This window comes from Squalius cephalus, assembly GCF_949319135.1.
Source record: "Squalius cephalus genome assembly, chromosome: 13".
Taxonomy (NCBI): domain Eukaryota; kingdom Metazoa; phylum Chordata; class Actinopteri; order Cypriniformes; family Leuciscidae; genus Squalius; species Squalius cephalus.
The window spans coordinates 9,103,479-9,391,836 of record NC_137134.1 but is presented as its reverse complement, the minus strand read 5'-3'; the positions used below and the strand labels follow the sequence as shown (position 1 = coordinate 9,391,836).

The window sequence follows — 288,358 nt, the reverse complement described above, 5'->3', positions numbered from 1 at the left end:
AAACTCACAGGACATGAATTACAAGAGTAATAAATCAAAGTAACAAACAAATAAGAAAATACTTTCACTTCCATTTGCAATAAATTTGCTTTCAACAAATCAACCAATTCCTGAAGTCAGAAAAAAGACGAACACTGGTTTTAAGTTAGTTCGCCCCAAAATGAGAATTATGTCAGAATTTACTTACCCACAGTTAATCCCAAACCTGTACTATTCATTTTCCTTGGAACACTAAAGGAGACATTTAGCAGAATGTTTACGCTGCTCTTTTCACTGAAATGGACGTGAATGAGAACTGAGGCTGTCGAGCTCTAAAAATGATGACAAGCACCATAAAAGTATGATAAAAGTAGTCCACATAAGTTGTGATGTTACGTTTTTCAAGATTCCAAGTCTTCTGAAACCATCCGATAGCTTACTATGAAAAAAGACCCTAATTTAAGTCATTATTTACAGAAAAGCTCTTAAATCTTCTTCAAGTTTGTGCACACTCAAACCTGTGGCTTGAAAACTTGTTGCCCCAGCCTTGATGTCTATGACAATAAGTCACAAGACATTCAGGAACCAATGACATTTGCAATCTAGGCTCATTGGGAAAACGTGCAGGTGACGACATTTCTGCAAAATTATATTTTGTCTCTTCTTTTACATTTTGCACCATTTTCAAAGTGCCTAAAATGCATACAAATTTTAAACAGATGAACGTGAATCTGGCATTGTTGTATTATGTTGATTGTTGTACGTGTTGTAGCAGTTCGGAAATTAAAGCTTATTGCTTTATCGTGTTTAAAAATGTTGTTTCCTTGGACTTGTACCTGAGCTGCATTGCAAATGCAATACTGTACCAGGTGAACTATCAAGCAAGTTTACTATGTCAGAAAAGCCATATATGGAGCTGGTTTTGTGATGCAAACATCAAAAATGTGTTAGTTTACAAATCATGCACTATGGTAAAAGTGTGTAACATAGTATTGTGCAAAGAACAGCACATAAATAAGTCTTAAGTAATTGATAATCTGCCCCTGTATTCATAATTTGTATTTAAAAGAATAAAAGAATAAATAAAATAAAACAGAAGTTGGTGTATTACTGCCACTAGTGATTATTTCAGCTGGAAACTGCAGGGAATAGGAATGTTTTTGCAAAATATAGGCAGAGGCATGTTTTTCCAATGAGCCTATGTTGGAAATTTGACGTTCATTGACGCCAAGCATAGCATGATGTGAATGTGAGCAAGTGCACATTAGATTTAAAAGCTACAGTAGAGGGAAACTCCCACATCTATATCTCTGGAAATTGAAATGGATCTTCATCGAGTTAAAAGTGATTCTTCCAGTTGCTCACTAACAGCATGGAAGCAATGCACTGCACACTCCTTTAAACCAAGGCATCAAGAATTCAATCAATCAGCCTATATGACAATTTATAGGCACAAAGTTTAAAATGACATTTTTCGTGATAAAAAAAAACGGTCTCATAGGGAATTCTCTGTGTCTTTGAGGTGAATGAGGATAAGTTTCAACAATTGACATTCTGGACATTTTTAGTTCAAATTGTTGTTGAATCCTTTGCTGATCACATGTTCTATTGTGTCAAGTAATATCCATCTTCATAGAGGGAAATGGTGAGACCACACTTAGTGGGCAAGATTTACTAACAGCTTGAGTCAGCACAAACCCTCTTTTGCCGTTAAAATACTACTGTCAGGATTTACTACAGACATGCAGTGAAAAATTAGCACTGAAAAGGCGTGGACAGTTATTTTTGAGACTGACTTTATTGCATATGCATTCCTAGGAATTTCCCTTTTAGATGCAAAATTTATAAGAGGAGAGTATTAAAATGAATCATGCAAGGTGGTTTACGCTCATCAATTTACTGGTATTTGCGCCATTATCATGTCTTAAAGGTGCACTGTGTAAATTTTTAGCAGCATCTAGTGGTGAGGTTGCGAATTGCAACCAGTAGAAGTTACGGTGGCCGACAGGAAAAGTTGTCGTCGTCTGAGACAGCAGTCTGAGAGTAGCCAGTTAAGCAATGGTTTCTTTACAAAGATAAGAGGAAATTAGGTTAACTTAATTATTTAGTAAAACGATATGTTATTGCAAATATTATTGTTACTTGTTCATCATTGTGTCAGTGTTTTATTCGCTAACTTTAGCTAGCTTCTTTGCATGAAGAACAACTTATTCACGAGTTCACACTTACAAATAAGTCAGATAGAATAAATGCGTATTTGGCGTGCTGTCCGAGGAGAGGGCTCCGGACTCGGTATTCGGCCCGAACCCAGAGTACTCCCCCCGTATTCCTGGCTGTAAAAGAACAAGCCAAGAGTGAGGAGTCGGGGTGGTGGAGGGATGCTGAAAACTGTCAAGGAAGTTAGGCGAGTTGACAGAGTGAATATATATGCTTCCTCTCATGCTGATAGGGTAATTGTTTGATGAGTTGATTGATTGATTATTTGAACGTGCTCCTCCCGAACTTTGTTAATGAAACATCATGTGTCAAAACACGTTTTTCTATTTAGGGCCACTGTAGAAACATGTCGGGACATTTCAATATAAGGGGACCCGCGGCATATGTAGACAGAAATGGCTCATTCTAAGGTAATACAAACATAACGGTACATTAAGTAAGGTCTTTATACAGCACTGAAAACATAGTTATGTATATGATATTGCATTTCTGTCAACAGATCCTCCTAAATATTACACAATGCACCTTTAAACCAGACACAAATTTGCATTGCTCTTGGTAGACTGTGTTGGTCATTATGGAAATCATCTAGCTATGTCTGGGCTCTTTAATTTACGTGTTGTCAGTAAATCACAAGCAGAACTTTACACTCCCATCGCCACTTTTCAGGCTAATTTGCCCTGTTTAGAAAAGGCAGCCAGGTCAGAGAAGGCTGTGCAGGTGGCCAGGGCGGAGACGACAGAGGGAGGAGCCATGGAGGAGGCAGGGCTGACAACTCCAGGGGGCCGACTGATGGGGGTAGAGCAGGTGGGAGAGGAGACCAGGGTGGAGCCGGAGAGCCGATGAGTCCAGACAACGCCGATGATCCAGCAGGACATGGCTGGGCCGCCAGATCTGGCAACTGAGGTGCAGGCGGGGACACAGAAGGGCACGGTGGAGACAGAGACAGACTCACGGACAGAAGACTCAGGTTCAGGGACAGAAGATTCGGGTTCGGCCTTCTTGGCTGGTGAGGCGGCGGCCAACTTGGCTGAAGACGAGGGCTCAGGCATGGCGGGCATGACATTAAGAACAGGCTGGTCCGGCAGTGTTCTGGATCGGGGCACAACGCTCTCCAGACACCTATTGACGGTCTCTTTCCAGTCCAGTCCTGTGGTGTCTGGGAGGTCAAAATGGTGGTGAAAAGTTGCCCTGATAAAAAAGGTTAGCGCTCTCCTGAGCCAGGACGATTATTCTTGCCCTATCGTCCATTTTGGGCAGTCCGTTCTTCTGTCAGGGTGCGGTGCAGGCAGAAGAAGATGAGGAGTCAAAAGTTCCAATGCAAAACGTTTACTTACAATAATAAAACTTAAACTGGTACAGAACGGATAGAAGGTTCTCACACACACAAAATACAATGAAGAACTGACCAAGACTGACTGAAGGAACTTAAATACTAACACAGATGAACACTGATTAACAGAACACAGATGATGATGATGACGATGATTAACTAAACCCAGGTGAAACAGATGAACTGATAATGACACGTGACATGAAGATAGGCAGACAAGACCAATGAAAACAAACTAAACAGGACACAACTGTGACAATAGTTCACCCACAAAATAAAATGTTATTATTTTCTCACCGTCATGCTGTTCCAAACCTGTATGTTTCTTATTTGTATTATTTTTGCTCATACAACTGAAAATCCTATTGACTTGCATTGTGAACCAAAAAAAAAAAACAAAAAAAAAACACAAGTGAGTAAATGATGTGAAACAGTGAAACAGAATTTTCATTTTTCTGTGAACTCTCCCTTTAAGTGACTTTCAGGTCACTGTATGGCTCCACACTTGAAGGAAGGCAGGAAATGACTCGTGAAAGCTGTCACATTAGCACTGAACTCCAGTGCTGAATCTTTCTGATCACTGGAACAAAATACTCCTTTGGCCCTATCCCGGAACTACCTGACAGTGATGTATAATGACCGTCAAAAACCCAGCGCTTCACTGGCTTCCTACAGGGAGTGGAGAAGGCAGCCAACCACAGACACATTGCAAACAAAACAGATCTGAGCCCAGCAGAGAGCCTTGGAAGGGCTGTGAGCAATGAACTCCAGCTAATGTGAATCCACACAAATGCCTGTTCTAACAAAAGGTGTGATGACGAACAAATAGTTTCCCTTTCAATTGCAAACATGGATAATTGGGCATGAAACAGGATGAAGATAATGTTGCTTCGCATTTGCATTGGCAGATCTCAGCTGTTTAGTTTGGTGGAATTCTTTGGAGAGACAAATAACATTATATTTCAGCAGATGGCTTCAAACCAAATAATAAAAGAAAATCAATGGACAGTAAAATTATGTCTTAGACATAACCTTGTTTTAGTTTTGCCTCCATCTGTTGTAGTTAAAGATCAAAATTTTCTTATGTGAAAAATATGTGCTAGTTGAGCAATTGTCTTTGAGATGAGAATAGTGCTACAGGAGTCCTAAACCCCGAAAATGAGTTAGCATTTTTGAACTTCCAGCTCCATCATCCCAAATTCAATGGATTTTTTAATGGATTTTTGGTTAAATGCCTAAAATAAGGTCTGTGGTTAAAACAAGCTCGAGATATTTTCATGGTTCCCTTTCTGTCAGTCACTTTCAAAGTTGTGTCGAAATACAGACACCTCTGACACATTCAGAAAAGGCCATTGGATTTGGCAGGTGAAATTTGCATGTCTGGCCACTCATTATGAAAGCAGGGTTCCCAAACCTTGGTTAACTTCAAATTCAAGGACCTTTCAAGGACTTTCCAGCAAGGACCTTTCACGGACTTTCCAGGTCCAATACCCTAAAATTCAAGGACTTAATGTGGGGACACATTTCAAGTGAGAGCAAGGCTACATCGTGTTACCTTGTAAGACACATTGTTACAGTTTTCTTGTGTCAAACACAACTATGCTTTTCTTTTTTTTCTTTCTTTTTTTTTTTTTTTGCCATATGACAGAGATCTAATATTCTATTAGTCATATTTCTGTTTTGCATAAAACTAATATGCATAGGCCTCGAAGTGTTGGCGAAATAACACATTAGTGGACCGGAGGGAATAATAAGGATTTTTTTTCCAGAAAACTTCTTGCACAAAATAAATGCAAGCACTTTCAAGGACCTGTATCTATGACTGTTTATTTTCAGAAACTTATCGGGGCCTTGATTTAAATTTTTTCAGATTCACAAACTTTCAAGGATTTCAAGGACCCGTGGGAACCCTGTAAAAGACACCCAGGTATAAAAGAGAGTCAGCGTGTTTCACTCATTCAGCTTTGTTCTACAGAGCCGAATGCAGTGTCTCTACTACAGTGAAGTCTCTACTACATTCACATCTATTGACCATCCAGCTCACGTCAGCGGTCTCTCTCCTTCATCAGCACAGATAACTGCAAAGAGTTCCCCGGGGTCCTTCAACGGTGATCTCAAAAAAGGAAATTTCCTTTAAAAAAGCAAATTCCTCTAAAATAGCATTACATGGCGGATTATGCATATTTCTAACATGCCTCCCATTCCTCCACTCACACGTGTCTTCCAGTTGAGTTCCTGGATGAGTTTGGTGGCTCACCCCAGGGTGAGCTTAATTTCTCGTTCGAGCGATTGCAGTCCATTCCACCTCGTGGAATTTCTCAGAGAATCCTGTCCAGGCTGTGTAAGTTTACCTCATTCTTGGTGGTCCACCAGGCCAAGGCGCTGAGAGATCTGCTGAGGGTGGTCCCGACCCAGAGAAGATGCACGAACTGCGCATGGCGACTTACTATGCCCGCCGGGCTACGAAGTTCATGCCGCAGGCTCTGGTTAAATCCTTTGAGACCGCACCTCATCCCCTCATGGGATATCTCGGTGGTCTTACAGGCCCTTCAGAGAGATCTATTCGAGCCTTTACAGTCAGTTGATCTTAGTGCTCTCTCTGAAGATGGCCCTCCTGACTCCGCTCACCTCTGTCAAGAGGGTGGGAGACCTACCCTTTTTAAGGATCAAGCTTTAGAAGATCAGACCAGCTCTTTGTCTGCTTTGGAGGTCAGCAGAAGGATCCAAGCCAAGAGTGGCCCACTGGATTGTGGGAGCCATTCTCCTACCAGGCTCAGGGTTTACTGTGCCCTTTGGGAGTGAGGGCTCACTCAGCTTTAGCGAACGGTGCTTCATTAGTAGACATTTCTGGGCTACACCAAACACCTTTGCAAGATTTTACAATCTCCATATGGAACCAGGTCACCGTGATTTTGCCAAGTAAGACATGTTCCTGGATCAGCATATTTTGTTGATCCTGGAATAACATTCCTGTCCCAACATTTAGTCCTTACCCTATCCCTACCCCTAAACCTAACCCTACCCATAACTTTTCCCTAAAATCAGAGGGAAATGATAGGTGAATAACACTGATGCTGAAGCACCTCACCCTGGTTGTAAGCCTAAACTTGACTTAAACTGTAAACTTGTCCCTCAAATCTGATTGGTTGATTGGAAAGTTGTTCCAGGATCAACAAAGATGTTGATCCAGGAACATGTGGTACTTGGTGAAATCACGTTCACCATGGAACCAGTTTCGTTCCAAGTTCTAGATACCAACAACTGAACTTAGACGACTGGTAGGGTGTAGTGCTTGCATGTCAGCTCCTTTCCCCTCTCTGAGGTGACAATGTGCACTTTTTAGGCCCAATTAAAGTTTCCCATGATTGGTGAACCTTGGACCACCTTTTCTCCATCATTAAGCACATATGCGGTAGTTGAGTTCGGCCGAGGAACTCATTACCAGATTCATTACCTGTGGTTTTGCCCCTTTTCATGTGAGCCCTGAAGGGTTACAAATTTTAAATCTATTTCAAATATGCTTCCATACATAACATCACAGTAAAGAATATTGTACTTAACGTTTAAAGTTAAGATAATGATTCTGCTCAGAAAAGTTGCAATTCCTGTTTTCTCCTTATTGTCTTTAATGGCTCTTGGAGTCCCAGTTTCACTCAGAGCCACAGCCCAGACGTTGAATCGTTGGGCTGATTGGATTAGCACATATGCGTTTGAATGGTTATGCTGATTGGATTGAGACTGGTAACACGCTGGAGTCTGGGGCGGGTTCCTTAACCTGTATACTTAATTTGCATGCATTGTTCAACCTCAATGTAAATCCCTCCCCCTAAATGTCTATAAATTTGCAAGGCCACTGTCTTGAGTTAGTCTTGATGATGATGAACTACAGACTACAGACTTGGAAGAATAAATCTCTTCTGCTCTTAAGATCCATCTCAAGTCTCCTGGTTTTGCTTCGATGAAGGAATAATAAGTTCCCAACAAGTTATTCCTAAAAGACAGGACATAATAATACTACTAATAATAACAGTTCTACTACTATCACTGATAATCTGTTCAAAAGAAAAAAAATAATTTGTGCCACTGTATTGAAATAGCACTTGACGAAAACAGTTTAATTAGTTTGGTTTCATGAATATTCATGACAGAATAAATATCCGACGATAAATGTATAAATTAATGAGATCTTCAGCATGGAGAGCTCTTAGTAAAAACTCAAGGATCAATTTCCATGTTGAATTGAATGAGAACACCTGTTGCCTCTTTTACCAACAGCTGATTCTGGGAGGATTTTTGATTTTCCTGAGTTTCACTCCTAGAGAAACGATAAAGTCCCTGAACATTATCAAGCCTGGGACAGATCTGTAATATTAATGCAGACAGCGAGTTAATATGAGGATGTGAAAACCTCTAGTGTTACACTTATACCATCATGTTGACAGAGCCTGTGTATACACAGATCTTTTGTATGCAAATGTAATCATGTTTCTAATGAGATGAAGCTAATTATTATAGCTTGCAGATGTTGAGCAGCAGCTACAGAAAGAAAAACATGTGTACCTCATGTTTGTGGGTTCCACAAGTGTTGACAAAGATGAACAACAAAACCCTCATCAAAATGTCTTCCTTTTGTTTTCCACCAAAGTAAAGCTATACCAGGTTCAAATGATCACCTTTAATGGATGGTCTGAAATGTTGCATGAAGGTATGTGAATTATGACAGAAATATAATGGTAAAATCTAAAATCAAAAATGTAATGTAATTAATTAATAATTCAGTATTATATTACAGTAATATGATATTGTGATATTATAAAGTTGAAGAAATTCCAAAAAGCAGCAAAATTAAAAAATGACACTTCATCTCACCCTAAATGTAATTAATTTTAATCTCCAAAAATCTCAAGTATGCTGAAAAATAACCACTTCGGATGCTTTCTTTTCATTTTCAAGAGTAAATATCACAACTGAGACCAGAAGTGTAAGATATTTTTACACTAATTAAACTAAGACATGATTTTATTAAGCAGGGGGAAAAAAATTCTTCCGAGAAAAAGCAAGTGGAGTGGATAAAACAAAGTTTGCAACAATTGAAGGCAAAGCAGCTGCTCTGTTTAACAGCTTTTTTAGATGATTTAGTAGCTAGGCCAAGTTCACTTAATTAAGGGGCTTATCTTCCTTACAGAGGCCGTCATGTGTTGCCGTACCTAATTAGTTTTGCAGCATAGGTGGCTGTATCTTGACACTGACACAGGAAGCTCACCAGCACATAAAATGCACATTTAGAATGACAGTACAGCCACATGAAGGACGCTAGTTAACTGTGCAACTAGTCCCTCTACAAAGTAATGCCTTAATGATATTCTATCAATTGACATTTGACTTTGCAGACTTTTCTGCAGTTAAGGAATTAATGGGACTGTTTTGTAATTAATGAACAGTTATTTATAGTGTGTGTGTGTGTGTGTGTGTGTGTGTGTGTGTGTGTGTGTGTGTGTGTGTGTGCCTGTGGCAATTATCATTCCTAATTTACATGTAAGAACTGTTAATCATATAATCACAAAAAAAAAAAAATTTAAATAAACTTTTGACATAGACAAAAGACAACTCCGTTGTTTTTTTACTTTAAATTTGACATTTTAAACTTATTTTGTAGCAGTTTAAACATTTCTGCATAAATTAATTGTGCAACTTAATTAAAGATACAAATAATTAGTAGTAATAGTTATAAATAATAATAATAATTATAGTGTTGTTGTTTTTATTACTGTTGCTGTTGTTGTTGTTATCATTACTGATAAATTGAGTAAATAGTTAAAATTATGATATAATAATAATAAAAAATATTTATAATTAAATATTTGTTTTAAATTATTACTGTAATAATTAACTGTTTTTATAATAGAGTAGTCATTTTACCATTTATTAATAATTGTGCAACAGATAATTAATAGTAATAGGTTATATCATAAATAATCATAAATTATAAACTATTACTAAAAACTCATCTATAAATATTATTATTATTATTGTCATTTTTACTGACTAATATATTTAATAGTGAAAATTCTAATATGATAATTATAATGATACAAAATTTTTTTTTAGAATTAAATGTTTAAAAAATTCTTTAAAATCAATTATAAAGCCCAGTTTGCTTGATGATTTTTTTTTTTTTTTTTTTTTTTTTTTTTTTTTGGGAGTGGCCATTTATTTCTGTTGGTTTCTGTGTATGTCAATATTTAAAACCATAAATCAGCTTATACTGAATATTTATTGACGAATGTCTTTCCCTCAACAAGTGGCCTTGAGCGAGACTAATTAACACTCAGTTACTGACTGATCCCAGTTACGGCTCTTGAATTCAAACAGCGCTGAAATGCAGCATTGCATTCTCACCGTTACCCAGCACATTTCACATGAGCTTAAAAACATTTTAATGATGCCCGTCAAGGACGAGACTATAAGATCTTAGCAGAATATCCTACTGGTTAGACACATTCAGTGTATGGAATGAACTTTTTTTAAGAGAGGGGCATTAAAATGCATTTAAATAACTAAATTAAGAAATAAATAAGCATTTAGTATCCCTGGTTAATTACTGTATCTGTTAGCACAAAACATTTGACACTAATATATATATATATATATATATATATATATATATATATATATATATATATATATATATATATATATATACACTCACCTAAAGGATTATTAGGAACACCTGTTCAATTTCTCATTAATGCAATTATCTAATCAACCAATCACATGGCAGTTGCTTCAATGCATTTAGGGGTGTGGTCCTGGTCAAGACAATCTCCTGAACTCCAAACTGAATGTCAGAATGGGAAAGAAAGGTGATTTAAGCAATTTTGAGCGTGGCATGGTTGTTGGTGCCAGACGGGCCGGTCTGAGTATTTCACAATCTGCTCAGTTACTGGGATTTTCACGCACAACCATTTCTAGGGTTTACAAAGAATGGTGTGAAAAGGGAAAAACATCCAGTATGCGGCAGTCCTGTGGGCGAAAATGCCTTGTTGATGCTAGAGGTCAGAGGAGAATGGGCCGACTGATTCAAGCTGATAGAAGAGCAACTTTGACTGAAATAACCACTCGTTACAACCGAGGTATGCAGCAAAGCATTTGTGAAGCCACAACACGCACAACCTTGAGGCGGATGGGCTACAACAGCAGAAGACCCCACCAGGTACCACTCATCTCCACTACAAATAGGAAAAAGAGGCTACAATTTGCACGAGCTCACCGAAACTGGACAGTTGAAGACTGGAAAAATGTTGCCTGGTCTGATGAGTCTCGATTTCTGTTGAGACATTCAGATGGTAGAGTCAGAATTTGGCGTAAACAGAATGAGAACATGGATCCATCATGCCTTGTAACCACTGTGCAGGCTGGTGGTGGTGGTGTAATGGTGTGGGGGATGTTTTCTTGGCACACTTTAGGCCCCTTAGTGCCAATTGGGCATCGTTTAAATGCCACGGCCTACCTGAGCATTGTTTCTGACCATGTCCATCCCTTTATGACCACCATGTACCCATCCTCTGATGGCTACTTCCAGCAGGATAATGCACCATGTCACAAAGCTCGAATCATTTCAAATTGGTTTCTTGAACATGACAATGAGTTCACTGTACTAAAATGGCCCCCACAGTCACCAGATCTCAACCCAATAGAGCATCTTTGGGATGTGGTGGAACGGGAGCTTCGTGCCCTGGATGTGCATCCCACAAATCTCCATCAACTGCAAGATGCTATCCTATCAATATGGGCCAACATTTCTAAAGAATGCTTTCAGCACCTTGTTGAATCAATGCCACGTAGAATTAAGGCTGTTCTGAAGGCGAAAGGGGGTCAAACACAGTATTAGTATGGTGTTCCTAATAATCCTTTAGGTGAGTGTATATATATATATATATATATATATATATATATATATATATATATATATATATATATATATATACAGTAGTCAACATTTGAAGTGGATCAAAACTTTTTGATCCACTTCAAATGTTGACTACTTTGATTCAGATCAGCTAACCTGTAATTTACCTACAAATTTAATCGTAAGCCTTATTTTCACAGAACATATCTTGAATGCAATCACCACATTTTTGTTGTTTTTTTAAAGCATAAACCTCTTTTTATTAGATTAATGCTTAACACAAATTTCCTAACGAGAAAGAAAACCCAAATTAGTATGTATTCTCTGAAATCAAGTCTCAATAGCAAGAAAATATCTTGTGTTAAGGATGTTCGGATACTTTTACAGGAAAACAGACACAAATACTGATTAAGGAAAGGATATTTTGAGATGACATCCTCTACGTCCTGATTCATTTGGGTCCTTTATAAATGGGCAATCAAAGGTTGCTAGGAGACTGCTTGAGTAATGAACTGTTGTCTGGGCCGAAGGCAACTTGAGTGTTAGATTAAATTAATCCTATTAGTGCTACTGAGTGATATAATGATCAACTTCCCAGGTACAGTCTCCCCCTTCATTTCCCTCACACACACACGTATTATATTAATGCGTCTGCTGATCGACTGTAAGATTGTCAGTCAATGCAATTACAATGACTCTTCCAGTTGGTAATTGACAATAAATTGATGTTCTGTTTTTTAGTGACAATTAACGTCAACTCTAAAAGGTATTGATTTATGAACTGATCGACACTTAATAAAACAGTTTATTATTGTCTGTCAACCTCATGTTTGTGGCACCCAGAGGGAATAGGTTGCTATTTCAGAGCACAGGCAATTTAATTTGTTTCTGTTTACTTTAATATAAACTTTGTCTAAGATATTTCTCTTAAAATTTCTTTAGAATATTAAAAACAATGAGAGAATTGAGGAGTTCTCAAAAACAGTATGTTTTATTTACAGCAAGTACCAATTTATTTATTTATTTTTATTCTTTTGGAGAAATAAAAACAGACGCTATAAAATAACTTTGCCTAAGATAATTCTCGCAAAATTCCTTTGGAGAAAAAAACAAACAAAGATGAGATGATTCTCCATTAATAGTAAGTTTATAGAATTATAAAAGTAATTTTGAGTTCTTGGTTATCATTTAAGTACCAATTTTGTCTCAAACATCTCTCTTAAAACTCCTTTGGATAAATAAAAAGCGACAGTAAAAGTATGGATAATTTTGATAGCATAGCTCAGATAATGGATGTCTCGGTTATGTCTCAATTAAGTATCAACTTGTCTCAGACGGTTCTCTTCAAATGAATTTGAAGGAATTAAAACACACAAATGACTCTATTATAATAACTCAGATACTATAATAGCTCATGCATCTGACGGTTATGTCTCATTTACATATCAACTTGGTCTCGGGTGTTTTTCTGCAAATCTTTAAAAGTAATAATAACAGACATAAGATAATAATATTCTGAAATACAGTAAGAGTACAGAGCTATAAAACAATGTGGATATCACAGAATTTGAGGAGAAACGTTTGAGCTCATATTGAAATGGCTTTTGATTGCAGACTTGGCAAATTTGAGCACTGACATGGTTGCGATCCCTTCAGAAACTCTAGAGATGTTTGAGATCCTGGGTCTTTTCCCTCAGTCGAAAGATCTGAGAACCAAGAGACCCTCGGTTTAATCTAATTGCTATGAGGAAGAAACAATTGAGATATTAAAAAGTCCTCATTTGTGATAGTTCTGGTGGTGATATGTTCATTTTAGACTCAACTTCTTACAGTTTTTACCAAGCAACCATGAGCAAGATTTAGCATAATAGTTTTCCTGTACACTCAAAAAAATTACAAGGAAGGTTGTGCACTTTACATAATATATTTATATTTAGTTTACTTATAATAATTGTGTTTGTTGACTTGAAATGTTTTTTTTTTCCTAATAAGGTCCATGTAATTATGTCTCAACTTAACAGTACAAAATCCTAACCCCTTGTCTAAACACAAACCATTTATGTTAAGTAAAAGATTTGTACATCCAGAGGGTGGCAGTACAGTGCGACACCAACAGCCATTTTGCCCTAACTTAATTTGATTGTGTTCAGTCTGCTTAAATATATGTAAAATTTAAGTTTACTTAATCCGTTTGTGTTGGATTACATGAATGATTTGTGTTGCATTAACTGAAACTGGGCGGTGCTTGTTAGTTCCCACCATGCTTTGCATATGGTTGAATTAAGAGAGAATAAATGCTAAAATTAAGTGTTATTTTATGTTTGTTTCTTTTGAGAAAATGAGAAAAGAGGAAGACTTGATATGTGTAATTGTGTTTAATGTTCAATTACATTGGAATTGTACCATTTAAATTACAGTGGGTTACCATTGTGGAGAAGAGTGGAGCATTTTGTTAGTCTGTGGACTGATTCAACTGCTTTGGTTGAAGGAGCATGTACATATTAACATTTAAGATGCTAATATGTGCTACTGCTAGCAAATAGCTATCTCTAGTCTATCAATTTAATTATATGTTACTAAAATAAATGAAATCTTAATGGAGGAATGAATGTAATAAATATGAATACCTGAATCATGTCAGGGAGCCTTTAAAAATTCACTTTGAGACTACTTAAATGGTTCGCTTAAAATGACTTAATTCCATGGTGTTGAAGTTGAAGTTACATGAACAAATTATGTTTGTTTAACGTAACCCAGTTATGTGGAACCTGTTGACATAAAAAAGGTAATTAAAGCCAACATATCATTTTTTTTTTTTTTTGAGTGTAGCGTTATGTCTTGTTTTGGCCGGGCCAGCACGGAGCGGTGATTTAATTTTAGCGCTGTAGGTGTTTATGCCATGTTCTGCTTTGTCACATTGCTGTCCCATCACTGCACTTTCACGCATAATCTGACTGGCATTACAGTTCCACATGATAAATGGAGCACTTGCTAAGAAAGAAAATAGCTGATGGCAACATCCAGAGAACCAGTTAAAATGAAGAAATTTCGATGCTCTTCATTTGCCTCACGCCACAGTACGCCGCTATAGAGAGGGATTTGTAATGCACTCTGGAATCGTGCTCCCATTGAACTCCATGATTTTGCCATAAGGGCTCAAAATAACAAGGAACAGACAGAGGACTACAAGTGGCGAAGCTACTAACTTAAATACGTTGTCATTAACATGAAGGCTGGGTCATTCCTGTTGCGCAGTGCCTCTGTAAGTTTTCAAAAAACAAATATTCTGACATAATTTATGCTCCATGTGAAATGATCACACAGACTTTCAGAAATATGCTCTGGTCAAGATGAAGACATTTAAAGGTGCAATATGTAAGATTTTTGTAATAAAATATACAAAAATCACTTGCACAGTGTGATATATTTCCTGCAGTTTGTGTACTTACATTATCCGAAAAGTTCCCAAAGATTTTTAATTTCAGAGAAATTCCCATTTTAAATAATGTCGCCTGTCAATGATGAAATATCCACGTTATCCCTAGTCCAAGCAGACTTTGGGACAAAAGGAGAAATAAAAACGAGGATCAATATCAGCGTGTTGTTTTCGAGATGCCGAGAGCTAGCGTCCGCGACTAACTTCGACTTGACAGAGATGCCGCTCTTGCATTTATTAGACAGGTGAGCAAATGTATATAAAACTAATCAATGTTATATAGCTCAACATGATGAAATGTTAGAATATGATCAGTATGTTATTTTAAAGTTGATCTGCTAGTCTCATACAGACAAACTAACACATAGAATAACATTATAACTTTCAACACACTCAAATGCAGTTTAGTGTGATAGTGTAGACCAAGTGAAACAGCGCTGCGTTACCTCACAAGTTTCATTCGTCTAATAAACTGACCTGTGTGAGTATTATTCTGCACTTGCGGGTAAATTAGTTCGGTAGAATCAAGTGTCCTTATTCCTTTATATCCGCGGGACTTGCGTGTGGCGCTGATATCTGTCTCTCATTAGCAATCGCGCCCTGCTTCATACCACCGTCATGTTAAAAACATCAATGTATTCACTCATCCATAAACATTATTAGATCCTTCAGCATGACGACAAGTTCCATAATTCCGCTTATGCATCATCAACTTACGCCTTTGTTATTGTAAGAGGTTAGCGATCCCTAGCGGGCGAAAAAATTACATATTGTAGCTTTAATCTTCTGGTGCTCTTCACGTGTCGGTCAAAAATGACCGAAATTATATATTTTTTTATTTCAATGAAATGAATGTACTATATTTTAGTTCGATAACATTTTTTTATTTAATATTTTGTACTTTAAGGGGATTTTATGGTACTAAAATATATTTACGCTTTATTTAAAATCCATTTATTCACTTTTTGTGCATAAACCTGAAAATGTAATTGTAAATCTTGAGTGTTTTAGAGCACAGACTTAAGTTTGATCTATTTTCAAAGACGACACTTGGCCTATTATTGCTGAAAAATTTGAAAAATACTATTTTAAATTTGTATATGAAATATATATTTTCCAAAACATTGTGAGAAAATCAAAGCCATAAATCTAAACAAGTTGTGTTCAAAATTTGAGGTTGATATCTCAAAAAATTTGCTTTCAGTAAGATTTTGTTTGGCCACAATACCAAAAGTTTTCACTAGGTGAAATTCGTCATTCATTTTTGACTATGAGGAGTACAAGTGTGACTATATTCTTCAGGACCATTTAACCTGTTCGAATTATGTCCATAGTTTGTGTGTGTGTGTGTGTGTGTGTGTGTGTGTGTGTGTGTGTGTGTGTGTGTGTGTTCACATAGCAAGTGCCAAAACCTTTTGAAAAAGAAAAAAAGAAACAAATTCTAAAAAAAACAAAAACAAATATAATATTTTTCAGTCAAAAATGACTGAAGAGCACCAGAGGGTGAAATGTGTACCTAGAACATTTTTGTTCACATTCGATCTTATTGGTTTTGGACTTTATACTGACACCTGCTGGCCTGGATGTATGAAGTTTGTTTACTAAACTGTTAAAAAAACAAGAAAATACTACTTTAAGTCTTTCTACTTCAAACTTTTACGTTTAATTCCCTGTTACTTGCCGTTTGTGAAATTTACTTGCCAATTTTGAGAGAAAATTGTTTCAAAGCCTTTTTTTTTTTTTTTTTACCGGTTACACCATATTGTAAACTACATTAAATTTAAAGTCACCATGAAATCAAAACTGACAATTCTTGTTTTTTTATGGAATATTGATGTCGTGTTTTTTTTTTTTTTTTTGACGTGTTACATTTATAAGATCTCCAAGTTTTTAAGATAACGTTTTCTTTTTCCACAGTATTCTACATCTGGTGCAATTTATACAACAGATGAAGGTGAATTATTTCAAATCGAGGTTAAATATTCTCAGCACGCAATTTTGGTATGACCTCCAATCCATACCGGAGACGCTTAAAAATTGACGAGTAAAATACCTCAGGCGAGAGGAGCTTTTGATGGACAGCCTCTTATGGAATTCATCTCCGTTGAGCAATGACTGCTGTACTTACAAAGTTGGTGCTCTCAACCAGAGAGGGAAGTGAATCAACATTTTACTCTCCTTATCATATACCAGGATAAACTGCAACTGACATTAATGGACCCAAGGAGGAATACGGGAATACTGTGGGCACCGGCAAAGTTTATCTGTACACAAGGCTTGCTGCATGAATAATAGTGTACCATGGAGAATCTCTGGAGATGTTTGCCCATATTGTTTGTTTGCAACTTGATTAAAATTGGATCATGACTGAAACCAGACCTTCATGCATTCACAATGGCAAAGTCTGTTGTTCAGTGAAAGAAACAGCAAAGACATGAGGATAGTGTGTAAACATGACTGAGGGGATGAGGAATTTGATTAAAATATCTATTTTAATTTAATACTTACTGTTTTAGCAAATGAATTTCCCTATCTTGAAGCATGTTGGGAATAATAATAAAAACAGAGGGTCAATGATTCTATTCATTTAAACTCATTAATTTATTTTAAAATACAATGAAAATTAAATTCATATTTACAATGCTGTAATGAATATGCCTCTTCTATCATGCTCATGTTTTTAGATATACATGAGATACACGATATACATGAGATAACACATTATCGTTGAAACAACTATGAATATAAAAACCTATGTTTCTGACTTATCTTCTCTACGGTTTCTGTTGTTCTCAGGATGTTTTCTCTGCCGGTCATGTATTGGATCATGAATATTAATTACATTATGTGACAATCGCCAGCCATGTGGAATAACCGTTCATCGCTTGCACATTCGTTCAACAACTGCTTGACAGAGGCTTCCTCTTGAACTTATCTCTTTATGTATATAAATGGGAGTGAAATAAATACATATTTATTGAGTACGATTTTAACACATGATGATTTGAAGACAGGACTGTTGGTAAGGTAAGAGATTATGTAGCTATTTTAACCCTTAACCTAAGTATTAATCTTCAGTGTGTCTTGGGCTGCATGAATGATATAGCTAGCTTTTTGAGGATTGTTACTTTTCTAACAGACATGACTCACAATTTTGGCTAGTAGATGATATGCGCTAGCAATCACTCAGAAAATCCTCACAATCCCCTCAAAAAATAACTAAAATCAGACAAAACTTCTCATCAACCTCCGAGGATTATGGTATTCAGTTTTCATAGCAAACACTATTCATAATTTCTTCACAACTGTAAGTCTAGTTATTTTACTATTTTAATTACTTTAATTTTGGTTTGGTCAAAATATTCTTATATGCACAGATGATTCAAAACATTATCATCAAAGCACTTATCATTGATCATCTCCTAACAACGCCACATATCCTCTATATACGGCCTTGTTAGGAGATGATAAATGATAATTGCATTTAGGTTACTTTCCCACTGGACTGAGTGGCAGAAGAGCTGCTGCATGACTGGATTTAACAGGGGAAACTGCAAAAACGCGAGTAAAACAAATCATTATTAGTTTTAACTAAAGGTTGGACTCTATATAGTGTTCCTTACAACTTACCAAAGATCATGATCCATGGATATTGACATGAAGCCAGGAATCATGTTTCCTGACATTTATATATGTCCCTGACTTTGACGCCGGGGAAATACATAAAGCAAATTTGCCTGTGAATGCTCTATATAAATACAATATAGGTAGGTCTAAATCTGGGTGATCACTTATATCAGTGTTATATATATCATCATATCGTCCAGCCCTAAAACTTATATATATATATATATATATTTTTTTTTTTTTTTTTTTTTTTTTGTCTGTTTATGTAAAAACATCCAATTAGGCAGAATATAAGATGGATGGAGTTGTCAATACAATATGTAACAATACAATATATAGGTATGATTTTACCCCTAAATTCACCATATTGACACAAAATGATAACTGCAAATCCACCTTTCGCTGGCTGGAGTCCAGTTGTTTCTGTGAATTACAGCGATCCATTTGCTTCTCTGTTCTGTAGCTTTCAGCAGTCTGTAAAAATATACCTCAGATTTCTTGTCAAATCTGGTTGTAGTCAATCGCAAAGCTCTTTCCCATTTTAGATGTGTTTTGTATGTTTTTCGCGGCATTCACGCCGAACCCTGCCACACTGCACAAATTCTTCAGGAATGGTTTGACGAACATGATGAAGAGTTCAAGGTGTTGCCCTGGCCCCAAAATTCCCCAAATATCAATCCAATTGAGCATCTGTGGGATGTGCTGGACCAACAAGGGGTGCGTTTCCCGAACAACGACGTAACTCGCTGCTTAAAGGGATACTTCAGGATTTAGCATTAAGCTTTGTATTAGTAGAAAACCTGTAGTATTTTCGAATTACCATGCTTTCCACCCTCATATCCCCCTGAGACAAGAGATTTATGTATTTTTTGTCTGGAAAAAATCCTCCGATGACGCAAAAATCGTCATTTTGCGTCATCGGAGGATTTTCTGTCCAGAGGCTAAAGACTACAGCCAGTAGATGGCGTTGTTCCGCATGTTTTCAACCCGCCCATACAGGGTGGGATCTCACTCACAGAATGCACACAGTGTCAGCCGTCTTTCTTTGGAAGCTAAGCTAGCAGGCTTTTGTTCTGTGGAGAAAGCTGAGTAAGTAGGGGTTACCATCCTCCTTTTCCCTGACTTGTCCGGCGGGTGAGATAGTTCAAAATGTCCGCGATTCGGCTTTTGCTTTCTGCGGTCGCCATTCATTGTTTACATGCACACCTTTTGTTTCAATCTAACTGAATTCATTCCGATCAGTGAATCTGAATGTAGTGTTTACATGAACGCTAAACAAGTGATCGGTTGATGTGCGTTTTACCATTGCTAAGAAAATTCCCGCACCTCCGTTGCGAGACCGGCGCGTCTCAGTAATGACGCCACCGGCCTCGCGCCGTTCTCCCGCGGCCGTCAGCCTCGTCCTGCTCGCCACAGTAAACATGATGAATGGCGACTGTAGAACGCAAAAGCCGAATCCCGGACATTTTGGGCGATCCCGAAATCCCAGGCAGACTCGTCACGGAGACTCACTGGTAGCCTAACCTTGTTTTAAACTGCGCTCTCTTACCAGTAGGCGTGGCCTCCTAGGGCAGCGAAGCAAGTGCATTCTGGGAGTTGTTGTCTTTCATCCACATGAGCCAAAAATACATTTTCTGGCTTTTCTCAGTCTAGAAAGCTCCAAATTAAAAAAATTCTTCACATTTCTTCTACATAAATGACCTATTTTAAATATACATTCATCTTTCCAGAGGTGAAGTATCCCTTTAACTACCATAGTACGATGCATCGTTGAAGAAATCAACTAGCTAGTCGCGACTGTTTCCTGAAACTATTATAAATTGGTCTTTCAACCACGTTGGTTTATGACGTCACACACGTGGTGGAGTAATAACTACTCTTAATGAATGTTTGAGATCGAATTAACGCTAGATGTTTTACTGTAAATTACAGACATGACATCTGAGGACTATTTCTCATTTTTCTCAGTTATTTTGCTTTATTTACAGATTTGATCATAGGCTCGTTCTTACATAGTCGAGCACGTTCACACATGCGCACTCTTCAAAAACGGTGCTTTAAATCTCTTGACAAACTAAAATACGTAAATTACATTTGTATGTATTCTAAATAAAATATATAGATTGTCTTGTATGTCATCTTGCTTATTTTGCTCAAGATAAGGATTTATTAGGTCCACATGTCATGCAAACAAGAAACTCTTCTAACCACAGCTCGAGAGCTGTCGTTCCAACAACTTTGTGATGCTGTTTGCGAATGTTCGTTAGAACGATGGTTTCGGGAAACACTAGCCGTGTTTCCATTACCCTTCAAATTGCACAATTTGAAATTTACGAATTGAAAATTTCACAAAAACTCCCATTTATAGCTGGGTGGTTTTTCAGGCAATTCGAAAAAGAAATATTCCACAAAACTGCAATGGAAACAGTTTTTGCGCATTTATGGGTCACCTGACGTGGATGACGTGGTGTGTTTGGACAGAATATGAGACAGAGTTCTTTATTAAATTCTTATAAGACAAAAGAATTACAGAAATAATGGATTCTAAACCTCAAATAAATGCCACAATCAAGACCTCGAATCAGAAATGAGGGAGAAACACCCAGAAACTCCTCATATGTGCCGCTCACAAGTATACTAGCCTAAGGGTCGTTCCTTACCATTAATGCTTGGAAAACACACATACATCTCCTTCGATTAATAATAATGGCTAGTGCAGTGGCTGGGATATAGTACAGAAACCTACGTCCGTTGTCATGTTTTTTGGAATGATTTTACTTATCGCGAGAGGAAAAAAAGTTTTAGTCGCATAACATCGGTTAATGGAAACACCGTCATTTCGCAATAGTTTTTTGTCGACATTTAGAAAAAATCACAAAAGTTTAGCGCAAATCTGTAATGGAAACGCGCCTAATGACTCGTTGAACTATACTGATAACTGAGAACATAGTTGGCTAACGATGCTTTTGGGAAACACACCCAACTTCGATCCACGGCGGCTCCACCTCGCACCTACAAGACATGAAGGATCTGCTGCTGATTTCTTAGTGCCAGAAACCAAAACTTACAAGCTCCAAAAGGACATAAAGGTGGCGTAAAAGTAATCTATTAGTTTAATCCAAGCTGGATAAACATTCTGAATGTTCTGACTTCTGACCTGTAATGCTGCCTGAATCATACACTGTTCGTTCGTTGGCCAGAGGAGAACTGAGCCTGGGTTCTCCCAAGGTTTTCTCTCCATTCTGTCTCCTGATGGAGTTTTGGTTCCTTGCCACTGTCGCCTTTGGCTTTTGGCTTGCTTAGCTGGGGACACTTAATATTCAACAATATTATTGATCTGCCTGCATTGACACCATTATATGAGAAATGAACTGAGCTGGACGATGACATCACTGTTTTCTCCAGAGCGGCTATATATATATATATATAAATAAAGTAAATTAATAACTTTTTTACAACAAACATGAACCATCACTGAACTTACATACTTTTCTGCTGTACAGCAGAAACAAACTTTGTTGCATTATTTTCCTGTTGTCGCTGTAAAGCTGCTTTGACTCTTAAATCAAATCATTGATCAATTCATTCAAATATACTGACATACAAAACGTAAAAAAAAACTAATTGGTTCTTGCATGTCACATGACTTAACATCATGACAAGCACCAGTGAGGTTTGATGTTATTAATAATGCACCAACGTATTTGATTTGGGCTGATAAAAGTTTTGTTGATAACTGGAATTTATCATATTATTATATAAAATTATAAGTCCACGGGTTTGTAGTGCAGTTTTACGTTTATTGCACTTTGTTATTCTTCTGGTTATTTACCGAAGGAAGCCTGGCAAATTCACAGGAAAAAGCTTACTTCTGCATCTAAAAAAAAATAATTTTGCACCAAACCAAAATAGTTTTTGAAGCAAATTCATCCGATTGGCAAGTCGTCACTTGAAGTTGAGAGGCCATGCTGTAGAATACCTATCCCTGATGTCTTTAAATCGAACATCCAGCTGTGTGAGACACCAACAATCCATCAATCAGTGATTTCCTGGAGCTCCAGTCCACCCCCAAATGGCCTTTTCTCCGGGCCCTCTCCAGCGATGAAGACCGCACCTGCTAAAGCCTCATTAACGACCATGAGCTTCATCATGGGTTGACAGAAAATCTCTACACATCTCCTTTCATTGCCCGAGTCCACCATCACTCCTTCTCCTCCTTCGCAATAACAGAAATGTCCATCTCCACTAACGAAGGCAACCGCAGATCAAGTTAAATAATTCTCACCAAGCAAAACTGCTCCCATTTTCCCTCTCCTTACCATTCATCACATTCATTCCCAATTATTTCCCTTGCTTCTGTATTTTTAATAAGCCATTACTTGTGGATGTATTCTTAATTTTACTCAAATGGCACTTAGAAGAGGCTTTTAATTCCCATCATTTGAATCTGCTCACATATTAATAACAGTGATTTCAGTCATGTGCGCCCTGCTCCCTTATTTTTTTTTTTTTCATTTCTGTTTTTTCACGTAATTACACAGCACTTTAATTCACCCCGTGGCCCTCATATCTTGAATACAAACCGGCACTTAAGACTGCTGCTGTTAAGTTCTCAAAAGAAATAAACAGGCTTGTTTCACCAATGCGTCCTCACTGACGGCACTACCATTACAGAAGAATGAACAGCCTTGTGTTAACTGTCATTTGACTATAGATATCCTCCATCTGATTCCTGAGATGGTTTACAAAGGAGACATAAAACTCAAAGAAAAAATTGAATGGGAGAAGTGAGTATTGTAGATAAGTGTGTGATTTCAGCAAGTCACACACTGCTTTGTGGTTTTGTCCTGACCAGCCACGGCGAGCGAAATTGGGATTGTTTTTAACTCTCTATTTCTGCGACGTTGTTGCTGACAGATCAGGTACTTATTGTGTTTTGTATAATATTAAAAGTGCTGTCAAATCGATTAATTGCATATACATATATGTATATATGTACAGTATATATATATATATATATATATATATATATATACTGTATGTGTGTGTGTGTGTATATACACAGTAAAAAATTATATGATCAATAAGCTATGACAACATATGTTTTATATAAGTTATAAAAGTTATACAAGATTCAATTTTTTTTAAGTAAGGTTAATGCAATTTAATTTGAAATGACTTAAAAATGTTAGGCATATACACGGATATATTATATATTTACAAACTTTTATGTTAGATGTGATTAATCATGATTAATCGATTGACAGCACTACTAGGTTAACTTGAGTTCATACATAAGTGTGCATGACTTTAATAGCCATAATGAAAATGTTTGGGAAACCAAGGAAAAAACTAAAATTCCATGACAGATGGTTTTGAATAATGTTAAATTTATGTTATTTATTCATTTTTTTAATGCACTTACCATTTTGTTACAAGTGCGAGACATTGGCTGCATCCGAAATCGCATACTTCTCTACTATATAGTAGGCGAAAAACACCATGTGACAATGTCAGAAATCACAGTTCTCATAAAAAAGTAGGCAAAAAGTACCCAGATGACCAACTAGGGCCTACTTGTGGTGAGATTCTGAAGTGCGCATTCAATGGACACTTAACTATCCCATGAGTCCATGGGAGAGGATTTGTGAACGGCAGTGAAGTGACGTAACTGATGCTGGTAGGTCACATTGAAAGCATTGCTTTTGGTGCCATCTGCCATTCAGCATTTTCATGATGTATTTTGGCTCCAGTGAGACTTATCATGTGACATCTACAGCCGCTGTGATTGGCTCCACTGAGATGCATGAAAATGCTAATTTTTTCCAGATATTTCAGACCTCTTAAGGCTTAAGATTCTTGGGGTTCGGGTTCAGAAGAATCCGATCCTATTTCTCATTAGATTTTCCTTGTAAGTTTGAAAACAAAAGCTTTGAAAGCCTTGAGAGAATAGACACGTTGACTAGCACCTGTGTTATGAGTCACAGCACTGTGATGCATCTCTAACAAACCTGACTATCACCTCCAATTATTTCCCACAAGTTCAGCAGATACTTTTACTTGGCAACAGCCCAGGATTCCATTGCTGATAAAAAGCCAGTTATAAAGCTGGTTCCCCTGATTAACAAACATGTTTGCCATTGGCTACTCTGCCTTTATTTGCTAATGATGTATTATTCATATCTTTAATAGCCTTGAAAAACAAATGTATTTTCTTAACTGCCAAGCTATTGCAATTTAAGTTCTTACTCAATGGCATTTTTATTGAGTCTGTTCTCATTTATATTCTAATTTTATTGAAATGAATTACTGCTGTGAAAGACAATATTGTGAAACAATCTTGTTAATGAGAATACCGAAAGTGTTGGTTTGTTGTTTACAAAAAAAAAAAAAACACTTTATTTTCTTTCATATGTGGTTAATTCAACATAGGCTCATTGGAAAAACCTGACGTTACCTAAATTTTTGTCCAAAAAAGTACCTAAACATACAATTCACAGCAGGTTTCAAATGACAACGCTATCTCACGACTAATTTGTACGAATTCGTACGAAGTGGCTAATTCATACGATTTGTCTCAACCCCAGTGATGGGTAGGTTTAGGGGCGGGGTCAGGGGTAGATCATTCGAACTAATTCGTTTGAATTGGGCAACTCGTAAAATATGTACGATTTAGTAAAAATCTTACGAATTCGTACGAGTGAGGTCGTATGAATACGTACAAATTATCCACTTCCTAAAATATGTACGAATTGCCGTGAGATGAACACTAGAGGTGGTAAAACACCACCAACTTTTGTTTTCCTTTTCACACAATTTATGATTGCGGGAGCAGATAATCGATTAATAAATACTTATTTTCATGTGGTTCCTTACACAATACTATGTCATGACCTCAAATCAAAACACTTTTAGCATATATATTTTGACGTTTGCATCACATATCCAGCTCCATATGGGTTCGACTGGAACAGATGTGGAGCAATCAGGTAAAAGTCATGTGATTTCATTTGCGAACTGCTGCAATACATTCAACAAATTACGTAAATGTTGCCACATCCGTTTTTATCTGTTTCTGAGAAAAATAAATGAACTATTAACACTGCTTACTGGACAAGCAACGTGATATAATTTTACATAAATGTTGCCACAGGCACGTTTTTTCCAACCGGCCAAGATTGAATTAAATTTGAGTAATCCATGTAATTATGCATGTAATGCATTGAATAGTAGGCCTAATTTTATTAATGAAATGAAAACAATAAAATGCTATTTTTTAGCGATACATTCACATCATGATCTGTGCCTCGATAATAAGTTTGCCAATAAGTTTACCATCATAAACTGTTAGGCTGCGTCTTTTTCCTTTTATGTTCTGCTTTTATTGCTTTGTCTCATTGACAAACCATTATAGCCCCCTCATACCATTATTTCCCATAATGCATTACTGCAGACCTTGCACAAACTAATCGGTGCTCCACCACAGGCTCTCTCTCTCTTCTCTCCCGCTGTTTTCTGCGCCATCCTCTACATTATCACCCTAGGAAGCGGGCTGGGCCGGCAGTCATCTCACTTCCTTTCCGTTGCTCCTTTCTCCTGTTCTTAGGCTTTGTGATATTCTAATTAAACCTGACGCACCTTCATGTTTATGCATGTGCACATCCTCCATTGACTTCCCACGTGCATCTGAGTAGGATTACATGCTAGCATGCCAAGTAGCATTTACATCTGTTTGTTTCTGTCGCTTTTCCCCTCTCTCTCTCTCTCTCTATATATATATATATATTCCTTCCCCACCCGCTCCTTTCTCATTCTACTTTTCCAGACATGACAAAAGAAAACGCCTTCTGAAAGCATCTGTGCCTGCGAAAAAATCCCTGAAAAGAGGTGCAATGTGTTGCCAAGTCCTCCCCACGGATATCGAAGAGCACCTCCCATTTGAGAGATTGTTCTCGGAAGATCATTTCACACAGAAACGGCTGCTGCCAAGTGGATGAGACGTGTTTATCGCTGGATGAAGGAAACCTTATATCACGTTGTAGGGGTGTAGATTTTCGCCCATCTTGAGAGCAATGGATGGACCATTATTGTAATATTAGTGATTATGAAAGACATCATAGCAGTAAATCTTTCAATTTAGTGGAGCCGGGGTATGCTAACAGACTATCAGTCAGAACGTTCACTGCATTAGGACGTAAGTGGATGGATTCAGTTGCAGTCAATGAACTATAAAATAGCAGTCCACCTTCAATCTCGGACACATTTAAGCACTTAAAACCAAATCAAGCTGCGTTAAGAAGCAAGTCTGGCCATCTTAAAGGGGACCTATTATGCAAAATTCACTTTAACGTGGTGTTTGAACATAAATGTGTGTGGGCAGTGTGTGTTCACAACCGCCCTATAATGGTAAAAATCCACCCACTTCTCTTTTTTAATCCCCATAAATCATAATCAGTGTCATTGATTAGCCGTTTGCAGATTCTACCTTTTGTGACGTCACAAATGCTTAGGCCACACCTACGACTGCTGACAGACTCCGCCCTATTAGCTTAGCTCCTCCCCTCAGTGATCTGAACACAGTCCGCCATGTTTATCTCCTCGCCAGAGCATTAACAGCAGCATTCAAGCAAGAAATATATTCTTATTGGTAACACTTTACAATAAGGGTACATGAATAATCATGTACTAATGCCTAAATTAATAGTTACTTTAACATGAACTCATGAACAAATGAAGAGCTAATCTTAACTAAGACAGGAGTCATTAGGATTCATGCCTGTATAACAGCAGCCAGCCTTAACTAAATGTTAGTACATGTTTGATAGTTAATGCATTAATTAACATTTAGGGGTAAACAAAATCAATTCAGCTTCATAAGAATAAATAAGTAATCTGAATTTGAATTAAACAAATATTTTAATACTGCCATAGTTTAAACTAATATCATAATCTGCCATCTGCAGCTTTGTGACAAATAATTGGTATGGTATGTGATAATTTAGCCATTAATTACACACATCCATCAAACCAAACGTTGAAAATAGAGTAAAATAACTACCACTAATACATTTGATTTGATTTGATTTGATATTTTTTATACTTCATTTATGACTATGTTTAGTAATAGATACATTTCCCGGAACTACAGTATGTGGGATTTGTTTCTGGTGGGACACTCAATAGCGGCCCACTCAGTGCTTTCTCGGCATGTTAGTTGTGTTTGCTATGGTAATGCTGGCATTTTAATCTAATAAATGTTGACTGCTTTGGTAATAATTAAAGACATGTTTGCATGTATGTTGCATTAGGAGTTTTCAAGAAGTTATGTACAGTAATTAACTGCATTATTTGTCGTTGAATGTATATGCTTCGATTAGCATTATCTTATGGACGTGCCATATTTTACATGTAAATGTGCCTTATGTGTGTCTTTACAGGTATGTTTGGGCTTTCTTTTAAGTCCATATATGTTTAATTATATAAATACAAATAAAATAACCACAAATAATTTTTATCTTTTTTTTTTTTTTTTTTTGTACCATGGGTGTAAAGGAATAAGGATGGCACTCTTATTGTAAATGTTTATTCATATTTTAGTTAATGATTTGTAAATGCATCATTGTGTCATGACTTTACTTGAGGGGGCACATCATTACTAACTCATGATTAACTAACCATACACTAACATCAACTCATGGCTTGCTAATGCATGACTGTGTCATGACTTTACTTGAAGGGGCACATTATAATTAACTAATTATTAACTAACCATACACTAACATCAACTAATGGCTTGTTAATGCATCATAATGTCATGACTTTACATGAGGGGGCACATCATAATTAATTAATTGTTAACTAGTTACCAAATTCAGCTCATAATTTATCATAAACTTACTATCCAATACACATGTACTACAACTAGTATTCAGCCCAGATAAGTGATGTTGTGTGGCTTTTCAAAAAGTCAGAGAACGGAGGTACAGTATCATCACAGCTTCTATCTGGATGGAGAGTGAACTACTGATCCCAGCAAACGTTCCCCTGACCGTGTTCATGTTTCCGGTTTGGTTATTTTTTTGGGAACCGGTTCCTCAGGAACTGTTGTAACTCACAGTAGGTTTAGTTTGATGGGAAAAAGAATTTCACAAAACAGATTAAGGCCTTTTAAGATGAATTATTAGTGTATTTCTTTTATGTTTGATAAGGAGGATCAGTGAAATTAATGACAAACTAATCCCGTGCCTCTCAGTAATGTTTATGATGAAGCTGCTGATGTCAATAGTTTACATTATGACAGTAATAAATTGTTTAAATGTATTTCAAAGTCAAAATATTTCTTATTCTATCTTACGGAGCCTGATTGATTTTGTTTACCCCTAAGTGTTAATTAATGCATTAACTATCAAACATGTACTAACCTGTAGTTAAGGCTGCTGTTATTCATGTATGAATTCTTATGAGGTTAGCTCTTCATTTGTTCATGATTAGTTCATATCTTCACTAATTATGAGTTCATGTTGAAGTAACTATTAATTCAGGCATTAGTACATGATTACCCTTATTGTAAAGTGTTACCCTTATTAAAGCTACTAATGTTATTCAGTCAAGAGCAGTGAGGGATTTTCTGTTTTTCTTTTGTTGTTTGATTCATATTAACAGCATATAGCATTAAATACTGTATATTACGCTGCTAATACACAGATCTAATATACACATGCGATTTCTTTCCCTGCTGTTTATGTTCACAGACATAACCGACTGTGTTTTTGACAATTTAAGCGCAAAAAGACGTGAAAGAGATCTTAGTTTAATACGGGACGCGCCGTCTGACATCCGGCTTTCTGTGCGCGTGCTTCGGATGTGTTCGCTCAGAAAACCATACATCAGAAGTTTAGATTGATATGGCTTTAAAATATACACAGATAATAAACTTTCATGACAATGAAGAACTGCAATGTCATCTGAGTGTGACCTCGATAGAGATGATAATCAAAACCAAAAAGATGTTTTAGAGTATCTGAGGCACGAGCTGTAAAGGCTCCGCCCTCTTCTGGAAAGTGGGCGGGGAGCAGCAGCTAATTTGCATTTAAAGATACATGCACAAAAAACAGCATGTTTTTGCTTTCACTCAAAAATGGCCATTTGCAACATGTTAATAATAATAAATGTTTTGTGAGGTATTTTGAGCTGAAACTTCAGAGACACATTCTGGGGACACATGAGACTTATATTACATCATGTTAAAAGGGGCATAAAAGGACCCATTTCAATGTCATTTACATCTTGCATCTGTAAAAATGCATTTGTAAGCTAATCAGGATATTCAATTAAAAAAGGGGTTGACATTTTAGAGGACTTGGTGATTTCATCCGAATAGGAAAGTTGTTTCAGAATCATTTTGATGGAACGATTATAAACACCAACATAAGAATTGAGAAAAGTAAAACACGTAACAGAAAAACATAAAACGTTCACTCTGCCAAACAAATGGATTTATAGTTAAAATATAAAATTAACAAAATTAAACTATAAGTAATAATAAAAATGAATTAAATAAAAAATATAATCCCATGGTATGCTAATTTATTAATTGCTTATTTTAATTGAAATATTAATTCATTATTTTCACAATTAATACAATTCTATATTAAAAAAGTAAATGGAATTAATTCTGAGTAGGGCTGTCAAATACATTAATTTGCATTAAAATTAAAAATAAGTTAATTAGTTTAATTGTTTAAATGTAATATTCATATTCATTATTATAGCAATTAATAAGATTATAATAGTATTCAAAGCTGTGAAAAGCAACAAATCAAAAACATTATTGCTTTACACAATAATATAGTCCACAGAAATCCAAAGTAGTTTTGATGTCTTTCCAATCAACCATGATGCAAGTTAAGGGTGGGGCTTCTTTTTTATCTGGCCAATAGCAGATGGGGGCGGGGCTCAAGGTGCAGTGGGAGTGTCTGGGAATCCAATGTGAAAAACCAGTTCCATTTGATGCCAAAATCTCAGACTGTATCTTTAATCGTGAAAAGAACTCTTGTTGTTTCATGTTTTTCCTGATAGTTAAAGCAAACAGAGAGCAGCAGTACAGAGAGCAGCCCACATCTCTGCACTGTGCTTGAATGCCATCAAGTGGCAGCTGGGCCTTTTTTCCTCCGTCGTGACGTCATCCATCCTAAGCTTGTGTGCAAACGTTGCATCCTCGCCATAAGCCATTCTGTTTGCTAACAACCACACGCAAATCTGAAAAATTAGATAAACAAGACGCTTTCTCACGCTTCTGTCAGAAAGGGCTGGGGTAATTTTAGAAAGATAATCTCTCTAAATATGATTAAAGATTAGACCGCAAAGAACCATATCAACTCTGTGGAACGTGGATCTGAGAGCTTCCGTTTGGAGCAAAGAACAGAACGAATGCTTTCGATTGACTGCGAACAGGATCCGGAAACTTTATAGAGCCAGAATGCTGAGGTGCTTCTCTACACCTTTTTTTTTTACCGTACATCGCCCCGAGGATCCAATGGGAAATCCACAGCCAAATGCAACCTCTAGAGTAAATATAAAAACCAGCGGGAAGTAACAGATTGTCAAGGTGAATTAACACGAGTTTACACTATGTTTCCCTATGAATACAAAATGGCAGAACTGTGTAACGACTCTCTTTTCATTAACTAGACGGTCTTCTCCCTTTCATCAAGCTTCACGTCTGATAGATGTGTGTTTTGGGTCGTAACAATGAGCAGGGATAATCGGAAGGCTGTGCTTTTATTCACCTGCTGTGGTTGGAAGGCTGTGGAGTTTAATTCCACATGAGAATCACCTGCGAAGATGGAAAGCGTAATTAAGTCGGTGGGATTGATTAGCGCCTCGTTCCGGCATTCCCTCTGTTTTCTTGCGCATTCCTCAGGAGCGGACTGATTTATTCTGGGAGTGGGGAACCGTTGGACTTGAAGTATGGGCGTAATTAACCGCTTACACCGTGCTTGACTTTCCCAACTGCCAAAATAACCGCCTTTCCTCCTGGTCTGAGGACCCGACGTCTTTCTCATCATGCTGTTCATGCAGCCAGCCATAAAAAGACCTGAGAAGAGTGGAGGAGGCCTGGTGTTTTCATGGGATCTTATAGCTAGGCTTACAGCAGACTTTAAAGTCGACATGAAAGGGAAGTTGCGATAGTCTTTTCTTCCCTAAAGTTATTTTGATTAAAGATTACAAATTTCCATAAAAAAAAAAAAGAATTGTCCATTTTGATGTCATGGTGACGTCAACCTGTTAACTTGTTAGACGTGGACTAGCATTTCCTTCAGTCTGAGGCTTATTCATTTGACTTTTGGTGTGAAAGAGCCTTTACATCTGCCAAAAACATAGCCAAGGTAGGTAGGAAAAAGGTTTCTTAATCTGGGTTTGGAAATCGAAATGCAAAAGTTGTTATCCACAATCTTTTGGCTACAAAAATACATTTGGTGAGTAGCTGAAAATGACTAAATGTAGAAATATGCATGTCACAAGTAAGTAAGCCTTTTGTAGCATTTGAAGCAGAAAGCGGGAACTGCTTCAGAGATTTTTGGACTCGAAGAAATGTATTTTCAAGACTCTCTAATACCCAATATGGTTTCCTTGATGTGTAGAACTATATGGTCAGCGCAGTCATGCAGAAATATGAAACAAAACCAGATTAAACCAGCCAACCTTTGAATTTCTGAAAGGCAAGCACTTGGCCTCTCTTAAATGGAGTTTCAGACTGCTTTGATAATACTACGTTTCAGAAACTGTTATAAATGGGAAAGATGGATGATTCTGAGAAAGTCCTTGGATCTAAATGCTTCAAGGATTCTCCCCATTTTTACATTTTGAAATGAAAATAAACGCTTACCTTTTTGCATACATTACCATGCATTTTTTGGGTTATGAATGGGGCAAAAATCCCATATTCGGCTAGGTAGACTTTTTTTGTTCCTTACACCCTTGCTGTTAATCAGCAAAACCATAGAAAAGCATGAATATGTATTTATGCTAATTAATGCATTCCTGAATCAAACTCAAATAGCACAGCACTGAAAGTGTAGTGCTCCATTAATTTGCATTATTCAAATGCATGCACAACATTTACATTGTTGTAATTTTCCAAGAAAACAGAAGTCAGGTCATATATTCCAGGACGACAAATACAGTAAACAAAATTAGCCTATTTAGTACACGCTGTTGATTGTCACATGACCTGACAGTAAAGTTAAATGCTGACAGTAGCTAAATCCTTTTGTATCAGTGCTGTCTTACAATTCCCTGTTTCTCTTTCATTGCTTTTTATTTTTTTTATTTGTTCTGAGTTAACCAATTACTCTCTAAACCCATTGTAGCCGTTTCAAAATTGTTTTGAAACTTTCCCTGCACGTTTATTCACTTTCTGGCTAACAGTCAATGGAATTAATTACATACTTTTAGGAGTCAGTAACAAGATCTAGGCAGGTGGAGCTGGGGAGGTGGAGGGGTTGCTGCAGGACCAGCTTACATCAAACAATGAACCAGACTATTACAATGTTGAATGAGCAATCTCATTGGCTGCAGGATCAGCAGAGGCCAATCAGCTTGTGCCAAGCGGTAATGATGTGATTGTTTGAAGAATGCATGTAAAGGACCATCAGCCTGCGCCCTCTAGAGTTTCATGACTGAACTAGAAATGTAGCCTTATGTTGGTTTCATATGGTTTTGAAAAAAAAAAAAAGTTTCAATTTAATGACTGTAAATATGTCAAGTGGTGACAGGTAACATCAAGTAAAATGTAACAACATATTTTCTTTACATTTTGTAAACATGCGGGAGTACAAATTTTAATGGAAGCATGCAACTCTGACATTTTGTTCCTCACAATTGGTAGTTTATATCTTAATAAGTCGCAGTTACCATTTTATTTGACCATTTTTAAGCTTTAAACAAGCTTCCATACATCTTTCACATCATGTAAAACAAAATAAAATAAATTTTTATAAATCTCATGAATTAATTTATTAATGATAATTTTCAATCTTTTATTGGCCTTGAAAAAAAAAACAGTCATGAGTGTCCTCTCTATGATATAATTTTCTGTTTTATTTGGTAATACCACATGACTTACATGACAAACATTTAACAAGAAGTGAAACAGTTAATATATTTTTTTTAAATATTTTTTCTCAAAATATTATGCCAAGCTACTTATGGGTTTTCTTTTCAAGAATTTATTTATTTATTATTAAACAAATCTTTATTATCATGATTTTTTTTTAGTTTATGCCTCAAAATATTACCCTAAATTTGAATTCAGAAATTAAAAACATGATCATCTTAAAAGTTTAGAGCATTGTATACAGGTATGAAATGCATTTGTGAAATATTTTAAATAAATGTAAAAAAAAAAAAAAAAAGACGTGAGCTATGTCACTTACTCACATACTCTTGCCTTTTGACGTTTAGGCGGAAGGTATTGAAAGAAAAGGTATAAAAGAAGCCATGTGACACATCAGATAAATTGCACTAATAAAAAGGGTTATTGCCCAGGCTGTTTCTACCTCCCCAAGCAGTGTTTTTCATCTCCCAACCTCTAAATAACACACAGCACACATTCCACGACACAGCACGTCTATTACTTGCAAATGTATCATGACCCAGTTTGATCAACGGTTAAATGTAGCCCTTTATGGCATACATATTTCATAGGGCTCTTTATTAGCAATATGGTGCAAAACTGGTTCCATTTCTCCTGTAATTCTTGCGAATAGGGTCTCAGCCAGAGGTGGAAGGGTCATCGTTTCCTGATTCGTACCTCCTTCATATCTCTGATGCAACAGGAACGGCTAAAGCTTCGGTGAGCATGATTGATGGAGATTCATTTGTTGCCTTCAGGATTGCTATGAAGGGCCAGCATTAGACTGAAGCTGAAAACCCAGCTGACAGATGAGGCCATGACTGTTGTGACCTTCCCGGACGTTGATATTTCATGCCGAAATCGGCACTGTCTCCACCGCCGCCTCCTCGCAATCCCATTCCCGGCGCCGCATTCCAATTTGAGAGCTGAATCTGAAGGGGAGTGACGTGGCAAAGTGTGACAGTAGGCAATTACAGGACTGAGTTTACGCAGGTGAGATTGGACCATGTACAGCTTCAGATCTATGACTGACAAAAACAACGAAAGTTGAGTTGAAAGACAGGATGACCTTTTACCTCGAAAGGTCATCCTGTCTTTCAAATCAACTTCGGCATGGAAAATATCACTATACACCGAGCCTTAAATGTTGAAGAAGCTTGTTGTATTTCCATGAAAAAAAAAAGAGTAAAGTTTAGTTCGAGTACAGATCTCACATTTAGCCAGACAAAGAGCTAACTAGCTAATAATGCTAATGCGAGCCCAATGCTAATGCGAGCCGCCGCTACTCTGAGGGTCCGTTTACATATACACTGCATCGTTTTCAAATTAAAATGGAAAACTTTTTGTACGTTTTGTCCGTTCATTTACATAACAATGGCGTTTTGGGAGCCTGAAAACATCAACTTTTGAAAACAAAAGCATGAATAATAGTGTTTTTAGTTGTTTTGTGTGCGAATTCGTGTGCTAATTATGCTATTGTTTAAATAGCCTACATATAAATGTAACACAAATTACTTGATCGAAAAAATTACTTTGTCAGAATGGTGAAAAGTATAATTTTATATATTAAGGTGCTGTCACATTTACAGTTGTTTTGGACATTTTCATGGCTGAAATAGTCATATAAATAGGAATCCACATGATCTGCAATTTCGCATTAGAGCAAAATATTTCCAATCGTGGATTTCGCAACCGGTTCAAGTTGGTCACATGGATTCTCAGTGTTGACCAATAGAAAGCTACTTATGTAGACCATGTTAGCATCACCCTGATTCCCTCGACAAAAACCCAATAGGACTTTTTCCATTGGCTTTTGGATTATTGCAGAAAATAAGCTCTGTGACCAACCAAAGTTTATGATTCTTACACGTTTTGTTCATCATGACAAATGGACACAACTTTTATGAACTTAGAAGGAAAACAAATTAGCAGAAGTAAAAACCTAAACATGGTCTATAATCAAACCACATCAAGGTCACATGACCAACATCACCACCATTAAGCTACCAACAACTCATTTAGTCTTTATTGAAAAAATATGTTCCCTGAAAGTGTGTGGATTGAATTGCGGATCCAAGAGTGTGGTTATAAACACAATGACGCTATGAAAGTGGACTAGTGAGTAGTTTATTTGTTCGGCGTGATGATGTTTAATGCCCCCTCTGTAGTCCACAAAAAAAACGCCTTTTTCAAGAAAAGTATAAACATTAGTAATACCCTTTTTTAAATGATTTTTTTAATGTATTTTATGTTGTAGAGCAAAATGTTAAAAAATACCTTGAGCTTGTGTTCACCACTGACCTCATTTCAGGCATTTAACCAAAAACCCATTCAAAAAGGCATTGCCTTTAGGACGATGGAAACTGAAGTGCAAAAAATGCGAACTCGTCTTCGGGTTTTGACCGACAAAAATACGTCATCCCCATTCTTATTTCCCGTCTCTCTGATACCAGAACCAGTGGTTCTGCTCTTTTCTGATTCATTTCTTATCTCACTGATAGAAAGTATCACCATGCAAGGGTATAAGTCCACCACAATTACACTGACACAGGGTGTTCCACAGGGCTCAGTTCTTGGTCCATTACTTTTTATCATCTACATGCAGCCATTTGGTGATATCTTACGCAAGTATGGACTTCGTTTTCATTGTTATGCTGATGACGTCCAAATCTATTTTACCACATCCTCTGACATTTAATCTCTGCCTGACTCACTCTGCATGTATTAGAGAACACTGGATGTCCCCGATCTTTCTTAAATTAAATAACAGCAAAACCAAAATAATGTTGATCGGCTCCACCATACCTGTAAATAGAATGGACATAGATGGGGTTCTTGTTAAACCCTCCTCCCCTTTACGTAATCTTGGTATTTTATTTGATTCCTCTCTTTCCTTTGCTTCTCATAATGCTTTTGTTGTTAAAAACTCTTTTTATCACCCGAGTAATATTGCGCGTCTCCGCTCCTCCCTCAATCTGGCTGATGCAAAAGCCCTCGGTCATGCACTAATAACTTCTCGTTTGGACTACTGCAATGCCTTGTTAATTGACTCACCAAAAAACAAACAAAAAAACATTAAAAGGCTTCACTGGTCTTCATACACCTGTACAAACAACATTTCTAATTCTTTTTCTCTTAGTGAAGGTTGTAAACAAATTCAAAAGTTAGCATCCTTGCTAACCTCATCATTGTGAAAATCTGTAGACAGAAAAACAGCTGGCGGCAGTGAGGGATGGAGCTGGAGCGATGTATTTCTGGAACATAAAAGATGGCCATTTTTCATTTCCCCTCAAGCAATTAGTAGCCTGTTTCCTCTAACCTGTAGAAAGTTGCTGACCTGAAACACAAGTCTGATTAATCAGTACAGCTGCACACATACGTCATTAGGAAGAAAAGAATGTGTGAAACAAGACCAGATGAAATCAACCATCTGTTGATCATGTTTGACGCTTATAAATAAGTAGTTTCAGCTACACTGCGAGAATAAGGAATCTTCTGTTACCAGGCAACCTGGTCATTGAGCATTCTGTGGACAGACCAACATGAAAAACGTAACAGTAGCCTGCAGATGTGTTCCCGAATGCCGCCGGCCGGGTTTCCCATTGGTTCATCTGTAATGGTGAATCAAATGTGCAGCTGCCGCCAGGTACAAAGCTCTCCTTGTTTGTTTATCCAAGAAAAGGGTCATTTTTCAGCCCTGCGGATATGATAAGGCCATAATTATAAGTCAAGATGTGGGTTGTCAGATTTTCCTCTTGTCCGAAAGATGAATAGCCTTCCAGATCACTGCTATGCTAAGAGCCCTTGTTTAATCTTCAGTCTACAGTCATGGTCCAATTAAAATGGTATTTACAGTTTCCTATATCTAGGAATTGTCATATAACCATCCTAAAGATCTGAAGAATTCTTATTTTCAAGCCAGACAAGTAAGAGAAATGTAAGAGGATGTTATTAAGGGAACAAACAAACAAAAATCTATCTATCTATCTATCTATCTATCTATCTGACGATATGTGTCTGGCTGTCTGTCTATAGATAGATAGATAATTAGTTTGCATTTTGGTTTCCATGCTCTTCTGCTGATATTTAAGAATCACCTGGTTTTTATGTATTGTTTGCTTTGTTGTCAGTGATATGTATATGGTCTCAGACGCCCGTTACTCACTCACCAGCTTCAGTGCTTTCTGTACCTAAAGTGAGACTCCCGAAGCTTTAATGTCATTTCTCACTGCTAGCATTTTAACCGAGATGTTCAGAGGATGATTGTGTTAAAGGTTCATTGACCTAATATATTACAATGCCGCTTATGATACAGTGAGCCATGGTTTGTTTATTATTATTATTATTATTTTAAAATGAAATCAGTCTGAATCTTCTGTAGGCCACTTAATATTGCCTTGTGTCAGAATACAAGTGTATTATATTTCCTTCGAATCATCATAGTTCCTCAGCCGCCTCTGTGATCAATGCAACGTTATCGTAACATGACATCTCACGAGTTGTGCTTAGTCAAAGCGCATCTCGCCTTCCTCTAAGTTTTCGTGGGGTCTAATCTTTGACAGCCAGAGCAAACAAAAGCCAGTCGATCAAAATTTCCCAGCAATATTTTATCCCTCCCACCAGATTTAAACACAAGGGGTCATTTTTCACGAATGTCTGCCGCGCAATCTTAATTTCTCTCCTTGTTGCTCGTGTTTACCCTCTTGGCTGTATCCAGGGCTTTCCATACATCTCTCTAACAGATAATACCTGCCAAAATCCAATTTACTGGTTTTCTCCTTCAATGTCAAAGCTTGTAGGCAGATGGCTTTAGTCTTAAGATAATAATGATCACATCTCTCTTGCTGCCGGGCCGGATTATGATGTTCGGGAGACTCAAGAGCAAAGATGTTTTAATGACAGCTCTTGATGCTTCCTGAGAGGAAATAACTTCATGCTGATGGCACTTTAACGCTTAAGTAATGTAATATGGATTCATCTTATATATACTGTAGTATACGTTTTCCAACTGTTTTTGAGAGTCTTGATTGTTTGCAAACTTTGAGGCGGTAATAATTCGTCCAGGCTCGTCGTGTGCGTGGGTTCTGTCTGCCGTGAACATGTTGTTTCTTCTTGCTGGAGATCAGAGGAACTCAATGAAAGGTTGCTCCTCTCTCCTCGCTTGCCCCTGCTGTGTTTCAGACCATACGCTCAATAATTAAATAGCACTCTATTTGCGGTGTGAAAGCAAGCAGACAGTCAAACAGAAGAGAGTTGCAGATGTCTGTAAGCGCACACCACCTCTTTATCAGCTCAGGTTTCATTAACTGTGGTCAATGCCATCACATAATGAGGCATTTTTGTGTGTGCAAAAGGATAGTCAGTGAAAAAAAGTCTATCTATCTATCCGTCTGTCTAATTATCTATCTGTCCGTCCATCCATCCGTCTGTCTGTCGGTCAGTCTCTCTGTCTGTCCATCCGTTCTATTCTGAGAACATTTATTTCCAGACTCATATCCACACAAGAGACAGCCAAGGTTTTATTGATCTTTTCCTGACACGATCTCAACTAAAGCTAAAAACCTGGACTTCTAACGGCATATGTTGCTGCAGGGCCTTTGACTGGACAAAAGCCTGCAGGTGCATTTGTGTACAGGAAACCTTACACAACAAAACACTGGAATACAGCACTGTGATCGGAGAACCACTGCACACTTTGAATGTGTCTCTTCTGAGAGGCGAAGCCAAGAGTTACATATCAACGTGAACGATTAATATTTCAGTAGCCATTAAAGACATCATTATTGGAAGCCACAAGACTCCAATTGCAGATTAAACTCACTGTACTTTTGCTAGTCATTTTAGAAAGTCTGATATTTATGAAGGCATAATGAACCGGTAGGGTTTCATCCATCATAACTCAGCCTGCTCTAGGAAAAGTACTGAGATGTAACCAATGATTTAAGCTCCAAAATTGCATACTTTACAATAAAATAGCACTATAATTCCATAATGTATTACTGTAATAAATTTCTTGTTAAAAATACTGATAGTTAACTATCCTGTCAAGAGCAATCCTCTCGTTCTTGACCAATAAATCCTCCATCAGAAGAGAAAACCATATTAAATTTGGTGTTACACAAAACGGGTGGTGAACATATTACTTCAGGTACTCCAACCATCGAAGCGTCGCACCAAAGCGGCTTAAGCTAACAAAAGAGAACAAGTGTCTGACGTAAAAACAAAAGCCTTTGCAAATGAATATTTGTTCCCCATCGTGTGGGAGAAAAACATGTTCTATTCATAAGACGGATGGTATTAAATCTACAAATACTTCAGACACAGCATGCCAAGGCCACCGGAGTGCCTAATCAATTGAGATGTTTGGTTTCAGGTACAGATTGTGACTGCGCATAATTTAACAAGCTTCTTGATTGCGAGTTGAGTCGGTGGTGGCATTTTGCTGTGTTTTTTGGTACCATTACTATCAATGCTGGAGGACCTTTAGATCTTCATTATTTTGGCTGTAGTCATGCCCTTCTTGATTGAAGAGTTCGTGAATGGCTTCCGCTATTAGTGAGTAATGTCACTTGATACTAAAGGAGGCGGGGGTAAATAAAGTGTGAGAGACGTAAAGAGGTCTTTTTTACCTGCCCTTGATTGTCAAGTTCTACCATAAAATACAACATAAAATGCCAACTGCACTGCCCTTCTGTTTAGAAGATAAAAATAATCCTTACATTAGTAGATTTAAATTATAAGTTGTTCCAAATCCATAAAACATTCTGTCTGTGGAACAAAAGACTGTAAAAGATTGTATACAGACCCATTTATGAAAATAAGCATAATTTTTAAAGATAATAATTGGCTTTTATATGGTCGCATTACTGAAAATATTATCAGGGAGAGAGGACCAAACATTTAACATAAAACATAAAACATTTATATTTATTATATATATATATATATATATATATATATATACCTCATATTTACTTTAGAACTTTGACAGCCCTAAAAAATATCATTTGTAAATATTCTCTAAAATTTCTAATGTTTAAAAAGTCTAAAGTATAAAAAGTCTCAGGGGCCGATTACACGACACTGTTTTCAATTAAAAAGACAAAACTTTTTATGCATTTTGGCCGTTAATTTACACAACAACGGCGTTTTGGGAGCCTGAAAACACAAACTTTTGAAAACGGGTTTCAAATTGCACGTTTTCGTGAATTTGTGAAAATGGTGACATCATACGCATGTGTATTACGTTTTCAGTCCATAGGCGCATAGTGTTTCTTTACAAAGTGACATCGCCATCTACTGGCCTGGCATGAATAATACAGTGTTTTAGTCGTTTTAACAGATCCGTGAGAACGTTGTCGTTTGCACACGAAAAACACAAAGGAAACATTTTTCAGTTTTTAGTAGATCGTTTGACTATTCTCATGTTCTGTGGCAGATGGGTTTGGCTAAACTGTGTTGAGATTGGTGCTGTGATAAGTGATTTAAAATCAATCAAGACATTTTTTTTCTCATTGACAGTTACACAATTTGCCTTTCTGGGGACAGAATGATGCCTGATTCGTGAAGTGATTGCTTTTGAGTTATTTGTTTTTTTCAGTAAGACAAAGCTCGCAGAACTGAACTGAATCTAATGGTCTCAATCCAATCTCAATCATTTAATGGTTGCACCCCTGAATAACAATTTAAACTGAGTTAATTTTCATTTTAAATTAGGGGTCTAAAAAACAAATGACCTGGGGTCCACTAATCGAGTGGTGTTCCCATTTGGGGGCCTTGATAAGGGGTTTGAACAGTAACAACAAATGCAAGTGTTTTACAACCATGTATTTTAACTATACACAGTTATTGGTGCAGTTACACAGTTCACCTCATCTTCATACCTGCTCTGCTTGTTTAGTGGAGTAATGATGCCTGAGATTATACTCACTGGAGGAAGCAGTACCATTAAGAGACCAGAAACATAATGAGCCGACTTAAAAATGTAAGGACTAAACACCATTTTCAACTAAAAGACGGAAAAATTGTATGAGTTTTGGCCGTTCAGTTACACGACAATGGCGTTTTGGGTGCCTGAAAACGCGGATGGGTTTCAAAGTGCAAGTTTTTTAAAACAATACCGTTATTGTCTCCATGTAAATGACAAAAACATGAATTTGAAAAGTGACGTCATGCACATGCGTATTACGTGTTAAGTCTATAGGCTTGAACTTTTTCTTTACGAAGTGACATCGCCATCTACTGGCCTGGCATGAATAACACAGTGTTTTTAGACATTTTCACGGTTCCCTGTGAACGGGGTTCATTTGAATTATTTATAATGGAATTTTTTTTTTTTTTCATTTTTAGAACATCATTGTGTGTAAACACCCTGAAAAGCATAATATATTCACCCATGATAGTGCTTCACTTAAAAAAACAAAAAACACTTGAGGGCCATATTGAAAACAGATTAAATGTGGCCATAGTTCGAGACCAACATATTTGTCAAAAGTACTAATTCTTTAAAGGGGTGGTATAATGTCCGTTTCACAAGATGTAAAATAAATCTCTGATGTCCCCAGAGTGTGTATGTGAAGTTTTAGCTCAAAATACCCCACAGATATTTTTATATAGCATGTTAAAATTGTCACTTTGTGAGAGTGAGCAAAAACGCACCGTTTTTGTGTGTCCCTTTAAATGCAAATGAGCTCCTGCTCCCGGCACAGGGGGCGGAGCTTCAACAGCTCGTGTTCTTTTACCTCACACAGACATGCACTGAAAATTTAAAAAACTTTTAGCCTTTTATGTTCAAACCAGAGTCAGACAATGATGGAGAGACTCAAGAAGAAGTGACAACATGTAGAAGCAACAGGACATTTCTGAATGGTTAGTTGATGAATTTATGTAGCTTATGTGTAGTTATCTTCTAGTCATTGATTAGCATATTCTGTCATGATAATCTATAAATCGCCTTCCCGGGAGCGGGGTTTATGTACATTTTAGGGTTGGTGATGTCACTAACCCTGGAGGAATGTCATGTAGTCCCAACCAGCCGTTTGTTGTAGTCCTTAAAAAATGATTTCTTTAAAAGCAAATATCTCCCTTTGCTTTGAACTTTGAGCATTGTAACCAGGGGCGGACTGGGACCAAAAAGTGGCCCTGGACTTTCTGGCCCACAGCAGCCCACCACATCCCACATCATCACACATTGGCACATTAATGTGCAGAATAATTTTTAACACAAAAATATAACACAATACAAAAATAAATGCTATTTAAACATTTATTTTAAGTAACAACATATATGTGACCCCGGATCACAAAACCAGTCTTAAGTCGCACAGGTATATTTGTGGCAATAGCCAACAAAACATTGTACGGGTCAAAATTATCGATTTTTCTTTTATGCCAAAAATCATTAGGATATTAAGTAAAGATCATTTTCCATGAAGATATTTTGTAAATTTCCCACCTTAAATATATAAAACATTTATTTTTGTGAGTGGATGCAGCACTATCGCCAATAGAAATGGACAACTTTAAAGGCAATTTTCTCAATATTTCGATTTTTTTGCACCCTCAGATTCCAGATTTTCAGATAGTTGTATCTCGTCCTATGTCCTATCCTTACAAACCATACATCAATGGAAAGATTATGTATTCAGCTTTCAGATGATGTATAAATCTCGATTTAAAAAAAATTACCCATAAGATAAGATAAGGTTTTGTGGTCCAGGGTCACATATGAGGTCATATTTGTAAAACAATGGGAAACAAACAGAAGAACATTAAGACACACAACATTATTAATATCAAGACAGAATATCAGCTAGTCAGGGGGGGCTAGAGCCATCAGAGCCTGCTGAACTGCTACTACTCTTCGCGCCAAATGTATAATATGTTCATTTAAAACATTTCACAGCATCTACCTCTAATGCTTTTTTTAACGCGTAACTTTTCAGCTCCACCTTTTCTTTTCTTACCCTTTTCATCCATGAACAATTATTATAATTATATAAATGATTATAAAATAATTATCTGCTCAGAGAAATTCGATGTAACGGATCAATCTCTCTCTCTCAGTTTAAGCCTGGAACACACCAAGCCGACGGTCGGCAGTCCGGCAGTTTTTGTGCATCGGCCGACTAAGTTTTCTCAGTGTGTTCTGCACCGTCGGCTGAAATTGGTCCTCGGCGGCTTTTTTACGGCCGATTCGACATGTTGAATCGGCGTCGCGCCTTCGGTGAAAGAGGGAACTCTGATTGGCTGTTCAGCTTAGTGAACGAGTCAGTGCACGATAATAATAGCAAAACAGCGAGCAAAGAAGTCAAAACGGTACAGATAGAAGGCTGTTATAATGTCATGTCATCTTACCCGAGTGTTCCTTGGGGAATATTTCAATATTAACATGAGCGGAGTGGAATAAAGTGTTTAGCAGGATTGATATTCAAAACAGTAAGCACACACTGCTTTGTTTACGGTTTGTGTATCTGCAGCGTCGGTTTCTCTTTTTGAATGATGAATATAGATGAATAAATCTGCAGAAATAGACAGTTGTCTCATTTACACGCAGGTGCAGAACGCACATTCTAGCTGACAGTCGGGAGTAGTTCTCTCGGTGTGTTCAAGTGCAGCTTTTTAGGCGACGCGAGGCGACAACACAGTCGGCTTTCATCAGCGCTAGTTCGTCGGCGTCGGCTTGGTGTGTGTTCCAGGATGTGAAAGGGGGCGTGTTTCAAGATCCGCAATGGAGTAGACTAAATTAATTAACAGGGAGGGAGGGCAATACACTCACAAAACACTTGTAGGCCGCGCCCGCGCAATCAACTCATTTACCGATTTGCGTAAAAAAGAAATGTGATGATTTCCGTCATTTAAAAAAAAAAAAAAAATTTGTGTACCGGGTGGGCCGGACCACATTGGCCACATTAGCCATTGCTCCAGATGGCCAGTCCGCCCCTGATTGTAACTTTGCAGATGTTGTTTATGCTCAAACAGCAACATTACACACTAACTAAAGTTAAAAAAGTGAAATCATAATCAACCACCCCTTTAAAGAAAAAACCTTTTTTAAAGTGGGAAAAACTGAGTGCATCTTTAAAGAGGAGTTGATGGATGTAGTCCTCAAGTGGTAACCTTTGTCTTATTACTTGTTTCCCATAAAATCACTTCCCATCACTTCCAGAAGAACTTTCTAAAGATTAAGGGCAAAGCATTTCGATTCACTTATACATCAAACACAAGAATCAATGCTTGGTTCAAAGCACAAGATAGCATCTTTATCTTGCACACCAATCTGTTCGAGACTCTTGACCTTTACTTTATTCTTTTGTGGTTTCAAAGAAGAGCATGCATGCTTTTCAATACTCTTTTTATTGTGTATCCACTGTTATCTTTACCAAAACAACATGACTTTTGAAAAAGCACCCAGTCCACGAGATTGCTCCTGTTTATTGATTTACTTATCGCTGATCAGCCCCAATTTTACAAGTATTCAGATGATTTTTGCTTGGATGACGATAAAAAAATAAAAAAATAAAAATCGAGGGACCAGAATATCATACACCTTGCCTCTTTTGATTTAAGCCAGTAAGAAACTACTCGGAACACCATAACAACTACATAGTGATGTGCTGAAAACCAGCAACCACATAGCAAAGTCATAACAACCATCTAAACACCATAGAAACCACTTAGCAACGTGCTAAAAATGAGAACACCTTAGCAAACCATCTAGAACACCCTAGAAACCACTTAGCAACATACTAAATATGAAAACACCTCAACAACCACATAGCAAAGTCATAGCAACCATATAGAACACCCTAGAAACCACTTAGCCATGTGCCAAATATGAAAACACCTTAGCAACCACATAGCAAAGTCATAACAACCATCTAGAACACGCTAGAAACCACTTAGCAACGTGCTAAAAATCAGAACACCTCAGCAACTACATAGCAAGGTAATAGCAAACATCTAGAACACCCAAGAAACCACTTAGCAACATGTGCCAAATATGAAAACACCTTAGCAACCACATAGCAAAGTCATAACAACCATTTAGAACACGCTAGAAACCACTTAGCAACATGCTAAAAATGAGAACACCTCAGCAACCACATAGCAAAGTCAAAGATCACCCAGATCACACTATCAATCAATAGCAAGACACTGAAAACCAATCAGAACACTTTAGCAACAGCTTTGTAAAGCCCTTTCAAACACAGCCTAGAAACCACACAACAATGAACACTTTGCAATTATAAACTGCAAATTCTGCTGTTTATTGATCACTAAGCTGTCAAGGCCCAAATCACCTCCTCATCAGCACAACACATACTGATGGTAACAGCTGATGGCAACAGCTTTAAATGAGAAAGAGACACTGATTAAGAGGAAGTCACTGGGTTGCTAAGTGAAGTATGGCCACAACTAAATTGTTCTCACCATTAACAGAGAAATAAGAAAAGATCGTTCATGGTCTCCAGGGAATAAAGAGAGGTGAAGAAGGACATGAAGCAGGTGAATTGGTTTCTCAGCTGTAGGGAGGTGATTTCTCTGAAACGGAGACCTTTTATAACGGGTCAGTGCATAGATAAAGCCCAGGATCTCTTTATATAAAGAGCAGAAGTTTGAATGAATAGTTGTGCTCAACTTACAGATAACAAAAGGTGTGTTTTGTCGCAGAGATATGGAATGATCATTCAGTATAAGTAAAAGTTTCCCTGGGAGATCAGAAAAAAACAGACCCACAAAGACAGGTAGATTCAGCAAAATGTCAACAACTACATTAAAAGATGTTTCACTCATACAGAACCTTAAATCCAAAGCCTTAAAGGTAAAAAAAAAAGCTGCTTAGTATCACTTTTGCAGTTTTTCCATGTATAGATTGTGTATATTATCAGTTCTTTCTCTAAGTTATATCTTCAATTCTATGTCTTGAACAAAAGAGACATTTTACGGTACAAATTAGCAATAAAGCAATAAAAGTGCTAATCTTCTGTGCTGTAAATTTGAAAATAAAATTGTGTTGACTGCATTTATCCATCACATGGTGTGTTTACATGACGTACTAAGATGTACTAAAAACGGAAAAGTTTTTCCTTTGCGTTTTTCACGTACAGACGACAATGTAGTCAAAACGATCTCGTTCAAATGTATCGGTGAAAACGACTAAAAACGCTGCATCATTCATGCCAGGCCAGTAGATGGTGATGTCTCTTTGTTAAGAAACACTACGCGTCAAAAATATGAGATGGAAGGGAAAATTATATTTCAATGATTTTTGTGTTCCTCGCAAAGGTTTTTTACAAGTCAACGCAAAGTTCCACAGGGAAAGATATGAGATTGTCAAGAACTTAGTCCTAAAATTAAGAAGAGTGATGGGTTAATTTAAGATAAATCTGTAAACCTATTACTTTGTTGTAAATGTATTTTAAAAAAATTCAAATAAATAAATGTAATTGGTTTCTTTAATGTTAATTTTATTCTACAAAACAACTAAAATCACACAAACCAGGGTTTTAAGCTATATTCAGAAATTGCTTAAGTTGTAGTGACAGAGTTGGAAAAAAATCGCAATCCTTGTATAAAATAAATGCAAAATAAAACCAATAGTTTTCAGGATCAATAGAAACTTCCAAGCAAGCGTGCTTGGTAAAGGTTGGAGCTAAATTTTGTAGGACATTTTGTCCTTAAGGAGCAGGATTGGACACCTAGTCCATTCCCACAAAGCTCATTTCAGGCAGATCAATATTAATTTCATATTCCACTATTAAACGTTTAAAGAGGTGCAGTTTTTATTTGTACTGGTAATTATTTCCTGTTCAGAAAATGTCCCTGCATTATTTGTAAGGAAATTTCCTAATTACTAAGGTGTGTCGACACAAACGAAAACTAGGCTTACTTTTTCCTCAACTTGGCTTGAAGTACATACTGTATTCACAGACTTATATGACTCAGGCTCTGCTTTGAACTGCCTAAAAGTTGATAGGGTCTTTGATGAGGAAAGTCTATAATTCAGCAGACAGTAAACTCTGAAAGATTTAGTTTCAAAGCCACAAATTATTTATTGTCTGCTAATCTTGACCCAAATGCTATATCTGAAAGATGGCTTTTTTTTCCACAGGTACCCTGGGATATTTCCCTCTATCCTGCTTTCATCACACCCCCTGCCCTCTTTGTTTCTTGACAACCAATGGTTGTCTAACTCTTGAGTGTTGCTAGATAAACCCACAGCCCAAGTTGAGATTTAGTTTCTTTCAAAGCACCTTTAAGATTCATCCCACTTAAAAGTGACACTATTGATCGACTTCTGTAAAGTCGGTCCCCCTTGGGGTGAATCATCCAGTGGGCGGCTCGGCGGTAGGCGCTAGAAGACAGAGGCAAGAATGTCTGGCTGACTTGACCTCTTTGGCTTCAGACCACACCACGCTTCTCCTCCTCCTCCACATTTGTTCTCCTGTAAGGAGGAGACATGGAAAAGCATGGGAAAAAAGACGCCTCATCTCGGTTCGGTCTCAGAACTCTCGCCCTTTTTGAAAGCCAATGGCTCACAGCGGGCCTCTGGCCTTTCTTAAACACGTAGATATAGAAGACCCAAACAAATATACCAGCTAAATGTCAAACATTTCTCTGAGCGGAGGTGCTAAGGCACTATGTCTCTTTCAGGGACTAGCAAATAAATTCCCCATGACAGAACACCAAAAGATTCTCAAACCAACACAAAAAGGAAATATATAGTGCTTATCTGTATTTTCTAGGATTTGTTGTGCAGAATCTTGCCTCTTAGGTACATCTACTGTTATGTAAATGTCGATAGTCTCCAGCCTCGGGCTTTGAGAAGCGTAGAGGTGGAAAGTCATGTTTACACAAGGTGTTTAGATGCAAATGTAAAGAAAAGGATTTCAGCTTGCCGTACAGTGATTTCCTCACCTCTGTCTCGAAATAGATCCCATTTCAGACTGGCATTATAACCAACATTTGGATGTTATGTTTATGTGGGAACTACGAACTCCCTGAGCAGGCTTGACGGAGGCCAACAGTCAACACCCTCTGCTAGTAATTGAGTAATAACTCAAAGCAACAGAGCCGGTTGCAATTAAAGTAGCCGACCCCTTGCACCAAATTGACGGGTGAAGCCATCACTCCGATCGCTAGTCAGGGCTTTATGATTTGCTTGGGGATTTGAGCAATAATGGAAATGTTTACAGATTGTCATTGCAGCCCGTTTTGGCAGTATATTCCAACTGACATTCTCTCTTTCTTCCCTTTCTCTCCCTCATCCTTTCACCCGCCTCTGCAAATTGCCAGCTCCTCTTTCATTGAAAACCTGATCATGTAATTTCCCCCCCCCCACCTCCACCTCCTCTTTCGACGGCCATAATAGCACCCGTCTGCAGGCCGCAATCATTGCACTGTCTCCTGCTTGCTGCTCTCTGCTGGAGAATGAAACAGTGGTGCACCTGGGGCCAGCTAGGCTATCTCGTTTTGGGAACTTTCATCTGCTTTATTTTTCTCTCTCGGTCTCAGACTCTTTTGTCCCTCTGAGCAAATTCACTAAACACATGAGTCAGAACAAATGCTTCCCAGCCAAAACCTGAAGTGTGATGCACAGTTGATTTATTTCATCCTTTTGGAGATGCCACATTCTTCCTTGACCTGTCATATCTCTGGTAACACGTTGAGGAAAGCAGATGATGATGCAATTCTCTGGTTTTCCATCCTGGCAGAACAGCTGAAGTGTTGGATTGGATTCATTTACTCCAGTGGTTCTCAACTAGTTGGTCACGATCCAAAAGGTGTTTTCTGATAGGGTTTCTTGACGACATCAAAGGATGTGCATTCCATCAGATTTTTGGTGCAAATTCTCTCACTATTACTATCCACCTATAAGAAAGAATAATATACACAGACTTAGAGTTGTCAAGAAGTACCAACTTCGGTACCAAGTCGGTACTGAAGTTTAAAAATGTGACGATACCAGAATTTCCCTCTTGCATTTTGAGCGCTGTTGAACGGATTCTTGCACACCTTTGATTGGCCATTGTGTTCACGCGCTCAACATATATGTCTGTGATTGGCCATTGTGTTCACACGCTCAACATATATGTCTGTGATTGGCTACAATGATCAACAATGACATCTTTGACGCTCTTCACCGAGCCCTTACACAGATACACATGGGAGTATTTAAAAGCAGGCGTCTATCAGCGGATCCCTAATATATCCGCTGATAGACGCTGCTTTCAATCGCTCCTGTGTGTATCTGTGTAAGCGCTCGGGGAAAACAACATGTTTTTCAAGCCTTGATCATTGTAGCCAAAAACATACATGTTGAGCGCGTCCACACAATGGCCATTCAGTGGTGTTTAAGAATCCATTCAACAGCGCTTAAAAGAGGGAAATGCTGGTATCGTCAATTGTATTTAATTTTATTCAGTACTGACTTGGTACCAAAGTCTGTCATTTTGACAACTCTACACAGACTACATTGGATACTGGTTTCAGGATTGGTATTACTTTAGGATGCCATTTGTTCTGGGTTCTGAAGCAAATCCATTTAAATACCCCTCATTTACAAATATTAGCAATAGCACAAAATCGCAATGTGCACAAAGTTCTGCAGTTCAGGATGCCAAAACTGGGTTGGGATTTTATTAACCTCCCAGAAAAAGCCCCAGAACTGGGTAGAGGCCAAACGGTGACACATGTTGTGGTTTCTCTCTTTTGTGAAAGATCACTTCTCAGAGATCTTTGATGCCAGAAATATTAGACTTTATTTTACAACAAAGCCGAGCATCTCTTGCAGAAGATGACTCCAGACCTTTGCTCGGCTCACACATATATACCATACATCCTTTTCCAAAAACGGTAACACACCCTATAGATATTTTTGGGTAAAGGTCTTGTACCATGTGACATACTAAAATATAATTTTCTGCCGCAAGCAACATTCCGGCCTTTCCTCAAGCTTCCAAAAGTCAAACCAAAGTCACACACAGAGGAAATAATAGTGTACAAATATATAGCTAAATTACTTATTTTCTAAATAATAACATTTTCAACACAAACAACTTTGCCCCAAATGGTGATAATCAGTCCATTTAGGTCTCATTATCTTTTTTCATTATTTACATTTTCGAACAATATGGTCTTCGAGTCTTGGGAGTCGGCATTGAAAAAAGGTCATGTTTAATTACATTTCAAGACTTATCTCTCCTCTGGCCTCTGAACAATTACGGGGTGAATGAGAGAAGCTATCAATTGCCTGTGACAATAAGGTATTAAGCCGAAGTGGAGGGAGGGGGCCTCGCAGGACTACAAGCTGTCCCTAAACTGCCTGATGGTAATAACCTCTAATCTGGTGAGGCAAAGCCCTCTTGTTTCCCCTGTACAATCCCGGCTAATTGCCCAATTAAACCAAATCAGGTTCATAACAAATCAACAGCATTAGCACCCAAATAAGCCTCTGCAAAGAAACAGGGTCTCTGAAATTGTCACTTGGGACACTAATCTAGTTGGTAAGTGCTAAATATATAGAGAAAGTATGAGTGTGTGGGGGCTCCAACTTTACATCCCTACAGGATGGGATATTAAAGGTGATGAGTGGCTATATTCATTTTTATGGCAACCATTTAGGGAAACACTTCTTCCTGCTTCTCAATTCTCAAGGCAGCTTTACTGAAAGGGTCTAGAGAGTATATTGTATGTTCCACAAACAGGGTACAAAGTAGCACTCAATAGTATTCAAAAGTGTTGTAACTGAAACCAGCTCATTCGAGTCAGAGTCCAGGCCAATACCTGAGTAGGTTGATTTTGAGTCAAGACGGAGACTTGAAGAGTATCTGAATGATTCAGAGGATGTAAATAAGCTTTCCTGGGGTGAATGAAGCACAGAGCATAAGAACATATGCACAAGTCGGCACAGACCACAAAACCAAAGAGCAAACCAAAGACCTCTACTCTAGTAGGAATCAGACTTCAGACCAAACTCTAGTTTTACAACACTGGTCCAAAATTAAAACAATACAATGTTGTAATTTTGATATTGTCTGCTGAATTGATATTCAGTTAAATGTAGAATAAATTAAATGTCCCGCATTTTGCATGCAACCCATTTACCACATGATGTGTCCGCATAAAAATGAAATATTGTGAAAACATTTTGGAAGTGACATTATTTGGACTAAGTAAATAAGTAAATCCATTTTTTATTGAAAATACTGTTGCGTATATCTTACATGTGTGATGCTAATCCATTCAACCATCTTATCAACGTTGTTTTAATAATTATTTTGCTATTACTTTTAATAGTGGTTTAAAGTGGACAAAAGAGATGGATTAAAACACCAGATGTAAACGGGAATGTGTCTCCCTCGTCCACTTGAGATCCGATCGACCAAAACGCATCTTAATACCAGGTGTAAACAGGGCCTTTGGTGGATGAACAAGATTAAGCACTTCCCATTCACCTACCATTTGTCTTGACCTCAGTGTTCAAGTCCTAATTTGTGACCTTTTCATGAAAAGAGGATTATCACTATTTGGCCTTGAAAAGTACACAGATAAAGAAACCTTTGTCTTCTAGAAGATACTATAGTGTGTCTTCTATTTTATGTTCAGAAACCCTTTTTTTCTTCTTCTTGTTCCTCCCAAAGGCAACTAGTGCTCAATATAGCATATAATGTACAGGCGGTTTGATGTCATCCTCTTATCTGAAAAGGGCCCCGGCTGAAGATGAAATCAGAAGCCTGAGGTAGCCGGGTGAGTGAGAAAGCTCTAAAAACAGCTCTGAGCTCTGACTGAAAGGTTTCGCTTCATTTCTGTGTGGATTCGGAAGGACGACAAGCAGAGATGAAGGAGACCCGTGCAGTGGAATAAGAAACCGAGAGGGGGGGATTCACTCAAAATGAATTGTGCTCACTGATAATTTCATTTTGTGCTGTCTGCTTTGCTTTAGCACCTGATTCACCACAAGTATTATGCAAATCAGGTGTCTGCACAAATGCACCTATATAAAATTTGTACTTAATGCAATTTTGCATGACGCAATACCACATCTTACAGGCCAGTTTGGAATGCTAGTTCATGGAGCATCTCCAGAACTGGATTTTTTCATCTTGTCTTTTTTTTAATCATCATTTGATAAACTAATGCTATGGGCCCTATCATACATCTGGCGCAATGCGGCACCAGGCGTGACACAAGTGTTTTTTGCTAGTTTCAGCCTGACGCAGTTATTATTTTCACGTCCTGCACCAAGTTTTTTAAATAGCAAATGCTGTTTAAAACGAGGTGTGTCCAGGCGCATTTTTGGTGCATTGTTATTTTGAGGAAACTGAAATAGACTGCGCTATTGACCATCTGAAACCTGGTCTAAAGTCAATGCCGCAGTATTTTTATTGTTATTTAAAGGGTGCATTAGTAATATGCACCTATGGGCGGGTCCACAACACGCGTACACTTTGCTTATTACACACACACACAGGTACGCACAGCAGCACACAAACATGCCAAATATTAAAAATAAAAGGATTACAATGTAAAAGATTATTATTGTGTACATAAAGATATGGTGGAATTCGGCTTGTCCCGTAGATGATCTGCTTGCACGCTTTAACCTCACGCACGAGCAGATCCGTTTCCTCGCTAGAGAAGCGTTCAGTTTTTCCACTTGGAAATTCCGTCATGTAAATAGCGAATCCGCGAAAGCGCAACTGGCTTTTAAAGGGAATGGGAGATGAGACTGGCCTGATTGGTTTATTGCAACTTACTCCCAAAACACACCCGTTACTCATTAAGAGAATCGGGACAACCCTTTTAGACCATGCGCCGGGAGCGCCGACCATTTTTCCAGTCGTTAAACTAGCAAAAGTGGATGATGGCGCCCTAAGTGCAATTGCGCCGTGCGCTTTAGACCATGCACTTAGATCGTTAAAATAGGGCCCGTATATAATTAGAAATTGTAGTTTGTTTCCCGCAGGAGTTAAAAGTTCCACTTTGATTGCAGCAGAATAAGTTGTTGGATATAAAAAAAAGTGTATAAATGAGACCCAGTGAACTAGTGTGAATTTGCCAGAGTCACAGTGGACATAAGGATAGGAAAGTCTTGGATAGAAAAGGTGGGCAGTCAGGAAGAAAAACACTCTGAGAGATGCAGTCTGGGTGGGCAGGACCAGTACAAGGTAAGAAAAATCAATAGCATGGCGTACATGTGTGGAATGGAGCTGAGGCTTGAACAGTTAGATAGGGATTATCTGAGACTGGATGCTCAACGCGTCATTGCTGAGAAAAAAAAAAAAAAGTCTATTGATTACGCCTTACACAAAGCCTAAAACGAATTGATTTTGTCAGGAATTGTTTGTTTGATGCCACAGAAGAGATGCCACAGCACCTTGGCTCTACAAGCCAGAACATGTTTTCTAATAGTCACTGCTGTCGTTTTAAGCGTTCGCCCATGAATCATCTATAACCCTCTTCACATCACTTTTACACGTCATGACCTTCTTCGCACTTCTCTCGGTCTGAGTTCTGCACATTTCAGAAGCCAACCCACCAAGTAAGGACTTTCAAACAACCCATTGAACTGAACACCATTAATATCATGTGATATTGGTAACACTTTATTTCGATAGTCCACTTTATACATTCTACTAACTATAAGTAACTATGCAACTTAATGTCAACTAACTCACATTAGAGTATTATTAGACATGTAGTTGACATGCAGAATAGTTAGTAGAATGTCCAAAGGACCATCGAAATAAAGTGTTACAGTGATATGTAGTTAATTTTGGTCAAATTTTTTCTGACTGGTTGGTTTGAATCTCTGGATACCTGAATGATAATGAGAGAGAGAGATCACAATCTGCTGTTTAACAATCTATACTGTATATTGATTCTTAAAATCTCATCACATGATGGTTCTTTTTAGTGAAGTTACCCTTTAAAACAGTCTCATGAATCACTGAATCCATCAGACGGGTCATTGAATTAACATGCTATTCTCATTACTTCCATTGACGGAAATTATATATGAGTTTAATCCTTTGTTTTAGGACATTTCTTACAGAATTATTGATATTAAACAAAGTGTGTCTGGATTGCACCAACTTTTTTTTTTTTTTTACACTGAACATGTGGTCCTGAGGGACTTTGTTATGGATTTGCTTGTTAAAAACATTACAATATAAAGTAAAAGTGGCAATTTTCCATTCTGCGGGGATTGCTATCAATTTGAGAGCACTCACAACCACTTTTCAAGGTGAAATTGAATGGAAGGTCTTCTCTCACAGAACCTTAACTATCCAAGGGGCCATTAGAAGGTGAAAGCAGGCACCTCTGACAATACGCTACTCCTTCCGGATCTCAGGTGACTGCCACTTCTGCTCTCCATTCACTGAACTGTGAAAAGCACTGGAGTGCATGCCGTCCACAGGAGACTGGGAACGAAATTGAGCTGCCTGTTGAGTTACATTTTCATTTGCCGGAGAAGTCCACTGAAGATCTTGATAGGACAGGTGATAGTTTGTTACTGCCAGAGTCTGAGCTCTTCAAGTAAGGTGAAGCGAAGTGTGAATGGAAGGCTTCAAAAAATAAAATACTTCACTGAGGCTTGTTTTAACACCCGTGATGGGTTGCAGAACTTGGAAATGTTGAAAAACTTTTTTTTGGTTTGTTTTAAACTTAATTTTCCAGTAACTCAATAAGTGTTGTTTTCTATGGGAGCTTGTTCATTTCCACCATGGGCTAAAAAACAACAAAGGTAATGGAGAATTTTATTAAATGGAGAATGTAAATGGAGAGTTTACATCTGGAAATTTGGATATTATAATTTGTAATTGCGAGTTTATATCTCTCAATTGCAAGAAAAACGTCAGAATTGCGAGTCAGCATCTAGAATTGTACGATTTAAAGTTTAAATCCCTTAATTCTGACTTTATTCCTAGCAATTCCGAGTTTATAAGTCTCAATTCTGACTGTGAACTTGGAATATAAACTCGGAATTGCGAGAAAAATAATTAGAATTATGAGATAAAAAGTCGCAATTATCTTTTTTTAATTGCGAGTTTATATGCTGAGTTTATATTTTTTTTCTTGCAATTCCGAGTATAAATATAAACAATAATAAACATAAAATATATTAAAAAAACTCACAATAAAAAAAGATAATTGTGACTTTTTATATCACAATCTTTAATCACAACTTTTTATCTCATAATTCTGACAAGTTTATATCTCATAATTTAGAGAGAAAGTCAGAATTGTGAGTTTATGTCTCGCAATTCTGACCTTTTCTCTAAATTATGAGATATAAACTCAGAATTGTGAGAAAAATTGTCAGAATTATGAGACATAAACTCACAATTCTGACTTTCTCTCTAAATTATGAGATATAAACTTGTCAGAATTATGAGATAAAAAGTTTAAATATCTCACAATTCAAAATTTGTAACTCACAATTGTGGATTTTATAACTAAAGTTTGACTTTTTTCTCAGAATTGTGAGAAATAAACTCGCAATTTGCGAGTTATGAAGTCCAAATTGTGAGAAATAAACTTAAAAAACAAAGATTAAAAAACAAATCACAGTTAACTTTTATACGTTTTTACCTTTTTCTTGTTCTGGAGGTAACCTAACTTTTCTACATGCAACAGTTGATCAGATGGTTTTATTTTTCTTTGTGAGAAAATTACATAAAGATCACAAAGAAAATAAAGCGAAAATTACATTGTTCTCACAATAATTTTTTTGTATGCGACACCAAAAGAAAATTGAGACAAAAACAATGTGGCCTATTATGGCTTCCATACAAACTGACAACATTGCAGACATTTTAGAAAAATGTATTTTTGCCTAGATATTCTCTTTTGAAAAACAAAAGTAATCTCACTTTGAACAATAATGGAGACAAACAACATCTGTCCCACATGAATCACAGTTTATAACGGCTTGCTTGGCTAAGTGCTTTTTAAAATCATAGCATTTCACAGCATTCATCAGCTCAGAGTCAAATTTCACTGAACAGATAAAGGATTCACTTTGAAAACGCTGGTCCATTTCCAGTACAGCTGTTCTTGTGTTTTGTTCAGAATTATTATGTGTGTCCCGGAGGTTGCTCGGTCAGTAATGATTTTGTCAAGTGTAAATGTTTCTCCAGCAAACAGAACAGTGTCACTGAGTGTGATGTTGGTCAAAATGTCACTGAAGTCGATTCTTGTTGCCTTTATTACAGCACAGGAGTCATTTTCTGTGAGTGATGGGAAGCGCTCCCTTGGTTTTCTAAGAGGTGTTCTCAACATTCTTTTCAAATCTTAAACCTTTAAAGAGACTAAAAGCTGCATAGTTTGTATATGTGAGAGAGTACAATAAGTGCTCTTGTAAAGAAGATAATTATGTATTCCGAGGTTACTTTGATAAATCTGCATGGAATTGTTGAATATAGCTCTGATTGTTCAATAGGAGGCCATTATTCCTACATCACGCAGGATGTCAACTCACATCCGCCATTCGACAGTTTTAAAGACAGACACTAATAGCAATGGTTATTGCTCACTATATTTCATTGCCACTAAAAGTTACTCTTGAATAATAAATGAATCTATCCACCATGTCAAGGAAAATGCATTTTTCAGATGACAGACAGACAGACAGACAGACAGACAGACAGATAGATAGATAGATAGATAGATAGATAGATAGATAGATAGATAGATAATGGATAGATAGATAGACAGACAGACAGACAGACAGATAGATAGATAGATAGATAGATAGATAGATAGATAGATAGATAGATAGATAGATAGATAGATAATGGATAGATAGACAGACAGACAGACAGACAGACAGACAGACAGATAGATAGATAGATAGATAGATAGATAGATAGATAGATAGATAATGGATAGATAGATAGACAGACAGACAGACAGACAGACAGATAGATAGATAGATAGATAGATAGATAGATAGATAGATAGATAGATAGATAGATAGACAGATAGATAGACAGATAGATAATGGATAGATAGATAGACAGACAGACAGACAGACAGATAGATAGATAGATAGATAGATAGATAGATAGATAGATAGATAGATAGATAGATAATGGATAGATAGATAGACAGACAGACAGACAGACAGATAGATAGATAGATAGATAGATAGATAGATAGATAGATAGATAGATAGACAGATAGATAGATAGATAGATAATGGATAGATAGATAGACAGACAGACAGACAGACAGACAGATAGATAGATAGATAGATAGATAGATAGATAGATAGATAGATAGATAATGGATAGATAGATAGACAGACAGACAGACAGATAGATAGATAGATAGATAGATAGATAGATAGATAGATAGATAGATAGATAGATAGATAGATAGATAGTCATGAATTTATGGGTATACTTACATATGTGTCTCTTTGTTTCTCTCTTTCTGTCTGTCGTTCTGACTCAGTGGTGAGGTAATAATTCCTCTGGTTCCTCCATCTGGCTCATGAGTAAAACATTAAAGTCAAGGAGTTGATTTTACTTCCATTATGATTATGATTCCTGTGCCGCAGGAGATGGAGGGATTCATACGCAGGTGCTCAGGGCTCATCGGCTTCGTTTGGTCTCATACTTCTTCTAATACGTTTTAAATAAATGTAACTAAGAACCGAAACATTACATGAAAAGCCTCTTATCATTAGTCTTGAGGTTTACACTCTCTAATATTTCAGTTACTGCATATATTCAAAGATCTCGTTTATGTAGCCGCTCAGTATACAGTGCTATGCATAAGTTTAGACACCCATGCTAAAGTTGACTAAAAAGAGGAATAAAAAATCATCTTTTGGAAATTGAACTCTCAATGCAAATCAAACTAGCAATTAGGCTAACTGAAATAAAACCATGCCAATCTCTAGGTATGGTGAAGGGTGTGTGATGATGTGGGGCTATTTTAATTCCAAAGGCCAAGGGAACTTTATCAGGATGCATAGTATCCTGGATCCATGAAGTAACTGGCCTTTAAAAATAAAAATCTGCCTGGCTCTATGGGAATTTAACATAGGGGTGTCCAAACTTATGCACCCTGTATTTTAAGGAAGAACATTTATTTATTTACGATACATTATTCATTCACAAACAAAATTGGTGTCCTTAAAGGTTGGATTTTTCCTCATTTTTTAAATTAAGGCATTAAGTTCAATTTCCAAAAGATGATTTTTTATTCCTCTTTTTAGTCAATTTTAGCATGGGTGTCTAAACTTATGCATAGCACTGTATCTATAAACACTAAAAGTTTCTGGAAAACTCTGAAATCAGAGTCATTTGACTTTCTTCTGTGGAACACAAGAGGAGAAATTCTGAAATTCTGTCATTTTTCTTCCGTGTAATTTAATTTAATTAAATTTGTTTATTTATATTTATAAATCAAACGATTGGGTTAGGGACCTAGTGGCCGAGACTGGTATTGCAAAAACAAGAAAGAGATTTATATACTGAAAAATGTATATTATAAATTTAAAATGAGTTGCTATGAAGAGTTAGATGAGTTGCTATGAAGAGTTAGATGAGTTGCTATGAAGTTACATTATATATATATATATATATATATATATATATATATATATATATATATAGTAAAGGATATATATAGACCATATATACTACAGTAATGTACTGTTACATGTATTTTTGTTGATTTAATTTTAATAAGAAAAAAATATATAAACTGCATTTATTTTAATTATTTATATTATTTTAATTATTTTTATTTAATTATTTTAATTCAAATTTAATTCATTTAATTTAGTCTATTAGATATTTTCAAAACTATGTATATATTTATTAATCACATTTATTGTCAATGTATTTTAATCAGTTTTTATTGATTTTAAATATTATTTAATCATATATTTACATATATTTTAATCACATTTTATTATTATTCATTCATATTATGAATATATTTATTCTAATCTAATTTATTTATTTACTTGTTTTTTATCTTATGTATATTTATTTATTTTTTATATTGTTAATCACGTTTTATTCATTTATCTATTTTAATCTAACTTATTTATTTACTTGTTTTTTAATCTTATTATGTGTATTTATTTATTTTTGATATTGTTAATCCCATTTTTTATTCATTTATTTATTTTAATCTAATTTATTACTTTTTACAGCTTTTTTGTACTAAGACACTTACTGTACTTCACCTTCTTCACCTCACGCTTCAGGGTTTCCATTCGAATCAGCCATGAAAGACTGAAAATACAAATATGCCATAACTGCAAAATCAGTACTGGTGATTGGACGACGCAGTTTGATTCAAGGATTTGATTGGATGAATAAAGATAAATGCTCTCTAGCAGAACCTGATTCACATCGTGTGTTTCAGGATGGGTGGAACTCCATCGTTTTGAAGAGATCGGCTTCCTGCTGTTTGTCCTCTTGTTGGGTGACATGAACCATTGCGTTCGCCACCTCGTGATTTTGGCACAAATGCCTTTCCAGGCATTGTAGCACCTCTCCCCCTCTCCAGAACACACTTGGTTGGATCAGGTCCCATAATCCTGTTATCATTGCAGTCAGGCCATTGATTAGAGAAAGTCAGGCTTTTACAGCCCTGACAAGAGAACCCCACGAGAGGAGCCAGTTCTCAATTATTCCTCTTTAGATCTATTTGCAGTGTTTGCTGGGATGCGTCCAGCTCAAGGGAGATGCTCCGGCTTCCCGAGCGAGTCTGGAAATGCCGAGGGATTAGAGCTCATGGCAGTAGGAGGCCGATAGTATCTCAGCGCTGTTTAGGCCCTGATTTGCAGGTGGAGTCAGCCAGACATTGATTGCAGAGTCAGCAGACAGTTAGGGTTGAGCGCCAGCTTTGATTGTGGCTAATCAGGCTTTATCATCTTCCCTCTGATTGGTGGAGAAGGGTCTGGGAATAGAGCCACTATCAGCTTTATCTTGCCCGTTGACTCTAGTATTTTTATGAGATCTGTTTCTAGCTCTGCTCAGCTGTTCATTTTTTGCCTCCTAGAAAACTGTTATATCTGGGTCAATGACGTGACGTGATATATATATATATATACACACACACACTGTCGTTCAAAAGTTTTGGATCAGATTGGATTTTTTATGTTTTTAAAAACACCTGTTTTCTATGTGAATATATAGTAAAGTGTAATTTATTCCTGTTCATTCATTACTCCAGTCTTCAGTGTCACATGATTTGATGCTCAATAAACATTTCTCATCATTATCAATGTTGAAAACAGTTATTTACATTTTTTATTTTCTGGATTATTTGAGGAATAGGAAGTTCAAAAGAACAGCATTTATCTGAAATAGAAAGCATTTGTAACATTAAACACTACCATTCAAAAGTTTGGGGTCAGTAAGAATTTTTATTCAATTTTTATGTGGAAATAAATAAAAGAAATCAATACTTTTAATTTATTAATTTATTTACTTTTTAATTTTATCAAAGATTAATTAAATTGATCAAAAGTTACAGTAAAGACATTTATAAGCTTTCTATTTCAAATAAATGCTGTTCTTTTGAACTTTCTATTCATCAAAGAATCCTGAAAAAACGTATACTACTGTTTTCAACATTGATAATAATAATAATAATAATAATGTTTATTGAGCATCAAATCCGCATATTAGAATGATTTCTGAAGGATCATGTGACACTGAAGACTGGAGTAATGATGCTGAAAATCAGCTTTGATCACAGGAATAAATTACATTTTAAAATATATTAAAATAGAAAACAGTTATTTTAAATTGTCATGATATTTAACATTATTACGTTTTTTTTATTAAATAAATGCAGCCTTGGTGAGCAGAAGAGGCTTCTTTTAAAAACATAAAAAATCTTACAGATCCAAAACTTTTATATTCATTTATTATTAATTAATTTAACAAAGCTCCTTTTACTCCACATGATATTGTGAGTCGCACCACATGACTTTAATTTGGCGGTCAAAGGTTTTGCAAATATTTATCTGCTTATTAAAAAACAAAAAAACTTTTGTTAGCCAATTCAAATTGTACGTTTTAGTACGAATCACATCGTAGAAATTCATATTGCCTCCTCGTAAAATAGTTTTCTCGCGAGGTCGCTGGAATTTTATGACAAGGCAAGGTTAGTTCAGGATGTAAAATGTCAAGTGGTGCAACTCCCCAAAAACAATGTTATTCATGAACTAATAAATCATAATATTTGCAAAAATGATTTTTGTAAGGAAAAAAATAGTACCACTTTTTACTAAATGATTACACCACATGACATTAAATATAAACCTTGCTTAAAAATGCCATAAAAGTTTTTTAAAAGCTTAAGAAAACCAACATAATTACAAATACTTGGCACATGTGTTTTAAACTAGATTTGAAGAGATTGGATTGTGAATCCTGGGATGGAAATATTTCTCCAGGTATTATAAACCTCATCTGTTCCGACCACACAAGCAAACCCTTTTTGACCCTGACGCCACATAAGCCACATTCCCTCGACATGTTTGACGTTCGTCATCTCAGCCGAAACTGAATGGGGACTGAGATTGTCTGGACAATGAGAGTAATGTATTCTCACAGCTTTGTGGCGGACAGGCGGTCTTTGTCTTTTTAATTGGGTTCACAAAGCTGTGAGTGAAAGTGAGATATGACTCCATGCATATTACAGACATATAATACCTATTTACTTTCTTTTTTTCTGTTGCTGTAATTCATTATCTTACTCTATTGTTGTTCTATGTATTTTGCCAATCATAATTTCAAACAACAGGAGTTTATTAGACTAATCTGCCTCACTCTCCTTGATTATGGGACTATTATGGGGTTTCATAAGACGAATGTCACACACACACATATACATATATATATATATATATGTATAATTTTTTTATTGTAATTGTTTTTTCAATATATATCAATAACCCTGAATATGAAATAATTATATTATAAACCTAGTGTGTTGCATCCTTTATTAATACATTTTCTATATATGAAATAATTGACAGATCCTCTGAACCCCTCCACCTCCCCCAGCTCCACCTGTCTAGATCTGCTACCGGACTGATGTATGTCTATGCAGCATCAGCGTATCTTACATGCTCACAGCAGTGTATATGTTTCTATATTGGCAGTAGCAACTCCATACTTGCTCTAGAGCAGCTGCATAATACAATAACATTGCCATATTCATTAATATGCCAAAACTTTGCATTCAGCAAAACTAGCTTGCTAATAATACATACTAAAAGTATGTTCAATGCAGATAAAGTGGGACTCTGACTATACCACTAAACTTTGGTGTTCCAGTATCCAGTCTGTGACCAACAGATAACTATATTTTTGCCTGAGAAATTTCAGAGCCACTTAAACGTCTGAAATACCTCTTTTGCCCGCAAGACAAATATTGTATTTCCCTGCTTGCCGTAAAAAAAAAACCCTTGAACGTGAAATCAATGCGCGGGGACTCAATAACAATCCATCTCTGTTTCTCCAGGCATATCACCGAGCCTCTGTGCCCCAGAACTTTATTATCAAGGGATCTATGAGAGAAATTTGCACTTCGATGTAACCGAACAGAACAGATCTGTTTGCCATGCATCCACTGTGCCAGAGCGATTTTACACCAACACTCGAGCGCCGAGAAAACACTTTTCCTTTGCGAGCTTTGATTAGGACATCACTGATGATGGTTCCAACTACATGCTTTGGGAGTTGAGAACATGGATTAAAGTAAATCAAAACATCAGACTACTCCTACCTTACTTTTTTATGCCGTTCTGTAAGGGAAAACGCACGTTTCTCCCGAGCTGAAATGCACGGGCCCTGTGCTGAAGGATTCAATGTGTCACTTTGACCTGAGAGGTGTCTTTTTTATTTGGTTCCACTCCTATGGCTGGCAGCCCATGGGAATTCTTTGAGCAGCTCATGAGCAGCCATGCCTGCAAGAAGGAGGACCGTGGAAAGTAATGCCAGAGGACAACTGGCCCCATCATAAATAAATAACAGATTTCTATTTTCTTAAAGTTGCACATTAAACTTTAAAACGCCGCCCCTCAGTGAGAGAACAAATGACCTTTAAAGGTTTCGGAGGTAAATTCTCAGATGAGAGATACTTCTTTGATGAATATTTGTGAGACTCGACTTGAGAATATTATAGTTAACTAAACCAAAAAATGAAAACAAAAGCTGAAAGTAGAAAAAACGGAGGAGGAGGAGGAGGAGGAGGAGGGGGAGGAGGAGGAGGGGGGGGGGGGGGATGGGGGGACCTGCACCTTTTCATGGCTTCAAAACTAAAACAAAATCAAAATAGCTATTTTATAAACTATTAATATATTTTAGTTCCTTTTCTTTATGTAGTATATAAGAAGTGAAAATTTCAAACAAATTTTATTTTTTATAAATGTATTAATTACTAATTTATGATTTATGTAATTTCATTCATCGCGTTTTTATCCAGCATTTTAGTTTGTTTGCAATATCCCCAGAAGGTAGTTAAATATGATTGAATTTTTTTTTTTTAAAAACTGTGTTTGAGAACATCTAATTTTTATTTTATTTTATTTTATGTAAACTAAAATAAAACACCTAAATATACTGGAAATAAAACATAAAAAATGTAATAACCTGGGTAAAGATTACCCAGGTATAAAGATATAAACATTTTGAAAAGAATGGTAAAAGCCTGACTAGAGGTTTCCCAGCCCGAGCAGATGTCAAGTGTCAATCCCCCTCTAATACTAGCAAAACAGACCAGCTATCCACCTTTTTTTTTTTCCTGCTTTCGTTGTCTGGGAAGAAAAAAAAGTGCGGGCTAGCAAAATGGCATCTGGCATCGTTCGTTCTGTTTACGTAGACAAACACAGCGGGTCTGGAGAACAGTGGCGTTTGGGTAAATTGTGCTCGAATTGTGATCAAGGCCGTGAAGACCTTTGCCATCTGTATTGTGACATGCAAATGCACCTGTTCAAATAGCACCTGGACCGCCCAACTCGCCAGCTCATTGTACGCAATTACAAAGGCTTGCAGTTTCTGCAGTTTGATCCCTGGAAGCATGAGGCCTGCTGAGAGTCTGAGCACCTGTTAAGTGCACGAGTCATCTGTTCCTCAGCTGGGGTGCCTTCTACGTGAGACTGAGCGCCAGAGAAATTAATCCGTAGAGCCATGGAAATTAATCCAGACCTCAAAGGAACGTCTGGACACTGGTGTTCACAGCTCGGATGTGGACTCCGTTATCACTCTTATCATGTTGCAAACAGATTCAAAAATTATGTAGCATTTCGCATGGTTTGCTCAAAGTGAACTTGGCTGCCTCTACAGTAGAAATGTGGAAAAAAAAATACCCATAATGCACTAGGCATGTTGCCATCCAAGGCCACTCCCACCAGTCTGTTATTGATACGCTTACCAGAGTCAAATACCACCTTGCTTTAGTTGGAAATACTTCTTAGCGAACTTTTAGTCATAATGGAGTCGACTTGTATCGTTCTCGTTTGTTTTTACCATAATGCTGTTTAAAGTATTAAGGGCCCTACACACCGGGACGAATATCGGCGCGCGTTATTCGCCAGCGTTTTTCACCGCGTTTTTTTGTGTTCACACCCAAGCGATTTTCGCTGACGATGAGCCGAGTGAACATGCAAATTCATTCCCTGACATTAGATGGCGCTTAATGTAAAACAGAAACCACTCCATAACAGTTCTCTTTTATCAAGATTTTTGGGTAACACTTTAGAATACTGTATCTTACTTACTGCATAACTAATAAGGAATTATTGAGGAACTAATAGATAATTATTTATTAACACTTAAGTCACTACTGTTAACTACTAAGGAAGATGTGTTAACTAATTAGTATGTAATAGAATTGTATGATTGTGTTAAGTAACAGTTAGTTAATCAATAACTAATGAATTATGTCATAACTCTTGAAGAACTATTATTAATTATCTATTAATTAATGTGCAAGAAAAATAACTAAGAAGTAACTACTAATGAACAGTCATACACAGTGGTTACTACAATAAACTGTTTTATTTTAGCAGTGGAGTGGTGGATGAAGTACACAAATCAAGTACTTGAGTAAAAGTACAGATAACCCAATAAAATATTACTCCAGTAAAATGATAAACTATTGGCCTATTCATTTTCAATATTACCTTAGTAAAAGTACAAAGGTAATTACTTGAAAAGTAAAAAGCACTGATCAATGTTTTTTATTTTATTTTCTAGCCAGTTTTAGTCATTCTTCAGCACTAATAAGAAAGATAAGTGCAGACATTTACTAGGCTATATATTGATCTGCAAATAAGCAAACTTTTTATTTAATTAGCAAAATGTATCATAATGTATGATAATCTATTTTACAAAGGTTTAGATAATACCGTTAATAATGTGTTTTTTACAGTAAGTTTGATTTGAGTCAGAAGTATGTGGTAATTCTGTATTAATTACTAATGAGTTCCCTATATTCTCACTTTAGAATACTGTTCCAGGTTCCAAGTAATACCTGAAGAATTATCTAATAATTATTTGTTAATTACCAATTAATTTCCTTATATGTTAAATTTAGAATACTGTTTCAGGTCAAAAGTAGCCTAATTCCTGGATAATTATTTGATAATTATTTATTAATTACTAATGAGTTCCCTATATTCTCACTTTAGAATACTGTTCCAGGTTCCAAGTAATTCCTGAAGAATTATCTAATAATTATTTGTTAATTACCAATTAATTTCCTTATATGTTCACTTTAGAATACTGTTTCAGGTCATAAGTAGCCTAATTCCTGGATAATTATTTGATAATTATTTATTAATTACTAATGAGTTCCCTATATTCTCACTTTAGAATACTGTTCCAGGTTCTAAGTAATTCCTGAAGAATTATCTAATAATTATTTGTTAATTACCAATTAATTTCCTTATATGTTCACTTTAGAATACTGTTCCAGGTTCTAAGTAATTCCTGCAGAATTATTTGATAATTATTTATGAATTACTAATAAGTTCCCTATATTTTCAGTTTCCCTCAGTCATTGCCTCAAACATGAATTTACTCAATGGCATTCTATGCTGAGGAAAACAGACACATACAGTACTGTATATAAAATATAAAAACTAATCTGAGGTTAGTTTTGTATGACTGTTCATTAGTAGTTACTTCTTAGTTATTTTTCTTGAACCTTAATTAGTAGATAATTAGTAGTAGTTCTTCAAGAGTTATGACAGAATTCATTATTTATTGATTAACTAACTGTTACTTAACACAATCATAAAAATATATTACATACTGATTAGTTAACACATCTTCCTTAGTAGTTAACAGTAGTGAAGAAGTAGTTAATGAATAATTACCTATTAGTTCTTTAATAATTACTTATTAGTTATGCAGTAAGTAAGATACAGTATTCTAAAGTGTTACCGATTTTTGTAGTCGCTGTCGCGTTTGTCATATAGTTCTTTATGTTCCGACACCAACGAGACCAGCAGCTCTACAATCATCTTGCCTTGCATCTTCCTCGTCTTATTTCTTCCCGGCAGTGTAGACGCTACTTGGCGTATATCTTCTTCGCCGTTACGTATGTGTGCTCGGCAAGACCGTTTTGTGTTTGAGCGCCCCCAAGTTGTGTTTTACTGGAACTTCAGAAGCTCCAGACACGTGAACAAAAGCGCCAATCTCATTGGTCGGATAGTTTTTGACGCGCCGCGTCAAACCAAAAAAACGAACCCGAGGCGTTTTTTTAAAAATTACGCTTTTTTTGCGCGCCGGTGTGCACACTCACATTGGCGCCCTTTGTTTAGTCACGAGGCGTTAAACGTCGGCGAATATCGCGCGCGAAATTCGTCCCGGTGTGAACAGGCCTTTAGGGGTGGTACAATATATCGTTTCAAAATATATCGCAATACAAAAATGCAACAATATGTATCGTGGATAGTGACAATATATTGAGTATATTTAAAAAAATTCTAACTTTCAGAGTTTTGGTGTCAGTACTACATTAAACTATTACATTTAATGTTGAAAATAATGAATAATAACACAATGGGGGAATATTTGTGTGTCCTGATAATGCCAAATGTCTTGTTACCAGTAAAAAGTGGCCAATATTATTTTAAATATACCTAGTCAGTGACAGAGTGCAAGCATATTAGTCTGAAGTAATTCTGTATTTTCAGCTTCAGAATCATGAATATTGTTATTCTGGTGTCTCTATTGTCCTGTGCTTTGGGTTATCAGCACCAAGTCCAAGATATTCATTTACACACACAATGCAACACCATATTCAGCATTTTAATCAACAGTACATTTTTTGTTAACCTTTTACCATCTGTCTCGGAGTATCGCAATAATATCGTATCAGTATCGCGATATGTATCGAATCGTGACATGAGGGTATATCGTTACAACCCTACAAAGTATGATACGATTTTCTTTCTGACTTCATTTGTAAGTTTATATGTCGTAATTCTGACCTTTTCTTGCTATTGCGAGTTTATATCTCTTTTTTTTTTTTACTATTTCTCACACAATTGCACAATCTCGCAATTCAGACTTTTTTCTCGCATTGCTATAGTTTTGAGAAAAAGAATCAGAATTGAGAGATGTAAACTTGAAATTGTGAGAAATAAAGTCAGAACAGAGCAATTATGAGAGAAAAAAGTCAGAACAGAGCAATTATGAGAGAAAAAAGTCAGAATTTTGAGATAAATTCACAATTATTATTATTCCCCCCCATTATTCCCATTATTATATGGTGGAAACAAGCTTCCATAGAGAGTAGAGCAACCAGAGCTTTGTGGAGATAGTCTGCAGTCATTAGCCTCTGAGAGATGGAAATATGCCTGAAAATAAGACATTTGATTTAATGCTGTGAATGACAAGAGGCTTAAATTACTCAAGCTTGCACTCTCCATAAATTCTCTGTCTCGTATAAGCTAGAATTTATTGTGTTTGGCTGTGTAATGCATCTTAGTATGTAAGTGTGGCTGCTCATGTGTTGATATTGATTTAGCATTAAGGGGAAATTGGAAATATCGCAACGGTGTGGTGATCTATTGCGGAGATGCCACTGCAACACTCTCAACAGAAGCGCTATTGTTATTATTCTTAATTGATTGCCATAAACCTGCTTCAGAAATTACGGAAAATATAATTTGATACTAATATACAAGCTGTAATAATTATATGAGATCCAATAGCAGTCCATCTCAGCAGTTTCTGAGGCTAAACAAATTCGATTTTCTTCAGAAATTGCACTGCAAACCATCATAATGACACGGATGAAAGAAAACTCTACATATTTAAGCACTTCCATTTAAAAAACACCTAGCCGAAATAACCGTGTAATTTCTGCGCCACCAAACGCAGAAAATAATGACTTCGTTTTTTCTCCTGAGGCTTCAAATAGTTTCGTTTTTTTCACGCCTATTTTTCACCCTCTTTCTGACTCTTAAAATTAGACCAATGCTGTACCTTTAAGACTTCTAAATGTAAATGATCTCCGTTTTGATTGGCTTATCTTAAAGGGGTGATGAACTGAGAAATCCAATTTTCCTTGAGCTTTTGACACATAAGATCAAAGCCTACTCCAACACTGCCTGTTTAGCCCCGCCCACCGATTCGCGCATTACATGAAACTCATTATAATATGCAAAACTGTTATCCAATCACAGCAGTGGGCGTTTACTTCCAAGTCTTCAATGCAGCACGCCCATAAAAAACTAGCGTTTCAGGAGCTAGGCTCAAAACCAGGGTAGAAAATAGCCTATTACTTATTCATTTTGATGTTTTTGAAAAAAGCCAGTTCATGACCCCTTTAAAGAGGACCTACTATCACCTTTTACAAAGTCTCTATTTCGGGCTCTACTAGAGCAGGTTTTCATGCTTGAATGTTCAAAAACACATTCTTTTCCCAGTCTGTCAGTAACGCTCTGTTTAGTTCCTGACTCAATGAAGCCCCTCCTTCTGAAAAGCACAATGTGCTCTGATTGGTCGGCTGGAGCAGTGTGCTGTGATTGGTCAACCGCTTTGAGCGTGTATGGGAAATGTCACGCCCCTCACCATAACTGTGAGTTTCAACACTACAAACTAACTCAACCATGCCTCGTCCCTTTATTTTGTGTATGTCATGGACAGGAATTATTTAAATAAGGAATATTATGACGTGTTCATTCCCAGAAGCAAAAAACAAGACTACATTGGAGGCGTTTCAGGGAGTTGAGAAACTGAGAGAATAACTGCCTTTGGAGTGACTTTGTGCTTTGTAACTTTGCTGACATTGACATGCTCAAACAGCAACATCACACACTAGAGAAAACTGAAAATGTAATAAAGCACAATGGTGGGTGCTGCTCTTCAATGCTTGGATGTATTAAAAGATGTGTTAAAACTACCAGCGTACGAGAGTGTGTGGCTCTATTAGTGTTAGCATACAGTGGCATTTGCTAATACCACAGGCCACACAATGACCCCAAATATGTTGCGTGTCGTTTGTGGCTGGGAGCGGAAGGACATGCTCTCTGTTCAGCCACGTCTCCCGCCGAATGACCCGGGTCCCATCTGCCACACCGCACATATGTCAGTCCGACAGAGTGAGGCCATTCATCATCCGTAGCGATAACACCCGCCTGCACTCCGCCTCAACACCCGCACTCCCAGGATGGGTGCTTTCTGCAGATTATAAAGTGTAATATATTCAGTCATGACTGACAACTTCAAACTGGACTTCAAAGGGCCTAAATATAACTGAGTGTTTCCCAAGTTCCTCGCCTCAGAAGATCTGAACATAAACACATATCCTTCAATGCACATTATTGTACATTTTGTCTATTTCCTTTCATGTTTTATGCATAGTTAAGTTAAATGCATGGTATTATACATCGCTTCCCAGCAACAGGACTGTGATGGCTCTTTTATCAAATCGAATTAATAAAAAAATAATTTATATAGGTCTATGAATTTAACTGTTTGGGTATTTGTAAGTGTATGCATGTACTTAATTGTTTCATTTAGTTGTATTTAAAAAAACATGGCTGTGTAGGGCCTACTAAATAGTACTCTTCTAACAGATAACTTACTTTAAGAAAGAAAGAAAGAGGCCTGAACTCCCTCGTCCACACAAAAACATCAATATCCATGAACTCGCTTGCTATTTCCTCAACAACGCAGAGACACACTGAATGATTCTGAGGGATTTTGTCAGTATTTATGGAACATATGCATCCTCTCAGATGCTACACGTGAACAAACATCTCTGCAGCGCGCGCTCTCGTCTCCTCAGGGCTCGCCTCCCACTCCGCGCGCATTCAAGGCTGCTTGCATAAGCAGGATCAAATTCATCTGGTGCGATAAGAAAACATCGCTTCCCAGCTCACTTCCAGCATCAAAGCATCGCTCACAGCTCAACCTGAGCGCTACCTGACTGAAAGTCCTGCGAATCCTCCGTATAATAGCCTTATTCTCACCAGCGGCTCTGCGTAGGACGACTTCCGTGTTGTGAAGCGCACGAGCGCCATCTTCCGTCCTCCGATCGAAACGCGGTGAGAATGGGAAACTGCGTGACGATACGCAAAGATGATGTGATAAATGTGATGTCATGTCAAGTTTCTTGGCAGCTTCGTCATTTTCACGAGGCATCAGGATGCAGGGATGCTGGGGATCCTGGCAGACAAGCCCTTGCAGTATTTCTTGAAGGCATTTTGATTTGTTTGTTGTTTGAAAAGCACCCGAAGCTAAATTTATCATCTTGTTTTCAGCAACAGATGGAGAATACATTACGAGCGAGAGGTGAACATCAGAGTCGCTGGAGTGCACAGTGTGAAAACTAGTTTCATTTTCTGGAAGAAAATGTGAGAGGTATTTATTTACATGTGTTTAAACTCTGAGCTATGCTAAGCTTGCTAGCGTAGCGCAAGTCAACCAGGCGTTACAACTTGGGTGCTAATATCAATATATGAGCCTTGCAACAGCTAATTGAAAATAATTATTTAGGCATTAGTTTTTTTTGAAGCCCCCAAAATGCTAATTATATGCTAATTATATTAATACACTTTTTTTCTGGATTTTCTTAAATATAAGTGTCTGACTAACTTTTTTTTATTTTTATGATTCATTTATCATCAAGGACCTAATGCTGTGCTTCATCATTACATCCTTCCCTCGCACTGTGTAACACATCTTTCCCTCGCGGGTCAAAATTAGAAAAAAAAAAAAAAAAAATTTGTCCAGAAAACTTATTTTATTTCATTTTGATAATATATATATTTTTTTGTTCTATTTTTAATGCAATGGTCTTTGCCGAACTCTTTAGGGAAAAAAATAATAATGTAATATAATATTTCACGACTCTTGCCACTAGATTATAACTGTATTTGGAGCAAATGAGCTGTTCTGCCGGGTCCTAAAGTCATTCTCTTCAGTGTGCATTCAGAAACACATTATGAAATAATTTTTCGGTAAAGTTTTAGCATTTTTAGTTTGAATTTTGAGCATTTTTAGGTTTTTCTATGTGTACTGAAGATTCCTCGCATTCCATTCATTACTATGGTGGGTCAAATTGACCCGCGAGGGAAGGATTTGTTACTTTTTTTTAAATTTTAACCACAAAACTCCTTGAATCCATAAAAAAAAAAAAAAAAAAAAATGTGTGTGACAAAACTCTCAATTTTTAACATTCTTTCAAAAAGGATATTGGGGACAAAATGACCCTAGGGAAGGATGAGGGTTTCATGTAGGAACAAGAATGACAGATTCGCATTGTCTCTAAATAACAGAGCCTGTGACGCTTGCTAACTTGTCCAAGGCCTCAGAGTCGTATCATCCCCCTCAAACACACCTTCATTCAGCCGTCGACAGGGTCAGCCGGGTGTCCAGGACGGATATTGGCTTTCTTCTGCCCCACACAGAACCCGGATCCGCTCAGAGAGCGTGAAGTCTTCAAGTCTCTGATATCCATTACATTTCATGGAGGGAAGACACCGATACTGGCGTCTGGGAAGAGACGGCGTCCTGATCCGCGGGGCAGAACATTGGAACCGCAGCCGTGACGGCCTGTGATTGGCTGGCCCGTGCCTTTTAACAGCAGTGGGATGTCAACATGTATCATGTGGGTCACCGGAGGACGAGCTGAGATTTGGTCCAGTGGAACCAGGATAGAAAGAGCTGAAAAGGAAATATGAGCTGATAAAATAATGATAAATGATACATTTAGCATTTTTGTTTTATCTCAATTAGCAGTGGCAAAGAGATTCGTTCAACTATTAAGTTCAGATGGTTTGTAATAGTGAATAAGTTCATTCAGATGATTCATTTAAATGAACTGGTTAAAGGGTTTATTGGCGAGTCAATGAATCACTTAGTAGTGTTCACAAAAGATCTTGTCTCATTTTACTTGTTTGTCACAAAAGATATCTGTATTTAGGGTTTAATGATTTTAACTTTAAAAATGATAAATGTGTTATTTATTTAAATACAAATAAATGTTAAAGTGTCTAAATGCTAATTATATTAATAAACTTTTTTCTTAAATATAAGTGTCTGACTAACTTATTTTTTATTATGATTCACTTATCAATATTCATGCTTTATATATATATATATATATATATACTTTTAATAATATATATAGATAGATAGATATTTTTTTATTATTAATTAAATTTTTGATATAACCATGTTTCTTAATAATTGTCAGTATTGAATGGAGTATATTTTTTTAAATCAACATTATTCTTGCTTTCGCACAATCATTAATGATTTAGTTTTTCCACAATGCAAGTGACGCTGCCTGAAGTCACAGTGACAGGAACATTAGTCATGTGACATTTCAAATCCAAATATTCGTTTATCTAAGGCAGGTGTTACATCATTCTCATTAATTTTATTCCACCCATAATGCAATGCGGTCCAGAGGGAGTCCCTGCATGAACACTACAAGTATCCTCTGCGCTGTATGAGGCCGGAGAAGAAAATCTGTCATGCTGTACATGTGAAGATGACGAGGACCTGTCAATATTCTGCCCTGCTAAACATCTCACTGTAACCAACACGAATTAGCATGTTTGGACATTATTATTAAACTATCATCTGTCAGGTAAGCGTTCAATAATCCAAATTTCCTTTCTAGGGATGATTGTGCGTCAACTTCAGAAGAGAGGAATGCGAGAGATAGAAAGAAAGATGCATTAATAAACACTGTAATGTGGTATAATCTTGATAAATCATTTGTATTATTCATGTTAGTGTTGCAGTAACTTCTTCCAGCACCGTCAGTCTCTCTGAAGACGGATCATATTCAACTCCTCTATTATTACCTGTGAAGTGGAAAGCAATAAAGTCACTTATTATCTCCTACAGCCATAATCCCCTCCATAAAAGAAACATAAAAGGGAGAAATCACTCATGACGGCCTCAGTCTAGAGCTGTAGCTCTTCTTCACTGCCTCAGTTTGAGCTCGATGCTTAAACAAAAGATAAACGAGTCATCTTTCTATTTATACAATCTTAAAAGGGTTTGTTCACCTTAAAAAAGAAAAGAAAATTAAGTAATCGTTTACTCACCCTGGTGTTGTTCTAATGCTGTATGCCTTTCTTTTAAGGACCACCATTTTTTTTTTTTTATGTCCCGCTCATCCACATCCATATAATGGCAGTAAATAGTATGGAGCCCCAAATGTTTTTCTTAGTCTTGATTTCTTTATTTTAAATGGTTCGCAAAAGAAAGAAGGGCATATGGCATTTAAATGACACCAAGGTGAGTAAATGGTTTTCCTTTTAGGGTAAACTATCCCTTTAATACATATATATATATATGAAGAGTTCAGATGCAAAAGCCTCTAAGTGCCATCTGAAATTTTCTTCTAGAATGATCATTTTTATCAAGCTCATATATTTAAGTTCAGTAATTTCACTTAAATGACAATTAATAGGTAATCTTCATTGCCATTTAAGTGAAATTACTGAAATTAAATATACAAGCTTGATAAAAATTATCATTCTAGAAGAAAATTTTAGATGGCATTTAGAGGCTTTTGCATCTGAGCTCTTCATATATATATATATATATATATATATATATATATATATATATATATATATATATATATATATATGCAAAATCAATCTAAATTGATTAGAAAAATGAGATTTGGAAATAAAAATTGTTAGGAGAAATATTTGTCATAATATCAGTCCTGTCATTCCAATAAAATATCTAAATATCACTCGCACTGCATGAGCAGGGCATTTATCACTTCTGAAATGGCTTGACGTTGATGTATTTCCTATTGAAACAAACATTAGGAAGAAGACGAAGAAGAAGAAGAAGAAGAAGAAGAAGAAGAAGAAGAAGAAGAAGAAGCAGATGATGATGATGATGATGAATCAAGTATATATACCAATGAAATCTCACTTTAGAGAATAAAACCCTTAAACCAGCGAGCCATGATGCCACCAGGTTGTGTGTGTGTGTATTGAGTTTACAATGTAATTTAACTGTGAAGGTACATGCAAATTGATAGAGCTCTTGCAGAATGCTGGTGAAAGTTTAGTCAGTAAAGAAACATCAGCCTGAACCCCTCTAGCTAGTTTCAGCACCACAGACAGCGCCAATCATCTATCGCTAGTTTCAGCGCCGATCATCTATCGCTAGTTTCAGCACCACAGACAGCGCCGACCATCTATCGCTAGTTTCAGCTCCACAGACAGCGCCTATCATCTATCGCTAGTTTCAGCACCACAGACAGCGCCGACCATCTATCGCTAGTTTCAGCTCCACAGACAGCGCCTATCATCTATCGCTAGTTTCAGCTCCACAGACAGCACCGGTCATCTATCGCTAGTTTCAGAACCACAGACAGCGCTGGTCATCTATCGCTAGTTTCAGCACCACAGACAGCGCCGACCATCTATCGCTAGTTTCAGCTCCACAGACAGCGCCGATCATCTATCGCTAGTTTCAGCACCACAGACAGCGCCGATCATCTATCGCTAGTTTCAGCACCACAGACAGCGCCGATCATCTATCGCTAGTTTCAGCACCACAGACAGCGCCGATCATCTATCGCTAGTTTCAGCACCACAAACAGCGCCGGTCATATATCGCTAGTTCAGCACCACAGACAGCGCTGGTCATCTATCGCTAGTTTCAGCACCACAGACAGCGCTGGTCATCTATCGCTAGTTCAGCACCACAGACAGCGCTGGTCATCTATCGCTAGTTCAGCACCACAGACAGCGCTGGTCATCTATCGCTAGTTCAGCACCACAGACAGCGCTGGTCATCTATCGCTGTTTCAGCACCACTGGTCATCTATCACTGCCCTCTACTGGAGACCTCATGCTGAACACTTTCACCTGTTATACATACAGCAATCATTTTACACATGAGTAAGAATTGATTCATTTACATTATATTGAGTTTGTTATGCGACATAGCAGCTTTTGACTTATTTGAGGTTAATAATGAATAATATTTGCATGACAATTAAGCACATTTCTCTCTATTTATTGTGTGGGTGTATATTAAAGCATGTATGCTTATGCTTTATCGTGGATGTACTGCCAATGATTTATGCTGATTTTAATAAAAACCACTGTGTCTGAACAAGAATGATTCTAGTAGGCTGCTATGCTACATTATGTCAGTGAGCTTCCGCTGGTTTGACAGCAGAGAGCAGTAAAGATCTAGAGATTCATAAAACAGGGCCAGTTGAAAAAAACTTTGATACCATGACACCTAGTGAATACCTACACAGAAACAGAATTTCTTGTTCTTTTATACATCATGTGATATACAGATGTTATCGGATCCGTCACAATTGAGGTCCATTTAAAATAAAGTAATAATAATTTTTTTTAAAAACATGCTCTGCTAAGTCATAATTATGAGATTGAAAGTCTAAATAATGACTTTAAAAGTCATAAATCGAAATTGACATACTAAGTCATAAATGTTTTAATTATGATATATAAATAACAGACTGGGACATTTTTTTTATCAGGATGCAAATATGGATATTGTAACAATCAATTACGGCATATATTTCCTTTTGTGTAGATTCAATTATACCTCGAGTCATGAGGATGCATCCGAACAATAAATCATATATAACACACAGGGGAATTAAAGACTGCATAAAAAGGAAGAAAACAGCCTACAAGTCGGGGAACATTGTGGGACTTAGGTCAGCACAAAAGCACCATAACCAGCAACTGAGGTCAGCAGGACACAATATAAACAACAACATCTGTCAAGATCAGAAACAAAAGGGGAATGACTAACATGACCCCCAGAAAAGCAATGTTCGCCTGCAATAAAAACGATAGGGCAGATTTGAGACTGATCCTTTTAATGAATGCTGTGAAAAATTAATTTAATTATAATAGTTGTAATTCCAGAATACTATTATATTTAGGGGCTGTTACAAGGGTTTTTAAAACTTTACATTCCAACAAAGCAATGGGGCCAGAACTCACACCAGCCTGGAATAACATTTCCCAGCTTTCTATTGACTTGCATAAAGTACCAGAGCTTTGAAAAAAAAAAAAAAAAAAAATCTATTATAATTAAAAAAATAATAATGATTATAGGCCTGTGGCCCTGACATCCAGTGTCATGAGATTAATAGAAAAACGTATTACAGAAGAGTTGTGAAGGCAAGTGGAGCGATCCTTAGATCATTATCGGTTTGCATACAAGAGTAACCGCGGTACTAATGATGCCATTTCTACACTAATGCACCTTGTTTTGAAGCATCTGGAAAGTTCGCTTGCCTATAGGCTGCTTTTTTATCGATTTTAGTTCTGCGTTCAACACGATTCACCCACATACATTGCTGGAAAAACTAGTACATTTAAAGGTTAATCCTTCTTTGATACATCGTTATTATTCTTTTTTGACAAATAGGACACAACAAGTAAAATCTCCTGATCAATGTTAAGAAAACTGAAGTTATTATAGATCCCAGATTAGTGGGTGATACATGAACAGGACATTAAACGGGTGGCTTCCTACAAACATTCAAGTAAACATCCTTGCACATTCAAGTTAAAAACGGTCGCACCCACTCATAATAATTGTGACCATAATGTTAGAGTTAATGGATGCACTTCTTACCTTTACCTCTAGAGGGAAGCATTATACAATTCAACGATGCTTATTGTTTACATACCGTGTTGAGATCAGAATGACATATTGGAGACACAAACGGACTATTTCAAAACTGTTATTGTATGCTCAGAGAAATGTGTTAGACTGTATTGCATGCTATATATCACAAAACAATGTTAGAAGACGTACTGAATGAATTAAGGGGTATATGCAAGTAGACAAATCTGCAGATGAAACACTAAAAAATCGTGGGTTCTTTTTTTTCTTCCCAAATCCCGTTGGTTGGTAACCCACATTTTTTGGGGTTCTTTTTTTTCAGTGTTTGGGTAGTTTTTGTGTAACCCAGATCCTGGGTCAGATATAACAACCCAGGGGTTTGAGTTATTTATAGCGGGCTTAAAATGGTGCGTACAGGTTTGTGTACATTTTAATTTATCTATGAATTCGTTATTGTGCTGTATATCATATAACGTTATGCAAAGCAAAATACAGGGGCGCGATGTGAGTCACCTAAACGAGAGGGTCTTTTCGCGTGATGGAAACGCCTGATGCCTTGCATACAATATGATTTTATTCAAAAAAGATACAGAATATAAATGATTAGAAAGTTAAAATATGTTCTCAGAACTGTACACTGATTGTTTATGGACAGTTTCATATTTCGGCTACGAGTGAAACGCAGAGCGGCGGTCTGAAGTTAGAAGTTCCCCCGCTGAACACGACACAAGCTCCGGCACGAGATCCAGCGCCGTTACGGTGGAAACGGACGAACAGAGACTGGTCGATTACACTTGAATTACTTCTAAATGTTTCATTTTTACTACTGATATTTGTTAAACGAGCTTAAATGTTGGCAATATGTATTAAAAATTATATAAAATATACTATACTATAAAATATGATTGAAAATAAAGGAATTATCATTCAAGCCAGTGGTTGTGTACTACGGAGCCCGGGAAGTCACCTCTGGGAAAAAAAAAAAAAAAAAAAACGTGGCGACGGTTTTGCAATCCGTCCGCTCAGTTTATAAACCGTACTCACGAATTCTCAAACTGTTCCCTCGGTTTAACAAATCGTGCTCACGGGTTAATAAACCGTACCCACGAGTTTCTAATCCGCGCTCTCAGATTTGTAAACCGTGCCTTCAGTTTTTGCAATCTGTACCCACAAATTCATAAACCGTGCCCACGCTTTCGCAATCCGTTCCCACGGGTTTGTAAACTGTACTCACGGATTTGTTGTGGCTCGCCCTCGTTTTAGAAGAACACCAGGAGACCGTTGTTAACGAATCATATTTTATATTGTTTTATTGAATATTAAGTGGAATCAAATTGTCTTGCGTCTGCATGTTTAAAGTGATTCGCAATTGTAGCGGGTATATGAATGACGTGCATCAAAATATTTTGTTTATTTGTGATAATATTAGCACTTTATTATTATTGTCTAACCTGTATTATGACTGAAATTTGTCAAATTGCTTTGTTCCTTTTTTTGTAAGTTTCGGACAAGCGTCTTCTAAATATGTAGCCTAAAATGTAATAATAATAATAATAATAATAATAATAATAATTATTATTATTATTATTAGCCTATTATTATTTGAGTTTATAACTATAAATAAGTTCACATAAGACAGACATTTATCATGAAATCATTTGTGAATGCTTTATTTTTAAGCAAAAATTATGCAAAAAATGTAGGCCTATTTTATCCAAAACTGTAAAAGGTTAGTTTATAGCCTATACAAATAAAGCATTGATAAATTATTTTATGAAAAACATATTACTGTATTACTAAGTTAACTCATTTATAGTTATAAACTCAAATAATAATAATAATAATAATTATAATTATTATTATTATTATTATTATTAATTATGCCTACATTTTAGGCTACATATTTAGAAGACGCTTTTGTCCAAAACTTACAAAAAAGGAACAAAGCAATTCGTCAAATATACTGGTTAGACAATAATAATGAAGTGCTAAAAAGATTTTGATGCACGTCATTCATATTAAATATAGCCTCTATTCGACCCCATACCCGCTACAATTGAGAATCACTTTAAACATGCAGACGCAAGACAATTTGATGTGTTCCACTTCATATTTAATAAAACAATATAAAATATGATTCGTTAACAACGATCTCCTGGTGTTCTTCTTAAACGAGGGCGAGCCACAAATCCGTGAGTACAGTTTACAAACCCGTGGGAACGGATTGCGAAAGCATGGGCACGGTTTATGAATTTGTGGGTACAGATTGCAAAAACTGAAGGCACGGTTTACAAATCTGAGAGCGCGGATTAGAAACTCGTGGGTACGGTTTATTAATCCGTGGGCACGATTTGTTAAAACAAGGGAACAGTTTGAGAATTTGTGAGTACGGTTTATAAACTGAGAGGACGGATTGCAAAACCGTCGCCACGGATTGTTTTTTTTTTCTCCCACAGGTGACTTCCCGGGCTCCATAGTATCCAGTATAAAAAAAAAAAAACGTTTTAAGGATTTAAGTTAATCCGTAGACATTAATTCATGTATGAAGTTAAAAAATAAATAAAATAAGCTAGTATTATAGTAAAAAATAATAAACTATTCTGGGTTAAATCAACAACCCAATTTGCTGGGTAAAATTAACCCAACATGTGCTCTGTCCTATATTTACCCAGCCCTTGGGTTGAAAACAACCCAAATTGGGATGTTATTAACCCAGTGTTTTTTTTGTTTTTAGAGTGAATAAGACAAAATGCAATTATATAGATGCTATTTTGCAATTTAGCTTTTGAGGATGTGTAGATGAAAACAAAAGATACAGTGTTTGTGATCTTGTAGTCTTTTGTACATCTTTCAGATTTCTTTCCTCCTCACAGGTACAGAGATTTCTCCTTGTTCTGCGTCCCCGGGGCCCGTATACTCTCAGCCGGGCCGTCGGGCAGATCATGTCACGTCCCAGAGCGTATTGATCCAGCTTCAGGTTTGCTGTTGGTCATCTATAAATACACACGGGGTGCTATCGGTGGCCTGCCTGGGGAGGGAAGATTCTCTGGTTGCCGGACCCTTTGTCCCGTCCTCCTGCCCTCCAATGAGGCTATTTTTGAAGGCGATCCATAAGCCCCAAGCACCCCGCCGGCCTGGGGTTCGGTTTCTAGGCAGTAGATCAATGGAAAGCTGCAGAATTGAGGGTGGGATGGGAAGAGACGCTCTTCTTTTTATCCCACCCTTTCTTTTCTCTCCACCTTTGACTGCAGGGTTAAAACTTCTAGTCTTTCTAGATCTATCTGTCATAGGAAGAAAGAAAAATACAGAAAACACACTGATGTCGTAGGACGATCTCATTCGTATTCAAAGCTATTGCCACGGAAAGGTGAAATTTTTTACACTGAAATGAATATCAACTTTATTGTTTTGTAAAATGTAATTTCACCATACTGTACAGATTTAAAGTTGCTGAATATGCAATATCAACAGTATTGTATGTAAAAGGTTTATGAAGCCGATACTGCAACCTAAAATATCTCGTTTAAATTGTTTGTGCATTAAAAGTTGCCGTTTTAGATGCTGACTCCAAAACATACGATATCCACATATTCTAAATATCTCAAATTGTCTCTACATTAAATACTGAAACAGAATTGAATACGGTTATGATCTCTTGAAGCAAAGTCACATGATTTTTGTGTTGTGCATCAAGGCAAACGTGTTTCCATAGTTTACAGAAATCATATCAACGTTATCAATAAGAGCTCACACATTTCTTCATATGTAAAATAGTTTTAGATGCTGTCAATGCAATGATATTGCATCTTTCATCCATTTAATTATACAGTAAACAAAAAGTGGAACTTAACGTACTAAATCTTCATATACTACCAGAATAATGTTGATGTTGAGAAAAACACTTTTACAAACCTGTAATGGAGGCAGTATTGGTCTTATCTTTTACAAACCTTATTACAAGCTGTACATAAGTAAGCTGTTAAATCAGCACTTTTTAATTCAAGGCCGGCGGGATAAAAGCGACGCGGCTCAGCGAAGCCAAGATGACGGGCTTTTGCAATCGATCCTTCATTGCTGTGCACCTACCATAACCAAAGACTCTTTCACAGCAAAAACATTAGCAAACACAGCTCAACAAGGCCAATGCAGGCCACGATTTCAAAGCCGCTTGGCGCTGACATTTCTTTAATATACAATGCTGTACCAACCTTATTCCAGGGAGATGGAATTAGAGTGAAGCATGATGGGAGTCAGGTCTGGAAGAAAGGCGAGTTCAAAGAGCAGGCGTCCTCCCTGGGTTGCAAACACCATCTCTTATTTACAGCATTGAATTGGCAGCAGGAATGTTTTGCCCACCAGCCATTGTGCATTGCCAAGGTTGCTGTCATTAAAAATGAACGTGTTACTGTCTGACAAAGACATGCTAGAACTGTTCCAGATGAACAAAAGCCAATGAAAGAAATCAATTTCCACACAACCAAACACCAAATTCTGTTCTTATCAGTCTTATCACGACAAAGGGATCTTGTAGAAAATATAGGGTAAATAATAAGGGTTACACTTTATTTTAAGGTGACCTAGTATATTGTACTTACTCAAATAAGTAGTATTAATTAACTACATGTACTTTATGGTCAGGGTTTGGTTTAGTTAGTTAGTTGTAATTATGCATAATTTACTGTTATTACTATAGTAAGTACATGTAGTAACATTTAAGTACATCACCTTAAAATAAAGTGTTACCAAAATAAGGCTTGAAATTATTCTTTTTTTAACAATGTATAACTGAAACAATGTTTTTTGTCAATCTCAGGAGGTCAAACAAAATGTTATATTTATTTATGAACACAAACACATTGTTATATTCATTCTATAATTATATTATAAGTTTAATATAAAATTGTTTTTATTAGAGTTTGACCATATGTCAACCCTGTTACCCGTATTTAGTAGTATATACAGTAGTAGTATAAAACCTTGGTTTGATTTTATTATTTTCTATCAATCGACTTAATAATAATACTACTATATTGGATACAAATATTAATGAAATCCATGATTAAATGTGGCATTTAAATAAAAATATGCAAGAATGGTTAACAGGATTATAAGAAACAGGGTTGCAGGTTGTAATTAAAAAGCTAAATGTTAATAATTTAAAATTAACAAAACCAATATAAAATTCACAAGTTTCCCATAGAGTTTGTTCATTCAACTCAATCATTCAACTGTTACCAATGTTATTGTAAGAAAACCATTTTAATAATGTATGTAACAGAGTTGAATGAATTAAGTCAATTTCAATGAGTACACGTTAAACAAAACAATGTAAGATTTGGTTACACTATTTGAATGTGTCCTTGTGTAATTATACATTTAAGTACTGAGTAATAATAATTTACTTAAAGTAGGTTTAGGAGTAGGGTTTGGTTTAGGGTTAGTTGCATGTAGTTATGCATAATTTATAGTTATTACTACAGTAACAACATGTAACATGCAACAAGGAAAGGACACTGTACCATAAAGTGTTACCTAGATTTGACTTACCTTTCATCATGCTGTGGAAAAGGTCCAAACCATTGTTTAATGTTCTTTAAACAGGGTGGAAATCATGTAGTAACAGGGTTGAATGAATTTGGGGGATTTTTTTAAAAATATTTGCTTAATAATTAAATATGCTAGTAAGTAGTGCCTAAAGAGTAAGCAAACCAGACAACATTTAGGATAAATAATTTAATGCTAATATTACATCAATACATGTACACTCTCACAAAAGTGAAAGAACCAAAAGTTGCCATGTCCTCTCTTTTTAAACAAAACATCAACAGTCCTTTAAATATTGCTTAACTAATCTAAAATTCCCTTTGACAACAATAGCAGATGCCTGAGAGTGGAAAACCTTAAATTAAAGTCGTCTGCACACACTCACCGCAAACGCGCACTCACACGCACACACACACACACACACACACACACTACATAACCATAGAGAGGGGTCCTATAATCATATCATGCACCCCCTTTTTAAAAACAATATTACACCACACTGTGAGAAATGCTTTAACAGTCCAAATAAGAGAAATAGTGACCCAAATACTCTTTTGGTTTTGATAATTCATACATATCACTTCTATACAGTGTTTGAAAGTTTATCGGTCGTGGCAAATTGGCTGTGTTTTGAATGAACAGTCTGTGTGCATTAGTAAGAAGCGAATGCTAACTTTGGAAGAAATCCTGTACGGGCTGTTTTGACAATTGCGTATTGTTTTGTGACAGTCAACGCTGAGGTCCAACACCAATCTAATTATCTGTGGGTTTTAAAACAGAGTCACTACACTTGTATTCGGCGTAGAAATTGCTGTTGTCAATAGCTGAATATCCTTTTATAAGGGAACTGTGGTGAGGCAATGAGTTCTGAGTGCAGGCAGAGCCTGAGATGCAACATAATCCATTAGCAAAGGATTCTGGGTAAGATAACCCCATGCACACAACAGCAAAGCACTTAAATCTAGATGTCTGTTGGTGTTCAGTAACAAAAACAGCAGTCTAGGCACTCCTAATGGAACAGACTGAAGGAAAGATCTTGGTATGATGAAGGCTATGGGTTGTTTGAGAACATTAACAAACACCATTATGAAGACAGATCAAACGTGGAAGCCGTCGGAATGGAAAAGAAATGTAGCGGTGAGCAGAACGAACAAGTGTTGGAGCAGAATCAAAGCATTTCTCTCAAACATGAACTGTTAGCACTATCCCATGGATCAAATTGCATTTATATCTCCATGTAAACTGTCTTCTTATCTTGTGTGATGCTTTATAAATCCTTAATAAAATGACAACTGACAGGCGTGAGTAACAGTTTTGAGTAGATGCATTTCTTCTTCCTTGGTTCTTTTGATGTAGAAAATCGTGTACAATAATCAGACGTGATTGTAGGTTCTGCTTAGTGTGATACTACAAGTTGTCATCTATGTCAAATATGGCTGTCAGAATCGAGTATAAAAACATTAGCAAATACAGAGAGTGATGTGAAAAACTGTCTCACTAGTATCGAGTTTATATCTGACTTCCTGATATGATACTATTTTAACCAGAGTTTGTGAGAAGAGAAGAGAAGAGAAGAGAAGAGAAGAGAAGAGAAGAGAAGAGAAGAGAAGAGAAGAGAAGAGAAGAGAAGAGAAGAGAAGAGAAAAGGTGAGATGAAAACAGATGAGAAGAAAATCAGACACTAAAAGGGGATAGGAAAATAGAAAATACAAGATGAGAGAAGAGGAGATGAAAGATAAATGAAGTTGAGAAAGGACAAGATGAGAAAAGACACAAGACAACATTAAACTAGACATGATGAGAAAACATGAAAAAAGGAGAAGAGACTAAAAAGAAGAGATGAAAATAGATGAGAAGATGAGCAGAGACTAAACGAGAGAAGATGAGGCAAGACAAAAAGACGAGAAAAAACATTGAATAAAAGGAGACAAGATGAGATAAAAGTAATAGGAGAATAGAGAAGAGGAAAGGGTTGAAACGGATATTAAGATGTAAATATGTGAAAAAAATATGAGAAGACAAACGAGAAAAACGTGAGAATTTTTTTTTTGTAAATAGGAAACTGAAATTGGACAGATGAGAGGATAGAAGAAAAGTTGAAATGAGAAAAGCAGAGACTAAATGTAAGAAACAAAAGACAAAGAGAAGAGACAAACAAAGGAAAAGAAAAGACTAGGCGAAACTAAAGATGGGAGAACAGAAGAGATAAGATGAAAATTGAAGATGAGTAGAGACAAAATGAGACGAGATGAAGCGAGAACATGAGGAAAAACGGAGGCTAAAGTAGATGAGATGGAAAGACAGAAAAGGAGAGGAGATGAAAAGAGACGAGAAGATGATCAGATACTAAAGGAGAGGAGAGAAGATTAGATGAGACCAAACGTGGTGGGACGAGACTAAAAGGTGATATGAGAATTTGGGAGATGAGATGAAACATGAAGATGGCAAGTGACAAGAGGAGACAGAAAGAGTTCAGACAAAAGGAGATTAAGCTGAGAACATGAGCTGAGAAGAAACGAGACAGGACAGTGGCGAGAGATTCGATGTTTTCCAGCAGTTTTCCTCTCCGTCAGCTTCCTTCAGAAGCACCGCGAGCGTGCGGCTCTAAACAAGATCTCATTCGTTCATCACAAAGACACATGGAAGAACTACAGCCTTTCAAGGCCTCGTTCCATTCATCAGAGGACAAAGCTGTTAAGATACGCCAGCACAGACTGTAGGGTGACCGTACATAGACCTGATGTTCTGTGGGTCCAACCTGAATATGTGAAGTCTTTGGGGAAAGTGTACATAATGTCAATGTTTGAACACCGAATGTGTGTGCGTGTGTGTGTGTGTGTGAAGGGCATACTAAGAGCTGGCTGGTTTGGTGTAATCATCCACTCCAGTGATAGTGGCCTTGCAGAAGAAGCAGTCCTTGTTATTCATCAAGTGCTGATTGATACAGGCCCTGAAATAAAAAGAGAGTGACATTTAATCATTTAAAGAGTGCTGAGTCACGTCACAGCGCATGTTATCCGTGATACGCTTCACAACCCCAACACAAACCACCAAAGGAAACTGATTCAATTTTGAGAGCACAGTTTTGATGCATAAAATCACACTTATGATATCTTCAATGGCGCGTTGAGACCATCAAAACAGCGCTAGTATTTCAGGCTGTATTTATGCTACATATACTGAAAGTAATGAATAGAGGCATTTAACAGCATGGTGTTAATCTCCTAAATGGAGGAATGAATGAAAAAACGAAGCTGTTGATGGTGTGCTGGCAACTACTCACTTGCAGGATTTGTGGGAGCAGGGCTTGAAGATGGCCGATATGGAGTGTGCATAGCAGATCGGGCAGAGATCGTCCTCACTAGGTGGCTGTGAAGGAGAAACATTGTGATTAAATACATTTCAGAAGCAAATTTATTGTGCGCTGACTTCCTGTAAGACATTCCAGAATCAATATCATCCTCTTCAGAAAACCAACTGGAGAGAGACGATATCAAGAAGGACATTAAGGACTGGGTGAATAGGGGTTTTGCCATTGGACTGAATTAATTTTATGTTGATATGTTATATATTTAAAGTATTCTTTAAAGACTTTATTTTCGTGATTTTTGATTTTGCACTATAACAGCTAAAATAGTTTTATAGCATTTTAATAATCATATATTGAATTGATCATCATCATGTACATACTAAACTCATCTATAAATATGTTCGAAATGTGTTATATCTTATCCTACAGTGAACAGCCAAACACTTTTTATTTTTTATTTTTGGGTCACCCTGAATGCCAAAGGTGTCCAGATGGTGTCCAACTTCCAAGTATGCACCAGTGGACTACTATTAACCATAATTTATTGTGCTACAAAAGACCTCATTTGATTTCTTAATGCATATTCAAGTGAACAGATTTTCACCTGCACAGAATGTACTTTTTTGTAATTACTAGCTAGAGAAAAGAGCTTGAACCCTTAAAATGGGCTAATGGAGCTTCATTAGTATACAAGCATCTCATTAATAAACCTTATTACTGCACAGTTGAGGCAGGAGCGAGTACAGCATGGTAAAGGAATATTTCACACAAAATATCTATGTATCTGTCATCTCTACTTATTGTTCTAAATCCATGAATTTCTTCTTAATTTCGGGATTAGTTGAAGTCATATGAACCACTTTAATGAAGATCATATGGCGCATTTTGTAATTGTGTCAGTGGTCTCCATGGCAGCAACTCAATGCATTTAGGCATCTAGACATAGTCAAGATGATCTGCTGAAGTTCAATCTGAGCATCAGAATGGAGAATAAAGGTGATTTAAGTGACATTGAACATGGAATGGTTGTTGGTGTCAGACGGGCTGGTCTGAGTATTTCAGAAACTGTTGATTTACTGGGATTTTCACACACAACCATCTCTAGGGATTTCAGAGGTCAGAGGAGAATGACCAGACTGGTTCAGCTGATAGAAAGGCAACAGAAACTAAAATAACCACTCATTCGAACTGAGGTCTGCAGAAGAGTATCTCTGAACACTCAACATGTCCAACCTTGAAGCAGAAGAGCATCTCTGAACACTCAACACATCAAACACTGAAGCAGAAGAGCATCTCTGAACGCTCAACACATCAAACCTTGAAGCAGAAGAGCATCTCTGAACGCTTAACACATCAAACCTTGAAGCAGAAGTGCATCTCTGAACGCTCAACACATCAAACCTTGAAGCAGAAGAGCATCTCTGAACGCTCAACACGTCCAACCTTGAAGCAGAAGAGCGTCTCTGAACGCTCAACACGACAAACCTTGAAGCAGAAGAGCATCTCTGAACGCTCAACACATCAAACATTGAAGCAGAAGAGCATCTCTGAACGCTCAACACATCAAACCTTGAAGCAGAAGAGCATCTCTGAACGCTCAACACGTCCAACCTTGAAGCATAAGAGCATCTCTGAACGCTCAACACAAACGTTGAAGCAGAAGAGCATCTCTGAACGCTTAACACATCAAACATTGAAGCAGAAGAGCATCTCTGAACGCTCAACACATCAAACATTGAAGCAGAAGAGCATCTCTGAACGCTCAACACATCAAACCTTGAAGCAGAAGAGCATCTCTGAACGCTCAACACAAACGTTGAAGCAGAAGAGCATCTCTGAACGCTCAACACATCAAACCTTGAAGCAGAAGAGCATCTCTGAACGCTCAACACGTCCAACCTTGAAGCATAAGAGCATCTCTGAACGCTCAACACATCAAACCTTGAAGCAGAAGAGCATCTCTGAACGCTCAACACATCAAACACTGAAGCAGAAGAGCATCTCTGAACGCTCAACACATCAAACCTTGAAGCAGAAGAGCATCTCTGAACACTCAACACATCAAACACTGAAGCAGAAGAGCATCTCTGAACACTCAACACATCAAATCTTGAAGCAGAAGAGCATCTCTGAGCGCTCAACACGTCCAACCTTGAAGCAGAAGAGCATCTCTGAACGCTCAACACAAACGTTGAAGCAGAAGAGCATCTCTGAACGCTTAACACATCAAACATTGAAGCAGAAGAGCATCTCTGAACGCTCAACACATCAAACCTTGAAGCAGAAGAGCATCTCTGAACGCTCAACACATCAAACATTGAAGCAGAAGAGCATCTCTGAACGCTCAACACGTCCAACCTTGAAGCAGAAGAGCATCTCTGAACGCTCAACACATCAAACACTGAAGCAGAAGAGCATCTCTGAACGCTCAACACATCAAACCTTGAAGCAGAAGAGCATCTCTGAACGCTCAACACATCAAACATTGAAGCAGAAGAGCATCTCTGAACGCTCAACACATCAAACCTTGAAGCAGAAGAGCATCTCTGAACGCTTAACACATCAAACCTTGAAGCAGAAGTGCATCTCTGAACGCTCAACACATCAAACCTTGAAGCAGAAGAGCATCTCTGAACGCTTAACACATCAAACCTTGAAGCAGAAGTGCATCTCTGAACGCTCAACACGTCCAACCTTGAAGCAGAAGAGCATCTCTGAACGCTCAACACATCAAACACTGAAGCAGAAGAGCATCTCTGAACGCTCAACACGACAAACCTTGAAGCAGAAGAGCATCTCTGAACGCTCAACACATCAAACATTGAAGCAGAAGAGCATCTCTGAACGCTCAACACATCAAACCTTGAAGCAGAAGAGCATCTCAACGAACAACACATCAAATCTTGAAGCAGAAAAGCATCTCTGAACGCTCAACACAAACGTTGAAGCAGAAGAGCATCTCTGAACGCTTAACACATCAAACATTGAAGCAGAAGAGCATCTCTGAACGCTCAACACATCAAACCTTGAAGCAGAAGAGCATCTCTGAACGCTCAACACATCAAACATTGAAGCAGAAGAGCATCTCTGAACGCTCAACACGTCCAACCTTGAAGCATAAGAGCATCTCTGAACGCTCAACACATCAAACCTTGAAGCAGAAGAGCATCTCTGAACGCTCAACACATCAAACCTTGAAGCAGAAGAGCATCTCTGAACACTCAACATATCAAACCTTGAAGCAGAAGAGCATCTCTGAGCGCTCAACACGTCCAACCTTGAAGCAGAAGAGCATCTCTGAATGCTCAACACATCAAACCTTGAAGCAGAAGAGCATCTCTGAACGCTCAACACATCAAACCTTGAAGCAGAAGAGCATCTCTGAACGCTCAACACATCAATCCTTGAAGCAGAAGAGCATCTCTGAACGCTCAACACGTCCAACCTTGAAGCAGAAGAGCATCTCTGAATGCTCAGAAGATTGAAAAAACGTTGTCTGGTCTGATGAGTCTCGATTTCTGCAGCAACATTCAGATGGTCGGGTCAGAATTTGGTATAAACATCATGAACGCATGGATCCACCCTGCCTTGTATCAACGGTTCAGGCTGCTGCTGGTGTAATAGAGTAGGGAATACTTTCTTGGCACACTTTGAGCCCCTTAGTATCAATTAAGCACTGTTTAAACGTCACAGTCTACCTGAGTATTGTTGCTGAACATGTCCACCCCTTTATGACCACAGTGTATCATCTTCTGGCAGCTACTTCCAGCAGGATAACGCACCATATTACAAATCTTCTCAAACTGGTTTCTTGAAAAGGGAGATTCGCATCCTGGATGTGCAGCCGACAAATCTGCAGCAACTGCGTGATGCTATCATGTCAATATGAACCAGAATCTCTGAAGAATGTGTCCAGCACCTTGTTGAATCTATGCAACGAAGAAATAAGGCAGTTCAACCCAGTACTAGAAAGGTGTACCTAATAAAGTGGCCATTGACTATGCATATATTGGCTGGAAGAGCATATGTGTAAATCATTTTCAGTGATTTATTTCCCAAAATATAATAAATTAATATTTGTAAATATCTAAACATTTATAGCATACAACACAACACAACCAACTTTATGAATATATAAAAAAATAAAAAAATAAAGTGACTAACAGCTTTGACATATAATGTGTGATTTGGGTTTGGCAGGCAAAAATATTCTATTTTTATTTTGCATTCAAATGCTGTTTACTTATTCATAGGACACTGCGTACCTGCACATTAAAGCCGTCACATATTCAACATACATGACATTTCAAACAAAGCTGCAAAAAACATTCTCCACTCATCCCAAGGGTATGACACACTAGATAATGAATTCAACACGGGGAGAACACAGTCTTCAGAAATGCCAACAAACTAGAACACACATGTACAAAGACAGGGTTTTAAGATGCTTTTGGTGACCCCGACATACTCACTTTTGTATGTAACACTGGGGAATAGAACATTCAACTGATAATAAAATTGATAATTTAAAAAATAAATCAAATCTGATGCTCTGAACCCATGTTTATTAAACACCTACATCTCTCTAAGACGTTATTGTGTTTAAGTGGCACCAAACTTGAATTAAGACCTTAGAAAAGTAGGTTTTCACAAAATTCATTTTTTACACTTCCTAAATAAATTATGAGTGGTGCTTTTCTGGGCAAAATTGTTAGGGTGTTCTAGTTGGTTGTTATTTGGTTGCTATGTGGTTGCTAGGGCATTACTAGGTCTTTGGCAAACAATTAATAATTAATAAAAGTAGATTTGTATCTCATCCAAAAATCTATGAGGCCAACTGCTGTCATTTGGTCTCATGACTCCCAATAGACAGATTTCCAAAAGCAGCCACACTAAAGGGAGATTAATATTCTCCTTCCATCATTTAGCCCGGAGTCACACGAGACTCCCGTAATCTCGACCCTTTCATCCCAAGGCTTTCCTCAGCTGGGAAGGAGAGGAACATGGCTGCAAGTGTTAATTGAGTTCTTTGTACTGATTTCATGGGGAGTGCGGATGAAAACCAATGACAGAAGAGCAGCCAGGACTCCACCCCTGCCAACCAGCCATACTGTCATCTAGGGCTGCACAATATTGAAGAAAACTGCTATGAGCGATAACTTGTTAAATAATGCAATATTTGACCAATTATAGACCAGATCAATTATTATAGCCGATATTTAACTACTTTGATGATACTATTTAATGTCAGTCAGCAATTTAATGACAGATGGAAAATAACCAAACTAACACTTTTTGCACATTTCAAGCTATGATTTTAGGGAAAATCTGCAGTGGAACAGGTTTAAAAATAGGAATATATCATCGCTGTCAGGCGGAAACTCGTATCTCCAAAAATGCTACTTTCCAGGATATGGAAAAAACTAAGTATTTGTCTAAGTTGATATTGTGGCTTTATTTGTGGTCAGACACTTGTGTCATTAGATTATCAAAACATTTTACCAAAATCAAGCTCAAATGCAAGCTCTAACCTTAACCCTTACCCTAACAGCAATGATTTATGGGAAAAAAGTCAATATATGGAGATAAAAGGTTTCCACCCAACAGCGACGATATGTTATATACAACTATGGGTGCTAGACACTTTTTGGTAGATGAAATGATGAAAATATTTAAAAACCAATGTATAGACCTTTTCATTTCAAACATAATGGCTGACCAATCTATATTCAAATCTATATTTTCTAGTACTCAAACCCCCTTCCACAAATCTTTGAGGCCTCAACAATGATTGCATGTTGTAGACGGACAGTACTTGACTGACAGACCTGTGCGAAGGGAAGCCAAGGGCGCAGAGGACAGGTTAAAGTTATTGGGATCCTTTTAACATGAATAGTTTAACTGTCCGACCCAGCCAAACTGATTAAAAACTGAACGTGCGTCAGAAAGCTTCAGTTCATTTTAAAGGGCACTGCACTGACACAAGCAATTTTGGAAAGTAAACCATTGATATATGCTCAGTTACGCAGATAGCAGGGCTATCGGGTTCTTCATCAGCTTTTCGTGCGGTTCTTTGACATGAACGGGGCCTTTTGTTTTTATTTCTGGTCTTCCCCAATATCCTTCCCTTCTCAAAGTCAAACTTTGTTCCAAGGGGAATGATTGGGTTTCTGTTTGGTCTCTAAGCTGAGATGAAGGAAATACAAGCCCCTTAAAATCTCATTCACTCCCTCCCAAGTCCATCTCTTCTGAGCTATTACCTTCAGATCTTGTGTCTGAGTAATGAGGGAAGATATCCACTATCCCAAGGTAATTTGCAGGAGCAGACAGTGACCTTGACTGGCCTGGTTCATTTTGGTACACGGTGGCCAGATAAGAGCTCAATTTGTTCGGTTATTCTAGTCTGTTGGTGCAAACTAACAGAGTAATCAGTCAGCGCCAAGTTGGGACAGTGTGACTTAAGGTGCAGTCACATTAACTGTTCGGTGAAATTTTGCAGGTGAAATCCAGTTATTCCAATAAGAATATTTCCTACGCAGATTTCGCTCATGTTCAAGTTGGCCATGCAAATTCACAGTGTTGACCAACAGAAAGCTGCTTGGTTTGAAAGTGACATCAGTGTGAGCTGTGCTTCATATTGCCACACTATTGACAATAGAAATTTTGCTAATGTGACCGCACCATAAAGAGGCTATTATGCCCTTTTATAAAGTCATTTTGATTTTGGGCTCTACTAGAATAGGTTCTCATGCTTGAATGTTCAAAAAACACATTATTTTTCACATCTTTATCATTAGCCCCTTTCACATAGTAATGCCAGTAAATTACCGTAAAATTACCCAAGACTGTATGTGTGAAAGGAGCAATCCCAAAGTCAAGTCAACTTCAGACAACTGAAAACTCATTCTTTCCGTGAGCACTTAAACTCATACAAAAAAACTTTCTTTCCTTTTCCTTTAATCCTCCTTTATCGGGCTTATGCTACTCTGAACAATGCCTGAACTTCGCATTTTGAGCACTTCTTGCGTTGTTTTTGCCTTTTCACGATGACTTGCTTAATTTAGTCCTAAATTGTCCTAAACGTCAACTGAAGAGAGAAGTTGATTCAGAGGAAGAACAAGTTATTACAAACAAAAAAATCTGGATAATATATGAAATTTATATATGTAATAATATAATTTATATAGATATAAATATATGCACAGAGTAATTTGAATGTGTATACACCTCACTTTTAAAGAATGCTCATGTAAAAACTGTAATTTTAGATTGTTGTGTTGTGAAACCTGCCTATAAAGCTCCATTGCTACAGTAAATGGAAGTATAACCTGCAGAGATCAGCAGGAACTGGCGACTCCATTTATTCATTGCCACAGGTCATATATCCCTCTCCAGTCAGAGCGAATATGCTGAAGAGGCATGAATGCTGTACAGCACCGTTCAGTGCTCTATGTATGATTAGATATGCTGCCATACGACCTTGAACAAAAAGCCTTCCGGTCAATATGTGGGACACCTTTAAAATTCATGAAATTGAGACAATATATCATAGGCATGAAGGGATACATTGGAAAACACTGGTCACAGGACTGGATGGCTCTATAAAAAAGATGAATAATTATATCAAGAATCTGTTGTATATTGAAAATACAGTTAAAAGGATCTAACTGAGTTATGAAAATTATCTGTGAAACTTTCAGTAGCATCTAATAATGTAACCATTGTGTGTGTATATATAATTGAATTTGCCAAATGCCTGAATATTCCATGTCATTCCATTCTCCAAACTGCGTGTCAAGTCAAGTCAAGTCAACTTTATTTATATAGCGCTTTTCACAATGCAGATTGTATCAAAGCAGCTTCACAGTATTAAATAAAATAGTACATCAGTGTTTGTTTCTAGTGTAAAACGTCCACGTTTGGTAATGCTGATCAATAGTATTGTTGATTCATTAATTAAATTAAGTATCCCCAACTGAGCAAGCCAAAGGCAACAGTGGCAAGGAACCGAAAAACTCCATCAGGTGACCTAATGGAGAAAAAAAAACCTTGGGAGAACCCAGGCTCAGTCGGAGGCCAGTTCTCCTCTGGCGTTTATGAACTAGAGACCGGATTTAACTGTAAGATTAAACATATTATATAAATGCCTGGCTGAAGAGATGCGTCTTTAATCTAGTTTTAAACTGGGAGAGCGAGTCTGAGCAACGAACAGTATCAGGAAGGCTATTCCAGAGTTTTGGAGCTAAATGTGAAAATGATCTCCCTCCTTTGGATGATCTGGATATCCTAGGTATGACCAAAAGCCTCGAATTTAGTGATCTTAAAGAGCGCGATGGATTATAGGGCGATAGAAGATCCGTTAAATAAACTGGAGCTAAGCCGTTTAGGGCTTTATAAGTCAGTAGCAATACCTTGTAATTAATACGGAACTTTATAGGTAACCAATGTAGTGATGATAGAATTGGTGTTATATGGTCAAATTTTCTTGATCTAGAAAGAACTCTAGCGGCGGCATTTTGGACTAACTGTAGCTTGTTTATTGAGGATGCAGGACAACCAGCTAATAAAGCATTACAGTAATCTAGTCTCGAACTTTTCTGCATCAGAAACAGATAGCATATTACGTAGCTTAGCAATGTTTCTAAGGTGGAAAAAGGCTGTTTTTGTAACATATGAAATATGATTTTCAAAAGACAGGTTGCAGTCAAGGTTGCGTGTCCTATGTAGGCTTCTATGATACTCACTCACTCATTCACTAATTGATTCACTCACTCTCACTCACTGATTAACTCGCTCATTGATTCACTCACTCATTGATTATTTCACTCACTCACTGATTCACTCACTTACTCCACTAAATCATTGATTCACCTCACTCACTCACTCACCCACTCACCCACTCACCCATTCACTCACTCACTCACTCACTCAATCACTCTCACTCACTCACTCACTCACTCACTCACTCATTCAACCACTTTCACTCACTCACTCACTCGCCCGCTTACTCATCCGCTCATTCAATCACTCTCACTCACTCACCCGCTCATTCAATCACTCTCACTCACACTCACTCACTCACCCGCTCATTCAAGCACCCACTCACACACTCACTCACTCACTCACTCACTCACTCACTCACTCACTCACTCACTCACTCACTCACTCACTCACTCGCCCGCTTATTCATCCGCTCATTCAATCACTCTCACTCACTCACTCACCCGCTCATTCAATCACTCTCACTCACACTCACTCACTCACTCACCCGCTCATTCAATCACCCACTCACTCACTCACTCACTCACCCGCTCATTCAATCAATCACTCTCACTCACTCACTCACTCACTCACTCACTCACTCACTCACTCACTCACTCACTCACTCACTCACTCACTCACTCACTCACCCGCTCATTCAATCACTCTCACTCACACTCACTCACTCACTCACTCACCCGCTCATTCAATCACCCACTCATCCACCCACTCACTCACTCATTCACTCACTCACTCACTCACTCGCCCGCTTACTCATCCGCTCATTCAATCACTCTCACTCACTCACTCACTCACTCGCTCATTCAATCACTCTCACACTCACTCACTCACTCATTCAATCAATCACTCACACTCACTCACTCACTCACTCACCCGCTCATTCAATCACCCACTCATCCACCCACTCACTCACTCGCCCGCTTACTCATCCGCTCATTCAATCACTCTCACTCACTCACTCACCTGCTCATTCAATCACTCTCACTCACTCACTCACTCACTCGCTTACTCACCCGCTCATTCAATCACCCACTCACTCACTCACTCGCCCGCTTACTCACCCGCTCATTCAATCAATCACTCTCACTCACTCACTCACTCACCCGCTCATTCAATCACTCTCACTCACACTCCCTCGCCCGCTTACTCATCCGCTCATTCAATCACTCTCACTCACTCACTCACTCACTCGCTTACTCACCCGCTCATTCAATCACCCACTCACTCACTCACTCGCCCGCTTACTCATCCGCTCATTCAATCACTCTCACTCACTCACTCACCTGCTCATTCAATCACTCTCACTCACTCACTCACTCACTCACTCACTCACTCACACTCACTCACCCGCTCATTCAATCACTCTCACTCACTCACTCACTCACTCACCTGCTCATTCAATCACTCTCACTCACTCACTCACTCACTCACTCGCCCGCTTACTCACCCGCTCATTCAATCAATCACTCACTCACTCACTCGCTCACTTACTCACTCTACTTACTCACTCACTCAGTCACTCACTCACTCACCCACTCTACTCACTCACTCACTCACTCAGTCAATCACTCACTCACTCACCCACTCTACTCACTCACTCACTCGCTCGCTTACTCACCCGCTCATTCAATCACTCACTCACTCACTCACTCAGTCACTCACTCACTCACTCAACTCACTCAGTCACTCACTCACTCACTCACTCAACTCACTCAGTCAGTCACTCACTCACCCGCTCACTCACTCACCCACTCTACTCACTCACTCACTCGCTCACTCACTCGCTCACTCACTCGCTTACTCACCCGCTCATTCAATCACTCTCACTCACTCACTCACTCACTCACTCACTCACTCACTCACTCACTCACCTGCTCATTCAATCACTCTCACTCACTCACTCACTCACCCGCTCATTCAATCACTCTCACTCACTCACTCACTCACTCACTCACACACTCACCCGCTCACCCACTCTACTCACTCACTCACTCGCTCACTCGCTCGCTTACTCACCCGCTCATTCAATCACTCTCACTCACTCACTCACTCACTCACTCACTCACTCACTCACTCACTCACCTGCTCATTCAATCACTCACTCACTCACTCACCCGCTCATTCAATCACTCTCACTCACCCACTCTACTCACTCACTCACTCGCTCACTCGCTCACTCGCTCGCTCGCTTACTCACCTGCTCATTCAATCACTCACTCAGTCACTCACTCAGTCACTCACTCACTCAACTCACTCAGTCACCCACTCTACTCACTCACTCACTCACTCGCTCGCTTATTCACCCGCTCATTCAATCACTCTCACTCACTCACTCACTCACTCACTCACTCACTCACTCACTCACTCACACTCACTCACTCTACTCACTCACTCACTCACTCACTCACTCACTCACTCACTCACTCACTCACTCACTCACTCACTCACCCGCTCATTCAATCACCCACTCATCCACTTACTCACGGTTAATTTCATGTTAATTTCAACCTTTACTAATACATTATTAAAATCAAAATTGCATTTGTTAACATAAGTTAATGCAAAGTGAACTAACATGAACAAACAATGAACATCTGTATTTTTATTAACTAACATTAACAAAGATTAATAAATACAGTAACAAATGCATTGCTCACGGTTAGTTCATGTTAGTTAATACATTAACTAATGTTAACAAATGAAATGTAAAGTGTTACCGAAAAATCATTGATTTTAGTCTGATCATTTTAGAATTATTATAATTATTATTGAGAATGTTTCATTGATGTTGTCGAAACTGGTGTTACAAAACTCACTTTATTCCTGAAATACAATTTTTTTTTTTAATTACACAAAAGTCAGGATGTTCTTTATGAATAGTTATAATGTCAAGATATTAATAAACTGAACTGAATTCCCAACTAAATCAACCCAGTGACCCAATGTCACATTTCATATATTTAATTTATAGGCTTGTTTACAGACGCTTCATATCAATACAGCAAATCATATTTCACAGAGATGCTTATTTAAGATGTATGGCTGTCCTATAGGAGATGGATGCTAAAAAAAAGACATTTCCAGAAAAAAAAAAAAAAAAAAAAATGCTGAATTATTCATATCCAAGCAGACTGTTGTCTCTATCTTTCTTCTATCTATCTTTCTTCTATCTATCTTTTGTCTCTATCTTTGTTGTCTTCTATCTTTTAATGTTGGAACTGGTTTAACAGAGGGCTGTAACTATTGCGTAGGCACCAAACAAACAAACAAACAAATGTTGGGCCAGACGTGTAACCATAAAAATATCTTCACCAGTCAGTTGTCAACACTGATACTCACACAGATTCTGTGAAAATAGGTCAAGTGTGGAAAGAGAAGCAGTGTTTAAATCCAGCAGAATTATAACAAGACCATAGAGAAAATCATTCTCTCGTTCATGTGAAAGAAACTACATAGGAAGAAACTGCTCACCAATTTGGTCATTTTCCATTTCAATATACTTTGAGTTTAAGTAGTTTCAACAATGAATTGCAAAGTGCTAAAGTGTTTAGTGTTATTTGTATGCTAATATTTATGTATTTTTATTATTAATATTTTGAATAGGCTTTTATATTTTCAGTTTTCTTTTAATTGTTTAATAGTTGTAGTCATTTTATGTGTTTGTCAATTTATTTATTTATTGAGCTTTATTTGTATTTGAGTTTTAGGAATTATAGTACTTCAACTTATTTCAGATAATTACCAAGGCAACATTTCAAGATTTTCATGTAATATTTATGTACATTTGAGTTTTATTTCAATTAATGAAAGAATTTTAACCGTTTTTTTGTTTTTGTTTTTAAGTTTTAGTTAATAACAACATTGGTAGTTGAGTAATTGTGCTAAGTATTTTACATATTTTTTTAATATATTTACAAAATTTTACAGCAAATTTTGACATTGTGAACACGCAACTTGCTTTACAACCATCACTGAATATAATTTTTTTTTATCATGATATTATTGCAGTTCAGTTAATTTATTTCAGTTTATAAAAATGTTTTTACAATCAATAGTTTTCATATCTTATTTTTAGCTTCAGTGTACAACAGTAACCCTGCTGGCCCGTCTCATCGGTCTCATTCATCCTCTTATGTAACAGCCAGGCTAGCGGCTTCTTGAAAGTAAATAAGTAATTCTTCTCTGGACTTTTGGGTCACCAAGAAATGTCAATCTCCGCTCCCTTTAAAGCCGGCTGGAGAGCTTGTGGAGAGAGGAGGCCGTTCTTTAGCGGTGGGAGTGAAAATTGTAGCTCTCTTCACAGCTAAAGTGCCCTGAAAAACGTCAGGTAATTGCAGCGAGAATTGGCTCAATATGCTGTCAGAAATGCCATAACTCCATCCTGAGTATTCAGACTTTATGTTTCCTAAAGTGAATATAACTGTTATGACGGCTAAATGTGTAGTCCGTGCAGGAATGGATTTCACTGGCGGTGTATCTCCGATGGAGATTTGTCAAGTATGTGTAGGATTTGATTTCCCAACAGGAGGCCAGCAGCAACAAACTCAGAAAACCTGCAATATTCCTCCACCACTCAAGTGTATCATTAGTTTGTTTTTTATTTTATTTTTTGGAGCAAAACAGATTTTCTAAGCTCATGTCTGCATGAAAACTGAAATCTAGGACAAGGCTCAGAGAGGAAATAAGTCTGGGAACTTCAAAGCACTTCAAGTGAGTTAGAAAAGTGACCTCTGGTCAGGATACCACAGTCACTTCAGAGAATGTAGAGTACAGAGTATTGTCAATTTGGATGAATACTGACATGTTTTCCTTCCTGCTGAACGACAGAAACGGTTTAAAATGTGTCGGCCTGCCACTACCACTATATAGTCATTATACAAGAGAAAAACGAAATAAATGAAACTAGATGCGAGTGGTTTTCACACTGTTCATGCCTTACTCTAGAGCAGGGTTCCTCAAACTCGGTCCTGGAGGGCCACTGTCCAACCCTGATCAAACACACCTAGCTGTGAGTTTCTAGTGATCCTGAAGACATTGATTAGCTTGCTCAGGTGTGTTTGATCAGGGTTGGAGCTAAACTCTGCAGGACAGCGGCCCTCCAGGACCGCGTTTGAGGAACCCTGCTCTAGACAGTCAATATTTCACACTGTACCAACTGAAAACTTTAACTCGTTCTTTAAATTCACTGAATTTTAATTGATTTGGCTGCATTTTAAACTCAGTAAGAGGAATTTACTGAATTGCACATCAAACTCAGAGGAAATTCAACACAGGGAATCAACGCATTCTGGGAAAAATAAGTATTTTTAGGGCTGTCAATTTAACAATTTTGGGAGGTAATTGCTCAGTCAAATTTAAATACATAATGCAAAAAAAATAAATTACTAAAAAACAATTGGTGGTTGAGTAATTGTGTTTATTAAATAATTTATTATTTTTTTAGTAATTTTTGTTATTACTAAAAATACTATTTACTAATAGTAACTTATGGAAATGTTGACTGAAAAAAGTTTAATTGCTAAAATTACTAAAACTAAAATACACATAAATGAAAGCTTAATAGAAATATTTAACAAAAATATTAATATTAATATTTAAAATAATCTATTTAAAATTACTAACACAAACTAAAATTACACTTTAATTCAAAATGTATTAAGAGCCAACTCAAAATATGAATAAATACTATAATATTATATAAATAATACAGAAAATAACACTGACATTGACATGAACCGACATTAATAAATGTTGTGAAATGATTGTTCATTGTTATCATTGTTATTTGTTTAATTAACTAATGTTAACCAACTGAACCTTATTTATTATTTCATGTGTAAAATAATTCTGTAATACAGATATAATGGCCCAAACTGTATATGTACTTAAGCCACATTCATAAATGTAAGATTATAATTATATTAAATAAGAAAATATTGTTATATGAAATATATAACAAAAAGTGGTAATTATTGTAGAGAACGATAGCACAAAAAAAAAGTTTGTCTGAACTTGAAAAAAGTTACTGAATTAAGTTTAAGTACTAAAACTAAAATTTAAATAAAATTACATTAAACCTAAATATAAACCTATATAAAGTATAAAATATAATTTTTTTTAGAAAATAACAAAAGCACATACAATATATAAAATGTATAATGAACACATAAAAATACTATAAATCACACGTGAATAATTGTCAAATAGTTGCCATGTCATATTTACTTCTGTAAACACACACAGAGGGAAAAAACACACACGTCTAGGTGAAGCGACCTATTTTTCCCACTCTTTTAACAATGAGAGACAGGGATCAAATGCAGAGGGAATGTTCAGACGAGAGCTGTGCATGGCTAGAAGAGTGAGAGGTAATCGGACACCATTTCACAGCATCAGACTGTTTTACGGCACATAAAACACTGTTACCCTGGACGTCAGAGGCAAGGTGCACTTGGCAGAGGAGCGTAAACACATGTCAGCAAGTGTGGAAACAAACACAATTCGTCGGTGAACTATTGACATGTTAAGCTCCTGTTCTGGCAAAGAATCTCGAGGCCTAAAACATTCTCTATAGGGCATATATATGCTCCGTTCTTTCTTTAGATATATTGCATGTTCAGATAATCATACAACAAAATATTCTGGGAGGCCATAAAACTTTTATGAATTTGATCAAAAATGCTGGCGCTGGCTGGCAACTTAGTAAACGCTGGCAGAGAAAGAGTTAAACAACCTTCCTGTAATATGAACTTTCTTTACTTTTCAATTTCATAAGAAATCAAATCCTGCCATGCATTTTATTCCTGTTGAATATAATCTGAAAACTACTATTATGCATTAGGCATTATGAACTATTAATGGACAAAACTTTTACTCATGTTGATTAATGTTAACTTATAAAGAGACAGTTCATTGTTAATTCATGTTGTTAGTTCATAAAACATTGATGTTAATGTATCCAACTTGAAATGTTATAAATGTATTTATGTAGAAAATAACATGAATTAATAAATGCTGTAAAAGTATTGTTAAATTTAATGAAATCAAATGCATTACCTTTTGTTTTGTCTGTATTTTGTGATACAGAAATAGTGTCCCAAACATACATGGACTCTTTAGTCACATTTAAAAATGTTAAGTAGGTCATTGTATTCAATAATAAACTATTGTTGTAGAGAACAATAGCACGACACAACAATATTCACCAGATAAAGTTTGTCTGAACTTATTAAAAACTACATGCATTACACTTAAAAAGTTTGGGGTCAGTGAGATTTTGTTCTTTTATTCAGCAAGGATGCATCAAAAATGACAAATAAATGCAGCCTTGGCGAGCAGAAGAGTCTTTCCAAAAAAATCTTATTGAACACAAACTTTTGAATGGTACTATACACAAATAAAAGTATGGCTTAATCTCTGCCATTTTAATAAACGTCTTTGTTTCCTCACCCACACAACAAATCTCATCGCACATGGAAAAACATAAAGGTCACAAAACCAATGTCTCAATTAGCAAGGGCTGATCTATAGAAACACAATGTATTAACTTTCAATCAAGGGCTGAATATGAGTAAGTAGGATTATTGTCTGAATAAATAGTATGACTCATAAAAGATGCCACCAAAACACAATAACAATATTGCATTAGCTACAGTACATCACTAAAAACCTCAAGGGGAACAATAGCAAGACAATTTATGTTTATTAAAGTTCTGCATCACTGTAAAAAGTGAACAGTTGGATCAACTTAAAAAAATTACTTCAATTGGTAACACCTAAAGAAATTAAGTTTTCTCAACTTAAATTATCACGTTTATCACGTAAAACGTGATAATTTAAGTTGAGAAAACTTAAATTCTTTAGGTGTTACCAATTGAAGTAATTTTTTTAAGTTGATCCAACTGTTCACTTTTTACATTGTGACATGAAAACAAATCATGCTGTCAATAGGCATCTCATAATGTGACAAGAATGTGACCTTATTTTTTTGTTTAAATTCTGGCCATATGATAAATATGCAAAACCATCCTGTTCTGTTCTCTCAATGTTAACCAGATCTAGCAATCTGATTTGCATTCATAAATGGGTTTGCATGAACATCTGCCACTACAGTATTTTTTTCAGTTCCAGTTTAATTCTGGAGACATGTAAAGAGTTGAAATGCCATATTTCAGCTTTAATTACTTTCTAAATTTTGGAATATTTCTTAAAGCAAATGATTTTGATTTTATGTGTATGGATTGATATTTTCTCGACAAAATAATTGGCAAAATAATTGGGATCAAAGGCAAAATCATCTGAATATACTTATCTAAAAATGACCTGAATATCTTCAAAGATTTACCATTTGTTAGTTTATCTAAGGTTCAGACTTCCTCGTGATTGCATGAGTAATTTGGCGCAATTCTCCATCCGTAGTGTAATGATAAAAAAATGCATAATAATTACAGCAGCAATTATCTGAAGCGGAAGTATGTTTTGGGATATCATTAAAATGATGCAGCTCTGACTGAAAATATAGTGTCAGACACACCAAGAAAATAAATAACAAGTGAACAGAGAAATCAACACGCAAATCTCTGAGGTAAATATGTGAAAATTTACACCTTGTGGTGAAAATTCAATGCGACTGCTGTAATAATGAAGGCTTATTTACCATTGTTTTCATCATTTTGTCGTTGTTGAGGAGTAGGCTAGTTGAAAAATGGACAATTTCCAAATTTCTATACATTTTTTAAAGTGAAAATGTATGTTTCAAAGTATATTTTCAGTATTTTTAACCCATGGTTTTAATTTGGATTTCTCTAAGTTTCTGTGATGATTTTTTACAAGTACAAATATTTCATGTATTATCTCGGTTAATATGGGGTCATGACAACTACATGAACAATAATTGCAATCCAATTTGTCATATTATAATATATTACAAAATAATAAATAATATATAAAATAGTACAAAAGTTGTTTTACTTTCAAGCCATTTTAACATCTCACACTGTGGGACATGCAGTTAGACTCCAAAAATATGCTCCCTTCCAATAAGTTTTCACTTTTTTTAATGCTTATTAATGCAGACAAACTCTCTTATGTAAATCTGAATGTATCACATTGCAAAAACTGAATAAATGAAGATTAAAGAAGTTCCATATTAACCTCAGGAATTTAATTAATAATACTTGGCCACAAAATAGAGTCCTTTTTAGGGCAATATGTTAATTTAATGCAAATAATAAGAAAAAAACTAATTAGATAAATGTCAACATAATAAATTTGCAAATATTTTGTGTTTTTTGTGTTTCAGGGGTCATGATGATGACAGTCAAACCACATGACAAATTAACAAATCAAACAAAACAAAAACAACAAAAACAAGCAAGAAAGACTAAAAATAAAACAAAACTAAACAAAATAAAACAAAACAAAACTAAACAAAATGAAACAAAACTAAACAAAATGAAAAAAAAAACTAAAAATATGAAACAAAACAAAACTAAATAAACTAAAACAAAACAAAATAAAATAAAAAACTGAAAATGAAACAAAACAAAACGCATAAAACAAAAAACAAATGAACTTACAAACAAACGACAATTTGAATAAATGTTACTTTCAGGACAAAAACTTTTCTGTCCAGCCAAATGAAACTATAAGAGGGAATAAAGGTATGTCCTTTCTTTAAGATCAGCAGAATTATACCTCTTGCCAGCGGCCCATATTTACTAATATATCCTATTTCAATATGATTATCAAAAGGTTATATGGTTATTATAGAAAATGAATGTGTATTTCTGGTGCAGCAGACTGCACAACTCAATTTAAAACAGAGCAGAAGTATCTGTCTGAAAGTGAATCGCCTGCTCTGTGCTGATGGCTGCCGCTGATGCATTGTGGGTAGCTGGGATTGGGAGATCACGTTTCTCTGCAGAGGGAGAGCTTCTCTTTCTGCTGTCTAATGCTGCGGTGGACCGGCTGTGGAAAGACCTGTCTATTACATTAATGTTACACCACAGAAACCTCTGGGAACATCGTGATTCCACTTCAGAAAATCACTAACAGCCTTTTATTGCCGCCCACCGTCATGCTGTTAAAGCTACAGCAAGATTTATAAAGGACCATAAAGTAGTAGTTTACTGTAAGATGCAATGGTGACACTGAAGTTGTTGTAATGAACCACCATAAAATGCTTTGGGACCTGCTGGATGACAAGAATTCATCCATTCATAACTACAAAACATCCATTCCATACTTATTCAGAGAAATAAGTGCTCTCAATGACAGCTATTCGTAGTGTCTATTGTGTAACGTCTTACACAAATTCAGCTTCTCCAACAGAAAGAGAGCAAACCTTCACTTCAAGGTTTCCAGATTACTAAAGACCTTCTGCACCTTCTTCAGGGCCTCATCTGTGTGGTCCAGATTTTAGGATCTACTTCAGGGCCTCATCTGTGTGGGCCAGATTTTAGGATCTTCTTCAGGGCCTCATCTGTGTGGGCCAGATTTTAGGATCTTCTTCAGGGCCTCATCTGTGTGGTCCAGATTTTAGGATCTTCTTCAGGGCCTCATCTGTGTGGTCCAGATTTTAGGATCTTCTTCAGGGCCTCATCTGTGTGGTCCAGATTTTAGGATCTTCTTCAGGGCCTCATCTGTGTGGTCCAGATTTTAGGATCTTCTTCAGGGCCTCATCTGTGTGGTCCAGATTTTAGGATCTTCTTCAGGGCCTCATCTGTGTGGTCCAGATTTTAGGATCTTCTTCAGGGCCTCATCTGTGTGGGCCAGATTTTAGGATCTTCTTCAAGGCCTCATCTGTGTGGTCCAGATTTTAGGATCTTCTTCAGGGCCTCATCTGTGTGGTCCAGATTTTAGGATCTACTTCAGGGCCTCATCTGTGTGGGCCAGATTTTAGGATCTTCTTCAGGGCCTCATCTGTGTGGTCCAGATTTTAGGATCTACTTCAGGGCCTCATCTGTGTGGGCCAGATTTTAGGATCTTCTTCAGGGCCTCATCTGTGTGGGCCAGATTTTAGGATCTTCTTCAGGGCCTCATCTGTGTGGGCCAGATTTTAGGATCTTCTTCAAGGCCTCATCTGTGTGGTCCAGATTTTAGGATCTACTTCAGGGCCTCATCTGTGTGGTCCAGATTTTAGGATCTACTTCAGGGCCTCATCTGTGTGGGCCAGATTTTAGGATCTTCTTCAGGGCCTCATCTGTGTGGGCCAGATTTTAGGATCTTCTTCAGGGCCTCATCTGTGTGGTCCAGATTTTAGGATCTTCTTCAGGGCCTCATCTGTGTGGTCCAGATTTTAGGATCTTCTTCAGGGCCTCATCTGTGTGGTCCAGATTTTAGGATCTTCTTCAGGGCCTCATCTGTGTGGGCCAGATTTTAGGATCTTCTTCAAGGCCTCATCTGTGTGGTCCAGATTTTAGGATCTACTTCAGGGCCTCATCTGTGTGGGCCAGATTTTAGGATCTACTTCAGGGCCTCATCTGTGTGGTCCAGATTTTAGGATCTACTTCAGGGCCTCATCTGTGTGGGCCAGATTTTAGGATCTACTTCAGGGCCTCATCTGCATGGTCCAGATTTTAGGATCTACTTCAGGGCCTCATCTGTTTAGGATCTTCTTCAGGGCCTCATCTGTGTGGTCCAGATTTTAGGATCTTCTTCAGGGCCTCATCTGTGTGGTCCAGATTTTAGGATCTACTTCAGGGCCTCATCTGCATGGTCCAGATTTTAGGATCTACTTCAGGGCCTCATCTGTTTAGGATCTTCGTCAGGGCCTCATCTGTGTGGTCCAGATTTTAGGATCTTCTTCAGGGCCTCATCTGCATGGTCCAGATTTTAGGATCTACTTCAGGGCCTCATCTGTGTGGTCCAGATTTTAGGATCTTCTTCAGGGCCTCATCTGTGTGGTCCAGATTTTAGGATCTTCTTCAGGGCCTCATCTGCATGGTCCAGATTTTAGGATCTACTTCAGGGCCTCATCTGTGTGGGCCAGATTTTAGGATCTACTTCAGGGCCTCATCTGTGTGGGCCAGATTTTAGGATCTTCTTCAGGGCCTCATCTGTGTGGTCCAGATTTTAGGATCTACTTCAGGGCCTCATCTGTTTAGGATCTTCTTCAGGGCCTCATCTGTGTGGTCCAGATTTTAGGATCTTCTTCAGGGCCTCATCTGTGTGGTCCAGATTTTAGGATCTACTTCAGGGCCTCATCTGTGTGGTCCAGATTTTAGGATCTACTTCAGGGCCTCATCTGTGTGGTCCAGATTTTAGGATCTTCTTCAGGGCCTCATCTGTGTGGGCCAGATTTTAGGATCTTCTTCAGGGCCTCATCTGTGTGGTCCAGATTTTAGGATCTACTTCAGGGCCTCATCTGTGTGGTCCAGATTTTAGGATCTACTTCAGGGCCTCATCTGTGTGGTCCAGATTTTAGGATCTACTTCAGGGCCTCATCTGTGTGGGCCAGATTTTAGGATCCTCTTGATGCTCCAGGAGATCAGTCTCCCACAGAGCTTTGTATTCAAGGCTGTTGAAACGGATTCTGGCTCCGTTCCCCAGTACAGGCATAAACATCACTTAACAGTACCTTTTTCCAGAGTCCTTGGCATTGTTGTATATTATCATTATATGATTTTCTAATTTACAGTAGAGGTAATATAATGGATGCTGGTTAATAACAAATAATTGAATTTCATTACTTTGTTTTATGTATAATAAGGGTCTTCACCTTATTAGTTTTATCTATAATGTAGTTAAATCTATAAAATCTGTGCCATAGCCACACTTAAAGGGTTAGTTCACCCAAAAATGAAAATTCTGTCAGTAATTACTCACCCTCATGTTGTTCCAACCCCGTAAGACCTTCGTTCATCTTCAGAACACAAATTAAGATATTTCTGATGAAATCTGAGAGCTGTCTCACTCCTCCATAGGCTTCTGTGGGATCGAAACTTGCCGGCCCAGAAAGTTAGTAAAGACATCGTTAATATAGTCCAAGTGACTACAATGGCTCAACCTTAAGTTTATCAAGCAAAAAAAAAAAAAAAAGACTTTATTCAACTATTCATTTTCTTATATGTGGGCCTCTGAGTGAATTCACGCAGCGTGTCTGGGTTGTACATCAGAACGTAGGCTCACTATTGGCCGACGCTGGTCATGTGTTGAATATGAATAGTTGAATAAAGTTGTTATTCTGGGGGGGGGGTTGCGCACAAAAAGTATTCTCGTCGCTTGATAAACTTAAGGTTGAGCCATTGTAGTCACTTGGACTATTTTAACGATGTCTTTACTAACTTTCTGGGCCGGCAAGTTTCGAACCCATAGAAGCCTATGGAGGAGTGATCCAGCTCTCAGATTTCATCAGAAATATCTTAATTTGTGTTCTGAAGATGAACGAAAGTCTTACGGGGTTGGAACAACATGAGGGTGAGTAATTACTGACAGAATTTTCATTTTCATTAATCACATGTATTTTATTCATCTTATCCACTTTATTCCTTTATCCTTCATGATATTCATATAGTAATTGAGTTGATTATTCTTGTTTATCTTTTTGTTGATAACATTTATTGTATTACTCTGTACAGATAATACAGAAGATGCTCTACACGTTAACGATATCTCACAAATCCTTCAGATAGGTCAGATGATAAACTCCCTCCAATTTTCATTATTTTATTTATTCAACAATCATCTTTGATTGTTATTTTCCTGTTAAGGTGGAATTCATTGGCTGGTGCCCTGAGGTAAAAGAAGTCAGAGGTCACATAACACTCTCACACTCACCTTAAGTGACGTGACCAAAACTCACAATATTATTTGGTGCCTCCCACATAACAGGTGCCCCGTGTGAACCTAAGTAAAATCATTACATTGTCCTTGTCTTCCATTGGTTTGGCTGAACAGGTACAGTAGGTCCACCAGAATTTATGCAATATTTTGAGTAAGAAATTGACATGTTGGGTCACAAAAAACATAGTTCACTCTTAAAAATAAAGGTTACATTTTTTTTAACCTTCAATGGTGTTGAACTTTTTAGATCCATGGAATCTTTCCAGTACTCAAAAAGTTATTTTTTGAGGAAAAAAAGATTCTTTAGATTATTTAAATATTGTTCACACTAAGAAAAAAAAAGAGGTTATTTTAACTTTTCATTGAAAGGTTCTTTATGGAACCAGAAATGGAACCCCTTGCAAAAGATTTGCAAGAAAACGTTTGAAAAGCATTGAAATATAATTGTTCCTCCCATCTCTCTCTCTCTCTCTCTCTCTCTTTACCATCACCATGTTCCTTTAGGGCCTTGTCAAAGAAGATTCCATCATTTTTTTGACACAGTCAGAAACAGTCATAAAAGATCATGATAACTTTACACAACTGAAAATTTATGGAAGTCATATTTTTATTATTTTGTGTAAGAAAAATAACTAATGATGCGAACCATATCCAGGTACCAAATATTTTTTTAACAACAATTTTACTACAAATTCAAACAGTCCCTGCATTATTGGCGATATTTTGCCATTATTTTTAATCTTATTTAAGCAATTTTCAGATTCTATATAAATACGTTTAAATTCAACAGTATATACTGTAATTCAACACTTCATTTTCTATCGAAACTGAATAAATAAATTCAGTCTAAATATTAGAATGATTACTGCATATCCGATTCTTCCGATATTTACAAGTAACGTTACTCCTATTGTCACATACACTAATTATATAATTACACAATTATTATTGTGGATCTTAATGGCCAAAACAACACAAAAATACACAGTAGGATTTTTCATAGGAACAAAATTCTGTCATTTTGGATGGAAATAATTAGGGAAAAAAGTGCTGCTACACTCTCTAAGGTCTGTAGAAGCAGGTAGAGCATGTTTTATTAGTTTGAACTTACATTTTGCTGGAATATTTACATTTTAAAATATCAAATGTTCCTTTTGGCAGGATTTCTTAAGTTTCTTAAGTGAGTTGACCAGTTCTTTTTTCAACTTGGTAACCTGTTGTGAGGAAAGGCTGATTGTGGTTTGCTGAACCTGTGTGTGTGTGTGTGTGTGTGTGTGTGTGTGTGTGTGTGTGTGTGTGTACTCACCGCTGTGCTGGCCGCTGCCTGCTTGGACTCCTCCGTCAGCAAAGTTAGCATGTGTTCTACCTTCTGCTCTTCCTCCGTGCTGATGTAGTCCGTATCTACGCAAAACAAACACACACAACAAATGTCAGCTTTTGCACACAGTACTGACAAGATTGTACATGTGAGGAATTGTTCATTGGTGCACTCTTCACCAATGTATGCCATGACTAAACATGGACCGGATTTGTAACATCAGTGTAGTTTGCGGTTTGGCTTGTGATTCTTTGAAATTAGTTTAACAGACAAATATAAATATATAAAGCCAACAAGTGGCCAGGACACAAGTAATGGTGAATGTCCACTACAGAGACCCCCGCTTTGGGGTGTGTCTGTAGTGAGTTAATCTGTTTTGCAGGTTTTTAAACACAGGGAATATATTCATCACAGATACAAGTGATTACAGCTGCAACTGTAAAACAGTACAACTGTAAAGCGTCCAATGTGTAAACAATATTATTGCCGGCACAATGTCCATATTTTAACCGCTCAAGACAGACGTCACTAGCTGAATCTCACAACGATTGGCTGCCGCCCGCGTATCAATCACATCATTACACCAGTAGGTGGCAACAAGTGACTGTTAAAAATGTATTTGTCATTAAATCATTCAAGAGATTCATTCAAAAATGCTGATTCGTCTAGTAATGAAACAAGTGACGTCTTTATGAGTGAGTTATTGAATCATTTATTCAACCCGACTATTAAAAAAAAAAAAAATTAATTCAAATGTATTAAATATTTTTAAATAGACTGCAGCAATTCAACATATTTATCAGAGCCTCTAATAAATTACTTGTTATTTGCTCAGTTGTCTTCAACAATTGTGGGAGAATCGTGATTTTTATTTTACACAAAAACAAGTAATAAAAACTCAGTGAGAGTTTTAGCGCAATTTTCTCACCTCATGGGATCACAACACTAAGAGATAGTAAATCTTTTCCTGGATTTTTTTTGTGCGTTCCCGAGATTAGACCTTCCTTAACATAATGCCGAAAACCCGAAGTCTCTAGGTGGTCTGGTTGAGGAGTAGATAGAAGTGCAAGATTGGTGCGCACAGACGCACAGAACAGAAATCATGAGTTAACAATCGCAATTTGTCCGGTGGAAAATTGCGCTAAAAATGTGATTCTCACTTTATCCAGAATCGTGCAGCTCTTACATATACATACAGTCATGGTAAGAATTATTGGCACCTATGGTAAATATGATCAAGATGGCTGTAAAAATAAATCTGCATTGTTTATCCTTTTGATCCTTCATTAAAAAAATGTAACCTTTCATTGAAGTAAAACAATTGAAAGTGGGTAGAATCACACAAAGAAATGTTTTTCCTCTAAAACACATTGGCCAAAATTATTGGCAACCCTAGAAATTATCATAAGTAAATTATCTCTCAAGTATATTCCCATTAATGTTTACATTTTTTAGCCCACCAGGGTGACTAGGAGCATAAAATTGTTTAGGTATGACTTCTTGTTTCACAGGAGTATAAATATGAGGAAACACAAAGGCCAAATTCCCTTAATCATCCGTCACAATGAGTAAAACCAAAGAATATAGTTCTGCAGCAAAAGATTGTTGAGCTTCACAAAATAGAAAGTTGCTTGTAAGAAAATAGCTAAAGCATTAAAAATCCCCATTTCCACTATCAGGGCAATAAATTAAGATTTTTTTTTTTTCTGCTAGACACTCATGCATGTATGCAAATGTCAACAGCCATGACTGGCACAATCAAAAAAAGATCAATGCCAAAGAAAAGCCTTTCGTAATTACATTCATGTAATTTTTCAACACATCACTCAGGGGAACGGTGTGAAATACCCTCCCCTCAACCCGTTTGCCCAGGCTTATGATGAATGCATTGGGACTCCGGGATCAGCTTGATAATTTTAGACTCGTTGCGGCGTCAAAGGTCTGGGGGGCTTGTTTCTCCTTCAGCTTTTACTTTCCCCACAGCAATTTCATGCTCGTCTAGTCTGCAAGTGCCAAAATTGGTCCTGACATTGCCAATCATCACGGCTCTGTCCAGTGTTTTGGACTGATGAACAGCAATGACAGTCGGCGTTGTGAATGTGAGTAGAAGATGAAGTGGAAAACTACTATGTTATAAGTTCCAATAATCTCGGCAAGCATTCAGAAACACGGGCAGATTGTTCTCAAGACGGCCCTCGTGTCTAACACGTAACGGGTGGTTAACATGTTCCTTCGGGTGCAGAGAGCCTGGAGACTCTAATGACTGAAAGTCACCCATCAGAACACGAGCCACATCTGCTCCAGAAGCACAGCCGCACATTACACCTGCAAATGATATCACCGCAGTGATATTTACATGAGATATTAATAAGGGGAATTCAAAAGAAAGCGGCGCTAATGGAATCCTCGGTCTATCACTGCGAAACCCTTCCAGGTTTTAAAGCGCATCATTAGCACAGATCAAAATGCATCAATCAACTAGCAAATCTCACACAAACTCAGCTTGCATTGCTTATATTAATAGTTCATCCAAATATATGAACATTCTGACTTCATTTATTCACCCTCATGGTGCAACAAACATGCTCTTGGATATAAATATAGTATAAAATGAAAGGAGACCATCAACCTAAAAAAAAACTAAGAAAAAAGGGCTGTTACTGATTTAATTTGATTCATAATCCAGAGCCTAAAAGTTATTCAGTCAAAAGAAGCGAGTCATTTTTCTGTCTTTTGTTGTTTGATTAATGTTAATGACACAGACAACAGCAGGAATATTAGGCTGCAGTCACTTTAAGAGCAAATGCACGAATCCAATAAACTGATACACATGCATTTTCTTTCTCAACTGCTTACATTGACTTAAGACATAACTGACTGTGTTTACGAGGATACTTGCCAAAAGACGGGCATTTAGACATAATTGTGTTTGAATATGTCGGTTCAAGCGCAAGAAGACGTGAAACAGAGCTGAAATAGCTCTTCCATGGTTCGGATGTTTCGCACAGAAAACTTTCCACAAATTGAGTTCCCTTTCGCATCTTCTTGAGCTTCTTGATATTTAAATTGAATATTTAAATTAGAATTCATAAAAACGTTACTGATCAACTGACGATTAACACCGTTTCATATACTCGCCAATGCCGAGACCATCACCTTACAAAAGTGAAGGAAAAAGAGAGAGAGAAAAAAACAGTGCTGGAATTGATTCGATATGACTCACAAGCTTTCAATTAAATTCCATTCAACTCAGAAAGGAATAATTATACATAATTAACTTAATCATATTTTATATATTTTTTTATAATTATAATAATATACTCTGAACATTCTACAACTGGTCTTTTTTCCAAAGAAAAACTATAATCATATGGGTTTGGAGTGCTATAAGGGGTAAAGGATGGCTGAATTGACATTTTTGGCTGAACTAAAGGTCATTTCACACCAAGTATAATAACTATAACAATAAAGATAAAGATATTGTTGTAAAAATCATTCTAAATGTAAAATAATAGCAGAGTCCACAATAAAACTATAATGATAACGGCACAGAGGAACAATATCGTTTGAATCACATTCAGAACTGAATTCAGAATTTTTCCAGCTGATGATTGAGAGCCAATCAGAATCCATCCTGCTTTAATGAGCTTGAGCATTTAAAGCAGCAGGCATAAATATTTATAACAAACAGAACAATATTGTACGTTAGTGTGGGCATTATAGTTATTGTTCTTGGTGTGAACAGGACTTTATGCTTTCTTTTTTTTTTTTTTTTTTTTTTTACATTTTCAGCTTTTTTTGTTTGTAATGTTTCAGTTTGTGCATGAAAAATGTCTGCAAAGTTAGCCTTGATTGTAGTCTTGAGTTTAATTGAAAAGCGTTGATTGTAGTCTTGTTTTTTTGTTTTTTATTCCTTATTTAAATAATTCCCGCCCAAGCCAAACACAAAATAAAGAGGTGAGGCCTGGTTGAGTTAGTTAGTAGTGTGTTGAAACTCGTTATTATGGTAATACCATGTACTATATGGCAAACACCCTGGAAGCGGTTGACCAATCAAAACACACTGCTCCAGCCGACCAATCAGAGCACATTGTGCTTTTCAGAAGGAGGGGCTTCATGGAGACAGGAACTAAACAGAGCGTTACTGACAGACTGGGAAAAGAGGAGCTGCAACAATGAAGAATATGTGAAAAACTTATGAAAAAGCAGACTAGTAGACACAAACAAAATCAAGACTTTGTAAAAGGGCATAATATGACCTCTTTAAATGAGAACTCCGGTCAATTTTAACATTGAGCTCATTTTTTTGTACATTTGGAGTGCTGTCAGTACAGAGAACAACGACAAAAATCGGTGTTGCCTACACCGTGTTATCCTCTTTTTAAAATTTGCACCCTGTTGACTTCAATGGGGCAAGTTTTAAACCTGCTTTTAGCCTCTTAACATCCTTGATGTGTCATTACAAGTGCCCAGAAATAAATCAATTTTTTATTGAAATAAAAATTATGTTATTTCAGCCAGCGCACATACCTGTATTTACTTCCTGTTTTCGGTCAAAGTCCATAGTAGTCGATTGTCGAGTTCACGCGCATAGGTTTAGTACCTATGATCACGCGCGTGAACTCGGCAATCGACTACTTTGGACTTTGACCGAAAACAGGAAGTAAATACAGATATGTGCGCTGGCAGAAATAACATAATTTTTATTCATATCTTTCACATCTACTGCAGTCAGATTCACCGTGTTCACTCTGAAGGAATCACTCACATGACCTGTGCACTTGTAATGACACATCAAGGATGTTAAGAGGCTAAAAGCAGGTTTAAAACTTGCCCCATTGAAGTCAACAGGGTGCAAATTGTAAAAAGAGGATAACAGTAGGCAACACCGATTTTTGTCGTTGTTCTCTGTATTGACAGCACTCCAAATGTACAAAAAAATGAGCTCAATGTTAAAATTGACCGGAGTTCTCCTTTAAGGTTTTAATAAGAACCTATACAGTAAGTAATTCTCTGCAAGCCTCCTACACACTAGTCATTCCGAGGAGAGCCGGGAATCTTTCCCACGCCGTCTAGACATTCATTAGTCCTTCCTTCCACTCACCCTGGAGGACCATGTCCAACCCGTGATGCCGGATCAATGCTGCATCCTTTTAAATAGGTGGCTTTGTGATAGGAACATGGCTTGATGTCATTATGTCCATTAGCGTCTCTGTGAAACTTCCTTCAGAGCTACCAGAATAGTCTTACTACGCCAGATTGAGGAGATGTGGTATTTTGACCTGACATTAGATCCCGTGCGTTATAAGGTGCACACGTCTCAGGATGGACTTACCCTTTGAAGTGCTAATGTGGACCACCTACGGCCCCCGCCTTTCCTCATTAATGTCTCTGTTCGTCAGACTTCGTTGGTATAAATACCTTTTCTAACTCGGCACAATGAATCTGCCTCCAGGAGTCATTCATTATATATAGCACGTGTAGCTGTGTGAACGCTCCCGGCCCTCCAGGAAATCTGTGCATCACAACGGCTGCAGTGGACTGAGGTTTCCTTTCAACAGCACTTTGAGATTAGATTCTGAATTCTGCTACTGGAAAACTAACGTATATAATACTTTTAATAAAAATATTAATAATTTTATTATTTTTTACATTTTTCAAAAAAAATCTAAATAAAAAAAATCTATTAAAATATATAATTCTATTTAATTTTTTAACTATCTAAAAAATGTTTTAAAGTATTATGATTATATATATATATATATATATATATATATATATATATATATATATATATATATATATATATATATATTTAAATTATATATATATATATGTATATCTATATGTATATCTATCTATATATCTATATATATATATGTGTGTGTGTGTGTGTGTGTGTGTGTGTGTGTCTGTGTGTGTGTTTAAATTATATCTGTGTGTATAGTATATTACTAAATAAATGATATTTTAACTAAATATAACTTCATTGTATTTTTACCAAATACAATATATTAATTAATTTTACTGCACACACCTCTCTCTCTCTCTCTCTCTCTCTCTCTCTCTCTCTCTCTCTCTCTCTCTCTCTCTCTCTCTCTCTCTCTCTCTCTCTCTCTCTCTCTCTCTCTCTCTCTCTCTCTCTCTCTCTCTCTCTCTCTCTCTCTCTCTCTCTCTCTCTCTCTCTCTCTCTCTCTCTCTCTCTCTCTCTCTCTCTCACACACACACACACACACACACACACACACACACACACACAGGGAATGATGCCAGTATCAGCCATGTCAACTTCTACTTCGCTAATTCTTACATTAAACTTCACACACAATATGTAACAATAAATAATATTACAAGCACAGATCTGTGTTTTTCACATTTGGAACACCCTGCAGACTTGGACTTGCTACCGAGGGAAAGTTTGGCCAAGTGCATTAATAATGAGCTATAAAATAAAGGCAGCCGCGCTTCTTAGATATGACATTGCTAGCATGAGGGAGCGTAGCAGATTTGATTTAATAACAACATCTGATATTGGCAGAGACCAGAAATAATGAAGCGGTGGACATATTTCCACATACTAATTAATGTTGTTCAGGCAGAACCTGAACTGCCTTCGTTTGCAGGTTCGTAATGAGCTGAGGGTAAAAGAGAAGGCAGAAAAAATCATGAAATAAGAAAGAGAGAGATTAGAGAAGACATAAACAAAAGTGAAGCTGCATGAGAAAGTAACACTTTTTTTTCCACAGACTACAGAAATACTATAGGGCACTGCTTACTGCATACTTCATGTTCATAGTTTAGACAGTGTTTTATGTGTAATTCAGTGAAAGACTGGTGTCACATTATAAGATCATATATTACTAAGATGAAATCTTATTAGTTGAGAAGCCATTTTTGCTATGACAAACATATTTAATTTTTTTATTACATATTATTACATATTTTTTTATCTAATTGTTTCAAACAAAACGTTTTTTTTTTTTTTTTTGGGAACATTATTTTAATTGATAACCAATTTATTTATGCCATTCAAAAGTTTGGGATTGGGATTGGTAAGATTTTTTATTATTTTTAAAAGAAGTATCTTCAGGCTGCATTTATTTGATAAAAATAACAAAACAAAACAAAAAACAATAAACAAATAAAAAACAATAATATTGTGAAATATGATTACAATTTAAATTTTAATAATTGTTTTCTATTAGAATATATTGTAAAATGTAATTTTTTCAGGAAACTTTGATGAATATAAAGTTTTGTCCTTTACTGTCACTTTTGATTAATTTAATGCATCCTTGCTGAATAAAAGTATTAATTTCTTTAATTATTATTTTTTTTATATACTTTTGAACGGTAGTAATGTTAAAGCTTTCTATTTAACAATTTTTTATCAACAGCACAAATATCAGTACGATTACCTGCCGATTCAATGCATCATAAAATATGATTTTTACTTGTTTACAATCTTTAATGGAGAGGCGTGGGAAACCCCAAGACAACACACAATTCACTTGATTCAGAGAATCACAATCCGATTCTAAGTTTATTATTGCTTGGCTACTGAAAAGTTCTCAGTAACAGCATAAAAATGCTTTCAAATTTACTGCTGTTTGACTTTTTTTTTTTCAATCATCTAATCATTTCAATATTCATCCACGTGATATGGTGGCCGATATATCATGCATCCCTAGTAAATACCCTGCTAAAATAGTATAAGTCGCATAGTAGTTTGCTTTTCTGAAACCTGTGTCTCACTTTTTAGTCTGTAACCTTGACACAAATCTGCAACAGCTTCCTAAAACAAGTCCTGAGGCTTCGAGTGTCCCTGTTCGCCATGTTGCTCAACTGAGTACAGATGTTGGCGGCCCTTAATGTGTCCCCTAAGTCTTTAAACAACAGGTCGAAAAAAGGCCCAAGGACAATTCCCAGCTAATCTCATCTCAGGAATGGAGTCTGATATCAATGACCCAGTTTAGTGGTGGAAAACAGAGGAGGGGGGGGGGGGACATACAGGAACTGAGACCGGACGTGGTGTCCATGGCGACCCTCCGTCTCCATGACTACGAAAGAGACCAGCTTCGTCCTCGTAAGCGTGGAGATTCACACCACACTGTCCCTCAGAGCTGAGTGGGAATGGGCAGTGTGAAGAAAACCAGTCTGAAAGCAGAGTTGATGAAGAACGACCATAAAGATCAACATCATGAGGAAATCTTATTTCTACTTGCCTATGATCTCTAATAGATAGGGGTAGGAATCCCTAGACAACTCATGATTCATTTGACTCGGAAAAACACAATACGGTTCCAAATTGATTCCAAACGCTTGACATCTGAGAAGTTCTCTGTAACGGCCTAGAGATGCGGTCAAATTTACCTTTGTTCGATTTTCACAGCCAAAATACAGTCATTGAATAGGAATCCACGAGATTGGGAATTTCGTGTGAAGGTGAAATATTTCCAGATTTCGCAACTGGTTCAAGTTGGTCTTGCAAATTTGCTGGGTTGACCAACAGAAAGCTGCTTGAAAGTGACTTCTGCATGTGAGCTGTTGTCCAAGAGAATATGGCAGATTGCCAGACTTGATCAGCTCCATATGCGCTGTCTCCGTCGTATTGCACTTGTCAAATGGCAGGATAGAGTCCCAAAAACTGAGGTACTCACTCAGTGTCGCTGGTCTGGACATGTTGTATGCATGGCAGATTCAAGCCTGCTGAAGCAGGTTTTATATGGCCAGCAAGGACGGCCTCAAATCCAATTTGAAACTATGCAACATGGACCCAAATGACCTTAAAGAGATGGACTCCTTTGACTCCCTTACACTCCTTTGAGTCCAGCTGGATCACTGATGCATTAGACAAACAAAGACGCCGCAAGCTCAATACCTTAAAAATAACAACATAGCCAGTTTATGTGCGACACCTGTGGCCGACCATGTGCTTCGAGGATCGGCCTCTATTCACATCGTTTTTGTCCATTATTTGTGCTAAACAAGTACCATTAGAGAAGTTTAGTGATCCTTCCTTGTCTCGTGATGCTCAGGAGTGTTTTAATAGTGTCTGACTTAAACTTCAATAGACTAAAACGATGTAAGAGGTTGTTGAATCCTTTCAATGAATCCGTTCGAACCGTTAACGTCACCATTAAAAAATGTTACCAGATTGGTCGTTGTAGCATTATTAATATTTTTTTTAAAAGGTAAAGATTGCTGTATTCAACTTTGCATTGCTATACTGTTGCAAATAAATAAATTAAATATTATGTTCTATGTTTATATGTTATTGTTAGTGTTATTCATTTTCATATATATTTGACTTCTTGCATTAAACATTTGTACTCTGCTTGGCTACGAAGGCTTTTTGGTTGAAATCATGGTTCTGATCTTTACACTCACTGGCCAACATTATTAGGCACACCTGTTCAACTGCGCATTAACGCAAATATCTAATCAGCCAATCACATGGCAGCAACTCAATGCATTTAGGCATCTAGACATGATCAATAAGATCTGCTGAAGTTCAAACTGATCATCAGAATGGAGAATAAAGGTGATTTAAGTGACTTTAAATGTGGCATGGGTGTTGGTGTCAGACGGGCTGGTCTGAGTATTTGAGAAACTGCTGATCTACTGGGATTTTCACACGTAACCATCTCTAGGGTTTACAGAAAATGGTCCAAAAAGGAGAAAATATCCAGTGAGCAGCAGATCTGTGGGAGAAAATGCCTTGTTGATGCCAGAGATCAGAGGAGAATGACCAGACTGGTTCAGCTGATAGAAATCCACTCGACAACCGAGGTCTACAAAAGAACATCTCTGAACGCTCAACACATCAAACATTGAAGCAGAAGAGCATCTCTAAAGAGCATCTCTGAACGCTCAACACATTAAACACTGAAGCAAAAGAGCATCTCTGAACACTCAACATGTCCAACTTTGAAGCAGAAGAGCATCTCTGAACGCTCAACACACCAAACCTTGAAGCAGAAGAGCATATCTGAACGCTCAACACGTTCAACCTTGAAGCAGAAGAGCATCTCTGAACGCTCAACACACCAAACCTTGAAGCAGAAGAGCATATCTGAACGCTCAACACACCAAACCTTGAAGCAGAAGAGCATCTCTGAACGCTCAACACATCAAACCTTGAAGCAGAAGAGCATCTCTGAACACTCAACATGTCAAACCTTGAAGCAGAAGAGCATCTCTGAACACTCAACACGTCAAACCCTGAAGCAGAAGAGCATCTCTGAACGCTCAACACATCAAACCTTGAAGCAGAAGAGCATCTCTGAACACTCAACACATCAAACCTTGAAGCAGAAGAGCATCTCTGAACACTCAACACATCAAACACTGAAGCAAAAGAGCATCTCTGAACGCTCAACATGTCCAACCTTGAAGCAGAAGAGCATCTCTGAACGCTCAACATGTCCAACTTTGAAGCAGAAGAGCATCTCTGAACGCTCAACACACCAAACCTTGAAGCAGAAGAGCATATCTGAACGCTCAACACGTTCAACCTTGAAGCAGAAGAGCATCTCTGAACGCTCAACACACCAAACCTTGAAGCAGAAGAGCATATCTGAACGCTCAACACACCAAACCTTGAAGCAGAAGAGCATCTCTGAACGCTCAACACATCAAACCTTGAAGCAGAAGAGCATCTCTGAACACTCAACATGTCAAACCTTGAAGCAGAAGAGCATCTCTGAACACTCAACACGTCAAACCTTGAAGCAGAATAGCATCTCTGAACGCTCAACACATCAAACCTTGAAGCAGAAGAGCATCTCTGAACACTCAACACATCAAACCTTGAAGCAGAAGAGCATCTCTGAACACTCAACACATCAAACACTGAAGCAAAAGAGCATCTCTGAACGCTCAACATGTCCAACCTTGAAGCAGAAGAGCATCTCTGAAAGCTCAACACATCAAACCTTGAAGCAGGAGAGCATCTCTGAACGCTCAACACATCAAACCTTGAAGCAGAAGAGCATCTCTGAACACTCAACACATCAAACCTTGAAGCAGAAGAGCATCTCTGAACGCTCAACACGTCAAACCTTGAAGCAGAAGAGCATCTCTGAACGCTCAACACGTCCAAACTTGAAGCAGAAGAGCATCTCTGAACGCTCAACACATCAAACCTTGAAGCAGAAGAGCATCTCTGAACACTCAACACATAAAACCTTGAAGCAGAAGAGCATCTCTGAACGCTCAACACATCAAACCTTGAAGCAGAAGAGCATCTCTGAACGCTCAACACATCAAACCTTGAAGCAGGAGAGCATCTCTGAACGCTCAACACATCAAACCTTGAAGCAGAAGAGCATCTCTGAACACTCAACACATCAAACCTTGAAGCAGAAGAGCATCTCTGAACGCTCAACATGTCCAACCTTGAAGCAGAAGAGCATCTCTGAACGCTCAACACATCAAACCTTGAAGCAGAAGAGCATCTCTGAACGCTCAACACATCAAACCTTGAAGCAGAAGAGCATCTCTGAACACTCAACACGTCAAACCTTGAAGCAGAAGAGCATCTCTGAACGCTCAACACATCAAACATTGAAGCAGAAGAGCATCTCTGAACGCTCAACACATCAAACCTTGAAGCAGAAGAGCATCTCTGAACGCTCAACATGTCCAACCTTGAAGCAGAAGAGCATCTCTGAACGCTCAACACATCAAACCTTGAAGCAGAAGAGCATCTCTGAACACTCAACACATCAAACCTTGAAGCAGAAGAGCATCTCTGAACGCTCAACACATCAGACCTTGAAGCAGAAGAGCATCTCTGAACGCTCAACACATCAGACCTTGAAGCAGAAGAGCATCTCTGAACGCTCAACACATCAAACCTTGAAGCAGAAGAGCATCTCTGAACGCTCAACACATCAAACATTGAAGCAGAAGAGCATCTCTGAACGCTCAACACATCAAACCTTGAAGCAGAAGAGCATCTCTGAACGCTCAACATGTCCAACCTTGAAGCAGAAGAGCATCTCTGAACGCTCAACACATCAAACCTTGAAGCAGAAGAGCATCTCTGAACACTCAACACATCAAACCTTGAAGCAGAAGAGCATCTCTGAACGCTCAACACATCAAACACTGAAGCAGAAGAGCATCTCTGAACGCTCAACACATCAAACCTTGAAGCAGAAGAGCATCTCTGAACACTCAACACATCAAACCTTGAAGCAGAAGAGCATCTCTGAACGCTCAACACATCAGACCTTGAAGCAGAAGAGCATCTCTGAACGCTCAACACATCAAACCTTGAAGCAGAAGAGCATCTCTGAACACTCAACACATCAAACCTTGAAGCAGAAGAGCATCTCTGAACACTCAACACGTCCAACCTTGAAGCAGAAGGTATCATGTCAATATGAACCAGAATGTCTGAGAAATGTTTCCAGCACCTTGTTGAATCTACGCCACAAATAATTAAGGCAGTTCAGAACTACCTTAATTCTTTCATTAGCTAAATATTTGTTGCCTTTTTTTAAGTATATAGGGCTGAAAATGAGGGCTGAAAAGTTTAAGTTATATAAAAAGCTACAATAACAGTCAATGATGTAGTATTTTTGGTTTTAAAATAACCAATTGTTTATAATACATTTAAATTATTAAACATTGTAAATCGTTCCAGAATCATTTAAGAGATGATATTCAGTGCCAAAAGAAAGCCAAACAGCGAACATGTTCACCGGCATACCAACACTCCTGGAGCTTTTAAAAACTCAAAACTCTTGTAACAAGTTTTTTGGTGGGTGTTACAGAGTATCAAACAGGCTCTCCTTTCAAATACTGTGAACAAACTCAAGCATTGTTATTGAATGCCTAAAGAAGACTTTGTTGTTATGCCAGACTCTCTCCTCAAGTACAGCAGTTTAGAAGTGTGGGCATAGTGTTCATGGAAATGCATCCACTTAGTGTAAATAATTAATCAAGGCCTTTTACAGTAAAGTGGTGGATTGGGGTGGATGGTCTATATAGTTAGAGCAGACCTGAGCTTCAGTGCGGGAGGAATCGATTTCCACTGCAGTACAGTAAGATGGGAGAGGATTTCCTGATGTCAGTTTCATTGCTACTTCAATACAGATCACTCAAAACATGACATTATAAATAGGGGTCAATTTAACATGTTAATGTAGTACATTAATTATATGAAATAGCCTACTTTACATAAAACAAAAGGATAAAAAGACATGAATAAACATGATTGCGAAATGGATGTCTTAAATTATTTTCTTTTAAAGGTGCAGTAAGCAATTTCTGAAAGTTGATATTGGAACCTAATCAACCTAAACAAACACACCCCTCCCTTCATTGCCCCGCCCACAAAATGCACAAACTCTTTATCATAGCTGAAGAGAAGCATTATAATGCTTAACGAAAAATAAAGCGAAGATGGTGAGCGAACAAGAAAGAACAAAAAATGAACATACAGTACAAAGATATACAAGTAAGAGTTGGTTGTTAGTCGCCAGCAGCTCCAGACAAACAATGACACTCAAAACTGTCCTGTTACTATAGCTAACATTACAACAACAGCAAAACCAATGATACTCACACATGGATCAGAAACTCAATCTCGGTGTCCGTAACCTCATCATAACCCTTCTTTTCCGTTGTGATATTCCTTTGACCTTTTCTCTTTTGTAATGTCTCTCAGACATCTCTCTTTCTACAGTCTTTCTTCAAATCTCCCTCTTGTTCACTCTTTCTCCTCCCCCATCATGAGTGGACACGCCCCCTACTGCTGATTGGCTCACTCTCTCTCTCCTCCCCCATCATGCGTGGACACGCCCCCTACTGCTGATTGGCTCACTCTCTCTCCTCCTCCCCCATCATGAGTGGACACGCCCCCTACTGCTGATTGGCTCACTCTCTTTCCTCTTCCCCATCATGAGTGGACACGCCCCCTACTGCTGATTGGCTCACTCTCTCTCCTCCCCCATCATGATGCTGGATTCACTTTCAACAGCGTTTCTCAGATATTGCTTACTGCACCTTTAAGACTTTTAAATAATCTTCATTTAATGTTTTTCTCAGCAAATACCAATATGTGATTAATCATGACTAACTTGATTCAGTAATCAATAAGGAAAGTCAGGGCTCTAAAATCTGATTGGATGAGCCTTTTAAATGCATTTAAAATGGGTCTCTCATCATAATGCTGTCCAAATATAAGTGACTTAAAAATGTTTTAGTTTTTGTGTTCTTTGAACCCATGACCTCCATGTTGATAGCATAATGCTCAACCAGACAAGAAATTTGTAGAAAAATATACAAATATAGATGTAAATCTTTTTAGACAGTTGCTGAAACTCTTCAACAATAAAACTGTTCATCTAAATTTGACCAGCTAAGAGGAAATAAATAATTTATGTAAAGGCCAGTTATAGCAGATTATAATTATAATACATCTCAATCACCGCACGGATTTGATCTTAGTGTTTGAAATAAGAGCTGAGTGATATGATGGAGAAGGGGCTATTTTAAGAACACACAATCACTTTCACATCACTGGATATGGAAGATAATTCGAAGTATATTTAAACCATAAAACATTGCATATCACAGGATGCAATGCGACAAATACAATGTGGACTAAATGCAACAACCAAAAGTGAGATTCTGTTGCGATTTCAACCGCTAGCCCCAATCCCCCCACCCCAAGTCATGTGTCCTGGCGTCGGGCCTGGGTGCGTTTAGTCATGGCTTACATGTGTGCAGAGAGAAGTGTTTGCTGTCAGCTCCGATGGCTCCACCCTCTTCTTCTCCCAGCAGGTACTGGATGGAGCGAAGCTGGAAGCAAGGATCCGACAACAGCACAGACGCAGCCCTTGAGATCCTGGAAGACAAACAAATGAGGATGTTCAGGTTGTTGTGGGTGGTCGTCAGGGTGTCGCCATGTAGTTGCTACAGTGTCATGCTTACAGGCTCAAAGAGTCCATCCCAAGCAGTGGCACTCAGTGATGAGGGTAACACACTACAAGTAATGCGAGTTACGTAATCAGATTACTTTTTTATAACTAGTAAAGCAACACATGACTAAAGTAAAGTTACTTTTTCAAATAAGTAATGCAAGTTACTTTGTTTTCCCATTTACTGACTGACAGTTATGTCCCCATGTTGAGAGAAATCGTAAATGAGTGCAGAGGCGTTGTGTGTGAACATGATGGGTATTGTAGTTCTAGACTAAATGTGAGCATTTACTCAGCTCACTTTCACAAAAACATCCAGTATTTCTCAAAATGAATAAAAACAGTGAAACGCACACTCAGAATATTATGCAAACCTGCAATAATTAAATGCTAAATTACATCAATATACTTTATGTATTTAATCTCACTTTATTAACCAATGTCTTTGTTTCCGACCGATGATTAAATTCAACAATACTAATAAGCAAATATGTTTTTTTCATTGTTGAAGAGAGTTGAAATTTCTTCTGTGATCCAGAACAGCAGCAGCTGAAAGGTATGTTTGAGCGGCGCCCTCTACTGTACAGGCGTGATTTTGCATTTCCTTCAGCCTTAGGCTTATTCATTTCACACCTGGTGGGAAAGAGCCTTTACATTTGCCAAAAATATAACTTTTTTTTGTTATTAAAAAACAAATAAGCAAGCCCAGCCCAGGAGTAAAGCAATGCAAAAGTAATGCAATGCATTACTGTAAATAAAAAGTAATTAAGTAACGCAATTAGTTACTTTTTAAGGAGTAAAACAATACTTTAACACATTACTTTTAAAAAATAACTTTCCCCAATACTGGTGGCACTACTATGATGCCATCTAGGGTGGCCATTTGGATATGTGGGGTGGGCAACTGATGATTTTAGTATTTTTAAATAATGAATATAAAAATCATCAATCATCATCATCCTCATCGACAAAAACAAAAAATAATTATTCAAAATTGTTATTTACAATTAGAATAATTCATTAATTAATTGAAACATTAGGTTTATTTTCCCTGTCCCAGCCCTCACAGAAAGTATATTCATTTTAGCATAAAAAAAAAAATATATATATAACTATATATATATAAATATATATATATATATATATATATATATATATATATATATATATATATATATATATATATTATTAGAAAAATAATAATAATAATAATAATAATTTATTCTATTTAAATTAATAAAAATATGAATTATTTCTAATTAAGCAGTTAAACAATCCAGCAATCCAGATTAAAATCACAGAACATTTCCCAGTCCTCACTTGCTCCACTCTGGTTTTGTTTCTAAAAATACTGGAATGGGAAATGGACAGTTGCGCAGGAGGAGACACTGATGCTCTATAACAGAATCTGCCACTCGGACAACAGCAGAGAACACACAGCAAAACTTACTGACATTTACAGCACCGTCATCGCCACTCATCATAAGTCCTGCTCAACAATTCCTGCTAACATGCATCCCTGCTATCATTCAGGTCAATCTATGCTAAACCTTTCCTACTGAGCAAGCATTTCTGCCTTTATTGTGATCGGACAGTTCAGAGAAACACAGCAAACAACTGGAGAGGAGAAAGGTGACTGAGATCAGGAAAGGACAATGAGCCGCTCCATCACATGTCAGAGCACGGCTATGGTTCTCACTTTTTTGAACAAATCTCTAACCCTATATAGTAATAGTGATGCTTGACTTAGCAAACCCCACTAAAAATGACAGAGGGAGAGAGAGACTCGCAGACATTGTTCATCGGAGCGCAGCTGTCAGGCTGTGAGAAAACACACTCTTCCTGTCGTACACAAATGTGATGGGGTCAACATACTTCCAACAAGTAAACATGTCTTGCTCCTTCAGAAAGAAATAAACACTATTTGCACATCTAAGAAACATTAGATGGAGACAAGATGTTGAATACACTATATATAAGGATTCAAACTGAAATCTTTGACCATTTCCCAAAGAAAAAAAAAAAAAAGTGCCATGGTCAGATGATTTATGGAGTTTTATCCCTAATGGCTGTGCATTAAAACCCGAGCAGAGCTTCCCCGCCACCCCGACGCACCTGCTGTTTACATCTAATCCTCACTGATCAATCTTTCATGTGTGTTTTTCCGACCGCATACACCCACTCACGTACAATTCCTCATAATGCAAGCAAAGGAAAAAGGACTTACTTTAATAATGCACTATGGAGTGTTTTTCCCCCCTTCATTGCGTATGTGGGTGAAATGATTGGTTTGAAAGTGAGCCAAATCTACAGACAGAGCAACAGAGCAACACTGAATACTGTCCCCTGCAGTCATACGGACAAGTTTTGAGGGAATTAAGGTCTGCCACCAAGCCTCATCCTCAGACGTCACACCCACGGACCGTTGGCAGAACGTCTGATTCACACAAAATGGGAAACACTTCGGGAGTTTCGAAGTTGTCATCTGTTGAATTCTACAGGATTTCCAGGACATGCGCGTGTCGCGTTCTTTAACGCTCAACCTGGAAAAAAAGCAGTCGTAATGCCAAACCCCCTCATGGAAGAGGAAAGCCATCGTGTTTGCAACTGTGACAATGAGCGCTTATCATGATCAACTAAACGCTGGAGCGCTTTCAAAAGTATGTGAAGTTCGCAACACCATTGTTTAAGTAAACTTGCACAACGTTCTTGAATTAATGATTTATTAGCTGCAGACTGTTATCGTAGGGACATCGATATTACATGTCCAAAAACAAAACAAAATATACACTACCAGTCAAAAGTTTTTGATCGCTATACGATTTTTTATGTTTTTAAGGCTGCATTTATTTGATTAAAAATACAAACAAACAAAAAAAAAACAGTAATATTGTTATCATTCTAATATTGTTTTCTATTTTATTATATTTAAAAATGTAATTTATTCCTGAAATCAAAGCTGAATTTTCAGCATCATTACTCCAGTCTTCAGTGTCACATGATCATTCAGAAATCATTCTAATATGTGGATTTGATGCTCAAAAAACATTCATTATTATTATCATCAATGTTGAAAACAGTTGTGTAAAAAAAGTTGAAAAATTGAAAATAGAATAGAAAGTATATATTTCAAATATTTCATTTATTTGAAATATAATCTTTTTTAACATTATAAATGTCTTTACTGTAACTTTTGATCAATTTAATTCATCCTTGATGAAGAAAAGTATTGATTTATTTGAATTATTTCACCCCAAAAAATAAAATAAAAATGATTAATGACCCCAAACTTTTGAACGGTAGTGTTTAATGTTACAAAAGCTTTCTATTTCAGATAAATGCTGTTCTTTTGAACTTTCTATTCCTCAAAGAATCCAGAAAATAAAAATTTCAAAAACTGTTTTCAACATTGATAATAATGAGAAATGTTTTTTGAGCACCAAATCATCATATTAGAATGATTTCTGAAGAATCATGTGACACTGAAGACTGGTGTAATGATATAACATAACATAACATAACATAACATAACATAACATAACATAACATAACATAACATAACATAACATAACATAACATAATATAATATAATATAACATAATATAATATAATAAATCCTTTTGCAGATGTCCAGACACACGAGCAAACCTTTAGGACGTCCATACTGGGAGACAAACACTTGAGCAAATATGTTTGCGCTCTCTTACAAACACACCCAGCTGGCCGCCGTGTTTACAAGGCGCGGCTGGCTGTCATGCTAAGTTAGCAATATAGTACACACGCAGAATGACAGGGCTGGACGAGCAACAACGCTCAAACAACAGAGGTCTGGTAAACAAATAAATCACACACACGATCATTGCCCACACAACCCGCACCTGGCAACCCTCCTGCTGGGGCTGGCAGTCTCAAACTCACAGCGTTTCAAACACTCATCTTTGCTTTTTGTCATCAAAATGAATACAGATGCATATATAATGATCAAGATGGAAAATCGTACCACAGTTTTTGCATAGAAACCACAGTTTAATGGTGCTATTTGTGGTAAGACCACAGTAACCACAAATATATATATAAATATATATATATTTACAGTAGCTTTAGTTAGGCTTAGACACTTTTGACTATCAGCATACAGTCTAGTCAACTGTACTGTTTATTCTGTGCAAGAACCAGCCATTTAAACAGGAAGTGACCATCTAACTAACACATAAAGCCGCCAACCATAGTGAGTTAGTTTTAGGGCTTCACAGCCACTTATTTTTCTACCGGTTAGTCAACAAGTGGGCGTGTGAATGCTTACCTTATGTAAATAACTCAGTTCGACAGAACTAGATCAAAAGCATCTACAAGTTGTTGTAACCCCTGAAGAGTTCTATAAACAAGACGTTATGTCTAGTAAATTACACTTCTGACCAAACATGGTAAGCTATTTTGTTTAATCACTCCAGCCAATGGAAAAAAGCTTTGTCACAATACTTTGAACTACTGTTGGATTTCTATGTTGTGAAAACAGGTAATAAAAACTTTCCTGTGTTGCTGTATATTTTTTCCAAAAAAAAAAAAAAAAAAAAACTTGTCTAATCAAAATACTGGACACAAAATCTAATGGCCCTATCATACACCTGGCGAAATGTGGCGCCAGGCGATGCTTAAGTGTTTTTTGCTAGTTTCAGCCCGACGCAGTTATCATTTTCACGTCCTGCGCCACGTTTTTTAAATAGCAAATGCATTTGCGCCCATTTTTGCGCCCTTGGGCTGCTGGTCTGAAAACGAGGTGTGTTCAGGAGCATTGCTGTCGCGTTGCTATTTTGAGGAAACTAAAATAGCCTGCGCCATTGACCAACTGAAACCTGGTCTAAAGTTAATATTGCATTTTTTATTTTTTTTATTTAAAGAGCGTGTTAGTAATGTGCGCCTATAGGCGGGTCCACAACGCGCATACACTTTGTTCCGTAGATGATCTGCTTGCACGCTTTAACCTCGCGCACGAGCAGATCCGTTTCCTCGCTAGAGAAGCGTTCAGTTTTTCCACTTGCAAATTCCGCCATGTAAATAGCGAATCCGCCAAGGCGCGAGCGCAACTGGCTTTTGAAGGGAATGGAAGATGAGACTCTGATTGGTTTATTGCACATTACGCCCAAAACACACCCATTACTCATTAAGAGAATAGGGACAACCCTTTTAGACCGTGCGCCGGGACCGCCGACCATTTTACCCGTCGTTAAACTAGTAAAAGTGTATTTGGACACACACTAAGTGCACTTGCGCCGTGCGCATTAGATCATGCACTTAGATCTTTAAAATAGGGCACTAAAAGTATAAAAAATAAAGGTGGTGGTGGGGGGGGGGGTGTTATTTATGTATTAAAATATATCAATCAGAATCCAGTTGTAAAGCATCCCAGTGTGACAGCAGGTGTCTTTCCAAGAGCACAAGCCTGTCAACAGGAGAGGCTATTCGTGGCGTCTGTGGCCCCCAACAGACAGACACTGACTCACTGGCCCCTCTCTGAGACTCCACTTCAATCCTGCCTCTCCCAGGCACAGCAGGGCTGACAGATGAGCGTGGGGGAGGCTTTTGGAACAGCTTCCATCACAACATACACGCGGCTCACGATTTCCTCACATCCTTCAGAAATATGCCTGGCTACACCAAAAACTACACTTGGCATGCTATTAGATGGTTAGGGCTGGTCACAGAGCTTACAAGGGGCTCTTGGGTGAAAGGGACCGTATAGTTGTATATCGTCTATAGCAGGGGTCGGCAACCTAATCACTGACAATAGCTAAAGAGGTGCATGCTTAATTTAAAGAAAGTTGTTCAAACTTACATGTTGACATACATTTTGAGGTAATCATTCCTCATATTTCCTCTAATGATCATTAGAGGCAACCTACAATATTAAAAGCCATTCTTCATTCTGTAAATGGAAATATGTACTTGCAATGATTTGATGCCATTAACTGGCTGGCTAATCACTGGCAAATCAAGTAATTAGTACTTCCTCAAAAGCACTCACTGAAAAAGCACTATCAACCCGATATCTTGTAAACACAGCTCCGTTTGCAGGCAAACTGGTCTCCCCAGAATCCTTGAAGATGCGTAAACAAGCCATTTAAGAAGCTCTTGCATTCTTGTGAGCAATATGTATGAGATGGTGGTCAGTGAACAGACTGTAGGCGTCTTAGCCGATCATGAAACATGTCAGAGCATGTGCACTACCCTCTAGGACAAGTCTCCGACCCACATATTCTTTATTTATGGGCTTTTCTTCTTCACTGTATAGGAATAATACATTAAATTCTGTGCACAGGACCGATGACTCTGAACTGTGACTCTGATCTGAACGTATTCTAGGGCTGGGCGATAAAACGATAACGATATGTATCGCGATAGACACGTAATCAATATCAATAAAAAATGCGTTCGATAAAACGTTCGATAATTTATTTATTTTTTCGTCGGAAGAAACCAGCAAAGCAAGTTTGATTGCATGAACAAAGGCACTCACTCTCTAGTACCTAGATAAAACAGGAAAAGTCAGCTCGCCTGACTTCAAGTCTGACCGTAGTCTGACCAATGTCGTCTGCAGATTATGCAAGACCGTCGTCAGTTTCTCTGTTATTCGCGTACTGGTGCGCATAGACATCATATGCTGGTGCGCTGTTCTAACGTGTGCGTCTCTCAGCGCATACATGTGAAGCTCACATGCACTGAAAGCCTGTCTACCAGCGCCTGAATACTGGACTAAGTTATCTTTCGAGTCTTATTGTGCTAATACTGTTATATACACACAAGGTTTACATAAACTAGTCGGATATGTCTAAAGTGAAAGCAAACTTGAGAAAATTTAGAGAAAATCTGCTTGTCAAATGCGTGTATAATAGACGCGTCGCGCGCAGCTCTTAAAGAGACAGTATAGTAAACACGCTGCCGCTTGTCCTTAAAGGGATAGTTCACCCAAAAATAAAAAATCTCATTATTTACGCACTCTAATGTTGTTCCAAACCTGTATTAATTGCCTTCTAATATTTTCTAATATTAATATTTTGAAGAATGTGGGTATCCAAACAGTAGCTGGTCCCCATTGACTTCCACAGGAGAAAAATATACTATGGAAGTCACTGGGGTACATCAACTGCTGGTCATTCTTCCAAATAACTTTTATTTTCAACAGAAGAAAGAAACTTATTCGAGTTTAAAACAACGTGAGAGAGTAAATTATAAAAATTAGAATTTTTAGGAGAACTATCCCTTTAATGTTAATAAAACAACAAAATGTAAAGAGAAAATCACTCACTGCTCTTGACTAATAACTTTATTAATAGCTTTAATAAGTATCAATCTATAATTTATACAGTGAAGTCTGTTTTGTTTTATTTTCATATTTGTTCATTTAATTACTTTCTGCAATGCTACTGTTAAAGACACCTACTGTAGCTGAAAACATAAAGCACTGTTTATTTAATTTGTATATTAAGTTGTGTATGTGTAATGTGTATCTTTGATCTTAATATTTAATAACAAAGAAAATAATGAGAACATTTTTTATCCTCGCCCCTGTCTGCCATTCTTTTTTATTATATATTTTGTTACCTAAGGCTTTGTTTTTAAAATATGGACATTAGTTTGGCTGTAATGCTCAGTCACAAAATAGTAAAACCAACATAAAAAAGAATTGTGATAAAATCGTGAATCGTGATTTTCCTGAAAGAAATCGTAATATTATATTTTTGCCATATCGCCCACCCCTTTATAAAGCATTTCTTACGTATTCTTTAATTTTGCACCTTAATGTTAAGAGATAATTGTTAAGTGTTCATTGTGATTTTAGACTTCTGAGTTTTCCATGGTTGTGTTGACATTTCTGCCTTTATAACTGATGGGATTATAATCAGAGGTAGGTTAAGTTTAAAATAAAAAAGTCTTTAAATGTAATATATTTGTCTCCTGGACTGGTCCTTATTTTAAATATGTTATAAAAAAATTCAATAATTATCGATATCGACCGATATGAAACACTTATATCGTGATACAGTTTTCAGCCATATCGCCCAGCCCTAACGTATTCTAAAAGAACCTAGTGATATTAAGATGCTTCACTCATCCACTCAAATGTACACAAATAAGGGATACTGCACCAAACAGGCATTCATATAACTATAAAATGGTACATGAACTCTGCTCTGAACGCAGCGCTGTGCTTTATTATGCTCAGGAATGAGAAAGCACACAACAACAGAGGCAATTTAGTGGCAATGTCTCAAATCTTTCTCCTTCAGTTCCTCTGCATGAAGTCGGTCTCAAACATTTGTGGAATACATCACAACTGCCTGCCTCAATTTTCTTTTTGCGTTTATGAATTGTCTGGCTGCAGTTAATTTTTTTAACGCTCCAAAAAGATCTTGGATTGCAGATTGAATTGAATGCATGCAACATTCCATCTAATTGCCCGAAATCAAAAGAGACATGCAGATGAAGGGATATTTCCCAGGTACGTAGATGCCTCTTGACGCTTTGTCCTGGTTGAATCTAAGTGAAAAAAAAAAAAGATTTATGAACAAGCGCAAATTTGAGTAATTACCACAGAATTATGCGGAAAACAATGAAGGGTGGTCGAATCCATCGATATCCCTCAGCATGCCATTATCGCTATTGTGCTAGACACTTAAAATACATGTTAAAGTACACGGTACTTAAATGCATACAATGGACTGAAAGTTATTCTTTAGTAGAGTAGAACAATGCAGTGTCGGAATGAACACACGTCAAATCATAATTGCGATTTCCAAACTTGTAAGTAGGAACTTTTTAGCTGCAACAGACTCACCTACCTACTCTTTCCCTACAAAACAAAGCTTTTATGGGACACATTCTTGGCACATCACTTTGTTGTCTTCAATGACTGACTACCCAACAATTGAGAACCAAATGTCTGTCTTGAAGACATAACCAGACCCCTTCTTTCACCATCACATAAATACCTTGTACAGCATCAATCAACAACTGAGGGCTGCTTTCATTAAACAACATGTCTGAAGCCAAGCCCTTTCCCATGAGTCATATTTTAACTCTTATCTTCAAACAATACTAACTGTCACAGAATGATAAATGGTACACCATGCCAATGACAATCTTTAGGACGGTCTTTGGAAGACTTAACACTGTGTCTGGGGTCGTCTAAAAGTTTACGGTGCTTGTTTGAAAGTGCTTTCTAATGGGTCTCTGGAAGCAGATGGATATGTCATGCTGAAGAAAGTGCAGTAAAGACGTCATAATAAGCAGTTAGAAGCTAGTCACTGGTTCTTGGGTCAAAGTTAGCAAAAGGTGCAAACCAACTTCCGGCTCAAATTGCTGGTTGTCTGGAAACATGTGCGAGAGAGACTAAGCTATTAACCTTAGGGTTCCTCTTCCTGTCTTCCTGCATGTTTCCTTCACTTCTAGAGTATTGTTTGTGAAAAATGAGCAAGCTTAGAGTCAGGAAACCAATTTTCCAGAACAATGTCATTTCAGGGGACTGATGACAGTGAGCAACTTAGACTCAGTCTTCGCTAAACGCTCTGTGAAATATTTCGCCTGAGGAAGAGTGACAAGAAACCTGTCGAAAATGTGGCCCTCGACAATCAGTTAGAGATATGAAACTGGTGAAGACGGTGAGAAGTAATGGGTTGTGTATTAGAGGGACCCAGAGGAGTGTATGTGTGTGTAGGGCTTCTCGAAGACCTTTGGCAGTGGCCCACAGCAGTGGCTTCAGAGTATAATACATCATGACACCTGTGCAACTATGACCGAGGGGCAGAGACAGCTTACACAGGCACCAACACACACACACACACACACACACACACAAAGAAAATGTGTTATACAAGCAACATAAAGATGTTTATTCATACATAAAAATTCTCTACAGGCACAGATAAAACAAATTCAAGGACACGGATACACCCACTATCTTTAATTCATGAGTAATGTCAGGTTTACAGTGTGCACTCAACCATTATGAATACACAATGAACTGGATATTCAAACTTGGCCAATTGCGTTCAGTTACTAGACACATCAAGATAATTGTTGGTGTCACTGACATCAAACCTGGTACAACGTGGAGATTTTTGAATGTTTTCAACACAAATGCATGACTTCAATACACTCAGGATATAGCCAAGTCATATGGACTATGTTTATTTATAAGCAATAAACATAGTCATATGGACTATGTTTATTGCTTCAGAAAAGCAGGGAAGCGACAGGAAAACACAAGGATATGTATTTCCATTTGGTACTGCTTGTGACACCGAAATTAGACTCCTTCCCTTTAAATGATTAGTTAAATCACAAGCAGCTTTCAAATATAAATAAATAAAAATATAACAATATAATATAATATAATATATAAACATCATATCTTCTGATGTGAACATTCAGATCACCATTAAAGGACACCGGTTAAATGAGATATTAAAGCTAAAGAGAATAAACTTAACCTGACTAAGAGGTATCTGTTGGGGGGGGGGGGGGGGGGTATCAGCTCCACCAGGGAAGGCTCTGGCAAACACTTCCCTTTCATAATCTCTCACTTCAACCAATTAGTAATCAGAAGAAACCCACCCCCTCTAGAGTGCCTCTCCTCTGAAACACCATGCCTGTCTGTTTATAGAGTGCAGAGAGGAAAGAGAGAGGCAGAGGAGTGTAGTACGCACTTAAGGTCTGCGAGAGAGAGAGAGACAGAGAGGAAAAAGAAGAAAGACCCATACGATTCAGAGCGCAAATCGGAGGAACGGAAAGAAAGGATGGATTGCTGAGGAAGAAAATGTTGATAAAGAGACCAAGATCTGGAAGAGATACCAAAAAGCTGTAAGATGTTGATGTTTATGTTTTCATCTTTTCAACAGTTTTTATAGATGCCACGTGAACACTGGAAGCTTAAGAGTCACAGAGAATTATTAGTCCTAACTCAGCAAATATTGTTTGTCATTTGAACAAAATGAACGGGGGGAAAAATCTATAATGTAAGGACTACTTTCTCCAGGTACTGAAGGAACATTTATAAACAACTGTGCTGTATCCTTATCTTCTGGTTTAAACAAACAACAGATTGCTTGTATCGTAAGGGTTACAGTGGATCAGCGCTCGTGTGACACGCTGTGTGCCTGCTGTTCAACTGAGGGCAACTATACTAACTGAACTGGACAGGATGCTGACTTTCTCAAAAACATCCCCCAGCCTGCGGCAGCGAGCTAACTCTTGATTTAAGACCTCTACTGTTCCATCTCAGATGTCAGGACTGCAAAACAACACCAACTGTTAAAAGGATGGTTCACAGAAGGTTGGGCTCAGCCTTGAGGATGGGGCAAAAACAATTGCTTTTCCTTCAATGACTTAAATGACCATGCCTTCGACCCTCTCTAGCTGAGAATGGACAAGAATGACCAAGTGCTAGCCAAACAAGGAGTTATGAGGTGGATTATTTGGAGCAACTGTTGGCAATCTTAAGGTAAAGATAATCTTATGGTCTTTAACTTCTAAGATTAGAATTTCACAGTTTAATGTGATGTTTCTGGATCAAGTTGATAAACAATAATAGTCCTCGAATAGATGCACTCTCATGCCTTAGGCTCACGGAACAGTGCCAAGTGAAGAAATAATTATTAAGCAAGGTATCCGCTGTATTAAATAACAGATTTCTTTTTTTGTTCTCTCTCTTGCAATCTGATCTGTCAGATTTGTACGGATAGGAACAGCTAATCAAGACGACAGCTTTTGAAAGCGTGTGGACCTCTACCCTGGTGAAACTCTGGCTGCTCTGATTCCTAACCAAAGCATCCTTACGGCACAATGCTGTGTGCTCAGGGTGTGGCCGCACCCCTAATGCTGAGCTCTTTTCTGCTGCAGCTAGTCAGAGCCAATCTCCCTTCTGGCTGCCTGGTTGCATCTGATATCCTAAGCTGCACCAACCTTGGCCTTGTCCAATTCCCAGTAGAGTTGCCTGTAATGGTGGCAACATTGGACTTCAACCACAACCGCTTAGAATGTCTTAAGGAGGGCAGCTTTGCTGGCCTTCCTAATCTTGACACCATACGGTTAGCCCACAATCAGCTGAGCAGACTCACTCCTGGAACCTTCCGGAATACAAGTAACATACGCCACCTGGACCTTTCCTCCAATCAACTGAACATTATTGAGCAGCATTACTTTCTGGAGTTAGTAGGAATCGAGGAGCTACTCCTCTACAACAACCGCATAGTTAGGGTGGAGAGCAAAGCCCTGAGTGGTTTGAGCAACCTACGCAAAGCCTACCTGAGTCATAACAGACTGACAGATTTCCCCTTCTTTTCCATTCAAGAACATACTAATATGACGCTGGATCTAAGCTCGAACCGTATGCCCAACCTTCCGGTCGAGGATATCGAGGCTCTAGAGGAATCACTACAGAGAGGGTTGTTCCTGCACAACAATACCCTAAATTGTGGGTGCTCGATATACAGCATGTTTAAACAGTGGGAGCATAGAGGCTTTGCGTCAGTGACAGAGTTTCGGGAGGAGCATACCTGCCTGCTTCATGGCGACCACCGTGCTCCAGTGAAGTTTCTTCAATTTGTTCGATTCTTTGAGAATTGCAAGGTAAAACTTCAAATGAAGAAAAGTATGACAGCAGACGCTGGAAATTCAGTGAAGTTAAATTGTGAAACAGTTCAATTAAAGGGAAAGCATCTTACCTACTGGTGGGTTTCCCCAAGTAAGGAATACATTGCTCCCCCTGGTAATAACAATACTCTGCGAATGTATGCAGACGGTACTTTGGAAATCTTGGCGGCACAAGAGGCGGACTCTGGGGTATACTTGTGCATGGCTCAATACCATCAAGAGTCACTCAACGAGACTTGTGAAGTTAATCTAACTGTGTTGATACACCACCAGGAGGGGGAGTCCTTTAATACTGGCTTTACAACCCTGCTGGGTTGTGTTGTCAGCCTGGTTCTGGTCCTAATGTACCTCTACTTGACACCCTGTCGCTGCTGGTGTCGCAAGCAGCCCCTCCCAGTGACACCAAGCCCTGCAAATGAATGCAGCGCCCAGTCATCTATCCTGACGCCCACGCCACCTGCCACCACGGACGGGCCCGGCCGCAAGGTCAGTAACAACAAGCATGTGGTCTTTCTGGAACCCATAAAGGAGGCACAGAATGGGAGGCCGCGGGCAGCACTGGCCCTCGAGTATCCCAAGCTGGCAGTAACACGGAGCGATGCTGACTCTGTCACTTCTGTCTTCTCAGACACCACTATTGTGCCATAGCGGCTGCTTTCTCTCAACCCAACGACCTGCTCAAATGAGCATGTGGGTCCATCAACGTGGCAGTCTGTAACTGCACAGCTACTCAGGACAGATAAGGGAGAGGGGCTTTGCAAGCCTTTAGCAGGGAGCAGAACAGACCAGGAAAGCACATACAATCAGAGAGAAGAGAGATATAAAAACAAAATGCAAAAAGATGGAGCCATGTGCTCCCAAGATTCGGCGTTAAGGTTTTACTGAGTCATGAGACGATACAAGAGGAAGGAAATGGTTTGAAACTACAAAAACTGAGAAGGGTAAAAGCTTCCCCTTTAACACTGCTTGAGCCTTGATAGATTCATAGCTATGAATGCCTTGTCTAGAGCATATAACCCAATGAATACTGCATAAACTCTACTCTAGAAATAGCATGAATGATATGAAGGAGAATGACAAGACCCTACTGAATTTCTAGTTTTTTACAGATATGACTATAATGTTGATTTTTGTTTTTTTTTAGGTGTCCTTTGTACCCCTGTGTTTCACATCGACAACTTAGTGAGTAGTTAGCAGCAGAAAATCCTTTTCAAGCAGTCATGCCCACTTTGAAAATGTTTGGGTCATAAAAAATGCATTCACAAAAAAAGTAGGGATTGTTGAGAAGTTGTTTTACAAAAATTGACATTCAGTCATGCAAGTTGGTGCTCCTAAGCTATCAGAGTGAATGTGGATATCACACAGAGGGCGAATATTATCCTTATTAAGATTATAACTTGAAATGGATGAAATTGAATGAAACTGAATCTGTGAATTTACTGAAGTACTTTCCCCCTCCCTAAGCATTCCATGTTTCCCCTTGCCACCCCCCTTCTTCCCCTTCCACCCCTTCTTCCCCTTCCACGAATCCCTTCTTTATCAGCTTCTTAATAAATCCTTCTGCTTCGACCCCAGAGGTAAATGTCTGCCTTCTTATAAAAGTCTCTTTGGCTAAGGTGAGCATCCAAACTAGAATGTGTGTCCTAACATTCTTGCTTTTCTATTCAAGAGTAAATATAACACTTTGTTTGCAACTGTACATAAGTACAACACAAAAGCTGCAGCCAGCCAGAGCATGAGAGAACTTGTGGGATATATCAAATCTAAATGTTCATGAATATCATGGCTGTATTTTACAACAGCTTACAAAAATATCCTTATTTGGTTGAAAATGGCACACAGATATTTTACTGACCACTGAAGTTACAGCACAAACCACTAATAATATTTTCCTCGCTGGAACCTCAGACCCAGTGAAGCGAGCAATTCTGATTAATCAAGTTTGTGTGATGATTTGGAGACATGCCATGACCCAAAAATTAAAACAGGCAGTAGAAGGGAGTATTTTACAATAGTATATTACCCTTGAGCCGAAGCCAATCTTCCCCAGAATAACTGCATACTAATGAGTGTGTTCCATCTGCTTTATGAATAAAAGTTGTAATGCTGTCACTAAAACCGCCATCATCACAATCATCATCATTACCACACTGTTTTGTGCCACAATTCTAACCTAATTTGCATGGACAAGCATTTTGACATCCAAGGCATGCACAGTTTCCACCAATTCTCCGAGTGGGGTAATTTGTGCCACTTTTTATTTTTATTAAGGGTTAGTTTATCTAAAGAATTAATTCCTGCCATCGTTTACTCAGCCCCATTTAATTTCAAAACTGTACATTTCAAAACTGACTTTCTTCTGTGCAAAAAATAAAAGAAGATATTTTGTGAAATTTGTCAATGTTTTTTGGTGGAATGTTTACATTGGAAGTCAAGAACATCATTCAAAACATCTTTCTTGAAAGTTCCACAGAAGAAAGTAAGACATACAGATTTTGAGGGGGGCTGGCATTCATAAATATATTTCAAGATGTCTTTTACAACTGCATCTATTCAATATCTTTAAAATAGGGGCACACAAAACTCATATCTAAGGGTAAGTTGAGTAACTAGAGAATGAATCATTTACATTTCAAATAAAAATATGAATGTAAATCAGAAAAACATTTAAAAAATACACAATATTCCCATAATCTAAAGAATTTGCATATTTTGTTGCACATTACTCATTTTCATGAACTAGGCTGCAACTTCTTTTGTAAACAACATTTTATCATTTTCATGTTTGTTTTTTTATATATTTTGCATTTGGATAAAAAACTTACTTTCATTAATAGCTGAGGCATATCTTACCTCGCTCAAAGCATCTGAAACATTTTGGGAAAAATGCTTAAATCAGTGATTCATGGCTAATTTTAGGCAGACAATTTGACATTGTTTTCTACATTTTAAAACACATACATACATATATATGTTTGTGTATATATATGTTACATACATATATTAGGAATAAAATGGACTTATACGCATTTCGTAACCACATGCAGTTGAATCTGACGTACCCACTGGCACATCCTACCCCCACTCTCCCTAAATCAAAGTCTTACAATATCAATTATAGTACATTCTATCATTGTCACCACCCGGAGTGCATGTTCTGCTGGGTACGTGTCTTTTCATGCTGTACAAAAGCTCCTGTTAGGGGACTTTATGCAGTGTGATGCAATTGCTGCCTCTGAGCTGTGTGTGGTCCACCCTAATTAGTGTATTATTTATCACAAAGAATCAATAATGTCAAAGAACAACATGTCAAAACTCTGACAGCACAAAAAAAGCACCGGAGAAACCTCGTACGAGCCTGGGGCTAATAAAAACCCAAGCTTTTTCTGTAGGAGGACTTTTTCGATATCAGTTTCATGTACTGTGAATAGTCCATCATTAGGAAAATAGGATTACGAGACGTAGTAGTATGACTAAAATCTTGTGTTGACGACAAATCTTATATCATGGTAACAGTGATGAGACAAATGAGCATGTGGCATAAAAAGTAAGCTAAAAAGAGCATTAACAAGGAACACACGTATTCACAGTAATGTCCAAAAGACAGGACATCATATTGCAGGTGAATGAACTATAAGTAAAGGGAAATCCTAAAGTCATAACATCTGCTAAGCTCTAAAAATGTTCTTCCTTGAGCATGCTGAGCTTCAGATGCCTGTGTGGGAAGACCAATATGGGCTTCTGTTTGAGCTACGAGCATTAAAGGGATCCAAGACATTTCCTCTTTACCTTTGCAACACTACTGGTCCACATTGGCAAAAACAACAATTTAGTGAAAAAGCTTTTTCACTCCAAATCTACATTTCGAGACGTAAATGATTAAGTCAGGTGAAAAATATCTTTAATACACAAAAAGAGATGAAAGAAATTTTAGACAGATATACGTGAACAGTCCCTCACAGCTTAACAGAAGAGGGAGAATTGCAAAATCTTTTCTTTTTAATTTGCTTATTTCAGACAATTTAATGCAATCAGTGCTAGAATGAAAACAAACAAACTGCTTTAGTCTCCTATAACGTAGTCACTTCAGCTCAGCTTTCATTTTTCCCGCAAGATTCCCACCATTAAATCTCAGCAGGACAAATCCAACAGTTTTGCCCAACAGCCTGTGAACATGTAAATGAGGAATGCGTAATTGATTAGCTTGACTCTATTCCTGCACGGTTTAAGTGGAACTGGAAGCGTTTTTTAAAATAAATAAATCCTTGCATTTGAGAGAATTAAACTGTTTATTTAACTACAGGTGGAACCTTAGGGATCATGACGGATGGCAAACCATCATCATAATCAAAGAATACTAATCAAGAAAATTACAAAAATACATTTTGCCATGCAAAATAGGTTTATGGTATTTTACTCGTTAAATACTGCACATTCAGAAAAGGAGTATCTTTGATTTAGGTTTGAGCTGCAGATTAAATGAAGGTGTTGGAGTCCCTAAGAAGACTTGACAGATAAATCACACTCCTTTCCTTTCCTGCCATTCTGGCCCATCCATTTCATAGGTGTTTCATCATATCTCGACAACAGCCCTTCGATTACAAGCAAACAAATTTAGAGCGCTCATCAATCAAGAATATTTACAGTTGTTCCGATGAACCTTCCAGGCCAGCCAGACTAACACCGAGCCGAGAGACTGCCAGGGCAGATTTAGCTGTAATCTACATCTGAGATGAATCCTTCATTGATTTTGGGGATTGTGCGGGTGAAAGGAAAATTGGTTAATTCAACCTCAAGAAAACAAGCAGTTTTGTTGTGGTGTGCTTTGATTGATTTCTTTTTTTCATTAGCACATTACACACCTTTATTTATTTATAAAAAAAAAAACGATTAAACAATCAACTAGTGTTAATTTCGTTGCCAAGCAAGGAAAATGTTCGTCGCCAAGCTTTTTTTCCCATGACTAAGAGTGCGTTTTGTATACGATATTGCTTTTTGTTCATCGCCAAAACGATCCCCATTCACACGGATCCACGAAAACGACTAAAAACGCTGTATTCTACTCCAGGCCAGTAGATGGCGATGAAACACTATAGACTGAACACGTAATACACATGTGCATGACGTCATCGTCTTCAGAGACTCACGTTTTTGTTGTTTACACTGAAACCATTTTCAAGAACTTGCACTTTGAAACCCGTTTTCAAAACTTTGCGTTCGCAGGCTCCCAAAACGCCGTTGTCGTGTAAACGAACGGCCAAAGCTTTACGTTATTAGTTAAAAACGGTGTAGTGTAAACAGCCCCTAAGACTAGATGACAATAAGGTCATTAAACCATAACTGTGACTATATCAACATGCAATATCGTTGATGAAACAAGACAAGACTAAAATGTAGTTAACAATAAAAACTTTACCACAATCTCTCTTTATTTTTGTAGAAAAAAAAACAGACGACAAAATATTACAGACTGCTGTCAAAGCCTCTACTACGAGCTTTCATGTTTGTGGTTGCCAGGAGTTGCCGGATTTTTGCCCAATATTTTCTGTCTGGTGTTTTCCTTAATCTTTACTTGCTCTCTCTACACTGATTGCGGAAGAGATCTGAAAACCCAGACAAACGAGTTAGCTGGAGTTCAGTGATCTGCTTTTGAGATATTCTGCTTAAATGAAAGTATAATAGAGCCAGTCCCAGTCTGTGTTCGGTCACGAGCCGATTGCGCAGCGATGATGCATATGAGTCGACATTCTTTTGATTTGTGCTTATTGGTGAAAGTGTACAAATTCTGAAAATCAAGGCATGGCAAGTCGCACTACGAAGTTTGCGACTAGGTCATGTTGGAAGTATATAAAAGCTCAGAAAATGTATTTCAAATCAAATAAAAACACTAAAAAAGATAATATTTCAATAAATACTCCTTACCAAAATTCTTCCAGACATAAATAATTACAGCTTTGGCCTAGATTAATTTAAAGTGGAAATTGATCCACGTAAGAGAAAGTGGAAAGACTTGGGCATCAGGGACCAGGTCAAAGTAACACCAATCCTTGCAGGTCAGCCATCTCAAATGAACATTACTAGTGAAACACACACACACACATATATATGAAATTTAAAATTTTGCAGACTTGTATTCGTCCCCAGTATTTTCCCCATTCATTTTCTTCATAAGCGTTTAAACTGATTTTGGTCTGGGTATCGATAGCACAATCATTAAGGACTTCCCCTGTTAGATGTGTGTGTGAGCGTATCCTTTTTCACTCTCTAAAGCAAACAGGATGTTTAGACATGAACTCTGAGCCTGGAGTCTGCTTAAGTTAATTAGCAGGCATTGTTAATGAGCGCTCTGAGCCCACAGTTAGCCGCTCCGCTGCTGTTTGATGAAGCCGTCCGTGGCAGCCTTACCATGACTCCCTGCTATTAGCGCTGTACAACAGACAAACAATTAAACGTGACATCACGTTCAAAGACTTTCACCATATTAGTACAGCTGTCGCATTGAAAAATAAATCTCCTGCGAGACAAACATTATAAACACCTAACCAATGATGGTGCAGCGCTGTAGCCAAACAGCACAACAGATGTTTGGACAAAACCTTGCTGATGCACTGCAGGCTGAGGAGCCGGTACACAACTGTTCAACAGAGAAACACCTCACATAACACAGCTCAGTTTCACAGGAAAGAGTGAGAAAGAAAGTCTGCAGAATACAGGTGGCTTGGATCAACACGTGAAAAGCAGAGGATTCTGGGTGGAATTATAAGGTTTTGCATAAAGAGACAGGTGCAATGATTAGAGAGTTTTTGAAAGGAAAATAAGCTTTTTTTGAGACATTTTTCAATGTGGCTTTTGAGTTGAGAATCCAAAACTAGCATATTTTAAACATAAGATGCAAAAATAAGACTTAAAGGGGTGGTATAATGCCCTTTTCACAAGATGTAAAATAAGTCTCTGATGTCCCCAGAGTGTGTATGTGAAGTTTTAGCTCAAAATACCCCACAGATATTTTTATATCGCATGTTAAAATTGTCAGTTTTTTAGGGAAAGCAAAAACGCACTGTTTTGTGTCTGTTCCTTTAAATGCAAATGAGCTGATGCTCCCGGCACAGAGGGCGGAGCTTCAAGAGCTCATGTCCTTTTACCTCACACACACATGCACTGAAAATTTCAAAAACTTTTAGCCTTTTATGTTCAAACTGGAGTCAGACAATGATGGAGAGACTCGAGAAGAAGTGACAACATGTAGAAGCAACAGGACATCTCTGAATGGTTAGTTGATGATTTTAGATAGTTTATGTGTAGTCATTGATTAGCATATTCTGTCTTGATAATCTATAAATCGTGTTCAGGGGGCGGGGTTTATGTACATTTTAGGAGGAATGTGGTGTAGTCCCTACCAGCCGTTTGTTGTAGTCCTTAAAAAGCGATTTCTTTAAAAGCAAATATCTCCCTTTGCTTTGAACTTTGAGGGTTGTAATTTTGCAGATGTTGTTTATGCTCAAACAGCAACATTACACACTAACTAAACTTAGAAAAGTGAAATCATAATCAACCACCCCTTTAAAAAAAAATGTCAGAAACCTGGAACATTGTATAGAAAGTAAATGAGTCTCTTATTCTCACCAAGGCTGCAAGACACTAAATACACTCAAACAGGAATACTGAGGTAATACAATTTAAAATAATTTGCTATTTTTATATATTTTCAAATGTACTGTAATTTATAAGAGATCAAGACGTAAGAAATCAAACATCTATTATTACATTGGCAGCAATTTGTTGTTCAGAATCGAGGTACAGTAGCATAAGGAAGAAGAGGGATAAATACCATTATTCCTAAACATCAGAACAACAACAATAAGATTTACATTTGGAAAGGTTCATCAAACTTTGCACCATTCCTACATGTGTAGCACCTACAGCTCTGCATATCCTTTCAAATAATATCAGCTTAAATTAAAGAGCAGCATAAGTTTATATTTAACAAGTTCCTGATCCCTGAAATCCGATCTTTAAAATTTTTGAACATTTCAGATGATAGATGATAGCGTCATAAAAGGATGTGACTATACTATACTGAACAAACTTGCTCTTTTCACAGGCTATTTAAATACAAGTCTTCAAGGAACTGCAGCAATAAAACACTTAATTCTAATCCTGCAATTATTTCTGAGTAAAAATGGTTTCAAAGTAAATCCTACATAATTTATTTTTTTTCGTGTGATTTTGAAAAACAAAATTTACGACTGTTTTTGGGGATTGTTTTTATGATACAATCCCTTTCAGGGAAGTAAACTACCACCAATCAACCCTTCCTTCTGCAAGGTGAATTTATGAATTTATCTATTCATTTATTGTTTAAGACACAAAACAGCTTTAGGAGAACTTGTTACATTTAGGATGTTAGCAACTCTGGTGCGATAGCTCTGTAAGTACGGTTTATTTGAGTAACTGTGATCTGAACCGGGTTACGCACCGAACATGCGGACCAAGACATTTTAGGGGCTCTCGTCCATTTCCAATGTAAGTTCCTTTGCAAGATATACATCATAAAAAAGCCATTTTTTGTTTTATATCTTTAGGTTCTGTGTTAAAAAAATTAAGTGAAAAGGACTAAATACAGTCAAACCAAAATGTATTCAGACACCTTCAACGTTTCATAGTTTAGAAAATGGTAATAAAATATGACAAGAACTCAGAGTTGATATTTCTCATGTTTTGTCCGTCCTTCTGTTAGACTGTCTCACAAATGAATTATGTTGAATATCTGTCAGCTGTTAAATTTAATTAGATAATACCAATTTAGCTCAACAAATGACCAAGCAATGATTAATTTTGTCCAGTCTGTGGTGTAAAAAGGTCGTATTAGCAATTAAAGGAAAAAAAAACACTTAAGCAAAACATGGTCAGGTCAAACTGTCTGAATAATTTTTGGTCCCAATTTCTTATAAATTTTACTGGTACATTCAAAAAAATATTTGTTTTGCCTCTTGTTAAATTTAATGAATTAAAATAAGCTAAAGTAACACGATTGTTTAATATTTTGTCACAACTTAATTTAATTGTGTTCAATCAACCTAATATATTTAAAACTGAAGTTTACTTAATTAATTTGTGTGAAAACTACATGAATCATTTTTGTTGACAACTAACTGGGCAGTGGATCTGTAGTTCCCAGCATGCTTTGCAAGGGACTGCATTAGGAGGGTAAATTTAGGGATTAAAGTGTTATTTTATGTGTTTTTCTGTAAATGGAAAGATGTTGTTAGTTAATGTTAGTGTTTAATATTCAGTTATGTTAGAAACTTAGAGGACTTTCGTGAATTTTGTGGTTACCATTATGCAGAAGAGTGGCGACTGTGTTTAGTTTAGGGCTGTGGGCACTTAGTATACACTATACATGCATTAAACCTCTTTTGCAGACCTGCATAAGTAATATTCAATATTACTCTGTAAAAAGTGGTTTTAATTTAATTGAACACTAGTAGCTTCTATCATTGGAAATAACTGTAGAGTCAAATTAGGTAAAATTATAATGTTGGTGATTTTAGGCAGGGTAAAAATTAAATGTAGTCAACCTGACAAAACTTTATCTAGCAGGAATGACTAAATGAATTTAAGTTCATACAACAAGATTGCAATAAATCAAATGTAATTAATTTTCGTGGAAAAGTTTTCCTTGATTTAATCAAGTTCGTTCAACAGTTTATTTCTGTATGAAGAATTTGTGGGTATAACATGTCACAGTTTACTTAATTTTGCTATCCTCACTTACATAAATGAACTACAGTGTCCTGCACCCACTAGTAAAAAACTATAAAAAAATGATATATGGTGTCTGAATAATTTTTGGTTTGACTGCATATCATTTTCTTTATTGGTCTGAGCCAAAAGTACGAAGAGAGAACCAAACTGTGAACCCTAAAACACCTCTGCAAACGTTCTGACTAGGGAGCAGTTCTGCAGTTCAATATCTCCATTTGACCGCTTTCGTAATGGCTGCAGTAAACCAGTATTTACCGATCGGGAACGCTGACCACCTATGGAGTCCCACAGAGCAGGGAATCATTTCCGAATGCTGCCACCTCAGTCCACTACTTATCATCATAACTGTCTAATAACACCCCGCGGGGTCCAAATCTCGTATTTTTAAGCACTACAGGGAAGAAAGGAAAGCTAATGTACTGTACGTCCGTGAGTCACCGCAGAGCTTGTGAGAAGGTGACGCACGTTTTTGCAGCTTTGACGGGCACGCAAACTGCGAGTTGAGTGAGTCAAGGTTTAGAAGTGAACAGTTAGTGAACATTGTCATGCCAAATAAAGGGTTTAGATTCAAGAGAATCACATATTTTCTCTCTGGCAGAGCTCTGGAGAAGCCCTTCATGCTCTTATACCTCAATATTTTCCATAAAACATCCATAACTAATGCTGCTAATCAATTGCAGGAGTGATTTGTTAGTTTACATTAATCCGTCGCCTCTATTTCATGACTGTTTGGTGATATGTTGTATCATATTTGGTCTATCGAGGCTATTGGCTATAGGTTGGACACGTTATTGGCATCTATGGTCCATAACCTCGATAAAGGGATCTTAAATATACATGAAACCTTTTCATTACACAAAGGTTCTTTATAGTGGAAATTCTTAATATTCCTAACACTAGGGGGGGGGAAAAATATGAACTGATGACTGAAAGGTTATTTGGGAACCAAAAATGGTTCTTCTATGGCATTGCTGCGAAAATATCGTTTTGAAACCTTTAAAGCTCACTGGACATCACACTTTTAAAAGATGGTCATCTCGTCACTTCTAGACGAGTGAGAAAGCCGTTCCTGCCAGAGATGGTCAGATGGGTGCAAACACACACATGCAAATGCATGACGGAGCAACAGGAATGTGATGCTTTGTGTTGAAATGTCCTTGGTAAGACAGATGCCAATGTAATAAATGAGAAATGGGATGAAGGTTAAAGGAATAGGCAAAAATGATAAACATCAGGATTTTCTTTCATCCGTGGAACATAAAAGGAGACATTTTGTAGAAAGTTCAAGCTGCTCATTTCCATACAATGTATTAATGTGAGTGAAATTTTGGACAAAAACAAACAAACAATACAATCTTTTTTTCTTTCTTTTTTTTTGAAGGCTGAAATTTAAGCTGTTATTCACTGAAAATCTTTTTTCGTACACTGAAAATAAAAATAAAATATCCTGTTAAATTTATGAGAAAAAAAAAAAACTTTTAGCATTTTTAACTTACATTTTTAAGTTACTTACATTTTTAATTACAAAAATCAATTTTAACAACAATTTACTGTAAAAGTTCATTACATATTAAAGCAAAAGTACCATGTGGATTTATTTTACAGTACAATAACATATAATGTGTTTAATAGGTTTTAGATTTTTACCACTTTTTTTTTTAAATTACAGTATAGCTCTGAGAACTTTTTCCATTTACACTACAGTCAAAAGAAGTGTCTTACGCTCACCAAGGCTGCATTTATTTGAAAACCAAATCAATTACATTTTAAAATATATTAAAATTCAAAACAGTTATTTATACTGTAATAATATTTCACAATATTACTGTTTTTACTTTATTTTTGATCAAATACATTTTGTACAGCCTAAGAGCATAAGAGACTTCTTTATCAAAAACCATTGTAATTATTCCAAACTTTTGACGGAAAGTGTATATGCATTATTATAAAATATTGTTTGGCTTTAGACAAATTGGAATATGGTGCAGAAGTGCGCTAGTATTTAAACTACTTATATCACCATCATCACTTTATGGTTATTTTATGTCATATTCACATTCATTATAAAACAGGAGAGTGCACATTCTTCAAACCCTCTCTTTTTGTGTTCGACGGAAAAAAGGAAGTCAAATACGTTCGACTTTCTTCATCGTGAGGTTTTCATTTTAGGTGAACTGTTGTTTTAATAATCTAGCAAATCCACAATGAAAAATTCTTCTTCAGGTTTTCAGAAGGAAGTATCAAATGCCAGAGGCGCACTATAGAGAAAATCCTGAATTGATTGCTTTTGCCTGTGGTACACTCACAGTTCTTATTCTTTCTCCTTCTTTCTTTTCTCTCTCTCTCTCTCTCTCTTAAGACGTGTCAATCGAAACCAGCGGTGACGCAGCAGCCCCTTGGCCTTGACATATGGACCACTCGTGCAACTCCACAATAATCACCGCGGATAAGATGACAGACACATCTCAGGCCGTAGCCTCCTTTTCACTGCGTTTCTTACACTGCAAGAAGTCTTCAATAGCTTCTCTTTTTACAAATCCACAAGACTTTTTCCTGAAAACTCTGCCCACGCACTGTGTATCAGCAAGGAAAAACAATGCTGGTAATTCAATGAAAGACAATGATGTTTACAACTTCTGGTTGAAAAAATCATGTTTGTAAATGCCACATCTATCTTTCTTTATTTCCAGTGTAGAGCAATAATGAATGAAACTAAATGACAATATATGAATCCCTCCTTCTGCTTGAAATGCTAGAATGGTATACTGACTGTGAATGTTTTCTGTAATGATGCATTGTGGGAATGACAGGACAGCATGGCACTGACTTGAGACTTGAAATGAGGTGAGGTTGAAAAAAAAAAGTCTTCAATAAAGAAAATGAAACCCACAAAGTATTTGTTTGCAGAGAAACAAGTCATTAAACAAGTTTTGTAAAGATACGAAAGACCACATTTTGATACCTGAAAACAAATTAAATGACAATAAAAAGTGTTGTCCTTTACTCATTCTAACAGAAAAAAAAGACATTGCAATATATTTAGGATTGCATTTAGTTTTTTTTTACACTGGATCATGAGCTGTGCGCGTGTAAATGAATACAGTGCTGTGTTTCACTCTTAAACACAGAGAGCATATATTTATTTAATTAAATCGCAGCTTTCGCAATGACAATCGCATTAAGTCATATAATATATTGTACATTTCGCTATTTCGTGCAGCCCTATTCATGACCAGGTGTGAGTGAGTGAGTGAGTGAGTGAGTGAGTGAGTGAGTGAGTGAGTGAGTGAGTGAGTAGAGTAGAGTGAGTGAGTGAGTGAGTGAGTGGGTGAGTGGGTGAGTGAGAAGAGTGAGAAGAGTGAGTGAGTGAGTGAGTGAGTGAGTGGGTAGACTGAGAAGAGTGAGTGAGTGAGTGAGTGAGTAGAGTGAGAAGAGTGAGTGAGTGAGTGAGTGAGTGAGTAAGTGAGTGAGTGAGTGGGTAGAGTGAGAAGAGTGAGTGAGTGAGTGAGTGAGTGAGTGAGTGAGTGAGTGAGTGAGTGGGTAGAGTGAGAAGAGTGAGAAGAGTGAGTGAGTGAGTGAGTGAGTGAGTGAGTGAGTGAGTGAGTGAGTGAGTGAGTAGAGTGAGAAGAGTGAGTGAGTGAGTGAGTGAGTGAGTGAGTGAGTAGAGTGAGTGAGTGAGTGAGTGAGTGAGTAAGTAGAGTGAGTCGAGGTGAGTGAGTAGAGTGAGAAGAGTGAGTGAGTGAGTGAGTGAGTGAGTGAGTGAGTGAGTGAGTGAGTGAGTGAGTGAGTGAGTGGGTAGAGTGAGAAGAGTGAGTGAGTGAGTGAGTGAGTGAGTGAGTGAGTGAGTGAGTGAGTGAGTAGAGTGAGTGAGTGAGTGGGTAGAGTGAGAAGAGTGAGTGAGTGAGTGAGTGAGTGAGTGAGTGGGTGGGTAGAGTGAGTGGGTGGGTAGAGTGAGTGAGTGAGTGAGTGAGTGAGTGAGTGAGTGAGTGAGTGAGTGAGTGAGTGAGTGAGTGAGTAGAGTGAGTGAGAGTGGGTAGAGTGGCCTCTGCACAAAGAAACATCCTAATTTCTAAATATAAATTTTCACAATAGGGTCATTTTTTATCTTCAACTGGTAAAATGAAGATGAGTTTTAAGGGATGAAACTGTTGACCGCAGGGGGATTTTAATTCTTACCATGTTGGACACAGTTTTCAAGATTGATCTTTACTCTAGTGACAATTCATCACCATTGATTCTTCCCGCTGTCGCAAACACTTGACTTCTGTGCCGATGATTGTGTGACTGGAGACATCTGCAGCCACATCGACCCTTCCAACTCACGCCCTGCTTGTGTTCTGCCTTCATGGATATTAGGACTTTTATTTTGACAAAATGGCTATAGCACAACAGCATTTAGTAATTAGTTCTATAGAGTGGTTTCTGAAGGATCATGTGTAATGATGCTGAAAATTCAGCTTTGATCACAGGATTAAATTACATTTTAAAACATATTAGATAAAAAATAGATTAAAATATAAAACAGCTCTTTGATATTTTAATATTATTTCACTGTTTTTAATTTATTTTTGTTGAAATAAATGCAGCCTTGGTGAGCATAAAAGACGTTTAAACATTACAAATATTAAATTGAAACTTTTGACCAAGAGTTTGTGTATCTGAAGTGTTTTAGAAAAATAAGTTTCAGTAAAAAAAAAAATTAAACATGAAATATATTCTAAAAAGAAGAAAAAAACAATGTTTTCAAAGTAAAAAGAAAAAATAGGTTGCTATGGCAACCGGTAGGTTACTGGTGTTGAGCCTCTAACTATCTCAAAGTAGCAAGTATTGAGTCAGACATCAAAGGCTTGACATCAGGAGTGCAGTAACTTCACCATCATATTAGGTGTGTGCACTGATTCAGGTTCACTGTTCATTCTGGATAGTTTTGATGCCTTTCACATTATTTGTACTTGAAGTCATACAGAAATGTTACAATTACAATGGTGTTGTTTACACTAAATTCCGCCACACACGGTATAGACAGCTTCATTGATTATGATGGGAGAGATGGCCTAGTTTAAATGTGTCATTTTGGTGATCAAAGATGAGTTTTAAGGGATGAAACTGTTGACTACAGTGAGATTTTAATTCTTACCGTGTTCGACGCAGTTTTCAAGATTGATCTTTACTGTAGAGACAATTCATCACTCCAGTCTTCAGTGTCACATGATCCTTCAGAAACCACTCTATAGAACTAATTACTAAATGCTGTAGTACTTTAGCCATTTTGTCAAAATAAAAGTCCTAATATCCATGAAGGCAGAACACAAGCAGGGCGTGAGTTGGAAGGGTCGATGTGACTGCAGATGTCTCCAGTCACACAATCATCGGCACAGAAGTCAAGTGTTTGCGACAGCGGGAAGAATCAATGGTGATGAATTGTCACTAGAGTAAAGATCAATCTTGAAAACTGCATTGAACACGGTGAGAATTAAAATCCCCCTGCGGTCAACAGTTTCATCCCTTAAAACTCATCTTTGATCACCAAAATGACATATTAAACGGTTTTCCTTGGATTTTTTTTTTTTTTGTCATGCCTTAAAATAGCGTGAATATAACTCTTCACCTGTGCCTCATTTAGTATACGTGGTTCTATGAATATGCAAATGAGCCCCGCCTCCACTCACTCAGCTCAGAGATCCACTCGTTGACGATCACGCATTGATCTGACTGGTTACAAGGTCGTTTGTGGCGTCAGAAAAACTAATGATTTCAAAGCGTGTTTTTGAGACTGTCTTTGGTTCACTGCAGTTTTAAGGAGAAAATACTCAGCAATGGTGTCGACTTATGAATTTACACATGGTTTGTCTTAAAGCATATTAAAAACACCACATAGACATATAAACAACATTAAAAGCTTGATTTTCACCACAGGGGGACTTAACAACTGTGGTGGTCAAGAATCATGATATGAACAAAGCACTGTGACCAAAGCCCCCAACTAAACCATCAAAGATACTTTTATGACTTGTTGACCGACCAAAAGTGTCATATAAAACTACAATATATACCCCATAAATAGTGTTCATTCATTAATAAAATAGTGTAAATATTCAGGATTTATTAACAAAAAAACATTAAATAGCATTATGCATGACAGGCCGATTAGCGATGCAAAACTGAACACGATTTTTAGCATCTTGTCTGAAATTAAGCGCGATATGCGAGTCCGTTTGAAATGTAATCAGTCCTCAATGATTAGATTGAAAACATCAACATTAAAAGCTTTTCAGATGAATCAGCCAACTTCTGAGCTCTGTGCTGTCAAACTGATGGGATTGTTTTAAAACAAAGCTGAAAGCGGCTTTGAATTATGTATGCTTTCGAGGAATTCATTCGATCTTCTGAAAGCAGGAATATTAGGACTAACTTTGTGTTATCACTCCAATTCTGAAATAAAGTGAGTAGCTCAGCAGGCTATTGGCACCATATGCAATACATTTTTACTTTTTGTAGCTGAGGCGAGAATGTATTAGAAGTTAGCATGCAAATATTTTGCATGACAACAGTATTTTAACTAAATTTATCAGTAAAAATTAAGCTAATACGCATTTTTGTCAAAAAAAAAAAAAAAAAACCCATGTCATTCATAAGTAAACAGCACAAATTAATCCGAAGGTGGCTGTTCAAAAGTACTGTAGTTGTACCATGGTACTCAGATGAAAATACTACAGTATTGAACCTTTATCATACTCATTAACATGGTATTTGGATGAAAAAAACACGCATTACCAAGGTGCATGACAGAAAAAACATGGTATAACTATGGTAGTATTATAAAAGCATGGTAGTGCCATATATGTAAAAAACAAAACATATATATAATTGTACTACATGTTGAAAAATAACATGGTATAATCACTGTATATGTTCAAAAAACATGAATTTATCATGGTGCATCCCAAAAACATGGAATGATACCATGTTACCATATCCAAAAGCATGGTATTCTCTCTGTACTCAAGTCTAAAAAAGATAGTATTACCATGTTACCATGCCAAAAAAAAAAAAAAAAAATGGTTTCACCATTCAAGTGTAAAAAGAACATATTAATACCGCAGTACATATTGTTAGTGAGATTCATTAGACAGGGAGAACAATCCACAGCGCCTGAATCGGTGGTCAGGAGGTTATCAGCACGTCCTGCTCAGGGTGTTGAAAAGACAACGAGGGTGAAATGTTCCCCTCCTCCTCATAGTCCATTTCTTCCCCGAAAGCTGCTAAAGCCAATTACACTGTGTCACAATCTAATTAGTACAGCACTGCAAGCTGTATCTGATGCCTTTTAGCCAACAATAATGGAGGGAAATTATCTAAATTGATTTTTTTTCTTCCACAAGAGATTGGGGAGGCGTATGTGCGCGTTATCAGAACGAATGTCTCGCACTGGCGCTGAACCTCACTGTTGTTTTACACCAGTCAAACTCTGCAGTTCTCCAAGAGAACCTTTACAATTGAGCTTTAATGCATGTTCACCTAAAGATAAAAATGTGATAATCATTTACTCATGTTGTTTTAAGCCTGCATTTCCTAATTATTTAGCAAAAGTTAGCCAAACGGCTAGTAAAAAAAAGTTTACAACTGCTTTTACCAAGTGGGTTTTAATATTATTGTTGGCCTTTTTGACACTTTTTTAATAGTAAAGTAGAAGAGGATGGAAAATGATGATTAGAACGCTGTCTACCCAAGCGAACGTATAGTAGCATGTTTGCTAATCGCTAGGCCACACCTCTCGGTTTTAAACCCAAAGTATACTTCACACATTGCATCACCAGAATAGTACAGAATAACAGTACTTTGTACATGCAGGCCGCACATGCGCACTGAATTGTTTTGCACTAATCAGCTGTTCCACAAGGTGGTAAAACTGGCCTAGCGTGGTGTTTCACAATCAGTGGCGGCTCCAGAGATTTTCTGTTGCAGGTGCTATGGGGATGCTCAACACTTAAGAGAAGGTGCTTTGAATTTTGGGGCGTTTTATTATGGAGGTCGCATTGGAGTGGACCACCATAATGAAACGCCATCATGAACAACACCATAATGAAAGTATACACATGCGTACATGCCCGCATTAACTGTACTCGTTCTGCGACTATAAGTAGTATATATATATATATACTGTATATATATGTAAAAGTATTAAACGCAAGGGATATAAACAGGGACGCAACTACCCAGAGGGGTATGCAGCAACAATTTTGGCAATCATCAATCTGGTGCACTTTGAGAGTTAAAAATTGAAAGCTCCAACCCATATTCAGTGTGCAAATTAAACAAAGAAAAATTCAAACCTCTTTTAGTTACAGTGTCAGTCTACATTACACTACTACATAATAATAGTTATAATATTAATCCCATCCCATGATAGTAATAGCCATATATTGTAAAACAAATGCACTGAAAAATAAAGGAAACTTCCATAATTAATTTTGTACTAATTTCTATACTTTAAAAAAATTCTATACTATAAAAGAACCAATGGGCCGCTGATCTAAGTGTTTCATGGGGTGTCAGAAAAAAAAAAAAAACTAACGCTGACTTTTTTTAACCAATGCATTACACCGGCACTAACCCATGCGCCGCCAATTAAGCAAAACAAAACGAATGGGCCGCCGATGTACGAGTTTTATGGGCCGTTAAGACAAAAAAAAAAAAAAAAAATGTATGAGATGTATCGGCCCAAAAAGCACGTCGGCCCACCGGGAATCTCCCGGTAGTCCCGAACTCCCGATGGCCAGTAGCCTACATGCCTGGACGTCACACTTTAAATCCTACCTGTTGCCTTTCACCATCCACTTATTTACAGTAGCTGCTGTCGCATCAATTGACATGCCATCTCCTTTTCCCTCTTTCTTTTTCTATTTTTAGTCCCGACAGCTTTTTTGCTTTGTCGACGAAAACTCATTCTACGTTACTCATTCCTGCTCGCTCAGCGCTCACGGCGACCGCGCCTGCGCCCGCCCGCGCGCGTCCGCTCACGATTTTGAAATTATTATTTAATTCCTATTTTTAACAACATGAAAAAGACTATTCAAACATGACATTAAAATATAAATATAAAAAAAATTACAGACATTTCTTGGGGGTGCTTGGCAGGTGCTATGGCTATTATAGGGGGAGCTACAGCACCACCTAGCTCCCCCCTGGCGCCGCCACTGTTCACAATAGAAAACGAAACTAAAAAGATGGACCAACAATAACAAAATATCGGACACTGCAACAACAAGAGACGCCCACATTGACAAGCGCTTGAGTGAAGGGGTTATGAGATAGGTGCAACTTTAGTTCAGAAGAATACAAAGACATTTTTATCCGTCATAATTTCTGGAGAAAAATAGCGCAGATTCTGGAAGTATATCATATCAAATGAAGTATAGGCGTTTGAAAAGTTCGACTGCACGCATTCGCTAGTGAACGCGTAAAAAAAAAAACTAAGTATACTTTGAAATGACGTTCATTATTATTATTATTTTTTTAATCATTAATCATATTACATTGGTTCCTTTTAACAAGGAAATATAAAGGCTAGTGGTTAGGCTAACTTAAAAATGGCTAAAGTATGTTCAAATCAAATATCGGTATATCACGATTCTACTTCCTCACAGTATTGTATTAATACTGTAGCTGTATCAATCGCCCCTTTCACACATACAGTCTTTACCGGTATATTACCGGTAACAGATCATGTGTTAGCAGGACCATTTCAGATATACCAGTAAACTGGTTCCAGCAATCTTCCAGTAAGGGACGTTGTAACATTACCAGTAAATTACCGGTATATGCGCTGTGTGAACGCGGAATGAAGTTTACCGGTATTTTGCACTGGTGTACGAGGTCAGAACGCGCTGACGTAAGAAGTGATGTGGGCCAATCAGAAGCCGTTGAAAGAGCAACGGCTCTGGGCCATTCATAAAATTATGACGTAGATGACGCGTTTACTCACCACCGCTTACAAACGTCTTCAAATTGGAGTGATACCGAAACTAAAGCGCTTCTCCTCATGCTGTGTTTAAAGATCACTTCCGATGGCTGACCTCACAGAATTTACCGGTAGAGTCATTCTGGCAATGTTACGGTAATTTACCGGGATTGGTGTGTGAAAGTCTATGTCGATCGTTTCAATCATGGTCGGAAATCATATTGTAATGTATTGTATAGCGGTTGAATCCTGATTAATGATGCACCAAAATATAATTTTTTTACCGAAGCACAGAATCTGGAAACTTACTGTAATTTAGCCGACAACCGAAAGACAGTATTACACTGCATTCCAGACATCAATCTGTAAGAATTTTTTTTAAATATGTAATTTTGGTGATCAAAGATGAGTTTTAAGGGATGAAACTATTGACTACAGGGGGATTTTTAATTCTTACCGTGTTCGACGCAGTTTTCAATATTGATCTTTACTGTAGTGACAATTCAGAAGCGCTAACTGATCTGGCCGAATGTTGTTGTTTTATTCAGGGGAAATATAGTTTGCCGTAATTTCTTTGACATGTGCATTGCCTTCTGTACAATGTATAACACTTTGTGAATTAAGATCGATATAGCCATTTGTTTAATTAGCTTCTAAAAACAGCAACAATGCTATGCAAGGAACTAAACCACTAGCGTCGTCCACTTTTTGGCTTTGTCTTTATGTAGCACCAGCTGCAGAGAAGAACATGTCTGACACTTTAGCTAATGGAAGTTGACGCCAGCGTTAATGCTGCTTTGCTTTGTCCTCTCTTAGCTTTTGTCAGTGGGCTAAAGGAGAAATGGGCTAATTAAAATGTGGCAAACTGACACACTTTTGGCTCTGCTTCATCGAGCCTTGCATATGAATGAGCCGCTAACGAACGCGAGAGTGTCAAAACAAACACAGTCGCCACACAAAGGCTAAACTAGATGAAATGATGCTAATGATGCTAATGCCTCTTTATCTGCCATGTGCTTTATTTTCAGGCAGCATATTAGCATCAGTGCATTGCTATTTCATTTTAACACTAGCTCGGTTAATGCTGCAGAACTTTACGCTAACAAACATGTACCAGGTTTTCTGGGATAAAATGCCAAGTTAATACCATGCTAATACCATGGAGTTGTGGATATATCATGGTAATATCATGATTTTCTTGGGCTTTCATGGATGCACAATGGTATATAAACATGTTAATCATTCAATCATTTTTTTTTTTTTCCACTGCACTCCTTTTCCATTGTATTTCATTGCAACGTCTTTACCTCAATGTCTCACGTTCATAACATCTACTTTTTCTTTTTCTTAATATCCTTAAAGATGTTATATTTGTTGTTTTTAGTTAGAAAACACAAGGGCAAAGGGTTAAGCGAACTTAGAAATTGGCAAAAAAATTTATTCCTCACATTATTGCATCACTATTTCAGGTAGGCACATTTGAATCAATACTTTTGTGAATTGATTCAATCACGATCAAATTTGTGACATGTTTACCTGTTGTAGCGTATCTACGTCGTATATACAAAATAGACACTAATAGAGACAAAACTTGTCATTGGGAAGCATTAATTATTATAAAAATGCTACTTTTGAAAACATGCAAAAACGTGGATGGACCCTTGCATGGTATTTTCTGAAGAAAATGACTTGCCAGTGTTAAAGTTGCCACCAAAAACACAATTTACCATGATTTTTATCATTGTATCATTTTACTTTATCATCGTAAGTGTACCATGGTGCAGCCACAGAACTTTTTAAAAAGGGTAGCGGTTTAACCTATGTTGAAGAACTTCCATTGACCTCCACCTTTGGACAATACTGCAGCAGTCCATCACCATTATGCTAGTTGGAGGTGGACAGGTTATTAGAAAAAGGTCTTAATGGACCTTTGGGGGAAATTTATCCCAAAGACCAAGGTCGAAACCAAGGTAACACTCCTTACCCTTTAACTTAAGTACCCTGGGATGCTTTATGACCTCAAGTGAGACGTTTTTAAGTGACCTCTGAAGGACAGGATACAATGAGCTACTCATTAGAGCAATTATTTTCTATTATCGTGATAGAAATGTCATTGTCTACCATAATTGTCAGCACCATAAGCAGAACTGGAGAGCAACATCAAACCCCACAGAAAGTCAATTTTAAGTGCTTTTGTCCATACAATGAAACTCAATGGGCTCCAAAAATTGGACCCCACTGACTTTCAGGAAGTCAATTTTAAGTCCTTTCGTCCATACAATGAAAGTCAATTCAATTCCATTGACTTTCATTGTATGGACAAAAGACATTTTTCAAAATACCTTCTTTTGTGTTCGACAGAAGAAAATAAGTCATACAGGTTTTGAAGGGGTTTGTTTGTTGGTGTGGCTCAATGTGGTTCCTTCACGCTACACTAAAAGATGAGGGATGCTGGACCAACCGTACCCGAGGAACTTGGCAGAGGTCCCACAAAGCTCTTTGGTTCCTGTGGAAAATTACAGGCGGTCTGGAGGAGATGACATGAGATTTGAAGAACTAATTGGACATGAATTAGGGATCCCAGTAGCTGAGAGAACTGACCTCATAGTAAAGGCTCATATTGAGAGCGTCAAGACCGAGCTGTGCCAAACCTGGCACTATTATACACGAGATCTATCATGCATTTCCCATACAGCTGCTTAAATTCAATTAGTCATGCACTTAATGGTCACTCCATTATGTAATCAAAACTGATGTAAAACTGAGAGTGTCTAGCAGACAAATCACAACCAAAACACAAAACGGTGGTCATTGTTAAATATATGACTGGAATATTTAATCTATTTATCCAAATAGATCTGGTGCCATCCACACCCATGCAACACTGGATATGATTCACTGCTGTAAATGCAAACGAATAGCAGCTTCAGATAATATGGAGTCAGTGTAACACTGATTATTCATCACAACAATATATCATAATAGATATAACAAAAAGGCTCTAAACTCTGCATGGATGAACCACAGTTCAAGCGTTAAACACACTTGATGGAGAAAAAAGTTGTTTTCATTATCGTTACATTTTGATTATTTAAACAAATATATATTATAAAATGTTTATTCAGGTTATTACATTCTGATTATTATGAAATGTATATGATGATTACTACTTTCTAATTATTATAAACTGCTTATTCTTACAAAATGTTTGTTCTGATTGTTATTCTGATTATTATTGCATTCTAGCTATTCTGAAATATATCATGATTACTACATTCTAATTATAAAATGTGTATTATCATCATTAGTAACTAATTTGAATTATTTCAAAAAAAATATTTTCCTAAGTATAACATTCTGATTATTATTAAATGTTTATTCTGATTATTATTATTATTATTACATTCTGATTATGAAATGTGTATTATGATTACTACAGTCTAATTATATATTTATAATATGTTTCTTTTGATTATTATTACATTGTTTTATTATAGTATTACTATATTCTTATAAATGTTTATTTGTTTTATAAAATGCTTATTCTGATTACATTCTAATCATTATAAAATGTTTATTCTGATTATTGTATTTTGATAATTACAAAATAACGTCTGATTATTATAAAATTTTGACTATTATAAAAGGTTTATTCTGATTATTATTAAATTGCAATTATTATAAAATGTTTCTTCTGATTAATATTACATTTTAATTATTTATTTTAATTATTACATTATGATAATTATAAAATGTTTTTATGATTATTAAATTCTGATTATTATTAAATGTGTATTTCGATTATTGCATTTTCATTATTATAAAATGCTACTTCTGATTATTATTAAATTCTGACTAATATAAAATGTTTACTTTGATTATTAAATTCTGAATATTCTTGAATATATATTCTGATCATTATTACATGTATCTTTTTAAACTCTTGTCATTTTTTTAATCAATTAAATTAATTCGCCTTTGTATAAAAGCAACATGCAACACAAGGCAGTGTGCGACAGTAACTGTATTATGTTTATGAAACATGTTATCATATCAACATCTGAAAAGTGAAACAACCAGTAAAAATAACTGAGGTTGTTTCATGAGGCAATAAAAAACATTGTGAATTGAACATTTTAAATGCTAATGCAACTTAATCAGAGAACTCTAGATGAAATAAACGACATAATGTTTAATCAGGGACCAGTAACCGTAAGTCATTCCGAATGGTTGCTTTTAATTTCAAGCTTGATTTTCTATGCTTGGAATCAAATTTGTGAAAAAAATAAAAATAAATAAAAAATAAATACAAGTTGCTCACTTGCATATCAAAACATGCATGGCATGCATACAAATGAGGTAAATGAGCTCAGTTCACATTTTTCAGTTGGAAATTTCAATAGTACCGACAAACCATGACAACCTCCCCACAACTCAAGCAAGCGTCTGGAGGAAATCAGGAAGAGGGAAGAGGGAAGGTGCCAGGTGTCACACCAATTATTTTCTCATTAGCGAATTTGTGCCGGATATAATATGCCAAATTTAGCAGCAGTTCAGTTAGTTCCCCATTCACCGTGTGATGAAAGCAGAGGTGTTTCAGAGACAATTTACAGGGTCGAATAAGAGGATCTTCTGTGGGGATGAGAATCGGAAAGAACTTAACGATTCTGATTTCACTTAACCATCCTTAATTTCAATAACACAATTAACTGGTCCAAAGTGAAGAATATTTGCTAATAAAGAATAATTGACTTAAATATACCAATCAACAATTTCAGTTAAATGTTGTTTTTTCCAATTAATTCATTAGAAATGAAAGGCAGTTCAATGAACACACTCATTAGATTCATTAGTTTCGAGTCATTAGATTGATTCAAACCGAGTCTTGTTGACTGATTCATTAATACACTGTTTCCAAACCTAGTTTTCCTGCATAAATCACACTGAAAGAAAAGTTGCTTGGCCATAAGAGCATCCTCTCACTGTCATAATGCAATATCTCCGAACATATGATATCCACGAACAAACTTGGTTATTGAGGCTTTCAAGTCAGAACAAACCATTAGTGATTCAAGAACGAGAAAAATGAAAGCGTATAGAGACATGCTGCACGCTTCGAAACGCTCACGGAAAAAGCTTGTTTTTCGCCTTGGCTTTTACTTGAGGTGTTGCGGTTACAGCAAGTTTGGAAAGGTCATCTTCTCAAGACACAATCTCTCGTGATTCACTTGTAAACACAAGTGACCTGACACACTCGGCGTCTGCTTCCAGTGTGTGTACAGGGTTAGTGTGACCTTATAAGACCTTCTACAACAAGTACAAGAAGACTGGTGACATTCAAAGAGAAAGGTCAGGTCTTATCAGAGCACGTGGAGAGAGAAGACCATCTCGAGAAGATAAGAGAACACCACAGCTCGGCGGAGAGAAGCATTCTGGGTAATTGGTATAGTGTGGGCAACAGTGCAACAGCACAAAGCCGACCCTCACTGTAAAAAAAAAATATATATTTTGTAAGTACAATCAACTTGGATGTTTAAGTAATTTCAACTTAAATTACATTAAACTGACTTTAAAAATTGAGTTGAATCTTGTATAACAAAAAAAAAGTTGAAAACGGCTTTTTTTGGTGAGTTAAAGCAATGTAAAAAACATGTGTTGCCATAACTTATTGATCATTTAATTTTTTACAAGATCTGTTAAGTATAGCTTTACATAATTCACTCTCAGGTAAAATTAAGGTACATTTATGCATATTTTTTCCCCCTTTAGCATTAGACCCGCTCATTAGGGTCCGCTTCAGAGGAATTAATCAATAAATAAATGTGCAATTTAATGTGTCCATAGAAGTATTTAAATTATGAGAAATGCATTTATGTAAAAATAAAAAATTAAATACGTTACATACAAATGTAATTTTCAAAAACTAAATTGAAAATATGAAGACAATTAAATATATCATGAAATACTAAGAAAAAAAACATATTGAAAGAAAAAATAAAGCAAGAAATGTATTTATGTACGATAAATTATGGCTAGAAATTAGGACAAACCATGTATTTACATATTTACTTTCGTCAGTTATATCCCTCTGTATAAAATAGTAATGATGGATTAGACATACTAATCATGTGTATGTTAATGTATTTGTCTACATGAAAGTGTATTATGTATTTGCTGAAAACAAAACAAAATACATGTAAAACAAAAAAAAAACAAAAAAAAAAAAAACATCAAAAACAAGACAAAACAAAGCAAAGAAAAAAAACTAAACAAAACAACAAAAACAAAACAAACTACAAAAACAAAAAATAAACAACATCAAAAACAAAACAAAACAAAGCAAAGAAAAAAAACTAAACAAAACAACAAAAACAAAACAAACTACAAAAACAAAAAATAAAACAACATCAAAAACAAAACGACAAAACAAAAAATGTAAAAAGCAAAGCAAAAACAAAAATGCAGCAAATTTAAATGTATCACTGATTTTAACATTTAAAGTTGATGCAGAAAAAGAGTATGTCCTTGTTATTTGCACTGTATATTGCATTGGGTTCAAATATTATGAGCAATTCAATACAACAAATGTCTCGTGAGCAAAGTCTTCCTTGACCAATAAACATAATCGTTAAATCTAATTGTTCATCTCATAAGACACTGCACTATATAAAGAATAATGAACAAGAGTAACAGCACTCAAACCAGCCATAATGCAACAGTGATTTCAAAGCAAGAAGTCAGTGCCCATATGGGTAACACTTTACAATAAAGTCTCATTTGTTAACAGTAGTTAATGCATTAACTAACATGAACTAACAACGTTCATGTTCGTTCACAACAATACAACTTTTGATTTTAAAAAATGCATTAGTAAATGTTCAGATCAACATTAACAAAGATGTAAACATGTTAACAAATAAAACCCTGTTGTAAAGTGTTACTATAATATAGTGAAGTGTTACTGGATGCAGTTCTTCTTTTATTGTTGGAAACCATTTCAAATGTGTCTGATATCTGTCCGTCCACACTACATTTCTCTTGTTATCTCTAAAGCATTGATTCATTCTGGATTCATGCACATAAAACGAATGTTTCAACAGAGCCCTTGTCTCTGAAGCCTGTGAAATGTTAAACATCTGCTCACCGAGACATCAAGTCTTGCATGATAGAGAGCCGTCTATCAGGCTTTTCCAGGAATCAGATCTCAGAACGATTCATTATTCCTCCAGAGATCCGTTTCCAATCTCATTTGTGTGTCGAGGAAGTTCAAAGCATCCGGGGAACATCACTGATCACAGGTTTGGAAAGTTCAAGAGTGATGTCCAGTGCCCATATCTATAGACAGCTTCATCAGATTTCAGCAACATGCAGGAATATCCTTTTAACTCTTTCCCCGCCAGTGCTTTTGGAAAAAGTTAGCAGCATTTTTTATCATTTTCACACACAAAAAAAAATCATGGCCCCCAGAACATTTTGTTGTATGAATATCTGAACATACAATATAAAAAAGAAAGAACAAAGCCTTGACATTGACAAAAAATCAACACTGAATGTGGGTAAGTAAAAAAAAAAAGCAACTTTCAAGCGAAAACCTGAGAAAATCGAGTTTTTGTGAAAGACTACATTCAGATCTGATTCAAAACACAGATGGATTAGATCGAGTCCATCAACACCCCTAAAGCTTCACAGTCCTAGAGCTCGTCCTGGGTCCACATTACATTCAGTAACATTAGGCAGATTTGTTTACTATGATGTTTACTGTTGATGATCGCGTTATTTTACATATGCATCTGTTTTCATATGTTATCGCTTGTTTCTGCTTCTTCTTGGCCTGTGTTTTGATCAGGAGATTCAGTACTCGTTCAGAAGATGTGTGATAGCGCCCCCTACAGTATACCAGTGAAAACACGGAAAGCCGTAAAATTCAGTCAATGGCGGGGAAAGAGTTAATATCCTCAAAAGCATCATTCAAGGCCAGTCATGGTCCTTGTTTTCCATCATGTTCCTTTAGGGGATCCGTACTTGTGCTCACCATGGCTGCATTTATTTGATCAAAAGTATAGTAAAATCATTAATATTGTGAAATGTCTTCTATTGTAATATATTGTAAAGTTTAATTTATGTGATCAAAGCTGAATTTTCAGCATCATTACTCACTTACATCATTCAGTGTCACATGATCCTTCAGAAATCCCTCTAATATGATGATTTGATGCTCAAGAAACATTTATGATTATTATCAATGTTGAATAACGTTGTGCTTAATATTTTTGTTGAATCAGTGATCTTTTTTTTTAGGATTCTTTGATAAATACAAGTTTTAAAAGAACAGCATTTATTTGAAATTGAAATCTTTTGTAACATTATAAATGTCTATACGGTCACTTCTGATCAATCCAATGCATCCTTGGTGCATAAAATGAATGAATGAATGAGGCATTTATATGAATAAATGAATGAATGAATGAATTAATGAATGAGGTATTTATATGAATGAATGAATGAATAAATAAATGAATGAGGCATTTATATGAATGAATGAATGAATGAATGAATAAACGAATGAATGAATGAATGAGGCATATATATATGAATGAATTAATGAATGAATGAATTAATGAATGAATTAATGAATGAGGCATTTATATGAATGGATTAATGAATTAATGAATGAATTAATGAATGAGGTATTTATATGAATTAATGAATGAATGAATAAACGAATAAATGAATGAGGCATTTATATGAATGAATGAATGAATTAATGAATGAGGCATTTATATGAATGAATGAATTAATTAATTAATTAATTAATTAACGAATGAGGCATTTATATGAATTAATTAATGAATGAATGAATGAATGAATGAATGAGGCATTTATATGAATGAATGAATGAATGAATGAATGAATGAATGAATGAATGAATGAATGAATGAATGAATGAATGAATGAAGCTTCAATGAGTCCAGCTTCAATGATAGAAGTATTAGACAGTATGGTAGTGTGTATTCTGATCGTAAATCTATAAAAATGACTTGTCATATATATATATATATATATATACATACATACATACATACATATATATATATACACAAGCACGCACGCACGCACGCACACAATTACTTGTCAAAAAATACAACAGAAAGAACAAAATTGCCATAAACCTTCAGCCTATAGTGAAAACATTTCAAACGCCAGGACTACAAAAAAACGATATCCAGCTTTAAAAAACAAATCCTAAGAGCGAGAGCAATGATGAACCAGAGACCCGTTTGTCCTTCCTCTGGTCTCTCAGAAGTCTCATTTCTGTCAACAGGAGCTCGTTATTAGATTTCACCTCCCCACAGGACAGGTTCTGTCCCGAATCATGTTGCTCTGACCCACAGACACACAACAGGGACACGGTGGGTGTCAGACTTCCCTCAGGCAACAGCACATGCAATTAACTGTCCAACTCAGACCCATGCCAAGACACACACACACATTTCCTCACAGCAAATGTGCTCTTTGAACAGGAAAACGGCTCTTGAACCAGAAACACAAGTCATGGAGTCCCACAGACCAAATCCAGACAGAAACAAATAAAACAGACGCTTGGTTTGTGTAAAGCTACAATGCAGGACTGGACCATATATTACCTTAATGCATTTTTTTAAGTCTACATCAGTAAGTATGCCCATAAATATGGAAACCCCATAATATAAACAGAAAAATTAAGCAAAACAAAGCCATAAACTCACCCGTGTTTATCGGAGTCGACCAGAATGCGCACTAATATCCCTGTCACAGCCACTAGGATGGGGTAGTGATCAACACTCTCCAGGCCTACACAGAAAATAACACATGGTTTTAAGAGTGGCTCAGGTTATATATTGTATAACAAAAACTGGTCTGGTTCTGGATGCTGATTGGTCAGCAATCTAAGGGTGCTAAAATACATAATATATGTGTATTAAGCATCATAATCAGCCCAACACAGCAACACTGACTCAACCAAAGGCATGAGTTTAGGACAGGATTGTCTGTTCGACTGACCGATGAAAGAAGGGAAGAGCGTTCGGGAATTTTGTTTGAACAATTCCCTTTGGTTTATTTGAACTTCACTCTCAAATAATATTGATATATTTAATTTTGTATTTGTTTTTATAAACATAAAATGTAATGTTGACTGTTTATCTTTCTTTAACACACAACCATTGTCGTTTAAACTCAACTACAGACTGTAATAAATATGTAAATATATGTACATATGAAACATCACTTTAATATATGTACTGCATTAATATGCAGTAAACACACACACACTACATGTATTTGAATTTAAAACATGGTTTCATTAAAAAAAGTTATTTATTGTAATTACCCTGGTTAAATTATAAACAAGAAAATGGTGTCTAGCAAAAGTGTGTTCACAAGTTTATAGCTGTCATGGAGCAGCAATATTTATTGAAAAAGACACTTTAATGCTTCAGTATATGTTCACTGCTCGGTAAAAAAAAAAAAAAGAAAGAAATAAAAGTTCTTGTTTGGATTTAAATAGACAAAAGCTTAAGAGTTTTTGATTGGATCATTATTGCAGTGATTATTATGTTTCTAGCATGTTATATGTTTGGCAACAGTTCTTCTAACCCTATTGATGGAGTGTGTAGCTTTTCATTTCTTTAACAACCATGTATGAAGACACATCATGGCCATATTACAGGATGACAATGTCAAGATTCATCAGGCTCAAACTGTGAAAGAATGAAGAATCATTTCCTCACATGAATCTTCTCCTCTGAGTCCAGAGCTTAAATTCATTGAAAGTATTGACAATTACAATACAAGATCTTGACCAAACATTAATGGAAATATATGTTGAGATGTTATTTCCATCAATATGGTCATGATGTGTCTTCATAAATGGTGTTTTAAGAAATGAAAAGTTATTATGCAGGGAAAAGTATTAGGGTTAGAAGAACTGTTAACCAAACATATAACATGAAACTAATAATCTAATGATCCAATCACAGACACGACTCTTAAGCATTTGCCCATTTAAATCCAACAGCGACTTTTTTTGGCCGGCCAGTGTGTACATACATATACACTCACCTAAAGGATTATTAGGAACACCATACTAATACTGTGTTTGACCCCCTTTCGCCTTCAGAACTGCCTTAATTCTACGTGGCTTTGATTCAACAAGGTGCTGAAAGCATTCTTTAGAAATGTTGACCCATATTGATAGGATAGCATCTTGCAGTTGATGGAGATTTGTGGGATGCACATCCAGGGCACGAAGCTCCCGTTCCACCACATCCCAAAGATGCTCTATTGGGTTGAGATCTGGTGACTGTGGGGGCCATTTTAGTACAGTGAACTCATTGTCATGTTCAAGAAACTAATTTGAAATGATTCGAGCTTTGTGACATGGTGCATTATCCTGCTGGAAGTAGCCATCTGAGGATGGGTACATGGTGGTCATAAAGGGATGGACATGGTCAGAAACAATGCTCAGGTAGGCCGTGGCATTTAAACGATGCCCAATTGGCACTAAGGGGCCTAAAGTGTGCCAAGAAAACATCCCCCACACCATTACACCACCACCACCAGCCTGCACAGTGGTAACAAGGCATGATGGATCCATGTTCTCATTCTGTTTACGCCAAATTCTGACTCTACCATCTGAATGTCTCAACAGAAATCGAGACTTCGACTGACCAATTTTGGTGAGCTCATGCAAATTGTAGCCTCTTTTTCCTATTTGTAGTGGAGATGAGTGGTACCCGGTGGGGTCTTCTGCTGTTGTAGCCCATCCGCCTCAAGGTTGTGCGTGTTGTGGCTTCACAAATGCTTTGCTGCATACCTCCGTTGTAACGAGTGGTTATTTCAGTCAAAGTTGCTCTTCTATCAGCTTGAATCAGTCGGCCCATTCTCCTTTGACCTCTAGCATCAACAAGGCATTTTCGCCCACAGGACTGCTGCATACTGGATGTTTTTCCCTTTTCACACCATTCTTTGTAAACACTAGAAATGGTTGTGCGTGAAAATCCCAGTAACTGAGCAGATTGTGAAATACTCAGACCAGCCCGTCTGGCACCAACAACCATGCCACGCTCAAAATTGCTTAAATCACCTTTCTTTCCCATTCTGACATTCAGTTTGGAGTTCAGGAGATTGTCTTGACCAGGACCACACCCCTAAATGCATTGAAGCAACTGCCATGTGATTGGTTGATTAGATAATTGCATTAATGAGAAATTGAACAGGTGTTCCTAATAATCCTTTAGGTGAGTATATATATATATATATATATATATATATATATATATACTCATGTGAAAAAGAAAGGAAACCCTTTAGAATTATATGGTTTTACGTATCAGAACATAATAAAAATAATCTGGACCAGATGAATAAACTAAATCTATTAAAGCCACTAAACAGCACTTAGTAGGCTAGTAGGTCACTGAATCCGATGCGTCAAAATGTGCCATCTAATAACAACTTTAGAATGCACTGAAAGCCACACTTCTCTGTTTAAGTTCAGGTAACAACATGACCCGACCTCATTAATCATAAATGTAACGTTCTTCAGTGTCAAGGCTGAAAACTCTCCTGATGATGGTTTATTTTTATGAATTGGATTATGTTTTCATACAAACTCGCCGTGTAATCTCTTGACCTATTCGTCTAATATCATTCCCTGAGCGTGCAATGCTGACTTTACAAACTTCTGAAGGGTTTCAGAGGTGAAGTCAAGAACGTCGCAAAAAACGCTTATCAAATTACTTTTTATTTGTTCTGGGACTTGAAACAAGCTGCTATAAAAGGGACAAGTGAAAAGTTGACTGTTAGATTACACCAAACCATATTTCGGCTCACAGGGGACACGATCAAGGGCGGACCGAAATACCTGAGAGGTTTAAATTCAGCTCAGCACAATAAGCGTTTCAGAAATATAATTGCATTCAAGTGCATCCTCAAGTACGTACTAAAACATGTAGCTCATGTTCAATGCTTCTATTTGCATTAATGTAGGATTATTTATTACGTAAGAAGGAAAGTAGAGTTACCTGGGAGACGCAAGTTGACCACCCTGTCAAACAGGTTTCTTTCAGCCGTAACTCGGTTTAACACCTGGTTCAGGAGCTGCAGACAAAAAGTAAAATAAAAATGTTGTCAAAACAAAATGTAGCACATAATAAAAAAAACAGAGATAAGAAATTTCTCCTAATTAAAGAAACAGTTCATCCAAAAAATAAGATACAAAACAAAATGAAACAACACAACACAAAATGAAAAATAAAACATAAAACAAGATGAAACAACACAAAGAAAAACAAAGTGAAGCAAAGCAAAACCAAGATGAAACGACAGGAAACAAAAGGCAGAACAAAACAGAAAAAAATTGAAAACAGCACAACATTAATTAACACAAAGCAAGATGAAACAACAAAACAAAAAAACAAAAAAAAAACAAAAATGAAAACACAACAAAATGAAGCAAAGCAAAATAAACAAAACAAGATGAAATAAAACAAAACGAAGCAAAGTAAAACAAAAACACAAAACAAGATGAAACACCACAAAACAAAAACAGCACAACATAAATCAACACAAAACAAGATTAAACAACAGAAAAAAACACAAAACAAAATGAAACAAAATGAAGCAAAGCAAACACAAAACAAAATGAAACGACACAAAACACAAAACAAAATGAAACACAACAAAATTAAGCAAAGCAAACACAAAACAAGATGAAACAACACAAAACAAAAACACAAAACAAAATGAAACACAACAAAATTAAGCAAAGCAAACACAAAATAAGATGAAACACAAAACAAAATGAGACAACACACACACAAAAAAAAACATTCTTCTTCCTAAAAAAGCAAGAAATATCACAATATACGTATATCGCCTTTCTTATAGAATGTATCGCAATATATAGTGTCGTAGACCCTGTTATACTGATACGCAACATCAGATTCTTGATGCACAGCCCTACACAAGATGAAACATCACAAAACATTAGACCCCACTGAATTTGACTGTATGAACTTTCTTCAGAATATCTTACTTTGTGTTTGCAGAAGAAATCAAACCAATACAGGTTTGGGTGAACTATTCCTTTAACATCAACAGATTTCACCTGATCCAGTTTCAGTGAGCAAACCAAACACATCTGGTCGTAAATCAAAGTGACTGCAATAATTATTCCCTTCGCTTCTTTAGCACACCTCATGGGCTCAACATCCTGCGGCCAAGAATTGAATTCAGAGGAACCCAGCTGTCAGGTGCCGATTATTGACGTTTACTACAGCACTGAGGGTCTCAAACTGGGGTACGAAACAGTTGCTGAGTTCTTCCGTTCATTTAATTCTCTCCGAACTCTCTTTGATACAAAAACAACCCTGTGTGAGTTCTTGTTTTTAATGTTGATCATATATTATACGAGCAAGAATAATGCAATGTTTCCCAAATATCCACACGATTGCAAATGTGACACTGATTTTATACAACAGTTCAACAAAAGAAAGGGTAATATAAAGTGCTGTTCATTTTAAACAGTATTTTTTGCTCAATTTTGCAATGAAATAAAAGTTCCACAGCAGAACTGAATCGCGAGAGTCAATGTTCAATGACTCATTCATAAATACAGCCACTTGATGACTCCCTCATACCGCCACCTAGAGGTGGTTTTAATGTAATATTTAAAAGTGATGTTTACCATCATTTCATATTTATCAACTGAACTTTTTTTATTTTATTTTTATTTTATTAAGGTATTTATAAAGGTAAAAAATGCACTGGAAAAAAATAGACTTAAGGGGGCAAATTTGTTCCTTAAAGGGATAGTTCGGCCAAAAATGATATTTAACCCATGATTTACTCACCCTCAAGCCGTTCGAGATGCATATGTCAATCTTTTTTCAGACAAACACATTTTCAGTTATTTTAGAAAATGTCTTAGATCTTTCAGTGGTTATAATGTCAAGTTATGGGGTCCACTCCTTCAAGTCCCAAAATGTGCATGCATCCTTCACAAAAGTAATCCATCCGGCTCCAGGGGGATAAACGAAGGCCTTCTGAGGGTAATCCGTGCGGTTTTGTCATAAAAATATACATATTTAAAACTTTATAAATGAAAATATCTTGCTTCCAGCAACGGTCGACGCGCGTTCACGGGAGATGGATGCCGGCGTATGACGTAGGACGTAGCGCTTGATTTAGCTGTACTTCGTTCTACGTCACAACGCCTCTTACACTACGTCCTACGTCATACGCCGACATCCATCTGAAGCAAGATATTTTCATTTATAAAGTTTTAAATATGTATATTTTTATGACAAAACCACACGGATTACCCTCAGAAGGCCTTCGTTTATCCCCCTGGAGCCGGATGGATTACTTTTGTGAAGGATGCATGCACATTTTGGGACTTGAAGGAGGTGGACCCCATAACTTGACATTATAACCACTGAAAGATCTAAGACAATTTCTAAAATAACTGAAAATGTGTTCGTCGGAAAAATGATTGACATATGCATCTCGAACGGCTTGAGGGTGAGTAAATCATGGGTTTAATATCATTTTTGGCCGAACTATCCCTTTAATGGGAAAGGTGTGAGTGCAGTCTAAGTGGAAGAGAGGGGGTACGCAGAAGGATGTTAAATGAGTCATGGGGTACTCCACTCTAAAAAGTTTGAAAAGCACTGCACAATGCATGTAACTGTATTCAACAATAGGATAAATCCTTCAGGGACAGGAAAATGTTGTAAATGGAGGGGTTCTGCTCTTCAAGGACGTGTGGACGCCTGCTGTGCTCACAGGTGTGATTCAGTTAAAGCCTGATGAATGGACGCTCTGCTGGGAATAGAGCTCATGTAAACACTGATGAAAGAAAAAAACACCAGAAAATACACTTTCAAAGCCTTCTTTGTAACTGAGACCTTGAAAACATGCAGTGGCCCCGAGAACAATATACACTTGCATGGCACTTTCCATGATTAGAGTACAAAACAGCATATGAAAATGAGGATGTACGTAACCTTCTGAAAATGTTAAATGTTAAATGATAATTAACTTTAGGATGCAATGATAATTAATAGGAGTAATAAAATATTATAAGGTCTTTTTTACATGTATTTTATATGATGTTTGCAATTTCTTCAACCCTGTTTACCAAACTTTTTGACGTGTAGATAGTTTAAAAAAAAGATTTTTTGTGATTTCATTATTTCTGAGTATTAATCATTAAATGTACAAAGTAAAAAAAAAAAAAGAGAAGGAAAAAAAAAGTTCAATGCCAGAATGGGTAAAACCTGCAGATTTAATGTAAAATTGAACTGTCAATCAGCAGCTAGATAATCTGGCACCAAACTTTCTTTTTCTTTTTCTTTTTTATTGATGTTATTGTTAATGAATTAACTGTTAGATATTTCCTATCATTTTAGGTATTTTTTGATAAGTTTTGTTACAACTTGGGTAACAGGGTTGAATAACTGAATAAGTGCAGAAAAACACTAAAATGTGTAGAATTAAGACAAACTAAGAAAATTAAGGGAACAGAATAAGATTATTTACGTTTATTCACTAATGTCGTAGAAAATCACATGTATATATATACAGTATATATATATATATATATATATATATATATATATATATATATATATATATATATATATATATATATATATATACAGATACAAAAACAACAACAACATGAGATTTGTGCCTCTAATGGTTTTAAGTAATGGGAGACCAAAGTGGGAGACTATTTGTTGAAACGCCACACGCATTTTCTTTGCTTATTGACAGTGTCCATAAATGTAAAAAGCATCAAATGGCTTTCATCCTTTTGCTAATAATGACTGTTTTCTTCTCCATCACCCTTGTAAGAACTTTCACATTTAATAAAATGACTTCATTTATGGATCAATAAACTCAAACCATTAGCTTTCATCCAATACAGATTATTTGAGCTGCTGAGTTGTGACACTTTATGCTATTTTGGCTATACTCAACAATTTAATAACATTTTGGGGGGAGTTCATAAAGAACAAATTACCCTCATTGATAGTCTTGTTTTTCACATGATGTCTCCACTGCTGAAGCACCCAATTCACTAAAAGAATACATGCGAATCAGGAACAACAACAACATAAAATAATAATAATAATAATAGCATATAAATAACACTAAAATAACACTAGACTGGAGAGGGAGTTTTTGACTTCATCTGCACATACAGTAGACTAGTCTAGTTAAGCGTCTACATAGTAAACTGACGTCTTATTTTTTTTCATAATGTGACCCCTTTGAAGCAGAATGTTTGATTGAGGTTAATACATTTTCTCAGCATTGTTAACAATTTAGGTTTTGAAAAACCTGTGGACCACAAGCATCTGAGAAAATAAAAACAGAAATCTTATGTTTAATAGCAAGTGCAATTGCTTCAAACAGGATCATTAACTCAGAGTTCTGCATGAAATTGCTTTGGAAAAATCTTAATGGTGAACATAAAATGAATTTCACTTTGCTTTGCACTTTTGCAAGTTTTGAATGTCGCTTTAGAACAGCATCTTCAGAACACATCTCAGCTGTCAATCACACTCACCTGAGCCAATCGGCGCAGCAGCAGCTCAGCGGATGGGCGGGCCCAATCCAGGAATATTTCCGGCACTAGAGTTATGGTCATCTCCAGGACCCGTAACAGACTGACAGAGAGGTCAAAACAGGTCGCGCACACCTTTAACTGCCGTGTGTCCACGAAATTCCTCTCAGGTCTCTCGGCTGCCTGTTGGATCTGACAGGGAATAAATGAAGACATGAAGAGACACAATAAAAAGATGCATAAGGTCAAAAGAGACATTATGAGACTATTTAGACAGGACTGCATGACTTGTTGCACAGAATGATATAAAATTTGACCCAATGAAAGTCAACTTACAGTGACAGCAATGCATTCAGGATAAAACTGTGGGCTCTTATGACCAAGGACCCAGAATACTCCTGCAACTCCCCAATTACCCCCCTGCAACCATCCCACATCCACCCTGCATCCACCCAGAAACCCCTCAACAACCACCCAGCAACAACCCTGCATCCACCTAGCAACTCCCCAACAACAACCAAGGAACAACCCTACATCCACCTAGCAACTCCAACAACAACACTGCATCCACCCAGCAACTCTCCAACAACCACCAAGGAACAACCCTGCATCCACCTAGCAACTCCCCAACAACAACCCTGCATCCACCTAGCAACCCCCCAACAACCACCCAACAACCACCCTGCATCCACCCAGCAACTCCCCAACAACCACCTAGCAACAAGCTTGCATCCACCCAGCAACCCCCCAACAACCACCCAGCAACAAAGCTTGCGTCCACCCAGCAACCCCCCAACAACAACCCTGCGTCCACCCACCAACACCCCAACAACCACCAAGGAACAACCCTGCATCCACCTAGCAACTCCCCAACAACAACCCTGCATCCACCTGGCAACCCCCAAACAACCACCCATGAACAACCCTGCATCTACCCAGCAACTCCCCAACAACCACCTAGCAACAAGCTTGCATCCACCCAGCAACCCCCCAACAACCACCCAGCAACAAAGCTTGCGTCCACCCAGCAACCCCCCAACAACAACCCTGCGGCCACCCACCAACACCCCAACAACCACCCAGCAACAACCCCACATCCACCTAGCAAGCTCCCCAACAACCAGCCAGCAAAAACACTGCATCCACCCAGCAACCCCCCAGCAACCACCCAGCAATAATCCTGCATCCAGCTAGCAACTCCCCAACAACCACCTAGCAACAAGCTTGCACCCACCCCGCAACTCCCCAGCAACCACCTAGCAACAAGCTTGCATCCACCTAGCAACTCCCCAACAACCACCCAGCAACAACACTGCATCCACGCAGCAACCCCTTAACAACCACCTAGCAACAACCCTGCATCTACCCAGCAACTCCCCAACAACCACCTAGCAACAAGCTTGCATCCACCCAGCAACCCCCCAGCAACCACCCAGCAACAAAGCTTGCGTCCACCCAGCAACCCCCCAACAACCACCCGGCAACAAGCTTGCATCCACCTAGCAACTCCCCAACAACCACCCAGCAACAACACTGCATCCACCCAGCAACCCCCCAACAACCACCTAGCAACAACCCTGCATCTACCCAGCAACTCCCCAACAACCACCTAGCAACAAGCTTGCATCCACCCAGCAACCCCCCAACAACCACCCGGCAACAACCTTGCGTCCACCCAGCAACCCCACAACAACCACCCGGCAACAACCTTGCGTCCACCCAGCAACCCCACAACCACCACCCAGCACACCCAAATAAATGCATTGTAACGTAATAACAACTACTCAAAACAACTGGATAACAACTGCTTTGTAAACCACCCTCATCCATCTGATGTCAGTGAGTTTTCCATAAAATTCAAACACATTTTACTCTTCATTTCTTTAGGCATAAAACTGAACTATTTAGTACACAAAAAATGTTGTCTTGATGCTTAGACATTCTCATCAGATTCTGTCCTGCATCTACCCATCAGTCCAATTTAATGCTCCCTGAAACTGAGGCAGTAAACACATCACAAATTCCCCAGGAGACCGCTGCCTCTTAATGCCTGGATCATTGCAGATGAAAGGCGCTCCTAAGAGCCAGTCAACCTCCAGGCAAAGTAGCATACGAATCACAGTCCAATCTGCAATACGCAGAATTCCAGCGCTTCAGCTCTCCTGAAAGACATTGATTTAAGAGAAAAGCCTGGTGAGAAAGTGCTTTCGCGTCTGAGGTTTAATTCACTGCCATTATAGATCACAGTGGTTTAGCTTTCTTCTGTATCTCCCTCTGAGACTCCAGAGCCTGCGTTTAGTAATGACCCTTCCACGGGAGGGGCTGGCGCGCCACTCCTCCCAAAAGGTTGTTTCCATGATGTCCAAATTATCAAATTAGTGTGCAGCTGGATGAAGTTGTTAAAGGGGTGAATGTAAACCAATACCAGTACTTGCAAGTAGAGCCCTACACGGGCCAAAAAATCCAGCCCTAACCCGGCCCCAGCCCGATAACGTCTGCAGTTTTTCAGCCCGAACCCGACCCGGCCCGGGATCCAACATCAATATCACTTTAAGCTCTCTGACGAGCGCTCTCTGATGCGTGCTGTCTCTGCTACACGCACACATATACGCTACTAAGAGGTAAACTTTTATTATAGTCCTCAAACATAACTACCACCACCGACAATCATGCCCACAAATATTAATACAGAGAGTCCATTACAGAGAAGCATAAGCATGCAGTAGAGAATCTTATGTAGCCAAGCTATGGGATCCAGCAGCAAATAAGTAAATAAAGATTTACGGGCTACCTTTTTTGATGTTAAGTAACTTTACTGAAGAACAATGTTTCAAATAACTCTTCGCCAACTGGCTAAAACGGTAAATAATAAAAAAAATCCTTTGAACTGAGTAGGCTACGCTACGTTGGTCATCCTTTACTGTTAGCTGTAGCGCAGCCGCTCTCGACATGCCGTTGTAAATGAGATGTCCCTGTTTTTGCTGTCATGTGCAAGGATATGTTTGCAGATTCTGTAATCTGTAATCATGTATTGCGTAGGCGATGTATAAGCCTGCGCTCTGCGCGTATATTATGAGCACAATTAAAGGAGAGAAGCTACATGAGCCTGAGTCCGACCCGAGCCCGATCTGTAAAAAAATAATAATAATAATGGCCCAAATATTTTTTGCAGACCTCTACTTGCAAGGCAGCAAAAGAATAGCGTTTTATAATCATCTTAAGGTTTAGGCTTTGGGTATACATAAATTAAATGTAGACTGTATCTGTGTTTGTACAACGAACATGACTGATACCTCAAATCATGTGGCTTGTTGAAGAAAGGCATAATATCACTTTAAGCATACAATGCTTGCTTACTGAAAAGCAACTGCCTAACAATGCCTTTAGAAACCTTGAAAAATTCATAACCACCACCTAATAAGCACTCAAAACATCTTAGCAATTTTACCTTAGCAACGCCATGACCATCCAAAACACTCCAGTTACCAACAAGCAAAGCCCTTTGAACAACCCACAACATCATAGCAACCGCCTACCAAGTGCTAGCAACCAAAACACCAGATCAACTGCCAATGAACACGCCACCAACCAGTCAGGGGTGCGTTTCCCGAAAGCATCGTTAGCCAACTATGTTCGCAAGTTCTGTCGTTATCAGCATAGTTCAGTGAGTCGGTGTTTCCCGAAACCATCGTTCTAACGAACATTCGCAAACAGCATCGCAAAGCTGTGTGGTTGGAACGACAGATCTCGACCTGTGGTTAGAAGCAGAGTTTCTAGATTGCATGACATGTGGATTTAATAAAAGCAAAATAAGCAAGATGACATTCATTACAAATCTATATCTTTTATTTAGATTACATACAAATGTCATTTACGTCTTTGAGTTTTTCAAGAGATTTAAAGCACTATTTGTGAAGAGTGCGCATGTGCGAACGTGCTCTTCTAAGTAAGAACGAGCCTATGAACAAATCTGGAAATAAAGCAAAATAACTGAGAAAAATGAGAAATAATCCTCAGATGCCATGTCTGTAATTTATATCAAAACATCTAGCATTAATTCGATCTCAAACAGATTCATTAAGAGTAGTTATTACTCCACCACGTGTGTGACGTCATAAACCAACATGGTTGAATGACCACTTTGCGACAATACAGTTTCGGGAAACAGTCGTGACTAGCTAGTTGATTTCTTCAACGATGCATCGTACTATGGTAGTGAAGCATGGAATTACGTCGTTGTACGGGAAACGCACCCCAGAATGCCTTAGCAATGCCTTGGCAACCACCCAGAACGCTCTAGCAACCGCCTAGAAACAACTTGGAAAAAACATCACTCACATTTTCTTCAAAAGTTGCAGAGGTCTTGTTATTAGGCACTTCTTATCGACACAATCAAAAGCTAATGAATATTTCAAAGACTAAGTAACTTGCACTATGCAAAGAGTCATTTTACTCTGAAAATGCAAGATGATGGTAATTCAGTTCAAATATCAAGTGGAAGTCATGATTACATTGTCATTATAAATAATTTACAGGCTCTGATTGAGTTAGTGCAAAGTTACAGCATTACAAGGCTAATCAGCGGGCGGAGGAAATTATCCTTACAGTTTAAAACCAGTAGTTTGATTTAACTCTTATCATTATGTTTTTTCAAAACTGTCTATTAATGCAGATTGTCTATAGTTCTTATTACTTTGAGTAAAGATAAAGGACGGAGCAAGATTTGTTTTACAAACGTTTATGTTACATCAGTCAATCATGATAGTGCTCAACTAACATATGCACCGTTATTGATACATTTCCCGCATGTGCACCGCAATAAATTAGAAATAGACACATTGGTTTATTGATGGACATACTCTTGTTAATGCTGATGGTGAGGAATTACAGTTGCAACATCTCATAATGTAATTCAAACTACTTAGTGTATTACTGAGAAACGTCCTGCTCAAGTCGTCCTTGTGATGGAGGTTCTCAATGTCATCGTTACTGTCTTTACAGTGTGAACAATCGGTGAGGTTTAGGAAACTTTCATATGGAACTTAAGTTTAGTTATGGAAATGGGCTTTTAGCTTCCGAAATGTGCTGTAAGTGGTAGACCAATCACAACAGACTGTGCCATCTGGCCAATCAGAGCAGAGTAGACCAATCACAACAGACTGGGCCATCTGGCCAATCAGAGCAGAGTAGACCAATCACAACAGACTAGGCCATCTGGCCAATCAGAGCAGAGTAGACCAATCACAACAGACTAGGCCATCTGGCCAATCAGAGCAGAGTAGACCAATCACAACAGACTAGGCCATCTGGAATTTTGAATTTTCTGTCTATTTTACATATTAGAAGATAGTTGGTGAGACGACAAAAGTTTCTTACCTCCTGTATCATGCCGATGAATTCGGAAAAGGCCCAGTTGAGCTGGTTTAAGACGCTATTGAGGAAACTGGCAGCCATGTCTTTGTCTTGACTAAGGAGTTCAGCCATGTGTCTCTGCAGCAGAAGTGATGGACAGGGCTCTGTAACCAATCAGAGAAAAGCACATTTATCCAATACAGTGTGCCAATCTTATTTTCGTAAATCTTAAGTATCACAATAATAATAATAATAATAATAATAATAATAATAATGTCAAAATCAATGTACCAGCATTTTCCCCCTAAGTTTAGGATATACAGGGCTCTTAATGTGATCATAATACCTTCTTGCTATGCAGTAAAACCAGACTAACATCACTTACATCATGTGGCTGGATGAGAAAAGACAGATAAAGAGGCCAAGAGAGGCATTTATTGGAAATGATTTTAAAACATTAAAAAAGGGGAAATCAAGCATCCATGGAGGAATGAAGTTGAACTGGAAGAGCATGTGGTCTCCTCACTTTAACTGGACCATGAAAATCTAGAAATGTTAATAAAGGTTCAGGCAGGGCCAAGGTTCAACGGCCTACATACTCTCCTATCCAAGCCTGGAATGTGAAAGTTGATAGGTTTCGTACACCATCAGAAAATAATAGTAAATAATACATAAAAAAACACTTGGGTAGTAAAGATAGTCCTCAAAGATAGTCCTTTGTATCTTATAAATGCAGGTTTACCTGAGACTTCTCCCCCAGTTGCAAAGTATTTTAACCCTAAAGGTACAATTTATACACATTTCTTTTGACAATGTGAAAACTTGGCTTCCCAAGGAAAGTAAGCCAGTCAGTTGGAGACTTGATACCAGCACCCTTCTTGAACCTACGAGGTACAAAGTGAGCTGATCGGTCAGCTGCAACGTGTTTTTGTCCCAGAAACTCGGTACGGCAACTCTACCTCAGGTAGTGTAGGATTCACTGCCAGCTCCTTTCTTGACCCTACAGGAACCCGCGCACCACTGAGACCAGTCTCTTGAGGAAAGGCATGCTCTGCATTCAAAGGCAGCAGTGACAAGGTGATATTTACAGATGCTCCTCATCACATGGTCGGCCTCTTAGTTGGTCTAGCTCTGTCTTGGAAAGTGCGTAAACCGACTCTACTTCTGGTGTCAAGGGATTGTTTTCCCACTCCGTTCCTGGACCTACGGGGAAACCATTGTGCATGCACTGGGGAAAAGATTGGGCTCTCAAGGGCAGACGTTATATGCTCTTAACAATGAGGTGTTAGTTACTTCAGCTACTCCTCATCACACAACTGGTCTCTTGGTCAGTCAGCTGAAAGGTGTACCTTGGAAAGCAAGTAAGGTGACTACTTCTGGTGAAATGGGATTCCCTTCCCACTCCTTTCCTGGACATGCAGGGAAACCATTGGGCACGCACTGGGGAAGAGATCAGTCTCTTGAGGAGAGGCATGCTCTGTATTTAAAAGGCAGTAGTGATGAAGCACTATTCAGGTATGCCTCATCACCGCTGCCCAACAGGGATCGTGATTGTGCCCTGAGGAGAGGCAACTGAAGGGACGGGGTAGTGCTGATGAGAGGGGAGGCGGTCGTTTCATCACAATCACTATAACAAAAGGCCAGTCTGTCTAGCCATAATACTCTCAGATCACATGAGAACACCTTGAAGCAAATGAAAGCCATGTTTCCATGAAAACTCCTTTCTCATTCAACCCTTGACCCTGATTACTCAATAATGAGACAAAACGACAAATACCAGTTCTGCACATTGCATTGGAACAGAATATCGACAAGTAATGAAACCACAAAACAGAGGGCTGATGGGAAATCATCGCCTTACTGCTATCTGACCGCATCTGGTAAACACACAAAGGGCACTCTCTCTCATTATATGAACACAAAGAGGACACTGGGTAATTTAATACCTTATCTAGAAAAGTACAGCGATCGCAAACATACTAAAAGCCTTTGAGCACAGTGTTAAAAGCAGGAGCAAGCAATGGCAATAAAGCGCTAAATAAAGCTAATCATTAGACGCTGAGGTGCAGGTCTCCGATAGAGATGCAACCTTTATGTTTAATTAGATGAAGTCCGTGTAAGTGGCAGCTTGGAAAATAAGGGCTCAGGGGCAATAAGGCAGGAATAAATATAGAAAGAAAGGCCATGAGCGAGACCAGGCATTAGGCAGATATGGCACGGCACGCACGTTTCAGATCTCCAGGCGTTGAGAGGCAAACAATCACTGTTACTGCCAATTCAATTGGAAATTGCTTTAAGGCAGGATCCGATAAACAAAATGGATGGGCAAACCTTTCAAAGATTACTTCACCCTCATGTCAACTCAAGCCTGCATTGATTTTTCTATGAAACACAAAAGGATACATTTTGCCAAATGTGTTGGTCGTTCATTTCCATGCAATTACGATTGAGCACTGGAGATTTGAAGCCCCCCAAAAAAGATGAGAAACCATCATAAAAGTAGTCTACGATTTGTGTGCTTAATTCTTCTGAAATCATAGATTTGGCTGAGAAACATACTGAAGTTTTGGTTGTTATTCAATAATATATCTTTCAAACCAGGGAACTACTGCAACCAGATCACTGAGTCAACTAGTAAACTACGATATTTATGTGGAAGCTGCACTGTGGTACATTTTTTGGTATATTTTTAACCAAGTATAAAATGTTGATTCTGATAAATATTTGAATTTGGACAGTGGCCAGTATTTTGAGCAGCATAATTAACTAATAATTTGGAGTAGGACACAGAGGTGACACATTAATCACATGATAATTGCCACAATTACAGAGGGGGGGAAAAAACAGTAAACTACTGGCAAGGACAAGACATGGCTAGAAGGGACTAAAATGGTACAGAACAGCTCTATAACTAGTTTTAAGACTGGGTAAATGGTCATGTGGACACAATCCTAAACGCTTCAGTCTGCTCTGAGCCAGATTTAGGCTTGCGTCAGTCAGTTAGGCTACATCACAGCAGACTGGCACTTAGGAGAATGTTTAATAAGGGTCAGAAAAAGGTGACAACTACCAAATGGGAACAAAACTTACTTTGAAAGCTAGCAATTGACAAATCCCCTGGCCGTCATGCAAATGAGAGTGGGAAAAAAATGAAATTAGCATTGAGACAAGACTCATCAGACCAGGGAAGGAATCCATGCATCACATACAAGACAAGCTCAAGTGTCAAGACAAGTGTCCTTTCACAAAGACAACTTTGCAATTTATTCCCTCTGCTAAGCATTGGCCTCCTGATTAAGCACTACAAGCCTCTCTTCTGGTATGCAAATCGACCCTTCTGACAATCCAATCAATTCACGATAGATAATATGTCCCACATTACATGTTTTTTTTTTTTTATTGAACATCCTGTTTCCCTCTGAAATATGCCACATTACCGAAGTAAAAATCAGTCGCAAACGTTTCATGTTGACCTTTAAAAGCAACAAGAGACTTGCATGACGTCAGTTCACGTGTTTTTACTATCCAGAATTACTGTTTCCTGAAGGACCTGCCAATACACTGCGAGGGTCATCTTTTATGTACTCAAAAAATAGACTGGAAGTGAACTGTGAGTGATTAAATTCAGAATATACAGCTTTAAAGTAAATTGATAAAGGGAAATATCTCTGTTGATGAAATGGATGGTTTGACTTAATTGGATAGTATTGATCTGACAGGCTGCTGAAAGAAATAATGGACGAGTTAATAGGCGCGTCCTCAATGAGACTGTGTGTGTGCATGAAGGTGCAAAGTTTGATTTTAATGAGTTAGAAGCAAGGAGACTTTTTACAAAACCGCTCTAGTAAAATCACAGCATCTGTACTCTGTGTTCTACATTATGTATGAAAACATCCTAATAATGTCAGTGGGGATGCAGATTCCAGGGACAGGAACAAAGAACAAACATCATTTGATGTCCGATGGATGCCAAAACAGATCGTAATCTTAGTGTCCACTCACTCAAATGTGCATGCAGCTTTTGTAAATACTCAGCTGAAATGATAGTCAATTAATTTGACTGCAACCCTGTTAGGGAATGTTAAAAACTGAATATTTAGTTGTGATACCCAGACAGAAATGACATAATTTGGACCTTTTCCCACAGTATGACATGAAATGATGTCAGTAGTGTTGACTGCATTCATTAAGCTCAATCATTTAATCCTGCTATCAACAAAATTGTAATAAAGTAGAAATATTATTTAAATGTATGGAAATATAAGTATATAATTTATGGAATTATAAGAATAAAATTGAATTGATAACTACAAGCCAACATTTGGCACCAAACTACCAAAGCTCTTACCCATTTTTTAATTGAATAAATAAATGAATGCTATACATAAATAAACAAACAAAAAAAATACAGGCATACATAATGGTTATTGTTACAACAGTAAGGCTATGGTAACTTCATATCAGTATTGGTATACCTAGCAAGGATCTAGGCAAACAAACAAACGTACTTTAATTTGCTGACAGCATTCAAGGAAATTTCTAAGAAAAATAACAATCAGAAAACCTTTTTAATGATTGATATTACTATTTATGATGTGCTTATGATGATTAATGAGTGTTCGTGCTTTGACAGCTTAAATAAATGAGTCTTTGCAACTAGTGTTTTTGGGGTTTTAACTGGTAAACAATTGTGGGGCATCAATACAGACTCAGATAGATCCTATTATTATACACTTCTAAAGCCAGTTTTTGTCACACCCTGAAGAAGGCTGTTTGTGCCACTACGCGTGGGTTGCTTTTTTCCCCCATGTCTTTTAAATTTTCTACCATGATATAGCCAGTTAAATAGAGTGCCTTGGATCTTCTCTTTCCGCCAGTTTTTGTCTATTCAATGCTTTCATCATATTCAGTGTAATGCCTGTGAATGATCTTCATTTGGGGGCTTTTCTTCAGATATTGATATAGGCAATTAATGTAGATTAATTCAGTTAATTAATAATTGATTTGATTACATTTTTAACCAATTAAAACTAATCAATTATATTACAATAATTTAATCTTTATAAAGCATTTTATTAATATCAAATTATACAACAACTATACAAGACAATGGGGAGAGAGAAACCCAGAGAGAGAGAGAATGACAGAAAAGTAAAGAATAAGTTTTCAGGAAAAACTGTAAAGTTTGAAGAAGGGCTGAAAATAAAGATGGAGGAAGACAGGACAGTCACTCACTTTGCAGGCTGGGCAGGTTGGCGTCCTCCGGTTTGGTCTTGAGCAGATGAGGCAGACGTGTGTACCGGTAGCCAAAGCCACAACCCTGTAGACAGGAGGAATACAATATAAGACCACGTACAGACTGCAAAGTCGTGGGAGTGACAACAGCATTCAAATGTATTTTTTTCAGCTCTAAACAGTGTGAACTAGTTGTTCAGTACGGTCAGGAATAAATTTGTTGTAGAATGCGACTGTTGCTCAAGTAAATAATCAAGCTGCGTTAAATAACCCATGACTAGCTTACATTAAACCATGGTAAGCGGGTTAACAATAAAAAGTGTGTACAGGACATGTTTAAGAACTCAGAAAATAAGTGTCAACCCGTTTTAGCCTTTGTGTGTGGCCTAAAAGAGCTGAGGGGAAGACAGAGTCTTTTCTGAACAATGATCTGTGATTTTTATCATAAATTAAAACGTCAACAACACAACAATCCTCCAGTAAACTCTTAAAATGATCAAGAACAGACCCATAATCATACATTTGCGGATGAATAAACCCAATAATGCTTTCTTTAAGAGATACAAAACAATTCACCCATTTTTTTGAGCCACTGAGAGCAGAATAAATGTTAAACAACGAAATGGGAGTAGCTGGTTTGTCAAGCCCATTTCATAATGTTGAATGGAAACAGCGGAGATATGCTGCATAATGGCTTTGATATAATGCCCCTATTCTAAGCTGGAATCTAATGGCATAATAGGAGGAGTGGAAAGGCAAGTAGAAGATAAAAAGAAAGGAGGGAGTGGAATGGGGGGGGGGTTGTCTGAGGCATTAAAAGAAATGCAGCGTACCCTCCAAAGACGAACCAGGATCCAGTTGGTTTGAGCCCAAGGTCTCTGTTCATATGGAGCCAGTAAGTTCCTCATCATAGCCATCCGCCTGAGAGATATTACATCATAAATAATGATAATACAAATAGAAAATAAAAAAATAGAAACGAAAATGCACTGACAAATAAATTACAGATCCAAAGAAAAGTAGATTGTCTTATCCACATTGCACATGCATCGGCAGGAGCTTTCTCAAAATGGCAAGATTCACTCTAATTGGCTGGTTTTGCAATTTTTAGGAACCAGGTTGCACAGGTCTTTCATAATCGGGCGTAATTAAAAAGGTATCAGATTGATATAATGAGTGTTTCAAAACAAAACAAACAAAAATAAAAAAACATCATCAAAAAAACAAAAAAAAGATCAAAACTAAACTTTCAAAGCAAAAGAAGCAAAGATAAAGCATCAAAAACGAATTAAAAACAAAAGAACAAAACTAACCTTCCAAAACAAGGCATAGACCTTCATAAACAATACAAAACCTTCAACCATCAAACAAAAAAAACAAAAGAACAAAACATAACCATCAAAAACAAAGACAAAACCAATAAAAAAAATAAAATAAAAAAAAAGTAGTGCCATGGTAGCACTTTATAATTAGCTACCTGAATGACACATCCTGTTTAACGCAAAAATACACATTTATGAAGGGACTGTACGCTAATGGTGTATTCTCAAATCATTCACGTCATCATTTGCAAACGTGCATTGAGCATGTTTCTGACCTATGGTGAAATGAAAACAAGTAATGCATTAACAAAAAAAATACTGGGCTTGAGCACATACTGTTCTTCTGGGATCCTCTCGACGGCACGCAGGGATTGTGGGTAACAAACGTAACTGGCCAAAGCCTGCATCAGTGAATCTTTGATATCTGTGGAAGAAAATTAAATGGGAAGAGAATGATTCAATCAATTTCTTATGAATGGAATCTAGTCCCACTCTGTATGTCCTGGTTTCCTCTAGAATGCTACACAAAATGTGTTGCAACTGGCAATTCACATCATCTTTAAAAAGACAATCATTCAATAATTTGCATGCATTATTGTTGTTGTATCTATTTGCATTCACTTCCATTTTTTTTATGAAACAAGAAGCTTCAATGACTTCCTAACAACTCAGTTTCCCTTTGTTGAGAAAAAAAGTCCTTGATCAAAACAAAGAGGCAAAAAAATTAATAAAATGTAATCACTAGACATGCCAACAAAAGGGCTATTCAGATATAAAAAAGCTAGATGAAATGTAAAACTAATCCATATTAAAAACAGACCGTGCAACAACCGCTGCTAGAAATGAAGTATATTTGGGAACAGAGCCGCAGAAAACAAGATAAATATGCAAAAAAAAATCTAAATAAATCAGCATAACAGAGTGAGAACATAATAAAAAGGCTGCTTATGAAATGCGATTTAAACAAATGGGCCGTGTCTAATAACATCTGCTTATTTGCAAAGCACATTGCTTATGATTGAGGACTCGGAGTTGCGAGTATTTCAGATTCCTAACCTTAAACAGGATTAAGAAAATACTGCGGCTACAACTCATCACGAAAATGACTTCATGTTGCCTGAGAGCTGAGAGAGGAAGCTTTTAATTATACCTTTACGTGAGAAATGAACCGAAGTGATGAACGGTGCGAGCCAACGGCTATATTAGGTTAAAGAATTCCCATTAAAACAGCCAACGAATTGATTAGTCTATGTATTTTTGGGTCGCTCGCTTTTTTCTGAGTCTTTTCCTGCAGTTAATGGGAACAGAATATTAACAGAGGCAGTAGGATGGAAAGATGGATGGCAGGGATTGGACTGATGGTAGGAGAAATGGATGGATGGATGGATGGATGGATGGATGGATGGATGGATGGATGGATGGATGGATGGATGGATGGATGGATGGATGGATGGATGGATGGATGGATGGAAAATAAACAGATTATATGAGGGTTCAATGGATTGACAGAGGGATGGACTGATGGAATAATAGACTGAAGGAAGGATGGATGGATGGATGGATGGATGGATGGATGGATGGATGGATGGAAAATAAACAGATTATATGAGGGTTCAATGGATTGACAGAGGGATGGACTGATGGAATAATAGACTGAAGGAAGGATGGATGGATGGATGGATGGATGGATGGATGGATGGATGGATGGAAAATAAACAGATTATATGATGGTTCAATGGATTGACAGAGGGATGGACTGATGGAATAATAGACTGTCGGAAGGATGGATGGATGGATGGATGGATGGATGGAAAATAAACAGATTATATGATGGTTCAATGGATTGACAGAGGGATGGACTGATGGAATAATAGACTGTCGGAAGGATGGATGGATGGATGGATGGATGGATGGATGGATGGATGGATGGATGGATGGATGGAAAATAAACAGATTATATGATGGTTCGATGGATTGACAGAGGGATGGATTGATAGAAAAATAGACTGTTGGATGGATGGATGGATGGATGAATGGATGGATGGACAGATGAAAGATGGATGGGTGGAAAAAGAGACTGTAGAATGGATGAATGGGGAAAAATAGACAGATGGATGGATGGAAAAAAGGATAGATGAATGGATGGACAGACGGTCAGATGGACCAATGGATGATGGATGGACAGGCAGATGGATAGAAGGATGACCGACTGAAGGATGGATGGAAAAATAGACTGTTGGTTGAACGTACGGAAAAATAGACAGATGAATGGATGGATCGAAGGATGGAAGGACGGATGGGATGGATGGATGGATGGATGGATGGATGGATGGATGGATGGATGGATGGATAAACAGACTCTCAGATCGAGGGATAGATAAATGAATAGACTCCCAGATAGATAGGTATAGATATAGATTGTACATGTGGGCAGAAGGCAGAGGTTCTTACCCGTCCCAACGATGCGCTGATCTGCGAAGTGTTTGGCGAGAATGGCTGCGAGCTGAGCGAGCGTGTCTTCATAACCTGAGAGTGATAAACACAACACAGAAGCATAAGTGTGCTCTGGAAAGGATACACATTACATTTGAGAACCTTTAAAACTCATGCACTAGAAGCTGCAGTGAACAGTAAGAGCTGAGAGAGACCTGGAAGCTCTTCCATGCAGTTGGAGGGGCTGAAGTAGTTTTTGAGGGCGCTGTAGCTGTTCATGGCCACGTTGAGGTAGAACTCCGGCATGAACGCGAACAGGGAGCCTGTGCTGTCCGCATGCTCGATGGTACGGATGCACACCCGAAGGAGCCAGTATACGTCCAGCATCTTATCCTACATTCACAAATACTATTTGAATAAAGCAGTATAAACACATGCAACTTTTTGCAGAAAATCCTACAAATTGCAGGCAATGCCTTGAAATCCACTTTCATGATTTAGTTTAAAGGGATAGTTGGGCCAAAAATGAAAATTAGCCCATGATTAACTCACCCTGAAGCCATTCTAGGTGTATAAGACATTCTTCTTTCAGACGAATACATTCAGAGTATATAAAAAAATGTCCTGGCTCTTCCAAGCTTTATAGTGAGAGTCAATGGGTATATTTGTTTGGAAGTCCATCAAAGCGCATCAATCTGTGATAAAAGTGCTCGAAACAGCTCTGCGGAGGTTAATAAAGGCCTTCTAAAGCGAAGCGGTGAGTTTGTGTAAGAAAAATATCCATATTTAAAACTTTATCGACTAAAATAACTAAAATTAAATAACTCCGGCAGACGGCCGTACGCAAGTCAACCTTCGCCAAAGGCATTTGCATTTCCCAAAAGCATCGTAAGCCTAAGTTGATCGTAGAGATCATTGGTGGCAATTGTTCTACGATCAACTGAGGGGATGTTTACACGACACCGTTTTCAACTAAAAATGTAAAACTTTTCAAGTGTGTTTTAGCCGTTCTTTACACGATACCGGCGTTTTGGGAGCCTGAAAACGCAAACTTTTGAAAACGGGTTTCAAAGTGCAAGAATTTGAAAACGATCTCCGTGTAAACAACAAAAACGTGAATCTCTGAAGACGATGACGTAATGCACATGCGTATTACGTGTTCAATCTATAGTGTTTCATCGCCATCTAATGGCCTGGAGCAGAATACTGTGTTTTTAGTCGTTTTCGTGGACCCGTGTGAATGGGGATCGTTTTGACAATGGTGTCGTCTATACGCGGAAAACTAAAAATGTCTCTGTTTTAAGCTTATCATTGTCGTGTAAACGTACCCTTAGGATTACAATGCTTTTAGGAAACTCATCCCAAGACAGTGACAGACATCCCTCCAGGAGCAGGACTGAATTAACATGCTTCTGTATCTTTAAAGGCTTTTCTATGCAAATTACATCTGCTATGATTGGCTAGCCTTGTTGCCTGTAAAGTGTGTCTGTGAGAAGTTGCTAAATACTAAATAGCCATTAACCATTTCTGCAACAACTACATATTCAGCCTAGCCAATGAATGAATGAATAAATTAACGAATTAACAATTTTTGCAGCTAAATAAATATATATATATAAATAAACATCATATGACCCCTGCAAAAGCCATTTAGTATGCAGAAAGATCTGTGTTTAATGCAGTGGCATTTAAAGCATACAAACCGCTTCCTGTTCAGAAATGCCCTTTTGAAGAGCATTTTTCAAAGCTGACTTTAATGTCTGCCGTTTATGGGGCACGTTCTAAATACGAAACACCCGACAGTCTTGAGACCACCTCATCCTGGTGCATTTCAATGTAAAATTTCATCCCATGCTGTATACAAAAATGACACTGCTTAAAATGATGGCCAGTGATGTCAGCAGTACCTTGGAGTAGATGGTGGCGTTGATCCAGGCCAGTCTACGACTCAGGTGGTTCAGCTTTTCAGCAAACACTTTTTGGCTTTTCTGCAACTCTTCTAGAATATCCGGCCTCTGCCAAGCAAAATAAAATAATAAAAAAAGAGAGCACAATAGAGACTATGTTAAAAAACTCTTTTATCATTTAAATAGAACAAAATTATTAAAATATAAATACTGTGAAGCTTTACTAATAATGAATTGCGGCCTTTAAACGTGCTGTTTATTTACAAGCACTGCATGGTTCTATCACCTGGTTCAATCAAGAAATCAGCATAAATAGTGCAATGTTAATTGCAACAGACAAAAAGCATTGAGACAGTTTTATCTATAATAAGTCCATGCTGAACTCGCTGTCACAATGCTCAGGTATTCTGGGTGGTTTTTAGTACACTTCTATTGCTGAGTGGTATCTAGGGTGTTCTGGGTTGCTGCAAAATGGTTTCTTACATTCTTAGGTCCCGTTTGCATGACATAATTTTCGACTAAAAACTTATAATTTTTTTTTTACACGACAACAGCGTTTTGGGGGCCTGAAAACACAATCTTTTAAAAAGGGGTTTCAAAGTGCAAGTTTTAAAATAAAAAAAGATACCGTTATCGTCTCCATGTACACTACAAAAACATCGCCATCTACTGGCCTGACATGAATAATACAGCACTTTTAGTTGTTTTCTCGGATCCGCGTGAACGTGGAACGTTTTGACAACGTTGCCGTCTGCATGTAAAAAAGTGCTTCGCCTTCTGAGAATATAGTTCCCAGTATGTATACGGTTAGAAGATGGCGGTGTCTCATGTGACCTTGTTATTTGTACACGCTGTGACTATACAAATCACTACATGTAAATAGGAAAATGTTGGCGTTATTTTGTCACTTATTGGGAGCAGTATGCTAGCTGGAGCCATTAACCTCCAGTCTTTGTGCTAAGCTAGGCTAGCGGTGGGTGCGTCAGACAGAGTTACAGCACGCACGGAGATGAAAAGGGTATGTATGGACTTATCTAACTCTGGGGGATCCGGTGAATAAGCTAAAGTCACAAAAAGTCAGTGTGTTCCTTTAAATGAAAGTGTATTATAGTTTAAATGTATATTAAATGCAATTAGATGAACTTTCAATGTGCTTTTTTTAGCCCACTTAAGTAGGACTTAAAGGAGAAGTTCACTTTTAAAATGAAAATTCTGTCATCATATACTCACCCTCATGTTGTTTCAAACCTGTATGAATTTCTTTCTTCTGCTGAACAGAAAGGAAGATAATTAGAAGATTATCAGTAACCAGACAGTTTTTGGGTCCCAATGACTTCCATAGTAGGAAAAAAAATACTATGGAAGTCATTGGGACCCAAAAACTGTCTGGTTACTGATATTCTTCTAAATATCTTCCTTTCTGTTCAGCAGAAGAAAGAAATTCATACAGGTTTGAAACAACATGAGGGTGAGTATATGATGACAGAATTTTCATTTTAAAAGTGAACTTCTCCTTTAAGTATCTTTATAAGTAACTTCATAATTACTTCCATTGTCTTTGAAATATGGTAAAAGTGTACTGATGAATGTACTGACAAACATTTATAGTAAACTAAAATATACTTTTACTTCATTTCTATTAAAAGTGTCATGCATTTAAATATATTTGTAATTGCACATTTGTTGCAATTTATTACATGTAAAATACAGTATATTAACATTAAATTTAATATTGAATAACACTAGATAATAATAAAATACTTTCCATATTCTTTAGTATGTTAGTCAATCAAACTTTCACTACTTTTTCACAAGGGTAAGTTGCTACACATTCAACAAGTGGTTGCTAGGGTGTCCTGGGTGGTTGTTTGATGGTTGTTCAACACACGGTTTCACAGTTTTGTTTAGTTTCATAACATGTAGAAGTAAATCTCTAAGACATAAGCAAAATGTTTCCCTATAGATGCACGTTATAGCGTGGATATGGCGCTCTTACTCTGCTCGGGCATCGGGCGATCTTCTCATCCGTGTCCTTTAAGGCCACGGCGTATTCGTGAACATCATCTGATACAACCACCATCTGCAGAAAACAAACAGAAATACAAAAGACACACAAACAAAATTAGACACAGCACTTTCCGAATTCACTGAGATCATGTAGCTACAGAAAATTGCCCTTGTTCTCAAGCGTCAAAATAATCGCTAGCCATCCTGCTGGAGCTCCAAATAGCCACCAATTTTGGGAGTAGGAGGAAATTATCACCACAGTGACCTTATCCTGTGGGCAGAGACCAGGTTTTAAGGGATAATACTGAACTGAGCACAAGCCCTCCAGATAGAGCCAAACAGGTCTGTTTACAAGACACAAAGGTAAAAATGAATGCTAGAAACATATAAAATTATGATACGCAATCAAGTATATGCTAACACACATGTGAATGCTTTGCTAATGCATTGCAAACACCCATTTAGTTTTAATCAATATGCATTATTGAATTATTGTGGCTGTGACAGACTCCAATACTCAAGGGGGCGACAGAGTTCCTTTCAAATGTTTAATCTTGGTCTAATTTTAACTAGGTAAGCAAGATTTCCTTCACAATCTGTGGGTGCTTCTCAGTACTCAAATGGATGCCTCCTCGTAGCTCTGTACTCCAACCTGTGACCCAGAAACCGATCAAAGTTAGCCATTTTGAAGGACATCTCAATTCTCTAATTCGGTGTCCTCAAGAGGTCGCATTGTGTTGGCTGCATACGTCATCAAGGAGGACTCATTTCAGAAAAGTAACCATTACACAATCAAAAACTGTGCACTCGTATTACTATGAATGGGAGAAAGTGCAACGCGCAAAATGGCGGAATAAGTCCCGCCTCCTAAATAAAAGAGCCAATCACTGATTGGTAAAGTTATTGTGTCAAAGTCAGCCTGAAAAATGCAGATTTTTGTCATGATTTGAATGTTTAGAAACAGTTGGTGTTAGATTTCACTGGTGAATTCAAATTTAATCGTAAGCTTGGTGAACAGATTTGGAGAATTTGATTAAATCTGGACTTGCATGACTGAAATAGCTGTCTGAGGGGTGTTTCAAAGATGGCCACAATGTGAAATGCCATGTCTTAAAGGGACCAAGTGTCCAAAATCCAAAATCGCCCCTTTTATCCTTAAATAGGGCCCTATTTGAGGGAACAGCCATTTGTAATGGTGTCCGAAACCATAGGGGGCATTAACGAGTGCACTCATTCAATCCCACAACGCACCACAACAATGTGTGTACAACTGATGTACACTTAACGGCTAGAGAATACCCATAATGCACTGTGAGGGTCGTGCCGATTGAATTCCCGCGTCTGACCAGAAGATGGTGCTCGCAGCTGAATCATCCATCCATTTTTCCAAACTGCTGGTCCAATGTGGGTACAGCGTATTATCATACATGTATACATTCCTTTTTACTTGATTATTAAAATTGTTTAATTAAGGATTAAACATGCTAGTTTCCATGACAGAGTTCAAGGTAAATCTTTTCATTACTACTGGAGCTGCCAGTTTGCTAAGTTTCAAGTGATTATTTAACAGCAAGCACAAACTATGCAAAATCGGCACTGAGTGTCTAAATTTCATTCACTCCTCCAAGTGGACCATATTAGTGGACTAATGTAGGGAATAGTGAACAGAGGCGATTTCAAACACAGCCTTTGATAAAATACAGCAATTGTGTTTAAATGTCCCATTTACTTGCTAATATCGGCCTACAATGACACAGCGATACAACTTCGTAAACCATAAAATCCAGCGGCTAGATATTCTTTGAAAGTGCTCATTCTAAACGTGACTTTGTTTTCAAGAAAAACTATAAAGTTTGTGCACAAGAGTTGACCTGAAATTGACCATAGAAGAAGTAGTTCATGTAGTTCAAACCTGCAACAGCACTCCTTGTGGCAATGCTGAGAATGCAACAAGCATTTGTGTTGTGTTAAGAACTGAGCTGTAAGAGTTCACAAACTGTTGTAAAGTATATTTCGGCTTTTAAAAAAAGCTGCTGGCTTTGAGGGAAAAAGTAATTTTATTATTATGCAGCTCATTTCCATTTGAGGAGCCGCTTTAGGCTGTTCCAAAAATATGAGGCTTGGATTATATATTGAGATTATGGTGAGGCAGTTCTCTCAAACTTAGAGAAATAAAAAATGCATTAGAGCTTGCTGAAATAACGAGGTGTGGTGGAGATACTTCATACTGTGGCGGAAATCTTCTGCATATCAATGATGAAGACAAGTCTCCTGATGGCACTTTGCCAAGCCAATTAACAAAGCCTTTATAAAGTCTATGTAAGTCAAATCAGACAGTTTCTCTAGACAGACTGCAACCTAAATCTCATCAGGATCCAACAGAGTTCGAGAGAAATCACCGCGTGAACTCAGACACTTTTAATTTGCTTCTAAAGCCATGGTACATTACCAAAGGATCGCATCAATAAGCCTTGCCTATTAACAACTAGTTTGTCTTACCATGCAGTCCCTTTAAATTTTGATTAAATTTTATTTGTACAGCACTTTCAATGATGGACATATTTCCAAAGTAAATACAAAGAAAGGAGTCTTACAAAAACCCCAGTGAACGAGTCATTGGGGAATGATTAGCATCAGCCGTGGAAAAACTCCCTGGAGGAAGAGACCTTGTGACTAATTACTTCAGTAAACTAAAGGGCAAACCAATGCAGTTTTCGTCTTGCTAGTGTAGTCTAGTGTTTAAAGATTTTGGCTGGTAGCCAAAAGGTTATAGGTTCAAATCCCACAAGGAGTGGCCAATGCTTAACCATGAGAGCGATGCTTAACCTCAGGTTATTCCTGGGGCATTGACTCTGCAAATCACTTTGGACCAAAGGGACTCACTAAATGGCCAATTATAAGGGTTCAAAATAAACACTTGCCAAGCACCAAGTGAGGAAAAAACTTGGCTTTTACAAAGACTAAGTAAGAACAGCAACATAATACATGATTTAATCGTAAATAATCAGACCCTCAATGCAAGTGATGTGCGTGATTCAAATGAAAGTATATATATACACTGAAGAAATAAATGTTCTTCTAAAATGAGTATTTTTATCAAGCTTGTATATTTAAGCACAGTAATTTCACTTTAATGACAATTAATAGGTCATTTTCATTGCCATTAAAGTGAAATAAGTGAACATAAACATACAAGCTTGATAAAAATGATCATTCTAGATAGAAATTTCAGATGGCACTTAGAGGCTTTTGCATCTGAATTCTTCCTAAATACACAACGGGGCAGTTGAATGCTTGAATCTGATTGGTTGATGAACGTTCTAAGTGTGCAATTATTTTCAGGGAATTGCACGACTTAACAGCCAACAACAGCAAAAGATCCAAAACCCACAATAACACCGACCAAGCAAACAAATATAGGATAAATAAACAAATAAACAATAGGAAAAAAAAACGGCAAATTATTTCCATGTTTTTTGCCACAAAATTACATTTCATTATGTACTGAAAGCACATACACTCTCACACTCAAACACACACACATACAGTAGGGACACACACTCGCACATTAACATGTTATCAGCGCTACTCTGCCGATTTTATCAGTAAAATAGTTTAACAACTACATGAAGTCTCTCACTAGCGAGGTAAACGGCGCTGTTCTTGAAGCAGATAAACTTACAGTTTCACTATTAGTAGAGACGCTGCTGCCGAACACTGTTGAGAGACGCATCAGACTCAGGTAATTCACACACCCTTGATAACTCCCTCGCTCTCTTTAATAACTGCATTAATAGCTGCATTATTATGCTATCAGTGGCTTAATCCTCCGTTACTAGCTCTAAAATGACGTTTTGGAATTAGCAAAGAAGGCTTGGGATGAGATGCGTAAGAAATTAGTCCTACATACAAGAGCATTTTAAGGACAAAAACCTGACAAATGTCTTGAAATGCATCATCTGAACAATGTTTTGTAATGTAACCGTAGTATAAGCGGAATAATTGACAACAGGCTGTTGAATTATTTGAAAATAATTTAATGGCCCATCGTCAATTATTCCTCACATAAAACATGCAAACCAACTATTAAAAAAACATGTTACAATTCGAACATTTGTGGAAATTAGGTAAAAGTTTACCTTTGATGTCTAACTCCATATAGATGTAATATTCCTTGCATTCAAAATAAATTGATTGGTCTTTATGCTGTTTTGTCTTTTTTATGCGTATTATATGTTCTGTTTTGTTTTTCATTTTTTACATTGTTCTGTTTTGTTTTATGCATTGTTTGTTTTGTTTTATGCATTGTTTGTTTTGTTTTATGCATTGTTTGTTTTTTGTTATACATTGTTTTGTTTTTAATGCGTTGATCAGTTTAGTTTAGTTTTTTTGCTTTTTATACATTGTTCTGTTTTGTTTTATGCATTGTTTGTTTTTTATGTTATACATTGTTTTTTTGTTTTTTAATACATCGTTTTGTTTTTAATGTGTTGATCAGTTTCGTTTTGTTTTGCTTTTTATGCATTGTTCTGTTTTGTTTTATGCATTGTTTGTTTTTTATGTTATACATTGTTTTTTGTTTTTTTAATGTGTTGATCAGTTTCGTTTTGTTTTGCTTTTTATGCATTGTTTTGTTTTTTTATGTGTTGTTCAGTTTTGTTTTGTTTTTCTTAATATAAAGAAATAATAATGATGGCTAGTAGGAAATATTTATGATTGATAAATTCACAGCCCATCCCCAGGTATAAGACTGTCATAATGAGCGTAATCTGGAAATGCTATTGTCTGGCTTTTTAAATGACACTGTTATGCTTTTCTCTTTATTTTCATAATGCTGGATGTTGTAACACTATTAATAGGGCCAAGATGATGCCCCGTTTCCATAGTTACACAACACATTCTTTTGATGAATGACAGCTTGTTTGATAAATTACTCACAAGCTCATAATCTGACAGTCAGTTCTCAGCCATTTCAATAATACATTTGATTGGCTCTTTACAATCATATTCTGAAACACAATTGCCTGTAAAATGAATAAAAATCTTATATATAAAAGAAAGGGCTCCAGAGGATGATTTTTTCAAGGATAAGTTCACCCAAAAATGAAAAATTGTGCTATCCTTTACTGTACTCTCAATAGAGAAATGACCCATACATTAAAAAAGAGCTGTCAAGCTCCACAAGGATTTAAAAAGCGCCATAAAAGCAGCCTATATGAATCATATTCAAAGTCTTCTGAAGCTATACAATCAGATTTTGTGGAAAAACTGATTAAAATGTAAGTCATTATTCATAGGAAATCTTTCCCTCTGCCATAACACTCAACTTTCTTTTGCAGTTCACCCAAAAAATAAGTTCTGTCATCATTTTCTTCTGAACATATTTTGGCTGGTCCAGTAGAATGGCCTTCAGTGGAGAAAGACTTTCTACTGGACCAGCCAAAATATGTTCAGAAGAAAATGATAACAGAACTTCTTTTTTGAGTGAACTGCAAAAGAAAGTTAAAAAAAGGACAAGATATGCATAGAAATTCAGCAGATAGAGGCAGAAAAAAAGAGAGAATCTCTTTACTATAGGGACCAATAACTCTCAGTGATTGAAATCCCTTCTCTTCAAGCGTAAGGACACACGCAGGAAGACAATGGTGGAAGTCGTACAGAACTCTGTCGAGCGAAGCACTTTACAGAGAGCATGAATTATATATACACTTCATGACCATTGAGCGCTGCACAGTTTTTATGTTCAACTCTTTTCTCCTCACTGTTGGAGGAGTGAAACATTAAAACAGCTGCTGGCAAGACAGAGTCCATGTATTACACAGCAGTGACTCACTGTTGAAAGCAACGACACGTCGACAAAAAGTGTTAATCAGATTGTTCGGGGACGTGGAGTGGGTCGGTCAAGGTGAGCTGGCACAGCAGAGCCCCCTAAATCAGGGGATTTATTTAGCTAAATCCATGTGAACTTGAAGGAACTCGAGCAAAAAGAAGAATACTCTTTTCTTTAACTTCCAAATCAAAAAAAAAAAAAAAAAAAAAAGAAATTGTATTTTTCACAAAGATAATGAAGACTAGTTATATACTGATTATTAGAGATACATATAATGATTTATATATATATATATATATATTCTTCAATTATTTAATTTATTTGAAAATTAAACCAAGTACAACTAAAAGGATTCTAGGGAATCTTAACTGTCCTGAAAATAATTCTTCAAAATGCTTAAAAAGATCATTTAATCGTATATTTTGCATTTTTAAAAAAATACAATATATTTTTTACACTCATCTGTGGAAATTTGATCAAACTTATCATTAAAAGTTCACCAAGGATGCCTAAAATAATTTGTGTCCAGAACTTCATATATTGTAATACATAGGTGTAATATTCCTCGCATCAAATAGAAATTGATTGCTACTTTAGTTTAGTTTTTTGTTTTTTTTGTTTTGTTTTTCATTGTTTAGTTTAGTTTTTCATTTCATTTTGTTTTGTTTCATGGTTTCTTTTCATTGTTTTGATTCATTACGTTTCATTGTTTTGTTTTGTTGATTCATTTCATTTCATTGTTTTGTTTCGTTGTGTTTTACTGTTTGTTTAGTTTCGTGGTTTAATTTCATTTTACATTGTTTTTTCAATTCATTTGTTTCATTTCATTATTTTGATTCTTGTGTTTGTTTAGTTTCATTTCATTGATGTTTCATTGTTTCATTTCATTATTTTGATTCTTGTGTTTGTTTAGTTTCATTTCATTTCATTGATGTTTCATTGTTGTGTTTTGTTTCATTCTTTCATTTCATTTTGTTTCATTGTTTTGATTTGTTGTGTTTTATTGTTTTGTTTTGTTTCGTTTCGTTGCTTCATTTCATTTAGTTGCTGTTTCATTTTGTTCCATTGTTTCAAAATTTACTTTTGAACAACATTGAAATGTGTAAGTGTCAGATAACTAATATACACAGATCAGTTATGCTTTTATATCTTCTTTTTGACAATACTAATAAACTACAGAAAAAAAATGTGAATATATATTATATTTCATTTTCGATAGTGAGGTAACATATGACCTGGACATTTTTCTACAGTTTTAGTGAAATGCACACAATTAGGAAAGGATGTGTTCTGTATTAAATGGTAATTTCTCCTAAACTTCATATACACGCTTTCAAAATCAGACACAACTGATGTGTGACGGCTCACAAACCCATCAGAATGACACAAAGGCAAACTGTTAAGACAGGCGTCATCAGATGTCAATAACACAACTTGGACCTCGGGTCCTGTGTAACTTCCACTCACTCTCCACGGTTTGCCTCGAGGGCCGTACTGTGCTCTCTTGGACCTGTACCTTGCCAAGCTGTTGATGAACGCTCAGATTGTACATCATCACAACCCCATCCAGAATCTCCAGTAGGGACTTCTCTGTGATTGGCTGATCAGGCTCTTCTAACGGTCGCCCCAGCAACAGCCCATCGTTACCATGGCTTCCCTCGACTGGAGATGGCAGAGGGGAGATGAGGGTGAGAGCGAATTGGAGGGAGGGAGAAAAAGAAAAGAGAGAGAGAGGGTTAAAAAAAAAAGTAATTTTCCCCTTGAGGTAGGTGATTTTATTTTCCTTTTTGAGACACTCATTTCTAAGCTAATTGGTTTCCATCTGACTTCCTGTGAAGCTGTGGATTGCGATTTTCATGCACTGCAAAAAATTGATATATTTTTAAATCAGTATATAAGTCATGTTGTCCAGCAAAACACATACAAACAACATATATTATATAAAGAGTTATTATTTGAGATATGAATTTATATTCTCTGAATATATCTTGAATGTTTAAGAAAAAATAAGTTAAAAAGCCATTTAAATGACATTTAATATAGTGCTATAAAAAACATATATATATATATAGGCTTAGAAATAAGTGTCTCAAATAGGAAAACGGAAAAAAAAATCACTTACCTCACATCAATATATATATGTATCTGTGTGTGTGTGTGTGTGTGAGATATATAATATACATATAATATAAATATTAGGGCAGTGCAACCATTAATTGTCATTAATCATATCCAAAATAAAAGTTTGTGTTTACATAATATATGTGTGTGTACTGTGTAAAAAAAAAATGTATGTATAAATACAAACACATGCATGTATATATTTAAGAAAAATTTGTTATTTATACATAAAATATTAATATGTATATATATATATAATATAAACTATATATATATATATATATATATATATATATATATATATAAAATAGTTTAAAAGTATAAAATGTATAAATCATAATAACAGCAAAATATTCTCCCTGATTTGAGATCTGACAGTACCACGTGATTCATGATTCATTCACAGAACAGTGTTAACATTCAGCATTAGTTTAGCTCTATGAAGTCTGCTGATGGACTCACTGTCTTCTTCGGTCCTCTGCTCTACGGTGAGCGTGCGGACCTTGACCTTCTCGGGCGGGGCGAGAGGTCGTCGAGGGGTCATGAGGCTGACGGCCGCGGTGCTGAGGAAGCGGTTCGCTCTGCCCAGCGTCGGAGAACTCAACCAACTGGGCCGGGCCAAAGCGCCACCCATGGCAACAGCGCCAGATGGTCTCTGTAGTTCACACAAACACACACACACACACACACAATATCATTCATTTTCAGCATTCAGGGTAATGTCCTAGTCACGAAAAGTAGACCAACTCCACAAAACACCATGAATCAATGAAATGCCCTACACTAAATGACCTCAGTGGGATTCAGTTAAAGTAAAAAAGTCAAGGTTACAGTGAGGGACTTTCAATGGAAGCAAATGGGGCAAATTTTTGGACGAGAAATTTGAAGCTTACAATTATATAAAAGAACTTAAAGCGTAACTCTCACCAAAATGCAACCTAGGGTCTTTTTGTTAATCTGCCCAAGGCAAACTTTCGTTTAAAAGCATAACTATAATGGAAACTCCACTTTTAAGTTTGACCGTATTTTCATTTTAGGTTAAATGCCTTGTGAATGGGAGTGAATGGGGCACGACTATAATAGCATCAAAATGGCTATTTTTAAAACACTAAGAAGGCTCGACACAACATGAAACTGTGCTCTCAGTATCACCAGTGGCTCTACACATGAACTCCAGCATTGAGAACAGTGTTTGTGTGCACAGAGTTTACTAAAAAGAAAGGTTTTGAACAACTCACTGTCTCTGTGTCCGCCGCCATTTTGACAGTCAAAAATAGTCGATCTCCGAATGCACCGTAACAGGGAGGAGAGTAAAGATGGAAAGATCCTAAAGCTTAGTTCCATATAAATTCACGGATAATTTGTTGTTTTGTCATTAGTGAAAATCAATATTGACCTTGTGTTTGAAAAAGGATCCTCATATAAGAAGCAATACTAAAATTCAGAGTCGGTTCATTCGCATTCGGAGATCGACAAAATGCCGGCGGACGGAAACACAGTGAGTTGTTCAAAATCTTTCTTTTTAGTAAACTCTGTGTACACACACACTGCTCTCAATGCTGGAGTTCATGTGTAGAGCCCCTGGTGATACTTCCATCAAAGTTTCATGTTGTGTCGAGCCTTCTTAGTGTTTTAAAAATAGCGATTTTGATGCTATTATAGTCGTGCCCCATTCACTCCCATTCACAAGGCAATTTGACCGAAAACGAAAATACGGTCAAACTTAAAAGTGGAGTTTGCATCATAATTATGCTTTTAAACAAAAGTTTGCCTCTGGCAGATTAACAAAAAGACCCTAGGTTGCATTTTGGCGAGAGTTACGCTTTAATGTTAATTCTTCTGTTAAAAGTGTGAGCTGGAAAGTTGCTCTAGTCATTGTTACGCCGTGTCCGATGCGATAAGATTCAAGCTAGAGGTCTGCACTCCCGCGGGAGTCCCGCGGGACCCGCGGGTTGCGACGCAAAACAGTGCGGCGCGGGACAAATTTTGAAAGGTCATTGCGGGCGCGGGCGGGATGATGGAGGTGCACTTGCGGGTGCGGGCGGGAGGGATGATACGCTGCACTCCCGCAAATTAAATATGAGTGTAAAGTAAAATATATAAATGATTAAAGTAGCGTACATAATTTGTAGTTTTGAGGGAGATTCTGTTTGGCAGCAATAAAAACGTTTTAAGCAGCCTAAACTTGTGGATGTTGTCCTTTGGAGTACGGGCGGGGCCTAATCTCACGCACACTTGTTTAGAGACAATTCCTTCCCGCTGCTCCGTGTTCGAACTCGAAAGCTCAAAATAGACAGCAATAACATTCTAACATTATCTAATATATAATTATATATATTAGATAGATAATAATATTACCTAATCGAATAAATGTTATTTTTTTTGTTTTTTTTTTGGTTACTGTTAGCCTACTAGTGAATATTATGCTGTTCGTAGGCCTAATATGGGACCGTTTTGTGTTTTGGTGATCACATTTTAAATGTTTAAATGGCCTGTAGTCTAGGATAAAAATGATCCGTTTAACAAATGTTCCTATGTGTGTAGGCCATGCCTAAGGCTGTTTTTATGTTACATGATAATTAAGCCTATTGAAATTTGGGCCGATTAATGTTTATCTTTGTTGGCGTTAGTTACTGTAAGGAATTATGTGCGCACGCATTTTTTTTCCAAGACCTTTCGTGAGACAGAATGTGAACATCCATCCTGCTGCCTGCCGTCTTGCGGGCATTTGCGGGCGGGAGCGGGACATAATATCACAGATGCGGGCGGGAGCGGGACTAAAAATGACAAATCTTTGCGGGAGCGGGCGGGAGCGGGACTGAACACTGCGGGAGCGGGCGGGAGCGGGACTGAACATTGTGTCCCGCGCAGGTCTCTAATTCAAGCGACAAACAAGATTTTTGCTCACTTTAAATTGTCAAAATTACACATTTTTGGTAATCAAACATAATGCCAAATGCTTTGATTGAGCTCAAACCCAGAGCACTTCAAAATGCTTTTATATTCGTATTTCTCACAATTACATAACAAAATGACTTTACATGCCAAAATATGTTCTTAAAATAAATTCTTGGTAGACATTAAGGCACCTGAGCAGCTCCGGTTTCCTCGTCTTCATCCAAGTCGTCCATAGAGGTGGCCTGGATCTCCGCCGGGTCTATGATGATGTTGGCCTTTGCGGCAAGGTCATCTAAAATATAACAAAAACTGTCAAACAATCAAGTTTAAAATGCAAAAACAGCTAAGAAGTTGGAGTAGAAGTTGGATTCGTTTGTAAAATACCACGAAAAGAGGCTATTGGAAATGAGTGTGACTCGGATTTCAACAGTCGATAACTCATCTCAGAGGACGACAAGCTCACAACTTTTTATGAACACTCCAGTCTATTATTTATTAATACACATTTGTCTTCTTCTGGACAGCCGAGTAATAAAAAAACTTTGCTTCAAAACGTCAGAGTGCTTATAAGAACTGCTTTAGGAGAGATATGTGCTCCACTTCACTCCAAAGGTCTACATTTCCAAGGTTATTCAAGGCCGGCTGTCCAATAGAAGCGTAATTGTGAGAAAAATGGGGCGGTAAAAGCAGTTCGGGAGTAATTCACAAGAAAGGAAAAGGGAAGGAAGAAGAGAAAGAGAGAGAGGGAAGGGTAAAACTCAGCCTTGAGAGTTAAGTGAGTGAAGGAGTGAAATATATGGACATTAATGCATTTTTTTTAATCATGGTAAGGTACAAGTTAAGCACTGAATTGACCTAGTAAGTCTATGGAGGATCTGTGTTACTGGGTAGTTTTAAACACAATTTTAGGGAGGGGGGGTAGATAATGTAAAATTAATTAATTAAAATATATTTCTATTTAAATATATAATATATAAATATTTTTTTTCAAAAGAGAAAAATAAATAAATGTATTATTACATATAATTTTAAAATATATTAAATATCTATAATACATAAACCAATTATTTAATTATATATTGCATAAATTAAATCTAATTTAAGTTAGATTTACGAATAATTACATTTGAAATTATATATCATTTATTGAAATGTTCACCACTTTGAGCACATTTTATTAGAAAATAAAATTAATAAATAAAATAATCTTTATTTTATATTATATAGAATTAAATAAAATGTTATTATAATATAAATAATTACAATTAAAATAATTGATCATTTATTGAATGTTTACCACTTTGAAGTTTATAAAAAATAAAATGATATTTATCTTATATTATAGAGAATTAAATAAAATGTAATTGTAAAATAAATAACTGCATTTAAAATAATTGTATATTATTATGTTTAATAATTTTATAATATATTCAATTATGTTTGACTCTTTGAATACATTTTACTAAATGAATTAAAAAAAAAAATTATTTTGTATTTATTTTAATTATATATTAAACATTTAAAAAAATATATATATTTTTTTTTTTTTATGTTTAATATATATATATATATATATATATATATATATATATATATAACTAAATGTTACTTTAATATAAATACATTTTTTAAATAATTTAAAGTATATTCATTAATTTTACATCTACACATATCATCTCCTTAATGAAGGATCAACTGAGCTACAGAAAATAAGGTGGACATGATTAGTTAATCGAGACCACTAAACGATCTGATAAGTAAATCTAATAATTTATCGTACGACGTCTCAAACGGAATCATCAAGTAGATGAGGAATTCTGACAGGGTGGATGACCCGAGAGATGTGGTTTCATTAATTCGGTGTCAGGCTGATATAGCGGCTTCATTACACCCGTGGGAATGACCTCTGGCCGTCTGTCAATTGACGTTGATCAATCTCAGACTCCATAAACATCGAAATTCGAAAGTGTCACGTCTATAAATTTGACGGATATTGAACCCCCAAAAACCGGGAACAGAAAGTACACTTGCCAGTCGCAGAAGACCTGAGTCACTGGAAGAGTTAGTCACGATTCTCCGCAAGCAACCTGGCAAACATGCCAAAATCACCCCGTGAGGGAAATAAACTGGCTCCGGTCGGAGTACGGCTGCCACTTGCTTGCTATGAGTAAAAATATCGGGATTTGCCACGTAATGAGTGTGATGGAGCCATTAGAAGAAGTCAGTATGGAGACAGATTCAGAGAAAGAGCACCTCGGTTTCACCTCAAATTGATGTTGGTTAGAGAAGGTTGGGGTTAAAAGTTGAAAGAGCTTTAGTGTAGTTCGATAAACATGCGCTGGAGAAATGTCAAATGGGCTAATGGGATTTGTTTTATTATTATGATCATCATTACTGGTGGAGATTACTTTTATACTTGACCTAAATCAATACTACGCAATCAATAAGCACAATCATTATAAAGCTCAGCGATGATGATGATGATGATATTGACGAAAATTATTTCGATGGAAAAGGTCATCCAAGATGTTCATGTCTTTCTTTCTTCAGTCTGAAGAAAGAAATTAAGGTTTTTGAGGAAAACATTCCAGGATTTTTCTTCATATAATGGACTTCAATGGCAACCAAGTGGGTTGAAGGTCCAAATGTCAGTTTTAGTGCAGCTTCAAAGGCTCTACACGATCCCAGCCGAGGAATAAGAGTCTTATCTAGCCAAACCATCAGTTATTTTCTAAAAAAAAATAAACATTTATATACTTTTTAACCAAAAATGCTTGTCTTGCACTAGCTGTGATGCGCCACACATTACGTAATCACGCTGAAAGGTCAAGCGTGACATAGGCGAAAGTACAGACCTAGTGTTTACAATGTGAACGTGCAAAGACTAAGGCTCAATCCCAATTCTATTTTATACCCCTTCGCCTACCCCTAACCCTTCGCCTACCCCTTACCCTTGCCCCTTGAAACAGAGTTTCAAGGCGTAGGGGTGAAAATATTCCCCTAAGAAATGGGACACCACTATTACACCGTTACATGTCATTATACATCGTCGCTATCGCCTACGTCACAGGAGATGCGCCAATGTTTATCACAAACTTCCAAGATGCCGTCGTCAGCTGTAGTCTTGCGTGAGTTACAGCTATTTTTTTGCATTTTTCTTCTGAAGTTTGCAGAAAACAACGGAGATGACGATATCTTCGACGCCTAAATGCTGCGTTCACACCAAACGCGAATAGAGCGTCTGGCGCGAGTGATTTCAATGTTAAGACGCGTTTACGCGTCTGGAGGTCTTGCGGCGCGAAGGCGTTTAGCGCGGCGCGGTGGACGCGAATTCGCCTCATTCGCGCGTCCACTTTTTTGCAACCGTTTCTTTGAAGAACATGACCGTAAACACTAGATTGAATGTGACATAAAGAAAATGATTATTGGCAGTCATGTTGCCTCTGTAGCCGGTGTATGCAGGTACATTTCTCATATAGTCCAGGCGTTTTAGGAAAAAAGGGTGAACAAATTGCAACAGAATCAAACTCAACTGATTTTGTATCCTCCATATGTTCTGAGTAAGGAAAAAAAAGCCCCGAAGAATCCCATTAGGGGAAAATTCCGAAAAAGACCCAAATATAGCTTATTCATATTCTCACATGAATAGGGTAAAAAATTTAACCTTTAGATATCACCATGAAAATTACTGAGTTGATTACTTATATCAAGACAAACAAAAAATGTATTACAAGTTTTTTTTAATTGTTTGTTAACATGGACAAACGGTGCATAATCTAATTACAGATGTGCTAATTTGCATAAATACCACAACAGATCTAAACATTGGGTCTAGCCAGGTGAAAATGTCTTGTTGAATCTTGTTGACATATAACAGTAAAATACTTGATGTTAAGGTCTGAATGGAACCCATTTAGGCTACCCATGAGCATTAATACATAGAGGCAGGAAGAAGTACTTTAGAAACCAGCCTTTTCGGAACTTTCCCCTAATGGGATTCTTCGGGGCTTTTTTTTCCTTACTCAGGACATATTGAGGATACAAAATCAGTTGAGTTTGATTCTGTTGCAATTTGTTCACGGTTGACCCCCATTTTGGCTTAAAACGCCTGGACTAATACCCCTTTGTTTGAAGTGTGGTCCCGAAAAATCTTCGTTTCAAGGGCTATCTGGCCCTTCCCCCTACACCTACCCCTCCAACCAAAAGAGAATCGAGACAGCCCTACAACCCAGGCCAAGGGGTAGGGGCAAGGGGTGAATTGGGATTGAGCCTAAGTAAAAAAAAAAAATTACAAAATAAATAAAAAAATAAAAGGTAGAACAATGATGTCGGGCAATTTTAGGATTGGAGGAGAAAATGAGATGGAGTTTTTCGTCCCACCCTACATTTTTGTGACCTTTCCAACGTGATTACGTAATGCGTGAAGTCGTGGACGTGCAAGACGAGCATTTTCGGTTAAAAAGTATATAAATGTTATTTTATTTTTTAGAAAATGACTGATGGTTTGGCTAGATAAGACTCTTATTCCTCCGCTGGGATCGTGTCGAGACTTTGAAGCTGCACTGAAACTGCAATTTGGACCTTCAACCTGTTGGACCCCATTGAAGTCCACTATATGGAGAAAAATCCTGGAATGTTTTCCTCAAAAACCTTAATTTCTTTTCGACTGAAGTAAGAAAACATGAACATCTTGGATGAGATGGAGCTGAGTAAATTATAAGGAAATTTTAATTCTGGAGTGAACTAATCCTTTAACCAAAAAGCCATTCAAACCCATTCAGCGACTTTGGGAACAATGAAAATTGTTCAAAATTCGTTTCTTGGTTTTAGGACGCATTCCTGCAGCGCTTTATGGTCAGAACAACTAATAAGCCACAAATAATGAAACATTACTGAATAATTGAACCATATTCTGTGCTGAGGAGCAGATGGAGGGTTTGGCTGCATAATATTGAGTGCAAACAAACACTGCAAGGTTTGATGGCCAAAATCAACAATTAAAAACTAATTATGTAATACATGTCAAGAAAGAAAAGCCCTCAGCAGCTGCTAAACATAAAACCAATATTGTCAAGATGCAGTGATGACAAGGTCCAAATTTTGTACACAAATTCTTCAGACAATCAAATCTGACAGGTGCTGATTCGAAACTGTCCACCATTAATTTGTCCTTTCCGAAGTCTTGTTTTACTCTCGGATGGCTTTGATTGTTTCCTCAAAGTCCCAAAAGAGTTCAATCAGGCTCCAGAGGGAGAAAGAGACGCTTCTGCAGAATCAGCGGGGAAACAAGGAATGTAATTATCAGCTTTTAATCAAACGAGGGCGGAGAATGGGAAACGCCGGGAGAAGATGTGTGTTTAAGGAGACAAAAGAAATGGAGAGACTGAGTGAGAATTAATGAATTCTAACTCTGGTACAGCAGAGTTGTGACACATGACAAGACGTGCCTCGCCTCTCTCCACCAATGAAACACACATAATCAAACACAAATGTTGAAGACGCCTTCTAATTTAATCACAATGGGTGAATACTAGGCTGATTCATAACTTGCGTAGCATCTGCTCTGTATAGTACACTAGGTTACATGTGTGCCAAAACATAATACGCTAAAGAAAATAGCATGTCAAAGGTCAGACAGCACATTTCTTTTACTATTTTGGCAATTTTTTCACTTTTATTGATAAGTATATTTTGGGGGAACTGGATCAGGAAATAATGCAAATCTGAAATTACAAAGTGAAAAGTTTGAATTTTTGAAGTATGCGATTAAGAGGCGATTCATAAACTACCAAACATTTGCAATGTTACGAACTTTAAGTGATGTGTTAAATTTGTGGATGTTAAAATACTTTTTTTCTGTATGAACTATAAGTCATTTTTAATGCCAATTTTAATCCGGATTACGTAATCAGTTTCCAAAAATTAAATACTCGTAATTCATATTACACTTGTAATCAGACTAGTTACTTTTTTACATGATTACAAAATATTCACAAAATGGCAGTAAATTATTAAACATGTATTGATTCTCCACAAATCTTTTTAGTAATGTTCCTAATTTATTAACTTTTCATCAATATACAAATTAGTTTGGAAAAGCCTGACTTAATGTAATGTTGTGTTTAATGCACTTCATGTTGTTGATAAAGAATGAAATACATTTTATTTCTCTTTGCATTTTTATATCAATATGGCAGAAGATTATCCTATTCAAATCAATGTAAAAAAACAAGTTCAGTCAGAAGTAATCAAAGTAATCAAATAGTAGTCAGATTACACCTAACATGTGTAATCTAATAGATTACATTACTAGCAAAAAAATTTGTCATGCGATTTGTATTTAGTATTGGACTACAATTTGTAAATAATCTACCCAGCACTCAATTATAATGCCAGTGGTTTCACCATCACTAAAAAAAATATTATTATTATTTTATTTTTTTCAGAAAGTAATAAAGCTGTTTTGGAAACATTTTCCCACAAGTAAGGGTGTAAGCATGAAAGATCACTACGTTACTGTTTCTGTCACATTGTATTGCAAATACAGCTTTACATCAATGCGACCATAAATCAAACAAAGATTGAATGGTTTGTTTAAATTTAACATTGATGGATGGATGGATGGATGGATGGATGGATGGATGGATGGATGGATGGATGGATGGATGGATGGATGGATGGATGGATGGATGGATGGATGGATGGATGGATGGATGGATGGATGGATGGATGGATGGATGGATGGATGGATGGATGGATGGATGGATGGATAAATTGGATGAATGGATGGATGGATGGATGGATGGATGGATTGGTGGATGGAAGGATGGGTGGATAGATAAATTGGATGAATGGATGGATGGATGGATGGATGGATGGATGGATGGATGGATGGATGGATGGATTGGTGGATGGAAGGATGGGTGGATAGATAAATTGGATGAATGGATGGATGGATGGATGGATGGATGGATGGATGGATGGATGGATGGATGGATGGATGGATGGATGGATGGATGGATGGATGGATGGATGGATGGATGGATGGATGGATGGATGGATTGGTGGATGGAAGGATGGGTGGATAGATAAATTGGATGAATGGATGGATGGATGGATGGATGGATGGATGGATGGATGGATGGATGGATGGGTGGATGGATGGATGGATGGATGGATTGGTGGATGGAAGGATGGGTGGATGGATGGATGGGTGGATGGATGGATGGATGGATGGATTGGTGGATGGAAGGATGGGTGGATAGATAAATTGGATGAATGGATGGATGGATGGATGGATGGATGGATGGATGGATGGATGGATGGATGGATTGGATGGATTGGTGGATGGAAGGATGGGTGGATGAATAGATGGATGGATGGATGGATGGATGGATTGGTGGATGGAAGGATGGGTGGATGCATAGATGGATGGATGGATGGATTGGTGGATGGAAGGATGGGTGGATGCATAGATAAATTGGATGGATGGATGGATGGATGGATGGATGGATTGGTGGATGGAAGGATGGGTGGATGGACTGGATGGATGGATGGATGGATGGATGGGTGGATGGATGGATGGACTGGATGGATGGACTGGATGGATGAATGGATGGATGGATGGATGGGATGGATTGGTGGATGGAAGGATGGGTGGATGGACTGGATGGATGGATGGGTGGATGGATGGATGGGTGGATGGACTGGATGGATTTGTGGATGGAGGGATGGATTGGTGGATGGATGGATGGATGGATGGATGGATGGATGGATGGGTGGATAGGTTGATCGGTGGATGAATGGATGGATGGATGGATGGATGGATGGGTGGATGGGTGTATGTTGTTCTGTCTCCCAAATTGAGATCCTCATTGTTTTTGGGGTCACATGCAAATTTGTACTTTACCACAGAAAATGCAGCCAATCCAGGCAAACTCCTGACAAACTCCTTAGACAAATAAAATCATCTAATGCAAACCACAAAAAAAACATATCATTACATAAAAGGAACAGCTCTCCACCACTTCCTTTCTCTCTCACTCTTTCGTGGCGCGTTCCCTGCTGTTCGTCAATATTTTTGCGGCATGTGCCGCTGCCATGAAGGGAAATCAATATGCATCTGCATCCCAGTCCTACTAAGCGCCGCCAGCATCCATCTTATCCCACCGTTTCACAAATATTAATGATGCCATAAAACAAAGTAAAGACCACCAACATTTTTGAGTTTAATAACAAAGTCGTAAACTAAAAAAAAAGGAAAGGAAAACACCCTGCAGGATGTGAACAATCTATTCGGTCTCAATTTAAAACTAATTTGGGAAGTTGATCGATCTAAACCATTTGGTTGGCAGGTATGAACAGATCAATAGCAAATTTTCAAAGGTTACATACATAATAGGCACATCACTATGAGATTGCACGTCTCATTTTACGTCTGGGAAGATTTAAAAAGAACAACTTTACGTCTGTGAGCATTAAAGTGAGTTTTTGAGAACAAACAAAATGAACAAGGGAAACAAAAGTAATGCTGTCATTGCCAAACCTGATACAGGAATGCTTTATTTATTGAAGCTTGTGCTGTCAGTGTGAGTAACACTCAAAAAAACTGACCTTGTGCTCCCTCTGGTGGAGTCTAGTGCAATGCACACTGGGTAATTATGTGACCAAACACACTTTACTTGTGGTTTTTAACCAACCTTTGAGCGTTTTCTTCAAATGCGAGAGAAGTCCTCCCAGACGCTGAAGGTCGAAGTAATCCACCTTCCCGTTGTAGAAGAGCTGAGGAGGAACGTAGGCGTCTGACGGAAACACAACTGGGTCAATCACATGACACTCAATTTCATTTTAGAGCTTCAAACTTATTTTCAGTCAGTTGCCAAGATTTCTAATTCACATTTAGTTTAAGCTTTGCAATTAATAATTAATAATTTATTTTATTTTAACTTTAGAATTAACAAAGTAACATTTTAATGGCGTTTTACAAACAAAAAAAATAATTGGGCTAAATAATGTCTTTTATAATGCACTTTTTTATCTAGATCTAATAAACTGTTATTTTAGTATTATTTATCTACTATTCTGTTTTTTCTAGCTTTTATTTTTATATATTTTTTCCTCTTCAGTATTTTTTTTTGTAATATTGTCATGTGCTTATGAATTTATTTACATTTTATTTAATATCTAGTCAAATATCTAGTTTTAGTTGCTTCAACTAATTTCTTTACTTTTAGTGCTTCAACAAAATTATTTCAGTTAGTTTATTTCAGCTTTACAAATTATTAACAAATATATTTTAATAGTTTTCGTTTATATTTTATATTAAAACATATAAAATGCATTTGAATACACGTCTTCTCTGATGAGATTTTGAATGAAAATTTATTTTGATACTTTTTGGGGCATAAAGTCAAAAATACATTGGTGATACAACTGTGCTGATTTCATAATGAACTACTCCCCCTGTAGTCAATAATTGTATCCCTTAAAACACATCTTTGATCACAAAAATGACATATTTATTACGTGTGTGTGTTCTCTACCTTCACTGTTGATGGATCCGGGGCTTTTTCTCTTCCCTTCATCCCAGTAGCTCCTAATGGCCGTGATGAGCCGGTGTAAGAAACACACCATGTATTCAGGAGGACACAACACTGTGGGGTTCTGAACACACAAACACACACATAATCTCACATCGCATCAAGCATGAGGCAAACATCAAAACCCTGATTACCGGGGAACAACTGAAACAATCCAATCGATAACAATCATGTTACAGAAAATGGCCATATACACTTTATGCTGTTAAGTGTGAGTTATGATCATCAAATTCAATGACAAAAAGAACGATCTGAGCACAATAAATTCTTCAATTTTTATGTCAGAACAACATCCAGTCATCAATACACATTAAAGGAATAGTTCACCCAAAAACGAAAATTACCCCATGATTTACTCAACCTCAAGTCATAGGTGTATATGACATTCTTCTTTCAGACCATATATCATATTACGTTATATTAAAAACTCCCATTATAAAGCTTGGAAGAGCCAGGACATTTTTTAATATAACTCCGATTGTATTCGTCTGAAAGAAGAAAGTCATATACACCTAGGATGGCTTGAGAGTGAGTAAATCATGGGCTAATTTTCATTTTTGGAAAATTTCCTCAAAGAATATCTAGATACTATTTGGATATATGTAAAGTCAGCATGTCCTGTGTCCTACCCCTCTATTACTGGCGTTCTCTTGAAGGAACTTGCGGAACTTATTCAGGAAAATGTATCGAGATGCTTCGCCCTGTGAAAAGAGAGATCCGTGTGACCCAGGAAAACATCGCACAGAAACAACTTTAAGGTCTGAAACATATTTGATATCGCAGAATTTTGCGTTATTTTTCAGTACAATCGTTCGTGGAGGCCGCCACAAGACATTTCGAGTTCAAAACAAGACGTGTGTAAAACACGCATCAACGTACCGTCCCCTTGTCTTTGTTGTTCAGCATCAACCTCAGGATCTGAACCTGCAGCTCCTCCACAACTAAACACACAGACTCAGAGTTACACTGATAGACGGGGCTGCAGATTTGATGTTGTGTGAGTGACCGTGACATACCCTCAATCCTCTTCTTCAGTCTCTGACACCCGCGCTCGTACGCTCGACGCCTCAGCCTCTCCTCGGCCGTCTCCTCGCGCGTGTCTCTCTCGTCTTTCCCCTGGACACACGTCAGGAGAATCATCATTAATCTGTCGCTTAAACCAGGGCTCGGCTCAGATTAGTGTTCGTTTGACGAGATCATTTCAGGAAGCACCTTTTGTATATACATATGCATTATATAGTGGTTGAGGATCATGATCTGGACAGGTGTTTCTGACCTCTTTGTCGAAGCGTGTTGGCCACCAGGTGGTGGGGATGAGTTCCTCGAGCCCTGCCTCCTTTACTCTCAGAGGGGTCTTGATGTAGAAGAAGACCACGGACCGAAGCACATCAAACGTGAGACTGTTAAGGACCAACACCCATTAAATCTCCAAGATAAATACATCTAACTTCTCTATTCTTCATCTGTATGAATAATGAATAAGAACGCTCATATTATGACAAAAACTGCCTTCTAGTTCTACTGTTAAGCAACTAATATATACTTATACAAATAATATACATACACATCTTACCATCTACGTATCTATTAATCTATCTAAATATGAACCTATCTACCTAGATATCTACCCATCTACCTAAATATATCCCCTCTCTACCTAAATATCTACCCATCTACCTAAATACCAACCTATCTACCTAAATATCAGCCCATCTACCTAAATATCTACCCATCTACCTAAATATCTACCCATCTACCTAAACATCAACCTATCTACCTAAACATCAACCTATCTACCTAAATATCAGCCCATCTACCTAAATATCTCCCCATCTACCTAAATACCAACCTATCTACCTAAATATCAGCCCATCTACCTAAACATCAGCCCATCTACCTAAATATCAACCTATCTACCTAAACATCAACCTATCTACCTAAACATCAACCTATCTACCTAGATATCTACCCATCTACCTAAATATCAACCCATCTACCTAAACATCAACCTATCTACCTAAATATCAACCTATCTACCTAGATATCAACCTATCTACCTAAATATCAACCTATCTACCTAGATATCAACCTATCTACCTAAATATCAACCTATCTACCTAGATATCTAATAATAATAATAATAATAATACATTTTATTTGAAAGGCACCTTTCTGACACTCAAGGTCACCGTACAGGCATACATAAAAGTTAATACATAAAACAGATGATAAAATAATGCAAGAAATAAATTAAAAACCAGTTAAAATCAATTAGAATTACAGATGAATGGATGTTACAATGAATAGGCTTGTTTAAACAGATAGGTTTTGAGTCCAGATTTGAAATGAGGGAATGAGTCCATATTTCTGAGATGAGGTGGAAGGGAGTTCCAAAGGCGGGGAGCAGAGCGGCTGAATGCTCTGCTCCCCATTGTGGTGAGACGGGCAGGTGGGACGGACAGGTATAATGAGGAGGAGGATCTGAGAGAGCGAGATGGAGTGGGAACATGGAGGAGGTGAGCTAGATAAGGGGGTGAGAGGTTGTGGATGGCTTTGAATGTCAGCAAGAGGACTTTGAACTGGATACGGGACTGGATAGGGAGCCAGTGGAGCTGCTGGAGGACAGGAGTGATGTGATGGATGGAGGGGGTTCGGGTAATGATTCGGGCAGCTGAATTCTGGACTAATTGAAGTTTACGGAGGGATTTGTGAGGGAGGCCCAAGAGAAGTGAATTACAATAGTCTAGACGTGAGGTGACAAGGCTGTGGACAAGAATGGCGGCAGACTGGGGGGTAAGGGAGGGGCGAAGACGATTAATGTTACGTAAATGGAAGTAGGCTGACCGGGTGATGTTATTGATGTGTGATTGAAATGATAGTGTGCTATCCAGGATGACACCCAGACTCTTAACCTGAGGGGAAGGTGAGACGGAGGAGTTATCAGTTGTGATGGAAAAACTGTTGGTTTTGGATAATGTGGATTTGGTGCCAATGAGGAGAACCTCGTTTTTATCACTGTTAAGTTTAAGGAAGTTGAGGGTAAACCAGGATTTTATTTCAGCAATGCAATCGGTGAGGGTAGTGGGTGGGAGAGTGACTGAGGGCTTTGTGGTGAGGTAGAGCTGGATGTCATCCACGTAGCAGTGGAAAGTAACATTGAATTTACGGAGAATATTGCCAAGGGGAAGAAGGTAGATGATAAAGAGAAGGGGCCCCAGGACAGAGCCCTGGGGCACACCTGTAGTAACGGGGGAGGGAATGGATTTGAATGACTTAAGCTGAACGAACTGAGTGCGGCCAGAGAGGTAGGATGTGAGCCAGTTTAGTGGAGTGTGGGTAATACCAATGGATGACAGTCTATTGAGGAGGGTGGTATGACAGATGGTGTCAAAACCCACACTCAGGTCAAGGAGGATTAGGATGGTGAGTAGTCCAGAGTCAGCTGCCATGAGGAGGTCGTTGGTGAGTTTTATAAGTGCTGTTTCAGTGCTGTGGAGTGGGCGGAAACCGGACTGGAACTGTTCATAGAGATTGTTATGAGAAAGGTGAGAATGGATTTGAGTGGCAACTGTTTTTTCAAGGATTTTGGAAATGTAAGGTAGGTTGGAAATAGGACGGAAGTTGTTGAAATCGGAGGGGTCAGCGCCAGGCTTTTTCAAGATAGGTGTAATGACAGCAGTTTTGAAGGATGTAGGGACAGTTCCAGTGGTGAGAGAGGAGTGAATGATGGCCGAGATGATGGGGAGCAGAGAAGGGAGGCAGGATTTGACAAGATGTGTAGGTAGAGGGTCGAGTTGACATGTGGACAGTTTGGATTTCTGGATGAGTTCGGTGAGTTCTGAGAGAGAGGGCAGGTGAAAAGAAGAGAGTGTGTGTGTGTGGGTGGATGAAGGTCAGCAAAGGTGTGAAGATGGTGTGAAATGGAGTCAAGGTGTTGATGGATATTGTAGATTTTAGCAGTGAAGAATGACATGATGGAGTTACAGAAGAAAGTTGTATACAAATGGGGAGGCAAAGCGTCCTGTGGTTGAGTGATATTGTTTAAAACAGTGAAAAGTGACTTTGAGTTTCCATGATTAGCAGTGATTAAACTAGAGTAGTACTGTGTTTTGGTGGTGGCAATGGAATCCCTATAATGCAGAATATGGTTATTGTACAGTTCTTTGTGTATGGTGAGACCAGTTTTCCTATACAGTCGTTCCAGTTGTCGTCCTTTTGCTTTCATGAGTCGAAGATCAGCGGTGAACCAGGGGGCGGAGACAGTGAATGAAACGGGTCGAGTTTTTAACGGAGCGAGGAAGTTGAGAATGTTTAGAAGTCCAGTATTGTAATGAGAAACCAGATCATCAGCGGTGGAGAGATTGTTGATGTTGAAGGTGGCAAAAGAGTCAATAGTTGTAGTTAGAGTGGCTGTGTTAATGTTTTTTACATTGCGAAAGGTGATATGACGTGGTGTCTTGGTGATTGTGAGGGTGAGTTCAGCTGTAAATGAGATGAGAAAATGATCCGTTATGGGGAGTTCATCAGCTGTAATATTGATGGGGGTGACACCAGAACAGCAGATCAAGTCTAGAGTGTGGCCTTTGGAGTGTGTGGGACATGTTGTATGCTGGAGGAAACCAAAACTGTCCAGGCAAGAGGTGAAATCTTTGGTGAGAGGCAGATCGGGATTGTCCATATGGATATTGAAATCGCCCAGCAGTATTATATTTGATGATAAAGTAGATAAATAAGTGAGAAAAACAGCAAAGTCATCTAAAAAGTTACAGTTAGGTTTGGGTGGGCGGTAAACAGTGGCTTTTGACACCATCTGTCACACGACCCTCCTCAATAGACTGTCATGACAGATGATGGTTGGAATTGAACCAGAAAGTAAACAGACCATATGCTCAAACGAGCTGGAGACAGGTGTGGATACTGGCGAGACTTTCCACTTCTCGCGGAAAAACATCGCGAGACCACCTCCCCGGCCGGTGCCACGGGGTTGCGATTTGTAAACAAATCCAGGTGGAGCAGTTTCGTTGAGCAGTGAAAAGTCATTAGGTTGTTGCCAGGTCTCGGTTAAACAGATAAAATCTAACTCACGGTCAGTGATGAGATCCCGGATGATATGTCCCTTGTTTGACAGAGAACGAACGTTGAGAAGAGCGCACTTGAGTGGAGTATTGTCAGAGCTGGAAGTGTTAGCCGACCGGCTTAGGCGGGCTAACACGTTGTGGTTGACGGCACGGCTGACAGAGCGTGGACGTCGAGAGCTGGACCAGATGGACTTTATGGCTGTAGAGCTGTGAGAATTGAGATTCCGACGGGAGCCTCGGTGGTTGTATCTCCACCGGGGATGGTAGGTGATGTCCGGGTGGAGATGGAGTACAGCTGGCGGGGGGCCAAGCAAGTGACGTCGAAGCCGGATCAGGTCAGTAATTGTGTACTGGTATAAACCCGTCACTGGCAGGTGAACAGGTAGCAGAAGGAACCAGACACAAACGAACCATAAAAACAGTTGTAGCGGCATCTTAGGTTCAAAATCAATACAAAATTGGATGAAAGTTCAAAGTTTTCCGAACGAGCAGCGGCAATAGGTCATGCCAGCGTTCACTCGTCAGCTTAGTCTCTATCTACCCATCTACCTAAATATCTACCCATCTACCTAAATATCAACCTATCTACCTAGATATCAACCTATCTACCTAGATATCTACCCATCTACCTAAATATCAACCTATCTACCTAGATATCAACCTATCTACCTAGATATCTACCCATCTACCTAAATATCAACCTATCTACCTAAATATCAGCCCATCTACCTAAATATCAACCTATCTACCTAAACATCAACCTATCTACCTAAATATCAGCCCATCTACCTAAATATCAACCTATCTACCTAAACATCAACCTATCTACCTAAATATCTACCCATCTACCTAAATATCAACCTATCTACCTAGATATCTACCTATCTACCTAAACATCAACCCATCTACCTAAATATCTACCCATCTACCTAAATATCAACCTATCTACCTAAACATCAACCTATCTACCTAAATATCTACCCATCTACCTAAATATCTACCCATCTACCTAAATATCTACCTATCTACCTAAAATTTAACCTATCTACCTAAATATCTACCTAGATATCTACCCATCTACCTAAATATCTACCCATCTACCTATATATAAACCAATCTACCTAGATATCAACCTATCTACCTAAATATCTACCCATCTACCTAGATACCATCTACAATCTCTTGCCAGCAGCCATATCACGCCAGCAGCCACATCACCCTGTAGCCCAAGACTGGTTGCCTACTGAGGCTAAGCAGGGATGAGCCTGATCAGTACCTGGATGGGAGACTCCTGTGAAAAGCAGGTTGCTTTTAGTGTTAAAGGTTGCAGGAGGTGTTAGTGAGGCCAGCAGGGGGCGCTCACCCTGTAGTCTGTGTGCGCCCCAGTAAAGTGACGGGGACACTATACTGTCAAAGAGGACTGTCCTTCGGATGAGACGTTAAACCGAGGTCCTGACTCTCTGTGGTCATTAAAAATCCCATGGCACTTCTCGTAAAGAGTAGGGGTGTAACCCCGGTGTCCTGGCCACATTCCACCCATTGGCCCTTGCCAATCATGGCCTCCTAATAATCCCCATCCACTGAATTGGCTCTATCACTCTCTCTCCTCTCCACCTATAGCTGGTGTGTGGTGAGCGCACTGTGTACTGTGGCTGCCGTCGCATCATCCAAGTGGATCCAAGGAGAGACCCCGACATGATTGTAAAACACTTTGGGTGTACAGTAGTACATATGAAAGCGCTATATAAATGCCTCATTCATTCATTCATTCATTCATACCTAAACATAAATCATCTACCTAAATATCTACCCAATATAAGTTTGCTAGATTAAAATATATATATACATATGTTCAAAATATGTTTAATAAAGATTGTGGACACTCTCTGGTAGTCAAACTTAGTAGAACATGACCATAGTTCATGTGGATCAAACATCAACTGTATCTATTCCACCCATCTATCCATGTATCAATCTGAAGTCAGCAATGATCTCAGGAAAAAAAAAAACGTAATAACTATGATTACATTTCTAATAAATAGATTTTTCAAATTTTAAACCTTTCTGGTAGTTTAAAGGTGTTTTCTGAAAGCCTGCTAAGTTATAATTAAAGAGGATATAGAACGTTGCTGAGCAGAAACTTCCTGGATTTCTCATGACGGAGTATCGCTGTGGTCAGACGAAGGTAATGAATCTAGAGAACAGAGAAAGAAAACAGATTTCAGTGAAGACAGTGTAAGGCCTGCCCAATCGGTCCAACGACAGTTTCAGATAAACGGGTGAAGGTTTACTGCGTTACTGTCTTTTCAGCGTGGCAAAGTAACTTAATTCCAATTAAACTTTTATCTGACTCCATTTTCTCATGCCAATTGGTTATTGGTCATTTATATAATAGTTTAGCAACACATCTGATTATTCTATCTAACTCTTTACTCTTATTATCCTCGTTCATTCAGGTGCCAAAGTCGCACAGGGTCCTCACACCGGCCGTTCATTTTTATGCGGGCCCACGATCACAAACTCGCCAGTCACCATTGCTTCAATCTGTTAAGCATTGGCTGCCACAGTAATAATTTGGATCAACATGTTGCCAATTCCCATTCACAACCGTGGACATCAAACAAACTCATCAAACAAATTACAGCAAGCTAAAAACAAAGTGCCTCAGTCATTTTAATTTTAACAAGACATTTATTTCAAGTGGGAAAGCCTGTGTCCTTGCTGATAATTGCCATGAACATCAATGAACCAAGAGGACGTCAACACCTCTCTGGCTCTGATTAGACACAAAAGCAGACGACATGCTTTGAAGTATGAATTCCCAGCATGCTCTTTTAGGCCATAAGTTTTCCTTCTTCTCAGTAGGTCTATCATTCTCAGCTCCAATAACAAACTGACACAGCAAAACAGCTTATGGATTTGCACGAGAGAGGAATCATTCAGCTTCTCACCTGAAAGCCCAGATCAGGGATGATGGGAGAGAAACGATACGCTCTCAGCAGTGACATCATCAGCTGTTTTAGGCACTCGTTCACCTCATAGTCCTTCAAGAGGAGAAAAAAAAATTGACAAAAAAATACATTGGGACATCTGCCATAGTTCACAAATATCATTAACTGAAAAAGCTTAGTAGTTCAACACACTTGTAGTTCAGTTCTCTTGGTTATTTTGGTCAAAGAATATGATACATTTAGTCCTGGTTCACTTAGCATTTACAGCTAAGCTAGGAACTCGAGAAGAGCTTCTAAAACTTTTAAAAGGAGTCGAGTCAACAGTGGTAGGAATTCCTCTATTACACACACAAATGAAGATTTGTTGCAAGAAGACAGATCCAATAATGGGCAACATCTTGACTATGACGAGAAGAACCAGTTATGCTTGAACATTCTGTCCTTTTTAGGGTCATCTTGTGACACCACGTCTGGTTTTAGGTTTGTTTAAATGTCTTTGATCTGTGTAGAGTTTATATCTCAGTCAAACCGCACTAGAGTTCCTTTAGAAACAGACCAAAACCCACCTTTTCAGGAGGCACGATCCGCTTGTTTGGTGCACACCAGGGTTTGGATGCAGCGTTCACACTTATTCAAATGAATCGCGCTTACAGAGCAATCGCACCAGAGTTTGTTTTAATTGAACCAAACCCGTCAAGTGTGAACACTAAGGCAGATTTTAAATTTAACTTGTGTCTGTACCTCCATGAGAAGCCAGAAAAGGTCCAGCAGCTGATGAATAAGTGGATGCTCGTCGACAGATCCACCTCCCTCCAGTACACTCAACAGGAAGTTCATCAGCACATCCTCCACCAAGTACACTTTACACTACCAAACAAACACACACATTCCCAATAAGTAAAGATGTTTATGGCATAATGACAAAGACTTGAAACTGATTTTACTGATTTACCATTAGAGGTGCAAAGTGGTTAAATATATGTGCAAGGGTGACCAGGATGGTGGGCTCTCCATGAAGATGCCAGGACCCGCTCTCTTTCTCAACAAACTTTTCCTCCTGACGAAAGAGAAAATCAAATGTCTTCACATATAGTTTTTGTTTTAAAGAGGTCACATTATGCCATTTTACAAAGCCTTGATTTTGTTTTTGGTCTCCACTAGAATAGGTTTTCATGCTTAAATGTTCAAAACACATAATTTTTTCCCCATATTCTCCATTGTTGCAGCTCCTGTCTTCCCAGTCTGTCAGTAACGCTCTGTTTAGTTCCTGTCTCTAAGAAGCCCCTCCTTCCAGAAAAGCACAATGTGCTCTGATTGGTCCGCTGGACCAGTGTGTTGTGATTGGTCAATTGCTTTGAGCGTGTTCAGGAAATGTCACGCCCCTAACCATAACCGTGAGTTACAATACTAACGCAACTCAACCAGGCCTCGTTCCCTTATTTTGCGTATAATTTGGGCAGAAATTATTTAAATTAGGGATACTGTGACAAGTTCCAGGCCAGGGCTCCAGACTGAAACCAAATAGTCGCATTTTGCGATATTTTTTCTTGCCTGTGCGACTAAATTTTGTTAGGGTTCACACTGGTGCCACCACCACATTGCCCAACTGATAAGAGCTGCCAGGACTGTTGAATATGAGGAACATCAAACCGCAAACAAAATTAAAGCGGAACGAAACCATGCTTCTCGTAGAGTTTATCAGCACGGACCAATTCTAGACAGCACTCGCAAGCTAACCTCGATAACCTCGTTACTACACAGCGCTTGGTGATCCAGTGAGAAAGCATTTGAATTTTCTGCAGTATTAATAACATCGCTGCGAGATAAAGAGAGAAGCATTACATTTCGGCGCAGAATTCTCTGATATAAACCACAGATATCAGATCAAAACAGCACTGACGTGGAAACCAGAAGAAATGTTCCATGAACAAACAAGTTATAGAAGACTTTTCAATTCACAAATATCCAACAGTCACCATGGATTTAATGTACCAACACTTACTGTAACCATGGTATTGTGGCAGAAATAGTCAAATGTTTTTTACAATATTCATTTCAGGGTTCGTACAACCTTTGAGAGTGAAATTCAAGCACTTTTTTCAAGGACTTTCATGTGCTTCACACTTTTCCCAGCACTTAAAAGCTCTAAATATTACCCAATTTAAATGTTATATTTATTAATATTTAAAAATATTTAAATGTTTCCCAATAAAAATTTGGTTTTTACATGTTACTGTTGTTAATCAAATAAAATTTTATCTGCATCTCAATTTAAGCTCAGTGCTTTACTGTCAAATGTGCATTTCCAAGAAATGGTGGCACCGGCGCTACTGCTCTCAAATGTTAGTCTGGAGCCCTTTAGACGTTTCAGGGAGTTTAGAAACAGTGTTTACTGATATAGAGAAATACTCCCATTGGAGTGGCTTTGTGCTTTGTAACTTTTCAGATCCTATTCATGGTCAAACAGAAACATTACACACTATAGAAAGTTGAAAATGTAAAAAAGCACAGTGGTTCCTCTTTAAATAATGACACATCACCCTTTAATGTGGGAATTGTCTTGTATTCTGAACAGTGAGCATGAGGCCTCTGTGGGTACCTGTGTGTCGATGGAGGTGGACAGAGCTGTCTTGAGGTATCCCAGAAGCCTGGTGGCTTTGATGAGGTCAGCGGCTGGTGGGCTTTGAAGAGGAAGGTAACCTTCCACAGGGTACGTGAAGAACAGATGGGTTAAGGAATTCATGGGTTTTCTCACCTCTCACATGTATATATATTTTTTTATTTCACTTGAAAAACATCAAATTACACTAAATATATATACACTATCGTATATATTAGCCTATATTTAAAATAAATCCTTTTCACAGAATTATTAATTAAGCAGTTTTTAAGATGGATAATAATCATAAATGTTTCTTGAGCATCAAATCATCATATTACAATGATTCATGTGACACTGAAGACTAGAGTAATGATGCTGAAAATTCAGTTATATATAAAATGTATTTACAAATTGGAAACTTCTTTTTTAATAAATGTAAAAATGTAATCCCTGTGATCAAAGCTGAATTTTCAGCATCATTACCCCAGTCTATAACGTCACATTATCCTTCAGAAATCATTCTAATATGCTGATTTGATGCTCAAGAAACATTTATGATTATTATTATCAATGTTGAAAACATTTTTTTGTTGACAGGTACTGTATATCATATTATTAGTCAATTTTATTTAAAAAAAAATGTTTATTTACTTGCTGTATTTGGAAGACTTATTAATCAGTCTACGTTGTGATAAATTATTATTCAATAAAACATACTATTTATTACTGTTTAAATGCATTTATTATCTCTATTGATGCATCCTAAATATAAAACTGTAATGTTATATATATATTTACTTAATTTATTCTAAATACTTACAAAATTGATTTATTATAAAATATTCAATTGAATATTATACACATTATATAAATGTGACTGAACCATTTAAAATCTGTCTGTATATGTATATAAATGATAAGGATATCTGAGAGGACGGCTGCCGAAATTGAAGGCTACAGACTCTTTGAAGGAAAGACTGATCGCAGGGAAATATGCGACGCCCGGCCCCGTCTTAATATTGCTGAACGCAACACCCAGAGACTGCCCGTTTCTAAAAAAAAATAAAAAATAATATTAATATTAATAACAGATCAACAGATATATTTCATTAACAAGGAGTAATTATAAATGCTTTCACACCAAACTATAATGTACATCCAATAATAAACCTATACTTACAGGCAAAATGTAATCGTTCCCTCATCCAAATCAATCAAACAGCTGACAATATCACCAGCAGCCCAGGACTACATTAAAACAAATGAAAAGAATGCATCAATAATGAGATGCTGTGCATTACAATAATTTTACCATTAACTGTGGTAAAATCATTATTGCGTAAGCCCAGAGTGGCTTAATGCTTTCATAAAACATTGGCTCATCCAATCAGCATTTAGAGTCAGAACTCTTTAAGGCTGAGCAAGTTACATCACAGTCTAAGACTTTAAACAAAGAGACTATGAACAAACTGTCAAGGTCAAACAAATCCACAAGGACAAACTGAGCATGACCCGTGAACTGGATGTGTAAAGCGCTGTGATTTCACCTTGCCGTAGTTGGTGGTTGTCACATTCCATTTGCGAACTCTGTTTCCGTCGTAGGCGTACGAGTCCGGCGTGTCCCCGACCCCTTCCTGAAGACAAGCACAGATCAGAAGTGTGTCACATTTCTCATTAATACACTTGAACAAACCAATCCTCATGTAACCTAGATTAATCTACGATTGCTATTGCTTGAAAAGCTTCCCATAAGAGCTAGCTAGAGTGAATATGCAGGTTGTATGGCTCTGCACTCCAAAGTTGACATGTAAATGGTAAGGTTCCTTCACAAATGAAGGCTTGTACCTCTTGGTTGAATCTGCAGTTCAGTGTGCACCATCCGATTTGCATTAGGCCTTGAGATGAGATGAGAACTTCATAGACCCATTTCCCTAAAACAAATTAAAAGAAATAAAAAAAAAAATGCATTATGTGGTGGTACAATGATAAAGTAATTGTATTCGTTGGTGTTCTTTATTATTAGGGGCCAAGCACCGATTGTAATCGTTGGCGTTCTTATTGTTCTTCTTCTTCCGCTCTGGAAGTCTATGGCAGCCCATAGAACCACTTCCGGGAAAGTTGTGAAATTTGGCACACAGATAGAGGACAGTATGAAGTGTCACCATAGCAAATTTGGAGCCTCTAACTCAATCCCTCTAGCGCCACCAACTGTCCAAAGTTGACCTCAAGTATATGCTAATAACTTTTGAACCGTAAGAGCTACGGTCCACTACTTTCCTTAGCTCAAGACATCATGAAATTGGTAGTCCTGGGTAGACGCTCAGATTTTTTTTAATTTAAAAAGATCATTTTTAGACGATGCCGACAAAAAAATGATAGAATTCAAGTTGATTCGACAAACCGATCTCGAATAACACGCGAACAAATTCTACGAAAAGCACACCAAAATGAAAGTGAGGCTATATCTCCACAAAGCTTAAGTGTATCCTGACCAAACTTGGTGTGTGTTATGACAACCATGACCTGAGTCTACCTGCGCAGTTTTGGCACAGTGCCACCTAGTGGTCAGGAGATATGAAAAATGGCAGCATGTCCAGTCGAACGATACCCAATTTCTCCATATCGGTCATTTTGCGCTTCATCCATTTTGAATTTTGTCAAAAAATGCTATATTTACCAACACATTGGCGTATCGTTGTGATGCCCTGAAGGTACTCAAAAAGTTCGGGACAGCGCTCCCTTGTGGTCAAAAGTTATAATAAAATTTCCATAAGTACTAAGAACTTTTTATTAAATTAGCCTATTGTAATTATTTCTTGGGTCATGCCGAGAACATAGATACCAATTTTGCCATAGTCAGCCAAACTTCCTGTCCTGTATTTCTACAATGCTTTGGCATGCTGACACCAAACTTTGCATGTGTCATTATCACCTTACTCTGACCACACCACATCAAATTGGTCACAGCGTCACCTATTGGTCGGAAATGATAAACCATTAAATCAAATTACTAGTGACTGCATTTATGATTTTTCAGCCATTTTGCCTAAAATCTTCTTAAAATATCTTTAATTGCTCGTTGTTGTAGTTGGTCTGATGTTCTCAGCCATGTTGGCATGACTTGTTGGCCCAGATAATTTGCAGCTATATTTAAATTTACATTTCCTCCAAGGTACTTTAAGAATAGCATGGAATTGGTACATTTTTGTACTTGAAATGTTACCTTTGTAAACACATGTGGTGGCTCTGATGGAGCTGAAGTTACTGTGGCCGATGACCTTCAATCCAGAAAGAGAGGAAGAACAAAACTGAACACATTTACCAGTAAGCAACATATCTGTAATACATATTCCTGGTGTTACTGTGCATAACATTTTCACCATCAAACCAATTTAATAGTGAACTGACTTAAATTTGAAGTGAATTTAAAGTGTACCTATTATGCTATTTTAAAGGCTCCTAATTTCTGGTCTGTTGTGATTGGTCTACTCTGCTCTGATTGGTCTACTCTGCTCTGATTGGTCTACTCTGCTCTGATTGGTCAGATGGAACAGTCTGTCTTTATTGGTCAACTCTACTCTGATTGGTCAGATTGCCCAGTCTGTTGTGATTGGTCTACTCCGCTCTGATTGGTCAACTGCTAACAGCGCGTTTTAGAAACAGTAATATGAACAGTAACGATGGTGTCCGACCGCGAGTCCTCATCCTTTGCAAGTGCATATAAAGTGGAATTGCTTTTGCAGCCCAAAAAACAGCGCCTTCTAACATATCAACAACATAAACCAAACTCTTCCATGCCTCAGCTACAACTACAGTGTTTGAGGGTGGGTCAGAGTAGATGAAGACCATAGACTGGCATTATGCAAATTTGTTACAAAAAAAATAGGTAGGACTGAAAGTACTGACGACTCGTTTCAGGCGGATCTTCTTTTTGGGAAACAATAACTTCATTTATCGTTGAAACTTTGCAGACCTTGTGCATCTCACAAACAGCTATATTACAAACTACATGAAAGGTCATATCCAAAAAAAGCCTAATATGGGGAGCTTTAAATCTGACTTGAATTTGAAGTTGTACTTGCCAGCTAATTTGTGCAATATGTTAAAAACTATATATAGATAATCGCTCCAAACAATTTCTCACCCCCAAAAGGTCATCGTCAACAAATAACAGCCCTTCAAACCCACTGCTGTGATCCAATACAACAGTTGAAGGTCCAAGGCAGCCTTCTATCTGATCTGTATACAAAAAGAGAAAAAAAATCAGCAAATCAATGAAAACATGGCTAAAAAACATCTCTGTAGTCAATCGAATAAATAAATCACCAAAAATATAAATAAAGAAATAAATAAAAAAATATATATATATATTTGGGGGTAATAAACTATAGATAATTCATAAGACATGTTTCAGTAAATACAATAAAGTAAAAAAAAAAGTGCTTTTTATTTTAATAATTGTATTAAGGTCTCATTTGTGAGACACTCAGCAGCACTGTTAAGAGTGTATGTGTAAGTGGTTGTTTGACCTTTGCCGTCCTCAGCGACATTATCTTCAGCCAGCAGCTTCTCCAGATGAGCTCCAAGATCCTGGAACGTCAGGGTTTTCCTACATGGAAGAGACATGACGGGTTGTCAGGTTACATACTATTAATACGTCTATTAAAGTATAATAAAAAAAAGTCCACAATGAATTTAAATATGGAAAACATTATACAAAGAAAGATTTAAATGTTAAATAAAAAAAATCCTGCACTATTTCTAGTTCAAAAGCATGTCAAGTTCAACGTGCTAAACTTTTGAACAAATCACCTTAAAAACAGCTCAGCACCCAAGCAACTACCCAAAACACACTAGCTATGACATAGCAACAGACTAAGGGGCCGTTTACACAACACTGTTTACATGCGTTTTGGTCATTCATTTACATGACAACTGAGTTTGCAAATGGTTCTGAAAATATAAACTTTTGAAAACCGGTTTCCAGATAGTCTTCGTCTTCATGCGAAAAACGCAAAGAAAAACTTTTTTTTGTAAACGTACCCTTAAGGGTGCAGTATGTATTATTGACAGCTAGTGGTTGAAATGGGTATTGCAGTCCAAATATAAAATATTGGACTGAGTTGTTTCTCCTCAGACTCGACGCGGGTTGGCAGATTGAGGACAAGCAACAGGAATGAGCGCAACTGACATTTGAAGGCGACGAGCCTTACACTGTGAGTTGATTTATGTGTTTTAATAAGCCTCTAGTCATGGAGCTTTTTGTTCCCAGTACTCCCAAATGCATGCACAGGTTACTTTACTTCTACTTTACAGTGTCAGTTGCCTTCACATTCACACGAATCTCACCACAGCTCCAGAACAACTGAACTCAGAGCACCTCCTGCAGGTAGTCTCGGGCTCAGTGCCCCGGTGCACATGACAGCTTTCACATTACCAATTTTTCATGCGAACCGGGCCCCGTTTCGAACTAAACTGCCAGTGTGAAAGCACCCTTAGATGGATGCTGAGGATCTCTAGGTCGGGAAGAATCTGCGATCTCTGACTCAGGTCATTGGTTGGCTTCTATGGCTGCAATACATTGTGTTTTCCACCAACAGGCAACCCAGGGTGTCAAAACAATATTGGGTAAATTGGCAGTGGGCGGGATCACACAGACCAAAACATCTCAAATTTCATCTAAGCTAAATATCTGTGGATAAAGTCAAGTGTACTATTACATGACTTTACACAGTGGTGACAGATTCCCATCATGGCGTCTGACATATATTCCACAATTAGAGATCATATGTGAACACATCAACCCTTTTCAAAAGCCGCCTTCAGCCCTCTGCGAATGTCAGCTGTCTCTCATGTCCCATCATGCTCTATGTATAGATCAGCACCAGTAACCAGATACTGGCTGGAGGTGAGCACGGGACAGAGCCAGCGGCACAAGACACCAGCAACATCCACTCAAACAACTAATGCATCAGATTTTATCCCTTCATGATTTATGTTTAGCCAAAAAAAAACAGATCAAATAAACTGATGACTCATCCTGCACTACACAGATGTTTGTCCAATCAGATGCTCTCTAGAATAAGAAAGTCACTCCCAGAGTTCTGCAGAGTGCGGCGCGGGACAAGTTTTGAAATGTTGAGTGCGGATGCGGGATGGAAGATATTAATATGTTCGAGGGAAGCGGGAGAAAGACATGACTCATGGCAAATGACTCCTGCAAAAAAGTATAATTATCCAATAATCGCAGCACACAGAAGTCTGTAACTGGAGCTCTCAAACGTTGTGTGTGTGGACATGGGAAAAAATAGCCTATAGACATCAGAACAAGACAGAATCTACCCAGATCGGGAGTGAAAAGTAGTGTAGACCTCTTCTTACAGGCTTTTGCGGGCAGAAACGGGACAAAAGTGAACATTTCGGGAGTGAGCGGGCTAAAATCAGAAACGGCCAGGAGAGGTACATAATCGTGCGGGAGCGGGATTGAAAAATCCATCCGGCACAGACCTCTAGTCCCTCGCCCTACAACCACCTGCACGAAAATAATGGTTCAAAACATGCGGATGAAAACAATAATTGACTATACAATTCTAAATATGACATCAAATAATAAATAAATCACTGTCAATGGGAAAAAGCCCACCTACAATCTGCCAACAGTGAAAATACATGGGCGATAAACAAAGTAATCAACTCATGTAAACATTCATTATATATATTAGGGATGTACCCGAAGCCGAATACTACGTTCGGAAAGGGAATGACATTCTACGGAGACCCTAAAGGGACATGGTGATGGAAAGAAATATGAGATAGGAGATGATCTGGCGTTCTCTCGCAATTATTTAGTTGGGTATTGCGGGGTATTGAAATCGCTTTCTGAATTTTCGCTTTTTACTTTTACTTTCCAATTTGCGTTCATGCGTACTCTGTGTGTATGGAGCGGTGGGACCCTCGGGATCTGTTGTGCACTGCGTCATTGTCCTGTGAGTCATCTCTCCTTAATATCTTTATGTGAAAAGTGAAATCTGATGTACTGCACTGTAACCACAGCAATTACCACAGCAAGCCTAGCTACTTTCCAGGACGGAGAAGTAAGACTCATGAAGCCTATATCCAGCCTTTGCTTGGGCTGAACGTATTTAATTTGGGAAGTTGCAACAACGGAAACAGTGACAATTTATGTTTGAAAGGAGTAAAGCCTGAGTTTAGGTTATTAAAAAATGCAATTTTGCCAACTTTTACTTTAAATGTTCATTTAAAAGCAGCCTAGTTCAGTGTAATATGTTACCATATCATCATTCTCAGTGTGGATATCTAAATCAGAGAAAATCGTAGGTTCGAGTGGGTGGCGGGTGGATGATTGATATCAACAGCGAATTCGGTTGACGTTAGAACTGATCCGCGCATCTCTATTGATGCAAGATCATGTGAGCCACCTTCAATCATTCACCTAAATATTGCTGTTTACTTGACTTTATTTATTTACATATGTGACCTTGAAGGAATCCAAAAGTAATCAGATTACATTACTTTCATATTGTGGTGCTTGGATTACATTACTGAATACCTATGTATATATACACGGGTCAAGGTCATACATTTTTAATTAATTAAATAAAAATTCTATATAGTTCTATATACTTTGTCAATGAACTAACCTGTACACGGCTGAAGCTGGTCCCTGCTTACTGGAGGCGGGAAACACATGGTGCAGATAGTCGCTCAATAACTTCTCATTGACAATACCTGAGGAAAATACACATAGTTAACACATCTACATGAAGAACATCTTCTTGTTTAACTTATTTACAAGGGAAATACCTGTGACTTTGGGTTTGTCTGTGTCGGATGCCAGGCGATAGTTGCGTCGGGACAGGGCAGTGCCACCCTTTGAGCTCATTCTGCCTCTAGACAGATCACTGATCTGACAAACAAACACAGACCAGTTACTGCACACAAAAACAAACCTCATTTCATATTATTTCATATATATACTACATAATAGCAGAAGTACCATGGTACAGTGACTTATCAGATAAGGTGCTACATGCTTAAACATGCTTATGCTACATGATATTTACATGACACTACCGTAGTATATGTCCAAATCAAAACACCGTAGACAAAAGATATGTATGGTAGGCCTTCATTTTTGTTAGCTGATTGTTTATATTTTAGCAGAATCAGTGTTTCTGTATAGTAATAACAACAGATACAATGCAGAACAATGCAGTGTAAACTAGAAATTATTGACAACAGGCTTAAACTACATTTAAACACCCATAATATCCTGCAGGTTCAATGTTTACATGCTGTTGTTTTAGCAAACACACACAAACATTGCACAATATAAACACACACTCTCTCTCTTTAGCCACTATTTTGCTAACATAACGGCTTTATGGGATGAACAACATCGTGTATATATTTATAACCGATATAAATATGATTTAAGGACTGTCGGGGGTCTAAAATGCCCAACATATGTGCAATAAAAACAATATTTAATGTGTTTCAGCCTCCGTGTCGAACACATATGACAGCCAGAGCTGCTATGATAATACGTAAAATATGATATACACAAATAAAGCGACATTACCGCTTATGGTTTCTTTAATTTCTCCTGCAGTACTCACTGACTTGGTGTGTTGTGTTTATTTATGATCAGCAGATTTTGTTATTAGACTCTCCGCTTTAAATGTGTCTACAGTCGCTGCCTTTAACCATAGAAATACAATAAGCAGAGTGATGGCACTCAGAAAGAACGTGTGATAAAGTGGGCGGGGCTTGTGGCCCAAACTTTGTCTCTCATTGGTCAGATACGAAGGGTTTAAATAATTTTTTTATTTTTTTTTTATTTGATCTTTTCTCGTTATATTTTCAATTCAGTGTCTATTTATGTTTTAACATGTCGTTATTTATAATGTAAATTATTTTCCGGGCTGCGGTTATAAGTGGTTAGATGACACGTGCTTTTTGTAACGTTACTCAGTGCTGTTCTGGATGGACCAATCAGAGACGTTTATATATGTTTACATCCTCATTTAGTGCGTTGGTGGATTTGTATTTAGATTTCAAGTGTCGCTCTTTGAAATCAACAGATTAAAACTATACAATTTAGTATACACAATCCTCCTATAACACAAAATAAATCCAGAGATTTGAATATGATTAAATGTGGGAGTGGGCATTGTGAGCCATGTAGAGCCCCCTGCAGGAATTAAACTGAGTGTCCTTTGATAAGCGATTATTAGCACGTAAATGTGCCGCCCAATTCCTTTAACGCAATACGATTCACTGCTATAGAGCGCGTTTTAGGACAAAATACATAGACATGAATGAAAGCGAATCATCAAATCCATCATAGATATACACTATAGATGTCGCCTTGGGGCTCTAAACATGCGTCAAAACCGCCGCCATCTTGGAACAGGGGTCTTGTCATAGGAAGTAGCTAGGTAACGCTGTTATCTCCGCCTGTACTTCGAATTCATGGATGATGCCGGACTTTTGTGCTGCGTATGGATGTTCACACGAACAAAATCTAAACCAGACAGCATGGGATTACATTTACTCTGTGGATGGTAGTAGTCAAGTTGTCTTTTTATAAGTTAAGTGTTCATTTCTCTGCTTGGAGGAAGAAAATGAACTGTGATTCTCACACAGCTAATGAACTGTGAATGTGCTGTACTCTTTAGATATTATTTGAAATAACCCTTGTGTTTAAAATCCTCAATACCCACTTTTGGCTGTGATGTGCTGTGTTGTTCCTAACTTTTGATTTTTTATCGATTGTACTCAAACCTTTTAATGAAAAAAAACAAAACAAAAAAACGTGTGACGCTTGTAACCTGTAAGTACAGTCCTAATAGTATGCTGGTCCTCTCCCTGTCATTCTTCAAACAGTACATCCATGATTATTATACATAGAATTCCACAAATCTTATGTATGTGTGAGTTTTGCACACGGCTACAGTGGGCTCAAGGGCTTGTTTCTTTTCCTTGCAAACTGGGGATGGAGGTGTGGAAGGACACTGGAATTTGTGAAAATGTCAACTGTTTAAAGCCTTTCTTAAAAGTGAATTTCGTTTTGTATAAATTGTATCTTAATTTTAATACATTTTATTCATCAACAAATTGCTTGTTAAAGGTCCCGTATTATGCCCCTTTTCACAAGATGTAAAATAAGTCTCTGATGTCCCCAGAGTGTGTATGTGAAGTTTCAGCTCAAAATACCCAACAGATCATTTTTTACAGCATGTTTAAATTGACATTTTTTGGGGCTCAGAAAAACGTGCTGTTTTAGTGTGTGCCCTTTAAATGCAAATGAGCTGCTGCTGGACGACACAGGGGGCGGAGCTTCATGAGCTCACGCTCAGTCTCTCAGGACAAATTCATCTCACAGAATGATAATAATATCAGAAACTCTCAGTAACGGTGTTCATTTCGAGTCGGACAATAATGCCTACAGAGTCAGAGTGCTGTAAAGAGATGAAACAGGTATAGTTTAGTAGTTTAATTACGGTTATTATAACGTATTTGTCATCTGCTTGTATGTTATTAATAGCCCACAAGTCTGCTGTTTCGGACCAGGTCCGAATGATGATCAAACATGTACTGATGAGTTTAATAAAGTTTATTGTACATCACACAAAAGATGAAGCGTCAGTTTTACTTCAGAAAATCACCATAAGAGCTGAGTAAACACAGTAGGCTAAGTTATTAGAAGTGCGCAAGTAGCCAGTAGAGTTGAGGGAGCATTCCTGTGGGCGGAGGTTAGTCAAAAAACGGTTCTAGTGACATCACTAAAGAAGGAAGTAGAGGGGTGTAGTCCAAACGAGCCGTTCACTGTAGTCGACTTCTGTTAAATAAAATATCTCGCTTGGCATTGAACTTTGAGCTTTATAATTTTACAGATATTATTTATGCTCTAACAGCAACATTACACACTAACTAAAGTTTGAAACATGGGATCACGAAGAACTGGACCTTTAATATAATCACGGAGGCGTCCGCGCGGTCACTTAGGCTACTTATTGCACGTTAACTGGAGCGCATCTCATCCTAACTTAACGAAACTCAGTGTATGCCTCACACAGACATGAGAAATACATCAAATACACAAAGCTTGAATAGTCTTTAAACAAAATAATTTAAAACGAAAGAAAAAAAGCTAGGCTACTCTCTGATTATGTAATCCATTATGTGCATTTCTCTCTATAGGCGCATCTACGGAGATGGCAATCGTCAACTTCATCTCTGCAGACGAGTCGACACTGTCAGAAGTTTATTAATAAAAATCAATGTACGCGTCACCGGATTTCCAAATGCACTTCTTGCTTGTTGCACGCACACATATTATGTCGAAATAACGAGATATTATGTTGAAATAACATTATTCTTAATAAAACATCTTTTAGAATATTTGATTGAATGCTGAATGTTGCGCTTGTTCAATTTAATAAAATTAAAACCTTAATTGTGAGCATTAAAATAATTGAATATTAAATATTTAGTGGCCAAGTTTTGCTCATTTATATATGTATTATATAGCAATAGTTTATTCTATGTTCACTCAAGTGGAAGAATGTGACTAATAAACTTAGGCCTACTAGCACTAGGCCTATGCATTATATTTTGAAAAAGAAGTAATTATCTTAATATCAAAACATTAAATTTCCTCTGGACACAATGATAAATACATGTCTGACCGTTGTAACAAACCATAAAAACTAGAAAATCGCATTCATGACGATTTATGGTGATTTTATTTCCGTTAGACCTTTGCCTACATTGACGCTGATGCATTAAAGAGGAGGGGGCTCCCCTGTTCCAAGATGGCGGCTCTATTGACGCATTCGTTCCAATGAACTGCCGTAGCCCAGGCGACATCTAGTGTATATATCTATGCAAATCCGTAAAAAGACCACTGGGCGGCAAATGTTGTTGACTGAATAACTTATGAATAACTCACGTTAAATCTACTATTCATCTGTATCTGACATATGCTACACATGAAAATTTGTTCCGCTCTGCCACTGATTAAATACGAAATCGCTTCCCAATAATCACAAAGGACTGTGATTGATCCATCGTGAGCAGCGCTGAGAAAAGTAACAGATGTCACGTGACCATTTGCACGTGAGCAGCGTTTTTGGATTAATTTACACCTCGGGAATTAAATTTTAAGAGAATTATGACTTTAAGGAGTGGCGTATCTGACAAGTTAGCGACAATATACAAGCCGCCCACTTTTTATATAAAAGTGTTTTAACTGTAATAAAGGTGCAGTCACATTATGGTAATTTAAATGTCTATTATCTATAGAGTAGTGATGCATGAAGCATCGCTCACACTGAAGTCACTTTCAAACCAAGCAGTTTTCTGTTGGTAAACCCAACAACTTCATGTGGCCAACTTGAACCCATTGCGAAACCTAGACTGGGAAATGTATCACCCTCGTGCAAAACATACAATTGAATTTGGTTTTACCCTCTGTCAAAATCGCGGGGCCCATCGAGAGCCAGGGGCCCCTAAAATCCCTCTAGCGATGACACTTTTACCCGAAACAAGGCTGCGACATCTTTTCAATAATCCAAATAAAGCTATTAATAAATTAAGGTTTAGATTTGTTTCCTAACCAGGTGTTCGATGCACTTCTCTCTCCAACCCAGGACATTCCACGATGAGCGAACCAAGGTCTGACGCTTCTGACTGGGAGAGCGGCGCTATGGGGAACGGCGGTGTGGGAGAATCAGGACGAATGCTGCTCCTCGTTCCAGAGGCTCTCCGACGAGATGGTGTGTTTGATTGCGCCATTGCGGGGAGAGAGGCTGCTAGAGTGTTGGCGGATTTACGGCAAGGAGAGAGATCTGTGTCTGACTTTTCGATTGAGTTTCGAACCCTAGCAGCAGAGAGCCAATGGAACGAGGAGGCGCAGTGGGACATGTTCCTGCATGGGCTGGCTGACCGCGTCCAAAAGGAGATCTACGCCATGGACCTTCCCACCAAGCTCAACGATCTCATTGCTCTGGCCCTGAGAGTGGACGCACGTCTTTCACGAGTAGATCGACGATTTCAACCTAACCGTCCTCCTGGAGGGATCGAGGGACAGCGTTCCGGAGGCGGGGACGCGGTCAGCCCCGTCTACGATCACGAGCCCATGCAGGTGGGTCGAGCCCGGCTTTCCCGGGAGGAGAAGGAGAGGCGGAGATCCCTGGGCCTTTGCATGTACTGTGGAGGAGCTGGACATTTCGCTTACAGTTGTCCGTTAAAAGGCCCAGCCCGACAGTAAGTATGAGGCTACTGTCGGGTGGGATCTCTGCCGAGAAGACCTCATCCACATCTACTCTCCTTCTGGTAAGTCTCCGATGGTCAACTCACCTCCACGACTGTCGGGCACTTCTGGATTCAGGGACTGAAGGTAATTTCATGGACCACAACTTTGCACTCAAATTTCAAGTTCCCCTCAGACCCCTTACGCACCAGATTGCAGTACACGCCCTCAATGGTCAAGAACTCCCCACCATTTCACTGGCCACCGAAGGCATCACCCTCATCACATCAGGCAATCATACCGAGACCATCTCCTTCTGGACACTCCTCTTGCACCCATCGTACTTGGTCACCCCTGGCTCACCCGTCACAACCCCAAAGTGGACTGGCAGTTGAAGTCTGTGTCGGCGTGGAGCAGTCATTGTCATAAGTCTTGTCTTGTGTCTGCCTGTCCATCTGTTTCTGTCCCTGTGTTTCAGGAGGAGGCAGTGGATTTATCTAACATGCCCGCGGAGTACCTGGACTTGAAGGAGGTGTTCAGTAAGTCTCGGGCTGCTTCTCTTCCCCCGCATCGTCCCTATGACTGTGCTATAGAAAACCTCCAAACCCCCAAATGACAGGCTACTGTGGACTCATGCCCCCACCGAAGGACCTCAGGACACAGAGCAGCCAGCAAAACAATCAACCCTCCGGACACACCCTTGGCCTCCTGAGCCTGAGAATTCCATCTGAAAGGTAGCTTAGGAGAGGTGAGTGCTGTTAAGTGTGCAGCAACCAGGCTAAAGCTACGGATGAATCGCCTATAGAAGTTAGCGAACCCCAGAAACCGCTGGGGTTGGCCATTCAGCCTTACCTTAGCGGGATTGGCTTTGATCGTTGGGGTGTTGAAGGTTGTCTTCCACTCATCCCCCTCACCAAATGGCAGGCATTACGGAGGTCTAGCTTGGTAAAGACCCTGTAGCAACTCAAAAGCTGATGACATCAGAGGCAGAGGATACCTGTTTCTCATGGTCATGTCATTTAGACCCCGGTAGTCAATGCGGGGTTGCAGGGACACTCTCAGAAAAAAAGGTACAAAAGCTGTCACTGTGGCGGTACCTTTACAAAAGGTACACCTTTGTACCTAAAGAGTGCATATAAGTCCCTCAAAGGTACATATTGGTACCAAACGTGTACATATTAGTACCTAAATGGTACATATTAGAACCCTTTAGAAGGGTACTGTCCCAGTGACAGCTTTTGTACCTTTTTTTCTGAGAGTGAAGAAGAACCCAGCCCCAGCAGGTGAGGAAGAGGGACGGATGAGGCCGGAATTTAAGGATTCCTGAATATACTTGTCCATGGCCTCTCTCTCAGGACCAGATAAGGAATACAGACGACCCTTGGGCGAAGAAATTCCTGGGAGGAGACTGATGGATAATTAAGGATAACAAGTGGGAGGGGAAACACCACAATGATAGCAGAGCACATGGTGAGCTGTTAAAACAAAACCCATGTGTCCAAAAGGCACGCAGACATGGAGACAAAAGACAAAAAAACACAGCAGATCAGACAGCAGTAATAGCATAGGCCTATTTATAATGCAATGCTAATCGACAGCCTTTGTCACTGTTTAGAATACTATAAAATAATATACTGTCTGTCTTATTCTATCATATCTATGATACATCAGCTCACAAAAGAATGTTATTTCAAACACTCGACTGATGTTATGAAGGAAGTTTGTAGTAAAAACATGTTATTACATGTCTTTTGTTAGACAACAGGTTTATGAACGCTTCACATTACAAGTTTGGGAAGATGTTTGACACATGTTGCTTTTTCAAATTAACGTTATATGTGACTGAAACTCGCAGTGCTTTCAGAGATGGAGCAGCATTTACTACTGATCACAGAGCTGCTCTTCACTAACATACTTTGCATACATTTATTTGAGCAGGAATGAGGAAGCTGCTTAACAGACACACCTGTTTTACACACGTCACTCAAACATAGAAGCAGGAAACTATTTCAACCCAGTTCAGGGAAACAGAAACTTAAGTATTGTTGATCTGTTGTGTGTTTGTGTCTCTCTGCATTCATGCAGTAAAATGGCAGAGGCCAGATTTTCTCAGGATGAGTTCATGTGTCCAGTGTGTCTGGATCTCCTGAAGGATCCAGTGACCATCAACTGTGGGCACAGTTACTGTAAGATCTGTATTACAGGCCACTGGGATCAGGAGTATGAGAAGAGAGTCTACAGCTGCCCTCAGTGCAGACAGACCTTCAGTCCAAGACCTGCTTTAGGTAAAAACACCATTCTGGCTGAACTGGTGGAGAAACTGGAGAAGACTAAACTTCCTGCTGACTGTTACGCTGAAGCCGGAGATGTGGAGTGTGACGTCTGTACTGGAAGAAAATACAAAGCCATCAAGTCCTGTCTGGTGTGTCAGGAATCTTACTGTCAAACTCATTTTGACCCTCATGAGGAATATCACTCACGTAAGCCACACAAAGTGATTGATGCCACTGGACGACTGCAGGACATGATCTGCCGTAAACATGATAAAGAGCTAAAAATGTACTGTATTACTGATCAACAATACATTTGTGTGCTGTGTAAGGAATATGAACATAAAAAACACAAAACTGTATCAGCAGCAGCACAGAGGACTGAGAAAAAGGTATGAACTTAAAGTGATTGATTGAGCAAAAGTTAAAATTCTGTCTTCATTTACTCACCGTCATACCGATCTAAAACGGTTTGACTTTCTTTCTTCTGTGGAATTTAAAATATGATATTTTGAAGAATGTTTTATCTATTTTAGTCTAAACGTTGACAGTTCTAACCTCCAAAAAGGAGACAAAAAATAATCTAAACAACTTCAGCGATAAAAAAAAAAAAAAAAAAGTCTGCTTAATTGTACTGAATGTGCACTTGTAGTGTTCCTCAAATCTCAAATCTTTAAAAATGGGACTTGCAGATAATATAATGTTAATTACATAAAAGGCCACTAACAAGTAAAAGTAAATGAAATAATGCTGACACTTTGACTTCATATTTGTTCATAATCTTTAGTCTTATGTGACATTTCCTGTTGTTGGTTTGTCCTTTAGACTCAGCTGAAGGAGACTCAGATAAAGCTCCGCCAGAGAATCCAGCAGAGAGAGAAAGATCTTCAGCAGATGAGAGAGGCTGTGGCGTCTCATAAGGTGAGTCTGGAGAAGAAGAGAAGTTTGTGAAGCCTCAGTTAGGACTCTCCTCCTTCAGTCCTGCTGAACTCACTGTGTGATTGTGATGTGTGTCCTAACAGCGCTCTGCACAGACAGCAGTGGAGGACAGTGAGAGGATCTTCACTGAGCTCATCCGCTCCATTGAGAGAAGCCGCTCTGAGGCGACACAGCGGATCAGAGATCAGGAAAAGGATGCAGTGAGTCGAGCTGAAGAACGACTGGAGCGACTGGAGCAGGAGATCAATGATCTGAGGAGGAGAGACGCTGAGCTGGAGCAGCTTTCACACACACAGCATCACATCCATTTCCTGCAGGTATCAGAGATCTAGAAGAACAGGATCATAGTGGACTAACTTTAACCATATTTCAAAGATGATAGAATTTAAAGATGTAATTAAATCCTACTTAAGTGGCCGAAAAATACTCTAAAGTTCAGCTATTTGCATTTAATGTAAATTTAAACTATAATACATTCAGGTAATTGCAAATAAGTGTCTGAAAACATTATTGAGCATAACTTTTTTAAGTATTATTTCCATAATAAGTATATTTTAAAAGTGTGCTAAAGTTGTCAGGGTTCTGTTACCTCTGTTTGGTTTGTATATGGTTTGGTGACAGAGCTCTGACATTCCCAGTTTGTCATGTGTTTGTGTTAGTCTAGTTTGTTGTGAGCACATGGCTTGTCTTGTATTCCTTGTGCCAGGTTCTCTCTTGTCAATTGTCTGGCCCCTCCCATCTTGTTACCTGATTATTGATTAAATTGTTCGTTACCTGCCTTGTTCGTTACCTTCTTTTGTTTGCTTCCTATTTAGTCTCCCTGTGTTTGCAGTCCTGTGCTGGTTCATTGTTTTACACTCACCTAAAGAATTATTAGGAACACCATACTAATACTGTGTTTGACCCCCTTTCGCCTTCAGAACTGCCTTAATTCTACGTGGCATTGATTCAACAAGGTGCTGAAAGCATTCTTTAGAAATGTTGGCCCATATTGATAGGATAGCATCTTGCAGTTGATGGAGATTTGTGGGATGCACATCCAGGGCACGAAGCTCCCGTTCCACCACATCCCAAAGATGCTCTATTGGGTTGAGATCTGGTGACTGTGGGGGCCATTTTAGTACAGTGAACTCATAGTCATGTTCAAGAAACCAATTTGAAATGATTCGAGCTTTGTGACATGATGCATTATCCCGCTGGAAGTAGCCATCAGAGGATGGGTACATGGTGGTCATAAAGGGATGGACATGGTCAGAAACAATGCTCAGGTAGGCCGTGGCATTTAAACGATGCCCAATTGGCACTAAGGGGCCTAAAGTGTGCCAAGAAAACATCCCCCACACCATTACACCACCACCACCAGACTGCACAGTGGTAACAAGGCATGATGGATCCATGTTCTCATTCTGTTTACGCCAAATTCTGACTCTACCATCTGAATGTCTCAACAGAAATCGAGACTCATCAGACCAGGCAACATTTTTCCAGTCTTCAACTGTCCAATTTTGGTGAGCTCGTGCAAATTGTAGCCTCTTTTTCCTATTTGTAGTGGAGATGAGTGGTACCCGGTGGGGTCTTCTGCTGTTGTAGCCCATCCGCCTCAAGGTTGTGTGTGTTGTGGCTTCACAAATGCTTTGCTGCATACCTCGGTTGTAACGAGTGGTTATTTCAGTCAAAGTTGTTCTTCTATCAGTTTGAATCAGTCGGCCCATTCTCCTCTGACCTCTAGCATCAACAAGGCATTTTCGCCCACAGGACTGACGCATACTGGATGTTTTTCCCTTTTCACACCATTCTTTGTAAACCCTAGAAATGGTTGTGCGTGAAAATCCCAGTAACTAAGCAGATTGTGATATACTCAGACCGGCCCGTCTGGCACCAACAACCATGCCATGCTCAAACTTTCCCATTCTGACATTCAGTTTGGAGTTCAGGAGATTGTCTTGACCAGGACCACACCCCTAAATGCATTGAAGCAACTGCCATGTGATTGGTTGATTAGATAATTGCATTAATGAGAAATTGAACAGGTGTTCCTAATAATCCTTTAGGTGAGTGTATGTTTCCCTTGTGTTTCCAGTTATTCCAGATGGCTGTCTTGTTTTCCCCTACGGGGTGTTTTTGTTGTAGTTTTGTTTTATTTTTGATTACTTATTAAATATCCTTCCTTATCTGCACTTGAATACTCGCTTCACTTTTTTGACCTGCCGTGACAAAAGTATTCTTCTTTTCCTCAAAGAGTGTAACTGGCAAACACTAGAATTTGTATTATTATTGCCACATAATAAATACTATAAGAAAGTCTCTGATTGTGTGAAAGTGCTGGATTGAGCTGAATTACTGAAGATAAATCAAGTGAACAAGAGCTGCACAGATCTGATAGTAGTGCAGGTTATTGAGTGAAGTGTGGAGCTGATGAGTTTTGATTTCTGTTTTCTGTAGAGTTTCCAGTCTCTCTCAGCCCCTCCTGAATCTACAGATGTAAATGACGTTTTCTTCAGTTCTCTCTCTTCTTTTGATGGTGTGAGAGAATATGTCCATCAGCTGAAAGTCAAACTGGAGGATTTCTGCAAAGAAGAGCTCAAGAAGATCTCTGAGAGAGGTAAAGTCCTGGACCTCGTTTATAAACACGTGCGTAGAATGATCCGAAATATGAATGTTCAACAATTTCAGGAATGTCCCTACAATTTATAAAACATCCATATGGACAAAAGTTATATATATTTGGTTTTAGATTAAATCCAAGATATTTGTTTTATAAATGAAGCCCCTGGAGATTCATTTGCTCTCAGAAATGAGTCCAACATCTAATATCCTGAAGAACATCACATTAGAAATGTATACCCTTACAAAAAAGAAGTTTATTCAAGTGTGCTATTAGTATATTTCTTTTAAACTAAAAAATAAGAAAGTATACTTTCAGTCTACTTTTTATGTACTTCTCAGAAATATACATCAAATTCCACGTAAGTATACTTGACTTATACTGAGAGAAAAGTCTAAGTATAGTTGGCCTATACTTGTTGATCGAGATATACTTAAAAGTATAATTCTAAGTATTCTTGGCTTGTACTTGTGTCTACTATTTTGATTGAGTAGCTTAAATATTTTTTTTCTAAAACATAATACTACACTGTCTTATAAACTAACATGTTCTTGTTTATATAGTAACAAGCTTTCTGGTGGAATAGTTTATAGAGTAAATAAAATAAGCATTGAATTGAACCTGATCTTGTACACAGCGATAATAATTCCCTTACGAAAAATAAGTTTATTCAAGTGTTTATTCTATTACTATACTTATTTTCAACTAAAAAGAAGAAAGCATACTTTCAGTCTACATTTTATATACTTCTCAAAAATATACTTTATGTACTTCTCAGAAATATACTTAATTACACTTAAGTGTACTTGATTTATACTGAGAAAAGTCCAAGTATATTTGGCCTATACTTGTACTCAGTCTTATGATCGAGATATACTTAAAATTTTAATTATTCAAAGTATACTTGTGTTACAACCCTGGCTCTAGGGATGCAACATAAAGGACATGACAACAAAAGTTTGCCAATCAAAATAAAGTTTATTTAGTATTAAAGAAAAAGGGGGACTGTAGAAGCAGAAACACTACTGCTGCAGTGCTGGCTGCAAGACGAGAGAGAGAGAGAGAGCATGTGTCCAAGATTTAAAGTGGCTCCCTTCAGGTGGCACCAATTAACCCATTGATTGCAGGTGAGCTATCAGGAAAACTGCAACGAAACACAGATTAGAACACTCCCACATAACACTCCCACCCTTAAAACATTGCTATAGAATAACCTATGGCAAAGTCACCAAGTACATGAAATATAAACAAGCACTTACGACCTTGACAAAGCATCCGCCAAACGAATTCCCATGAATGTGGGGGACTAAAAGGTCATATCCCTGCAAAAACAGGCTCCATCACTTTAACCTATGCCACTAACCACTAACCATCTATATGGGTGTTGCTTAATAGGGTTAGCTTGGCCTACATCAATGTCAAACTCTAGCACATTGGTACAAGATGGAACATCAGAAAACAAGGCCAAATATTGACCAATTAACTGAATAACATCAGAGCGCGCAGAGAGATTTAGATACGATAAATGAATGTCTAAATCAGCCAAGATTTTAAAATTTGGCAATCTACTCTGAGCAATCTCAGAGACAGCAACACCTTCTATGGTCTCAGTAGATGGAGCATTCAGTGCAGCCAAGGCCTTAACCTCTGTAGACCCTGTTTGATTACGGTCAAAGTAAGGTTTGAGTAAATTCACATGGCACATGCGGACTTTCTCTTTACAACCCGGAGTCTTAACCAAGTAGTTACACTCACCAACTTCCCGATCAATGGTATACGGTCCACTATATTGAGCCTGCAATGCAGAACCCAGTATTGGTAAGAGCACCAGCACTTGGTCTCCTGAACAGAACACACAATGTTTAGCCTTTTGGTCATACCAAGTCTTCATATCCTGGGCTGCTTTCAAATTCTCTTTGGCCAGTTCACAAGCTCTACTAAGCCTAAAACGAAAATTAGACACAAAGTCCAAGAGGGTTGTAGGAGTAGAATGCTCAACATCTAACCATTTCTCCTTTACCAATTTCAAGGGCCCCCTCACAGTATGGCCAAACACAAGTTCAGCTGGACTGAAACCAAGAAATTCCTGAACCACCTCTCTAACTGCGAAGAGTAGTGGAATGCCATCACAATCTCTCTCAAACTCTTTGCAGTAGGTCTTCACCACAGGCCAAAAATAATGCCTTAACACACGATCCAAAGTTTTCCTGACCCCCAAGTGACCAGACAGACAATGATCATGGGCGAGATACAATAGGTCAGATCGATAAACTTCTGGAACCACCACTTGAAACACACTACTCCAGTCATCCTCACATGGCATTTTTGGATCTGTCCACTTTCTCATCAAAACACCATCACTAACAAAATAACCAGAAGCAACATTTGATAGCACTTCATCAGACACTAAGTCTTCAAACATGGGTGACAAAGTGGGGTCTTGTTTTTGCTCAAGTATTAACTGTTCACGGGATGGAAACATCTTTCCACTCCCTGCCAAGTTCACGTCACCTTGGGCCATGAATGTATCATAAAGTGGAATCACAGATTGACTGTTGGGAGATTTGGCTTCAACTTGCCTCTTAGCAATAGCACGAGTAGTTGCACAGACAGGAAAAGTTTCTGGAAATGCCAATTCAAGTTCGTCTGGACCATCTGACTTGAGGACAGTAGAGGTTACTTCAGGGACAGCTAACACCTTCCCACCAGCTAGATCATTCCCTAGGATAAAGGACACCCCATCTATGGGAATCTGGGAACTAAGTGCCACAACAACATCACCAGAGATTAAATCTGATTGGAGATTAATGCTATGTAAAGGCATAGACAAAAATCCTCCACCAAAACTTTTAACAATTACCTCTGAACCTTGAGCTGACTTTTCATTGAAGGACAAGACATCACGTAAAATCACAGATTGAAAAGCTCCAGTATCTCTCCAGATCTTAATAGCTTGCCTGTTTTCAGGGTCAGAAGACAGATACACAAAACCATCCATCAGAAATGATGATGAGCCAGCTAACTCACCCTTCTTGCATGACACATCAGCAACTGAAGATGTCAAAGGAAGGCTTGGCACAGGGCTTACAAAGGCTACAGTCCTTGCGGACTTCTGTTTCTTACTTAAAACAGGACAATCTGCGATAAGATGGCCTGGTCTCTTACAATAAAAACAAGCCCTTTCTGAAATCAAACCATCATTAGTCATTTTATTGGCAGGTGATGAGGCAAAGGGCATAGACTTTACAAACCGAGACCTACTGTGCTCAATCTGGTCCTGAAGCCCGTTTGTCACCAAAATGTACCTTATGGGTTAAAACAAACTCATCTGCCAAGATTGCAGCTTGTTCTAAAGTCACTGCCTTCTGCTCATTCAAATAAACCGAAACAACCTCAGGCAGACAGTTTTTAAATTCCTCAAGCAAAATGAGTTGTCTAAGATGTTCCTTACTTTCCACCTTCTGAGATGTACACCACCGATCAAACAGATTCTCCTTCTGTTTTGCAAACTCAACATAAGTGTCGTGAGCAAGTTTTGTACAACCTCGAAAGCGCTGGCGGTAAGCTTCAGGAACCAGCTCATATGCCTTCAATATAGCTGCCTTAACCTCATCATAATTAGCACTCTTCTCAAGGCTTAGAGCGGAATAAGCTTCCTGAGCTTTACCTACCAAGATACTTTGTAAAAGCAAAGTCCACATAGTCCTTGGCCACTTTGATGTGGTTGCCACCCGTTCAAAATGAGAAAAATATCTCTCAACATCTTTCTCAGAAAAAGGAGGTACCAACTTGATATGTCTACCAACATCAAATGGAAAAACATCACCTCTTGGAGTTAAAGCAGCTGCTTTTAATTCCAACTCTTTAAGAGACCGTTCATGTTCAAGAAGCATTTCTTTCTCTCTTAATTTTCCATTAACCTCTAGCTGTTTCTCCTGGAAAGCTAGCTCTCGGAGCCTAAGCTCAATTGCAGCTTCAGACAAAGGAGCAGTCATGGATTGTGGGGAAACCTGCTTAACCTTCAAGACACCATTGTCAATCAAAACACTTCTAATGATTTCCTTCACACTATCCTTCAGTCGCTTCTCACTACTTGTGATGGGAATATCATAATGAGAGGACAACTGCAAAAGTTGATCCTTTGTGAAAAACTCAAGTAACTCCTCTGAAGGTTCCTTTAGGAAGTCTTCTAAAGAAGCCATTACTAAACTCAACACTAACTACACTTAAGTAGTAACACTACTTCCTACACAGAAGTTCAGCTAACACAACAGGTCCAATAGCACAGAGCTACAAAAATGACAATAGCAGTAAAAATGCTCAAACAAAGCTTTTAAAGCCTTAAACAGAAGTAGAACTAACCCAACCACAGAAGATTACTCACCCCAAGCAATCACGAATATCTAAAGGCAATACTGGGCATTAGTCTACACAAAAAGTCCACAAAGGAACTTCACACAAACACTGCTAACACACTAAAGTTAGGGTCATGGACCAAATAAACACTACAGTACCTCAAAAAATGTTTAACTCACCTAACTTAAGTATTCCTCTTTCACTTCCATCAAAAAGTGAGCATGGTTGCTGAGCTCAAACACAATACAAAACACATGAGATACACCCGGATACCTGCCTAACACTTCTAACTCCTATCTATCTTCTGAGGTGTACCGGGCACGAGGCGACTTTAAAAGCAAAAACTCAGCAACTGTGAGCCATTTAATCAAAGGTCACAGTTCTGAAATGCTTACCCCCGACAGAGAACAAGTCTCCACCCAGAATAACCTCGAAAACAAAAAAGGAAAAATAACAAAAGAGTGAACCGATGGAAGGATCGAATAATCAACCCAGCTGGAACTCTCACCCTTCCTAACCGGGAAAACTCATGCATATACTCAAATACTCAAACAACCATACTCACCAAATGATCTCAATCAAAGGGAATAAACAAATACAGTCCCCAAAATATCAAAAAAAACAAATGTTTTTTACCAACCAAATTGGACGAGCCCCCATTATGTTACAACCCTGGCTCTAGGGATGCAACATAAAGGACATGACAACAAAAGTTTGCCAATCAAAATAAAGTTTATTTAGTATTAAAGAAAAAGGGGGACTGTAGAAGCAGAAACACTACTGCTGCAGTGCTGGCTGCAAGACGAGAGAGAGAGAGAGAGCATGTGTCCAAGATTTAAAGTGGCTCCCTTCAGGTGGCACCAATTAACCCATTGATTGCAGGTGAGCTATCAGGAAAACTGCAACGAAACACAGATTAGAACACTCCCACATAACAACTTGGCTTGCAGTTAAGTTAACTCTTTTGATCAAGTAGCCTATTAAATACTACTTTTTACATAGTTTTTCATAGTCTTATGAAACTTAAATTTTAAAATATTGATATAAAACAGATATGTTTCTAATTCTGCGTATCTGAATTTGTGTAGGCTAGTCCACTGGTAGTGTATAGAAATTTACTTTAATTCTACTTTACTCTTTCCCCACCATTGACTGAATTTTCCAGCTATCCATGTTTTCACTGTTATACGGTAGGGGGCGCTATATGACACCTCTTCTAGTACAGAATCTCCGGATCAAAACATAGGAGAAGAAGCTGAAACAAGTGATAGAAGATTGCTCACTCAAATGTAAAATAATGTGATCATCAAACATTAAAGGGTACATAACATGCACAGTTTCACCTAATCTCATGTTAATCTTGAGTACCTATAGAGTAGTAGTGCATCCTTAATATCTCAAAAAAGTGTTTAGTTTTATTATATTTAGAAAAGAAAAATACAGCTTTCCGATTCTCTCCGGAAAAAGCCGAGGTCCTGGAGGCGGAGCTATAGAGTCAAGCGGTAGTGCTTGATTTCCAGCAAAAGACAGAAATCTGATCCAGTTGTACTTACATGAATGGGGTCTTTTATCACTGGGACCGCTCCACGTTTTAATAGCAAACGATTTGCAAATCCAGCGTCGACCTGAGCCTTGTTAATAAAACATTCGTCACTCAAATGACCAGAACACACAACCGCACTTCCTACACTCCGTTGCTGCCCCGGAAAAACAAACTGCATCCACTGTTCCTGTAACACTGGGTTCTTTGGAAAGCTGAACACGGTAAGCTTTCCCTCACATCCAAATACACACTTTTTTGGAGACATTCTTGAACAAATCCTATGCAGCGCTGCCGATGATTTCCTGTTGAAGCGCGTTGATGTGCGCGGTCTCGCTCTCCTCTGGTCGACGTGTGCGCGGGCGAGCTTTTCCGAGAGAAATGCTCATATAAGGAGTTCCACTCTGATCTACGTCATTAGATCCACGATCTAAAAAAAAACAGCCGAAACTTGTACCAACCCGGAAGTAAGATTTTCAGCATAGAAATTCTCCGTTATTCGTCCAAAATATTTTTTAAAAACTTTGCCCATGTTTAGCATGAGAATCTATCTCTTTAACACTGTAAACAACTCTGAATACATGAAACACCATTGTACCCCCCCTTTAAACACCTTGTAAATCAAAACTGCTTAATGTTTCCAAATGAAACGAAGCGTAACCCATGAAGAGAAAACAACTGTGAAGCTTTGGACTCAATCTACTCCATCTGTTTTGATCATTGTTCTGAATCTGATCAAAGCATAGTCTTTGACAAAAAAAATACTTTTCTCATCTTTTTTGTTTAAAATGTTACCTTTATTTATGAAACTTACCAACATTCAAGTGTTGATAAAAAAAAGGATGCATGAAGCTAATAAAATGTTTTAAAATTAAAGTACAATTAAAGGTATTTTTCAAGTATAAAAAAATAACATTTGAACATGGTAGTATATACGGTGGCCGAGAGAGCTCAACGCGCTGCAACTGAAGAAAACACATGCAAATAGAAAAACACCTGCAAATTAAGAAAACATCTTCATCAGTTTCACAACACATGTGATGTGTGCTCCAAATACTCACAACACAACCAAATACAGAAACGCGCTGCAAAAGTTCACAACACAAACAAATACAAAAACGCGCTGCAAATAGAACAGAACACAACGGAAATGTTTCCGGGGAACCCAATAAGTGACGGACCCGGCTGGGACGTGCGTGCTTGCAGAGAATGTCTAATATGGCGTAGACGGGCTCTGGTGCTTGCTTACAGCTGTCTACTTTTATTAGTATTTTTATTTATTTTTTGCAAAACATACAGAGATGACACGTTTATGACATACAACTTTGTATACAATATACAAAATATATTTACAATATGTTCAATGTCATAAGAATACTAAAAAGAACAATGAGCTGAAGACTAAAATAAATAATTAAAAAAGAGAGAGAAAAAGAACATGAGGGAAAGACATTAATCTATACATCAGTTACATTGTACACATTTTGTCATGTTATGTTAAAATAAGTTTCATAAGAAATGTTAGAATGCAGCTAGGGTCCAAATATGAGACGGCAAGTTTTAAAGTTGAGACACTCACACACAGATATAACGCATATTTTAAAAACTTTGTTGTATAAAATGTATATTTATTTGCAACAGTTATGTTAACAGCAATAATACTATATTTCTGGTAAGAACAGCTATTCAGCTGATGGACACGCGCTGCGTTGTCATGGGAACATCCCAGGTGAAAATAATGAGGAAATTACGTTGTCTTTCGTTGCTCCCTTCATCAACATAATGGCACATTATAAGTGCCCCGCTCCCTCCAAAGTGCCCAATTCAAGGGCTCTGCCGTCTGCCCTTTTAAGAGAGTAGGGCATAGTAGGGCATAGGTAAAGCTCACGATCAATAAGCACGTCCCCGCCGTCCGTCCGTCACTTATTGGGTTCCCCGGAAACATTTCCGTTGTGTTCTGTTCTATTTGCAGCTCGTTTCTGTATTTGTTTGTGTTGTGAACTTTTGCAGCGCGTTTCTGTATTTGGTTGTGTTTTGAGTATTTGGAGCACACATGTGTTGTGAAACTGATGAAGATGTTTTCTTAAAGGTCCCATGACATGAAATTTTCACTTTCTGAGGTTTTTTAACATTAATATGAGTTCCCCTAGCCTGTATATGGTCCCCAAGTTTCTAGAAATTTCAATCGGTGTAAATCGAGCTTTTGCTATCTTTCTCTGCCTTTGAGAAAATGGAGGCTCATACGCGCTGATCTTGAATCTCCTCTTTATGACGTCATAAGGAGGAAATGTTACCTCCCCTGTCTCTGCTTTGCCCGCCCAGAGAATATTTTCCGCCCATGAGAAAATGCGATAGGAAGTAGGAACGCGCGCGCGCGCGCGATTTTAGTTTGTCCACGAGAGATATCATGGCTTTTGAGCGAGCGAAGCATAACAATTCCTCAATAATTGGATGTACAAATGAACACCGAAGGGTCAATACAGAGCTGGGCTTGCTGAACGTCTGAAACTAAAGTCTGGATCACTCTCTTTGGCTCAGCTACACACCTCGGACAAGTAAATCAACAAATTATATATTGTGTTGCTTTACTGTTTATGGTTACCTAGATTGTTACACGTAGAATGTGGCTGTAACATTAGCTATGCAGCTATGCAGTTTATGTGTGTGAATACACACACTGTAACGCGAGTGTTGTACACTTCTTTGTTATTTGGATAACCGTTTTCCTGTTGGTTATACGGCGCGCGCGATATCCGCATTTCAAGATCGCAGAGCTTGATGTAATTTTAATAAGATAAATACAGACGTTACAGATCTCTCATGAAAAGGCAACAGTAGGGTTAGCGTTAGCTACATGATAATAACTGTAAACCATCCGAATAAAGTACCGTATCCAGACATAATATTTTAAACTAACCATTCGGAAACGTCCTGCTGGAGCCGCTGAGTTGCAACTTCTTCATCCGTTGCTTCTCCATCCGGATCAGATTCTGGGTCAAACTGAAATGCTTGAAAGACTGCGTGTCTTCGTGCCATTGCAATGTATCCAACATAAACAAACATGCATGGTACCGTTGCAAGATGGTCAAGGCCACACCCACCCTCCACCTTGCGCCGCCTTTCTCCTCCTCATTAGTATTTAAAGCTACAGACACCGAAACGGCCTGTCTGAAGGAAGCTCATTCTGGGACTGGCTTGTAGTGGCTATAATTCTGCACCGAGGCTGAATTTTTGGAAAGAGATTTCAGATACAGTACTAGGGACCACTAAGGCCTATATTAAAGCCTACAAAAAGTAGCATGTCATGGGACCTTTAATTTGCGGGTGTTTTTTCTATTTGCATGTGTTTTCTTCAGTTGCAGCGCGTTGAGCTCTCTCGGCCACCGTAAGTATAGGCCTACTGCAAGTGCAAAAATAATATATAAATGGTAAACTATAAGTATGATGTTAAGTTCACTTAAAGAAAACTTTTAATATAAAACTACTAAACTAGTAGTTTACTGAGAGTATACTTCAAAGTTGCTACAGTATAAGTATTAAAATAGTAAACTACTAGTATACCCATAAGTTCACTTGCAGTACAAATGAGAAATGTAATTATGAACTAGTTGTGCACTTAAAGTTACTACTGTTACACTTATAGTACACTTAAACATATACTTTTATATACTAAAAGTGGGCCAATTTAGTCCCAAGTGGTATTAAAATAGTACACTTACAAGTTTACTACTAATACATATTGACGTTAGTATACTTACTCCATAATGTATACTTAAAAATATACTTGAACATTACTTAAGTATACTTCATAAAATGAACTTGAAGTATACTTCTTTTTCATAAGGGTAGAGATGGATGAATTTTATCTTTTAATTTCTCTTCACACTGTTCATGTCTGTTTATTTCCACAGTCACATTCACCAACATTAATCCCAAAACCAGGAACGACTTCCTACAATGTAAGTCAAGAAAACGAGCAGAAAAACTCACTGAGTGTGTTCATGTTCTTCCTGCTGAAGGTGAAATGAATCATGATTTATGAGTTTAATAATTGATAATTTAAAAGATTATCAGCTGTACTGAGACACTGCTGATACACTGAATATTAAGTTATGAAGAGTTTACATACATTAAAAGATCAGACAGATTCATAATTCCTGATTCTGATGTGTTTTCTCTCCATCAGATTCTCGTCAGTTCACTCTGGATCTGAACACAGTGAATAAACGCCTCAGTCTGTCTGAGAGGAACAGAGTGATTACTTGCACTATCACAGATCAGCCGTATCCTGATCATCCAGACAGATTTGATTTTTGGCCTCAGGTGTTGTGTAGAGAGAGTGTGTGTGGACGCTGTTACTGGGAGATTGAGTGGAGTGGGAATAGAGGTGTGCATATATCAGTGTCATATAAGAGCATCAGCAAGAAGGGATGGAGTCGTGAATGTTTTTTTGGAGGGAATGATCAGTCCTGGAGTTTGATCTGCACTTCCTCCAGTTACTTCTTTCATAATAACATATATACTGATCTCCCTTTAGTGTCTAGTTCTAGAATAGGAGTGTATGTGGATCACAGTGCAGGAACTCTCTCCTTCTACAGCGTCTCTGACACAATGAGCCTCATCCACACAGTCCAGACCACATTCACTCAGCCACTCTATCCTGGGTTTGCTTTTGGTTATGAATCATCAGTGAAACTGTGAATAGACAGTAGAGAGATTTTACCCATAATACTTTGAGCTGCTTGATAAATCAGTAACAGTTAGATGTAGTCTGTTATTTTCTCTTTATCACATTAATATCACGGCTGAACTTCTGTCACTGAAATAATGTCAGAATAAATGTGTGTAATAAATCTTCATATATACAGTAAGGTCAGTGTGTGTGTGTAAAATTTCACAGCTGTCATTTTTTTGTATTTACAGGTGTTTTGATTGTGCTGAGTAAATGTTATATATCAAATTAATTGACAATCTGCTGATTCAGATGATTTCAGTTCTGCCAATTAATATTAATTAACCTTATCAAATAAGTGAAATGTTGATTTTTCTACCACAAAATAATTTGTCCAGAGACTTTCAACTTCTGCTGTCACCATACAGACGTACGCAATGAGAAAGGTTAAAATAAAGGAGGAGGTTTTGGAGGAGTTAGAGGAGTAGGCAAAGGGGTGGTATAGAGGAGCGGTTGAAGAGCTGGTACCAACAGGCCGGCGGACAGCCAGAGAATCCATGCATGGAGGAACTGATGGTGCGAGCATCCATAGGGGCAATGACAGGAGGAGTGGCCAGATGGTACAGACCCAAAGCGCAGTTAGGACGACAGCCCAAGGCGGAGTCGATGGAGGGAGAGGGAAGCTGGACGGGATCAATAACAGTAATTCCAATTCCCAACAGGTCAATGAAACAGTCTCAGTGCCATCTTGAAACAGTGATGACGAACAAACAGATATTTCACAGTCCATACAAGTTTCAGTGCTGTCTTGAAATAGTGATAATGAAGAACAGCCAAATTATTCAGGGTGGGAGGCAGTACCTCCCAGGTGTCCCAGTTTATCAGCCAGTCCTCAGTGTCCAATTCCACCAGAACTCCCTCAGCCACAGACGTTGCTGTCTCACACCCCTTGTCAGACTCACTCTGGGGCTCCGGCTCCTGGGCAATGGTTGGCGCTGTCCTCTCTTTAACGGGCTCTGGCTCACACTGAAGCTCTCCGTCTGCGGGGGGCTTAAATGAAATCTCCTCGTTGAGGGTGGTGGTGGGGTGGGCTCTGGGTCTGGCTGCATGACGTCTTTGAGGTGTGGCTGAACAAGACGGTGAGACGCCCACTGTGAACGTGGATCCATTCGTTCACAATGCAAAGTTGATGTAAGTTTCTAGGTTCCAGCAGGGATCGCCACGGGGCATGACGGAGATCTTCGTCCAGACCACACCGAAATCCCTCCATTATACTGAGATCATTGCAGGTGGCAAGATGGCAGATGTCAAGGAACGCCTTTACATATCGCTCCAGGTCTCCTCCACACTGGAACATAAAAACATCTCTCCATTCAAAGTTCTATTGCTCTCATTGGGGCAACGTTAATAGACACAATGTCAATTCTTCTTCTCATTTTTGATGGTCCAGTCATCTGTCACACAAGGTTGAAGGAAGACCAAGAAGATGATGATGAGCAAGTTTCAAAAGTCTTTAATAATCCACTTTGAAGGCAATCCAAACAGGCAGGCAAACAAAAACAACCTCTTACATAGACAGTGACCGGACAAAGATTGACTGTGAGGGTACAACTTATAAAGCGAACACAAATGAGATTATAATCAAACACAGCTGAAACACAGAACTCATAATGACGGTAACCAAGGAGAGAAACGAGTGGCGGGAAAATAGAACAAAGGGAAACTGAAAAAGTGGTTATGTTTCATATCTCCTGACTGCCAGGGCGGTGCTTTGTGTGTGTATGTAAGATCATTTAGTAGCCCTACCTCGAGCTAAGCTCGGTAGTGGACGAGCTACCGCTCAAACACAAGAACTTGGCGGCCCTGCTTTGAGCGTTGCTCGGCAGCGAGCTCTCACAGTTGTTGCGTAATTAATATATTAGCCCTGCTCAGTAACAGGCTATTGTGAAAGTACAGCACACCTTGCCTTGAGCCACACCCGGTAAGTTTTAGGATATTGAGTAATTAAAATTGATTTTATTATTATCAATAATAGCGTTCTAATTGGTGTTCTAGCAGTAGATACTGTGGTGGCATTAGGGAAGTTTCATGTCAGACCTTTACTGTGCATTTAGACCCTGTACTTCACAGAAATTCTCTAGTGAGAGTGTGATTGGCTGCTCTTCAGAGGTGGCAGTAAGAAACTTCCTCCTATCTGGAGTAGCCATGGGACAGCTTCCATCACGCAGAGAAGTAATGACAGATGCCACTGGCTGGGGTGCAGTTTGGCACCACAGAGGAGTCCGGGGCGAGTGGTCAATGCAGAGGACACAGGAGCATATAAACCTGCGCGACATGCGCGCTGTTCTGCATGCTTTTGTGCGCACGGACAACCTATGCACTGTATTTCATATATACCACTTTGGGGGCAGCAGCACTACTTGCTCTAGCACAGGAGCTCTGGACATGGGCACACCCCAGATTTCTCTCTCTGAAGGCAATGCACTTGGCAGGTGTGAAAAACAGCACAGCTGATGCCTTGTCTCGCAATGCATTGAATCCTGGCCACTGGAGACTGCACCTGGAGGCATGGTAGAGACGTGGATCTGTTTGCCTCCGCAGATACAATCACTGCCATCAATGGTTCTTGGAACATGACCAGGACTGCCCACTGGGACAGGATGCTTGGAAAGGACGATGGAAAATATTTCAGGACTGGTGTAAAAATCACCAGTTGAACCCACTATATTGTTCAATTCTGAGTCAATACTCACATTCTTACAGTCGCTGTTTGAAGCAGGAAGGTCGGCAACCACTCTTAAGGGCCCTACACACCGGGACGAATATCGGCGCGCGTTATTCGCCAGCGTTTTTCAACGCGTTTTTTGTGTTCACACCCAAGCGATTTTCGCTGACGATGAGCCGAGTGAACATGCAAATTCATTCCCTGACATTATATGGTGCTTAATGTAAAACAGAAACCACTCCATAACAGTTCTCTTTTATCAAGATTTTTGTAGTCGCTGTCGCGTTTGTCATATAGTTCTTTATGTTCCGACACCAACGAGACCAGCAGCTCTACATTCATCTTGCCTTGCATCTTCCTCGTCTTATTTCTTCCCGGCAGTGTAGACGCTACTTGGTGTATATCTTCTTCGCCGTTACGTATGTGTGCTCGGCAAGACCGTTTTGTGTTTGAGCGCCCCCAAGTTGTGTTTTACTGTAACTTCAGAAGCTCTAGACACGTGAACAAAAGCGCCAATCTCATTGGTCGGATAGTTTTTGACGCGGCGCATCAAACCAAAAAAACAAACCCGAGGCGTTTTTTAAAAAATGACGCTTTTACGCGTAGCGTTTTTCGTGCCGGTGTGCACACTCACATTGGCGCCCTTTATTTAGTTACGAGGCATTAAACGTCGGCGAATATCGGGCGCGAAATTCATCCCGGTGTGAACAGGCCTTTAAGCTGCAATCTCTAGTCATGGAGACTTCATTGATGGGTCCTCGCTGGGCTCACACCACCTACTTGTGGCTTTTCTCATGGGAATGAGGAGGCTACGTCCACCCTGATTAGTTGAAACACCACCATGGGATCTTCCAACAGTTCTGAACTTCCTTTGTGGGACCCCTTTTGAGCCCCTCGATCAGGCCCCGGTTAAGTAGCTCACACTAAAAACTGCCTTTCTCCTTGCTGTGGCAACAGCAAAGCGTGTCAGTGAGTTAAATGCTCTTTCTGTCAGCACATCATGTCTCCAATGGGGTATGGCAGACACAGCTGTTAAGTTAAGACCTAACCAAACCTTTTTGCCCATGTTCCTCAAAACAGAGTTCATAAACCAGTCTATTGACTTATCAGCATAGACTGAGAGCAGCGATGATAGACGGCACCTGTAATGCCCAGTCAGGGCATTGAGGCACTATGTTACAGTAGGGTGACCATACGTCCTCTTTTTCCCGTACATGTCCTCTGTTTGGACCTCAAAAATGCGTCGGGCCGGGATTTCTAGATTAACCAAAGTGTCCGGGATTCGGGCTTCAGCCTAGCCCCCCCCTAAAAAATGTGTGATTGACTGTACACTAATTTGTGATCACTTCAGTTTACGGTCAAGTGCGAGATAAGATGTAAGTAGCTAACAGCGTAAAAAAAAAAAAAAAATGCCCAAATGTAAATTCACATATGTTTCACTATTCACACTATTTCAGAGAAAATTCCTGTGTTTTCGTTTCGGTCGGGATCCGTGTAAAGCAGAATGCATGACCTGCAAAGCTGGCACGTACGTGTCAGTGTCAAATAAAGGTGCTAGCGACCTAGAAGCCCACATAAGGAAAGTATACAAGAGAACATCAGGAGGATTTAAATATTTTTTTTACTGAAATAGTGTAGTAGATTTTTTTGTTTTATTTTAACCTATGGCCATGAAAAGAAACAGTGTCATGTAAAAGGTGTTAAAAGCTAAACAATTTTTTTATAGCCTATATATATTATCCTATTGTTGCGGGCCAAACGTTGAATGGAAAGGATGTATTACTTTATGTATTAAAGTATAATAACATACTTGCAAGGTTGTGAATGCATTTGTCAAGTATTTTTTGATGCATTCATTGTGGGTACATGTCATCCACTACAAGCACTACCCTGGCGGTCAGGAGATACAAAACATAACATTAGTTACGTATGTAACTGTGGTTATGCGAGTGGTGGATGACCGCCAAGGCGGTCACAAAGAGTGAGCGAGAAGAGACCAGGTACCTGAGGAAGTTTGTTGTGTGACACGCACTCTGTATTATAACATCAGTGACGTCACACACAGGTGCCACAAGGTGACAATCTACGGCAACCGCAAAGAGAACATCCACTACCAAGCACCGCCCTGGCAGTCATCCACTACTCACATAACCACCGTTACATACGGAACTAACGTTTAATATTTAGTAATGAAATTCATACATTTTTAAGACATATTTTTTATATTTATATAACCAAACATCAGTGGTTCTTATACTAACTTCTAGTAAGGAAACGAATAACTGAGCAAACAGCTAAGCAATCTTAATCTGCATCCATGTACAGCTTTCGTCTCATAATTCATTAAAACATATCTGTCTTTCAAGGTGCATCATTAAAAAAAAAAGATGAATGTTAAATTAAAAATATGAAGATGAAATGAGTTAAATGAGATGGTCATCTCTTCTGGGACGCAGGCATAAAGCGAATGTTCGAACGAACGCTCAAATGCTTTCTCAGACTCACATTATATTGTAGATTCATAAGTTTGAGGGAGATTTTGTTTTTCGTTTATTCCTTGAAAATTCCTGGACTGGATGAGTCCATCGAAGCTTTCCTCAAAATAAGATCCTACACATCCTGCTTTCATTGTTTCTATCACGGCTCGGTTTATTTGAAATTTTACTGCAACTAAAAGGACAGGGAAAACATATGGTTTCCAGCATCATCTTTAAAGGTATAGCGGAGGATCTTTTTCGAATTTTAGATAAGACCCGCCCTCTCCACTTTCTGAAAAGTTTGATTGATTCACCAGAATGATTGACAATTAGGAGGACCAATAGTATAGGTCACCCACCCGGAAGTAAAAAATCCTCCGCTATACCTTTAATAATCACCGGAAGGAAAGAGCAAGAACTTAAAAAGACCACAAAAAAAGTTACAGACACTCATTCTCAGTTTCAATATCACGGCCTTTTAGTTTGTTTGAACGTGTTTCCTGTTATGTTTAATGTTTTATGTTTGAACGTGTTTCCATGGATGTATGAAGTCTATTCTCCGCAAGTTCACACATCACATATAAAAAAGTTTGACAACTAGAAAGTGTTTTAAGACATTTTGAACAATATGAAACATAACCAACTTTTTAATAATGTTTTGAGTAATGTTTTGCATGAAAAGTGTGCTTGTAGCTCTTTAAAATTACCTAAACTTGATTTAAAATTGCACTTATTTGTGTAGAGAAACAGTCATGAAAGTGCTCTCAAGTGGCTTTTTATTTCATTAATATTATCTGCAAAGTTTTTTTTTAAATATACTTTTAAGATTTTGTCACAATCCTAAGTCACCAGCCCAGTTACCACAGAACTACAAGTCTATTTTTGCTGTGCTGCACTCGCTGAATTAAAGTGACACCGCATGGTTTGTGGTCAAAATGAACAGATTGACATGAAAATGTAGTAATCTCACTATAAATGCATTTAATTAATAAATACTAGGCTACTAATTTTCATTGTCATCTTTTTACTTTAAGCCCGGCTGCCCGGGGTAAAGCAAAGAAAACGACACCTTACCTCAACAAGGAGACAGCTAATGGATGGTACTCGTCTCTTAAGTGGAGGTGGAAAAACAAGCTCTTTATGAAGCACAGGATTTTTTGTATTAACATTTAAATGCAAAAGAAAAGGTGAGCGTTGGCTGTTTTTTTAGTTTTAATTTAAAATGTTTGTGATTCTAACATAAGTACATGTTTAAATGTTGTGCCAATTGCTTGAGCAACTTAATATATAAACCTTTATAGAAGTAACGCATTGAATGTGTTGTTTAAATGTATTGTGTTTAAAGGTCTATAAACGAGTGTACAACTGCATACAAAGAGAATCGCAATGATAACAAAACTTTTTTATATATTAAAAGTTGGTGATAACTTTTGGATTTGAAATAAAAAATTGTGAATAAATGTTGTGTTTGTGTATACAGCCACGGATCAGTTGCGCACTGCAAACGCATCATATGTAAAAGCACAATAGTTTTCCAAGCAGCTTTCTGTTGGTAAACCCGACAACTTCATGTGGCCAACTTGAACCCATTGTGAAACCTGCACTGGGAAATGTATCACCCTTGTGCAAAAAATACAATTGAATTTGGTTTTACCCTCTGTCAAAATCGCGGGGCCCATCGAGAGCCAGGGGCCCCTAAAATCCCTCTAGCGTCGACACTTTTGCCCGAAACTAGGCTGCGACATCTTTTCAACAATCCAAAAAAGCTATTAGATTTTAAGTTTAGATTTCAATTAGATTAATATAAGATCCAGACGTAGAAGTATAAGTATGTAAATGTGTTTTAAACTTGTTGGATAATATTTGCGTTTAACACAATTATGCACAATCAGTTAGGAAAATACTTTAATTTACATATATAACAAAGTAATTATCAGCAAAAATTCTCATAAGAACTTTACAACATAAAACTGAACTTGTACCAAACTGAGAATATAAAACTGAGCGATATTGTTAAACCAAGCAACAGCAAATCCTCTCAGTTTTTGCCAGCCGTGAGGAAGGCTCTTCTCCTGCTCACTTCCTCCTCGCCGAATTTCGACTGAAGCTGCTCAAGTTCATATGAATCAGCCAACAGGAGGACCTCGTCATCCAGGTGAGTCCAGAGCGGCCCGTGAATCTCCTGCTCGTATCCGTCGGTCAGATACACCCGAGCACGTGCAAGGTCACCACTGGCTTTCAGCAGCGCCTTGGTCACCTCAACCAGGTCTTTCTTACTCTCTCTCATCAAGGTCTTGACCTGTTCCCTGACGTCCACCAGGAGCCTGGAGAGAGTGTCCTCTGGCGTTCCTCTGGCCTGGCTGTGGTTGGGTTCCCGTGACTCGGAGTCGAACATGAATGCGTGTGCGTTGAACGCTGTGGAACTGGGTTCTGGACGCTCTTCTTGCTCAGGTGCTGCTGAATCCTGTCGGGCTTCCTCGGGGTGCTCAGCTCGGCTCTCTGGTTCCCTGGCAAATGTTGCAGGCGACGCTGAACTTTCTTGCGCGTCTGAGGGCTCGATGATCGGGACTTCGCATGGGTCTTCGCCTTCTTCACTTTCATCCATCTGCGCAAATACATTCAAGTCATTACAGATTTGTGTAAGCTGAAATGCTGGAAAACTATAATTTTACAAAAAAGTAAAAAACAAACTCCATAATAAAGTAATGGAAACCTCTTTTAAAAATCTTGTTTAAAACGTGTAAAGATCTAAGAAATTGTTGAAACCAATTCAAGTTGGTTTTATATGGTTTTTAAACACTTTCATACTATTTTCAAGAAAATATTCAGTTTCATGTCATGTGGTGCATACATCAAAATAAGTAATTTTTTTTATACTTTAAATACATGCGAGATTACAAATCTTAACCATTATTTTCATAAGAGTTTTAAAAATATAATTCTTTACAAATAGCAGGAATTATTTCATAAATATCTTGAGGGATCAATTACTTTTTGAGGATTAGAGGGAGGTTTTACCGCATGACATTTTACAGCTTGAACTAACTTTGACTAATAAAAAGCTCAAATTCTCTGATATTGTAAGAAACTTATTGACAAATATTCACAAGGGGTCTGCAGGTGTCCTCTCTATATAACATAATTACCTCTTTTATTATTATTATTTTCCTGCATGCTGGTTGCACCACATGACTTTGTTGGTCACACTACATTACTTTGGTAAATTTTATATATATATATATATATATATATATATATATATGTGTGTGTGTATGTATGTGTGTGTGTATGTGTGTGTGTGTGTGTGTGTATACAGTAAATACACGCACATATATTATATAATCACAAACTGTTCTGTTGGAATCAATTTGACAGCACTAAGTAGTCTCCAAAAGTGATTTCTGGTCTGCGAACATTTGACATTTTCAACATTTAATCCAATATTATTAAGAATGTGTAGAGATTTTGTTGCGTAGTCGCTTGGAGTCAATTGTTTTATTTATGATAACGCAATGAAGCATAAATTCTGCGGATATAATTTTTGCCCAAGCTGTCATACAAAGAAATTGTGTATGCAAAAACATAACAGAACCAACAAAATAATAATAACTGATTATGCTGTAGTCAATGTATGCTTTTTCCTGAGCTTTTTTTTTTTTTGCATAGTAAAACCTGTAGCTTGCAGTTTTTGCCAAATAATTTTGTCAGATAAATACCATTACCAAGTTTAGTGTTTTGTTCTTCCCTCATATTTAAAACTCATATTTAACTTTGAACAAATTTTCCTCATATTTTTATGATTTAATCAAACATGTACGATCATTAAAAACAAAAATCCCCTCCGGACATCACTTTTTCCCAATAATGTATATAAGATATTATGATAAAATCCTATGTCAAACTACCTAAATTCATTCATTATAGGCGAATCCAATTTTAATATAATTTTTAAATAATAGCCTAGATCTGCACAATGAAGGCGCTTCATGTCACTGATCCATCAGCTTGATCTAGTCAGGGTTTATATTGTTCAATCTTACCACATCCGAGTCCTCAAACTCTCTTGCAGCTTTTGCAAGAATCCCAAGTTTCTTAGAATCAGCTGTGGAGGTTTTGCAGGTTGTTTGTTTTGTTTTGTTGTGAGATGGATGTTCACTTGATCCTACAGTAAAGTAAAATGAAGAAGGTTTATGGACAAATCTTGTTGAGGAACAACACGGCAAATAAATAAAACCACGTAATGAACATGCTACCTTCTGGAATGTCTCGTCCATCACGATCTTCGTCTAATCTAGGACTTTTGGGCATTTCCGGCCCTGGAGTTCGAATGAACATGCTACCTTCTGGAATGTCTTCTTGTCCATCACGATCTTCGTCTAAACTAGGACCTTTGGACATTTCCGGCCTTGGAGTTTCTTGTTCTTGGACCGGGACACGGGACTCGTCCTGACAGTCATGTGGTGACTCGCTGGCAGCCTCTGGAGGAGAACTGGCTCTCTCAGGAGAAGGAGGAGGGATGGTCCTAACAGTTGGACACTCTGTGGAGATTTGCGTTTCAGATGAATCTGACACAGCGACGGACTTTTGAGGTGACTTTCGTATGGTATCCGTATCAGCCTCGGGTTCTGAGGTCTGAGTCACTTTCTTCTTTGATAAGGGGCTTTGAGTAAATAAAAGAGCTTTTCTTTTAGAGGGACTTTTCTTCGGGCTTTTCTCCGTGAGCTTATGCTGAAGGTGCTTTAGAAACCGATCCTTCATGGACTGCCAGCTGTGGTTGGTCACATGCCGCTTCTCCATTTCTTTCCAAACCAGGATGCCTTTGGCTTCATGCTGTCGCTTTTCCATGAACTTCACAATAGCGGCGTCGTCTTCAAGCGAGTAACCCAGCCGTCCAGTGCCCTGGTGACGGGCAGCCATCCTCGTCTGGACAGACGGTCCCACGCTGATCACATAGTCGTCCCGATCCAACTGCTGGTTCTGCTCTGCACAATCTAAGATGAACTTCGTAGAGATGTACGTTTGCCCAGTGCTCGCCATCGCACTGGTCACGTCTCCCGGATCGACCAGCAAAATGGCTCCGGGCTCTTGATTCCGACACAAAATGCCTCCTCCGTTAGATATCAGAGGGTAAAGCTGCGTTTTAGTTGGACCGGGTCTCACATAGAAGCGCATTGAATGTCCACTGGATTCCAGGAATAAGACGGGAGATATTTCAGAGACCTTCTCCTCTCCTGGCTTTGACATTGTGAAGTTTACCTGAGGATTAAATGTGAAAGTTAATTGTTTTCACATTAAAATAGTTTAAGAAAAAAAAAAAAAATGGTTTTAAATAATAAAACAATAGATATATTATTTAAAATTAGGGGTATAGTATTGTAAAAATTTCTGGTTGACATATTATGGAGGATCATGTACAAAGTCAATGTGATGAACTATACAAAAAAGTAAAATTAGTTCTGACAAAAGACCTAGAAGCATTCGTCTGCAAATGCAACTTGGTTTTATATGTTTATACACACACACACACACACACACACACACACACACACACACACGTTTCTTCTTTTCATTTGCAAACAGTTTTATATTTTATGCATTACAGAATTCAATCTTTGACTCGTTGTCTTGACTCTCTGGCATCAACGCTGTTTTAAAAGCGCATATATTTTGAATGAAGTAAAACCTAATATTCATAACCATAACTTAGTGTAAGATAGTTTATTTACACTCGCAGATCATGAGTAATACTTGAAATACTTGCACGTCGCAGGCTTTCCCTGCTATTCTGCTTTGCAGCGAAGAGCATCAATACATACAAAAAGACTAATATGAACCCTCTACCTGTCGAGAGACCAAAACATTGATGTGAAAGAAAATATAAACTACCTGTGTTTCGCAGTGTTACAGGAGTGAGTCCAGACAAACACTGAGCTTGAGAGACATGTGAAAAACATATTTCAAAATAAGAGTCACGGCTCTATCGCCCGCGATGAGAGACTCCTGCACGAGAGCGCGCGCTGGGACTTTAATTATGGAAAAAGACGGATAAGGAAATGTTCAATGGGTCTCAACGCGGGAAAACAATAAAAGTGAAAGTAAAGTTGCTAAAATTAAAACGATTTTTTTATCAAGCGAAATGTATAAACCCTAACAAAGATATATATTATTTTATTTTATTTTATTTTATTTATTATTTTATTTTGTTGTTGTTGTTGTTAGTTCCCAGCTAACACATTTAGGTTCCCAGAACGTTCTGGGAATGTTCCCAAACCATGTATTTGTAACGTTCGTTTTATATAGGCTATATATAAATTGGGGCTTGAATACTTATGTGCATGTGATATTTTCATTTTTATATTTAATCAATATAATAAATTTGCGAAGATTTCAAACAAACTTTGTTCGTAGAATTTTGAGGTAAATAATTAATCAATTTTAAGGCTGTAACATAACAAAATGTGGAAAAAGTGAAGCGCTGTGAATACTTTCCGGATGCATAGCATTTACTCAGTACATTCATCTGACTGTTAAAAACATCTGTAAATAGAAAAAAAGAAAAAAAATTAAATAAAAATAAATAATTTTTAAATAAAAAAACTAATGTGAAACATGAAAGGGACAAACACACACACAGAGACACACAAATCTTATTGTCTATGAGGATTTATTATACACATTTGTTCTTATATTATGTCAGTGACAGAAGTTCAGCTGTAATAATAATATGATGAAGAGAAAATAAAAAACTGAAATTAGACTGTTACTGATTTATCAAGCAGCTCAAAGTATTACAGGCAAAATCTCTCTACTGTCTATTCTGATGCATCAACACAGTTTCACTGATGATCCAAACCAAACATAAAACCCAGGATAGAGTGGCTGAGTGAATGTGGTCTGGACTGTGTGGATGAGGCTCATTGTGTCCGAGACGCTGTAGAAGGACAGAGTTCCTGCACTGTGATCCACATACACTCCTATTCTACGGCTGATGGATTTTACAGGGAGTTCAGTCTCCATCTTATTATGTCGGAAAGAGTAACTGGAGGAAGAGCAAATCAAACTCCAGGACTGATCATTATATCCAAACAAACACTCATAACTCTCTCCCTTCCTGCTGATGCTCTTATATGACACTGATATACACACACCATTATTCCCACTCCACTCAATCTCCCAGTAACAGCGTCCACACACACTCTCTCTACACAACACCTGCTCCCAAAAATCAAATCTATCGGGATGATCAGGATACGGCTGCTCTGTGATAGTGCAAGTAATCACACTGTTCCTCTCAGACAGACTGAGGCGTTTATGCACTGTGTTCAGATCCAGAGTGAGCTGATGGGAATCTGATGAAGAGAAAACACAACAGAATCAGGAATTATAATGTAAGTGGACGTTACTTTGCTTGTGTCGTTAGTATGAGTTAGTCACGTCCGGGTAACAGATGCACCCCGGAACTGATATAAGCAAGCTCAGTGGCTCCGCTCGTTAGAGATACATCCACATCGGAGCAGGAAGCGTTTGGCGCATGTAGTACGTTGTCTAAAGGAATGGCGAGGATTAAATGGATTTTCCCAACCCTCTGTTAGATGTTTGTACCCTTGGTAAGCGGAGCGAGGTAGGTGTTTGATTTTATTTGTTGTTGATGTTGTGGAAAAATCGATTGTGTAATGCTAATTTAATGGAAGATGTGTTTTGATGTGTGTATTGTAAGATTTATTGTGGCTTTGTTTGTTTTAGTTTCACAGTGCGTGAAGAAACAATGATATTTGCACCGGTCGAACTCTACGCGGGTTTATTGATGCCAAGGGCTGCTATAATGAATCTGTCTGATCTTTTAATGTATCTGAACTCTTCATAACTTAATATTCAGTGTATCAGAAGTGTCTCAGTACAGCTGATAATCTTTTAAATGATCATTTATTAAACTCATAAATCATGAATTCTTTCAGCTTCTACAGGAAGAACATGAACACACTCAGTGATTTTGTCTGCTAGTTAGTTTTCTTAGTCACTTACATTGTAGGAAGTCGTTCCTGGTTTTGGGATTAATGTTGGTGAATGTGACTGTGGAAATAAACAGACATGAACAGTGTGAAGAGAAATTAAAAGATAAAATTCATCCATCTCTACACATTTCTAATGTGATGTTCTTCATGATATTAGATGATGTTGGACTCATTTCTGAGAGCAAATTAATCTCCAGGGGCCTCATTTATAAAACACATATGATTTGATCCTAAATCAATATATATATAAATATGCTTGTCCATGATGATGAGTGCCAAATCTCTGAACCATCCAGGGATTTTTGTGGCCGCTCTGTAGGTGAAGTTGATGCACTTGTTCACTATGGACTTGAATTTTAGCTGAACTTGTCACGACACACACACGAGAAAGACAGATCCAAGTGCAGTGTGATTTATTGGGTAATCCACAATCGTATCGAGTCCAGGCAAGGGTCAAAACCATAAAACAAGAAACAAGAAACAAAACAAGAACAGGGAACAAACAGACCTCTGGAAGTGCATTGACATAAAACAAGGACTCCGTGACAAATACTGAAACAAACAGGGTATATACACACAGATACTAACAAGGTGACGGGAGACAGCTGTGTGCAATGATCAATGAGTGACAGAACAGGATGATGGGAAATGTAGTATGAGTGAATGACACCGTGGGGGAAGAGGACCTCTAGTGGTTACCCAGGGAAACACAAACCAGACACTGTGACATAACCCCCCCCCCCCCCCCCCCCCCTCCCCCCCCCTCTACAGAGCGACTACCAGATGCTCCAAGACACAACTACAAAACAAAACAAGAGTCCAGGAGGGAGGTGGAACGGTGGAGGATCAGGGGGAGGGGAGGGATGGGGGGCCAGGTCCATGAAGGGGAACAGGAACAGGGGGTGACGGCTTAGCCAGCTGGCAGGGCGAAACAGACAGTCCATCGGGCGGCCAAGGCGAAGCAGACGACCCATCGGGCGGCCAGGGCGAAGCAGACGACCCATCGGGCGGCCAGGGCGAAGCAGACGACCCATCGGGCGGCCAGGGCGAAGCAGACGACCCATCGGGCGGCCAGGGTGGAGACTTTCCCTCCGGCGGCCAGGGCAGAGACGACCCCTCGGGCCGCCACAGAACAGGCACCGACTCAGGAACAGGAACAGGCACCGGCTCAGGAACAGGCACCGGCTCAGGAACAGGAACAGGCACCGTCTCAGGAACAGACACCGTCTCAGGAACATGCACCGGCTCAGGAACAGGAACAGGCACCGGCTCAGGAACAGGAACAGGCACCGGCTCAGGAACAGGAACAGACATTGGCTCAGGAACAGGCACCGGCTCAGGAACAGGAACAGACACTGGCTCAGGAACATGCACCGGCTCAGGAACAGGAACAGACATTGGCTCAGGAACAGGCACCGGCTCAGGAACAGGAACAGACATTGGCTCAGGAACAGGCACCGGCTCAGGAACAGGCACCGGCTCAGGAACAGGGACAGGCACCGGCTCAGGAACAGGGACAGGGACAGGGACAGGCCCCGGCTCAGGAACAGGGACAGGCACTGGCTCAGGAACAGGCACCGGCTCAGGAACAGGCACTGGCTCCGGAACAGGCACCGGCTCAGGAACAGACACCGGCTCAGGAACAGACACCAGCTCAGGAACAGGAACCGGCTCAGGAACAGACACCGGCTCGGCGGCGGCCATCTTGTCCGGAGAAACAGGCTCGGCGGCGGCCATCTTGTCCGGAGACACAGCCTCGGCGGCGGCCATCTTGTCCGGAGACACAGCCTCGGCGGCGGCCATCTTGTCCGGAGACACTGGCTCGGTGGCGGCCATCTTGTCCGGAGACACTGGCTCAGCAGACGTGACGTGAACAGCCTCTGGATCAGCAGACGTGACGTGAACAGTCTCTGGATAGACAGCGGGCTGCTCGGGCACGGCCTTCGGAGCGACATGCTTCCTCCAAGCATGCAGCACAGCCAATGTGTAAAACAGGAAGACAGCCCTCTTGGCCGTGGCAGGACTGATAGTGGGCAGTTCTGGGGCGACTTCCGGGACGACAGCGGGCTGCTCGGACATGGCCTCCGGGACAACAGCGGGCTGCACAGGCACGGCCTCCGGGATGACAGCGGACTGTTCGGAGACGGCCTCCGTGATGACAGCGGACTGCTCGGACATGGCCTCCGGGATGACAGGGGACTGTTCGGAGACGGCCTCCGGGATGACAGCGGGCTGCTCGGGCATGGCCTCCGGGACGACAGCGGGCTGCACGGGCACGACCTCCGGGATGACAGCGGACTGTTCGGAGACGGCCTCCGCGATGACAGCGGGCTGCTTGGACATGGCCTCCGGGATGACAGCGGGCTGCACGGGCACGGCCTCCGGGATGACAGCGGACTGTTCGGAGACGGCCTCCGGGATGACAGCGGGCTGCTCAGGCACGGCCTCCGGGATGACAGCGGACTGTTCGGAGACGGCCTCCGGGATGACAGCAGGCTGCTCAGGCACGGCCTCCGGGATGACAGCGGACTGTTCGGGGACGGCCTCCGGGATGACAGCGGGCTGCTCGGAGACGGCCTCCGGGATGACAGCAGGCTGCTCAGGCACTGACAGCGGACTGAAGACAGCCCTCTTGGCCGTGGCAGGACTGATAGTGGGCAGTTCTGGGGCGACTTCCGGGACGACAGCGGGCTGCTCGGACATGGCCTCCGGGACAACAGCGGGCTGCACAGGCACGGCCTCCGGGATGACAGCGGACTGTTCGGAGACGGCCTCCGTGATGACAGCGGACTGCTCGGACATGGCCTCCGGGATGACAGGGGACTGTTCGGAGACGGCCTCCGGGATGACAGCGGGCTGCTCGGGCATGGCCTCCGGGACGACAGCGGGCTGCACGGGCACGACCTCCGGGATGACAGCGGACTGTTCGGAGACGGCCTCCGCGATGACAGCGGGCTGCTTGGACATGGCCTCCGGGATGACAGCGGGCTGCACGGGCACGGCCTCCGGGATGACAGCGGACTGTTCGGAGACGGCCTCCGGGATGACAGCGGGCTGCTCAGGCACGGCCTCCGGGATGACAGCGGACTGTTCGGAGACGGCCTCCGGGATGACAGCAGGCTGCTCAGGCACGGCCTCCGGGATGACAGCGGACTGTTCGGGGACGGCCTCCGGGATGACAGCGGGCTGCTCGGAGACGGCCTCCGGGATGACAGCAGGCTGCTCAGGCACGGCCTCCGGGATGACAGCAGGCTGTTCGGGGACAGCCTCCGGGATGACAGCGGACTGTTCGGAGACGGCCTCCGGGATGACAGCAGGCTGCTCAGGCACGGCCTCCGGGATGACAGCAGGCTGTTCGGGGACAGCCTCCGGGATGACAGCGGACTGTTCGGAGACGGCCTCCGGGATGACAGCAGGCTGCTCAGGCACGGCCTCCGGGATGACAGCGGACTGTTCGGGCACGGCCTCCGGGATGACAGCAGGCTGCTCAGGCACGGCCTCCGGGATGACAGCGGACTCTTCGGAGATGGGCACGGCCTCCGGGATGACAGCGAACTGTTCGGAGACGGCCTCCGGGATGACAGCAGGCTGCTCGGACATGGCCTTCGGGATGACAGCGGACTGTTCGGAGACGGCCTCCGGGATGACAGCGGGCTGCTCAGGCACGGCCTCCGGGATGACAGCGGACTGTTCGGAGACGGCCTCCGGGATGACAGCAGGCTGCTCAGGCACGGCCTCCGGGATGACAGCGGACTGTTCGGGGACGGCCTCCGGGATGACAGCGGGCTGCTCGGAGACGGCCTCCGGGATGACAGCAGGCTGCTCAGGCACGGCCTCCGGGATGACAGCAGGCTGCTCAGGCACGGCCTCCGGGATGACAGCGGACTGTTCGGGGACGGCCTCCGGGATGACAGCGGACTGTTCGGAGACGGCCTCCGGGATGACAGCAGGCTGCTCAGGCACGGCCTCCGGGATGACAGCGGACTGTTCGGGCACGGCCTCCGGGATGACAGCAGGCTGCTCAGGCACGGCCTCCGGGATGACAGCGGACTGTTCGGAGATGGGCACGGCCTCCGGGATGACAGCGAACTGTTCGGAGACGGCCTCCGGGATGACAGCGGGCTGCTCGGACATGGCCTTCGGGATGACAGCGGACTGTTCGGAGACGGCCTCCGGGATGACAGCAGGCTGCTCGGGCACGGCCTTCGGGACGACAGCGGGCTGTTCGGGGACGGTCCCAAGGTCATTAGGGAGGCAGTTCCTCCTCCTCTGCCGTTTTCGATGGTGAGGTACAGGTTCGGGGCTGAACGATATCAACAGCGGAAGGAGCTCTGGGCTGGACATCACCGGCCCAGGGTCGAAGAGGGGCCAGAGTGGAGAATGGTGTCGGGATTCATCTAGACCACCTCGTCCCCTGCGGCCTCCACGGGTCCCACGAAACCTGGCAAGATGGGTTCTCTCAAAAGATTGTTCACGGAGGGGGGTGTTGGCTGACCAGGCATTTGCTGTGCTGCTGGAAGAGGGCTCAGGGGAGTTGATCGCCATGGTCTCCTCAGTCTTCCGAGCCCACAGCGCGAAGCACTCAAACAGCGTCATCCGAGGTTCTGACTCACCGGATGATGGTTCTTGCCTCTGCTGTCTCCTCTCCCTCTTCGTAGTGGGAGGATGGATACGGGAACCCATACTGCTGGATCTTTCTTGTGACGGAGTCCTTCTGTCACGACACACACACGAGAAAGACAGATCCAAGTGCAGTGTGATTTATTGGGTAATCCACAATCGTATCCAGTCCAGGCAAGGTTCAAAACCATAAAAGCAATCCAAGAAACAAGAAACAAAACAAGAACAGGGAACAAACAGACCTCTGGAAATGCATTGACATAAAAACAAGGACTCTGTGACAAATACTGAAACAAACAGGGTATATACACACAGATACTAACAAGGTGACGGGAAACAGCTGTGTGCAATGATCAATGAGTGACAGAACAGGATGATGGGAAATGTAGTATGAGTGAATGACACCGTGGGGGAAGAGGACCTCTAGTGGTTACCCAGGGAAACACCAACCAGACAATGTGACAGAACTGTGATGCAATTACGAACATTTTGAAAAATGATTGTCCATATGGATGTTTTATAAATTATAGTAACATTCCTTAAATTGTTGAACATTCACATTTAGGATCATTCTACGCACGTGTTTATAAACGAGGCCCAGGACTTTACCTCTGTCAGAGATCTTCTTGAGCTCCTCTTTGCAGAAATCCTCCAGTTTGACTTTCAGCTGACGGACAGATTCTCTCACTCCATCAAAAGAAGAGAGAGAACTGAAGGGAACGTCATTTACATCTGTAGATTCAGGAGGTTGCTGAGAGAGACTGGAAACTCTACAGAAAACAGAAATCAAAACTCATCAGCTCCACACTTCACTCAATAACCTGCACTACTATCAGATCTGTGCAGCTCTTGTTCACTTGATTTATCTTCAGTAATTCAGTTCATTCCAGCACTTTCACACGATCAGAGACTTTCTTATAATATTCATTATGTGGCATTAATGATACAAATTCTAGTGTTTGTCAGTTGCACTCCTTGAGGAAAAGAAGAATACTTTAGCATACTTTTAAAATTTACTTATTATGGAAATAATATACTTGAAAAAGCATGCTCAAGTGTAGATTGAATAATGTTTTCAAACACTTATTTTGCAATTATATGAATGTATTATAATTTAAATTTACATTAAAACTGAGTGTTTTTCAGTCACTTAAGTAGGATTTAATTACATCTTTAAATTCAGTCATCTTTGAAATATGGTTAAAGTTAGTCCACTATTATCCTGTTCTTCTAGATCTCTGTTACCTGGAGGAAATGGATGTGATGCTGTGTGTGTGAAAGCTGCTCCAGCTCAGCATCTCTCCTCCTCAGATCATTGATCTCCTGCTCCAGTCGCTCCAGTTGTCCTTCAGCTCGACTCACTGCATCCTTTTCCTGATCTCTGATCCACTGCGTCGCCTCAGAGCGGCTTCTCTCAATGGAGCGGATGAGCTCAGTAAAGATCCTCTCACTGTCCTCCACTGCTGTCTGTGCAGAGTGCTGTTCGAACACACATCACAATCACTCAGTGAGTTCAGTGGGATTGTAGGAGGACAGTCCTAACTGAGGCTTTATAAACTTCTCTTCTTCTCCAGACTCACCTTATGAGACGCCACAGCCTCTCTCATCTGCTGAAGATCTTTCTCTCTCTGCTGGATTCTCTGGCGGAGCTTTATCTGAGTCTCCTCTATCTGCTTCTGGAAGACAAACCAACACCAGGAAATGTCACATAAGACTAAAGGTTATGAACAAATATGAAGCCAAAGTGTCAGCATTATTTCATTTACTTTTACTCATAAGTGGCCTTTATTGTAATTAACATTATATTATCTGCAAGTCCCTTTTTAAAGATTTGAGATTTGAGGAACACTACAAGTGCACATTCAGTACAATTAAGCTGACTTATGTTTTTAAACCACTGAAGTTGTTTAGATTCTTTTTGTCTCCTTTTGAGGTTAAAACTGTCAATGACTAAAATAGATGAGACGTTCTTCAAAATATCATATTTTAAATTCCACAGAAGAAAGAAAGTCGAACCGTTTTAGATCAGTATGATGGTGAGTAAATGAAGACAGAATTTTAATTTTTGCTTGAACAATCACTTTAAGTTCATACCTGTTTCTCAGTCCTCTGTGCTGCTGCTGATACAGTTTTGTGTTTTTTATGTTCATATTCCTTACATAGCACACAAATGTATTGTTGATCAGTAATACAGTACATTTCTAGCTCTTTATCATGTTTATGGCAGATCACGTCCTGCAGTCGTCCAGTGGCATCAATCACTTTGTGTGGCTTACATGAGTGATATTCCTCATGACGGTCAAAATGAGTTTGACAGTAAGATTCCTGACACACCAGACAGGACTTGACGGCTTTGTATTTTCTTCCAGTACAGACGTCACACTCCACATCTCCGGCTCCAGCGTAACAGTCAGCAGGAAGTTTAGTCTTCTTCAGTTTCTCCACCAGTTCAGCCAGAATGGTGTTTTTGCCTAAAGCTGGTCTTGGACTGAAGGTCTGTCTGCACTGAGGGCAGCTGTAGACTCTCTTCTCATCCTCCTGATCCCAGCAGCATGTAATACAGATCTTACAGTAACTGTGTCCACAGTTGATGGTCACTGGATCCTTCAGGAGATCCAGACACACTGGACACATGAACTTATCCACAGAAAATCTGGCCTCTGCCATTTTACTGCATGAATGCAGAGAGACACAAACACACAACAGATCAACAAAACTTTAGTTTCTGTTTCCCTGAACTGGGTTGAAATAGTTTCCTGCTTCTATGTTTGAGTGACGTGTGTAAAACAGGTGTGTCTGTAAAGCAGCTTCCTTATTACTGGTCAAATAAATGTATGCAAAGTATGTTAGTGAAGGTCTGTGATCAGTAGTACTCTGTGATCAGTAGTAAATGCTGCTCCATCTCTGAAAGCACTGCAAGTTTCAGTCACAGCGTTAATTTGAAAAAGCAACATGTGTCAAACATCTGTCCATGTGTAATGTAACTTGTATATAACTTGTAATGTGAAGCGTTCATAAACCTGTTGTCTAACAAAAGACATGTAATAACATGTTTTTACTACAAACTTCCTTCATAAGATCAGTCAAGTGTTTGAAATAACATCCTTTTGTGAGCTGATGTATCATAGATATGATAGAATGAGACAGATAGTATATTATTTTATAGTATTCTAAACAGTGACAAAGGCTATCGATTAACATTGCATTATAAATAGGCCTATGCTATTACTTCGGTCTGATCTTCTGTGTTTTTTTTGTTTTTTGTCTCCGTGTCTGCGTGCCTTGTTGTCTTGTTTTAACAGCTCACCATGTGCTCCGCTGTCATTGTGGTGTTTCTCCTCCCACTCGTTATCCACGCTGGGGCTGGACAGAGACCGCAGGACATCAGACAGGGATTTGGTGTGTCATCAGACTGGCCAGACTTAAACGACCAATGCTGGAGGACAGGTACTGAACTGAAGTGGACCTCTCACTGTCAACCTGTAGAGATCTCTGATGCAGTCGTAGAGTACCCATCTGTCATCATGGAAGCCAGGCTGCACCATAACAACGTTGTTCTCCATCTCCAGCCTAGAACATCAAGGTAGACTCTCTTGTCTATTCAAAGAGCCCAAAATATGGAGTACTGGTCCAGTCTAAAACTCCAGGGAAAGTTGGCAAAACTGCCCTGCGCGGACCACTCTGTATCACACATCATCTACAGCAATGAGTGAGGAGATTTCACTTTCTGCGTAAAAGCACATCTGCAGTATCTTCCTACAAAATGCAACTTATCACTGTGGTTTCCCTCCACCCATTCGCCCCTCTGCATGCTGACCTGGAGTCAGTAGCCCACATCATGAACAGTTGTTCATCATTTAAAGGATTATATATTGCCAGACATGACAGACTCATGGACCTCATTGCTGCTCAGATTCCCTGCGTGGCTGATGAGCAGATTTTTAAACACACTACTATACAGTCTGAATGGTTTAACTCACCTGCAAATACTTTTTTAGGAATTGCTAATACACCCGATATTGTTAACATCTCTCAAAATGGCAAAAAAGTTACACTATTTGAGGTGTCGTGCATTTGACTTGTTTATGGACTTGTTCATATTCTAAAATATCAGTCATTGATATCGACTACCTTGGGTACAAATGCCAGCTGAATGTACTAGTGTTTGGTAGTCTACGTCATGTACACAGGCTGGCGATCCGTGGACTTTGCCTTGGGGGGATTTCTAAAACAGGGGCCAAACAGTTGGCAAAGTACTGTTCAATCTCAGCAATTATAATAAAGTATATAAAATGTGTGTGATGCTGGCTCACAGTCACAGTCGATGACAAGGTTAAATTGTAAATTTTGTAATTGATTGAAGCGCTCACACTTCTGATCTATCTGGGGTTTTTTTTATGTTTTTGTTATTAGTGGTATGTTGAGAAATCAGGGGCCCTCTGATTTTCCAACCACCCTAATAACAATCAGAAAGTTTAAACATTTTGAATTTAATAGTAGGTCTGTAGGATTGAAAATAATCCAAGATATTTTAAATGAACAAAGACAAATGCAGCCACTCGAAACTACAGAACCCATAGTCAACCGGGGCAAGGCATGGAAAGCAATCCCTGGTGTGTCACGATGGTTTATGAACTCAGTAGAACAAGGTTACTCGCTCCAATCCACTCGCAATCCACCCCGATTCGTGGGCATAATCCACACTTCGGTGGAGAGCAACGTGTCTCACGTCCTCCACGCTGAAGTGATGAGCTTACTGGAAAAGGGGGCTATAGAGGCAGTGACACCAGCCCACAGCGAGTCAGGCTTTTACAGTCGCTACTTCCTTGTTCCCAAAAAAGATGGTGGCCTCAGGCCCATCCTAGATCTCAGACATCTGAACAAAGTCCTTATCAAATGGCCATTCAAGATGTTAACTCTGAAACAAATCCTCGCGCAGGTTCGCCCAATGGATTGGTTCTTCTCAGTGGATCTGAAAGATGCTTACGTTCATATCCAAATAATCCCCCGTCACAGACCGTTCTTGAGATTCGCGTTCGAGGGGGCGGCTCACCAGTATACAGCCCTACCATTCGGGTCCGTACGAATGGCCCAGCCTTCCCCTGTATGCTTTTCCTCCAGTCTCGCTCCTCCCTCAGGTCATAAAGCGGATCAGAGGACCTATTAGTGGCCCTTCTCTGGCGGACCCAACCTTGGTTACCCAAGTTGATTCAGCTGCTCTATGGCAAAATCGAGCATCTTTTACAGGCAGATGCCCCGCCCATTTTGGCGGGCTCTGCGCCCAGCATGGTGGGCTTCGCACCAATTGGTTTGCGCAGTTACGCCGCTCTGCCATAAGTTTGTGCAGTTACCAGCTAATAGCGTGCGAGTAAGTCTCGGCACTATGCTGGCTGTGCAGTAGCACTGTCTTATTATATAAAAGTTTTCAGTATTCGGAAAAAAGGAGTTTCCCCATAGTGTAAAGCTACGCAATACTCGTTCCCTTATCTCAAGGAACCGAGGTTACGTTAGTAACCGAGTCGTTTTGTGTTTTCATTCTGAGCTTCTCGGAAGCCGTGTTTCAGTTCTTCTGTTTTTCACTTTTTCTGTTTTTCACTTTGTGTTTTCTGTTAGATATACAGACCCCTGCGTGCTCATGCACTTCTGAATACGTGTTTCATGTTTAGTGAATAAACTCCTGCATTTGAGTCTATATACTTCTCTGTGTACTCTATATCCTTACACCTGTTAGGAAAAGCCAATTAATCTTGTATCATTGAAATTAATAGAAATTTTGGTAAATCTTTAATTTACAGTGTTCTTGTTACATATTAAATGTATTTACTATGGTAATAACAGCAAGCAACTAACCTTAAAGGAACCCTATTGTACATGTTGTTAATTAATATTACCCAGTACTTGTTTTTATTATTATATATTAAAATCATATCTATATATTTATTATCTGAATAAAACACAGTACAAGTGCGCATTAAAGTCTTAAAAGTCTCTTAAGAGTCCATAAACTCTCTCTCTCCCTTGTATTATCATCAACGTACACAGCGAATTACACTAAAACACTTGTTACAACTAAAAGTAAACAAATATATACACACCTTTTTAGTGGGTGCTTAATAATAAACTGGTAAACTTTATATTCGTAAAACAACTCTGATGAACTGTAATAAAGTGCATTACTTCATTACTGCCGTGACCAGTATCGATCCGGAGACTGTAAGCTGAATCACGAACACAACAGTTGGTACAGATCCATCCTCGAGTAACAACTTTTTAGCAAGCCTGCTTTGTACGCACCCTTATTCACAAAGCAGTCTGTTGTAAAATGATTTGCGCAAACATAAAAGCATTTAGGTAGATTGGGGGAGTAGTAAGTGTTATTGTTTAATGTCATATAATAAGCGTATAATAATACGAAAAAATAATAATACTGAAGGTTTTTGAATTAATATAGATTTTCTGGACTTCACAGGGATTCACATGACTAATAGATCCTGTATTTACATTTGGTCACTTTATGCAATATTTCTGACTGGATATATGTATTAGAGATAGAAAGCAATGCAATAATTTAAAGGAAGTGTTTTGAGATGCATAAATATGCAACCAGAGCAGAAGCAAAACAGCGGGGGAGTAAATTGCTCACTGGCCCTAAATATGGACTATGCTCTGTTGCTGAGTAGTTCCCTATTTACTGTGGGAATTGTGTCACATGTCTGTCCTGTCTTGTTCTGCACTTGGGTGTCTGTTATGTTGAGCCATGTGCTTGTGTTATTGTTAGCCCCGCCCTACTTGTTATCTGATTATTGTTTGAGTTCTCCCACCTGTTCCCCCTGATCAGTTTCCCTTTATTAGTTCCCTCTTGTTTGCAGTCTGTGTGGATCGTTGTCTCTGTTTCCCCCATGTTATGTTCTTGAGTTTTTGGCCTGTCTTGTTTTCCCCCACGAGGGAGTTTTTTTGTTCTGTTCTTGTTTATTATTTTTTAAATAAATTCCTTTCCTGCAAGTGAATCCTCGCTTTCCTTGACTACCATGACAGAACGATCCAACACAATGAGGATTCAGCAGAAGGATTCCTGCCCTCACCTTAGGCGCATCATGAGAGTCAGCAACTTGGTTTCTCTCCGACAGCAGGGGACCAGGATGAAGGATTTCGCCCTGAGGTTCAGCGCGGCAGCAGAGGGACTTGGGCTTGGGGATATAGTCCTTAAGGACTTATTTAATGTTTGTTTGGACGATCCCTTGCCTCGATGGGAGATGAAGGGGCTGGAGATTTTAGACTTTCCGGGGTTCACTAAGTATCTCCACCATCGTGCTCGGTGGGATACATCGGACCCGCCTGCATCGCCGCTGCCCAGCCCAGAGAATGCATCGCCGCTGCCCAGCCCAGAGAATGCATCGCCGCTGCCCAGCCCAGAGCTCCATCCACCATTAATTCCGTCCAGACCTGAACCTGCACCTCACCATCGAAGACGGCGGAGGAGAAGGAAGACCTCCGGCCTCCCCAATGTCCCGGAGGATTCCGTTGCGGAGGAGCCAGAGACTGTTCACGTCACGTCTGCCCAGCCAGAGACTGTTCACGTCACGTCTGCCCAGCCAGAGACTGTTCACGTCACGTCTGCCCAGCCAGAGACTGTTCACGTCACGTCTGCCCAGCCAGAGACTGTTCACGTCACGTCTGCCCAGCCAGAGACTGTTCACGTCACGTCTGTCCAGCCGGAGCCTGGTCACATCACGCCTGCCGAGCCTGTGTCTTCGGACAAGATGGCCGCCGCCGAGAGTGTTCCCGTCACGTCTGCCGAGCCTGTGTCTTCGGACAAGATGGCCGCTACCGAGAGTGTTCCCGTCACGTCTGCCGAGCCTGTGTCTTCGGACAAGATGGCCGCCGCCGAACCTGTTCACGTCACGCCTGCCGAGCCTGTGCCTTCGGACAAGATGGTCACCGTAGAGCCAGTGTCGGTTCCTGAGCCGGAGCCTGTGTCTGTTCCTGAGCCAGAGCCAGTGTCTGTCCCTGAGTCGGAGCCCGTGTCTGTTCCTGAGCCTGAGCCCTCAGTGACCGCGACACTGGCCATTATGGCCACAGCCATGTGGTGTGTGTGGGCTACACACACACTTGAGCCGGTGGTGTCTGTTCCTGAGCCGGTGGTGTCTGTTCCTGAGCCGGTGATGTCTGTTCCTGTTCCTGAGCCGGAGCCAGTGTTTGTTCCTGAGCCGGAGCCCGTGTCTGTCCCTGAGCCGGAGCCCGTGTCTGTTCCTGAGCCGGAGCCCGTGTCTGTTCCTGAGCCGGAGCCTGTGTCTGTCCCTGAGTCGGAGCCCGTGTCTGTTCCTGAGCCTGAGCCCTCAGTGACCGCGACACTGGCCATTATGGCCACAGCCATGTGGTGTGTGTGGGCTACACACACACTTGAGCCGGTGGTATCTGTTCCTGAGCCGGTGATGTCTGTTCCTGTTCCTGAGTCAGAGCCAGTGTTTGTTCCTGAGCCAGAGCCAGTGTCTGTCCCTGAGCCGGAGCCTGTGTCTGTTCCTGAGCCGGAGCCAGTGTCTGCTCCTGAGCCGGAGCCAGTGTCTGTTCCAGTGTCTGTTCCAGTGTCTGTTCCAGTGTCTGTTCCAGTGTCTGTTCCAGTGCCTGTGCCTGTGTCTGTTCCTGTGCCTGTGTCTGTTCCTGTGCCTGTGTCTGTTCCTGTGCCTGTGTCTGTTCCTGTGCCTGTGCCTGTGTCTGTTCCTGTGCCTGTGTCTGTTCCTGTGCCTGTTCTTGTGTCTGTGTCTGTTCCTGAGTCGGTGGTGCCAATTCCAGTGCCTGAGCCGGTGGTGCCTGTTCCAGGGCCTGAGCCGGTGGTGCCAGTCCCAGTGCCTGAGCCGGTGGTGTTTGTTCCAGTTCCTGCGCCGTGGCCGCCCGAGGGGTCTTCTCCGCCGTGGCTGCCCGAGGGGTCTTCTCCGCCCTGGCCGCCCGAGGGGTCTTCACCGCCCTGGCCGCCCGAGGGGTCTTCACCGCCGTGGCCGCCCGAGGGGTCTTCTCCGCCCTGGCCGCCCGAGGGGTCTTCACCGCCGTGGCCGCCCGAGGGGTCTTCTCCGCCCTGGCCGCCCGAGGGGTCTTCACCGCCCTGGCCGCCCGAGGGGTCTTCACCGCCGTGGCCGCCCGAGGGGTCTTCTCCGCCCTGGCCGCCCGAGGGGTCTTCACCGCCGTGGCCGCCCGAGGGGTCTTCTCCGCCCTGGCCGCCCGAGGGAAAGTCTCCGCCCTGGCCGCCTGAGGGAGAGTCTCCGCCCTGGCCACCTGAAGGAGAGTCTCCGACCTGGCCGCCCGAGGGAAAGTCTCCGCCCTGGCCGCCCGAGGGAAAGTCTCCGCCCTGGCCGCCCGATGGACAATCTGCTCCACCCTGGCCGCCTGATGGACAGTTTATCTCTTCCGTCCCACCCTGTTCTGTCCCTCCAGTCCCGCCCTGGCCTGTCCCTCCCGTCCCGCCCTGGTCTGTCCCCCCCGTTCTAGTGGAGTGTCTGGAAGCCACTCCTTAAGGAGGGGGTTATGTCACATGTCTGTCCTGTCTTGTTCTGCACTTGGGTGTCTGTTATGTTGAGCCATGTGCTTGTGTTATTGTTAGACCCGCCCTACTTGTTATCTGATTATTGTTTGAGTTCTCCCACCTGTTCCCCCTGATCAGTTTCCCTTTATTAGTTCCCTCTTGTTTGCAGTCTGTGTGGATCGTTGTCTCTGTTTCCCCCATGTTATGTTCTTGAGTTTTTGGCCTGTCTTGTTTTCCCCCACGAGGGAGTTTTTTTGTTCTGTTCTTGTTTATTATTTTTTAAATAAATTCCTTTCCTGCAAGTGAATCCTCGCTTTCCTTGACTACCATGACAAATTGTGGACGAGGCTATCCACAGTCCAACAGTATTTCCCAAGCCAGAGTCTCCTCACGTCACGGCCACTCACGATTCCCTTGAAAATCATTTTTTGGGGTCTAGCACTGAACTTACCAGCCATGGCCTATTGTGATCCCAAGTCTGGTGGTCTCAGCGCTTCAAAGTCTGGTGGTTTGGTGTGTGTGTGTGTGTGTGTGTGTGTGTGTGTGTGTGCCCCAATCTTTGTTTTGTTTAACATCGGGAGCCACCCTTTTGATTAATTTCATGAAGTACTTGTTATTATTTTTTTTTATATAGAATTACACAGTAAACGAAAAACATAAAAATAAATATATATATTTGATTGAAGTGCAGTGATTGTCTAATCACAATCACATATGCTGTAAAAGCTGATCATTCAGCAGATGAACTGTGAGAGCCTGCTGAATCTCATTTTTACTTAAGTTATATGAAAAGGGATGTGGTTTGTGGGCAGCTACACAACTGCTGGTGCGTGACAGAGCTGTGTGATGAAGGTAAAGAGTTCTTCATGCACATGAAACCACCAGACCTCACCGACATGTTTTAAAAATAGACAGACCATTTTAAGCACACTTAAGGAAAATGTTTGTAAGTAAACGGTTTGCTTCAATTCTGCTTATTTTGTGTGGTAAGTCAGACTTCTGTTGTTCAGTTTGAGTCTTTGCAGTTTCTTGTAAAAGGAACTTCATGCCACTCTTGTTCTCCAGGTGCGTTTATTGTTGCTGAGACAGATGAAATCAAGACAATATCAGTGATGAAGGGAGATTCTGTAACTTTACATACTGAAGTTAGTGACGTTAACAGAGATATACAGATACTGTGGCTATTTGGACCTGAGAATCCAGACACTCTCATTGCTGAAATCTATAAGCTGCAAATCTTTATACATGGCAGTTATGAGGGACTTAAAGACAGATTGCAGATGGACCCGCAGACTGGATCTCTCGTTATTGGGAACATCACAACCAGTCACTCGGGACTCTATACGGCACAGATTATGACAGATACAGTGACCATATATAAAAGATTCAGTGTTATTGTTTATGGTGAGTTACCATCTTTTTTCTTATATACTGCAATTTATATATTAGACATGACCAATATGTATCAGGAAAATATATTGGTAATCTGTTAAAAAAAAAAAATTATATAAATGTATTTTTAATCTATTTTTCCTGATATAATTCTGTTATTTTGAAGCACCGGTCCCATTGCCTGTCATTGAAAGCAGCTCACCGGTCAGTGAGTGTCAGATATCTGGTGAGTAATACAATTAAAAAGTCTGGATAGTTTTGCAATGTTTGCCATACAGTTTACTTTCATACTATTCATATTTTTGCCATTTATATGGTATGTGTCTCATTCACTCACTGCAAAGTTTTGTATGTTGTTGCACTGCACTTCTGAGCGTTTTCCCTGGTTTTCTTGTCTCTTGGTTTTTTGGATTTCTTGCCTGTCCCATGGTTTACTCTTGTGCCTCTGACCTCTGGCTGTTTTGTTTGTTTGTTTGGACTGTCTTCCTGTGCTTGACCCTCTGCTTGTTGGATTACGATTCTGGATAACCTCTTTAATAAAGCTGCATTTGGATCCTCTACCCTCATGTCTCGGAGCAGTTTGTAACAGATCTGAAGAGAAAAGAGAGACAAGAAAACCAGGGAAAACGCTCAGAAGTGCAGTGCAACAACATACAAAACTTTGCAGTGAGTGAATGAGTGAACATGGAATAAATAGGCTGAAACTAACAAGATAATGAGATACAGGTGAATGCAATCAGTGATGATGAGTCCGGGCAGTGAGTTCTGGGAAATGTAGTTTGTGAGAGTGACAATAGTCTGGTGTGGAGTGCCCTCTGGTGGCTCTCAAGGGCACTCCAGCTGGTGACCGTTACAATTGTGTTAAAGTTAACAGGGTCATGAACTGCATTGTTTTTTTATGTTTCCTAGGGTGCACTTACGTATAATGTTAGTATGATTTTTACAACAAAAACTGTCACAATTTAGAAATAAAAGGCATTTTTCCAAGCCTGATTTTATCCTCTGATTTGAAAGCTCTGTTTGAAGGGGCGTGTCTGCTGTGAGACTTCAGTGTAAACGCCCATTGCTGTGATTGGCTGACATCTTTGCATATAAAATAGCTAGTATTACATGAGGAACTCTCTCGAAAACTTTTAGCACGTTTTTTACTTTTACAGTTCTCAAGGTTAACTAATGTGAAAAGTATTATATTTAGATCTGTAGTATTATATTTAGATCTGTAGTATTATATTTAGATTGTGGCACGAAAGGTTGCAGTGATGAGCATTGTAGCAGATCACAGACATGTTGAGCGCATGAATGCAGTGATCTCGTCATTGCAACTTAATTTCTGCACACTAACGAATGCTTTCATCATAACTAAACTAACCTACATCCTTCATAGATGGATGCTGCTGTGATTTAGGGTAAAAACGCATAAATACCCAAGTAAAAAAAAAGTATACTTTATTATATTTGAAATATATGCCCTTTTTCAATAGTACATTGCAAATATACTAACAAAAATGGTACTATCTTTAAAAATATAAGTATTTTAGAATCATGCTTTTACCTATTTTCACAAAACAAATTTTAACACACTTTAAAATAATTGTACTTTAGTATACTTTCTAAAAAATATATTTGAGAAAAAATATATAATATGAAAATATGAAAAATCTGTTAATTTTTTAAAAAGTGTATTTATTTGCACTTTATTAAAAATATGTTTTAGGTATATTTTACCTGTGTGCTGGAAATGATCATTGTAATGCATTGAGGGGCGGTTTCCCGAACAGAGATTAAGCCTAATCCTAGACTAAAATTGCCCTTTAAACCAGATTAACAGAAATCTGCTTTCTTTGTCAAGGCTTTAAATAGTCCTAGATTTAGTTTAGTCCAGAGTTTAATAAGATGATTTCCTGGAGGAAGACTAGAGTTACTCCAGGACTAAATCAAGGCTTAAATTAAACCTACCAGGAGGCAGGTTTAACTTCAGATTAACATTGTGTTTCAAAGTGGACACATGTATTACTTGGACACACACACACACACACACACACACACACACACACACACACACACACACACACATACATACATACAGTGCTATGCATAAGTTTAGACACCCATGCTAAAGTTGACTAAAAAGAGGAATAAAAAATCATCTTTTGGAAATTGAACTTAATGCCTTAATTAAAAAAATAGGAAAAATCCAACCTTTAAGGACACCAATTTTCTTTGTGAATGAATAATGTATCGTAAATAAATAAATGTTCTTCCTTAAAATACAGGGTGCATAAGTTTGGACACCCCTATGTTAAATTCCCATAGAGGCAGGCAGATTTTTATTTTTAAAGGCCAGTTACTTCATGGATCCAGGATACTATGCATCCTGATAAAGTTCCCTTGGCCTTTGGAATGAAAATAGCCCCACATCATCACATAGCCTTCACCATACCTAGAGATTGGCATGGTTTTATTTCAGTTAGCCTAATAGCTGGTTTGATTTGCATTGAGAGATGATCTTATGGAAAGTACTCCATGCCAATCTCTAGGAATGGTGAAGGCTATGTGATGATGTGGGGCTATTTTTAATTAAAGGTTGGATTTTTCCTATTTTTTTTAATTAAGGCATTAAGTTCAATTTCCAAAAGATGATTTTATATTCCTCTTTTTAGTCAACTTTAGCATGGGTGTCTAAACTTATGCATAGCACTGTATATATATATATATATATATATATATATATATATATATATATATATATATATACTCACCTAAAGGATTATTAGGAACACCTGTTTAATTTCTCATTAATGCAATTATCTAATCAACCAATCACATGGCAGTTGCTTCAATGCATTTAGGGGCGTGGTCCTGGTCAAGACAATCTCCTGAACTGGGTGCATAACAGCCACCACAGAGGTCCTTGATGATGTAATTACAGCATTAGACAGCAAACAGGTCTGTATTGCCACCTTTATAGACCTCGCCAAGGCCTTTGACTCTGTCGACCATAGGATCCTCTTACATAAGCTTTCCAGTATTGGTCTGTCCTCCTCTAGCTGTGTTTGGTTTGCCAATTATCTCACCAACCGTTCCCAGCAATTGAAGGTTGAAAACATTATGTCAGACCCACTTAATATCTCTAAAGGTGTGCCTCAAGGCTCCATCCTGGGCCCAACCCTTTTTTCTATCTACATCAATGATATAGCCAGAGCTGCTGGCACCTCCAGGATTCATCTTTATGCAGATGATACCATTCTGTACTCAGTTGGTTCCTCTCCCAATTCCTCTTCCAGTCTTAAACTCAGCTTCACCTCTATAGAGCAGTTCTTTGACAATCTCCACCTCCGTATTAACACCAGTAAGACAAAATGTATCCTTTTTAGCCGAAAACCGGTCACCGAGACTCCACTTACAATCACCTGCATGAACGGTATGGCTCTGGAGTATGTCAAAAAATATAAATATCTAGGTATCTGGTTGGATTCATCCCTGTCATTCATTACACACATCAATAACCTTCAAATAAAAGTCAAAGCTAGACTAGCCTTTCTTTTCCGCAATAAAGCTTCCTTTACTCATGCTACCAAATGCACCCTCGTTAAGATGACAGTACTGCCAATTTTGGACTATGGCGATATTATCTACAGAATGGCACCAAACACAGCACTAAAAAAACTTGACACACTCTATCATTCAGCCATCTGTTTTGCCACTAATGCACCCTTTCACACTCATCACTGTGACCTGTATAAGCTGGTGGGCTGGCCCTCCCTTTATACCCGGCGGCTCCATCATTGGTTTCTCTTCATATACAAGACAATCCTGGGCAAGACACCTCTCTATTTGTCATCTCTTCTTCATGCTGCTCATAACGCCTATCACACAAGATCAAGTAATTTGATTAAATTCAGTACCCCCCCTACTTGTACTACCTTTGGACGTAATGCCTTCCACTTTGCAGCAGTACATGACTGGAACATACTACAAAATACCATGAAACTTACATCTCTCATCCCAATCTCCACCTTTAAGCAAAACCTCCAAAATTACATAGTTGACTCTTGTTCCTGCTGACAATTATGAACCATATTTATACACACATATTTAAGCACTTTATTCTTTTTCTTTTTCTCTTTTCTTTGTTGTCTACCTTTTTTAATTAAATTGCTTGTTCTATGTGTCATGTGTTTGACTATGTACAGTTGTATAGTATGTTTCTATTTATTCCTGTAGCCTCTTGGCCAGGTCATGTTTGTAAATGAGAAGTGGTTCTCAAACAGTTTACCTGGATAAATAAAGGTTAAATAAAATAAATAAATAAATAAAAAAAACTCCAAACTGAATGTCAGAATGGGAAAGAAAGGTGATTTAAGAAATTTTGAGCGTGGCATGGTTGTTGGTGCCAGACGGGCTGGTCTGAGTATTTCACAATCTGCTCAGTTACTGGGATTTTCACGCACAACCATTTCTAGGGTTTACAAAGAATGGTGTGAAAAGGGAAAAACATCCAGTATGCAGCAGTCCTGTGGGCGAAAATGCCTTGTTGATGCTAGAGGTCAGAGGAGAATGGGCCGACTGATTCAAGCTGATAGAAGAGCAACTTTGACTGAAATAACCACTCGTTACAACCGAGGTATGCAGCAAAGCATTTGTGAAGCCACAACACGCACAACCTTGAGGCGGATGGGCTACAACAGCAGAAGACCCCACCGGGTACCACTCATCTCCACTACAAATAGGAAAAAGAGGCTACAATTTGCACAAGCTCACCAAAATTGGACAGTTGAAGACTGGAAAAATGTTGCCTGGTCTGATGAGTCTCGATTTCCTTTGAGACATTCAGATGGTAGAGTCAGAATTTGGCATAAACAGAATGAGAACATGGATCCATCATGCCTTGTTACCACTGTGCAGGCTGGTGGTGGTGGTGTAAAGGTGTGGGGAATGTTTTCTTGGCACACTTTAGGCCCCTTAGTGCCAATTGGGCATCGTTTAAATGCCACGGCCTACCTGAGCATTGTTTCTGACCATGTCCATCCCTTTATGACCACCATGTACCCATCCTCTGATGGCTACTTCCAGCAGGATAATGCACCATGTCACAAAGCTCGAATCATTTCAAATTGGTTTCTTGAACATGACAATGAGTTGACTGTACTAAAATGGCCCCCACAGTCACCAGATCTCAACCCAATAGAGCATC

At 38.5% G+C, this 288,358-nt stretch overlaps 5 protein-coding genes and 1 pseudogene across 9 annotated transcripts; 2 read left to right on the top strand and 4 right to left on the bottom strand.

The window, feature by feature from the left end:
• Nucleotides 1-85,309: 85,309 nt before the first annotated feature.
• Nucleotides 85,310-233,502, bottom strand: rnf123 (ring finger protein 123). 3 transcript variants are annotated; one of them, XM_079889891.1, is made up of 39 exons: nt 233,366-233,502; nt 232,588-232,690; nt 232,425-232,512; nt 229,293-229,372; nt 228,908-229,002; nt 227,987-228,041; nt 226,609-226,694; nt 226,311-226,397; nt 225,944-226,011; nt 225,690-225,815; nt 224,761-224,875; nt 223,114-223,218; nt 222,903-223,028; nt 222,162-222,254; nt 221,331-221,404; nt 215,409-215,526; nt 215,149-215,248; nt 215,012-215,073; nt 214,762-214,833; nt 214,076-214,196; nt 213,233-213,334; nt 204,725-204,825; nt 202,098-202,290; nt 201,031-201,176; nt 193,674-193,757; nt 191,678-191,785; nt 189,986-190,163; nt 189,789-189,863; nt 187,674-187,761; nt 186,849-186,936; nt 186,016-186,100; nt 180,805-180,944; nt 175,432-175,620; nt 170,876-170,951; nt 167,558-167,642; nt 125,237-125,364; nt 110,490-110,584; nt 86,591-86,676; nt 85,310-86,257 (listed from the first exon to the last, which is right to left on the bottom strand). In XM_079889891.1, exons 2-39 carry the CDS (start codon nt 232,664-232,666, stop codon nt 86,158-86,160), a joined length of 3,897 nt encoding a protein of 1,298 aa, XP_079746017.1. In that variant the 5' UTR covers nt 232,667-232,690; nt 233,366-233,502; the 3' UTR covers nt 85,310-86,157. The 3 variants fall into 3 exon arrangements, with proteins under 3 accessions (XP_079746017.1, XP_079746018.1, XP_079746019.1); XM_079889892.1 differs by having other exon boundaries at nt 232,588-232,685; XM_079889893.1 differs by having other exon boundaries at nt 233,403-233,501.
• amigo3 (adhesion molecule with Ig-like domain 3) lies at nt 136,089-150,826 on the top strand. 2 transcript variants are annotated; one of them, XM_079889905.1, is made up of 3 exons: nt 136,089-136,934; nt 137,162-138,571; nt 150,210-150,826. In XM_079889905.1, the coding sequence occupies exons 2-3, from the start codon at nt 137,276-137,278 to the stop codon at nt 150,285-150,287; spliced, it is 1,374 nt and encodes a 457-aa protein (XP_079746031.1). In that variant the 5' UTR covers nt 136,089-136,934; nt 137,162-137,275; the 3' UTR covers nt 150,288-150,826. The 2 variants fall into 2 exon arrangements, with proteins under 2 accessions (XP_079746031.1, XP_079746030.1); XM_079889904.1 differs by lacking the exon at nt 150,210-150,826 and having other exon boundaries at nt 137,162-142,846.
• On the bottom strand, nt 217,580-219,655 carry LOC307170244 (uncharacterized protein). The gene is made up of 2 exons (XM_079891316.1): nt 218,978-219,655; nt 217,580-218,929 (listed from the first exon to the last, which is right to left on the bottom strand). Exons 1-2 carry the CDS (start codon nt 219,642-219,644, stop codon nt 217,788-217,790), a joined length of 1,809 nt encoding a protein of 602 aa, XP_079747442.1. The 5' UTR covers nt 219,645-219,655; the 3' UTR covers nt 217,580-217,787.
• Nucleotides 233,503-239,443: 5,941 nt separating the features above from the next.
• Nucleotides 239,444-254,713, top strand: LOC307170133 (tripartite motif-containing protein 16-like). Its single transcript, XM_079891154.1, has 7 exons — nt 239,444-239,512; nt 240,128-240,704; nt 241,138-241,233; nt 241,335-241,568; nt 243,694-243,853; nt 253,664-253,711; nt 253,939-254,713. The coding sequence occupies exons 2-7, from the start codon at nt 240,132-240,134 to the stop codon at nt 254,451-254,453; spliced, it is 1,626 nt and encodes a 541-aa protein (XP_079747280.1). The 5' UTR covers nt 239,444-239,512; nt 240,128-240,131; the 3' UTR covers nt 254,454-254,713.
• Nucleotides 254,714-261,453: 6,740 nt separating this feature from the next.
• Nucleotides 261,454-265,612, bottom strand: terf2ip (telomeric repeat binding factor 2, interacting protein). The gene is made up of 4 exons (XM_079891661.1): nt 265,513-265,612; nt 263,880-264,882; nt 263,667-263,788; nt 261,454-262,231 (listed from the first exon to the last, which is right to left on the bottom strand). Exons 2-4 carry the CDS (start codon nt 264,868-264,870, stop codon nt 261,665-261,667), a joined length of 1,680 nt encoding a protein of 559 aa, XP_079747787.1. The 5' UTR covers nt 264,871-264,882; nt 265,513-265,612; the 3' UTR covers nt 261,454-261,664.
• A 678-nt stretch (nt 265,613-266,290) lies between these two features.
• Nucleotides 266,291-274,985, bottom strand: LOC307169330 (tripartite motif-containing protein 16-like protein; annotated as a pseudogene). Its single transcript, XR_013824095.1, has 6 exons — nt 274,353-274,985; nt 273,839-273,934; nt 273,504-273,737; nt 272,868-273,028; nt 267,649-267,696; nt 266,291-266,975 (listed from the first exon to the last, which is right to left on the bottom strand). The product of XR_013824095.1 is annotated as a tripartite motif-containing protein 16-like protein (transcript).
• Between the last annotated feature and the right edge of the window lie 13,373 nt (nt 274,986-288,358).

Bases quoted from the DNA above. Each gene is read 5' to 3' on its own strand.
- LOC307170244 (XM_079891316.1), bottom strand. From the start codon at position 219,644: ATGCCGCTACAACTGTTTTTATGGTTCGTTTGTGTCTGGTTCCTTCTG. The intron at 218,930-218,977 runs GTCATGACAGTC...TGGTGTCAAAAG, and splicing joins TTCAATTCCAACCATCATCT to CCACTGTTTACCGCCCACCC.
- rnf123 (XM_079889891.1), bottom strand. From the start codon at position 232,666: ATGAGCTCAAAGGGTGGCACTGCCCTGTCCCGACGCAACTATCGCCTG. The intron at 201,177-202,097 runs GTGAGTCCATCA...TGCCATCTCCAG, and splicing joins GCAGAGGACCGAAGAAGACA to TCGAGGGAAGCCATGGTAAC. The intron at 189,864-189,985 runs GTCTCTCTCAGC...TATCACTCTCAG, and splicing joins CTGCATGGAAGAGCTTCCAG to GTTATGAAGACACGCTCGCT.
- amigo3 (XM_079889904.1), top strand. From the start codon at position 137,276: ATGCTGTGTGCTCAGGGTGTGGCCGCACCCCTAATGCTGAGCTCTTTT.
- terf2ip (XM_079891661.1), bottom strand. From the start codon at position 264,870: ATGTCAAAGCCAGGAGAGGAGAAGGTCTCTGAAATATCTCCCGTCTTA. The intron at 263,789-263,879 runs GTAGCATGTTCA...ACTTTACTGTAG, and splicing joins TGGACGAGACATTCCAGAAG to GATCAAGTGAACATCCATCT. The intron at 262,232-263,666 runs GTAAGATTGAAC...GTATTTGCGCAG, and splicing joins AGTTTGAGGACTCGGATGTG to ATGGATGAAAGTGAAGAAGG.
- LOC307170133 (XM_079891154.1), top strand. From the start codon at position 240,132: ATGGCAGAGGCCAGATTTTCTCAGGATGAGTTCATGTGTCCAGTGTGT. The intron at 241,234-241,334 runs GTGAGTCTGGAG...GTGTCCTAACAG, and splicing joins AGGCTGTGGCGTCTCATAAG to CGCTCTGCACAGACAGCAGT. The intron at 253,712-253,938 runs GTAAGTCAAGAA...TCTCTCCATCAG, and splicing joins CAGGAACGACTTCCTACAAT to ATTCTCGTCAGTTCACTCTG.